Source organism: Carassius gibelio, chromosome A12 (genome assembly GCF_023724105.1).
Source record: "Carassius gibelio isolate Cgi1373 ecotype wild population from Czech Republic chromosome A12, carGib1.2-hapl.c, whole genome shotgun sequence".
NCBI lineage: Eukaryota > Metazoa > Chordata > Actinopteri > Cypriniformes > Cyprinidae > Carassius > Carassius gibelio.
The window spans coordinates 5,424,217-5,642,809 of NC_068382.1; the positions used below are offsets into that span (position 1 = coordinate 5,424,217).

At 36.1% G+C, this 218,593-nt stretch overlaps 13 protein-coding genes and 1 non-coding gene across 30 annotated transcripts; 2 read left to right on the plus strand and 12 right to left on the minus strand.

The window, feature by feature from the left end:
* Window positions 1-6,482: 6,482 nt before the first annotated feature.
* On the minus strand, window positions 6,483-50,454 carry mpp2b (MAGUK p55 scaffold protein 2b). Of its 3 annotated transcripts, XM_052610861.1 has the most exons (14): window positions 50,342-50,454; window positions 50,097-50,247; window positions 28,701-28,782; window positions 16,179-16,279; window positions 15,224-15,376; window positions 14,976-15,131; window positions 13,602-13,829; window positions 11,108-11,239; window positions 10,925-11,027; window positions 9,474-9,542; window positions 8,983-9,144; window positions 8,148-8,350; window positions 7,470-7,598; window positions 6,483-7,400 (listed from the first exon to the last, which is right to left on the minus strand). In XM_052610861.1, exons 3-14 carry the CDS (start codon window positions 28,729-28,731, stop codon window positions 7,224-7,226), a joined length of 1,644 nt encoding a protein of 547 aa, XP_052466821.1. In that variant the 5' UTR covers window positions 28,732-28,782; window positions 50,097-50,247; window positions 50,342-50,454; the 3' UTR covers window positions 6,483-7,223. The 3 variants fall into 3 exon arrangements, with proteins under 3 accessions (XP_052466821.1, XP_052466818.1, XP_052466819.1); XM_052610858.1 differs by lacking the exons at window positions 28,701-28,782; window positions 50,097-50,247; window positions 50,342-50,454 and adding an exon at window positions 24,305-24,513; XM_052610859.1 differs by lacking the exons at window positions 28,701-28,782; window positions 50,097-50,247; window positions 50,342-50,454 and adding an exon at window positions 24,305-24,510 and having other exon boundaries at window positions 9,474-9,527.
* A 552-nt stretch (window positions 50,455-51,006) lies between these two features.
* pyyb (peptide YYb) lies at window positions 51,007-53,826 on the minus strand. Its single transcript, XM_052612290.1, has 4 exons — window positions 53,775-53,826; window positions 53,319-53,506; window positions 51,490-51,567; window positions 51,007-51,313 (listed from the first exon to the last, which is right to left on the minus strand). The coding sequence occupies exons 2-4, from the start codon at window positions 53,504-53,506 to the stop codon at window positions 51,292-51,294; spliced, it is 288 nt and encodes a 95-aa protein (XP_052468250.1). The 5' UTR covers window positions 53,775-53,826; the 3' UTR covers window positions 51,007-51,291.
* A 12,840-nt stretch (window positions 53,827-66,666) lies between these two features.
* On the minus strand, window positions 66,667-73,894 carry tut1 (terminal uridylyl transferase 1, U6 snRNA-specific). Its single transcript, XM_052610862.1, has 10 exons — window positions 73,675-73,894; window positions 73,127-73,317; window positions 72,748-72,954; window positions 72,559-72,673; window positions 72,118-72,242; window positions 71,786-72,015; window positions 71,585-71,694; window positions 70,978-71,100; window positions 70,699-70,791; window positions 66,667-68,029 (listed from the first exon to the last, which is right to left on the minus strand). Exons 1-10 carry the CDS (start codon window positions 73,748-73,750, stop codon window positions 66,915-66,917), a joined length of 2,385 nt encoding a protein of 794 aa, XP_052466822.1. The 5' UTR covers window positions 73,751-73,894; the 3' UTR covers window positions 66,667-66,914.
* Window positions 73,895-74,891: 997 nt separating this feature from the next.
* ndc80 (NDC80 kinetochore complex component) lies at window positions 74,892-83,109 on the minus strand. Its single transcript, XM_052610863.1, has 17 exons — window positions 82,924-83,109; window positions 82,428-82,537; window positions 82,207-82,287; window positions 81,940-82,066; window positions 81,461-81,633; window positions 81,214-81,316; window positions 80,302-80,391; window positions 80,074-80,167; window positions 78,658-78,758; window positions 78,321-78,465; window positions 78,022-78,227; window positions 76,824-76,970; window positions 76,638-76,727; window positions 76,185-76,277; window positions 75,904-76,034; window positions 75,719-75,821; window positions 74,892-75,468 (listed from the first exon to the last, which is right to left on the minus strand). Exons 2-17 carry the CDS (start codon window positions 82,514-82,516, stop codon window positions 75,343-75,345), a joined length of 1,899 nt encoding a protein of 632 aa, XP_052466823.1. The 5' UTR covers window positions 82,517-82,537; window positions 82,924-83,109; the 3' UTR covers window positions 74,892-75,342.
* A 1,118-nt stretch (window positions 83,110-84,227) lies between these two features.
* On the minus strand, window positions 84,228-95,859 carry LOC128024962 (proliferation marker protein Ki-67). 2 transcript variants are annotated; one of them, XM_052610864.1, is made up of 16 exons: window positions 95,468-95,859; window positions 94,899-95,002; window positions 93,986-94,067; window positions 93,759-93,874; window positions 93,592-93,661; window positions 93,435-93,504; window positions 91,627-92,367; window positions 90,624-90,856; window positions 89,996-90,530; window positions 89,779-89,900; window positions 89,451-89,625; window positions 89,238-89,360; window positions 88,146-89,152; window positions 87,846-87,906; window positions 85,309-87,717; window positions 84,228-84,813 (listed from the first exon to the last, which is right to left on the minus strand). In XM_052610864.1, exons 2-16 carry the CDS (start codon window positions 94,985-94,987, stop codon window positions 84,719-84,721), a joined length of 5,928 nt encoding a protein of 1,975 aa, XP_052466824.1. In that variant the 5' UTR covers window positions 94,988-95,002; window positions 95,468-95,859; the 3' UTR covers window positions 84,228-84,718. The 2 variants fall into 2 exon arrangements, with proteins under 2 accessions (XP_052466824.1, XP_052466825.1); XM_052610865.1 differs by lacking the exons at window positions 93,759-93,874; window positions 93,986-94,067; window positions 94,899-95,002 and having other exon boundaries at window positions 95,468-95,652.
* Window positions 95,860-96,533: 674 nt separating this feature from the next.
* On the minus strand, window positions 96,534-115,352 carry eef2k (eukaryotic elongation factor 2 kinase). 5 transcript variants are annotated; one of them, XM_052610867.1, is made up of 19 exons: window positions 115,137-115,352; window positions 114,440-114,730; window positions 113,429-113,494; window positions 112,170-112,270; window positions 111,483-111,543; window positions 111,330-111,367; window positions 109,433-109,604; window positions 109,181-109,330; window positions 108,956-109,088; window positions 107,973-108,100; window positions 106,497-106,689; window positions 105,102-105,157; window positions 104,907-104,984; window positions 104,423-104,479; window positions 103,505-103,639; window positions 98,760-98,948; window positions 98,539-98,663; window positions 98,286-98,464; window positions 96,534-97,208 (listed from the first exon to the last, which is right to left on the minus strand). In XM_052610867.1, the coding sequence occupies exons 2-19, from the start codon at window positions 114,701-114,703 to the stop codon at window positions 97,099-97,101; spliced, it is 2,235 nt and encodes a 744-aa protein (XP_052466827.1). In that variant the 5' UTR covers window positions 114,704-114,730; window positions 115,137-115,352; the 3' UTR covers window positions 96,534-97,098. The 5 variants fall into 5 exon arrangements, with proteins under 5 accessions (XP_052466827.1, XP_052466826.1, XP_052466829.1 ...); XM_052610866.1 differs by having other exon boundaries at window positions 106,497-106,692; window positions 115,137-115,351; XM_052610869.1 differs by lacking the exon at window positions 113,429-113,494 and having other exon boundaries at window positions 106,497-106,692.
* A 1,136-nt stretch (window positions 115,353-116,488) lies between these two features.
* Window positions 116,489-116,570, plus strand: trnal-uag (transfer RNA leucine (anticodon UAG)). Its single transcript has one exon. It is a non-coding gene; the product is annotated as a tRNA-Leu (tRNA).
* A 911-nt stretch (window positions 116,571-117,481) lies between these two features.
* LOC128024965 (modulator of smoothened protein-like) lies at window positions 117,482-120,841 on the minus strand. 3 transcript variants are annotated; one of them, XM_052610873.1, is made up of 4 exons: window positions 120,158-120,841; window positions 118,223-118,278; window positions 118,066-118,114; window positions 117,482-117,965 (listed from the first exon to the last, which is right to left on the minus strand). In XM_052610873.1, exons 1-4 carry the CDS (start codon window positions 120,267-120,269, stop codon window positions 117,781-117,783), a joined length of 402 nt encoding a protein of 133 aa, XP_052466833.1. In that variant the 5' UTR covers window positions 120,270-120,841; the 3' UTR covers window positions 117,482-117,780. The 3 variants fall into 3 exon arrangements, with proteins under 3 accessions (XP_052466833.1, XP_052466832.1, XP_052466831.1); XM_052610872.1 differs by having other exon boundaries at window positions 118,066-118,278; window positions 120,158-120,380; window positions 120,476-120,840; XM_052610871.1 differs by having other exon boundaries at window positions 118,066-118,278.
* Window positions 120,842-121,666: 825 nt separating this feature from the next.
* Window positions 121,667-133,319, minus strand: LOC128024966 (cytochrome b-c1 complex subunit 2, mitochondrial). Of its 2 annotated transcripts, none has more exons than XM_052610876.1 (14): window positions 133,175-133,319; window positions 130,115-130,201; window positions 128,505-128,654; window positions 128,359-128,423; window positions 128,069-128,125; window positions 127,864-127,988; window positions 126,655-126,752; window positions 126,075-126,132; window positions 125,887-125,982; window positions 124,601-124,800; window positions 124,434-124,514; window positions 123,448-123,524; window positions 122,429-122,582; window positions 121,667-122,018 (listed from the first exon to the last, which is right to left on the minus strand). In XM_052610876.1, the coding sequence occupies exons 1-14, from the start codon at window positions 133,205-133,207 to the stop codon at window positions 121,935-121,937; spliced, it is 1,365 nt and encodes a 454-aa protein (XP_052466836.1). In that variant the 5' UTR covers window positions 133,208-133,319; the 3' UTR covers window positions 121,667-121,934. The 2 variants fall into 2 exon arrangements, with proteins under 2 accessions (XP_052466836.1, XP_052466835.1); XM_052610875.1 differs by lacking the exon at window positions 130,115-130,201 and adding an exon at window positions 129,979-130,080 and having other exon boundaries at window positions 133,175-133,279.
* A 340-nt stretch (window positions 133,320-133,659) lies between these two features.
* Window positions 133,660-134,814, plus strand: snu13b (SNU13 homolog, small nuclear ribonucleoprotein b (U4/U6.U5)). The gene is made up of 3 exons (XM_052610877.1): window positions 133,660-133,880; window positions 134,128-134,248; window positions 134,392-134,814. Exons 1-3 carry the CDS (start codon window positions 133,878-133,880, stop codon window positions 134,652-134,654), a joined length of 387 nt encoding a protein of 128 aa, XP_052466837.1. The 5' UTR covers window positions 133,660-133,877; the 3' UTR covers window positions 134,655-134,814.
* Window positions 134,815-139,043: 4,229 nt separating this feature from the next.
* LOC128024968 (ras-related C3 botulinum toxin substrate 1) lies at window positions 139,044-143,472 on the minus strand. The gene is made up of 6 exons (XM_052610878.1): window positions 143,089-143,472; window positions 142,453-142,524; window positions 142,123-142,240; window positions 141,536-141,598; window positions 140,928-141,087; window positions 139,044-140,329 (listed from the first exon to the last, which is right to left on the minus strand). The coding sequence occupies exons 1-6, from the start codon at window positions 143,121-143,123 to the stop codon at window positions 140,199-140,201; spliced, it is 579 nt and encodes a 192-aa protein (XP_052466838.1). The 5' UTR covers window positions 143,124-143,472; the 3' UTR covers window positions 139,044-140,198.
* A 1,115-nt stretch (window positions 143,473-144,587) lies between these two features.
* Window positions 144,588-165,780, minus strand: LOC128024969 (SUN domain-containing protein 1). Of its 4 annotated transcripts, XM_052610881.1 has the most exons (22): window positions 165,645-165,780; window positions 161,385-161,561; window positions 159,619-159,818; window positions 159,462-159,488; window positions 159,120-159,344; window positions 158,824-158,928; window positions 158,240-158,371; window positions 157,749-157,835; window positions 156,785-156,865; window positions 152,987-153,035; window positions 152,783-152,838; window positions 152,534-152,682; window positions 152,146-152,418; window positions 151,721-151,813; window positions 151,458-151,531; window positions 151,204-151,348; window positions 149,994-150,257; window positions 148,636-148,720; window positions 146,461-146,576; window positions 146,176-146,343; window positions 145,386-145,478; window positions 144,588-145,137 (listed from the first exon to the last, which is right to left on the minus strand). In XM_052610881.1, the coding sequence occupies exons 2-22, from the start codon at window positions 161,486-161,488 to the stop codon at window positions 145,021-145,023; spliced, it is 2,643 nt and encodes an 880-aa protein (XP_052466841.1). In that variant the 5' UTR covers window positions 161,489-161,561; window positions 165,645-165,780; the 3' UTR covers window positions 144,588-145,020. The 4 variants fall into 4 exon arrangements, with proteins under 4 accessions (XP_052466841.1, XP_052466840.1, XP_052466839.1 ...); XM_052610880.1 differs by lacking the exons at window positions 157,749-157,835; window positions 165,645-165,780 and adding an exon at window positions 163,497-163,660; XM_052610879.1 differs by lacking the exons at window positions 157,749-157,835; window positions 165,645-165,780 and adding an exon at window positions 163,119-163,275.
* A 1,268-nt stretch (window positions 165,781-167,048) lies between these two features.
* On the minus strand, window positions 167,049-194,086 carry LOC128024971 (myoferlin-like). 2 transcript variants are annotated; one of them, XM_052610883.1, is made up of 53 exons: window positions 193,877-194,086; window positions 193,727-193,782; window positions 193,420-193,511; window positions 189,643-189,751; window positions 189,115-189,208; window positions 188,155-188,288; window positions 187,924-188,052; window positions 187,394-187,456; window positions 187,209-187,259; window positions 187,085-187,115; window positions 186,884-186,999; window positions 186,540-186,666; window positions 185,478-185,581; window positions 185,336-185,404; window positions 185,201-185,244; window positions 184,796-184,878; window positions 184,627-184,662; window positions 183,349-183,473; window positions 183,133-183,246; window positions 182,868-183,045; window positions 182,657-182,781; window positions 181,336-181,445; window positions 181,016-181,208; window positions 179,698-179,853; window positions 179,466-179,597; window positions 179,217-179,380; window positions 177,085-177,199; window positions 176,800-176,902; window positions 175,757-175,896; window positions 175,505-175,675; window positions 175,301-175,409; window positions 175,147-175,224; window positions 174,866-175,047; window positions 174,502-174,660; window positions 174,299-174,400; window positions 173,831-173,992; window positions 173,520-173,685; window positions 173,096-173,178; window positions 171,943-172,041; window positions 171,587-171,715; window positions 171,323-171,478; window positions 171,126-171,217; window positions 170,879-171,049; window positions 170,649-170,797; window positions 169,807-169,946; window positions 169,600-169,688; window positions 169,427-169,522; window positions 168,563-168,704; window positions 168,379-168,478; window positions 168,109-168,296; window positions 167,765-167,874; window positions 167,527-167,674; window positions 167,049-167,429 (listed from the first exon to the last, which is right to left on the minus strand). In XM_052610883.1, exons 1-53 carry the CDS (start codon window positions 193,962-193,964, stop codon window positions 167,391-167,393), a joined length of 6,141 nt encoding a protein of 2,046 aa, XP_052466843.1. In that variant the 5' UTR covers window positions 193,965-194,086; the 3' UTR covers window positions 167,049-167,390. The 2 variants fall into 2 exon arrangements, with proteins under 2 accessions (XP_052466843.1, XP_052466844.1); XM_052610884.1 differs by lacking the exon at window positions 184,627-184,662 and adding an exon at window positions 172,328-172,336 and having other exon boundaries at window positions 173,102-173,178; window positions 193,877-194,070.
* A 1,831-nt stretch (window positions 194,087-195,917) lies between these two features.
* On the minus strand, window positions 195,918-208,091 carry tubgcp2 (tubulin, gamma complex associated protein 2). 3 transcript variants are annotated; one of them, XM_052610885.1, is made up of 18 exons: window positions 207,949-208,091; window positions 207,497-207,667; window positions 207,292-207,420; window positions 206,997-207,173; window positions 206,265-206,424; window positions 205,717-205,924; window positions 204,525-204,724; window positions 203,424-203,613; window positions 203,008-203,153; window positions 202,115-202,295; window positions 200,605-200,785; window positions 199,916-200,088; window positions 199,547-199,675; window positions 199,350-199,470; window positions 198,649-198,792; window positions 197,410-197,538; window positions 196,429-196,574; window positions 195,918-196,233 (listed from the first exon to the last, which is right to left on the minus strand). In XM_052610885.1, the coding sequence occupies exons 2-18, from the start codon at window positions 207,644-207,646 to the stop codon at window positions 196,158-196,160; spliced, it is 2,640 nt and encodes an 879-aa protein (XP_052466845.1). In that variant the 5' UTR covers window positions 207,647-207,667; window positions 207,949-208,091; the 3' UTR covers window positions 195,918-196,157. The 3 variants fall into 3 exon arrangements, with proteins under 3 accessions (XP_052466845.1, XP_052466848.1, XP_052466846.1); XM_052610888.1 differs by having other exon boundaries at window positions 196,429-196,568; window positions 197,407-197,538; XM_052610886.1 differs by having other exon boundaries at window positions 207,497-207,687; window positions 207,949-208,080.
* Between the last annotated feature and the right edge of the window lie 10,502 nt (window positions 208,092-218,593).

Genomic DNA, 218,593 nt, shown 5'->3' on the forward strand with positions numbered 1-218,593 from the left:
TTATGCTGCGGCGCCCGGGGAGCAGTTGGGGGTTCGATGCCTTGCTCAAGGGCACCTAAGTCGTGGTATTGAAGGTGGAGAGAGAACTGTACATGCACTAGCCCCACCCACAATTCCTGCCGGCCCGAGACTCGAACTCACAACCTTTTGATTGGGAGTCTGACTCTCTAACCATTAGGCCACGACTTCCTAAAAAAAGTACCCTTGATCTAAATTAGAACTTCTTAATGAGTGTGAATTTGAGTCTGAATTCTTTTCAATGCTAGTTTTGTGGTTAAACATTATTTGTTCCCAATTATCATTTCATTAAAATGAGCTCAATACTGTCAAAATTCTTAACATTTTAATTTTCTCATGATCAGAAAAGTCCACCACTTTGTTTTCAGATTTAATAAAAAATAAAATAAAAAGATGGGGAGGGGGAATTGATTGCACAATAGCTAGAGCATTTTGGGAAGTAAACCTAGATAGTTTAACTGAAATAAATGCATTCTAAAAGATATTTAAAGTAATAACAAATTTTCATGGATTGACACTGATTGTTAATACAATTAAAAGTTAAATGTATTATTTAAAACCAGTTTGAAAAAACAACAACAATCAGTTCATTTGATTCTAGTTCTGTTTTAACTGAAATGGAATTGAAAGTCATTCTCAGTTCTGCATGGTGTAAACTGTGCTGTTTACAAACCCAACCCCGGATGAGTGCTGTCTGCCTGGAAGTGTGCAACTCAAAGTTCTCCGAAGATGTTCCAGACACTTTTGGAAAGCACGTACAGTCTAACTGACTTTGACTTCCACTTTCTTCTGCTTTGGGGCTGATGACATGACAACTGTGAGTATGAGATTTCTAAAAACACTAGAATATGAAAACATGGTACGTACTTTTTACAACGCATTTTTAATTAAACTAATCTAATTCTAAGTTAACTTGCTTGAGGCTATTAAAAGCACATTATATAGATTTAAGATGCTTCTTTAACCATATTGATGTTCACGTATATTCTAGACACTTGCGGACTGCTTTTCCTTCACTGTCCACTCCAACTCATTAATTTAGTTTTAAATAAAGGGTTAGGTTTGGAAAACATTTTTCATGGGCACAATGTATTTTTGTCTACAGTAGTAATATAAGATCAGTAGAGACAAATTCAGTCATGAATTTTAACAGATTTTGACAGTTGACAACCTGAACACTACAGGGGCCCTCTATGTGAAATATTGACTTTTTATGGTATTCTTAATGGTTATACATAATAATATGGCAAAAATAAAGCAAAAATTTAAAAAGTATATTTATAGCTTCATTAAAAATTTAAGTAACCCTCATACAAAGATGATTGATTTTGGGTGTCCATGCCATCTAATAGACTGAAAATCTTTTTTTAAAGGAATATATATGCCTTTTAACACAGTCTTAGTATTTTGACTTTAATCTCCACAAAAAAAAGTAAATAATAATAATTCAGAAATCTAAAGTTTTCAATAACACTTTAGTTTAGGGACGAGTTGTCACTATTAGCTAGATGCTTATTTGCATGTGTATTACTAGCATATTGGCTGTTGATTAGTTCTTATAAAGCACATATTAATGCCTTATTGTGCATGACCATATTTTAGATCCATAATCCTACCCCATACCTAAAACTTAACAGCTACCTTACTATTATTATACCTAACTATTAATAAGCAGCAAATTGGGAGATTATTGGGGCAAAAGTCATAGTTAATAGTTGGTTAATAGAGAGAACTGGTCTCTAAAGTGTGACCAAGCTTTCAATAAAGCAGATGTATTCAAATCAATGTCTCTGTCAGCTGCATTTGTAAATACATTCATAGATCTGTACACAAATAATGAGCATTAAGTCATTAAATCAACTGCATTTTATTCAAAGCTATGGTAACTTGTTCTGATCACGTACAGATGTACATTCATATTTAATATTTTTTTCTCTGCAGACTTTCCTGCACACTTTAATGGCTGATGATATATTCTATTATATCCAGTAAGTATGAAGCTCATCAGATCTCCGTAAGATCTTTCTGTATGTAAGCTACACAGTGTTCGTCTGATGTTTGCAGGACGTGGCTGCCGCCGCTGCTGGTTTTGACCGTGAGTCTGTGTATACTGAGGTACTGCTGCAAACTCTGCAGTAAAGTCTCAGACACTGACTCAGATCTCGACCTGTCAAACTGTGACCATGTCTACGTGATTCCCAATCCCATTCATGTGAGAGAAGAGAGAGAGGAAAGAGACGAGACAAACTCTGATGGTGATTCTGCGTTCACACCACCACCACCACCATATGAGCTAGTGTGTCCACCACCATTATATGCAGAGGTACATCTGTCTGTCTATCTAAAGCTAAACTGCTCTTAGATTGTCAAGCTGTCTACTTTTCAGTTGTTCATTAGCTCAAACTAGCTATTACTTACTTAGGACAGCTTAAGCTAGTTTTATCTAAAGAATGTATTTCTTTGCAAAGTATGTAATATAGTTTCAACAGACTCATGATATCCCCCCCCCCCCCTTTTTTTTTTTTTTTTTTTTTTTTTTTTTTTTTTTTACAGTCCAGCTTAAAATTAAGCATTTGTCATGTTCAAGTGACTCCAGATTCAGATATGGACACTTCCGACACGCCGCCTCCACCGTACAGCCCACCTTTAAATATGATCATGCCGCAATCATCCAGCCGTCAACAGTAGACACTGCTGAATATATATTTTAGTAGTTGTGATAATACCTATTAGATTCCACTCAAGTTCAGGTCTGTTGGGGTTTTCCCTGGAACAATTTCCCAGAATGGTCATAAGTTGTTGTTTTATATTAATGAGCAAATTAACCAAAGTCTGTCATACTGCTATTCAACAGTCCCACAGGAAGATCTTCACAGTTTTTACGTCAGAGATATTAATTTTTTTAAGAGCAAGACGTTTATTGCTTTTGCAAACCATGTCAAGAGGAGTGGCTGAAATGCAACCATATTTTTGTAACTATTTAAATCAAGAATTATTGGGATACATTCAGTTTAATTGTTTTTAGGGGAGGCGTTGGCGCAGTGGATTAGACACATGTTTTTGGTGTGAGAGCAGAGGTGGGTAGAGTACCCAAAAACTTTACTCAAGTAAAAGTAAAAGTAATTCTAGAAATATTTACTCAAGTAAAAGTAAAAGTACTAGTCTTGAATAGTTACTTGAGTAAAAGTAAAAGAGTATCGGATAAAAAATCTACTCAAGTAGTTAGTTACTAGTTACTTTGGGTCATATATACGGAGCCTTTTTTTATATAGATATATAGACAAAAAATGTATGTAATGTATGTGTGTGAGTATAAATGTATATATTTCATCAGCCTTTAATCCAATTTATGTAATTTATTATAAAAGCCTGTCTGTTTATTTAAGTAACAAATATAGGTGTCATGCCATAACATATTTTTAATACGACTGACTTTATTTTAAATGTGAATTTAACATTGAAAGTTAATGTGATATAAATATTGCTACTAATCTTTCATTGTTCAGAAAGAGAGCAAATAACATTTACATTATTAAACATAATTTTCACTGACAATCTAGATTTCATTCACTCTCAGAAACTACCATTAAAATCACTGAAACTGTTAACACTGTGAAATCAATATCTTAATTATAGATTCGTACACACATCTGCACTTTGTTGTTTCTGACGAGAGAATTCGGCAGAAAGAGGTATTCAGTAAGTGAGCGAGTGAAGGAAGCACCGGCATTTCAGCGATGACTCATCGGAACACCTCTGATTGGCCATTGCATTCAAAAGCTCAACAGAACCGTGTGTGATTGGTTAATGCGCAGCGCTGTAAAAACGCGTCTGTCTCTGGCTCAGCGCCAGCAAGCGATCACAGATCCTAATTTAGCAGCTGATGATATGACTTGCTGAACGTACTCGCACTGGTGTGATTGTATTAAAATTAATAAAATCTTAATCGGCTATTCTTTGTCTTTTGGAAGCTGCATTCAACCTGTTATAAGCCACACACGTACAACAAACTAATGTCACAGTGGTATCGTGTACTGTAATCGAATGTAGCCCAAGTTATTACCTGTTAAACAGTAGACAGCACACGCGTTCATCTAATAAGGATCTCCATCGCAAGCAAAGAATAGCCTTTGCAGATTAGCTTTCAATTCAGTGCAGTTCCATAGCCCCGTTTTCAACGCTGCTAATATTCTTAAACGTTACAACTCTGAGTGAACCGCTTCAGAGCTCAGCGCGTGCAGCATGGAACTGAACGACTCAATCAAACTGATTCATGAACCAATTCACTCGTTTGCCAATTCGTTTGATCAAGCCTTTGAACAGAGTTGACTCAAAAGAATGAATCATTCGCGAATGGGCATCGCTCATTGTCCAGAGAAAAGTAGACGGCGCGTTTGGAATAAACTGAAGCATTTATTGCATTAAGATAAAGTAACGAGAGGGGCGTCGCCCACAGTAACGAAGTAAAAGTACAGATTTTTCCCAAAAAATGTACTCAAGTAAGAGTATAAAGTACCCATCTTTAAATATACTCCGAAAAGTATTCGTTACCCCGAAAAATTACTCAAGTAAATGTAACGAAGTAAATGTAACTCGTTACTACCCACCTCTGTGTGAGAGACCCGGGTTTCGAATCCACTGTGAGACACCAATGTGTCCCTGAGCAAGACACTTAACCCCTAGTTGCTCCAGAGGTGTGCGACCTCTGACATATATAGCAATTGTAAGTCACTTTGGATAAAAGCGTCAGGTAAATGTAGTTTAGAGACCAATTCTCACTATTAAGTAGTTGCTTATTAGGATGCATATTATTAATATGCATATTAATAGTATATTGGCTGTTTATTAGTATTATTAATACCATATTCTGCATGACCACATTTTAGATCTCATAATCCTATCCCATGCCTAAACTTATCAACTTTTAATAAGCAGCAAATTAGGTTTAGTTTTATTGAGGCAAAAGTCATAATTAATAGTTGGTTAATAATGACAATTGGTCCCCAAACTAAAGTGACCGAAATGTATGAACTAAATGGTAACACTTTATTTTGATAGACCACTTTGAACATTCTTCTATTGCTACTTTGCAACTGCATGTCAGCTGGTGTATTGGTAGACTGTCTGTGTAACATCTGCTAACAACTTATTTTGATGAATTTAAGAAATTCTTATAGCTTCATTTTATGCTTATCAGGATAGAATATGTATTCCAGGACATCTGAACTGCATTAAATACGCAGACACATGCATTGTAATGTAGTGTCAAACAAATATATATGAAAGTATCTTGGCTACCTCATGAAGTAAGATGAGATGTGAATTCATGTATTGTGGATTTTTTGAAAGGTGTTTTAAAGTATCTTTGGGAAGACAGGGTGAGCTCTATGCACCCTGCTTTCCAACATAAATGTACTGCTTCTTTTCAATAAAATATTGAAACTTATGTGGAAATGATGGATGACTGTGTACACTGAATAACATGCTATTTTTGAATATGATGATCTTTGATCTTTGTGAAGAAACACTGCCCACCACAAAACCCATATGACTTTCTGTCTTATACACATACCATGATTCTGTAGCCTAGTGAACCAAACTGAGAGACCATTTTGAAGGCTCAGGAAACCTTTGCAGGTGTTTTGAGTTTGAGACTAGCAGAGTGGCATGTCACCATATTCTAATTTGTTGAGATTAATTGGTGAATTGGTGGGTTTTGTTAAATGTGAGCCAAAATCATCACAAATAAAAGAACCAAAGGCCTGTATCTGCACTGAATTTGAGTTGAATTACTGAAATTAACTTTTCCACAACATCCTAATTTATTGAGGTATGTGTGTGTGTATATATACATATATAGACATATACATACATATACAGTACAGACCAAAAGTTTGGACACACCTTCTCATTCAAAGAGTTTTCTTTATTTTCATGACTATGATAATTGTAGAGTCACACTGAAGGAATCAAGGGCTATTTGACCAAGAAGGAGAGTGATGGGGTGCTGCTCCAGATGACCTGGCCTCCACAGTCACTGGACCTGAACCCAATCGAGATGGTTTAGGGGTGAGCTGGACCGCAGACAGAAGGCAAAAGGGCCAACAAGTGCTAAGCATCTCGCGGGGAACTCCTTCAAGACTGTTGAAGACCATTTCATGTGACTACCTCTTGAAGCTCATCAAGAGAATGCCAAGAGTGTGCAAAGCAGTAATCAAAACAGAATCTGAAGAATCTAGAATATGAAATATTTTCAGTTGTTTCACACTTTTTTGTTATAATTCCATACATAAATCCACATGCGTTAATTCATAGTTTTGATGCCTTCAGTGTGAATCTACAATTTTCATAGTCATGAAAATAAAGAAAACCGTTTGAATGAGAAGGTGTGTCCAAACTTTTGGTCTGTACTGTATGTCTATACATATATATACTGGCCAAATAAATAATTGGACATGAACGACTTTTAGTTGATATTAATTTTATTATGTGAGAAAAGTGTGGAGTGATTCGAGAGACACAGTGAAACTATTACAGCCATGTCGGAAATCAGTTTCCTGGGCAAAGGTCATTTACACAGTTTACCATCATTATAAAAAAATATATGAATGCAGAATGCTGCGATTGATCAGTCACAGTGAAACATTCTAGAATTCATGGATTGGAATGATACAGTTTGAATCTTTAATCTTTTATAATGCATAAATACCAATCGAATGACGTATTTCGTGACACATTTGGCTGTTTTCTGAACTGAAACAGATTTTGTACTTACAAACGTTACAAGAATGCAAACAAATCAGAACATGCACGAGAATATGACATGCCAAAACAATCTTCAATTTTGCTTTTAATACACAAACGAAATCCCTGCAAAACACTACGTAATCAAACAGCTTCATTACATCCAACATGATTCTGAGTATCTTTATTATAATGTAGGGTGCCAAAACATATTCTACAGTTTCTATACAAATATACAGCCCTACTCTCACATGAATAACAAACGTACAGCACTGTACAGAACTCCTTTAAAACAAATACAGATATACAGATCAGCTTCGTTATTTTACAAAATAATAAACTAGCTTTGTATTGTCATATTTTTGGTGCAAAAAATCTAACAGGCAAGTTCACATAGATTACAGCAGTTAACTAGACTTCTAGCCACTGTGAGAAACGCAGACCGAAGAACCCGACTGCTCTCAGAAGACCCAGCTGACAGGAACCCACTGGTGGTCTGTGCCGAGTCTGTCCAGTGCCCTCCTGAGGCTGCGGTACGCTCCGTCCAGGTTGTCATTCACAATGCTCAGATCAAAATAGTGACTGTACGCCCTCTGGATCCTTTCACTCTCATCCACTGTCCGTTTGAGCTCTGAATCCTAAGGAGAGAGACATCATCAATGTAATATTCATCAACATTCAAAGAACTAATCCTTCTCGGAAATTACCGTCATCTGTTTCGTCACAACACCAGCCTCAATGGCTGATCTGTTCATGTCTTTCAGAACCTCAAAGTTTGGGGCTTCGATGAACACCACATATGGAAGAAACTCGGCTGTTCGCAGAACTTTGAGTGCCTGTAGGAGAACAATGAAACATATGAAATGGGGTGATAATTGTGTAACTCTAATATTTATTTGCATTGCTGAAAAAATGCCTAGTAGATTTCCACTGTGAGTAAATTCACTCGGTATCAGTGCAATAGTTAGGTTCCGGATGTAAAAACCTCACTGATTTTCTGCATAGGGAGACTTACTTTTAACAATAACTTTAAAAGATAGAAATGTTATGAGCTCAGAGGTTGTTAAATGGATGGTGTATGGTTTTATTTACGCTATTCATTTGCTTTATTTTAATTATTTTAAAAACAACAGTTACATTTGTGGTGGAAAAACTACATTACCCATGATGCCGAACAGTTGCAGCAAGCAAATCATGCCAAAAGAGCTTACAGGGAATGTCCACTTTCATGAATCACAGCGAACGACGTAATCGAGTTGATCATGCAGTCAAAATATATTTGTTTGTGTGTGTGTGTGTGTGTGTATATATATATATATAAATATATAAAAGTGGGCAGGGACTCATGCACTCTTAAGGATATCGAAAATGTTAAAAAAATGTACCTGCGGATTGACGTCTAGAATGCAAACCTTCCCGGAGTCCACAACCTCATGAATGGAGTCAATCTTGGTACCGTAAAGATTTCCATCATATTCCCCGTGTTCAAGGAAACGGCCACATTTGATGTCGGTTTCCATCTCACTGCGAGACATAAACAGGTACATCTGCCCCTCCTTCTCATCCACCTTGGGTTTACGAGATGTGTCTGTCCAGAGGGACAAACAGGGCAGGTTAACATTGGCACTGCAAATAATCCAAATAATCATTTATTGATTATCACACTCTCAGAAAATAAAGTACATTATTGTACCTTTAGGGGTACAGTGGCTTGTCACTGGGGTCACTTGTCAGCTTTTGTACCCTTGGCATAGGCTTGGGAACATATTTGTACCTTTTTGACCCTCAAGAAGGTACATACATGTACCTTGAGGTCCAATAATAAGCCCCATGGGGTACGTTGGTGTTGATTGTACCTTGGGGGACAGAAATGGACTTCTACTGTACCCCTATTTCTGACAGTGTATTATTATTATTATTATTATTATTATTATTATTATTATTATTATTATTATTATTAAAGATTAGATTAGGGGAAAAACAGTTAAATTTGCTGTCAACAGCTTTCTGTTGGTTAAATTTTGCATTACCAACTGCAATGTGTATTACAATGAGAAATATTAATGGGGGAAAATTTTGTCCTCACTAAAAATCCCCACAATATTCGCTGAACAACAGTTAATGTGGCCCCATTTTAATTATTTATATATATATATATATATATATATATATATATATATAGAAATATGTATAGAAATATGTTTATAAATATGCACTGACAAGGTGTGGTGGTTCCGTAACGGTGCGGGTCCGACACCAAAAGTTTGTTTTTCAAGCTGCGGCGGCCCACACCCTGTGCTCCAATCAGAACCAGCATCTTCCTGCGGAACGGAGGCACCTTGGCCACTTCCTCGTAGATCCTCAACTCATGTCGGTCGAACTCTGGTATGGTGAAAAGATCTCATCTTGTGTTAGGCTGATTTAGTCACTATACCCAAATCTATCATTTGTCAGTCCCGGTTCAGTTAGTGAGATAACTATGGCTTTTACTGAGGTTCATTTACTTGATTCCTCATTTTCTTTGACTAAAAACATTTCAGTTTATGAACCTCAAGCACTTCTCCTGAAATGGAACTGACTGCAAACTCGCTATGACAAACGACTGCCATTAAAAAAAGCATCATTTTAGAATGAACAACAACAACAATCACAACACAGAGCAAGAGTATGACACATGCGCGTCCATCGCACTGGACAGCAGTCATCTTTACCAGCATTCTTTGTGGTCAAGTACATCATCTTCTTCTTCTTCTTACCCCCAATCCCTGCACACAGAGGCCCTGCGGACATCAGCACACATCCTGGTAGTATAAACACACGCAGAATGACTCCCGTCTACTGCAGAAGTCAAACACATCACTGTCCTTTTAACCTCAGACCACACTTATCAAGCCTTTTAGATCACTCCAATGTAATTACACTAGTTCACTAAGTAAAATAACAGAATACAGATTTGGAATAAAAACGAGGATGAATAAATAATGGCCTGTTCCTATAAGCAACTGCAGAGCATTCTGCTTACAGTAATCAGACAGATCACGCTACTATTCCTCCAGGGGGCGCTACACTTAGTTCAGTGTCTCCTCAGGCTGTTAAAGCTGCAGTGCACCTATAATAAGTGTTTATATTCAGACTATTTTAGATTGCTTCGGGGGTACCGCGGCGGAGTAACCCAGTACCTTTGTGATTCTTCATAGACATAAACGGAGAGAAGTAGTTCCGGCTACGATGTTCTTCCAAAAGACGCAAGCAGTTCTGTTTATTAACCGCTAGAGCATCAAAAGTTCCCTACCGCAGCTTTAACAGATGTACTCTTTTGAAGTTAAATATGTCAGTAACAGACAGTTCTGAGATATTTAGAAGCGTGCAATAGTTTTTTTTTTTTTCAAGGAGATATATAGATAAAACACACACAAAAACAGGTATCTTATCCCTTCACTGCAGTGTCGAAACGTTTTCATGCAATTTTGTCTTCTTTCCATCTGTTTTTGCTGATTATGATTACTTCAAAATACATAATTTTAGTTGTATTCATGAAAATGTGAAAATCTTAAGATGTATGCTTAAGTGTTAAAAAAAAAAGCCTGTAAGTGACAGAAGACGTGCACTCTATTAACCCTGTAAAGCCTGACATCTGAAATAATAGTGAGAAAAACTATTTTTAGGTTAATGTTTTAGGTTTTGTATCATGTTTGATAGATCAGGCTTTTGTTTTCATACTCAAAGAGGAAAAACGCAATTTGAAGTGAGCGAAAATATGCAATTTTGTACAGATGTTTTTATTTACATGACAAAAAAGGTTAAATTCTGATTTGTATTGTAAACCAATGAGTTCCTAATAGTAGTTTAACAGACTATATTTTATTACTTATTAAGATTATATTTAATAACTGAGAGATATAAACATTCCTCAAAAGCCTGATTTATTATATTTAGTACATGCCAGAATTAAATATAATATAAACATAATATAATTAAAACAAATTATGATGTATAGATGTTAAAGTAAAGTTGCTTCAGTCTGCTAAATGTTCATTCTTGAAATATTAATAACAACATTAAAGATATTCATTATAAAAATTGTTAAAAGGTCTATAGCTAAAGACGTGTACCCCAACCTGAATTTATTATATATAAATATCTTTAGTGCTCCGAGTCCTACCTGTGCTAGAGAGCTCCAGGTCTCTCTTGACAAATGCTTTTCTCTTCTCCTCTAGCAGCTGACTGGGGATCAGGCCTGCACTGCCTCCTTCCAGATGACATGCCTACAGGTGAGACCAGAGTCAAGGTAAGACCACCATACCGAGCTTAAAGATCACCACAATATATTCACAGACACACACACCTGCCACCAGTTGGGGTCCTCCTGGTTGAAGATCTGAAGGATGTCTCCACTGCTGAATTTGAGTCCAGCTTCTTTACAGGGGATCAGGTTGTCATGAGAGGGGTCGTAGTCAAAGTGACACTTCACAAAAGCCTGCACACAGACAGAAAGAGAGAGTAAAGACAGAGAAACACATGGTTCTTATTACTGTCATACTGACAGCCAGTTTAAAACACTAGGGGTGTATGGCTAGCATAAATGGAAGTGGGCATATCTATATCTCTAATGATTCACTTATACTGTCAACATAAATACACAATCAACTTCAGGATAATTCAGCTTAATACAACTTTATTGTGAAGGTCACAATAAAACTACCTTGGAAACTTTACGTTTTTGTCTACTTGTTTAACTTTTGCAGACTCAGACTTTTAATCTTAAAACAAGAAAATCCATAATCAATATATCAATTAATATTATAATATGAATACAGTACCATTAATCATTTATAACAACTGCTTATTGATTACTCTGAAATATGAAATGTGAAAAAAGATATGTTTTACACAAATTAAGCCTATCCTCACTTGTGCAGTCATATTACAACCAAAGAAGGGTTGTTTCAGTACTAGTTTGTGATGAAATATAAAATATGTGAGGGGGAAAAAAGATCAGTATGACAAAATATTTTTTATTTTGCATCATTTCCAATCAAGCTGTAATTTTGTACAATTAAATGTGAAATACTATCTGTGTGCATTATTATAAATTAAATACTGACACTTGTAAAAAAGAAGTGCTCTGTAAAGTGAACTGCCAAAATTCACTGAATAGAATCAATGGTAAATAAAATATACATTAAATGTAATTTTTCAAACAACACACTACAGTTAAAATTATAATCAAGTATTTACATGTGCTTTAGCATGCTAGTCGACACGTCAAAAGAAGTGCACTTCTGTAAGCACAACAAAAGATGACAAAAGGTACAACTTTTAATTTGACATTGTTACAAGTGCACTTAAGAGTGTTAAGAAACAGTCGTGAGAGTGTAATCACGCTTTAGAGTGGCTTTTTATTTCATTAACATTATATTATCAGCAAGTACAGTTCTTAAATATATATTGATTGGCACTGTCGCCTTGGCTTGCATAGTTGGGGACACAATTTTTGGCAACAGTATTGACTTAACTGCACAGATACTATTTGAAGAGAACTGAACTGAGCTTGTCGATGATGTCACCGAATCAACAATCAACAGACTGTTTCCTGTTTTCGCAAAAGTGTTTTCTAAAATCCTGTTGTCATGGCAACTGTAGTCACCTGCAGTCAAATGGAATGTTGCTTTTAGGTGCTCGAACGCCAACACACAGAAAATACGCCTGGATTACATCATTCAGACAGTCAACAACAAGCATCCTCCACACACACAACACAACACAACACAACACATGCCAACAATACCATCTGTCAGCACAAACACATACAGCAGCTCTCAAAAACATGAATATTCCCATCACAGTAGTGTGAATCACATTAGTAACATGAGACTGTGATGTCCAGTCCCATATTGGCAGCAGGAGCAGGAAGTTGTTCGTTTATTTTGGGATCAAACAAAGACAGGCACAGATGGGACACTCTGAATATGGCCCCCATATGGGAAGAGAAACAGAACTCCACTCATTTAATTCTCATTTAATAAGAAGAAGATCTCAGAAATGCAGAACGAGGGTAACATCTGCAGTATGACATAGCTGAAAATGTGAACGGGCAGACTTGAATACTGTTGGTGTCTCATCTCAATAGGTGGGGTGGCACAGCGTCAAAAACAGGAAGGGCTTTGGCCTAATGCACCAAATATCCCAGCATGCTTTGGCATAGACACAGGTGCCCAAACCCGGTACTGCAGTCATTTTCCAGAAAAAAAATGTGGTTAATATCTCTTAAACATTACTACTTACAAATGTCAGATGATTTAGAGAAAATTAAAATGTTACATTCCCCATTTTAAAAATTTAATAAAATGGAATGTTCTCTTACTGTTGTCTTAAACGGTAACATTACCAAGAAGAAGAAAAAAATAACTTTTGAAACATTCAAAAACAGGACATTTGGAGCACTCAGAGAACATTCAGATATACAATTTTCATAAATGAATGGGAACGTTAGCAAAACTTACATCGAATATTTTTGTTAGCAGGAAATTGAAGTGATTAAATGGATTTTATGATGGTTATTATTATTATAACACACACCCAAAAAAAAAAACATAAATGTTCCTGTTTGCATCTGAATGTTTATGACTTCCTGAAACTTGTGAAACCTTATACTTAGTGTGTCAAAATAACAACCTGATATACAAGCTAATGTTTTTTTTTTTTATATCTGTGTGATGATAAACTATGTATTTGAAGTAATTCATTCCAAATCATCAGGTGCATTAGCGAGCCAGCCGACACATGTTGTCATTTTGATTGTAATAGATAGATAGAAACTTCATCTGAACGTAGCTCACCTGGCGTGGTGTGTGTGGTTCTTGGTAGCTGGGTAGGATTTTGAGAACCACGCTGCCACTGGACTCTTTCAGCATGTTCTGAAGAACCTTCGGGTCACTCCCCACCTCTTTCCCGTTCACCTCTTTGATGATGTCGCCCACATGCAGCAGGCCCTGCTGATCAATCATGCCCCCATGCAGGATCCGAGCAATCACCAGCTCTCCACCCTCCACCCGAAACGTCACGCCCTGGCAGAGTAAACACAATGTGATTCAAACAAACATTAAACGATTGTTTCTTTTTTTGTTTTTGTTTTTTGAGTTCTTTGTTAGAAATGAAAGTGGGAAAAATTAAACCTATAAATTTTATTTAAAAATGATGGTTAATTTCAATTATATTGATCCATTTATGCAATACTTCACTCTGTAAATATAGCAATGTTTTTTGTAATATAATATATACATGTATATATTTATAAATGTACTGTACATTTATAACACTATACTTTGTGTTATTTTACCCTGGTATTAAATTGCAAACAACTAGAAAATTACCATTTCCAAAAACATTAACAGAATTTATATTTAATTTAAAGAATTATATACATAAAAAATATTATAATCATTATATTTATAATTATCGCATGTCAGAGTTATTTGACTATTATGTACATTCTATTATAGTTAATATTAATATTAATATCTTTTATTTTTAGATTTTATTCATTATAATTTTAGTTTCATTTTTTGTAACTTTGTCACGTGCCCTTGTTATTTTTATTCATTTTTTGTTTTTTTAAATATAACTATTTACCTTTAATTTGTTTTTATTTCAGTTTAGTTTATTTATTTATTTCTAGTTAGTAATTTAAGTACTTCACCTTATTGGTAAGTGGCCAAGGCAGCATTTTTCATGTGTTTTTTTTTTTGTTTTTTTCTCATCTAATATATATATATATATATATATGATATATATATATATATATATATATATGTTGAATAATTAATTTACAATTATTGTTTATGCAGTTTTAAGTTAACAATAATAATCTTGGCCCATGTACCTCTAAAGAAATCTAAAAGTCCATGTTGCAAATCCTGGAAATGTGAAAAGGCTATATTTGAAAAACAGATTAAAAATAGATTAACTAGATGAAGATGAAAAACAGTCCTTATTTTTGCTAATCATTTTAGCTCTGTTAGTGACAGTGTAAGCAGCTCACACATTATAATGTTCCAGTTTAGATTTATGAAGGCAAAACCGTGCCTCACTTAATTAAATATACAATTTCAGTTCAATTCATTTGCATAGCGCTTCTCACATGGCATGAAAGTATAAAAACAGCATATAAAAACAAATAACAGCAAACAGTAATGCAGTTTGTCAGGTCTCACCAAGTGCTCTCCAGACACTTTGCGGATGCCCACCATCCTGACAGCATCCGGTGGCACCGGCTGGTTGTTGAGCGAGGGGTCCATAAATGCACAGGGGCTGGGGGGCGGAGTCTCATAGCTTTTGGAAGCTACAGAGTCATGTGTTTCAAGTAAAGACTGTAGAGAATAAAACAGATATCGAGGGAAACCACTTTGAATTGAAACTATTGGAAGAGACTGAATGTGATGACCAGTTTTTCTGAGAGTACCTGAAAGTGTGGCTCTTTGAGGATGCAGGCGAGCTCATGCGCCGCCTGACTGTGAGGTGTGAGGGTGGTGAGGTCTCTCAGGATGTCCTGCACTAACTCCATATTATTGTCCCTCACCGCCTCCAGCTTTGGCTCTTCATAGTGCTCACGAGACTGAATGCACAGAACCACGCAAAACATTAAATGTTTAATTAATATGAAAAAAAGTGAGTATTAAAATATGAGATGGTCAGAAATTTCAGCACATGGTCTGTGAAGGTGTCTGTGTCTATGTGTGTGTGTGTGTGTGTGTGTGTGTGTGTGTGTGTGTGAACAGTCCAAATTTAGACATGAATGAATGATTTTTGCCAGTGGTGAACATTTTTTAAATGTATCGGACGATGTTGCCAAAATGTTGCTATTTCTGTTGAAAACATTTCCTCAGGGAGTAACTAAATGAGCTGAGCTACTAGTCTAACTACTGTACATATTTTCAGAAGTGTGACAGATGATTTTAAAGCAGTTTAGCTTTTTAAGTAACAAGCTATTTTGTAATGTGCAGCGTGACCAAACACTGATTTGTTTAAATATTGGACTTATTTATATATTGGAAAAATCAGATTAACTCTATTGAATCATTTCATTTGGACAGCTATATGATGAACAGATATAAAAACAAATCACTGATTTGAGTCCCTGTAATGTATTCAGTATAAATGTGCCTTCTTAGGTTTGACTGGACAGTTGTAATCATTTATTTATTAAATAATGACCTCTCACGTAAATTTAAAATAATTAACTAGCCTACTTACAGTTGCGATTTGCAATTTTTATTCTTCTTTCGAAAAGTCATAGAAATTAAATTGTGGATTTTTTTTCTTTTAGAGCAAATGGGGAAAATGTATATATGCTGTATCTGTTGACAGATTCAGAATTAAAAAAGCCTCATGTGGACACATAGACATCAAGGACTCACCACTGGACTCTCCATGATTCCTTTCAGGAAGATGAGGTCCAGGTCATTGGCTGTGGTGGAGCTGGTACTGTCACTTAAGGTGTCCAAAAGACTCTGCATCACTGAGGACGAGAAGACAAAAGGGTTCACAGGTTAGAAAGAAGACTTTTCTCCACCCATTCATAGAGACACAAGTCACTCAAATGACAGTACATTAGAAATTAGCCCATCTCTATAGACCATATGAGCGAAGAAAACAGTTTCATTTTCATATTAGATTATCTATGCCAGTTACTGGTTCAAGCTAAGGTTCAAGCTGATGAGGTCAGCTGCAAATGTCGCCCATCTGTACATTAAATTGGATTAAGCTTTAAACCACAGCATGAGACTCAGTCTATAGTTTAAAAGTGTGTCCTCAAATGAAAAATGCATGAATAAAACACGATATTGAGATAATCATTATCATTTCAGAAGCACTCCACTATACACTGTTCAAATGACAGAAATGTAAATGGGAAATAAATGTATTGATTTCAACTTTTGCCCAGTGATAAAAACAGTTTTTCCTCTCAAAGATAAAATAAATATTTATTTTCTTACTTGGGGAGCGTGTGAATAATCATGAGAAAGATCAGAGCAGCGGAGAAGCATCAAAACTGAATCTCCTCAAACTCAAACAGAGGTTCATGAAAGGAAGTTTCTAGAAAGATCTGTGTAATTCTCTTAAGTTCCCCCTGCAGCAATCTGCATTGTTTACACAGAACATGTTTCCCTTGTGTTCTCAACTCTATTTCCCTTTGTTCAGTTTTCAGACATGTTGCATAGTCTACTTCAAATCATACAGAGTGAAACATAAAAGAATGTGTGTGTGAGCAATTCGTGTTTTGTGGAATTGGTCAATGCTGGAGGAAAGAGCAAACAGATTATGAGATATCCCACACATTTTACAGATACACAGAACTGTAAATAGAACTGTATAGTCATACATTTTTATTAAAAACATTAATCGGGTGTGTCTAATGCACCGGATTCAACACATCTCATCAGTAAAGTGCTCACAGCCTGAATTGGGAATGTCAAATAGGGGACACATGTGCAACACTATTGGAGAAGCTCCAGGATCAGAATATTAAAATGTATGTGTAGGTGTCTCTTTATTCACATGAATACATTTCAGCATCAGAAAACAAACATTTTTCATTTCTCATGAAATTTCAGAAATCCATAAATCCTTTATGAGATTTGCAGTGAGAGCTGAAAGGTGAAATAAAGTTCTCTTTGGAGTCACAGCACAACGAAGTGAATGTACTTCTGCATCAAGGTCAATCGCTACTGTGACGTTGGATGTTAGGTAAACTGTTTGTGTGCATGTATATGTATTCTCAATATAACAAACATCTTGGATCTCCTTCTGTGATGGAAAACAAAACAAAGGTTGGCCTTTTAGAGGATGAGATCTGCCATTATCTGTGTCTCTGTTCCTAAACTAGTAAGCATAGACAGCATATATGTATGCACCTGATGTGAAAAAGCTGTTTGATACAGTTGGCAGAAAAACTATGATTCAGTACCGTACCTTACCACATCTCAATAAATCAAAATCAAAATCAAAAGTCAGCATCATATTCTCTGCACAAATAAGGCAATCATAAAATACATTGGGCACAAATGGGCGTAAAAGCATTTGCTATTTAAACAATTGTGTTTAAACAAACTATTTTAGCAAACACTCTTAATATTTATTAACTCAAAAGTATTATTTGATCTTTAATTAATCATTTTTTAATTTTTTTTATCTTACTTTTTCCATATCTTATTATTTTGTATAATTTTCTTTTGTTTGTACTCTTTAATAATTACACTGTCCATGGAGCGGACCTGACTTACATTTCACTGCTGGTCATATGCTCTCCATATAACCATTATTTGACAAATAAAAAATCCTGAATCTTGAATTTTTCATTAAAAAAAAAAGAAGTTAGCATAAAAGTATTGAATGTGTACATGTAGTGTTCTTCAAATCTTAAAATTACATTTTAAGATTATAAAATACTAATATATATATATATATATATATATATATATATATATATATATATATATATATATAAAGATAATACAATATTAATAAAACTTTTGAGCTGGTTTAAGTTGGTCCTTAGCTGGTCATGTGCTGGTCCTAAGCACCTAGCTCCTGCTCAGGACCAGCTTAAACCAGCTGCCATGCTTCGAAACATACCTAACCAGTATATATATATTTATTTTATTTTTTTTCAACAGGGAAGTCCACTTTTAAAAATTAAACTTTGCAAAAATATCAGATTAAAAGTTTTACATGAAAGTACATTTTAAATTATGTTTTAATTAGTACCAGTAGTACACTTATTTTGATGTGATAACATGTACTAACAATACATTTGGGAGTACACTTTGACCTTATTTCAAATATTTGTGTGTGTGTGTGTGTGTATACTGTATATATAAGAGACTATATAAGGGGCCTCTGTTTTAACGATCTAAACGCAAAGTGTAAAGCACACGGCACAGGTGCACTCAAGCATGTCCAAATCCACTTTTGCTATACTAACGATGGAAAAACGGTTGGCTTTTTTTGGGGCTTAACATGCAATAAACCAATCAGAGTCTCATCTTCCATTCCCTTTAACAGCCAGTTGCTCTTGTGGCATGACGTATTTGCTTTTACACGGCGGAATTTGGCAAGCGCAAAGACAAAACGCATCTCCGAGATGAAACTAAGCTGCTCGTGTGTGAGCCGAGCAAATAGATAGCTTAATTCTGATTCATGCGATGACTATCCATTATGACGTGTAGGCATTTATATATACTTTAGACTTTAGACCAGGTTTGAGATGGTCTATGGCGCAGTCTATTTTCAGTTCCTCAAAATAGCAACGCGCCAACAATGCACCTGAACAGACCTGTTTTTTAGACCAGCACACCCATGGGCGCACAAATGGGTGCAAATGCATTTGCTACTTAAACAACATGGCGCTGGATGGGAAAATGTGAATGGCGTCAGACTGAAACTAGCAAACACACTTGCACTGTGCCTTGCATCGCATTGTGCCGGGTGTATTATAGGGACATAACACTCTTAAGATCTACTAATTAAATTTTTTTTTTTTACTATTATTGCAATTATCATTTAAATCAGTAAAATACTTAAATCAGTTTATTCAGATCACACTTTAGTGTACTGTAAAGTGTATTATTTCCGTAATTGGTACTCTTTTAAAAGAAGGCAATGTGTAGCATCTGATTAGCCTTTGGAACAGAGTTTGATTTGTGGCTTCTAATAAGAGTGTGATGTGAGAAAATTCCAAACTAGCTACTGAGTTTTGCTATAAACATTTTTATCTACTGGTGCCACACACAGTACTTTTAGATTCTTCTGTTGCTGTTGACATTAAAAGTAGCAAGCACTTCTGCAGGGTCCTATGCCATCCGAGCAACTACCATTGAGATTAATGGAACGCTAACGAATAGCTATCTCCAGGTATTATAGACCTCCTTGCTATAATTAATACCACAAGAAGCTTTGTAATGTACATCTCCATGGAAACATGTCCTACTGGTCTGTCTTCAAGCAGCAGGGTCAAGCTCATTACTAACTCTGGGTCGACATCCCGCCGAGACTGAGTGACATTTAAGCTGAAAGGACACACCAAATACACCGTTTTAAGTCTGACCCCAGAGACCTTTAAACTATGATGGATTAGAACTCTAAAACATGTTTTGTATGGACTGTATGTGACTAAGTTCTGCTAAATCACTTGAAGGACATGCTTGAATGTTCAAAAAGCATCTGTCACCGTATCCCGTCACATGATGTCTGTCTCACAGTGAAGCAGCTCACTGTAGCACTGGTCACATTCAAGTTCTAGATTTTTGTAAGAGCTGCATTACGGTTTATTTTCCCAGCTCAGGACTACCGCTGAGTGCTTGACTTCTGACTCATTTCCATTCCACCACTCCTTCAGAAACAGAGAAAGCCTGTAGTATTTAGTTTTCACTTAAGTACAACAGTCATTTCCTGGAAGCCTGGTTGACAAAACAAGTTTGAAAGCAATTTATCATATTGTTACATCAAATATTATTTATTCTATTCATCTGTTTAACTGAATCATTTCATGACTTTCAATTTGTCAGATTTTGCCACAGATTTTACTTTACCACAATTTAATTCATTCTGAGGAAGTGTATGCTGTTACGCTTATTTTCTCACCTGGAGCTCAATCTCTGTGACTGATTGTTTCTCCTAATAATATTCAGCCAGCACAGTATGTTACAAGTAGGGTGTGTGCTAACGTAAGGATAAAGAGCTTGAGGTGTATGGTGATCAAAATGAGGAGTTTACTGGAATAACAAAGGGGAATAACAGACAAAATACATCATTACATTAACTTCACAATATTACAAATAACAGCATTGACATAGACATCACGGACAAGGAGGAACTGAACAGACCGGGTATTTAAACACACAGGAGGTAATGAGGGAACTGGAGACAGGTGGGGAATAATCAATTAAACAAAACAAGAAAAGGAAGGTGACCAAATAAGGGAACAGAAATCCATGAACGTAACACAGTAACACTTAATTTATTTCTGAGCATTAATACATGGCAAGTTAGCTCATCTATTTAATATTGAATAAGTAAACAAACAAGCCTATCAAAATTGAGCTAGGCAATCAGTTAATGATGTACAATGTATCAATATTTGTTCTTAAATATCTTAAAAGGGTGAGTTTTCAATCTGTTATTGTTGTCAATTTTTGCTTAAAGCAAGAAATAAAATAGAGGAAAAATACAGTTTAACAATGATGGTTTGCTATCAAAACAATTTTATTAACAGCTTGGATTATTATTTTATTCATAATAAAATGTAATATATATGATATATTTTATATATTTTAATACATTTAATTCACAATTATTTTAATAATAGTTACGTTCACTAAATGAACACAAGAAAGAGTTGTACTGAATTGTTTTCATTCATACCAATATTATACCAATGGAGTGTATTAAAACTCAAGTCACTTAAACCTCCACCTCATTTTTCATTTTTCAAGTGATCTGTTAATTGCAATCTGTTCATTCCCTGGAGCCAAAATTATTACTCACATTTTTTCCTGTTCTCATTTACTTTCATAAAGATGCCTCAACTCAATTTCTAATTATATATTTCCAAACCCCTCATGGGTTTTAATGGACTGTCTTTAAAACTTTTGGGCTTTAATCTTGATCATTTCTAAGCTTTAACAGTTTTCATCTTATCTTTTATTAATGATCTTATCCTAGTTTTTACATTTGGTAATCATTCATAACCGTCTGTCTGTCTGTCTGTCTATCCTGTCTGTCTATCCTGGGTCATGCAACCTGATAACAAATATCTTAGCTTCTTACAATCATTTGTAACATTTTTTGTGCATTTCTCCAAAAATCTTTCCAAAATCATCTGGAGAATCCTGCATCATTTTTAAAGTAGTGCTGTCAATAGATTAACATCTTAAATATGATTTATCACACACTTTTTGAAAAAAAAAAATCATAGTATGTGTACATTTTAACAGACAATAAATAGTTTAAATTTTACACAAGTCAAGTTACAATACCGAACCACATGGAGATGACAAAAAAAAAAAAAAAAAAAAAAAAAAAAAACTAAACCAACTGCTATAAGATATCTACTATAGTACACAAATGCATTCAGAATGACTAAAAACAGCAACATACACGTGACAAAACAAAATATTATCCAGAGTGTGTGTGGAAACAATGTGGAAGTACTGAACGTGTCTGTGCATAAATACAATGTATATGTCAAGAGCGCTCATACTTGGTTTATTGCGCATTAATAAATCAGACTCATGCTTGTTTATTGCATAACTCCTGCAATCATCTTTACCTTGACTGCAATACTCAAATAAAACTTTACTAGTGGAAACTGGTTATCCAGACGAGAAACATGTTTTGTGTCTCATCTGGCCATAAAGTGGTGAGATGTTATCAGTCTGGATTTAACTAAGCGTGATGCGTGAGAACTTGCTCTCTTCTAGAAACAATGACAGAATATGTCAGAGCTTATGTTTTAAAGTGTAACAACAGTGGAATGAATATTAAATTCTCTGAAAATGTGACATGAGTCTCTATTCCCTATGCCATCTCTTATGTAATCAGCCTGGTTTCTTTACATTAGTGCTGTTTTGGATGGATTGTTTGCATGCAATCGCTTACTGGATCCTTGGACTAAAAACTTTCCCTGAGTTTAGCGGCTTAAAAATGATCTGATCCCGAACAGAGTCTAGAACAGAAATTTTGCATCAATAATTTCACGTTAATTGCATTGAATTATTTTATTTAAACCGATTAACAATTTTAATTAATGTGTTAACACTGACAGCCCCAATTTAAAAGAATGCATACATAAGTAGATCTCCAGTCATCTGAATTCTAATTGCACCACAAATAATCTAATGCCAAGTCTTCACTGCAAAGGCACTTCAGAAGTGGCATTTAGTTGTATTTACACTGAGTTAAGGCTGCTCTTTGCTGCTCTGTGCCTGTGACGTAAAGCCCAATATCACTTTTGTGAGGTAACCACCGAACCACTCCAGGAAAATGTTTCTGACAAGGATTTCCACACAGCATTATGTTATTATATTTCTGCATGAGTGAAATTCAATATCTAAGGAGCACATGGCATGCAGGAAAAATTAATTGTGTGCACGATTTACAATTTTGTTCCCTTGATGTACTAAAATGTGCATGCGATGTACTAAAATTTTAGTACATCAAGGAAACGAATTAGTAAACCGTGCACACAATGGATTTTTTCTTGCATGTCATGTGCAGGGCTCCGTACATATCACCACTAGAACAACTGATCAAATCACCTTCACTCCATCTGCGATCTCACTGTAGAAGTGAAAAGCAATCTTTGAGTTCCTATACACAATCTGTCATTACACCCATAATTTTCTCTGCTTATTTCTCAACAGCTTGTATAAATAGAGAACACATCACATCTACAATATTAAAAGACTCATCTTGCTAGTCTCTCATAAATATGTCATTCTTGCTCATGTTTTGGACTGGAGATGTCAGTCCTGCTATTCATGCAATTTACACAACCAGCCTACAGGTGAGTAAGCATGTGATTGAATGTAATCATGTATTATTCAACGAGCTGACCAAATATTCATGAGGCCGATGCTGCTTGCTGTGTTCAGGAAGGACACGTTGTCACTATATTGTCAGCTGCTCAAGTGCCAAGGGAATAGTTTAATTCCAGAATAAAAAGTTGTGCAGACAGTCCTATAACACTGCTTAATGATCAAGGAAACGGATCATTTAAATGAGAGGAAACTGCATTTATGTGAAAGATGCAATGGAAAGTATTCCACTTGTAAATTATTGTATTTTGAACCTCAAAGAAAGGAAGTTGAGAGAGAGAGGGGAAATCTGTAAATAAAGGAAGTTGTCAGACTCATTCTCTCCAGGCATCAGTAACAAACACAGGATGCGCTCTCATGGACAAAGCTAATTGGACACTGGTCTGTAATCTCTCTTTCAGTGCACCCTTCCCTGTCTCTCTTCTCCACATGCACACACATATTATGTGCTAGAGAGGGATGTAAAAAAATATTGGTGACAGTTTCTATGATGCCTGTGTATGTAAGGGTATTCATAATGAATTAAGGATTTCAATTTAATCAATATACCTTTTAATGTTTATATAATGTTTACATTTTTAAATGTTGAATTTTTTTAATTAACAACAGAAATAGTATTCCTTAATCATGTTATCCACTATAATAAAAATATAACACACTCTATACCAACATAACATAACATCAACATAACCAACATTCTACCTACTTTTTATTTTTTCTTTATTTTTTATCTAACACAGAAAGATCAAATACAAAGAGAATTTGATGCTTCTCAATCCCGACATAATTTACATTTTACAGGCATATCAATCAATTCATCCACCATTACTGTTGTACGTACTGTTGTAACTGCAAAAGCACGCTAAGAACTGAAGTCCTAATTCCTCCACTCAAATCACAGCATGCTTTTAAAGAGCTGATCTGATCTTATGCTCTCTGTGTCTTACCTCCTGGACCCTCTAGAGAACTGATCGATCCAATCTCCTCCAGAGACGATCTGTTATAGAGACTCCCAGCCATAGTTTAATCTTTCTGAAACCTCTTTTCCTGCCTCCAATTCACATACGTTCCTTCCCTCTTTTCAGTCCCTTCACCTTTTTCACCTCTTTGACGTCAGCGTTGGTTTCCAGAAAGCCTCCCCACCTCTCATTCGTTTCTCAGTTTCTTGACTCTTCCCTCCCTGTGTTGTGACACCTCATGCCATGCTTCCTTGTTCTACCCATTTTTGCCCTCTCTCTGCATACCTCCTACTGTAAGATTAAAGGCAGCATAAACGGCTTGGCTTTCTTCGTCCTAATATCCTTTTATTTAACTAGCAACACAGATTCCAGATACACAGTTTGCCAGAGAATTTCAGCCTCCTCCCGATCATTTCCTCTCAACTGCTGAAAACTGTGACAGACTCACCAAGAAAGCTCGACATAGCTGTAAAACCAAACGCAGAGACATAATAAGGGAGAGAGACTGAATAGAGAAAAACAGGAAGAAGAAAATGGCTCATGTGATGATCCGAACTATCCTATGCACATTTATTTTGTTTCTAGCTACAGATAAGGTGGTCATTTTGTCCTAAATAAATAAAGTGAAAGTGGTGGAATGGAGACGAGTGCTTGTTATCGCTGTTGACCTTTTAATATGAATTACCAGGCATACAAAAATTACAACACTTGGCAAATAAAATTCAACAGTTTACAATCAAAATATAACTCAAAAAATATTTTAGGTTACAAAAATGACAAAACAAGTAAAATTACATATTACAATCATTTAAAAAATACAAAAATGTGTTAATGTATAAGATATCATGAACTAACATAACAACATATTTCCTATTCATATAGGTTAACGTTAATTTATAAAATGAATCAATTTAAATGTTAACTAATAATGCATCAACTAATGTTTTTAGTTTCGTTTTAGGTTATTTTGTTTTACCACTTAACATGTTTAAATTGCATCAGTATATAAGTATGCATTGGTCACTACTGACAAATGTAACTTGTTGTAAACTGTCACCCAAGTAACTTAAAGAGCTACAACAAAATAAAACAAGAGGCAGAAAAATGTGACTGTGCACTGTATTCATGCCACAATGCATGCTGGGAACCTAAGCACCAGTAAGGTACTGTTGACATCACACTATTACAGTTAATCTGTAAATAAACATGAGATGTCTGTAAATAGAAACAGATTTTAAATACAGACACCGATAATCACTGTCATACTACAGCACAATGCTGCTACAATCTATTATTTCCTGTTTTTGTTCAATGTGACGTCACAGCAAACTATTTATTTATATTTAACTGCGATACACTGTAGAAATACTACTGTAAAAATTGTAAGAACTATTATCCAACAAATGCTGTAAATTCATGCCAATTCAAACTGATGAATAAATTGTACTTTGTTAACATACATGCTGTAAACAAATTGTTAATCTAAACCTTGTAATGATGAATAAATACAAAACTAAACAAAGCCTATTGTGCACATTGTATGTGTGATCAGTTATTTGTCATGATGTTAGCAGCCAGTGTTTACTTGTGGCTTACTGGACCTCATTATCACAAGTTATGCATGAAGTGATGATATGAGGCTTGTATCTTTTAGACAGATCTAGATGAGTTCATATAGTGCTGATAGCAGGACCGGCGCAAGCTCAAATGCCGCTCTAGGCAGAGCACAATCGTGCCGCCCCCACCTCACATTCACAATTAGGGATCCTTAAGATGCATGTAAAAAACTTTTTTTTATCTATGAAATTACACTAAAATAAAAACGTGCAAGCATGTTTTCAGAGTTTTTTTTTATTCTGCAAAAAGGTGAAAATGGAAACAATGCAACAGCTGCGTATAATTTCTGTTTTATGCTAATAGATAGTGTACAGAATAAAACAAAACATATGCACACAACTCTTTAGCTCACAAAACTGGAGGTTTCGATTTTTTTCTTGACTGATACACACATTCACACACCTGCATTTCAGAAGCGTGCGCGTCGGGCTTTCGCAGCGGCAAACACTTTGATTGCATCCTCGAGTTTAACTTGTACTTCGGAGATAATTTTTTATCAGTTTAAGCTTTGAGAAACTGTGTTCTCCAGATCTCACAGTGACGGGGAGAGTGAGAAGCACTCTCAATGCTACAAAACATTTGGAAAATTGTTTTCCATCCCTTTTTCACAGATGAATTTAAGCGCATCCAGTGGTTTAGATCCAGCAATCAGGCGTCTGCCCAAAGCAGTCAGCTCTTCAAACAATTCATGCCCAACAACATCCCGTGAAGTCTCCATGAGTCAGGGCCTTTTCCAGTCCTAAGCAATCCTGAAGAACTATTGTAGCCTATTCTACTTTTCTTTGAGAGATGCGATGTCATATAAAAATCCAAATTCCATGGGCGCCATGGTCTCTAAGCAGCGAAAAGCGCTCTTCCACCGAGGCGATTACTCATGACCAGATAATTTTATTAGTTTTTTGAATATACATTAAAGTATTTTGCATGCATATATAGACCTACTAGGGTGCTGCCGGGCGGGAATTTTTATTCGAAATGTAAAGTTTTTTTTTCATTATTAATAGCTACTAAAAAATCTGTTGAAGTGTAATTGTAACCTATGTGAAACAAACAAATTAATTAATAATTCTCTCTCTCTCTCTCTCTCCCTCTCATTCTCTCTCTCTCTCTCTCTCTCTCGCTTTCTCACTCTCTCTCTCCTTCTCGCTCTCTCTCTCCTTCTCTCTCTCTCTCGCCTTCTCTCTCTTTTGCCGCCCTTGCTGAGCTGCCGCCCTAGGCACGCGCCAGCCTTGGCTGATAGTGACACTTCAGTAATGGCAAGTAAAGCAGTTTCTTTAGGAGATTGGGTGAAGGAAATGCATAGGATGGATGGAAGCCAGCACGTACTAAGGGTGATGATGTACCAAAGTCTTGAATGTCAGTGCTCACAAGTTAAGTGGAAATTTGATTGGGCACTTTCCAGTGCTCAGAAATAAATCTTGTTAGAGCCATTGCATAACACTGGTACCAAGACACTAGAGGCATTGACATCCCATATAATGAAGACCCTGAACAGTCTTATCTTAACCCACTTTAGAACCTAGTTCAGCTCAAGACATTCTGTCAAGAACCACTTCATTCAGTAATTGAGTAATTGAGCTGGCCTTCTGGATCAGCATGTTTAGGTGCTTACAATCTGCTGAAATAGTACTGCTCCCTCAGCAGACCACAGTCCAGAAAGACATGCAGGATACAACAGACTGGTAAAGCTACAGTTTTAAAACTTAAGCAGCTTCTTTAAGTACAGCCACAGTTGTAATTAGTAAGTCACTTTGGACAAAGAGAATCTACCTAATGCACACTTGGGTCATTGTAATATTTATTTTACAGTCTACAAAACCTTTGAGTAGACATCAGAGGACAGAGAGCACAAAGCCAAAAAAAATGTCCTGAAGTCGGTAGTATGGCTGCAGGCCCAGAGGGAGTAACTCAACTTTTGTGTCACTGACCTGTGAATAAGAGTAACGTGTCCCAGGTTGAACCATTTGTTATTCACATATATGGTCTCTTTTCTGTCTGTGTGCACAATCCATTCAGTGCGATCACCGAGCTGAAAGTATCGGCTCTGAGCCAAGATTCTGTGCAGTGTAAGAGATTACAATGTGTGTATTCTTGTGACTGCTGGTCAGTTTAAAAATGCTACAAAATGTTTCAGTATATGTATAAATTAACCTTTACATAATGCTGTAAAAGTATTGTTAATTGTTAGTGCATGACACTTAATACATTACTTTTAATAAAAAAATTGTAAAGTGTCTCTAATTCAATTAAAACAACTTTTAAGCATTTTAATTCTTTTAATTCTTGATTTTTAATATATATATATATAAATTAAAAGTGAAACCTCTGCACCATATAAAGGATGAACAGAGCTGCAAAAATCGTTTTAAAATTTTCTCATCTTCGATTGCAGCACCAAGTCCCCTGTTCTCAGAATAGTTTTTGTATGGAAGATGTGATCATCTCTATGTTTTCATCTTTGTTTCAACAAAAGAACATCATAACAGACCAATGCATTGATTACATTCTGTGTAGCTGTCTAGAGAAATGCAATCATATTGACTCAAGTGTCTCTCTGCTGAAAGCTAAGGTTGGAAGCTTGGCAGATTTGTGGATACTCAGTGAAGCACAAACATTTAATCCCAGTTTATTGTGGGGTTTCAGCCAAAAAATGGCTGACTGGCTTGTTATGGTTGTCACTGACGTTATATCACAAAGCCTCTTGTGGACTAACAAGGTTTTGGACTGGTAACAAAGTTCAGTAAATCATTAAGATCATGCATCTTACCTGAGTCAGAGCTGGCGGATGCTACTGGCATTTTCGGTTTCTTGTGAGTGTCTGTCCGTGTACCAAATTTGTCAGAGGCCAACTATAGAGAGAGAGAGAGAGATTCTGTGTGAAAATCACATGGTCAGCCCGAGTATTTACCCCAAATCCATGCTGGAGAGAACTGTAATGCATTCAGTTCTGGATAGATTACTTACAAATTGTAGTTCATTAGTGAATGCAAATTACATGGTAAAAACGGTCCCGGCAGGAGAAAAAAACGGGAGCATAGGAAACAAAAACATAAGGGAAAGCAAGGTGGAGGAGAAAAAAAATATGTATATGTTCTTTTTTATCAACAACATGTCATGCACTATATGTCGAGGTTTCTCAAATTGGGGTTTGTAGAAATACAGCAGGGAGTTTGTAAGTTGATTGAAAGCTAATTGATTCAATCATGAAAATGTTAATTTAAAGAAAAAATAAACACTTTAAAATAAAAATAAAATAAAATAAGTACTTGAACACTAAAAAAACACTTAATTTGTTTACCTGCATGTCAGTGTTACTATAAACTGACATTAGAAAAACAAGAATATGCAAATTAATACATTACTGAAAGAAAATATTTAAGGTCAAACTAATGTGTGAATAATATGTGATTATGTAATACATAAAAAAACAACTGTAATCTAATTAGAATCATTTTAAAATGCAATATAATCAAATGATAAACACTTCTGCCAAAATATTTTTTCACTTTATGCATAACTATGAATTCAGATGCATTTTTAATTTGAAACAGAAACCATCCAATTTCAGTTAAGCAAGCAAACATTAATTATAGACTTTCAACATTTCACATAAATAGAAATCATCACAACATGCAGTCTCTTGTACTCTCTTGAGAAAGTTGTGCGTTACACTATCCTAGTGGGAAAACAAATGTGTGATGCCATGGAAAATATGGCAACTCTTTCACACAAAGAGTTAGCAGCACACCTGCACACACACACACACAGTTAAATGGCACTTTATACCACTATCTTACACATCTACACATACACTGTGTTAAATATAGCTCTCATTGAAGCTGTTAAACTCTGACTGTGCACTTTAGCAAGACTTTGCATCACCTAGTTGAATGTGTGTGTGTAAGAGAGAGAGAGAGAGAGAGAGAGAGAGAGAGAGAGAGATTGGTTAAGTGTGTGTGTTACGCTCCAGTGCTCTTTACCAGTCTCCTTAGCTCACTGTCGAAACCAAACCCTAATCACAGAAACATTACAGCATTTGAGCTTGGAGAACTACTAACATGGAAATAGAGAGTTTCTGGAGAACATGATAACATCAAAGCATAAATCAAAAAGGACAGACCACAATTTTTTACAGCAAAATCATGATTCTATATAATCCTACTTCAGTAACAGGAGTAAAAAAAAAAAAAAAAAAATCACAGTTTTTTTTTTTTTTGTAATTAACATAGTTAAGCTCTAGTAATATCATTTTGCTGAGGTAACTGTATAAGGTGACGTTTCTTATTTAAATTGCCATATTACGCCATTTTTAAAGTTGCTAATATTGTTTTATGAGTCTCCTAAAACAGGTTTACATGCGTGCAAGGTCAAATTTTTTTTTTGTTTTTTCAGAAAATACTTTTCATTTTACCTAATTTCTAAATGATTCATAAACGATCTCTCTATGGCTCTGGATTGGTCTACCACGTACAGCGGGTGTTGGAAACTAAACGTCCATTGCCATGACAGAATGACAGCCCTAGAGACTTGTCAATACAAAGAAAAGATTGTATGGATTGTAGCTTACCAACTCAAGCCGGAGTCTGATGATGAAACAGCTTAAGTGGTGGATTGACAAGAGACTGATCCACAAGCATGACTGGAGCAGGACATTTCTCAGTGGTAAGAGTCAAGTGTTGACAAGTTTGTGGTAATTATGAGATGTGATCAAACAAATTTACTCTCACAGCGTAGGAGACTGCGTCTTCTCAAAATATTGTTAACCACATAGAAATTTTACTGTGTTTGTGGGCAGGCAAGTTGGTGACGTAGAACGTGTACAGACATTATGCAAATGTTACTTTGTGACGTAGAGCCGTAAAATAAAAAGATTCAAATTCCAGGGGATTACGAGCCAACTCTTTTTTTGGACAGATAATAACTTTATCTATCGCACACTGTCAGCTTCACAACTTTGCAGTTTTATGTTCACATACAACTACATGACACACTGCATGAAAGGTAATAGTGGAAAAGGCATAATGGGGCATAATACTTTAACAATTTCAAATAAGATTTCTGAAAACAACAAAAACAATTATTCGAAAAAGTATGGTTTTTCAACTCTGCCTCTATCTGCATTTCTGTGTACTTCTGCATGTGTAAAGCACGTTAACGTATGTGACCAATTATAGCTTGACCAATTATGATGGATTTATTTGTACAAACATAGCTTTTCACTTCAGAAGACATTACTTAATGGACTGGAGTTGTGTGGATTACTATTGATTATTGTGATGTTTTTATCAGCTGTTTGGACTCTGGCACCTATTCACTGCAGAGGATCCTTTGGTGAGCAAGTGAAGTAATGCTGAGTTTCTCAAAATGTTCTTATGAAGAAAGAAACAAACTAATCTACCAAACTAATCTTGGACTGCCTGAAGGAGTGTATATTTTTAGCAAAACTCAATTTTTGGTTGAACAATTTCTTTAATACTATATTTTTACGTAGGCTAGTATTTGAACCCTAAGGTCAAGTTATTTAATTTTCATTGGTTCAAGTTAAAAAATATAGATGTGAATCATTACCCTACATTTTTTTAATTGGATGAATGAAACATTTTTTTCAGTGCAGTATAATATATTATGGTGCCTCAAACACAGCCATAGTCATTAACACTGAGTGATATACTTGTGTTTTATCTCTCTTTGTTACTGTCTCTATCTCTCTCTAACATGTCTGTTGTGAACACTGGCTTCCCTCAGTGGCAGAAAAACCAGCAATCAGCTGCTCCTGCCGGCACAGGAGCCTGAACACAGCTGTTTATTTGTTACTGACAAGTGAGATAAAAGACACAGGAGTGATAGACAAAATTACATGTCTTAACACAAGAAAGACAAGAATAACATCTTAAAGCAATCCTGATCGCAATAAATACATGCTCTATTCATTCTCAACAAAGCTCAGTTATCTGTGACATTTGTGTTACCAAATGAGATTCCTGGTCTTTTTGTTAGATTTTTTTTTTATTTTTTATTTTTTTTTTAGATAGATTCATTAGTGTAAATAACTTGCTTTGGAACAACTCAGCACAATACAAAACAAATGAGGACAATAGAAGCAATCAAAACCAACAAGAGAGCAATGATATGCAAGCTTAACGTAGTACACATTATGTTTTATGACAATTTGTAACTATTATATAATTTCTACAATCTACTTGAGATAGGTTAGATGTGAAACTTCATGCTTACTTTTTCCAAAAGTCATACATTTCTGCACAAATCACATCATACAAAGAAATCGCCACCTCGTAAAAGATAAATTCTTAAGATCGGACTGAATATATATATATATATATATATATATATATATATATATATATTAGGGGTGTCACGAAATTTAGGGGTGATCGAAATTAAGTCAGTCTCAAACTTCGAATTAAAAAATGGAATCGTCGATGCTGCCACGCCCTCATGTTGCGTCTGGTTTCTTGCCAAGCGGAAAAAAACACGTGTGTTGAAGTGCTGCGAGTCAACCTCCTCTAACAGCCACTCAAAAGATAGCATCGCTGGTGTGGAAGTATTTTGGATTTCCATTGAGTTATGTTGACAACGTTTGCGTTGTTGACAGAAAAACAACAGTTTGCAAGCTGTGCTATGTGCGTGTACCATATTCTCTCACTGGCAGCACGACTAACATGGCAGGGCATCTCCGCAGGCACCACAAAAACATAGATTTATCTGTTAAACCAACAACTACACAAACTACTCTTCCGTCTTCATTTAGAATTAAACTTCCAAGCAACTCAACTCGTGCAAATGCAATTACGCGTGCGGTAGGAGTATTCATAGCCGCGGACATGCAACCTTTTTCGGTGGTGGAAAACTCCGGTTTTAGGCATTTAATTGGTTTTAGAACGCATCTCACAGCTACGGTGATTCCCTCCATGTACAATAATGTAAAAGAGAAAGTTACTGAAGGTCTGAGCAGTGCACATTTAGTTGCCTTGACTACAGATTGCTGGACATCCAGAGCAACACAGAGCTTCATGACTGTCTCAATGTAAAATGGATAATGATCCTAAACACACCTCAAAATACACGGTGGATTACATCAAGAGGCATAAACTAAAGGTTTTGCCATGGCCTTCACAATCTCCTGACCCTCAACATAATTGAAAATCTATGGATAGACCTTAAAAGAGCAGTGCGTGACAGACAGCCCAGAAAGAACTGGAAGACTTTTGTAAGGAAGAATGGGCAAAGATACCTCAAACAAGAATTGAAAGACTCTTGGCTAGTTACAAAAAGCGTTTACAAGCTGTGATACTTGCCAAAGGGGGCAGTACAAGGTATTAACTCTGCAGGGTGCCCAAACTTTTGCAGACACCATTTTTTTGTTTTCTGTTATTTTGAAAGTGTAAATGATGGAAATAAAATCTAACTTTTTTTTGACCTAGTATAAGGATGTCTAATCTGTCATTTGATGCCTTTTGGAGATTTTTCCATCATTTCTTGGCGTCTTTATGCACATTAATAAAAACTTTTACCTGGGGTGCCCAAACTTTCGATCCCCACTGTATATATATATATATATATATGTATATATATATTGTGATGAGTGGCATTGCAAAGCTTCATCAGCATCGCCCTGGAAACAAGCGTGGAACACCTGCCTGTCCTCATCCCAGGCTGATCGGTCACAGCTGCAGCTCATCAGGTGGCGGCTAAATAGGCCACGCAAGCCCTGCCACATGTGAGACACTTCTCCATGTTACTGAGCATTAACTCGGACTCTCATTTCTCCCACAGACAGCCGCGTTTGAAAGACAAGCCCCACAAGAGGACAGCACGGACCCACTGCACCGGGAAGAAGGAAGAGAGCACTCACGGCACCCGAGCACCCACCTGGACCTTTCCCTTTTTCATTCCCTTTGCAAATAAATCAACCCTCCGGGGCATTTATCGAGAGATCCTTGTTGTGTGATTCTTTGAGCACCTCGCCATTAAGGAGTGATGGAGCAGGAGCTCGAAGCTCTTCATGCCATTGCTGCCCCAAAGTACAAGCCACTAGACTGGATCCACGATCCCTTCCACTGGCCAGGCTTGGAAGCTGAAGTGTATTAGTTCAGCCAAGACTGCTAGACCTGCCGAACAAGGTGTGCTGTCTGCAGCTTTAGTCTGTGGTGATCTTCATTTATAAATGTGTCATTAAAATGAACTGTAACTCAGCAAATACTCAACCAAAAGACATGAGAGATCTATAAAAAGCTTGACATGTCTACTTTTAAACTAAGCAAGTGCTACCAAAAAAAAAATATTCTGTGATAAAGTTATCCATATGAAACAACATGATGTCCCATTTTTATATAATATCTGAACGTGCTATAGATATTATAATGTTTTACGTGAAGCTTGCAGCGTGTAAACACCCATACCACAGAAAACAAACCAGCGAGACTACGAGTGGGAGTATAAGCCCTGTCTGCCAGCCTGTGCCCAGAATCAAGTGGTGATAGATCGTCTTCTCTGAGCCCTTCCCCGATCTCACGACAGGCATTGGAATGAGGAACCCGACCACCAGCTTGTGGAGGATATCGAGTTTGGCGAATGTGGCCCAACATGGGGATGCTGGGGAGCGAGCGCTGCTGTTTCCCCAGAGGGTGGTCCAGGAGCACTGCTGAACTCTTCCTGCTCTCCAGCCGAGTCTGCATCCAATCAGGGATACTAACTGATCAGGGTAGCTGACCTCTGCAGGCTGTTGTGGGTAAAGCAGTTGAGGACCACCGTCTACCATCCCCAGATCGATGGACTGGTTTTCCACTTTTTCCACCCTCCGGGGCATTTATCAAGCTGTCATCAGAGCGTGTCGGCAGCACGATTGAGCTCCCCTGGAATGTGGACAGTGCGCAGTGACTTTAGCCACGTCTGCCTCCAGAGGAGGAGATTTCTTGGGCGAGTTGAGACATGTGACGTGATCATAGACCGCCCTGTCGGTTGATGTAAAAAACAGCCGCAGTCTTGTCAGTGCAAACCAACACGTGCTTGTCTAGCAACAGCAGACGAAACTGCCATAAAGCTAAATGCACTGCCGGTGTCATGAGAAATCGAGTCCGCCCGAGAAATCGAGTCCGCTTAGGACCCCGAGTGATCCCATTGGCTCAACGAACATTTAATGGGTATTATTTTTTAGCGCCTGATTACAATTCCTGCTAAATCGCGTTTTTATTTTTGTCGTTTGAACTTTGCTATAATGACCATTTATGTACTTTAAATTACATGTTTCATAGGCTAGTATATAGCCGACGAGGTATATGTTGTGAAATCAAACATTTCTCGTTTTTTTTTTTTTTTTTGTTACTCGCGTATCAGTATAGCATACAACTACTCGATGTGTGTGTGAATTTATATTGTTAATCTAAATGATATAATATCGCAATTGCTTGTGCAGAACCGTGCTATTGTTGTATTATATACAGATATATTATTTTATGTAAACGAATGTCATGTTAATTTTACATGAAGTATGTCAGTATGCCTATTATATTTATATAGTGATACAAGGTATTTTTCCAGTTTGCGGAAGCATTGGAATGCAAGCTTGTATGTCTTTTAAATTCTCTGTGTGTATTTTCCTCTTCATTCTTTCTTCTTTTCATATGGACCATGAGTCTGAAATAAAGAGTAATAATAATAATATACCATTTAGTATAGTAAGTGAATAATGGTTGTTTGTGCACTGAAAGTAACTAAAAATACAGCTAGATAGTTTATATAGATAGCAATAGTTGCTATATAATTATAACTTGCAATTATAATATAATGATTCTACTGTTGTTGTTTTTTTTTTTTTTACATATAAATGTTCAAGCAATATGCACACTATCAATGTAAGACATTTATACATTTTTCAAAATGCATAACATTTTCAAAGAATCTTTACAGAAAGACATACTGTTGTGTCTATATGGTCAAAAACACCCTCACTGTTTTAATAGTTGGTGCTAAATGCATTAGTCGTCATACATACAGCAAGCAAGCCAAAGGCAACGGTGGTTAATAAAGAAAAATCTGTAAGATGTCGATACTGGAGTAAAAAAACACTGGGGACCAGTTCTCCTCTGTATATTCAGTCTGAACATTTGGTAAAATATCATTGGTAGTTAACAGTGTTACTGCATTGATTCAGCTGTAAGGTTAGAGGTTAATTGTGCCATGTACAGGCAGCAACATTGTTTTCTCTGTGGCCCAGGTGAGGCATGCAGTGGCAATGAAGAGTGCTAAGATGCAGTCATCCATTCATAAATTCTTGCTTTTTTGCTGAAACTGGAAACAGTTCATCCTATGTGAAGTCCATTGTGGAAGATTGGGGAATCATCAGTCTCAACGTAACTCGAGAGCGTCTCGGGACAGGGCTTCTGTGGTAAAGAAAAAATATAAAAATGTTTAGGAACTGTAGTATAATAACAATTTTTTTCCTCTCTGCCTTTGTAATATACAGTATGCTGGAAGAATTTCTTGACATCATACAGAACGGGTTCAGAATACAACAGAAGCAGGAAACATCAAAAATCACTGTTAACCGTAGAGCATCGGTTTACAATTCTTGCAAAAATCAAGTTATGATTTATGTGTATGTTGTTATGAAAACAATCAAACAGACGTAAATGTAATCTGTTAAACTCAGTCTATTTTGCATTCAACCATTGCTTTAAATAAAGAGGCAGGTGATTTATTTGAGCAGAGCTTGTTTTCTGCCCCCACTATTTGGAAAGGCTAAAAAAAAAATATATATATATATATATATCCTATTTTCTATTAAACAAAAAACTGCTGCAATGAAAATCTCCTTTTGATTTATTGTGCCTTAATTTACTATTAATTTCATTCATAATTATTCACTTAATATACGTTTTTATAAAAGTATATGTGTTTGTTTATGTTAAATAAAAGATAAACACGAGAAAAGAGTCTTATCTTCAATTAAAATGCATCTTGAACAATCGGGTCCCACCTAGCGAGGACCCCTAAGATGGCGGCCCTCGCGATGCCTGTGCGCAAGTCGCAACGGAGGCAGTTGTCACGAAGGACACAAGACAGGTAGTAATTCACACTAAAAATCTTCGTGTGATTTGTGGACGAGTATGACAGAACTAGAGGAGTGCTTAAACCCGTCCTGCACACGCAGGCATTTGGGTGTGGAGGGGAGGGGCGATTAATGATTTGATTTTCTTATTAACAACTAATATAATCCACTGTCCTTGTACAGTAATACGACACTGACAATACACACACAAATAATAGTAGTAACGTTAGTAGTGATAATAATAATGAATCATCTTACGGGTCCTCGCTAGGTGGGACCCGATTGTTCAAGCCTTTTTTCTTGCGATCTTTGTCGATGAGGTCTGTATTCATTGTTCAGGCGTTTTATCAACTCCATCTGCTATTTTTTCACATATGAACGGATTTTGCAGGTAGTTAATACGTTAATAATATAGATTTTTAGTGAACATTAGTAACTTGTCTCGTGTCCTTCGTGCGGGACAAGTGCCTCCGTTGCGTCCTGCGCACAGGCATCGCGACGGCCTAGGGGTCCTCGCTAGGTGGGACCCGATTGTTCAAGATGCAATTTTAAGTGAAAATACGACTCTTTTCTCATGTTTATCTTTTATTTAACATAAACAAACACATATACTTTTATAATAGCGTTCAGTAAGTGAATAATTATGAATGAAATTAATAGTAAATTGCAGCAGTTTTTTGTTTAATAGCAAATAGGATATATATATATATATATATTAGGGGTGTAACGGTTCACAAAATTCACGGTTCGGTTCGATACGATACACTGATGTCACGGTTCGGTTCGGTTCGGTTCGATACGTTTTAGATACAGCAAAATGTAAAAACATCTCAACTTTTCAGAATGCCGCAAGCGCACCGCGGGTCATGTGACAAGAACCAACCAATCAGCTTCATCCTTTCCCGTAACAAGGTTGAGAGCTCAGCCAAGATGAAGGAACAGCTGATCATAGTTGTATATGGATTGCAATTTTGAAATAAATTTAGTAGCAGAGCTACTGCAAGCGATTTTTAGAGCTGCAAATCCATTTATCCTTCGCTGAAATTTCCGCGTCTCATGGAGAGAGCACGTCATTGTTGCTTAGCAAAGACAGACGCCTCATGAGCGCTTCTGCCCGAGCGCTTTGGAAAGGAGGAGAAAGATGTGCTTAGTGTTTTCCACGCGTTTTTAGGAGCGATATGTGAACGGCCCCTAAGGCGCTCGCTCACTCAGCACGCGCTGAAGGCTCGTTGCAAAATGTCTAATGCATTTAACAGACCAGAAATATAAGATCCTAAAATAACCAACAGGTCTGGTGTTTGGGTTGGATTCCCTGTAAGCTATAGTGTCTAAATGCTGCAGGGATAGTTTGCTGCGTGCATGTTTCTCCTTTTTTTCGTCTTTTCCCAGATAGTACTGACGCATATATCCCAGATATTCCCGCTGGTGTTTTTTTTTTTTTTTTGTATTCCCGCTGGTGTACCCTGTCATGTTGCAGATGCGACATACCGTTGTTTTTTTATCCACCACTCTCTTGCCATCACCATTATAGCTTAAAGGGAATTCAAAGTGCACCCAAACACCAGACCTGTTGGTTATTGGGGGATCTTCTCATTTCTAGTCTGTTAAACGCATTGGCTATTTTGCAACGAGCCTTCAGCGCGTACTGAGTGAGCGAGCGCCTGACTGAGTAGTACCCTAACATAAACATATAAGATGGTGTTTTTTTCTTCTGCGGGAGTGTCAGGGGCGTTGCCTGTTACGTTGTTTGGGTTATTGGGCTACCTTGTTGAACGCATATCATTATATTTCTATCTCTCTCTTTTTTTTTTTTTTTTTCCAAATATAATTAATTACTCCAACGAACCGTTCGGTATACATAATGCGTACCGCGTACCGAACCGAAAGCGTCGTACCGAACGGTTCAATACGAATACGCGTATCGTTACACCCCTAATATATATATATATATATATATATATATATATATATATATATATATATATATATATATATATTTTAGCCTTTCCAAATAGTGGGGGCAGAAAACAAACTGCTCAAATAAATCACCTGCCTCTTTATTTAAAGCAATGTTTGAATGCAAAATAGACTGAGGTTAACAGATTACATTTACGTCTGTTTTATTGTTTTTATAACAACATACACATGAATCATAACTTGATTTTTGCAAGAATTTTTAACCGATGCTCTACGGTTAACAGTGATTTTTGATGTTTCCTGCTTCTGTTGTATTCTGAACCCGTTCTGTATGATGTCAAGAAATTCTTCCAGCATACTGTATATTACAAAGGCAGAGAGGAAAAAAATTGTTATTATACTACAGTTCCTAAACATTTTTATATTTTTCTTTACCACAGAAGCCCTGTCCCGAGACGCTCTCGAGTTACGTTGAGACTGATGATTCCCCAATCTTCCACAATGGACTTCACATAGGATGAACTGTTTCCAGTTTCAGCAAAAAAGCAAGAATTTATGAATGGATGACTGCATCTTAGCACTCTTCATTGCCACTACATGCCTCACCTGGGCCACAGAGAAAACAATGTTGCTGCCTGTACATGGCACAATTAACCTCTAACCTTACAGCTGAATCAATGCAGTAACACTGTTAACTACCAATGATATTTTACCAAATGTTCAAACTGAATATACAGAGGAGAACTGGTCCCCAGTGTTTTTTTACTCCAGTATCGACATCTTACAGATTTTTCTTTATTAACCACCGTTGCCTTTGGCTTGCTTGCTGTATGTATGACGACTAATGCATTTAGCACCAACTATTAAAACAGTGAGGGTGTTTTTGACCATATAGACACAACAGTATGTCTTTCTGTAAAGATTCTTTGAAAATGTTATGCATTTTGAAAAATGTATAAATGTCTTACATTGATAGTGTGCATATTGCTTGAACATTTATATGTAAAAAGAAAATGTGTAAAATTATATTATAATTGCAACTTATAATTAACAATTATAAACTAGCTGTATTTTTAGTTACTTTCAGTGCACAAACAGCCATTATTCACTTACTATTACTGATTTGTAATAGTACACGTAACTGTTGTACTATTTTATGCACTGTGTTATATGAGTTAAAGTCAATTACAATTGTAATTTCTGTCATCATAATGAATTTATGTAGTGTGATAATTGCTGTATGATTTTCTTTGAAAACAATAGTTTCTTAAATAATATACAATCAGCAATTGCAATACATGAACTGCTTGTAAGCAAAACCATATGTAACAACATAAGTACTTATTACAATATTGAAAATAATGTAAAAAATTACATGAATTAGGTAGTAAGTCAAAATAAATAATCAAAGTGTGTGTGTGTGTGTGTGTGTGTGTGTGTGTGTGTGTGTGTGTGTGTATATATATATATATATATATATATATAATATTGTACGTAGGTTTGTTTTATTAATAATTATCTTTCTACTATCCCACAATCTTTTGAATTTGTGGGCTAAACGTGTTTTATTCATCACAACTGAATTATTATTATTATTATTTTAGAACTGGAAAATATATTCAAAAGCTGTGCCTAGGCGTTCTAGTAACCGAATATTAAAACTAATTACAATGCATTATTTATGAGATGTTGCTAGTTTTATGACATTTAAAAAACATTTTGATCGATTACATTCTGTATGTTGCTTTTATTAAATTATTTTAGCTTGAAACAACAAGCTACCGCAGCTCCGATTAGCCATACAAGTTATCGCAATAACAACTTTTGATCAGGCATTTAAAACAGCTACTGCCTTGGTCCTAAGCGGACTCGATTTCGCGGGGGGACTGGATTTCTCACCACACCGGCAACTCCAGGCAGTTGATGTGCCCAAGCAGTCGAGGTCCTGTCCAGGACCCTGAAGCTGCCTGCCCATTGCACGTTGCACCCCAGCCCGTATTGGAGGGATTTGTCTTGACAACAACATACGGGACACTTGTTCTAAGGGCACTCCGGCCCGACAAAAAAGGCAAGGTCTGCTTTTAGCACCTTTGCTTGATGTACCAGCAGGATAGCCATGGCATGCAGGGCAAGAGGCAGCTTGGCCCACAGCACTGTAAGCTTTGGCAGCTGCCGACAGCTTACAGGCTTTGGACAGGAGACGCGGATGATTCCTCCAAGTGGTGGCATTTTGCGGACACAAGCACACTGCAACCGCTCTTTCCACCTGGGGAATGTCCACGTACCCCCTGGCTGTACCGCCATCGAGGGTGGTGAGGATATAAGAGGGAGACGAGTGGCTACTGGCTATGAAAGGGGCCATCCATGACTTTGTCACCTCTTCTTCTTCGCTGAAAAACCAATCATCCAGCCGCGAGCGCTCAGCCCATCCCCCGATGCTGCAATCGATATCTGATCTTCGGGCATGCACCGAAAGACAAGCTGGGACTGCAAAGAGATGGCCCAGCAGAATCAATTGGCGGCCGCACTGGACATGTGCTGCTGAAGGAGTGAGAGGTCCATGGCGGCGTGGCCTGGTGGAGAAGCTCTCATAGTCAACCTTCAGATCTACCAGAGTGCCAGTCGGTGGCCCCCTGCTCAAGCCAGGGAAACTGGGACAGGTGGTGGCAGAGAGGTCTGCTGCAATCCCCTTGAGGACTGAGAATGTCTGATAGGGAACCCATTTTAACAGTTACACAGTTTAACTAGCCTAATATACAGAAATTGATTAAAGTAATCTGCACTGCATAGACTTCACCATATAAATTAGACATAAAATTATTCGTAACAAAGTTATGAACAATATTCAATGAAAAGAAGTAAATAATTATGTAATTTTTTGTTGTTGTTTGATAAACAGATGATGGCAGACAGCAGCAGGTTTATACAGTGGAAAGCTGTCAGTGAATGGACAGATACTGACTAGCATTAGCAGAGCCAGACAGTAACGGAGTACATTTACTTGAGTACAGTACTTAAGTACAATTTTGAGGGATCTGTACTTTCCTCAACTACAAGCACCTCTCACACAAGCTGCTGATTCTTCTTTTCTTTTTTTTTTATATGATTAACAAAAAATAAATATTAAACTGTAAATATGCTTCCACTATTCGAGCTTGCTGTTTGGTTTAAGAATAAGCCGTCAGTTTCTCTTAGATATTTTTGCTGCATATGCTACAGAACAACAGCAGTTATGCATTGCTATATTACCTTCTTTGCTGGTTTAGGTTTATTGATTTAAATGATGAAAAAACTGAGAAACTCACATGTACACACAATTGTTAGCTGAATTTTATTTTCTGATATTACACCTTAATGTAAGCTGAGCATTTGCTTTGATGTTCTTGAGTGTGTTTAACACAGTCAGGTTCAAATGTGGGTGCAAAAATCCATTAAAACTCTAGCAGAAGTTTGTCAGAGCATTGCCATTGTGCTATTGCCTTGTGGGCAAGTGAGAAATGTTAAATAAAGCAACATGGTAAAAAGATGAAAATGACTTGACTTTACTTTCAATTCCTTTTACATTCTCCAAGGTATTAACATTAACATATTTCATAACTCCATTTAGGACGTTTCTGTGCATAAATGTAAGCACTGTGGCAGTAGTAATGCAATATTTAGAAAATGTACTCTTGATACTCAAGTACTTTTAAAAACAAGTACTTCCGTACTTTTACTTAAGTAGACATCTGACTGTAGTACTTTCACTTGTACTTGAGTAAAATTTAGCAAGAGGTATCTGTACTTCTACTCAAGTAATGAAGCTGTGTACTCTGTCCGCCTCTGCGCATTAGTTTACTTTTCAAACTGTTTATTTTCACTAAAGACATAACATAATGAAAACTCACCAAGACAGACATTTTGCCATACACAAAGTGCAAAGTAGCACAGGTACGGGTGAATCTGGGATAAAAATAGCCTCTTTCAGCTTACTTTACATTGGAGAATGGCCGTAACCAAGACAACCATAAGCACCTCTCACACAAGCTGCTGATTCTTCTTTTCTTTTTTTTCTCCTTTGTGCCGGTTCACCATGGCAACAACAGGGACGGCATTAAATATTAATTGCAATCTACACCAAGTAGTAGTTTTTGAGCAAAAATAGTGGGGTACAGTTTCTAATAATACAAAAAGTTACTTCAGAAAGTTACTACATTTATAATTTAGCACAACCTCAAATGGCGTTTATAAATTGGTTACTACTAAATAAAATATTAAGGTCATAGATTTTTATTAAAATGATGTATGAAGACAATTCATTCTTTCACTGGAACAGAGTTTACCAATTGGGGGTTGGTGAGTTGATGAAAAGCCAATAATTAATTAAATGAAGCATTACATCAGTGGTTTTCAACCTGTGGGCCGGTATACAGGTGATGGTATTGCAGGTGGGCCACCAATTACTATTAAAAGAAATAATAATATTGTTCATATATGTAAAAATGTCTAAGTCATAACATAATTACATCATTTCATATATATAATTAAATAACAAAAAATAAATATTAAACTGTAACTGTGCTTCCACTATTCGAGCTTGCTGTTTGGTTTAAGAATAAGCCGTCAATTTCTCTTAGATATTTTTGCTGCATATGCTACAGAACAACAGCAGTTATGCCAAGCAGTGCCAGCCCGAGTTATTTTCTGTTCATTGCCAGTTCATTCAATAAAGACAATTAACAATCTAGCTTCTGAGTACGAAGTTATTAACCCACAATAGCGGGGTCAGTTAATTTTTTTACAGTGGGCCGCGCAAACATATGTGTTTGGTTGTGTGGGCCGCGAGTTGAAAAAGGTTGGGAACCACTGCATTACATCAAAATAAAAAATGGGCCAACACAATAATTTGAAATGCAACTGAAATTGTGATTTGATCAAATTGCAATTATCAAATTAAAGGCTGTGATTTAATTAATAAAATATATTGTCAGTTGTCCTGCATGTTTCAGAGTGACACTATGTTCATTAACTTCATTTACACGCAGACAGCGTTTACACAAAACCTTTTTCAACTAAAAGTGTTAACTTTTTATGCATTTTGGCCATTTTTTTATGCAAAGGGTGTTTGGGGACAAACTATTGAAAATAGGTTTCAGTTTGGAAATTTCTGAAAATTATATTGTTATCAGTTCCATGTAAACTATAAAATATGTGAAAATGGTGATGTCATGCACATGTCTATTATGTATTAAATCTATAGGCATATGTGCATAAGTGCGCAGGCACTCACTGTTTCTTTACAATGCAACACTGCTAGCTACTGGCTTGGCATGCATTATACAGCATTTTTAGTAATTTTCACAGATCAGCATGAACGGGGATTGTTTTGACGGCACTATTGTCTGTACACAAAACCTTTAAAAAAAATGCCCCCTCATAGTGGCTCAGTTTACAGAAAATGCAGCTTCTCATGAACTCCATCTCTGCAAATGCTGTGACTTAACGTGTATTTAGGAACATGTCACCAATATCAAATAAAATAAAAGTAAAAGCTAGAAATAAATGCTTGAAGATTTGACCTGTTAAAAGCTTGAAAGTGAAGAAATTAAGCATTTGTACTGTAACTTGTAGTTTTATAATTTTACGCTTAATTTTTTTTATCATTGGAGTCTTCTTTGTGTCTGAATGTCTCAGCTTTAGCAATGCAACATATATGTGGGTTTTACATATTTCAGGATTTGAGGGTATTTTTAGGGCTGTAGTACTCGAGTCCGGTCTTGGACTCGAGTCCGGACTCGAGACATTTTTCTGTCGTCTCGGACTTGTCTAGGACTCGATGAATTTGCACTCGGACTTGTCTCGGACTTGGCCATTGGACTCGCCAAGTCTTCTAGTTGGTCTCGACCGAGTCCAGCAAAAAAATAAAATAAAAAATTTCTCCTTCAAAACAAAACCACATTTGCATGATGTCGCGACTGAAAACGTGCGGAAAATGCTAGGCGCGCCGCTCTCCTTTTTTCCAAAGCACTCTGTAATCTACGCTCGTGCTCCAGTGGCATCTGCTGTTGCTGGGCAACCATGACCCGCTCTCCATGATGACGCAGAAGTTTCAGCAAAGAATAAATGGAATTCCAGCACTAAACATCCCTTGTAGTAGCTCTGCTAATAGATTCATTTAAAAAATGGCTATCCTTGTACAGGCTATGATCATCTGTTTCTCCATCTTAGCTTTCAGTATTGTTCCGGGAAAGGATGTGCATGACCAGCGGTGCACTTACTGCGACCTGAAAAGTTTAGATGTTTCTAATTTAATTTTCTACCTGTTAGATTGTGTTTTATTTACGTCTACACCTAGATAGCCTTAAACGTATCCTTTACAATAACGAAAAACTAATTATTGTTGTACAGTATAGGGGTTGCAAGACTACTGATTAGCTACTAGTCGATTTTTTTAATAAAAAATGCTTGAGTTACTCGGCTATACTCGTGGTTCATGCTATTGTAAATGAATACACATTAAATCGTTTTTTTTAATCAATAAATGCATATTAATGTATAGCCTTATGCAACAATTACAAATGTAAATTTTAAAAACTTTATAATTATGACATTACATATTTACATTTTCATGTAACAGCCAGTATTTGTATCTGTAACAATCACAAATTTTTTCCTATCTGCATTCGGATACGACATTGTACAGTTACTTAATAAGACTGTTATGACTTTTTATATATTTTTTCGTAGTTATCACTGAACAAGTATGTCGTGTTAAACTGAAATAATTATTAATTTCTAAAATAATATTTATCATGCAAGCAGAGAGTCATGACAAACGTTTAGTGATCATTTGAACACGACTGAATCCATTCAATGCACACATTTTCATTACAGAACACTTTGAGCGAGTCTTAATGTTAATGAACTTCAGTAAACAGATGTGTGTGTGCCGCGCAAACCAGCAAAAGGTAAAGATGCAAACATGTAGGACAAGTAGACAATGTATCCGTATCTAAGCTGATTATTAGCCTACTATTGAGAGAGAACTGATTTGGTTTTTGAGAGACTGAGACGCGCAGCGCGGCTGTTTGATTGGCGAGCGCGCTGTGCTAATTCCATTCATTCGTATCATATCGTAGCCTACGCTTTAAATATTTGCCTTTTAAATATATATAAATAATATAACGTGTAGCTATGATGTATTATTATAAGTAAAATTACTCTTGCAACGCTCTGATTTCTGAGAGATGCACAGAGAGGCGACAACAATGCGGTGTTTGATTTGCGATCTTTTCACTCAAAGTTTACATTCATTCACTTCTGGCGCTGATGCCCTGGCTCAACTGTTATCTAGCAAACACCAGACTGTGTCAGCTTCAGCCGAGTATTCAGGCAGAATTATTCCTTGTGTGTTATTCGCTTTTTAAGTCATTATCCGTGCCATATTCGGCTTCAGGCACAACCCTAATTATTACATTACATATTTTATTTTTACATGCAACATAGATAAGGTCATATAGTAACAGCTCCACGCAATATTGTAATTCTAAAATTCACGTCGTACTTGCAAACACTTTGTATTCATTATGGTTAATGCATGCTGGAGTAGTCGATTGTTTCCGACAGTGCTCGACTAGTCTATGCAAGCCCTAGTACAGTATGACAAAAATTTCGCTGTATTTATGTGCGCATGTCCAGTAGAGCCAAACGTATCCATTCTAGCCTTGCTGCGCGCATTTGTCATATCCCGAGCTCTGCGTGTGTCTGTGCACTGTGCCAAGGCATCTGTCATATACATTTTTGACCACAGATAAAATGTCAATAAAAAATAAAGTACATACCAATTATTTTACCTTACAGTTCCAAACTTTGTTTGTTTATCCAAGTTTAGCTCCCAGGGTCGGACTGGGGGTAAAACCAGTACTCATTACCAGGGCCCCAAAGGAAGAGAGGGCCCTTGAAAAGTATGAATCTGAAATATATATTTTTTACCTGGATATTTTCATGGGTGGGGGGCATGGGGGCCCATCAGGACTGCCTATGCATAGGGCCCGGGATCTTGTGTAACGCCCCTGTTAGCTTTAACCCTAATTATACACACTTGAACCTAATCAAGCTCTTACTAGACACACTAATATTCCAGGTGTTTTAAGGCTAGTTGGAGCTAAAATTTTCAGGACATTGGCCATCCAGGATGTAGTTTGGAGACCCCTGTCCTACAGAGTTGTTACTTTGCACATGCTTTTTGATCATTACAAATAATAATGTAAAATGATTTTCTTAGAATAGGAGATATGCTTTCTCTCGCATCACAAACATTATCAGTAGTTAAGTATGTGGTCTTGAAGAGGACCCTTTTTTCTTTCATTTGGACTCGGTCTTTGACTTGAAACTTTTGGACTTGGACTTGACTTGGACTCGACAAAGCTGGACTTGACTACAGCTCTAGTATTTTTCTAAAAATCATATGTTTCGAACAAATTCATATTCAGAGCACAGTTTTTCTCATAAGTTGTGTATATACGTGTTTCTTCTAATAATAAACAAAGATGACTTATGTATAAAGAACTTGATCCTTAAAGTCTACTGTTTAGAACACTAATTGTTTTATTTGAAAACAATAATCTAGAACGTTATTTTATATTTGAACATTCAAAACCATTTATTCCAGCAACTTCCTTAGCAACCTACACATTGCTGGAAAACTACAGAATTTATATTATGTTGCTACTGTAATTATGTTGCTACTGTAAGCCAAAGGCAGGGTAGTATTCATAATTTCTACTTATACAAAGAACCTCTCAGCATGATTGTATTCCTTGTCCAATAATTTATCTAGAATTTTCTCATGACTGGCACACAAGTGCTTCTGAATTACACAGCTACAGCTGTGTTAAAGATACACACACAGTTACACACATAAGCTCAATTATTTTAACCAAAAGCAGTCAGGACAGCAGATGACAGTGGGAGGTCAGCACTAACAGCACTGTAGCATTTACTCTCCAGCTGCGCAGCTGCAGCGACGGTTGCTTGGCAACACACAAAATCCCAAGAGCCTCTACTGTAGGGTATTTGAATGGAGCAAAAGAACTAGAAACTGAGGAGTAAATCTTGTTATTAATAGTGCTGCTCTGTGTTTAGGCATGTGATTTAGAAATGCAATTGATGTTCTTTTTTACGTGATTGTGATGTACATTATTCAAGTTATAGGACAAACTGTGGTCAGAAGTGTTCACGGTTTGTCTCCGTGTGTCCACACAAATAATTAAAATAAGCACATTTTCAACTTGGGCAGCTGTTGTGCCACCTGGAGAACAATAATCTGCCAAATGAGTGACAGAAAACCTCTTTTCATTGCATGCATGATGTACCACAGTACAGTATTATTCAATCGAAGGAATAACCTTACAAACAAACTCCGTTTGAAAATCAGAACAAAATCAATCGGATCTTGAATATGAAACATCTTAGACCTTCTGAGGTAAAATACCACGTCTTACAAGGTCACTGATGCACATGTCACCAGTTTTCATGGAAACAGTCCCTGGAGCTGCACACGTGGGGGAAGCTGTCACACAGAGTGGAACAGAAGCGGAGAGGTCATGTCATGTTTATGAATGAGACACAGAAAAGAGCGTGGGAGTTGAAGAGGTGTCGACTTTCCCACACAAGCCAGCAAACACGTTAAATCATAATCGACTCAAATAGCCCAAAATATTCCTAACATGAACTACAACAACTACAAAAGATATAACAAAATAATAAGTATAAATTACATAATAATAGAAATATAGCAATAGAAATACAAATCTGTGTTATTTTAGCATCACTGAAATATTAATATAGCTTTTATTAATATTTTGAATTATTTTTATATATTTTCTGTTTTCATTTTAATTTGAGTAATTTTGTTGTTTTTGTCAGTTTTTGTAAAATATGTCACATGTAAAATATGTCTATATGTCTAAACGTCTATTGATGTTTTTTTGGTTATTTTAGTATCAAGTTAAACTAAATGAAAATCAAAAATGTTGCTTTTGCAACTGGCAGAATTAAGTTATAAAGGGTTTATATGTATGTGTGTGTGTGGGGGGGCATTTTTTCGTGACATATCATGACACAACTCTGTATAATGACATGGGTATGACACAGGTATTACAAGGAAAGGGTGGCTTATGAGGATATAACCCGTGTCCCCATTTTTCAAAACGCTTATAAATCATACAGAATTAGTTTTTTTTTTTTTTTTGAGAAAGTAAAAATGCAAAAAGTTTCCTGTTAGGGTTAGGTGTAAGGTTGGTGAAGGGCGATAGAATATACAGTTTCTACAGTATAAAATCCATTACGCATATGGGATGTCCCCACTTTTCACAAAAACAAACGTGTGTGTGTGTGTGTGTAAAACACAGTTTAAAATAACTATTTTTCTATTTTAATATACTTCAAAATACAATTGATTCCTGTTATGTAAAGCTGAATACATATAATTCAATTAAAAATAACATTTAAAAGTAACTGACTCTGTCTCAAAACTGTAAGATAAAAGATCAAATAAAATGGAACAAATATATTACAAAAAATAATAACAATTTGCTTTTAATAATAATAATAGTAATAATAATAATAATAATAACAGGAAAAAATATATATTAATAAAATCATCATGCAGTTCAGTTGCTTTTGCATTTTACAAACAAAACTTTAAGTGAAAACTAAAATATAATAAAATCTCATTAGACCAGTGCGATAAAATTAATCTTATGAAGTCTTCATAATAGTTGACGTAATTGTGAATGATCCGAACTGTTAATTAACTGTAACACACACACACACACACACACACACACACATACATACATATATATATATATATATATATATATATATATAGATATTCGACTCAGTATTGCGTCCTTTTCCTTTTAAGCCTAAACACATTTAATTATGTGAGGTATGGTACAGTGATGGTTTCAGACAGTAAAACATATGGCACTGAATAATTTCCATTATCGAGCCTTCTAAAAATACTATCCTGTTATCAGATTTCCAGAAAAGCCCATATAGTACCGTGATATTTTTGTGCGGAAATCTTATATAAACACTGACATTAGTAAAATAAGATTCAAATTCAGTCCAAATCAAACTCTACTGTACTTGTTTGTCTCGTCGCTCGCTGTCATGAACGTCTTGGCTCACCTGTGATGTCTGACAAGGTGAAATAAACCAGCAGTGCACGTCTTTCACGTTTTGCAGACGGTGGTCATGATGATGGGCGCTGAATTAACGCGTTTAATCCATCGACTCTCGAACCATTAATAAATTCACGTCTTATTCACCGCAAACAACCCTGATAAACCAATAAACAATGAGTCTAACAGACAGAAATATTATCACATGAAGCAATTTGAACTAGATCATCTATTTAGTCAGTATCTCATTACCTTATAATTAAACGAAGATTTAAACAACCTGTGTAACCGCTTTACATCACGTCTCTGACTGGCGGCGATGCGCTTTTGTTGAACTGAGATACTGAGTCTTAAAGGGGCAGCACACTCCACGCCTCTCTGCGGACCCCGCCACATCACCTCTTCTACTCAGTCTCAAATCACTCAGACCTTTACAGCTTTAAAAGCATTTCACCATATTCCGCAGTCTCTCAGTTTTTGATGCTTTTAAATTATATTTATTCCATTATTAACAACTCTAACTGGGATCAAGTTTGGCTATTTTTCCAAAAATAAATTATTATGGCTGTTTCATAGTACTGAATAATCTATATAAAAAAGGGGGCATTACCAATCTACATGTCAAAATGTATGGTTATAGCATAGGAGATTTTCAGTCGTGGACTATTTTTATTCATATTATTCAAAGTCTTAATTTACAAGAGAGATATAAAAAACGTTAGATTAATATAAATATTTTCATTTTGACATTTTATACAGTATATATATATATATATATAAAACCAAATGTAGAAATACTGTTGATATCCTCTATCTTATACACATGTTAGTTCAGAAACAATCTTTCAAAGTCTTTATTTAAGAATAGCTGAAACAAAATGTAAAAAACATAGAAAAATAAAGAGAGGGATCAGGGCTCAATATTCAGTATTTTTTTTATTATTATTGTCAATTTAGACAGTGAATAATAAATTATTTACAATTGTCTTTAACAAAGCATAAATCAAATCATAAGAGAGAGAGTGAATGACAGGGAAAAAAATAGGCTGACAGAGATGTACATATCATGAGGTGTTTTTGGAGCCTCATAATGATGAGGGTTTGGCTCATGCTGGTTTCTGCTGTTCAGTAAACTAATTTATTATCATGGATGGATGAAGAAAGCCACCGCACCAGCCACAGAGAAGGAGAGAGGAGTCACATCACCATAGCAAGTCTTCCACACTGCACAGAAACAAAAACAATCATTTCAATTTCTCCACCAGCGGTTTGTCTGAATATCTCTGAAGTGACACTGACTGACTGAGCAGGTGCATTTGTATCTTTGTGATTAAATATAATATGCATTGATACATAACTACAGAAACAAAGATATTCCAGCATGTTCCCTCCCTGCTCACCGGGGCCTGACGTCCTGTTCTTCTTCACCGAACAGCAGTTCAGCCACAGCGGCCTCAGGGGTGGATCGCTTCCCATATCTAAAGAATACGCAGATGCATGAGGATGAATCATTCAAGTCTTTAGCACAAGTTACATGCTTAGTACTAAGTGTTTGTTAATTTCCATTACTCTTAGTACAATCAATTGTATTAGTGATGCTGGCTTGAACAAACGTCACCAAAAATAATTAAAATTCAACTTCCTAATTTAACTGAAAGAGAGTGATCTTCCAGAGAATTGAGGATAAATTCACAAATATAAGGAAATCCAGAAAAAAACTGTACCAAAGTAACACATGAACGTCATTTAATTGCAGCCTTTTAACTCGTTGCAGAAAATATCTGGGTACATCTCTAGCATGCATCATCAGAGACATTACCAGACATGGTAATCCCACTTAATAACAATCTATCTTAACACACAGCACAATAATGAGGGGTTACATACAGGTTGAAGGATATCTGGCAACTCAACCCACCCCCCAACATATATATATATTTCACAAACGCACACACACACACACACACACACATTTAATCAATTTTATTTTAGAATTTCAAAGTAAACTAAATTAGAAATGTTTGTTGGCCACTAGCTGAAATAAAATATCTTGTTTATATTTTATTTTTACTATAGTATTAACATATATCATACCTGTATCTGCTATAGTACTTCTTGTAAGAGATATTTAAACAAATCTAATACAGGCTCAAGTAATAACCCAGTGACTGGAAAAAACTGCAACACAGTGATTCAGTAAATGACGTCAATATGAGAGAGATGTGCTAGAAATGGTGCCAGTAATATAAGTATCATACTCTCCATTATCATCTGAAAATCTTTGTTGGGCCATTAGCTGTTTTGTGTAGATTTTCTACAGAATCATGTTTCAAGTATAATCTGAATGGGTGTCAGTCATAAAACACAAGCAGAACAAATTTGTGGATAAATTGTTTGTAAAATTATTGTTATGTATTTTGTCACATTCAGGCCAGTGTGATCATTCATGCAAGATGCTTTTACAAACAATTTACACAAATTCTTTCTAGTGACTATTTTTAATAGCTTACAATAATGAGACACGAACAAACATTATTGATCTATGTTAATGTTAATTTATACATATACCCTTTTTTTCAATGTTTGGTGTTTGTTTATAATAGATTAACTCATGTTCATTTATAACAGAACTTCAAAAAATTTACATATTGGGAATCTGCCATTAAGCTACATTACCAAATGCTGTAAAAAAACTGCTTATTTATAATTCATGATCACTAATGTAGTAAATAATTTTAACAAATAGTGTTACCAAGGAAACATGTATATATAATGATAGATCAATAACATTACCCATCATATTTGCTGAATGAAATCCAATACATGTTTCTTACGAAATTTGGACTGCTGATTCCAAAAATAGTGCCTGTATGATGTGTATTTGATAGCAATTTTGCTTTCAACATGATTCCTATCTTTCTCTAAGCCAGTTTTGGACTATTTGTGCAAATCCTAGCCAATTTTCATATTTACTAATGATTCTGAAAACAATGTTTTATGCCTAATCCTGATTTCAAGGTTAAAATGATAGACAGTGACAGAAGAAATGCAAACATGACCCAGATTTCTTCTGCTATATCTGTGTGCTTTACTTTCAAGATGAAGGCATGCGTTTGTAATGAAAGTTATTATTAATTAATCAGTGCTACTATTAGCCTCTGATACTGACTGATCTGCCACAGACACATGTAATTATACAAAGGTAATGGACAGGTAATTCTAGTCTCACCTCTGTCGTGTGATGAGGTTGATGTAGTGTCTTAGAGCCGTGTGGTACTTGGCCATCTCCTCTGGACCCATATCTCCTGCTGGAGGTTCTGGTTTGGGCGGGTAAGCTTCAGCTAGGCTGCTGAGACACACTATGACACACAGCACAAGAGCCAGCGGAACGGTCCAGGATCTCAGTGCACTCGCCATCTGATAGACACAGACAGAAAACCTTTGGGATTCATACAAGTAGTATGAACTTTTGATTGAGATGGACTTCGAAGAGCATTTCAAATATACTATTAAACATTTGCTGTAAATTTTCTACTCTTGATCTGTGATAGCCTCAATAGATCACTTGATGCATTTGTTATGGAGCTATCCGTGGTGCTGATTCCGATGCCGTTATGTTGGAGTTCAACTAAAGGCTATTTCATATCTTTGCTTTAAAGAGTGGAAAAAGCAGAATGCTACTTACACTGTAATAGATGTTCAGGCCCAGAAGGATTGTATAGATCTGATGTTTGTTGTTGGCGTTGATCTGCTCCTCTCTCACCAGACCATGGTTCTTTTATAGCTCATGAGACCCCAGAGGGAGGTCCAAACCCCACCCAGCACTTACACACAACTAGAGTGTTAATGATAAACTAATGAGTCATTGGCACAAGCCATCCAATCCTATTATCACAATAGCTATGATACTCTGAACATTAACAAGACTGCTGTATAATATGGATTCAAATTGAATAAAATGAGACTGGGTGGGTAATGCAAATACCAATCCAGCCAACAGTTGATGATAAGAATTGAAAATGGATAAAATAATATTGAGTACTGTGATTTTTTCATATATCGTATAGTCAGTTTACCACTGTTACATAATTCAAATGTTGTGAATATCAGCATCGAAATGGGTACTGGTTAAACCCAACATGCATGAGTATATTCATAGTACAGCACAGACACAGCCTTAAGTTCCTTATTGTTTTTATAACATGCTTGGAACATAATAAAAATACTAATTACACAAAATGTCCTCGAAACATATATTTTTAGGCAAATTTACTGGCATTTTCTACTGGCATAATAGTTGTCAATAGGTCCTGTGCAGTTATGCACAGTGTCTAGATACTGTATTTCAACTTGACTGGAGTGATATATTAACTAATAAGCACCCGGGACTGTAAGTACACTCAAGTTTTTTATAAAAACAGTTTTGATTTGATACTCAATTCTGATTGGATGAGCTGTTTTAAAGCTGCAGTCGGTAACTTTTGACGCTAGCGGTTAATAAACAGAACTTCTTGCGTCTTGTGGAAGAACATCGTAGCCGGAACTACTTCTCTCTGTTTATGTCTATGAAGAATCACAAAGGTACTGGGTTACTCCGCCGCATTACCCCCGAAGCAATCTAAAATAGTCTGAATATAAACACTTATTATAGGTGCACCCTAGTGATTCAGGACAAGCTAAAGAGGAGCTTGATTTTTCCACAGATTATCTGTCTCATATTCTACTGTCAGGACATAATGACAGGTTTAATAAATATGTAAAAATTATATTTTTACAAAAGTTACCTACTGCAGCTTTAAGACACACACACATCAGTCAAATTTTACAATAATGTAAGCTATTTATATGGCAACAAAACATTTTTTTATTTTTACAATACTTTGATTATATCAAATTGCTTTGCTTTGAGACAATAAAAACTCCCCTGATGTGGTAAAATTTACATACAGCCTTGTGAACAAAAATAGGGATTTGATCATGATGACTTAATTTCCAAATATAACATCTAAAAATAATAATAATAATAAATAATAATAATAAAATAAAAAAATAATTTTGTAACAGGATTTGTTTTATGTATGCCTATTAACTGACTGATTTTTGTATTTTATTTATTATCATCATTATTATTATTATCATTATTATTATTTGAATGTAGCCTAACTGACCTGTTGTGTCAGAAGAATAATAAACACACAGGTAAGGTAAGTTCAATATACCGTCAGCTGACTATGGGTCATAGTCATAGCTGACTAATATTCCCTATTAAAGTAGGGAATGTGTACTGCAAATAAGATTCGTAACTTGCTTTGAATTTAAGTGTACTAAATAAACGAATACAATTAAAACGCTTGTGTAAACGGGCTAGGGGGCACATTTGAGTGGACAAAGAGCAACTGTTATCATGGAGCTTTAAATTTACATTTATTCATTTAGCTGACGCTTCTATCCAAAGCGACTTACAATTGCTATATATGTCAGAGGTCGCACGCCTCATGAGCAACTAGGGTTTAAGTGTCTTGCTCAGGGACACATTGGTGTCTCACAGTGGATTCAAACCTGGGTCTCTCACACCAAAAACATGTGTCTTATCCACTGCGCCAACACCACCAAATGAAAATAATTTCTCTCGAATCTATAAATGAGCCATTCATTTAGAATAAAGAATCAGGATGAAAATGAGAGCTTGAAATGTTAATAATACGTCACTGATTACTAATGAAGGCAGTGGGTGTTTAATCAATATCTGGATCAGTTAACTAGTGGAATTAATCTTCAAGTGTTTTAATGAGACCACCCTAATTATCAGATCCCTCAAATTACAAACAGCCCTTTGACAAACAATTAAATTCTATTGTGGCGTAATTGTTGAGAAATGTATTAAAATGATAATAGAATGGATGAACAGACAAATCAACAGAAACTTATGGCAGTTGTAACTATTTTATGTTTTGGGGAAATACTGGCTTATTTATGAATTCGTATGACTTGCTAACACCCCACTGACAATTAGAACCATCATGCTTTTTTTTTTCTTTCTTTCTAAAACAGCACGATTTTATACAAACACATCATTAAATTAAATGTATTTGAAATCAACACCTCATTAAATAGTTACATTTTCGTATGAGATCGTATTTCACATATTCATGTATTTCTTTCCCCTGTTTACATCCTAAATGCTGCAGTGATTATTTTTTTAGGTCAACTCAGAAATTAGAATCACTCTGCTTTCCTCTTGAAACCCCAGTAGTTTCAACAACAAAAGTTATGAACACATCTTTATGCCTACTATGGCCAGAAGTAAAAACTAAACATAGGTTATAAACTTCACCGCCGTTATGATAACATTTCCCTGAAAGTATGAGTCAGAATAGTTTACAAGATTATAAAAATAATGAGGCTGTGAAACAGACTAGTGAGTAGATGAGTTTAAAAAAAAAAAACATTGACTTCAGGAAAAATCCTTAATGAATTAATTAATTCTACTGTACTAATAACTCCTATTCTTCACTCAACAAAGGAGTAATCGGTCTTCTAACTTGTTATTAGACTACATATTAGATCTTCCTCCAGCAAATCATCTCTTGCAGGTAGAATACTTCATATGAATTTGTAGAATCTTATTCATGTTTTTGTGCAATCCATTGATGGGATGTACGGTTAATATCAAATGCATTCATATTGCCACATCATAAAATTAGGTTGTATAGTTGCATTTAAAGACACCTGCCCATTTTCCTCTGAGCTCCATAAATGCAGGAATAGATTAAAGTGTAAATCCTCAAGTTCATGGCCGCTAATAAAAGGCTACAAACTGCATAAATGTCAGCGCTCTTCTGCACATTGCTTTTTCCTTGAGGACATTTTCTTTATCAAATATAAATAGGATCACCCTACAATGTGTGAGAACTCATCTTCTGGTACTAATTGCAAAGTATATATTACATATACAATTTACAGGACATTTAGGCCTACCATAAGGCTTTTTTGTGAAGTTTTTAGCACTGTCTCTGTGGCTGGAGCCACTCACTCCTGGTCACTCAACCTGTGCAACCATAAAAGCCAGTCAGGAGAACACAACACACAGTAGATACTGATACTCACACTTCAGCTTATCAGTATGAACAAACACTGAGAAAGCCACGGCAGATAATACAAGTGGATGAATGTATTATGCTATGATAACTCCACAAATACCAGATAATGTCATCTGACGCTGTTATGGCCGTGAAATGCTCAGCTGAACTCAACAGAAGACACTTTTTGATCTGAGTTTTGAATGTAGACACTCTCATATGAAAATATATGGTGTTATATTTTCTGATCAATACCAGGAACACCTTTTTACTATGGAGTTTGTTATTGTATTGGTTTTAGGTTTTAGTGGGATTATGTGTAATAATTCCTGTAGGCGTAAAATTCAATTATATGAAGATTCATAAAACAATATGCTAGGAAAGGGAGTGGCATACAGAACGGACATGACAGAGTAAATAGTTTAGAAAAGGAAAACAAAATTAATCAAGTATAATGTCTCACATGGTAGTTAAAAGAGAAAAAAAGGTTTGTTTATTGCTGTATTAGTTATTCTTAGTAGACCAGCATCTAGAGTGTTACATCTTTTCCTTTTAATGTGACTGAATCTTTTGTCTTTAAAATATAATAGGTCTATTTTAATGAACATGTTTGATTAAACAGTTTAATTACATTTTCATGTAAACAGTTTAAACCGAATGTCTGATTGGTGCTTCTTAAGGGTAACTGACATGAAGTGTGATGAAGCATCAGTACTCTTCTGAAAGGCTACTACAGTGTATACATTATTTAAACATGTTCTTATTACTTTCTAATTTCATTAATTCAGTCTACATGTATTATTTGATATTTGAAAAATGCAAAATGGCGATAAACAAAGACACAAACACTATATATTAGTAAATGAGTATTATAGTAATCCCATTCTGAGCAAATTACAGGATTTTTATTGTAATTTCTTTTAATTCTTACTTCTTTTAATTCTTACTTATTTCTTAATTCTAACTCAGATCCAAACTAGCGAGGCCATTAGCACCACTGAGGGATCACAACATGAGACACACCAACACCAATATTCACATTATCAACAAATCAGTTTTTTAGGGGCTGATGTTTAAATTATTACCCCTGATCTTATCACAAAATTGCAACATTGTCACAGTTGTATGGAACTGATATATTCATATTTCAAAGAGCACCTAAATAAATAAATAGGCTACTGCGTGAGTTTTATACATATATAAATATATATATATATATATATATATATATATATATATATACAGACGGAGGCAGGCAGGCAGGCAGCATCCAGCCACCCAGACAGCTGCTGCAACAATCGGTTTTGCATAACCAAATAATTTTTCTGCACAAACTTTCAGAAACCGTCTCAGGGAAGCCCATCTGTCAATGTTTTGGATTGAGTGGCCCATGGTGGCGGTGGGGTTATGGTATGGGCAGGCATATGTTATGGACAATGAACACAGGTGCATTTTATTGATGGCATTTTGAAAGCACAGAGATACCGTGACGAGATCCTGAGGCCCATTGTTGTGCCATTCATCCACGACCATCACCTCATGTGGCAGCATGATAATGCACAGCCCCATGTTGCAAGTATCTGTACAGTTCCTAGAAGTTGAAAACGTCTCAGTTATTGGCCAGCATACTCACCGGACATGTCAACCATTGAGCATGTTTGGGATGTTCTGGATCGGCATATACGACTTATCTGGGTAAAGGAGAAGTGCTCACTAACAGAGATTTAGACAGATTTGTGAACAATATTTGACAGAAAAAGGCCTTTTGTGTACATAGAATAAGTCTTAGATCTTATTCAGCTCATGAATAATGGGGGCAAAAACAAAAGTGTCACGTTTATAATGTTGTTGAGAATAGATAGATATAATGTTTATATAAATACATACATTGTTTGTATATATTATACAAAGTTGTTTATACTTTATATATTTATTACCTGAAGAGGACTTGAAAAAACACATAAACCATATATTTTCACAATCATTGTGTTTATTGTCTTCATGTTTCATCAATCCAAAACATTTCTGCTTTTTTTTCAGCTTCACAACAGCGATAGACGGATGTTATGATTTTGTACAAATTAGGGCTTTCCTGGCACATCATAAGTTATTACTTCTATGAGTCTGTTTTGACTTTCTGTGGAGCCATCTTCTTTGTTTTAACTTCGCTATCGTGTCTCTTCTACTTACTTGATCAAAATCTAAAAACTTCCTGCTATTTATGTTTCTCATAATGTTAGAAGCCTTGGAAATGCTTATATTTGTGTTTGTGTATATATATATATATATATATATATATTATAAAAAACACACACACTTAGATAATTTCCAAATGTGAGCATTTTGAAGACTCCTAACATTAGTAGAAACAAATTAATTCAAGTGTTAAGTGTGTTCAAATCTTTGACGAGCATATATTTACATTGTATACCTGTACCATTTGTTAAATTTACAACACAACTCTACAACACAAAACATGAGCTCACTTTAAATCTTTGTACAGTGAACATGTATTAAGCTATGTTTGGCTAAGACTATGTTTGTGTGAGAAACCTATAGCAAACAGAGAAGACGCATGGCAAACAGACTCACACAGACAGAAGCAGGAGGAGTTCACTGCCATCTCTCAGACAGAAAGGAGCCAAAGAGAAGAACTTTACAGTAAAAAGCCATTTATGACCATTTATGAAAAGGAGCAATTATTTATTGTTTTAACTTTGCTACCGTGTGTCTTCCACTTAAATGCACAAAATTCTGAAACTTCCTCCATTTATGGCTGTCCTCCTGTCCCAGGGATAATGTTACAGGGAATCAGAGGAAAACATGAAATTATTATCAGCCTTATCATGCGTTATGGCCTTGCTAATGTGAGCAGAGTGCTTTGGTAGCAGCCTAGCATGTTTACACGAGCTGATTCAGTTCAGAGAGAGATGACCGGAGAGAGTTTGATTACCTGAGAGCCACAAAGTATAAGACTGATAGCATAATGTCCAAGAATATATTAGGGACAAGTGAGTTTAACATTTTGATTTTGAATTTCATATATGTGTAACTTAACACAGTCATCAGCGAGTGCTCATGTTGTAATGTAGGCTGCTAAAAATGCTGCTAATATGATGAAGGTCATAGTGAAATAGATATTGTTTTAATGATGAAACTTTATAAAGCCATTAGAAGAATTGTAGCCCTGCACTGATTTGATTTCATCTTTATTAAAGTTCTTATAATAGACTCCATTCACGGGAAGTTTTATTATAATTTCTTATGAATGGGTTCCTGCTAATCTCATATTTTCCAATCTCATATCCAAGCAAGGCCTGTTACCACAATCAAGGAACCACAAATATAAGACACATCAATTCATACAGTATGTTAAAATTATATAAAATATAAAGAATATATATTAAAAAACAATTCTCCAGTCTTATGCATAAAATATTATGAATTGTTTTTAAATGTGATAACAGCCTAGCAAATAGTAATTTAGAGTTAATTTTTAGATTTAGACTTAATCCTACAATAAATCGCAATTATTTTAAAAAGTGCCTCAAAATAATGTTTTTATTTACTAACAGATTGAACAGAAATGAAAGCAAATTAATTTTTTTATTAATTAATTTATTTTTAGAAAAATGCATTAATCTTTAATCTATGAAAACCTACATAGAGTAAAATCACATTTTATTGTAAATATAGTAAAAAAAAAAAAAAAATGTTTACACTACATACCTCCATAAAATGTGAAGGGTATAAATTGGGAACTTCATGTGAAAAATAATATGTATGTGTGTGTGTGTGTGTGTTTTATTTGAAAACTCCATCCATTACAGACCAAATAAATATCACTGTTACTAAGTACATGTTTTGTAACAGATTAGTAATGAATCATGGGAACACTTTCACTTTTAAACTGTGTAAAGGTTCACCATGAAAAATACATTTGTATTTTTTAACACTTCCAAAAACTTGTTCTTGAGTCTGGGAAGAGGTCTTCAAGCTCTGCAGAAGACAGTAAACTTATAAATAAATGTCCTCTTTACACTTCTAAATGCTCTCTATTGCGTAGCTATTTTAGTGGCATAAAATATCTTAATTCTTCACTGGGAGATAAATAACAGTTAAAAACAAATCTGTTGTCTGACTCGACTGCATACTCTAAATAATATAACCCCTTCTATGACTCACAATGCCTCACAACACAACTGATTTCCCAAGAGAGTTGACCTCAGGTTACAGAACCACGTAACTCTTTCTTCTTCCGTTAGCATCTAATTAAAACAAATAAATACCAGCTGATGTGCCGTTAAAGATTTACAGGTTAAATTTGTTTTTGTGATTGGTCCAGGATCAATACGTTGTTGTTGCCATTAAATAATTATGAGGTAGGAATGTCTCCTCTTTTCAACAATACCTCCTCAATTCCACAAATGTAATCTGACTAGGCCTCATTGGTGCAGTTTTGGCATAAGAAAATGTTTGAAATTAAATTCTCATGTTCTTCTCTTGTTTTTTTTATTGTTGAGGGAAGATTACATACATAATCATTACCAATAATATATACATAAAAAAAGGTTTTATTTCCATTGACACTATTTTAATATGAATAAGATGGAGTGGTTTTTTTTCTTCTTATGTTCTTATTTGGCATATTACTAATTTTAATAACTGCATGTAGAAAAATGTAATACCCTACTTTGATCAAGGTAAATGCGGGAGACTAAATCTTTAAATGTTCAGTCTTATTAATAATGTTTGTAAAATACTAAAACATAAACCTGAGGTTATGTTACCAAATATAATTAAACAGGTCCAAATTGATTCATTAAGTTATGATATACCGCCTATCAAATATTGTAATATATAACATATTCATTTCAAATTTGCCAAAGCACTGTACAAATTTAAATTAATTGGAAGCTTAATTTATAAATCATAGGTTTTGGCAATCTGTTTTGTTGTTTTTCTTTTGTGCCAGCGAGATAAGATCAAAGAAAAAAACTTTAGGGTTTATTTAGCATACAAACCAACTCCCAACTTAATATATTTATTTTCAATAAACAAGGAAAACTGCAGTCAAAAAAAAAATTGTCTCAGAAAAAAGGAAAATGAGCATGTTTAAAAGCATGAACCTACAGACAAAATCTACACAAAAATGACTAAAAACTGAGTATTCTAAACTACATATTAAAATGAAATTATTAAATGATTAATATTTGGTCATTTTAATTACTTATTGTATTTAACTATATTATTCAATTATTTATTTTCAAAGAACATTTAATAAAATATTCAGTGGTTTTGGGGAGCATTCTAGGGTTAAGAAAACAGGATTTTAAAGTATGAAACAGATTAACTAATAAATCAATGAAGTAAGAATATCACACTTATGTCACCATACAATATTTGTGCAGGACATTACACGCAAAGATTAAATGTCAAAAAAAAAATTTAAAACACTGATAATCTTCTTGCTAAATGGACCATCTGATGCAACAACTAAATCCAATCTTTCAATTCACAGAAATCACTTATGATGTCATCTGTGAAGCAGAATGCACGCATACTGTATACAAGCTCAATACCAGCAAATATAGTTTTTGTGTATCTCTCCTACATTTCCAACTACAACAAAAACTAATGTAAGTCTTATTACCTCCTCCATTTAATCTCTCTTAATTACTTTTGCATGCACATCAGATTGCATGAAATAAGGCAAGATGTGCTGTTCATTTGTGACTAATACTCCTGTGTCATATACAGCAGCTGTAATGAAGCAGCATGCCTCATTGTGTAATTACAGTCATTTATCTCTGCACACGCCTCTGAATTCTCTTTCCAGAGCACTCACAGCATTTATAAGCATGTCTTAAGGCCATAATGTCCACCATATGGACAGCAGGCTGATGGGTAGAAGAGGTCCTGAACATTAATTGCAAAAAGTAATTAATGGGAAAAACCACATAGGGTGTGCTATTGATTTTAGCACAGGTGAGTCATTTATGTTTTACCATACATGTGCATGTTCATGTCACCATCATGCCTTAAATTGGAAAAAAAAAATAATAAACTCACATTTTCTCACATGTTTTAAGATTGAAATGATATATATGAAATGATATATAATGATATATATATCAGAAATATTTTTTTTTATCTTACATCGCACCATAACTGCTAAGAGAGCATTTAATGCCATATTTGTCATTTACCAATTCTAACGTTAAAAATTTGACATCTATTAAGTGTTCCATTTCTTCATTTTTTTTTTTTCTAAAAGCTTCAGTCAAAATGTGTGTTTATATATTTTCTGTGTCCTCATTGTCACTGTCTACCCTGCTAGTATTTTGTATTTAAGATACTGAATTTCTTAATTATCATTAAATCAGTATGGTAACAAAATTACATTACATTACATATATATATATGTATTTTTATTTTTTATTTATTTTTTTACACCGTATTTTCCGGACTATAAGTCGCAATTCTTTTCATAGTTTGGCTGGTCCTGCTACTTATAGTCAGGTTCGACTTATCAAAATTAATTTGACATGAACCGAGAGAAATGAACCAAGAGAAAACATTACCGTCTCCAGCCGCGAGAGGGTGCTCTATGCTGCTGAGTGCTCCTGTAGTCTACACTGAAAACATAGGGCGCCCTCTCACAGCTGTAGACGGTAATGTTTTCTCTTGGTTCTTGGTTCTAAATAAATGCGACTTATATATGTTATTTTTCCTTATCATGACGTATTTTTGAACTGATGCGACTTATACTTAGGTGCGACTTATAGTCCAAAAAATAATTTATTATTAATAATTAATTCTACGTGGCATTGATTCAACAAGGTGCTGAAAGCATTGTTTAGAAATGTTGGCCCATATTGATAGGATAAGCATTTTGCAGTTGATGGAGATTTGTGGGATGCACATCCAGGGACACTGGATGTTTTTCCCTTTTCACACCATTCTTTTGGTAAACCCTAGAAATGGTTGTGCGTGAAAATGTACTCAGACGGACCCGTCTAGCACCAACAACCATGCCACGCTCAAAATTGCTTAAATCACCTTTCTTTCCCATTCTGAAATTCAGATTGGAGTTCAGGAGATTGTCTTGCCAGAACCACACCCCTAAATGCATTGAAGCCACTGCCATGTGATTGGTTGATTATATAATTGCATTAATGAGAAATTGAACAGGTGTTCCTAATAATCCTGTAGGTGAGTGTATGTATATATATATATATATATATATATATATATATATATATATATATATAAATGAATTTCAAAAATAAGTTGACAACTTTATGGAAACCAGCTGTTAATCACTTACTGAACAAGGATTTTTAATTGTCTGTAATTTAGGTCTTTATTTCTTGTTAATTATATAGATAAGAATAATTGATAACATATATATATATTATTTTTTTTAGTAGAACCTTAGTTCACTTCAGAGGTGGGTAGTAACGAGTTACATTTACTTCGTTACATTTACTTGAGTAATTTTTCGGGGTAACTAATACTTTTCGGAGTAAATTTAAAAATGGGTACTTTATACTCTTACTTGAGTAAATTTTTTGGGAAAAATCTGTACTTTTACTTCGTTACTGTGGGCGACGCTCCTCTCGTTACTTTATGCAATAAATGTTGTAAATGGTTCAGTTTATTCCAAACGCGCCGTCTACTTTTCTCTGGACAATGAGCGATGCCCATTCGCGAATGATTCATTCTTTTGAGTCAACTCTGTTCAAAGGCTTGCTCAAACCAGTTGGCAAACGAGTGAATTGGTTCATGAATCAGTTTGAAGGAGTCGTTCAGTTCCCTGAAGCAACGCGCTGAGCGTCTGAAGCGGTTCACTCAGAGTTGTAACAGTTAACATCAGCAGCGTTGAAAACGTGGCTATGGAACTGCACTGAATTGAAAGCAAATCTGCAAAGGCCATTATTTGCTTGCGATGGAGATCCTTATTAGATGAACGTGTGTGCTGTCTACTGTTTAACAGGTAATAACTTGAGCTACATTCGATTACAGTAAACGATACCACTGTGACATTAGTTTGTTGTACGTGTGTGGCTTATAACAGAGGGGAGTCAAGTTGAATGCAGCTTCCAAAAGACAAAAAATAGCCGATTAAGATTTTATTAATTTTAATACAATCACACCGGTGCGAGTCAGCAAGTCATATCATCAGCTGTTAAATTCAGATCTGTGATCGCTTGCTGGCGCTGAGCCAGAGACAGACGCGTTTTTACAGCGTTACGCATTATAACCAATCACACACGGTTCTTTTGAATGCAATCAGGCCAATCGGAGGTGTTCCGATGAGTCATCGCTGAAATGCCGGTGCTTCCTTCACTCGCTCACTGACTGGATACCTCTTTCTGCCGAATTCTCTCGTCAGAAACAACAAAGTGCAGATGTGTGTACGAATCTGTAAATAAGATATTGATTTTACAGTGTTAACAGTTTCAGTGATTTTAATGGGAGTTTCTGAGAGTGTACTCTAGACTGTCAGTGAAAATGATCTTTAATAATGTAAATGTTATTTGTTTATATCACATTAACTTTCAATGTTAAATTCACATTTAATATAAAGTCAGTCGTATTAAAAATATGTTATGGCATGAAACCTATATATGTTACTTAAGTAAACAGACAGGGTTTTATAATAAATTGGAGTAAAGGCTGATGAAATATATACATTTACACACGCACACATACATTATGTACATTTATCTATATATCTAAATAAAAATAGGCTCCGTATATATGACCCAAAGTAACTAACTACTTGAGTAGATTTTTTATCCGATACTCTTTTACTCTTACTCAAGTAACTATTCGAGACTAGTACTTTTACTTTTACTTGAGTAAATATTTCTAGAATTACTTTTACTTTTACTTGAGTAAAGTTTTTGGGTACTCTACCCACCTCTGGTTCACTTACTTTTTTTATTTACTTTTCAAATAACGTTTTACTTCCATCAAATGCATGACAGACATTACATATCTGAAAAACATTCATATGTAAGCACTTACACATCTACGCGTATGTATACATCTAGCTATGTATATATATAGGGAGTGATGTTTTTTTCATAGGCATTTTGATAAAAAAATAAAATCAGGTCTATGAGATGCTGCATATTTGTTGCTTTTTCCCCAGTGCAAATCAAATTGTTCCATTTTGTTATTTTCAAATGCTAACAAATGCTCCATATATAATATAATATAATATATTATAAATGTCCTTTGTAATTTCCATCTATGCATTTAAGACTCTTTATAGCAGACACCAAAAGTATATTATTTAGGTATTTATCTCCTTTTAACTGTTTCTGTCTATGTTTCTAAAAAAATAAGATTTTGCTATAAAAAGGGTATCAAACATTTAAAGATATCTTGTTGGACAGATGGTTTACAGCAAATCAATTGCAGCACATCAAATAAGATTTAAAATTAATAACTATCTGTTTAATAAAGAAAGACAAAGTCAAGGTGTTGATAGTTCAAACTTCTGGTTCAAACTTTAATGTGAGTGTTTGCATTACATTATAGAGGCAAACATGCCAAAACTATGGGAGAAAAAAAAAAATCAAACAAACCCCAATTAAGAAAATAAAAGTTATCTTATACCAAGCTATAAGCAAAATATATTGTTACGTTCTCAAAACAATTCACTAAAAATAGCTCTGTTTGAAAGTTTTTAAGCAGATTTCAAACTAATTACATTTCGAACAAAAGAAAAATTATGACCCAACCCTCCCTAGAATTGTTTCTGCCATCTTTGGCAGGAAGGACTCCAGAAAATGGAAGAAGTCTTGAAAGACGCCTGCAGTATCCTGGCTGGGGTGAAAATGGAGGACAACTTTGGTGCTTTCGTCCCCACCGAGAACTTCTGCATCCACTTTGAATTCCAACAAATCTTGCAGTTTCTCCTCTTTCTCCACAATGCTCTGTGTCACTCTGCTCTCGATGTCAACACAGCCTCCTTCAGGTTTGGAAATCACATCGCCAGTCTTCAAGAGATCTCTCCGCACTTTCCGTCGGCCTGCCCAAACACACTTTCTTTGAGTCCAAGTCCAGTGGACTGGCTCTGGGTGCTCCAAATCAGCTTCTAGTCTCTGTCTTTTAGCTTGTACATCGGTGGAGGTTGATGGACCCTCCTCCACTGTAAGAGGTCTCTTCTTACCAGTTTCACTTTTGGCTTGTAGACCAGAATCTTCGACACTTCGGTTATTATTCACCTCCATTTCATTTTCATCCCTGTCGGTTTTGTCCAGATTTTGATAAACAGCTGCAGCTTGAGTTTCCTCTAAAGGTGAACATTTTAAAATATCTTGAAACACCATGTGCACAGCAGAGCAGACCTTTGCAAACCAAAGACCTCTAAAACCATTCCCAGCCAAAGCCAGTTGGGCACGCAAGGGTTCTGGGAGAATAGCGGCCTTGAAGGGGATGCTGACCTCCATTACCTTCTCAGTCCCGACCTGTGAACGGGGTCCGGCTTCACATGGCAGTGCAAAGAGCCGCACGAGGCCCCAGGATTTGCCCTTGGTTGATTTGCGCTGATACTGCAAACTGCGGCAGTACTTCTCAGCCTCACAGCATTCCCTCTTGAAATTCTTTTGCGTTCGTTCATTAAGGTTCCCGGCCACATTGTGGTTTAGCTCAAATGGATCCAGGACATTCATAGGCCCCAGTTTAGGGGCAGAGGAGCGCCTTGGTTTGGAATCAGAGGCCGCTTCGTCATCAATTTGGAGGAAGTCTGTGATAGGCAGCACATGGCCGTCTCGCAGAGACACCACTGATGCAGAGAAATCAAATTTAGAGTAGAAGGTGAAGAATCCAGAAAGCAAATTGCCTGAGGAAAAGAGATGGAGGAAATTACAGGGAGAACTTCATCTCGTAGACATCATGCGTGGCAATTATCTTAATAGGCACAGCCTACCGATGTCTCCTGAACCGCAACATGCGCAAGTGATTTGAGAACTCAAAAACAACGTTTTTGAAACAACGCAATAGGGCTGTGTCATATGTACACATATTCTAATCAATAATCGCTTTAAAAATATTGAGTCACTTGATTATGTGGTCCATTTTGAATGGTCAAAAGTATTTATTTGTCATGCAAAAAGATGGGTATCATTAAGGTGAAGTGCTGTGCATTTAAGTTAGCCAAATAAATGTTTACATTTACAAACTGATTTTTCTTTATTTGGAATTTTAAAAACAAGTAAAAATATGTTGATTTCATTCTCTCATTTCTCCCGAAAGAAATCAACAGAATTTTTACGTAAGGTTAGCAAACCAGAGAGATTTTATATTTATTTTAAATGACGTGAACAACGTTGATTCAACATGATTTTAGCATACATACCTGACGTAGATGGGGCAACAACCAGAGACGAGCTAGCTAGGCAGTCGAAAACTTTGCCTTTCTCTGTCTGCACATAATGTACTTTTGAAAGATTCTTTGACAGATTGCTTGTGTTTCTGCCCTTACATGCAAAAATTTAGTAGCACTTATGACAACGAGCATTGTCTGCATCAACTCTAGTGAAGTATAACCACACTTTGGAACGTTTTGCTCTCTCCGCCATCGTCACTCTTTGTATTAAGTAGGAGTTTTCGTACTGTTATGCGTGTGCTGCGCTAGTTCTTGTTGTGTGTGTTACTGACAGACAGCGCATGAGAGATCTCACAGATCTCAAAGACAAACGTCTTAATATCACAAATTATAAATGTTTGGTAAGATAAAATGTACACGATAGCATTATTAAGCAGATCTCTTCGCCATCATCACTCTTCATTATTTAGCGGGAGTTTTCATACTGTTATGTCTGTGCGTGCGCCGCGCTGTTTGGTGAGATAAAATGTTCACGATAACATTAAGAAAAAATACATGGTACATTAATTTTTTTTTCCTCCAGTACCGAAAGCAGAACTGGTAGCGTCAGATCTTACTGATACTACGGTCTTTCATAATTTACCCCCGGGACCAGTTTAATACCGGGTTTCGGTACCCATCCCTAGTCGTGCATGTCAAAATTCTGGGATTAAAAGGGAATTAGGCTCTAAAATGTATCTAATGTGATTGTCATGCGCATCTTGACAGTAAAGCAGGTTCTGATATCAGTAGTAAATCTCCAGCACGTGCTTTCAGATGGAGCAGCATATACTACACAGAACCGTAGTAAATCGCAGATGATTTAATCACTCGATTATGAAATCGAAGAAATCATTCTGCAATTAATTCAGCTGTTTGCATAGCTTGTCACTGAACATGAACTGTGTGTAGTAAATGCTGCTCCATCTGAAAGCAAGAGAAAATAGCACATTTAATAACATGTTTTTACTCCAAACTCACTTCATAACATCAGTCGAGTGATAAATTAATCCTTATGTGAGATGATGTGGTTTCTTACTAAGAATAATGCACGTAACATTTCATAGTATTCTTTAAAAATTTCTTTCAATTAAAATGATAAGACAAACTCAGATAAACCACGTTGAATTAATAAAAGCAGTTAAAGCTTCTGTTTATTCAGCAACCCCTAAAGGGTTTTCCTGGATTTCTTCTGCAAGGTGCATTTGGAGTTCCAGTGCAAGAGTGCCCTCTGGCCTCCGAATGGAGATTTCGGATGGCTGATCACAGAACAGTGCTTCACTGAAAGATACGCATACAATGACAATAGCAGTTTCTGTCTAATCACAATTTATCGCCTTTTGTAAGTTAATTTTTATTAATCGTGCAGCCCTAAAGGGAATTAGTTCATTCTGAACAAAAACTAAGCTATTTTTATTTTTTGGTTCTACGCCTCCTTTGTAAAAGTTTACAAATAAATTAAAAATAAAGCTATTGAAGTAATTAAAAAAATGTTGCTTGTGTCTTTAAATTTAAATTGTATTAGTCTAGTTAGCATAATGCTCACAATAGGTATTTAACGGAGCGGCAAACAGGTAAAATTATATATTAGCTAAGATTTTTTTTTTTTTACAGATTTTATCTATTACTAGCCTTCATTAGACTGCTGATTGAAATAAAATAACACTTTCTTGTTTTTAAAATAAATACTGCCTATTCAAATTTACATAGAATGAAGTCTATGTAAAGTTTTTTCATCTACATAACCAAATAAACAGCCTAAAATATTTTACTTGCAATGTTAACTTGCTGTATGTGAATATACAGTCAGACATGCACTTCAATAGACCTTAGTCAGGATGGTGTCATATTTATTCATTGACAAATTAAACGTCAAGGCTGCCTCGTCTACATCTGCATACAATTAAGTATGCACCTACACTAAGGTCTATAAGCTGAAAGAATTGCAGTTACGATGTTTAAATGTCAGACAAATTTGGGCAAAAATCTAGCCATGTTGATCAGATTATGCCGAAGCCATTTATGACTGAACACAGATAAAGGAAAATAGTTTTACATGTTTATATGACCATACGCTTTGTCATCATATTAACCATAACTGGTTTAAGAAAGTGATAAAAAGGTAAAGCATAGGTGGTACTTACAGAGATCTTCAGTGTTTTTGCTGGGGGGTACACTATATGGCTGACTAGGAAATGTACAATCCCATTCTTCAATAATACACTCTTCTTCCTCACCTGAAAAAATAAAAGACATTATTAATGTGCATCACAGATATACTGTTTAGAATGACATCCTATTACTTCTGATTTCACATTTCTTAAAAAAAAAAAAAAAGTCAACAAAATATACAAGTAGTCATAAAATACAGATAAACCAACGGATTAAGAAAAGGAAATGAAGAGCAGTCCTTGTTAACGCACAGGCCATGTTTTTGAGCTGGTTCACAGAGGGAAGCACAGGAGGGTCTCGATTCTGAAGGTAGAAGATCACCAGCAGTGTAAGAGCGTAATTATTCAACAACGGTCCAGGGCCAGACAGGTTCCCTTCAATTTAAAAAAAAATGGACAGGGTTAAACTGAGAAAACTGTACTTGCGAATCTCACTAAAACAGTCAAGAAATGTCCAGATCATATACATCACCCCAAAATCAAAGTTAATTTCTACCAAGTACAAATTAGTATTACACTAATCAAGTGTCAACACTGCAATATAAACAATATAATAATGTATTTATAGTAAACATACAATTCAATGCATGCATCATGGTGGTTCCCTCATTACTGAATTCTATTACGGTATTTAAAATGTATATAATTTTTTTTTTTCAGACAGGATTATTTATTACTGTACTATAGTCATGAATCATAACTTTAAAGTCAAATTATTTTCTGCATTACAAATGTATGTAATTAATATGCTGTCACTATTAAAAACTTAAAAATATTCATTTGTGTGTGGTAAAACATTAAAAACGTATTCATTTTTTATCTGATGTTCACCATTAACTGTCATGCACAGCTTCATTACCCGCTAATTGTTTCTGCTTGGCCCATAATCGGATGGTGTAGACTAAGGGCCGCAGTCTGGAGTCAATGCCTGAACACAACTGTAGAAATCGAGTGTTTCTCACTGCCAATCTAGTGCAGAAAAAAAAACATTATAGTCAGAGATTGTCCAGTGGAGTGCAATACTCAGTTTTTCAAGTGGCCAAAAACAACTGCTCTCAACCTGTTGTTGATGGTGATGTCTCCGTGGAGGTTGAGCTCTCGATGACTGAACTTGACCACAGGTAGTCGGGCAGTGCTGAGCGTCTGGACTTTGTGCACGCCTGGAACGCACTTCCTCAAAATGACTGCAACCAGCTCCAAGACTTCAGCAGTAGAGGCAGTGGACAGGTCAATGTCAGACAAAATCGAATCTTCAGAACGGCAATCCTCAGACTGATTTTCGCCTGTCTCCTGAAAATGGGCAGTTTTAGAGATATGACATATTGGAAGAAGTAAACAGTTTGATTATCTGATGTTTGAGGTCACAGTCGTCCAATACTAGTGCTAACATACCACTTCAGAAGACTTGGCACGAGCTTGAAATACTTTGGTGTTCTCAAGGTCGAGGAACAGATCAAGGTCACAGGAGTGGATCCCAAATGTGTTCACAGAGGAGCCAAAAGGCACAATTTGGCAATCTGTAACACATGACACAAAGCAACTTTCAGAAAATGAATCTGTAAAAATATTTAAAACAAACAAAGCAGATAAGATGTGTGGCCACTGTTCCACCGATTAAAATCGAAAGACAAAAAATGTAGGGTCTTGGTTCTATGCATCAGTTGTTGACTGGATTTCATTTTTGAAAAATGAAATGCATGCACAGATAAATTGTTCACAGTAAGATCTCTAACATGCATTTAGAAAATAAGACTAGATTAATGTTTATTTTATGGCAACTTTTAGCACTCTGGTCTTGTCTGGTTCATGTTTCAGTTTCAGTTAAGAGAGAACCTGGGAAGAACTCTGTGAAGACTTCCTGCAGCAGCTGAACTAGAAGATCTCTCACTTTCTTCTCATTGTCTTTCAACTCGAAACTCTCCACCACCTTCTGCATCTGCTCATTTACCTTTTACACACAAATGAACATGCATTAAACAAAAAGACAAGAGAACACAGCCTGGATGTGAAACACTCTCTTACAGATGTAGCCTTGCAGATCTCCAGGTTGAGTTTGTCCAGGCTGATCTGGGTGTTTTTGGAGTCTCGTTTCCCCTTGCTTGCCAGTTTGAACTCTTTCCTCTCTCTGGGCTTGACTCGGAGCTTGAGACCATTGAGCTGATGCTGTAGCTGTGCCAGAGCTGCCTGAGCGTTCTGTGGCTCGGAGAACTCAACTATAGCATAGACACCCTACAGAAAACAACATTAAATCTCACTTATGCATTACATCTATAATGTAACATAACTTAGGGTTAGCAAACATTACATACGTTTTCAAATACAGATGTAAGCAAGACAAACATTCAATTATTACCACAGGAGAACTATACCACAGGGTAAAGAAGACAGTGTGTATATAAACCTTATCCTTGTCCATGATCACATCTGACACCGGCCCGAACTGTGTGAAATACTCCTTCAGATCCGTTTGAGACGTGTCTGGTTTAAAGCCACTCACAAACACACCGTTCTCCTCCTGAGCTTTGCGCTGAGCTCTGAGCCGCAGGAGATGCTGATGTTTCTTTCCTTTAACATGATCTTCCAGGCTTGGCTCTAAACAGAAACACATCCGTTAAATGTGAAAGGAAATGGATTGGGTGCATAAAGTAAATTAGATTTACATTTAGCAGACGTTTTTATCCAAAGCGACTTACAAATGAGGACAACAGAAGCAACCAAAACAAACAAAATGATAGTAATATGTTAGGGCTGTGACAAATCTCGATTAACCTAACAAAGTACATGCATCAAGGTTTTTTTATTTATAATAACTAAAAAAGTAGATAGAATAGAAAAAGAATAGGGCAGGTTAGTGTATACACACTTATTGTATTATAGCATGTTTACAAAGACGGCGTAGAAACGTCTCACGTGTGTTAGCGCTGATGTTTTTAGTTTATCACAACTTACTGTTGGGAATATTAACGACGCAGAGGCTGCAGTGAAATCCTCTTTGCATCGTCTGGATGTCTTTATCGAGCTCCATTGAGAGGCTGTACCGATAACTCCTAAAAAATGCGTCCGAGTTGCTGCTACACGAAACAACTCAAATCTCCCTCCATGATGTTCCTCTGCGTCCGTCCCCTCAATTCTTCCAAAAGAAACGCTGAGCGGGGAATTTCCGTTCCGCTCTTCAGCAGGTAGGGTTGCCATAAGTCTTTTGTGAAAATTTGTATATATTAACTGTATACATGTACACATTTACGGTATACTGTATACAAATGCAGTTAAAAAAAGTAATATATGCAACCAAAACTAGATTTACAAACTTTAGTCTCCGCTACATTGTATTGTATTACATGACATCATAACATAACGTGTTACATAACTGTAGGCTTAGTCCTTTTATTATCATCTAGGTAATAATACAAGTTGAATATAAACAATTTTATATATAAAGGGTGGTTTTTAAAATATATTCTCACCGTTTGCAATATTTATCTGTCATATTGGCTCTATAAAAATTGGAAATTTACAAACATTTTTAAGTCTCGCACTAGGAGAAAATGGTGTTTAATATAAGTTTTTTTTTTTTGGATGCACCCTGTAATGGCATTTAACCCTATATTATATTCTCAATCTTTGCCATTAAAGAGCTGAGTGAAGAAAAGATAAGTTTTCCAAGAATAGATGACGGGATCATAGGATCAACAACTTAAAACTTGGAATTATTAATGAAATTTGTTTCAGAAATGCCATACCATCATTAAACACCCACGAATATATATCTAATGCCACTTCATGGATTTTGTTGATTCTGATTTAATTTGATTGGTAAAAGCCCTGTAGTATAGTATATCATTATCTCTGGTCTACATGGGACAGCAAAGAGGGGAAGTCGTTGCCTAGTGGTTAGAGTTTGACCCCCAACCCTAGGGTTGTGGGCTCGAGTCTTGGGCTGGCAATACCACGACTGAGGTGCCCTTGAGAGCAAGGCACCGAACCCCAACTGCCCCCCGGGCGCCACAGCATAAATGGTTGTTCATTGAGTGTGTATACACACTTTGGATGGGTTAAATTCTGAGTATGGGTCACCATACTTGGCTGAATGGTATCTCTACTATGAGTGCAAATTTAGATGTTACACAATTAAATTCTAAAGCATGTACAACAAATACAAAATAAGCTTTTTCGCAATTTTTTTATTTCACAAGGACAATTACTTCTGATTTTGGTTTGGTATATAGCATGTTTAATCTTTACCTGATGGTCTAAATTCTTGCTAAGGGTATATAATAAGACAAATTTTCCAGTAAATAGAAGTCAAAAGAACAAATAGGAAGTAAAACTAAAGCCATTTTAATATAGTCTGATACCATAATAATCTATGTAAGATAAGCAAGCTGGTACAATAAACATCACATTTTGATCTACAATTTTCCAAAACATTTATTTTTCTTAGTAAACAAAGATGTAAATACAGGATAAACACAAAGTATTATTCTGTCAAGAAAGATAACGTCTTCTACAATATTACTCCAAAGCCAGAATCTGAAAACACAAGTGTATTATAAAAAAAAAAAAAAAAAAAAAACAACTACAACAGTAAAACTATTTACAAATCCAAGCAATCAGGCATTAAATGCTGTTCACTTTCTTCACAAAGTTTTCCACTAGATCCGTCAGCTCTTTCATGTCAGCCTCATCCTCATGAATGACTTCCTTCAGCTTATCAAATCTTTTTAGCTGCTCGCCGCAGTGTTTCTAAAAGACAAAGATATTTTTAGTTTACAGGTTGAGTCGACACAAAGCCCGTCATGCTCCTTTTCAAAGTATAAAAAGCTAATATTTCAATAAATGTGAGTTTAAATTTCTCAGTGAAGTAAGCTATTTTATTAATAAAGTGTCATGCATCATTGACACATCTCTGTGTTTAAAATCTTCCACCTCATGTAGCATTAAGTCATATTAAGTCAAGAGATTTCTAGTAATTGCAGTCCAAACCATCACATACTTCAACTGCACACAGGTGGTTTACTGCAGAAGTGAAGACATCAGTCAGATTCTTGAAAACCATGCGGTTCTCCTCATTAGTCTCCTGCACGACCACGTGATACCTGATAGAGAAGTTCAGATCCATGTAAAATAAGATGAACAGGTGATGTTTTGAGAAAAATAAAGTGGAAAACGGATGCTCACTGTTGTTGCGCAGCTTTGAGTTCCTCCTCGGCTTCCTCGCATCCCTGCCTCACATTCTTTTCCAAACGCTTCTTGTGAGTTTCAGCAGAGTCCACCTCAGCCGACCACTTCTCCTCCTCTTGTGCCATTTCCTACACACACCGTAACTAATTCAATCTCACGTGCCGAGTGACAACTTCAAATGAGTCACTTCCGAAAATAAAGTGTTTATTCAATTAACATACAGACGGATATATTTTAGCAGGTTTCAAATCAGAAATCCTGATGCTCTTGCATTGTACCTGCATGTCATGCTCCAGCTGTTGGTCGACTCTGCGAATCTGTTCCTTTAGATGCTTGAGGTCATTCTCCTTATCAAGGATGTTGGACTTCACCTAACAAACAAATGGAATGGTGATTATGCACCCTTACCATTTATAACATATTACAATGTAAACACTATAAAGTAAACATCATAATTAATCAAGAGAGGATCATTAAAAATTGTTTGGTATAAACAAGTGGAATTTATTGCAATCTGCTCTGAAACTGTGGGACTGTAGAACGACTTTGTTTTTTATTGTTAATTTTGCAGTGCAATAAGAACTGGGTGTCTTGACAGGCTTTGTAAGATTGTCTCCACACTAGGATAGCCATAGTTACATCAGTAATTTGTTATAATAAAAGAATGAAAAGATTTTCTAATGCAAGGCATGAAGAGCACCTGAACAAGGGGTTTAATAAAATTCTCACACCTGTTCAACAGTCTCTTCCAAACTCAACTTCACATTGGTGAGTCTGCTGTATTCATCTTCCACATCGACCATCATGTTCTTCAGGGGATTCTACCAAAGTTAAGACAAGTTAGAGAAAGATTAAGAAAAATCCTGAATTGTTACAACAAATTAAGTATCTTTTACGGATGGCTGTAGTGGTTGTACCTGTATCTGTGTCTTGTACTGTGTGATGGTAGTGGCGCTGTAATCAGTCCTGATCTCAAAGTCATGACCACAGGCATTTTCCGCTGACTGTGGGATGAGCTTCAGCTTACGACCCAGTTTATTATACTCCGCAACCTTCAACTCCGCCTGCAAGAAAATGAGCAAAATTTCTGATGTTTACATGTGTTAGCCTACATGTTAACAGCATGATGGATCGAACTGTATGACTTATGTATTCGGCACAGAAAACAAAAGCTCTAAATCGAAACAATTTGATCACAGTTCTCTCCAGAATCGATTCTGAGCTTAGTTTTTAACAGCAGATGTCTCTCTAGACTAGTTTTTAACCACAAACTTAAAGGGTCACAAAGAAGAGCACTTGTGTGTTCGGCTGGGTAATGGAAGTGGTTAAATGTACTTGCATTTCTGCTTTTTATGACAAAAGATTAATGTAAATACAGCCCATTGTGAACACACTTGTAATTCACTTCAACCTATATGATTAATTATTTTAGGTTGAAGTGGTGTGTGTGTGCATAAAGAACTGGAATCAAGCAGAATACAGCAGTTTCTAAAGCACACACTGCCATCTGCTGTCAAAAACTACACTCAGAATTGATTCAAGAGATAATAACGATGCATTTGCGAAAATCCCAAAATCGATCCACGAATTGATGCATTGTCGCACCTCTTCTATTTGATACTGTAAGATATTCTACTTTGTTTTCTTGAGCCACTAATCTCTTCGCTTATAGTTTCTGCTGGATTAAAACTGTGGTAGCAATGTTTTCAGATTTACGCACACACACAGCATGTAAAAACAAACTGAGGCTGGCCACTTTACATGTAAGTTTCATTGTCTCTTCCACTTTCACCCTTGTGCTGAAAATCCTGTATCTAATTTGTTCAGTCAAAAAATGAATGTTTGTAAATCTCTCATTATGCTATATAAAAAAAAAAAATCTGGGATGTGCCAAAAGAAGCCACAGAGAGGAGTTGTGAATGGCAGTAAAGTGTCATGTCTTAAGCCACACGACAACATGACACTATGTCTGGTTTTCAATCGTACTGCACACATTCATAGTATATATATCGTTTTTTAATGGTAATTCAGGCAGTACTTCCACAAATGTAGTACCTATTCAGGGAGTATGCGATTACACATCAACTCTGGGTGGGACATTTGTAAAATCCTGACCTTCTCTTTGGTTTTGGACAGGTTGACCTCCTCGTTCCACACCAGCTGCTCCGCCTCCTCTAGACTCTGGTTTAGGCTCTGAATGGTCTGCTGCAGTTCATTCCTCTCTCTGTTAATACGCTCAATATCAGCTGGAGTGAACTTCTGATTCTCCAGGATGTGCTGCAGCCTTGTCCTCTCCTGTTTCAGACCATCCAACTGAATCTCTGCACAAAGAACAGGGACATTATGTTATTGAATTCCACCTTTGTATTTACGACGTCAAGGCATTTGTATCTGCATCTTGTAATGTCCCTCACCAGCAGCTTCGAGCTCCTCAGCTAGTCCAGCAGCTTTATTCTCCAGTCCAGTTTTATGAGCCTCCAGAGTACAACGATAGTTTTGTAGCTTCTGCAGATCAGCCTGTAATCTGAGCTTCTCGGTCCTCTTCCCTGCTAAACGATCCTGTCAACATAAACACATAGCTCCAACATTAGTGCAAACTATGTTCTTTCATATCATACATTTAATGGCATTTCATGAAGGTGTTTGAGAAAAGCCCAGAGTGTGCAATTCACTGTGTAAACCAACTTGACTATTATTCCATACTATTATTTAAAAAGCAGCATGAGAAATGACAAGGAAACATAGACTCACAGTTTGGCTTTCTCTTTCAAGTCTCTCCACATGCTCCATCAGCATTGCATGTTTCTCCTGCTGGGACTGTAACAGCGCCTCATCCACACTGTACAGCTTCTCTGAGAGAATTCAGAAAATTGATCAGCCATAACTATATTTTGCATTAGTTTCATAAATAGATTTATTTTTATTATTATAAAAAAAAACACTTTATTTTTTTACCTGCTTAATATTTTTGTTGTGGCTTAATGTAAAGTATATACCAAATAAATTTGACCACATATAGTGTTAGAAGAAAATAATGTATACATCTGGGTGTAAAAGATTATCAGTCGATCAATCATTTTTTTGTTTTTGTTTTAATGTGTATGGCAATGATTTGGTTGTATGCATTGGTTGTTGATTTTGAGATGTGGGTGATGCCCTCTAAAGTTGAGCAAGCTTTAAGAAGCAGAGTTTAATGCATGCATACATCAAAGTAAGCAAGTTCCATTTTTGACATTAAATGGGTAAAAAAAGAAAAAAAAAAGCATATGCAGGATACATTGAGATTAATAACTTTTAACCCTTTAACTGTCATCCCGTCCTGTGACACCTACATTTACTTCACTATATTACAATTAAATCTAATCTTGATAAACTATATATCGCTGGAAAGTAAAATATATATTTTACCAATGTTTTGGAAAAGAAAATATGTAGTAAAAGTAATAGATTAATTTATGATAAGAGTGCACCCTCAAAAATCTTTATTATAACAGGAGTTCTGACCTTTGTTAAAAAAAAGAAGAAGACTTCTTCGTTGCCTTTTTCTCTATCACATTTTAGAAATCATCAGAAATTATGTATCAACTGAAAACTTAAATTCTCAAAATTCATCCTTTAAAACCCATTTTAAAATCAGACATTGCATTACCATGTAAATGGTACATCAATATCATGTTACAAAATGTATTCATTCATGAATTATAAAAATGTAAGTTTGGATTGTGCACTATAAAGTGCACAAAAATGTGAGTGACAGTTAAGGGGTTAAAACATGCATTTGACTTTACCTTTATTCAATTTATACTAAAAAACTGGCACATGACTGGCATTAAAGGAATTGTTCACCCAAAGATTGTGTCATCATGTACTCTTAATCCTGAGTTGCTGGAAGCCATTGATTTCAATTTACTTTTTTTTTTTTTTTTTTTTATATACATACAATGGAAATCGGTGGCTTCCAGCAACTGTTTGTTTAACCAACATAGTTCAAAATGTCTTCTCTTCTATTCTGTACAGGAAGAATCTCATGGAACAAAATGAGAGTGAGTAAATGATGACAATTAAAGATTTGGAGTGAACTTTCCCTTTAATTTAAGAGGGTCAAATAAAGTATGCCACCAACCCATTCAAATAAACCAAATACACACTTTATCATCAAATACTTACTTAGTTTATTAAGATAGTCTTCATCCTCATCTTCAAATGTATCTGCTCCCTGCATAAACTTGTTGTAGGTGTCAGAGCAGTATTCCATAAAAAGCTACAGAGAAAACACAGCAACACACTTACAAAAATTTGGCATATGTGCGATGTCTACAATGCAGAGTGGTAAAATATATATACCAAATGACAGCTTAAACTGTCAAAGCTGACTCTTTTTGTCTCATAAGATACCTTGTTGTACTCGGCCCCTTCCTCTAGATCACACAGTTCATCTGAGAAGTCAGAGAACAGCAGGCCCTGCTCTCTCATACCACTGAAGAGCTGCGGGGACAAAACCTACATGTCAGGTCAGGCAATGCTACAATCTTTCCTGTTGCATGTTATTGTGCATCAAATGGCAGTCTGGGATGATAAGGAAAGCTTTACCGATTCTCACATTTTATTGTAGAACATGAAAATGGTTTTATAGAAGTTGAAAACAGTCAATTGGCAAAACTCAGTGCCACAATGTTAGTCCGTTGTAGGTGGTTGCTTGCAGACATGCAAATATAATCTATTATAAATCAAATCAATTTCTGACATACTTCGTTAAAAAGTTTGGGCTCTCAATATTATTATTATTTTTTTAAGAAATTAGTACATTTATTCAGCAAAGACTCATTAAACTGATTAAAAGTGGCAGTAAAGACATTTATCCTGAAAAAATGTATCATCACCATTTCCACAAAAACATTAAGCGGAACAATTGTTTTCAACGTAGATAATAATAATAATAAGAAATGTTTCCTGAACAGCAAATCATCATATAAGAATGATTTCTGAAGGATCATAACACACTGAAGACCAGAGTTATGATGCTTTACCATTACAGGAAATCCTAACATTTTAAAATATATTAAAATTAAAACAGTATTTAACAATATTACTTTTCGATCAAATAAATGAAGCATTGGTGAGACTTCTTTAAAAAAAAAAATAATAATCTCAACCCCAAACATTTGAAGTAGTGTACATACATTTATGAACATGTGCTTTGACACAGTTCCAGTGTAAATAGTCTCAAATGGGTGCGACCCATGTAGACAGTGTGACAAGGATCACATAGATAGATCACATAATCCTGATAAAGGTTTGAAGAGTCACCTTGACTGTGTCAATGAGCCAGATAAGAGCACCAAGAGCCTGAGGCCACGTGTGAGGAGCACCAATGGAGTACATGGAGCTTTTTGAGAGTGCAAACGGGTATCTGAAATAAAAACATAATCATCTCTCAATGATAAGGACAGAGTACAGGATGGTTAACACTGACCAATGTGTGTTTGAGATCAGACTACACTTTAACTGATTCATACAGCTGTAGTAATGAAGTAATATGTTGTTCTTTGTTTACCCCAGATCTTTGAGCATTCTTGGGATCTCCTCCTCAACCTTGGAAGTGGGCATCTGAAAGGACGGTTCCAGGAAAGTGTAGATGAATTCATATATCTTTAAAAACTCTTTTGTTGATGGAGACTGGAGAGCCTTCACTGTGATGCTGCCAGGAAATCCTCGCTCGACCAGGAACTAGAAATTATGGGAAAACATTAATTGTAACCAGGGTTTTGGCCCAGTTAACTTCTGATTTTTCCAACTGCCTGAGATTACAGGATAGAGGTTTTGACTGCCTCTTCAAAAAACATTTTCTAACTGATTAAATATATATATATACACATACATACATATAGAGCTGACCATAACTAGAAACATCAATTTTCACCTTCAAAAATCCAGTAATGGTGAAATGACTGAGAAACGCCTATGAACCTTCTATTTATAGAAGTGTTTTTATAAAAATTTTATTTAAAAAAACTGGCCCACACAATTCCATACTTCACAAAGTTGCTTGATACACTGTTGGACAAAAGCTTTGTCATGTAGGGGTCTGGGGTCCTTCATTTTCTCTGAGCCCCCGTAAGCCCCAAACATGCTGTTCCTCTGGCCACCTGCCCCGATGCCTCTGTGGAGAGGTAGAGAGATGTGAGGACACGGTTGTAATACAATTAATGTTTAATTAAACTCTGTATGACATGATTAAGAATTACAATGCACAATGATAACTCAAAACCATGATCATGCATCATCTACTGCCAGACTCACTTTCCAAAAAAGCTTGTTCGTCTCTCAGATGTGGTAGAATGAGGTTTCGGTATGTTCAGCTTGCCAAAGACATTGTCTTTACTGTAATGAAATAAAGTTGATGCATATTGTAACATAAGTCATGTAACCTGCTGAAAGAAGTTTAGGGAGTAACAAAACCACATAATGTGTACTCAAAATTGCACTCAATTAATACAATATAAAAGTAAATAAGGTTATACTTCTGCGGGGTGGCATTGATCAGGCTCATCCTGCTGTCTGTCACTCGCATGGGCATCTCAGAATATCTGCTGCTGGGTCGCCGACTCATTTTGACCTTTATAAACACTCTCTTCACATGCAAGACAGAGAACATTTAGATTAAAACTTATTATGTTGATAACATTCGTGAATTAACAGAGCTTTAACTATTGTCTATTATAGCATGAACGTGTATAAAAAAAACTAAAGTACACAGATTAACGCAATACTTTTAATTTTTCTAAATTCAAAACTGTAACGTTACTGTAATTGTGTTATGTGGCTAATATATGTTTGCAATATAATGTGTAGCTTGATTACACGTAAGGAAAATAAGCTTTAAACACACAAATAAACACTAATAAAGATCTCAAAATCTCGAAAAATAAACACGCTACGAAATAAATTGAATGGTGTTAACTGAATAGCATACGAATTATGCTAGTAACGAAATGAGAAATGTGCACCGAGCCATACCTCGGATATAAACTTCAGCGGGAGGACGATTCTCGGTTTAAAATAACTATACTACAGAAATGTATATCAGCAAACAAGACGTATCAGGTATACTTAGGTGTAAGGTATACTTCAGTATGTATGAAATTCACTATACTATTGTATCCTTCCGTCGATGCTTCGGTTGGATTTCAAAAATATCCGCGAACGTTGCTCAACGGATATCTCTGATTACGTCACAGCCTCCGTTAGAGCGGCTGAGCGTCGTACTGCCACCTGCTGGTGAGGCGGAAACTTACAGTTTTGTAAAAAAAACTTTTTTTTTTTTTTTACTATATAACGCGATTAATTCAAATAGCTATTAGATTATACAATAAATATACTTTTGGAACTTTGTGTCAATTTTGCACATAAACCAGTGGTTTCACTTTATAACAGGTATTCTTAATAACCATGCATATATAAATAAATAACTCTGTCCACAATACCCATTATTATTCAACATAACATAAATGCACAGATTACAAAAATTTACTGATTATCCAGTGACTATAAAAGATCACTTAACCTCAAAAGTGGTCAGACAGACCAAGTCTTGATAAATTATTTAGATGACAGGTAAGGATTAATAAGAGTATAGGCAATCAATAAAGCTGTTTATATTACATTCAGTGGCACATAATCAAGATAAAAATGAAAGGGCAACTTATTCTTTATACCACAAAACCGATAACATTTTATAACATCAATTTTTCAGCACTATGGTGCTAATTCAGGATTTTTCATTGTGTATCAATATGACAAAAAATATGAGGAAAAGAATGTACAGAAATTAAACTTAGTTCCCATTGACAGGTTTGTGTTTTTGTAGATGTCTGTTGTAGACACAAGCTTCATCTCCTGCTGTCCAGAGCAGAAAAGACAAAAAAAAAAAACTCTTGGGACATATAAGAATTTATATTTTACCCCATTCTTGTTCAGATTTATATTTCAACACCATAATACCAAGCACAATATAAATAAATAATTTCTGACATATCGGATTATTGTGATGTTATTAAACAATATACTATGGTCTTTAACTGCTGCAAATGTAGTGGATATATTAACTGCTGCAAATGTAATAGATACACACCATTAACAGTTTTTCATGTTCCAATGCAACTGCTTTCCACTCCACACATGAACTATAGCACTATTGACCTACTGGCTGTTTTCTGGCACACCTTCATTGACATTGCATTACAACCTAAACAACGAAAGATCTCAACATCTTCAAGTGGCACAGATGTATTTTTAATGAAAGAAGAAAAACAAATCAAACATGAGGTGACAAAAATCTTTTTAATGAAAACTTTCAATCCTGTCACATGTACACTTACAACTACAGCACAATACACACTCTTGGGATTAAGAATTGTGACTGATCAAGCCTGGTTTATGCACCCCTCAACTTATTTTATTCTTAAAAACAAAAACAAAAAAACAAAAAAAATTTTTTTTTAAAGATATAATATTATATATATAAAAAGAACATTGACGGAAGTTAACAGTTCAAATGTAGAAAGTCTTTAAACATTTTCATGAAGTAAAAACAAGTCTACATGGCTATCTGTTTCAATGCCTCTTTCATCTGAGTTTAAGAGAATAAACACATTTGATTCAAGTGTACAGACTTTTCCCTAAGATAAAATCAGTTAAAATTACACTGAAAAATTTATAGAAAACAATGCAATATTACAAACATATAAAACTAAATCTTTTTTCAGAGATTACAGAGAATAGATAATTAAGACCACTCTGTAAGATCAGTGCTTTACTTCCTCCTGGTGCGCCTGACAGGAGCTGCCTCTGTAGGGACATCTACTTCCTCTAATTTTTTCACACTCCTTGCTTTTCGAGTGGTGGTTCCTGTGTGAATATATAAAACATTACCATTAAACTCTCAAAAGGTGAATAGTACAGTACAGCATGAACACAACAAATGCAAAACAGAAAACGTTATTATTACACGAGCAATTATGATGGACACTGGAGAACTAAATGACAGAGCATCTCTTAGATGGTCTAAATGGGGATTCAAATATTTAGGAGTTACCATTACACCTGGACGTCCACAGTTATAGCAGGTAAATTATGACAAATTAATCAACATTATTAAAAAGGACCTATTAAGGTTGGAAGTGTTGCCATTTCACTTCTTGGAATTAATAAAATGTGTTTTTCACATTACCAGAACACACATTTTCAAAAGAGAATTACTGACTGCAGCGTTGGTTTTCAGATAAGCAAGTATGTTAACTTAGCAACAATATGCACAATAAGGTATACTGAACACATACTAAACTTCAATGTAAAGTTCTTGAACCCTTCTGGATAAGAGGACAGCATTTATATTATGCGTACCTGAAACAGACTCTTGAGCTTTAGCAGGTGCTGGATCTGGTTTCTGTGCTGTACTTTTCTGTCCTCTTGTAGCTTTATTTCCAATCTTCTTGGAAGTAGGATCAGCCTTTTCTGGTTCAGCTTCAGGCATTTTCTCTTTGCTTGAGACCTCTGCTGCAACTTCGACTACTCTGCCTCTTCTCTTTGGCAAAGGCTCCTTATTTACGGACTCATCTGTCACTTCAATCCTTCTCCTTTTGAGGGGGGTTGATGTCTTACTATCAGTGGGCTCTGATTTGGGCACAGAGGGAGCCACTGCTTTTCCTCTTCTCAATGGCTTGACTTTTATCTGAGCTTCTTCTTGAGTCTCTTCAATGGGAATTTCTTCTTTCACTCCTCTCCCTCTGCGGCCTCTGGGTGGCAGATCAGTTGACTGATTTGATTCTGTGGAAGACATCTCAGCTGGTAATTTGCCTAACCTTTTGGATTTCTTCAGCTGCGGCTCTTTTACATTGGTAGTAATTTCAGACTTTTCAGTGTCTTTACAGACGACCAAATCTGTGTTGCAGGTAACCGTTTTTGATGGTTTTATTTCACTAGCTTGCTCAGCTGTAGCAGACTCACTGATTGGGCTTTTAGGGATGTCCTTAGTCGAATCCTTCAGTTTTCTTCCACGGCTTCCTCTTTCCACTTTCTCCAGTCCGACACCTGATGTTTTCTCAGCAGCAACAAATTCAGAACCTGCCTGTGTCATGGTATTTTCTTCTTCCTTTGATTTAGGTGCTTTTGCTGTTCTCCTGGTATGTTTAACAGGCTTTACTGGCTCTTCTGATGAAGCTACATCCTCAGTAACCTCAGACTCTGCCTTCATAACTGCTTTACGTACACGGCTAGACACCACAGCAACTGGCGGTGCAGGGTCTGCAACAGCACGACGACCTCTTTTGACCGCAACATCTGCCACCATTTCAGTTTCCTTTGCATTAACAGCCCTTTTTCGACCCGTTTTGACAACAGGGGTCTCTGCTTGTTCAATTGGGCTGACAATGTTCTCCTCAGCCTTAACTGAAACGGTCTCCTTTGACTGCTTTGTCTTCCTATTCCCTCTCACAGATTTTATCACTGTTTCAGTGTGTTCTTCGGTCACAGGTAAATGTATGCTGGTATCTACAGCAGGTTGGTCAACAACCTCTTCAGCCATTTGTGGTTTCTGCTGTTTGGTTTTTCGTCCTCTGCCACACTTGACCACAGGTGCTTCAGGCTCCTCTTTATGGTCAACATTTGCCTCTGCCGCAGTTTTGGAAACAACCATGACATCATCATCACCCAAGGGCTGGTCCTTGACATTTTCTTTTTTACCTTTCCTTCCTTGCACTGACTTTGCTACAGGTATCACTGGCTTCTCAGCCACTACAACAGCATGAGTGCTTGGAATTTTGCTTTCCAAAGCAGGGGTTGGCTCGGTTTTCAAGTGTTCCTTTTTTGTTGGCCTTCCCCTCCTAGCTCTAGTTGAGGAGATGGTGTCAGTACCTAGTGAAGTCTGCAACTTGACATCCTCTGGTGCAACAGCATTTTCCTCACAAACAATTTCAGTTGTTGTCTGTTCAAGTTCTTCTGAAGGTTGTCTTCTGGTTTTATCCATAATTTTTCTCCTCCCAGTTTTCACAAGAGGGGCTTGGACCTGCTCTTCATTTGCATCAGGACACTGTGGGTCCACAGCATTTGCATCATGAGTGGTTGCAACTGCAGCATCAGCACCATCTTGTTTAGGTTTTTGCCCTTTCCTGGTTTTGGTAACGGCAGGCAGGGAATCTGGCATCTCGACCTCTGTATTCTTTGCCTCTTCTTCCACAGAGCTGTGCTTGGGAACTCTACCACGGGCTGATTTTCTAACTGGACTGGCAGCGATTTCTGATACTTCAAGAAGTTTCTTGCCTCTCTTTCCTCTGATAGGACTAGCGGGAACTGGACTACTCATATTTTCCTCTTCAATTAATAACAATACAGCAGGTGCTTTGGCCATTTTGTTGTTACCATTTTTGGATCTCTGTGCTGCTTTTCCTCGAGTGCCACGCTGAATTTTACTGGCAGGTGGAGACTTGACTAGCTCCTCTTGCTCAGCAGTGGATGAAGTTGAGGTAGCTTCAACTGTTGTGTTGGTATTATCAGATACGCATACAGTTTCTTCAGACTGCTCTTGGTTTTTTTTATCTGGCCCAGAAGAACACACATCAGAAGCATCAACTGAAACAATCTCCTCTTCAATCTGGTCAGGGTGTCTTTCCTGTGGAGTTACAGTCTCAATATATGGATGACTCTGATTAGATTCAACTGTTTTACCGGTGCACTGTAGATCCATAGATTTTAAAACTTCACTCTCCATGGTTTCAACCTGACAGACATTTTCTTGGTCGTATTCCTCATCCAAACCTACAAGTCAAGACAACTTCATGAGTTTAGTAAACTAAGTAGTTAACTGTCATTAATGTCTTTCAGTCATTTCATGTAATTTCCCGAATTTTAGAACGGAGAACAACAAAATAGAAAATGTGCATTACCCAGTTTTAAGTCTCCTTCAGCTGTCATGAACGTAGAGCAACTTTCCATCGGTTCTTGGATCTAAAAATTAAATATACAAGATGTAGTTAATTATGTGAACGAAATAAAAACAATTCTATACTACTTTTTAAAACAAAGAATGAACTGAACCATTATGAAATTGTTAGTGTAAAGCATATATCTAGAGGTTTACATATCTACAATGCCAGCGAGCAGTGAGACAAAACTCCAATTGACAGTTAAACTGTCTCCGCTGTAAGCATGGCATGAGTGTTCAATGGATTAACTTTTCCAATTACCTTAATAGGCTCAGTCACACTACTTCCGGTTGTCAAGAAAGAGCTGTTCTCAGGTTCGAGTTCTTTAAGGCCAGTGGACTCCTCTGTCATTGTTTCGAGTCGAGGGGTCTTCATAAGTTCACTGATTTCAAACTGACTGCTGACAGATTCTCTTTTTAACTTGGGAGTCTGCATTGACTGCTTCAAATCAGATAAGTCTTCTACGGGTTCAACTTTCTCTTTGGGAGTCTGCATCAGCCCTTCCATACCCATTTGATCTTCAACTGGTTCTCCTCTGTGTTTAGGGGTGTTCTTCAGTTGCTGAACACCAGTTAGGTCCTCTTTGACTTGATTTCTCTTCTGTTTAGGTGTCTTCGCAAATCTTTTCAGCCGTGCTTGATTCTCCATCAGGTCTCCCTTTATTTCCGGTGTTTTCATCAGTTCTTTCACACCAGTAAGGTCTTCATGTTGCTCAGCCTTTTCTTTGGGTGTTCTCATAAGCCTCTGAAGACCAGATGCGCAGAGTACAGGATTGCTCTTCACTTTTGGAGTCTGCATCACTCTTTTCACTCCAACCATGTCTTCTACTGGTGCTCCCCTGTATTTGGGAGTCTTTAGGAGTTCCTTAATGCCTTCTAGACTTTCACCATGGGAAGGTTTACATTCCTTGGGGGTCTTGAGCAGCTTTCCTCTTAAGTCCTCAATTGGTTCAGCCTTCTGTTTTGGTGTTTTCATGAGTTGCTTGACTCCAGTGAGACACAAGGATGGTGCAGCTTTCTGGTTTGGGGTTTTGACTACTGTTTCAGGTGCAGCCTCCTCTTCCTCTGTTTGGACATTAGGTGTCTCTACATCTGGAATGATGTCATGGCAACTTGTTTCAATAGAGTTATCAGGGAGTTCAGAAAGACCTTCGTCTTCCAACAAACTACCATCCTGGTTGTCAAGAAGTAGTCGTGTTACCGCTTCATTGTTGTAGCGACCACTTTTGGCAGTGGAGACCACACTTAATGGCGACACCAACATTTCACCTGTGAAGGAGGTAAAAAAACAAGAGCATGAAATCAGTTATATCAAAATACACAACAGATCGTTTGACAAGTCTGAAACACTTACCTGATTCTTCTGGTGTTTTCATCACTGAAACCTCATCCAGAGAAATCTCTGGACAGTCTTTATTTAAAGGAACTCTATTCTTAGACCTGGTGTTGGCTGGTGTTTTAAAAATCTCTTCAACACCTAACAATACACATACACAACATACAGAATTTGAACTAACAATTTCATCAAACTTATTACATGTATTGTTTTCTTCAACACTGAACAAACCTGTCAAGTCCTCATCCATTTTCATGTCCTTCTTGAATAGTGCTATATTTGGCACTATTTTAGGTGCAGCACCAACATACTGGTTAGTCCTCATATGGGCTTTGCCAACAACAATGGTGACTGGAGATGCTGCATGCCCAGTACTAACATCATCTTTCAGCCTCTGTGCAGGTGTCTGCATAGGTAACCAACAGTCAAATGCAGTTTGTAATAAAGCCACAAATTAATGAGCCATTCAATGAATAAAACCATTCACAGATATATTTGAACATTGAATGAATCAGAACAAAAACATTTATTTTGAGAGTGATGATCTTCTTTATTTTACCTTGGGTTTTGGCAGTACAGCTCTCTTCACTATAGTGCTCTTTGTAGGTTTTTTCTTAGTTGTAACTTCTGTTTGAGGTTTGGTCTGACCAAATTTTACAATATCAGCCCAAGAGGTCAATACTTAAAACAAAGGAACAAAAAAAGATATTTAAAACAATGATAGATTTAGTATTCTAAACAGGAACACAAATATATAACCAATTTAAATGTTTCACCTTTTAGATTAGCCCGAGATGCTCCACTACGTCTTGAACGCATGACATCAAGAGCACTTTTAATTGCACTTTTGGGAGTTTTTCTTCCAGAAGACTTCATGCTCTTCCTCCTTAAGGGTATCTTTGGTGTTACATACTTCTGGGGCACATCTTCTGCAATGGCTGACTGTGGTTCAGACATGCTCCCCTGGTCCTGGACAGGTGATGGAGTATTGATAAGAGAGACTGAAAACCTTCCCTGCACCCTCGGTGTCTCAGTTAAAGACATGTCACCAGCAGCCTCAATCGCTGAAGTTGATGCTCTCTTAGCAGATGCAGGTGTCCTAGGTGCAGCAGGAGTAGAGGATGGTGTTGGTGTTTTGGTTGAAGCAGATGGTGACTTTTGACATTTTGGTGATGGAGTTTTAGCCTTGGTACCCGGTGACCTTTTGGCAGGTGATGGAGTTTTAGCCTTGGTACCCGGTGACCTTTTGGGTGAAGCTTTATTTGGAGAACATTTTTGAGCCTCTGAAACTGTTTCTCTAAGTCGAAGAGCCTAAAAAAAAGGGAAGAGGAAAAAAAAAACTTATTAAAAACCTTCAGAATTTTCAGATTTAATAATCCTCAAAAAGCTGGATTTAAGCATTACCAAAAGACCAATGGTGGATGCTCGTCGTAAGAGAGATTGGGGTCTTTGAAAAGCACCCAAACTGTGTCGTGGGGTGGCCCCACGGCGAAGGGGGGAATTTGGGGGCAAGCCTTTGTCAAATAGCTCTGGACTCAGCTGACCACCAAAGGACACTCGCTTTTTCTTTGCTTTTAGTACAAATACCTCATTGCGAGATTCATTACCATTAAATAGCTCATTTACTGAAGTGTCATCTGTAAGACAAACAAAAGTATGATGAACATGACTTAAATAGCAACACACATTTGCATCATTTTCCTAAATGTCAAATGGTGCATATGGCTAGGCCTGTCATGACAGCAACTTTTTGTTGTGTGACATATTTCCCCAGAAATATTTGCGATAAGCGATATTGTAATTTTAAAGACAATTTTATGCCACTGAATATATAATCAAAATAACAGAATAATAATGCAAGGTGGCCTACACACTTTCAAATGACAAAAAAACGTTTAATTTGTAAGAATATTTAGATATGGAAATTATCAAAATTTTAGATACCTTAAAAAAATACAAATAAAAAAAAACTTATTTTCTCTGTAAATTAAGATGCACACTATTGCTGAAAAACACAAACCACTAATTAGCATACAGATGTCCATATGCACACCGGCACAAATTGCTTAACAAAACTATATCTACGGATTAAACTTTTTTTGTAGAAGCACTTATTTTTAATTATAAACTAGCACCTCATGACTACACCACTTTATTTTCGAGAAGCTGCAAAAGACACAGGCGCAAGTGGAATGTACAAAACATGCCAGGTGACTTGAATTTTTAAGTAAATATAATGGGCGATATATTGAGACCACAAAAATTTAGGTCATGTACATATATTTTGCGCTTTAAGTCAATATATTAATTATTGTGACAGGCCTACATATGGCATTCAGACACTTCCATTGTGTTACTTATAGTTCTATTCATAAGGGAAAAAACAAGTTTCAATCAAGTTTCTCACCTTCCTTCTTAGATGCTGATGTGGTAGATGTAATTTCAGGCAGAACATCTTGGATTTGAAACCTTTTGCCAGCATTTGCTCTTGGTGATGTTCTTGGTGACATCTTCACTTCAGTGTTGTTATCCTTTGTGCCTGGAGTCTGAGGCTGGACTGAAGGCATTTGATGAACAAGGCTCTGATCCTGTGATCCACCACTTCTCCTTCCTTTTGGGGATTTAGGAGTCTTCTCTTCAGGCTGGGGCTGTAAAAGAATTTGCTGGACTACCTCACCAGCACTGAATTTCTGAGGTGTCTTCAAGGGTGTTATATTCTTCCGGGAGACAGGAGTTACACAATTCTGTGTCATTGAGGGGGTGGTGGACCCTATAGATGGCACATCGTTAGTGAGGTTTTCTTCCACATTTGAATTAAATGAACTCTGAGGTATAGCTGATCCAGTTGTTTCCTCAGAATTGGATTTTGATGATCTTCGCCTCTTTGTAGATGGGGTTGTGACCTGTTTCTGACTACTTTTAACATCTGCAGCCGAAACTTTCTCGTGACCATTCTGAGGTCTTGCAAGAGGTGTTTTTGGTTGCTCAGACTTCCATGGTGATTTTGCAGCAAGGTCCTGTTTGACCATTTGGTAAAGCTCACAAAAAGGTGACATGCTGTCCTTTTTAAGTTTGCCATCTTCTGGTTCGGTCTCAACAGTTTGTTCCAAAGATGGTGGCAAGTTTGACCCATCTTTTAAACAAGTATCTGTAAATACAGTAGACATGACAATCATATGAAATCAACTTTTAGCAACATAGTACAACCAGGGATGGGCATTTTAACCGAAAATAATATTCGATGATCGCTGGTAATTATACGATTATTATTTGAAAATCGCACCCCTCCACTGCATGCACACACACACATGTATAGGCTACACACCATTAACAGAGAGAGAAGAAGAGAGACCATTCACGCTTTCAATCTGTATGATAAACCGTTTCATTAGGGAATAGGTTCTTTTAACTCAAGTCATATAATGACAGTAAAGTGCTGAAATAATTAGCAAAAAATCAAGTGCTCGTGCTAGGGCATTTCCATTTAAAAACTGAGCATAAACATTCATAGCAATAAAAATAAAAATAAATAAAAACAGTTTAATATTACCTCAAGCCATAATATCTTTAGGCTAGGTCTAAACGCATTAAAATGTATTGTGAACAGCCTGAATGACAGCACTTATGTGAACATACACTTTAACGTCTGGCTTTATAATATATATATTTTTTTTAATGAGTATGTCTATGTTTTCGGGATTAAGACGGAAGTGCAATTTGTTCATAATTAGTTCAGCAGCAGAGAACATGCCAATTCCATTTGCACAATGCATATGCGGAGCGTATTTTTTTCCCACGCCCATGTTACCAGATTTAAAGCGTTCACATTGCACGCAGTTGCAGTCCAGTAGTGTGCTCCACGATCATTGCAGCCATCAGGACCAACAAACCCCCCCCCCCCCCCCCCCCCACCGTGTCTTTGCACACCACTGGTTCCAAATAACTGTTATTGACAATGCAAGTCAACTGTGTTCACATGAGAATGGACTCTTCTATTGTCTTGTTACATGAATACCTCACCACTGCACAAGCACGAAATCATAGTGATTTGTTTAGACAATCGCACAACCTATTAGATATTCTATAATTAAATAAATTAATAGAATATTCCAAAATCTTGACCCATCACTAAGTACAACAACATTTAAAAAATTTTATTATAACACTACTACTAATAGTAACATTATAGAGAATAAAAATCTCTCAACTACTAACCAAACGAATGCTCCGACTTTCTCTTTTCCACAGGAACAGGTGTGGCTTTTTCCTGCTGCTCTTTCAAAGCCTACAGGGAAAAATAATTAAAATTTATGGAAAAAAAAAAAAAAAAACTACCATCAACTGTCTCGCAAGACTCGCATCAAATACAGACCTGAACTGCTTTGCCTTTTCCAGGTGTGGACAGCCTCTTCTTCGGTGTCTTAGGAGGTGGGTACTCAAACCTGACATTTGACAAATTTAACAGCAAGTTATTTTAACAAACAAGGATTTAATATTTTTATTCAGAATTTGAATATTAGTAATAAACATCTGACTCACCTGAAAGAACGATCAATGATTGTGATGACATCACCATGCTTTAAACATTCCGATTGATTAAGAGCTTGTCCATTAATACGAGTGGGGTTCACGGAGCTCAGATTGGTCAAAATTAGCTTACACAAGAGAGACAATTCAGTATAAATGAATAGCATGACATGTGTTCATTTGCACAAAAAGATTTATAGAATTTTTTTCTTTTACATGTTTAGCAACAATATAATTACCTCCTTGTTCTCATTTAGCTCAATTTTACAATGCTCTTTAGACACCTGCGGCAGCTGAATCCGAATATCACAGTCCAGCTTCCTAAAGTGGTGAGGAGAGTTCACATTAAAACTTCTATACCCATTAGATTTTTGGGTGAATATGAAATATTCAATTATAATGCATGTGGTGTAAGATACACTGCCTCCTTGTCATTTCTGATCTATAACAAAAAAAAGTGACAAGGTGTACAGTAAACAAGCTAAAAAAAAAAACTACGTTTTTTATAAGCTGTTGACCGCCCAAAAATGAGGGTTGAGGACAACATATTTCACTGTTCAGTTGGATAATTTCTCAAACAAAAGGAAAATTAAGAAAAGGGGCACTGACATAATCAACATAACCAATAAAATTTAGTTTTTTTTTTTTTTTTTAAACCAGGATGTAAACGTTTTTTTTTGCGGTAAAGTTGGGCATTTTACCATGGGGCATCTATGGAATTGACTCCCTTTTGCTGCCAGCCTCTAGCGGCCAGTCGATGTATTATTACAGTTTAAGTCACTTCCGTATGGGCTTCACGAGAGAGAGCGGGAGGTTTCCAATTGGGCTGTCATTTAGAATAACGCATTCTGATTGGCTGGAGTGAAATTTGACATCAATGAAAAGCCCGCCTGGAATCAAACGAGTAGAACAGCATGTCCCAAACATTTACAACTATTGGTCAACTGCCATTTAGCAGATACTTTAACCGAATTTTTAGGGTTTTTTTTAAGCAAAATGCACTCGCAGTGTGTTACCTACAGTGATAGTGTGTATGTGTAGTAGCAGTATATACATTTTGGTTTTCATGCGCCTCGCCGTATACTTTGCAGTGTTAGAAACATTCATACAACCATGTAACGTTAAGAAATTATTCTAAAATGAGTTACTTACCTTCCGAACAGACAGGACGCTGTGAGGGGAAATTCAGTGCCATCTCCTCCATTTCTCTTGATCACCACTATCTTCCCAAGCAAAGGCATTTCAAAACAACTTACCTTGTTTAGCAAACACAAAAGACAAAAAAGAACAACCCCGTGACTAGTGTGATTGTTTCATCGACGTAAATGAAACATTTTACTGTAAGGTTTCTTGGAAAGTTCAATTTAATACCATCACTGATTTTAAATAAATCATACTATACAAAGAAAATGTCTGAATATTCTATATTAATGCATATTTTCTTCATATAATTTACGTTCACATTACATTGGAAACACGAAATCAACACATGGCCAAAGACCTTTAAAACACTCTGTAACATGCAAAAAGCACAGGTAACGTATAACGTACATCCACATTTACTACTTTTAGTGACCGACCGGAATTGCCCGCAATATTTGATAATAAAGTTAGCAATTTGTTTTGTGTGTTAACTGTAACTATCGATAGCGTAACGTTAGTAACGATACGTCAATACATTTTGAGCAGTTCCAAGGATATTAAAATTATCATGTCTTTACCTGAGGTTACGTCAATCAAAATTATACAATATCCATCGATGTCGAATCCTGGTATAATAATTAAAACCTGCTTAATCCAACATTAGGATTACTGTCCCAGTTGCTCCTGCCGTTAACAGTTCAAACTACTACTATTACCAAACATCAGCACACGGTGTCCATCAACGCAAGTTTCCGTCTTGACTGACGGCATATATCCTTCCGCAAAAATAAATAAATAAAATAACTACCGGTTTTTACTCAAATAAAATATATAATAGTGCATAATAGACGGAGCTAGCTAATTGGAAACTTATCCAAATGTTAATTTAGTACGTTATCCGTTATAAAAATTATGGACTACTTTCTTTGTCAATCCGCGGAGGAATATAAGACGGATAACTATAAATGTTTGAAAACCATTCAAAATTCCCCGCGGAGGCTTTTGATTGGCCAGTAGTAATACTTGCTACTTGTCATAGCCAATAGGATTAGGGGTTGACGTAACGCGACAGTTAAAGTGGCCAATTAAATCATGTTAAACGCGCAACCAACTATTAAACTAGACACTACTATCCGCCCCATTCATCTTGAGCTTGATAAGAAGGCGGAAGCAAAGAAAGCATGGTTGTAAGTAACTAGTTTATGCACAAAACTTCTAATGTACTACTCCTTATAAATTATGATTTAAGTCAAGTGAAAATTAAAATAATGGTCACTTAAAGTGTCCCATTGAAAATGCCTTATTGTAGTGTATATTATAATACAATACTTAAGTTATTTTACTGTAATTTCTTTAATTATTGTACAATTTACATAATGTTGTGTAAAAACGGAGTAAAAGATTAGATTAGAATCATATACAACCCCAACATGGTTTATTTTATGGTAATAACCAACTGTTAAGTACATTATTATAATTTATATTTGATCCTACATTTAAATTACTTTTATTATTTCTGTTTATTTTGTGCTGTCAAGTGTAAAACAAGAGCCATTCTTGCCATGCCTAAAAATCCATCATATATAATTTATTGTTTCTTAGCATTAGTTAATGTGCAATGACAATGAAAGACAACAGGTCATATTTCTGGCTAAACAAGCTTTATGACTTTATTGTTTGTTTGTAACCATGCTCTCATTTGAAAAATAACCAGCAAAAAGGATCACACAGTTCTACACTCCTTGATTATAGTGAATCCTGAAAGTTTTTTGACAGTCAACAGAAAACAGGTTAAAACTCACAGCAATAGCTATTGATGCTTAATATTCTTAGACATCAGAACTAACAATACTAGTTCAATCAGGGATGCCATTTTTTAACAGTCACAACATGTTTATTAAATAAACATCCAGTTGGAAACGAGAAAGAAATAATTGCCAGCTAATGCACATATTCCCATGAAGCAACCTGAACAGGTTGCAGACACTGCAACTATTCTTCATGAAAAATGAATCAGGAGAATATAGCACCTCATTATATCACAGAATCAGCGTATGCCCTTGCCACATTCATTAAAAAACTGATCCAATATCAACATTAGTTCTCTTAAGTCAAAGGGACCCAAGGAAAACATAAGGCATTTAAAACGGCATGTAAACTGGGGCTGGGTGCAGAAAATGTTCATGCTTTTTTTTCCACACCAGCACTTTTATTCTTCCATCATAGCCCATGCTTCCTCTGCTTTCATGTAGTATTGATTGGCCAGTCTGCCCTTCATGGCCTCCATAGCTGCATCAGCCGCCTCAGTAAAAAGATCACCTACAAAAAAATTAAAAAGACGTTATAAATCACACATGCATACAATTCCAATATTACAGGCTACAACAAATTCAGAACACACTTAGAAATCACAATTGCCTATATAATATTATATTATATTATATTATATTATAAAAGTAGTGACCCCAACTATGACCTGTGTGCACTGTTTCAAGAAAACTACCATGCATCTGTTTTTTTTTCCTTTTTATATTAATTTAATCATAATCATGTAATTATTCAATTTAATTCTATAATAATGTTTAAAAAATTGTATACTAGTTATTTTACAAATTTGTCTTGCTTTTGCAACGCTTGCTTTTGTGTTGAATCTAATAATTCAGTGGTTTCAAGGGATATTTGTCTTCACGAGTAGGAGAGAAGAGAATTTCAAGATTTTTAAAGTCACAGGGCGATGTTGGGAAGCAGTGATTTTCCATACCTCTTGCTTTGGTATATGAACACTTGTTGATTTATGTGCAGGGCAGACAAAGTCTAGACGAACCCTAAGCATTAAAACAAATGTAACTAAAATTAGGGTTAGGGTTAGGTTTTATAGCAAGAGCAGCTGAGCATTTATGCACAGGCTTCCAGGGGTTGAAGCCAAGGGGCCTACACTGGGTCAGGGTCTACTGGCTTCATGACAAATAATATATATATTTTTAATTATTTTTATATATAGGAGTTTACAGCACTGACAAATGCATTCGACAACTGAACTCCTGTAAATTTTCAGGACTCACAAATGCGTTTTTACCCTGTTGCATGAATGGAACCGTTTTTGCAAAACTAGTTTTCTATAATGTCATACAATGCAAGACAACCCCTGTTTGACGAATGCAGGTTTGGTAATTTACAGACGTGGGTATAATTTGTGTCATCTGAAGGTTTTAGATCAAGTTACTGTCATCTACTGAATGCAAAAACAATGAACAGAAGCTTCTAAAGTTATGTCCATTGATTTAATTTATACATATGCACTACTTTAAATGTCTATTTATTGTCTAATAGCCTAGTGATATGTTCATTTGGTGTAGAGGCTATCCATAGGTCCCCTTGAGCATGGGATACACTCACCTGCTCTTTGGGGGTCTGCATCCAGGTTGTACCCTCCCTCCTGGTACATCTCAGCCAATCGTGCCAACAGAAGGTAGCGCGGCTCATCCTGCATCCCATCAAACTCTCCCCCCTCGTCATAGTCCGTCATCTTAAGGGCAGAGTCATACCAATACACGGCGTGTTTCCAGTCCATAGCCCTGCATTTTAAAAGTCCCAAATGAACACCTCTTGGTCGACAAAAAGACAACAAATGTATCAATGCGTTCCTCACCTATCTGAAGGGAGGTTCAAACCCGTGTCCAATGCTCGTGCTACTAGAATCATACTCGGCCTGTCTCCTGCCTCAGCGGCCTGCAGCAGAAGGCAGAAACCCTTCTTGCTGTTTTCCACAGATGCCTGAGATAAAACAACAGAGAAATTATATGGGAAGCATAAGCAGAGAAATAAAACAATTTTTTCACCAACCAGACAATAGTTAGGAAAGGAAAGCACCTCTAATTCAAACTCTGGTAGAATGTGATGTGGCAGCTGAAGATAACATCGGCCAAGGGCAACTATAGCCTCAAGCTCCCCGCACATGGCAGCTCTTTCCAAATGGTACACTGCAGAAATCTGGTCCCATGGTGCATCCTTCTCACAGAAACGCCCGGCCTCGTGGTAGCGGACCATGGCTAGATGTACCTAAAGGGATAGTTCACCCAAAAATTAAACTGAATTCTGTCTTCATCTACTTACCCTCACGTCATTTAAAACCCATTCGACTGTTGTTCATCTTCAAGACTCAAATGAAGTAATTTTTAATGAAACCTAAGGTTTCTGTCCATCCACTGAAAGTCTGCACAACCAAAACTTTAAAGAGCCAAGAGAAAACTAATCCAAAAATGAATCAAGCCGTTTAATCCAAGTCTTGTGAAGATACAATCACTTTATATGATAGACAATCATAAACAATGACGACACACATCAAATATTGAAAGTATGGAAGCTCAAATGTTTATTCTAGTGTGTGACAAACACATTTGAGTTTCATGTTCAATTCAGTGTTAAATTAAATCTGTTTTTCATATACAGTGATTGTATCTCTTCAGAAAACTTTGAATAAACTGCTCGATATGCATTAGCATATGCATTATTGTAGCATTCCAACCCTTGGTTTTCCAGACAGCGATTAAGCCTAATCCTAGACTAAAATGGGCCTTTAAACCAGATTAGCAGAAATCTGCTTTTTCTGTCATTGTTTTAAATCGTCTCATGGACTTAGTGTAGTCCAGAGTTTGCTGAGGAAGGCCAGTTTGCTGGAGGAAGACAACAGCTACTTCTGGACTAAACTGAGGCTTAAATTAGTTAAACCAGTGGCCAGCTGCATAAACATAGACACTGTTACGACTGTGTCTAACAAACTAGTTATACCAACTAGCAGTTAGTCAGTGGGTAATCAGTCTTACTTTTTGCACTCACATAAAAATTAATAGACTTTAAAAAGTTATGACCCGTATTGAAGAAAATAAATTACATGACTAACCTTTTAAGACTAGTCTAAGCAGTTTATGCAACAGGAGGCAGGTTTAACTTCAAATTAACATTGTGTTCCAGTCTTATATATATTATAAAATTATAAAATGATTGGCACCCTTGGTAAATATGAATAAAGAAGCCTTTGATAAAATAAATCTGCACTGTTAATCAATCTAATTCTGAAATAAATGTTTTTCTCTACTACTCATTGGCCACAATCAATGGCACCCTTTTATTCTATACTTTTTGCAACCTCCTTTTGTCAAGATAATAGATATCAGATGTGTGATGAAGTTGTAGAACACATGCCAGTGATTAGATTACTCCTCTATACAGAATCTCTCCAGATCCTTCAGCTTTCAGAGTACATGTTGATACACTCTCCTTTCAGTTTTTTATAAGGTTCAGGTCAGGGAACTTAGATGGCCATGGCAAAACTTTTTTTCAAACATTCTGTGGCCCATGTTTGTGTTGATTTTGAAGTGTTTTTTTTTCCATTGTCCTTATGAAATTAATATCCTAACAAGGCCCATTATAAGATTTTTAGCAGGGAACATCAGGGATTTTATTTATTTATTTATTGTTTATATTGGCTAGAATTCATGACGCTATATATCTTATAAAGATGTCCAAGACCTCCAGAAGAAAAATAGGCACAACAAAAGATACAATAGTATATTTCATTGAACACATGGTCCACCTTTTTATCCCTGTGTTAAACAAACCCATCTTGAGTGTTTGCTAATAAAAAGCTAATTTCTAAAAGTTTTATCTGACCATAGAACCCAGTCCGTGTGTGGCAAATGAATAAAATGTTTTTTAAAACCCTCCTAAACAATATAGGTGGTAATGTAGGTGCTTATTTTTTTGTCCCCAAGACAACTATTGCCTGCAATTCTCCAGTTGTTTTCCTTTGCAGAGTCTTTGACCACTCAAACTATCCTTTTCATGCTTCATCAAGACAATATAGACACATTAGACAATATACAGGTGCATCTCAAAAAATTTGACTTTCATGGAAAAGTTCTTTATTTTTTTTTTTTATTTAATTCAAAAAATCAAACTTTCTTATATTCTAGATTCATTGCACACAAACTGAAATATTTCAAGAGTTTTTCATTTTTATTCTGATGGTTATGACTTGCAGCTTAGGGGAAAAAAATTCAGTATCTCAAAAAAAATGGAAAATTTTCTCAATGGTCAATCAAAAAAAAAGATTTACAAAACAGAAATGTTCAACATCTCCAGAGCAGATTTAATTATGCACTCAATAGTTGGGCCTCCTTTTGCATGAATTACTGCTTCAGTGCAGAACAGAACAGTATGTGGCACTGCTGAGGTGTTACTGAAGACCAGGTTGCTTTGATAGCGATCTTCAGCTCCTCTGTATTGTTTGTCAGATGTTACTTATCTTCCTCTTCACAATAACCAATAGATTCTCTGTGAGCTTCAGGTCAGGTGAGATGGCTGGCAAATCAAGTAAATTAATATCATGGTCAGCAAACCACTTGGAAATGGTTTTGAAAGTGTGGGCAGGTAGGTGCTAAAGCAAGTGAAGTCAGAAACTACACTGGACTTCAAGCAGCTTGGATTCTGTGCCTCTCCAGTCTTCCTCCAGACTCCAGACCTTGATTTCCAAATGAAATTCTAAATTTACTTCCCTCTGAAAAGAGGACTTTGGACCACTGAGCAACAGTCCATGTCTTTTTCTCTTTACCCCAGGTGCAATGCTTTTTCTCTGGAATGTGACAGCTGTAGACCTCTTCATGAAGACATCTGATCGTGGTGACTCTTGATGCACTGACTCCGGCTTCAGTCCACTCCTTGTGAAGCTCTCCCAAGTTCTTGAATCAGCTTTTGCTGACAACCTTCCCAAGGCTGTGGTCATTCCTGTTGCTTGTGCATCTTTTCCTACCACACTCTTTTCTTCCAGTCCACGTTCTATGAACATATTTTGATACAGCACTCTGTGAACAGCCAGCACTTTTAGCAATGACCTTCTGTGGCTTCCCCTTCTTGTGGAGTTTGTTGATGATTGTCTTCTGGACAACTGTCAAGTCAAAAGTCTTTCCCATAATTATGGTTGCATGTTCTAAACTAGTCCAGGAGGTACCCACCCAGTATTTAAACTCAAAATTAATTAAACAAATGAAGCTCAAAATGGAATATTCTAGTAAATAAAAATAAAGCTCTTTTCCACGATTTTCCAATTTTTTGAGATGCACCTGTACTGTAGGCAGATTTGTAAAAATTTCCTGTTGACTGGAGCTCCTTAATTATTATCCTAATGGTAAAAAAGGGAAATTTCAATGCTTTAACTATTTTCTTACATTTTTCTGACTTCCTATTTTGTGCTACTTCTGGACTTCATATTTTGTGAAGGTCAGCAATCTGTTGCTGCACATCAGAACTTAGTTTTTTCTCATCGTGATGGATGATTAAGGGAATTTGGCCTTTGTGTTCCCTCATATTTATAGTCCTGTGAAATCAGAAGTAGTGGCTGGATAATTTATTCTGAATTTAAAGTTGTAATTGTGTTTTAATGGGAATAAAGACCTTCAGATTTTATCCATAATGATTTTCACAGCCTTCTTTGATCATATTCATTAAGGGTGCCAAAAATTATATATATATATATATATATATATATATATATATATATATATATATATATATATATATATATATATAACAAAAATAATAATAACATTAATAATAATAATAAAATTGTTGCAAAACTGACAACCGATTGCAAGAATTCATTACAAACAGATTTCAGGTTTATTTTGCTTGCTTTAAAATATATTTAATCTTGTTCAGTAAGGTTTTTTTTTTTTAATGGATTGCAGTCTTTTTTCTGCTGACATTGTTTTTCTTGGATTTGCTTCTCAGTTCCATACAATGTAAAGCTTTTCTTGGTTCAGTCCATGTTTTATTGGCAACCTCTGTCATGCAGATTCAGATTAACACAGTTCGTTATAAATTAATCTATTTCATTTTAGTTAAGGATGACATTGTCCAGGTTTAAGTAATCTGTACGAATTATGCGTTTCAGAAAGCTGTTTTTTAAGACATGATTAACTATTCTAGTTTAATGCCTGCTCTTGCCTTAATTTAAATCCTGTCCGGGAAACCATCCCCACAAAGTTTTGATTGCATGGACTTTGACTGGAGGGACAGTAACCTCTCAGATTCAACATATCTTAATTTCTGTTTCGCCGATATCTTAAGGGTTTAAAAATGACACGAGAGCGAGTAAACAATCACAACATTTTAATTTTTGGTTAACATAACCAAGGAATATAGTACTAGTAGTAGTATAATTTTATTTAATGCATCTGGGACTATTTTCATGTCAAAAACTCAATTTCAAAAATGCAAATATCACATAAATACAATAAAAACCAAGCAAACAAACAAACACAGCAAGTAACATTGTACAAGATTTTTTTAATTAACATGATATATATTCTAAAAACTTTTCAGGCAAAAATCTTCCTAAATAAGACCTTAAGTAAACTTAATTCATAAAAGAGCTTTCTCCTTGCATTAAAACCAGGGCAGTCAAAAAGAATATGTTTAATAGAAAGTGGGGTTTTGCAGAACATGCATAGAGTTGGGTCTTCACATTTAAGTCCCAAGGAATAATATATGACAATATAAAGATATTTGCCAGTTAGTACCAGGAACAGGTTAATAAACACATGACACAATTTTCTTACCTTGCCTAGGATGGATTTACAAATTTTCCTTTCGAGAAGCATAGTGTTAAGCCTCTCTACCTCCATTGCCACACAGGAGGGTCTGTGTATGTGGGAGCGAGATGAATGGAAAAAACTCCATTTTTCTTCTGTCAGCTGAGAGATACAACAAAAAAAATGTTTTTAAGCACCCATAGTAATTGATATTGATACTATATAACTATGTTGTGTCAATACTTTTTTTAATCTATAGTTTTTAACATTGGCCTGTTATGATATCAAATACAGTACATAGCTGATCTGTAAATTATTCCTTTACTGTCAATACAAACAAACTGTCATTTGACTATTTGACTTTTTTTCAAAAATATGTAACATTTCTATGAGAAGTAGTAGAATTAACATCTGTGAGATTTAAAAAACCACCAAAATAAACTTCAGATATTACTGCACAAAAAAAACAATGCATGCAGGAAATCACATGCAGGGTTCCTACACATTTTGACTAAAGACTTCCATGGTCATGATTTCTAGGATTAAAAAAATATATAATTTATAAAGATTGCACTCATAAACCGCAATTGCTAGTCAATTACACATTTTAACCACAGAGATTTCCATGAGTTTTACATGCCATTTAAAATCTCCTGACATTAACAGGTTTTCAACCACCATGGAAACCCTGCATATGAGTTTACAGTAAGGGGAAGAAAAGCTTGCCACCAGTTAGAGGATGAAAGTGAGATGAATTAAAGATTAGAGTTTAGATGAAAGAAGAATGAAATAAAAAGGCTAAGAGGTTTAGATAACAGGTGGATCACAAGACGGCACCACTCTAAATCAAAGATCTATGAGAAGAAAACAGATTAGGAATTAATGGGTGATGGGTAACTCTATCATGATTAGATACAGGGAGTTTATCAATGGTTTCGTAGTTACCCGACGAACACTGTCCTCATCCGATTCTGAGTAATGTCTGTTGTAGAAGGGACGTCCCTAAATGATGATGTAAAAACTTACCGTCACACATCTCAGGAGCCAAAAATTATTACTGCTGCATTTTAAGATGCATTTAAGCATAGCACACAACAAGCACACACGTTTAAAATGCACTCTGACAGTTGGGGGAGTAACACAGAAAACAAGCAAGAATAGCTTCTAGTTTCAATTTCTCAGTTCAACAGTTGTAAATTCTTAGTTTAGTTTAAAATGTTCTGCATTTGTTTGGGTTTAATGCGGACACCTTCAAAGAAATGGCTCAATCATCAAAAACCCTCATTGTTTTTATGCCAGATACAAATAATGTTGTGATTAATATCATATAGGCTAGTATAACATAATATAATATATATTGAAAATACACAACATCGTTTTAATATTTCATTTTAATAATTGCATTGTCTGGCAAACTAATAATCTGTACCTGACTGTGATGCTCGACTGAGTCTCCTTCACTGCGTTTCTCACTGGGGTAACCACTGTCTCCTCCATTCTCTGAGTCCTGTGAATGTTAGTACAGTTCACAGTAGTAATCAGCTTTAGAATCAGTTTACACAAAATACCAATCAATTTAATGTCACTGTTAACTGTGGATATATATTCTTATTCGTAAACTGACCTTGTGATCAATGTTAGCTCGATATGCCTCATTCATTTCATTCATAAATGACCAGCCTGTAAACACACATAGATCGAAAGACATAGTAGTGAATACAATGAATACAAATGAATGCACAGCAAAATAAAAATAAAAACATGACACATGGGAACAAACTTTACATTTCTGCTAGAATGTCCTGACTGCTGACAGATGTGAGAACGAAATTCAGAAATAAAATATGTTGTGGATGGTTTATTTTTACCCGATGCAATGCATTTTAATTGAACAAAATATAGTACTACAAATCAGATTGCTGTTTCCAATCATAATATTAAATATTCAACATGAGCTTTGATATTTTTTTAAACCAGTATATACTCCACTAAAGCCTTACATATGCAAGTTAGAATGTGTGTGATTGTAATACTAATCAAAATAATAAAAGGTTGGTGCACATTGGCCCAGGAAGGTTACCTAGCAACTTTAACACCAGCTAATTAATATTCATGAAGTAAGCCATAGATACCATCAGCAGTGCACCATACATTAGGGAGGAAACATAACTGAGCACTAGGGAAAACAAACCCTTGCTGTCATACTTAGCTTTTCATTGTTATTTCTATGGGGACATTTCTTATAAATGTGGCTATCTTTAGACAAGTCACACTGCTGCAGACAAGCATGATTTTTACTGCAAATTTCTGTTATCCATATTGGCATAAAATTATAAAAAAGATGGTTGTGGACTTTCTTTGTAAGTGTCAGACAACACACTAAGCTTTTAAGCATTTTGAAAGCATAGAGAACATTACTTTCTAAAAATAGCCAAAGCCATTGAAAATTAATCTTTGTTTTCTCATAAAAAAAAAAAAAGAACTGATAATTTTAGTAACATCACAACCAGCCAGCCAAAGGCCCACTTCAGTTCTCGGACAGCTGACAACAAGTGGAGGCACTTCTTGTTCTTTAAATATTTATATTTGAAAAAAGGGTTCTCCAGATGGTTGTAACATCCTGACAAATTATTATTGCAAAAGACCATTAAAAAAAAGACCAATTCATTGTTTTTCTCTGTTGCCTTAAGTAGGAGGCAACTGTAACATACTGATATCATCACAGACAATATGTGAAGGAGGAGCTGGATGACTGTATTAATAACATTAACTAGACCTGTCAGAAATATACTGCTGTATTCAGTAAAGAAAGGAAATGTGATACCACTGTTGTCAAATTGTACTACTTACTATAAACATTATTAAAACCTACTAAAGCCTTTTAGTCTTTCTCTTTTCTCAAGTAGGTTGCGACTGTAGCTTGTTACCTACATAATCAATATCTGCCACTGACTTGGCTTGAAGGGGATTTGATATTACTCTGGTATTCACACATAGTGCTGGGGAAGTACAGGATTACCCATGGGTGATCGGCCTGCAGAGATGCCCATAGTTAGTGGAGAACAGGGAATCGAGTCGGTGTCACTGCTTTCGTCAACTGATAAGCTTTCAGAGAGCCGGGAGAGGAGGACAGGCATGTGGCCGAGAGAGGTCGTCCGGACCCTGGGCGAACCACACTGCTCTTCACACCCACGGAGGGCTGTCTTAGCTGACTGCTGGTGAGAAAAAAGAATTTATTAAGAAGACCTGCAGAAATGAATAAACTATTGCAAGCAATTTGTGAATGCAGGGCTAAGCCATAGCAATTTTATTATGTTGGCCTGATCAGGTCAGCAGTTCCAGAAATATTTTCACTGGCCACAGCAAAAACAAAACAAAATATAATATTTTAGAATAGCATTTTTTTTTGTTAAACATGGAAAAATAGTATCAGCTATAGATGTGCCCCGGGATGACAGTTTTGTTGGCTAAAACCCATAAACGAGTTCCAGCGTCCTGAAGTCAACAGGGTTTTTTTTTTAATGGGTTTTTGGGTAAACGGCTGAAATAACATCTGTGGTTGACACAAGCTCATACTATATAAAAGTTTTATTCTGCAACATACAACAACTTAGTAGACACTGCTTCTATTAAGTAAATACAATATTTTACTTGTGGCTAATTGGGCATACAGATGTATTAACGTCATCATGTTGAACAGGAAAACTCATCTACTCACTGGTCTATGTTTACAGGCTCAATGAGTTTATATTCGTGCTTTTGTAAACTATTCTAACTTTAAGGGAAAAGTCTTTTAAATAAAAAGAGTTGCCTGGATCTAAATTATTGTTGGTACATTTTACCAGAGTTTACCATACTTTCAAAACAAAATTTTAAATAGGAAAAATAAACAATATGAAAATAATTTAAGAAAAAATATATTGATTTTTTTTTCTAAGTAAAAGAAGATTTGGTTTTCAAAAAGGCTTTTTCCAAAAGGTACATCTGGAAAAAGGGGGGTCGTTTTATAATCAGGGTCTTCTTACATTTGGGTCATTATGGTAATTTATCGCCTTATTTTCATTTTTGGGTGAATTAACCTTTTAATCGTGGTGACACCAAAGTCAAGCAACCAGGTGCAGTTCACTAAAAACCTGCGGTTAGATTTACTTCTGATGACTGAATTTAGGCTTTAAAATTCATACAAGTTATGTTCATTTGTAAAGATTATCCAGATGAACAAAACAGAAGAATCATACTTTTGTTGGTCACAAAGTTTTTTTTTTTGCAATAATCCAAAAGCCTTTGGAAAAATCCTTTTGGGTTTTTCCTCGAGGAAACCAGGGTGATGCTAACTTCCGGGTTGGCCTACAAAAATGCAACATCTGTACAGGACTCTATATAAATATAGCAATCTCCCTATTGAGTAGCTCCATCAACAGGCCCAAATCTCTCACACTAGCCTCAGGCCCTGGTTATGCTTATACAAGGATCTGCTTTATTTTCCAATACAAACCAGCAATTTGTTGGTGCAGTCCAACTGTGCAGTTTCAGAAGGGGACAGGTCAAAGCGAGCTAGACCCATACTCCTGCAGATCTTATTACACAGGTGAGAGTGGAAGAAAAGAGCCATGCCACGCACACCTGAAACAAACACATGGATAATCACTACACATGGTTCTCCTGCTTTCATTACTTTCTACATATTTTTCTCCATATAATGGACTTAAATGCTGGCCAAGAGACTGAAGGTCTGAACTGCAGATTCAATGCATCTTCAAAGGTCTCTATAAGATCCCAGCTGAGGAATAAGGGTCTTATCTAGCGAAACAATCAATCATTTTCCTAGGAAATAAAAATTATGATTTTTAACCACAAATGCTCGTCTTGCACTAGCTTAAGTTAACACATTACATAATCAGGTTGGAAAAGTCACAAGTGAAGTAGACAGAAGTACTGTCCTAGTGTTTACAAAGCAAATGTGCAAAGAAAGTCAAATGTCCTTTACAACCAAAGGTAAAACAACAATGTCAGATGATTTTGAAGTTGAAGGAGAAAATGAGATGGATGTTTTCGCCCATGACCTTTCCAAAATTATTATGTCACACACATAGTGGAGCTAGTGGAAGCCGAGCATTTGTAGTTAAAAAGTATCAAAAAATTTTTTTTTACGAAAATAGCCAATCGATTCACTAGATAAGACTCTTATTCCTTGGCTGGGATCATGTAGAGCCCTTTGAAACTGCACTGAATCTGCAATTTGGACCTTCAGCCCATTGGACACCATTGAAGAAAATTATATGGAAAAAAATCCTGGAATGTTTTCCTCAAAAACATTCTTTTCTTTGCTACTGAAGACAGAAAGACGTGAACATCTTGGATGACATGAGTTTGAGTAGATTATCAGAATTTTTTTTATTCAAGAAGTGAACTATTTCTTTAAGACAAATCAAATTTTAAGTTTCTGAGTAGAAAAAAATGCAGGATGTTGATAAATACCTAGGTTGCCATCTCCAAAGTCAGTTCCCTTCTCAGTGTGAATCTGAGGGTCTGTGTAAAGGTCCCCAACACCCTGAATGTCCACCACTATCAGCTGGTGTCCAGAGCGCTCAAATGTGAAATGACTGAATGCCTTAATCCACAAACACATAAATGGCAATAAATAACCACACATCATTTCCCAGGGACAAAAGATACAGATTTGTAAGATTTTTGACTATATACCTGAGGTGTAAGCCGTATGTTATCGTCCCTCACAAAACCAGAGTTAGAGTTGTACTTTGTGTACTTTCCCTCTATAAAGTGCTCCAGGTGAAACAAAGGGCTCCCAGGGCGACTAGTCATTTCCACAATGCACATCTGCATGATGTCAACCTAATAGTGATGGGATAAGTTGAAGAAGTATAAAATTCATATATGATATCATTGTTTGACTGGTTAAACCTGGTTTACAAACTATGTCCACCAAATAAGTACCTGTTTGGGAGGCCTGTGGCGATTAAACTCTTCGCCCCATAATTTAGCCTCCATTTGTAACCTCACATCCTCAAAGTAAACCTCTCTGTCCACGGTTTCCATGTATCTCTTAGCCACGTAGTTTGAGGCTGATTTCCAGTTGCTGCTGTGGGAAAAGTTTGACAACTTCTTCCTGTGAAAGAAAGAGAAAAGAAAACTACAGGTTAACAAAAAACAACAACAAATATGTTTAATGCAGTTAATCTGCAGTTTAGAGAAGAAGAATTGGCAGGCTGGTGATTGGGGAAATAGGAGTTCACAAGTAAAAGAGGTGTCAAGCAGTGTCAGTAATGTCCTGCAGTAAAACTACTCTACACATCATTTTTCTAATGCTTTTAAAATTATAATGTGCAGTTTTGACAGCAATATAAACAATTAAATGGAATATTTGTACAGCTAATTAAACAAATTAACTGAAAAATTATAAAAAGTAAATAAAAACTATAGTAAAAATTTAAATTTACTTTATACTTAAAACCAATGCTGATTAATAAACAGTAATATTTACCTAGTATAGGGTATGTATGTATGTATATATTTAAATACACACACACACAACCACTCACTCGCTGGCCACTGTATTAAGCACACCTCGCTAGGGTTGGATACGCTTCTGCCTTCAGAACTGCCTTAATTCTTCCTGGCATAGATTCAACAAGGTGTTGGAAAAATTCCTCAGAGATTTTGGTCCATATTGATATGATAGCATCATGCAGTTGCCGCAGATTTGTTAGCTGCACATCCATGATGCTAATCTCCCGTTCCACCACATTCCAAAGTTGCTCTATCGTATTGAGATCTGGTGACTGTGGAGGCCTTTTAGAGTAAAGTGAGCTAATTTTCATGTTGAAGAAACCAGTCTGAGATGATTTGAGTTTTGTGACATGGTGCATTATCCTGCTGGAAGTAGCCATCAGAAGATAATACTGTACACTGTAGTCATAAAGGAATGGACATGATCAGCAACAATGCTCAGGTAAGCTGTGGTGTTTAAACAATGCTCAATTGGTACTGGTGCTCAAGCGGCCCAAAGTGTGCCAAGAAAATATCCCCCACACCATTACACGACCACCATCAGCCTGAACAGATGAGACGAGGCAGGATTGATCCATGCTTTCTATTCTTTACACCAAATTCTGACCCTACCATCTGAATATCGCAACAGAAATCGAGATTCATTAGAACAGGCAACGTCTTTCCAATCTTCTATTGCCCAATTGTGGTGAGCCTGTGCAAACTGTAGCCTCTGTTTTCTGTTCTTCGCTGACAGGAGCGGCACCCAATGTGGTCTTCTGCTGCTGTAGCCCATCTGCTTCAGGGTTCGATCCGCTGTGTGTTCAGAGATGGTATTCTGCATACCTTGGTTGTAACGAGTGGTTATTTGAGTTACTGTTGCCTTTCTATCATCTCTAACCAGTCTGCCCATTCTCTTCTGACCCCTGATATCAACAAGGCATTTTCATCCACTCAAATGCCGCTCACTGGATATTTTCTCTTTTTTGGAGTATTCTCTTTAAACACTAGAGATGGTTGTGCGTGAAAATCCCTGTAGATCAGCAGTTTTTGAAATACTCAGACCAGGCCCTCTGGCACCATCAACCATCCACGTTCAAAGTCCCTTAAATCCCATTTCTTCCCTATTCTGATGCTTGGTTTGAACTTCAGCAAGTCGTCTTCACCACATCTAGATGCCTAAATGCATTGAGTTGCTGCCATGTGATTGGCTGATCAGCTATTTGTGTTACCGAGCAATTGAAAAGGTGTACCCAATAAAGTGGCCGGTGAGTGTATGTATGTATATATGTATGTGTGTGTGTGTGTGTGTGTGTGTGTGTGTGATTAAATTGACTTGACTTACGCTCTATAACACTCCCTCATGGCTCCTTTTCCAAACACCTGTGAAAGAAATAGAATTTAATTAATTAATTAATTAATTAAAAAGAAAACATAAATAATCAGTATTAACACATTTACTTTCACAGAAAACAAGTGTATTGTAGTGCCAAAATACCTGAGAGGAAACCTTGATATATATGTCGTCTTTTGCCCATTCTCCAGTAACAGCATTGTATCTAAAGGGCAAAAACACATGTTTACACTTTAAATATGGATTTCTATTCTCTTTCATTCTCAAGAAGTAGTTCTCACACTTTTTGCAGCAACTGGAAATCAGCCTCAAACTAAGTGGCTACAATGAGAAGTGATTCTTTTCTTTATTGGAACAGTTAATGAAAGAGTTAAGAGCAAATACTGCACAATGGGCACAGTCCTAAAAGCAATCGCCCAATATATACACAAGTAAGTGCTGCTTTTTTTCCCGCGTTGTCTAGAATACCGTGTACCATGTCCAATCCACCAAACGCAGTTTTTTAATGGCACACACAGCCATTGGCTGGAAGTCAAGGGATATTTTAGAGGTGTGAAGTTACAAATGTTTAAAAATAGAGTCTTGAAACTGGGAGCAGACCCGTTGTGTTTGTATCCATCTGACGTTATTTGACGCTTCTTATTTAACATGCGATAACACGTTCTGAAATCATATGATATTGAGATTGATCATCACAGGTGTCTGTGATGTAGCATAGTGCTAAAAACTCAGGACTGGTAACCAAGGAAACCAAAGGTCAGTGATGATAGGGCACAAGGGTCAATCTAATGTTCAGTGTTGAGGACTCTAATTTACTCCAGATTTACTCACCTGTACCGAGTGCAGCGCTCTGTCTCGATTTCCTCCAGATGGAACTCAGCCCAAGGATCTGGCAGGGCTCTGGCTTTCTGAATAGCATGTCTCCAAGTTGCCTGATCAAGAAAAAAATAAGTTGTTTGAAAAACTTTCACATCCTCCTGTATAGGTTGAAAAACTGAAGATGGTAGAGATCCACATTATATTTTATAGCTGTGTGCAAGCACAAAACAATGGCTGGGAAAAGAAGTTAGGAACTGGAGCAAAAGAGGTATGCTACAATAATGGTCATGCAGGAATAAAAGGACAAAGAAAAGCTTGAATCAATGCTGAAAGTGTTGAGTAGACATTAGGTGAGGGTTCCCAGTTTAAAAAATTAAAGAAATACCATCAGAAAATGATCAATAATATATCCTGTTCCCTTTAGGAATCAGAACTGGAACAATAATTGGAACATTCCTTGCTTCTCCGTTGTGTTGGACAGGTACTTTAACAACAACTTCCTGTTCTGGGATCCTGCTAAGCATTTTTCATAAGCAAACATTGGACTTGGTTATTTCCTGAACTTTGTGCTTTGCAGATTCTTAATAACAGCTGTAAGAGATCCAGTTTACTGTACTACAATACAGTAATAAAAGTATCATCATTATCCAAGTGTCATCAATGAAATAAACCTGATGTGCAGGCAGACATGATGGCACGATATCTCAAAATAAACAGTAAACATAGATCCTGTGGCTAAGTACATTCAGCCAATTATTTATTTCCTCTTGAAAGTGAGTCACAGTGAGCTCAAATATCGGTCAGACACTAGGAAAGTGTGGGCTCTTCCTTACAGGGAACCCCTAAAGTATGGAAACATTATCCATGTGTCATAAGACATAGTGTGATATAGGTATTCATAAGCAACACAGTATCTGTTCTGATAGTTTAAAAAGCATGTTTTTTTTTTTTATTTAAGTAGAAAAACATGCATTTCGAAAACAGAAAGTAAACTTTACTTGACATTATTAGCCATTATATCAACAATAACATTAAAAATATTATTGTCTGTATCAGACACATTTTCTTTGCAACCCTAATAGATATTCTTCTTACAGCATGCAAATTCAGAAGAAATGAGAGTGGGAAAAAATAAGGTGACAGGAGAAATATAGAAAGATCATGGATTCCAGGCTAGATGCTACAATGACACAGGGTAAGCTGGATTAATAAAATCTGGTAAAGCAAGAGTTAAGGTGAAGGGTAGAAATCGAAACTTGTATTAAACATACCCGGCTTTTCTCAGTTAAAGAGCCAAACCTGGCAGAGTGCCCATCCTGCTCGGTTTCATTTTTGTTCTAAGGAATAGACAAACCCACTTGTTTAAGCACAAAAATATTAGTATAAATGCAACCTGTCCATAAGGTTAAGGAAGTCACATCATGAGAGCTTGAGAGAGCTCCATATATGGAAGTGAGTTCGTCACAAAAATGGAGGAAAACAATTTTTGCATACTGTTCATTAGTTCACTGCTGCTTCTGAAAACAGCACAAAAAGCTTTGTGGTTATGAAAAAACAACATCTGTTCACTAGGCCTAGTTCTCTGTGGTACAGGCGATCTTTTTAACCATTACAGATCCAGAGAGGTCATTGTCTAAGTGGACATGACATGAGCAAGCCAAGGACGTTCTTGGATTACCACCAAAATACAATTCTGAAACGGATAGGTCCAGTTCTGGATAATGATACAGCATTACAGTCAACAGCAATAGTATGATTTAGCTATTGTAATAGTATGAAATAGTATATGAAACAATACGCATTGATTAATGTTTCAAAAACTAGTATGCCACATTGTGGTCACGTCTATATTAATAACATGTGTAATTCAAAAATTAAAACAGCGGCTATACATTTCTATGTAATTTGTGTCAGAGGCATTCACCACTATCACATTGTGGCATTCAGTTGCTGAAAATGTACCATAAAATTCTGATACTTGTCAGGACAACATGCTGTGTACTACAGAAATACTACATACTACTACAAATAGTGGTATGCCCGTCCAAAAATAGACTTTGTTAACATGCTACGGACTACATTTATCTAGGAAGACGGCACTACTTAAAGTATTTCCTCAATATAATAACATAATGAATGTCTGTGCATTTAGTATTTTTATTATGTAGTAACAGTTTTATAAAAGCAATATGACACTCATTGTACTGTACATATATGACTATATTTTAAAAAATTTAGCACAACCTATCGTACCCTTTTGCTTACAGTAAAGTGTTACTCACTCTGTATGTGAAGGAGTTTTTGGGCAATGAATTAGAAAACTGCTGGTTGCAAACTACATTCTTTGGGTAGTCAAAGAATCCTTTGGTTGGGCTCATGGGGTCGTCGGTGATAGGGCAGATACGGAGGTCATCTTCATCATCATCTTCGTCATCACTGGCATTGGAATCTTGGAAAGTCACTCCACTTTTAGCACACCCACTCCTAGGTCCATCCCAAGGACTTCCCACCTCCTCCATACTAAACATGAGCTCCTCCTCAGCCATGATGTCCCACTGTGTTGTGTACCAGAACTACAAACAAACACATTAGACAAGCACAAGTGTCAAATCGAAACGAGCACAGCAGTCAAATACAGCTACATCGGCAGAATCGGTTCAAAAAATAAAAGCAAACACTTTTTTTTTTTTTTTAGATGAACTGAGAAATGAATGATCAAGTACAGGTTGATCAAATGAAATGGTATTCACTAATCTCAATCCGAGATAAACCTGTTCCTGTTCATGCATTCCTGTCAAATTGTCGTGCCAAACATACTAAAACACCAGTTTGCAATGACAAAAGCATGACATTTTAATACATTCAAGTTAAACCGTCATTCATTTTTAGCTTCAATGTGCTAATGTGCTGCATAAATACTAATAACAACAGCTCACACGTACAGAAGACAAGAATAAGAAATAAGTGCATGTCACATACCTTGTTAGAAAGAATAAAGCTGACAGATTGAAGACATAACTAAAACAGGAAACAGATAATAGCACTTATATCGAATCAGCTTCACAGCCTTTCTAAAGAAGGAAGTCAAATCATCAAATGTGTGTCAAACACACTGGCCAGGCCACTGACAGCTTCGGTGTCTCTGCAGAAATGTACTCTACGTGTCCTGGACTGCGAGCAAATGTTGATTTCTCTCAGCACTACGTCAAAGCTGCATTTAGCCCTCTAGTGGGCTGTAACAAATACACATTCGTTCATTTCATTTTAGAGAAATATTAGGTATCTAAATATGTAAAGTAAACAAATATACAATAACTAAAATACACAAAACAGACTTCTGCTTTTAAAAGAAAAGTTATATAAACGTTTAAAAAATTATATTCAAAATGAGCCACGTGCCACGGTCAATCACATGGCCTTTTATGGGAAGCTCGTGTTGTTATCGATCTCAACTGAATATTACGAATTCTACTAAGGCAAGGGCATGACTCATGAATATTAATGTATCCGTGCTAGCGTTTCCTGGACACAGAGTAATTCATATTTATTAGCCAAGCCTTCAAGCGGCTACATTTCCAAATCAAATCAAGTAGACGGACTACGCAACGTCATGTAATTAATATTCATGAGAGGACCCTTGGCCATAGTAGAATCGCATGTTCGCGAGGACAGGGCAGGACTCCACACTGGTGAGGACTAGCTGCACGTAGCCTCAGTGAAAAAGAACAGATCAGCCCACACACTGAAGCAACGTACATACCGAGCGGATATTTATGTGTTCTTGGGATTCATTTTGCTGCCAGGGACAAACTGTTTATCACATTGATTTAAATATGTCAATCTTGTACAATGGTGATATAGAAATAAAAAGAGTAAGAAAATATATTCCATTCATTGTAATTAACAACACGAAGTGCACTAAACATTACATTACGTCGAGATTTCCCCAACTGGGGTTCGTAAAGGTAAGTTACTGGGTTTGTTGGTTTAATAAAAAGCTAATAATCAATTAATCTTAAAAATGCAACATTAAAAATAAATCATTTTAAAATAACATAGATTAAACATACAGGACATAGTAACACGTGGTTATAACATACTGAGTGATAATAAATCAGTATTTGATGCAATGTTAAATGACTTTTTAAACCTGAAATGGTTTTTGTAAATCCAGTGGTCAAATGTTGTGTAGCCACCTGACTAATGACTGGTCTTTGCGTGATGTCCACAAAACTGGAAGACTATTGTAACTTCTTTCATTAAAAAACTACTAAAATATGATCGGTTTTGCTAATTTTTATAAATCTAATCCTTCAAATGCGAAGTCTCATGGTAGCGTGGCCGAGTGGTCTAAGGCGCTGGATTTAGGCTCCAGTCATTTCGATGGCGTGGGTTCGAATCCCACCGCTGCCAAAATATTATTTTCTACTGTATTTCTAAAAAATTATTGGTCAATTGCGCCATCCAGTGGTCTGATATATCTTCAATAAAAAGTCAATCAAGGGCATCACTACTCGGGATTTTCTCTGTCATCAAATGTGTCTACAATGAAGTACTGACTTTTAGGCTTGTTTCTGTCTTTGTCGGTCTTTCTGGCTTCTGGCTTTAACGCTTTTCTGTTTGTTCACAATATAAACATTAATTCTAGGGTTCCTGTGGCTCAAGTAGTAAAGCGTTACGCTAGCACCGCGAGGTTGTGGGTTCGATTCCCAGCGAACACATGAAACGTAATAACTGTTAGACTGAATGCACTGTAAGTCGTTTTGGATAAAAGCATCTGCTAAATGCATAATTTAATTTGATTCTCCCATACGGTTTGCTGCGCTGTAATTAGCAGCCAATGAGCGTAATGATTCTCTCTGACATTTAATGAAATATCTTGGGTCACGTCATTTCAACATGGCGAGATACACTGAAGGGGCGACCCGCGCCACATAAAATGAAAACATGTTTTTATTTTATAGAGAACTATAGTGAGTATAATTTTTTAAATCACGTGTACACCTTTCAGATTGATTTTCTTATTTATTCATGTGTACTAAACCTGAAGAAAGTATTATTATGGACATCTATCTATCTATCCATTTTTTAGCTGGATTAATTGATGGACTGGAACCATGTGGATTCTGTGATGTTTTTATCAACTGTTTGGATTCAAGTGATGCATGTAAAATTCCTTCAGTCTGTTCCAACAACAAAAACTCATCTCCATCTTGGACGCCCGGGGGGTGAGTAGAACATTTTCAGCAAATTATCCTTTTTGAGTGAACCATTTCTTTAAGGTAAAATACAGATAAGATGTTATAAATAATTTCAACTCAATGTTATATGTCCATATATTTATTTATTTATTTGGTGAGTAGCCTTGTCATAATCAGGATATTGTACAGTCCGCCAGTCATTATTCAAAAATAAAACCTTTCAGGTTGAGACAAAGATTTTTTTAGCCTTAATGACTGACTGACATTTTTTAATAACCACAGTATCTTTCTGATAAAACATCCACTGACTGCAACAAGGCCCTGTTGTGTCAGTGTGAAAGTGGCCCTATTACTTTTCCATGAGTTGAACCAACACTGGTGCTGACAAAAATCAAATATGTAGCATAAAAAAACAGGATTTGTCAGCCAGGCAGACAGACTTTACCTGCAAAAAGAAGTCCAACTATTGTAAAAAATATTGACAAAACAAACAGTACATATGAGGACCCAACAACCGTATTATTGGGTAATTTGTAAGGTTGTCCTCCGACTTGACTGATGTAAAATCCGATTGGAAATATGAGGGCGGCCATGCAGAAGAGGACCACTACAACAACAACAACAAAAAACAATTGACACAAGGTTGTTTAAAACACTTAAGAGATTTGGATTATTTGTGCATATCAAATTTCCCTCAGGTAACATACTTCCCATGAAGGCAATCCAGCGGGCATATTTTGTAGCCTCTCCCCACCACTGTGAGATCGCAAGCAGGCAACATGTGATAGAGAGTGAGATGATGCCTAAGATGATGAAGAACAGGGTAGTGATCCATTCTGGAGGAAGGCTTGGGGAGATACATACCCTGTTTCGACCATGGATGGTCTGGCATTGCTTGACTAGACCCACAGTCAGAGCTCCTATGTGCAAAACACATGAAAATGTTGTGTCTATGAAGTGTAAAGCAAGTCTTCATTTCGCAACACATAACACAACTAGGACTAGAAGATAAAACAGCATACAGAAATGACATAGGGTAAGTAAATAATGACGGATACATTTTCATTTTGGAATGTCATGTTCCTTTACTGGGATAGTTCTCTAATTCTACCATCATTTAGTCAACATCATGTCATTCCAAACCAGTATGGCATTCCTGTTGGTTTCTTTTGTTTTGTTTTTCTCTGTGGAACACAAAAGAAGACATTTGAAGAATGCTGGTAACTAAGTATCAGTTCCATTGTACAGCCCAAAAATACAATGCAAGTCAATAGGAACTGAAAACTGCTTGGTTACCAACATTGTCTTTTGTGTTTGTGTGTGTGTGCAGCAAAGGAAAAAAATGCATACAGGAATATGAAAAAAAATAAAATTTTTGGGTGAACTATTCCTTTAAGTAATATACAAAAGGGCATAATGATGATATTAGTTCTTGCAGTTGCAAACCTTTTTTTTTTTTTTTTTACTACGGTGCAAAAAAATAAAAATACAAGTATGTCTGATGTGAATTCCTTCCTGGAACATGAACAAGAATGTGAATAACTAAAACTTTCAAAAATAAAGAGCTGCAAAGCCTGAGACATGAAATAATAGAACAATTAAAATGTAATCTAAATGTGATCTAAATGAGATCTTTATAATGCATAGTAGTATCAGTTGTCACTTTAATCTTCCAATAATATGTCTTAGTAAGAGGATATTTAAATGCTTAATTTTCTGATCAAAACTGTAGTTTTTATTGTGAAAATAAAAGTCAGTCTCTCAGATGACTGAAAGATGGAAAAATAAACAAGGTCTTTTACTTGCTATAAACCATCAATCAGACAATTGAAGCGATGTAGTAGATTGTGTTCAACATGTTTTTAGAAAAGTTTTGACCATGTTGATTTCGAAGACTTCAAAATTTGTGTATCAGATATGATACAGTAGACTTTTATTGCGCTACATAAAAGATTAACGTAAATGTTATGTCAGTATCTTTCCTTAATGGAGGTTTGCTGGACACCAACTCTTCAAAAAAATGTGAGTGACTAGTTGGAAAATTGCCAAATCCAGTTTCACCGTGGGAAACTCCTTTTAAAGTCACTCCACAGGATATCCCGTTATTTCCCTCTACACATCTTTAGAGTGAGGCCAGAAAGGATAGTTATGATTTTATCTCATGTGTCAGAATGGATTCAGCTACTTCTCAGTTTACATCAATCTTCACTTATACTTATTTTATTCAGTTATATTACATTAGTTTAATCAGCCTCATCAAATCAATGTATAGTGCACGTTTTTAATATATAATTTTGAGTAAATATTGGGTAAAAAGTGTATAAATTGTCTCATATATATATATATATATATATCTCCATTGTAAGATCATTTGCATCAACAACCTTCTATTAATATTATTACCACGTTTACATAACAGGACAATTTTCCATCTGATTAAATCCTAGATCATATCTCTGGGGAAGGCAATTCCCAACAGACTTCATTAATACAGCAACAAACACCCTGAATAATCAGCAACACATTTCCCTTTAAAGCGTTCTTCTGCACATCTCACTAATGCAAAACATTGAATCACTGGCTTTTATCAGCTAATGCCAGATGCTTTTATATATTTATATGTTCTACCCATAAATGGTTGTGTAGAGAATCTTGTTTGAATACAATGTGTCCAACTAAACAAAAAACGAAAATGCTTGTTTAATGCATAAATAAATACATTAGAACCAGATGAATTGTTTTATAATGGACTTTTGTATATTATGCTCAGTAGTTGAGACTGAACTTGAAGTTTCTTACCCTCTTGCCCGCCTGTATTGATCCAGTCTGGATTTACAATACTTGCAATTGCGAAGATATCTGCTGCGAGAAAGAGACATCCTGAAATAATGGTGAGTTTATCCATTTTCATACTTCAGTCTGTGAGCTACATGAGTTTAGGTCTGTTAGATGTTTGGGATTGTATGAGATGGGTGCAACTTTGACTCCCTCTGCACCTCATGGAGATGCTCTTCATGCAGTTCTAGAAGACAACATCTGAATGTCAGTTCAAAACACCAACAGTATGACATTGAGTATTGAACATCATCCCATTATGAAACACAGCCCCTCACGTACTCCACTAACAGCTCCCTTGAAGGTGAGCCCATACTTGAGCACGGCTGTGTGGAAAATCCCGGGTGCTCCGATGTGTTACATCCGTGCTGGATCTTCCCTCTTGATTTATGGATATCACTGAAAAGGGAAAGCGATTCCAAATCGCACGAGTCTCAGTATCGTGTATGCTGGCAAATATCGTGCTGAAACGATAATTACAGCTGTCCTACTTGTCTTATGTTCTTCCGCGTTTCATTTTAAACTAATTTACCGTAAAACAGCGTCTGCGAACCTTTCACAACACAACCTTGCTCGCGAGATATTTTCCCTTTGTAAGGAATAACAGGGGGCAGGAAAACATGACGCAACACATGACGTCACCAACCTGATTTTGACAGCAAGTGTGCCTGTCGCTCTCACTGGAAACGTCAATGAATAAAATAGGTCTGGTCTGTTGCTTTTTTTTTTTTTTCAAATAAGTTTTCAATGCTTAATTTGGAAAGACACAAAATGTAATAAAGAGAAAATAATGACTAGGCTTATACTAGTCTGGAAATATGTTTTTGCAACTAGGTAGAAGTAACCAATGAAATTAGGAGATATCTATTTTTAATTTTTATCAATTATAAAACATTGTAGTGAACGCGATAAGGCTATTAAAGAATGTTATGTGTGTGTGTGTGTGTGTGTATATATATATATATATATATATATATATATATATATATATATAGGACAAGGGCGTTTGTATGTTTTTACCTGACTTTTGTTTAATTTAAACCAGTTAAAACTTAAGTGTTGTTCATTGTATATTGAGTGAACATTATTACAGAAACTTAAACTCACTTCCTGAGTGTTACTTCACCTTTTGACCATTGAATCACTTGTTTTTTTTTTTTTTTTCAGTTTCTCCCCCACCATTCATGATTATTGTACAAGTATTTTTTCTATAATTTTACAATCTTATACAGTATTTTATAAGTATATAATATTGTACTTTCAAAAAGCAACTTCTTGCCAGTGTAATATTTGACCATTTTTTCTAAAAACAAAGCAGCAAAACACAACTACTCACTTACCATTATTTTATATTCAGATTTCAAAAAGGTAATACCTCAATTTAATCTCCGTGCAGTTTTATCCATTGATGATATAAAGAACTCAAAGTTTATGTTGTAAGAGGATCACAAATCACAACTTGTTTCATAAATGTTTGTTGGTGTTGGTAAGATACTTTATTCATTTACATCTATACATTTCAAATGGACAAGTGTTGAGTTCTTCTCTTGAGATTAATTCACTTTATATAATCTTACAAATATCAAGACAAACTTTTGATGACAACTTTATTATTATGTTTATTCTATTGATTGGGACAGGAACAATATAGATATCATGAAAATGTCATTATTTCATTATAATGAAATGAAGAGGTCGACACTCTAGAAAGATAAAATGTGTGAGTGATGATGTGTGCCCATCAGATTTCATCAACGAAAGGTGTGTTGACCAAGTGTCCACTGGAGGCCATAGTCTTTTTGCCAGACATGAATTTTTTTGCAACCTGAAAAACAAAAAAATTCTGTTAAACAAAGCTGCACTCCAAAAGATAATAGCCTTATTGTACAGTAAGCTATAAATAACACTAATGTTGATATAGGAATTATGCACACAGTACACCGTTTCTCTGAATATTCTTCAGACATGGGTTGTCTTTACCCAGGATTGATATGTACAATATTCTTGTATTGTCATCCCAGAGCACTTACACTTGTTTACCACTAGAGGTGCACAATAAATAAATTCCAAAATCCGGCTCTGTGTAGTGACAGCTGCTCTATGTGAAATCACACACGTGATGGAATTTACCGCTGATCAGAGAACGGCTTTACTGACAAGATGCGCATTAATTATTGGCCGATATTTATCGTGCACCCCTAGTTACCGCAACCCTAAGAAACAATGGTTGCTTACGTTGACAACATCAGCTGAAGATACAGCATTGATTTTCTGGGACACAGCCTCAGGGGAATGGTAGGTACCCTCTGAAAGCACTTGTGAACCAATAGCTTCCATTAAGCCCTCAGAATTCTCAATGGACATCAGGTACTCAGCCGTCAACTGATTCCTGCTCAGACAAAAAGATAATTCATTAATAATTACATTAAAACTAGGGCTGGGACTTTAACGCGTTAATTGAGATTAATTAATTTCACAAAAAATAACGCGTTAACTAAGATGAATTATTTACAGAAAAAAAAATTCCCGCATTTTTTATAACTTATTTTTGCACCGCGGAACGTTTCTCACTTGATGAGTTTCGGCGGACCGATTATACTGAAGCACCAACTAGCGTTCGCATATCACCGCAGCACATCAAGTCTCAAGTATCACCTCAATGCAAAACATATAGCAGCTAGCGTGGACTTTACACTTTATGTTGAACTATGTATTATTTTGTTGGTGCAACAGTTTATGTTGAACTCTTTATTGTTTTGGCCAAGGTTATTGAGAGTTGGACCTAGTATGTTATGGCCTCTGAAGCAACAGAGCGATGTTTTCTAATAGTGTTTCCAATGTTCTGAATGTAATTGACAGTATTGTGTTTTACTTCAAAAACACAGAAGGTTCCAGCACCTGTAAGCTTCCTGAATTTCTGAAATGTACTATTTCTAAATTGTTTCTAAATATGCTATTGCTACACTTCATGGCAAAAATTGCACTGGTCTGCTAGACTTGGTTGAACAAAAATAAACAATATTTTGTTGCTTAAGCTTATGTATTCAGTCATTATTCAATGGTATACTATAAATCCATGTGAAAAAAAATTACTTCTCACTGTTCTCAGGTCAAATATTTATCTGCGATTTAAATGTGTTAATTTCGATTAATTAATTACAAAGCTTCTAATTAATTAGATTAATTTTTTTAATCGAGTCCCGGCCCTAATTAAAACATATTTAAAAATCTAGGTCTCAAGCAAATGAACTCACTTAGCCCTGCTGAGGTCAGCTGCTGCAAGGTTTCCTTGTGCAATGTCATTGACTTGACCGACTGCTGCTCTGATTACCTGAACACAAAAATGAACACTTTAAGATAACATAACTCTCATGGGTCACATCACAAGTTTTATTCATTACTGGACTAGTTTTAACAACAAAATATTTTAGCTTATCAAAATCAGTGGCTATTTTACTGACGTTTCACATTCATTTCTAATGAAATCAAGTAATTACCTAGCTGAAACATTCATTCCAAAACACTGATGCATTCATAAATGCTAATAGACACTCAACAGTTAATTCTGTTTTTACTTACGGTAATTTAGGACTATTTCTGATTGGGCAAAACAGTAAATGGTATTACAGTGTCCAAATTTAATATAAAATTGATTTATTGTTTACTGAACTATTGCTTAAAGGGATAGTTCACCCAAAACGTTGTTTTCGTTATGTTGTTTTGGTTCAAATCTTAGCGTAAACAACGCAGCTGACACAGAATAGCATACGCTGTTTGCATTCAGTGAATACTCTTTGAAATTGCTCCAGGGTGATGCAGAAGAGACAAATTGTTGAATAAAGTTATTTTTGTTTTCTTTGCGCACAAAAAGTATTCTCGTAGCTTCGTAAAATTACAGTGGAACCCCTGATATCACATGGATTATTTTACCATTTCTGGACCTTGATCATAGTAATTACATAACTGTCTATGGGAGGGTCAGAGAGCTCCCAAAATCCATCAAAAATATCTTAATTTGTGTTCCACAGATGTACGGCTCTCTTATGGGTTTAGAACAAGATGAGGGTGAGTGATTAAACGACAGAATTTTCATTTTTGGGTGAACTATACCTTTAATTATGGCTTATTTTTGATTATGACTTAATTTTTGACCAAAAGAGGTGTTTCCTGGGAACCATGCTAGCACCATGCACAGAATAAAATCATGTTAACACCAGAGCGTAATAAAAATCACACATACATCTTTGGCAGCGCTAGCCTGGCAGATGGTGTAAACTCCAAACAGACCAGAGTCAGTGTAGTTGGCACTGAAGGCAGACGCCTGCAACAAAGCAAGACAGACAGTTAACAAAGAATCCTTCATATAAAATCTTTTTTAAGCTAAAGGTCACAAAAGGTGATACTCACATCGAAGGGTTGAGCAGTGACCTTCGAGATGGCCTGACTCAGTTTGCTTGTAGTGTTGGAGCCTCTCTTGACTCGAGGTCCTGCTCCAAGCACATGCTGCAGTATGCTGAATGCTGTGGCCTCAGCTGATGTTGCACTTGCACTTTCGCTCGCTATGACGGCATGAACCAGTCCTCCTCCCGACTGATGCCTCAGCTCACCTGGAGAACACAGCCAGAGCCTAACATCACACAGCATTTCAAAGGCAGAGCACTTATCTAGGAGCATGCTACTTCTCACAATATAAAGGCCCTTAGTATATAAATGTTTATTTTAAATGGTTCATCTATTGCTTTATCCATTGCATATCTTGGTCTTAAGACAGATTATCCAACAATCATCCAAAGACAATAATATCTAGTGATGGATAAGTCTTATTCCAAAACATAACCAGCTGCCTACCTAGACAACTCATTTCAAACCCCATGAAACAATGTTATATTAGCAGGAGAGATAGTTTCACTCTAGAGGAGCATTTTATATATAGAATATTATTTGTTGTTGTGTACATGACAATTCATCAGTATTATTGGTTTGTTTCCCAGAAGAAAAAGTCTATCAAATGGAAAAGCATGTATTGCCAAAACTTAATTTGGTTAACTTTTAAGAGTACACTTGCACACATATGACTTGAAATCAAAAGGAAATGGATAACAAACCGCAAAAGTTAATTATGTTTATCACAGAGTAATGCACCTTTTTTTTCTATCGGAATAAGCGAAGCATTAGAGCATTAGCAAAGTCTACTTTTTCAATGTGTTCCTATAACTTGGACACTACAGCAGAAATGTCATGATTTTAGGTTTGATTCCCAGGGAATGTACAAACTTATAAAACACACCTTAAATGGGCTTCAAGCTGCTTTAGATAAAAGCATCAGCCAAATGAGTAAATGTAATGGATCCATGAGTGACTGCTAGGTGTTAAATAAAAATTAAATAAATTCATGCATTTAGCAGACGCTTAAAAGCGACTTACAGTGCATTCAGGCTATCAATTTTTACATATCGTGCTCCCGGGGAATCGAACCCCCAACCTTGCGCTTGCTTGCTTGCTTGCTAGCGCAGTGCTCTACCAGTTGAGCTACAGGAACACTATACTGCTTCAGAAGTTAGCAGTCAGTGTAGGCGGCAGGCAGTGAGACAAAACATCACTGAAAGTGAGACTTTTATTGACGATGTAAGGTAAATGTATTGCGTTGTATTCTTAATACTGTACTATTACTAATAATTATTGATCCACTCTACCTCCACGGTACACGGCTTTGGAACCAAGAGTGCCTGTTCCGCTGCGGATGTTCAGGAATTGCTCCCCAACCTGCTTAAGCACAGCATGATCCACACCTACAAAATAACATACAGTACAAATTAATGATTTAATAGCCTTTTTTGGGCCATATTAAATCTCCTTTTATAAGGCAACAATTTCAACATACCGAGACCAACGAGGGCCATTCTTGCGCTTGTGAAGTTGTTCTGAACAAAGCTGTGCATCTGTGAAAAAGGACAAAGGTAACTTTTATTTTCAATGTATGACACAATTATTTGCAATGCCATTTTCGCTGTGGTAGATCAATTTGCGGAGGTGCAGGACTGTTATATAACATGTTGTTTGCTGTTGTCAATGTAGCAATGTAGTAACTTGGCGCATAACAATTCTACAGCTCTTTAACAACAATGTAACACGTTGATAAGTGTCCAGAGGATACATAAATTACACTTTCTCAAACGTTATGATTAATTTTTGTTTGATTTATGTCCATGAAGTTACAAATAAAATTATAAAATCAGATGAACTGCCTTTTAAATTTCTTAAAATATCAATTTATAAATGGAAATCCAAACAAATTATGCATGAAATTTCCAGCAGTAATATAAATTGGCACTATGTTAAATGATGCATAACTTGGACAAGACCCAAATGCTACATGAAAGATTCAAATGAGTTTTTAGAACAATACAAAAAACACTGATGAGCCCTATCAATTTGTTTTCCCCATCTCAGCGTCGCCTTACCTGATCCGCGGTGATTTGGCCGAGCATGTAGTCTGGACAGTACAAGGAATTGGACAGGGCATTCTTATAAGCTGCAGCATGCAAATTCTCAATGACACCTGAGGCACAAACAAATAGATGAAGAGTGAAAACAAGAAGCAGAGACATTATGAGTGTTTAGCAAATTTAGTCCATTATAAATCCATGACAAAATTTCTGTATTAACAAACAGTTCTCCATCAAAAGAACCCTCTGGGGCCACACTTGTGAAGACAATAAGTGTGACATCATTATTCTGAAAAATAAATATTTTGTGTTTTGAGGGGATTTTCATGTTACTAGACAATATTCACCTATAAATTATACACCATTTATTTCTATATAAAATAATATAAATATTAGAAAATACTTAGTGTTGTCAATTAATACAGTGTTTAAAGGAACATTTTCGAACTCCCAAAAAGTTAAAGAGTTGAGTTCTACAGTCTTCAAATCCATTCAGCCGATCTGATGGTAGCACTTTTAGCTTAGCTTAGCACAGATCACTGAATCTGATTAGAACGTTAGCTTCTCACTCAAAAATGACCTAAGAGTTTTGATATTTTTCCTATTTAAAACTTGACTCTTCTGTAGTTACATCGATGCTGATGGCAGCAAAGTTCCTTGATTATTATGCCCGAATGAGAGTATAGTTCCTAGCCATATCAGCCTAGAAATTCGGAACTTTAAATTTTTCGTTGGTCTTAGTACACGATGATAATATAGAAACTCTTTGGTCATTTTTAAGTGAGATGCTTATGGTCTAATCAGGTTCAATTATCTATGTGCTAAGCTAAGCTAAAAGTGCTATCACAAGACCCAGAGATCGGCTGAATGGATTTGAAAACTGTAAAACTCAACTGTTTAACTCTTTGGGATTTAGAAAATGAATTTTTCTTTTTTTTAAGTGGAGTGTTTCTTTAAGGTCATATTGAAATATTTTTTACTTTTAGGTTTTGCATTTAGATATATATTTAGACATTTTAAAATATTATTTAGTTGAGGCTGACCAAAAATAGCTCTGTTTTTGTATTTTTCTAATAATATCTGCTATTTTTTTGTATGTTTTGTAAGTGACACAAAAGTCAAGTTTTGTACCATTCTAATGAGGCGAAAAATGTCACAATTTAAAAACTCGAAATCTTTCAGCCTAAAATGACCATCAAAGGGTTATACAATCAAAGGGCATACCAATTTGCGGACTCTGCTTGGCAAGTTCCTTATCCAGTTTCACACTGGCAGTCAGGTCTGACACTTCCCATGACCGAAACTCTGGTGCAGTGGTCACATTGATCAGATACTCCATGACAGTGTCACTGCGAGAAGACAGACCAACAACATATTTGTTTCCAGTAGAAGAAAGATCACATGGACAAACTAACTGTGTTCTACTCACATATGATCTCTCAGGCAGTCTACAGTGTAAGCCATGGTTTCCCTGGAGCTTGACACACTGCATGTAAAAATATATTATAAATAACTCCTCACATAACATTACAGACATGATTTTTTAATAATAATAAGCTCCATAATAAGGAAAAGCGGGTAAGAGATCTGTTGTGGTTTTGATCAGAAAAAAGGTAAACTTGGGTACTGAAGCAAATCAGTTGAGAACCACTGTATTTTGTCACATACCACATCGATATTATGGATGTTTAGAAGAAGCTGTGACAACGATAAACTGACCTTAAGCTTCCGCCTACAGCCTCAACACCACGGCAGATCTTGAAGGCTGATGCTCCCTTGGTTGTCTGGAATCAGCAATATGGAAAAGTGAATTCTAACACAATCACTGCTCACTAGCAGTACAGCAGTCAAACATGGATGTATACCAGACTGGCAGCCAGACGGAGCACGTGTGTGACACCGAGGTTGTCCATGGACTCATATCGGCTTCCGGCCCTGACGAGCACACCAATCCGAGAAGCAGGAGAATAGTTTTCCAAGGAAGCAATCACTAACCCACTAGGCAATTTTGTAACCTGAAAGATACAAAAAAAAAAAGGTGTAATTCCCCCTTCCAATTTGTATCAACTGGTTACTAATTTAATTGTTTTCAAGTTAAAGCTATAGCTGCATGGGCGTAACAAATGATGTATTGATCAAGTGACTAATGATATTTTGTATTGAAGCAATGCATGAAAAAAAACATTTTTGAAGTATATATATATAAGAATATATATATATACGTATGTGTGTGTAAAGATATACAAGCAGACTTGTTTGACCATTCTAAAAATATGAGTTGTCATCGAATATTTATTAGTTTTAACTAATGATAAAAGTTTTGTTTACATAATATGTATACTGTGTATATTTATTATGTATATATACCGTACAGATGCATAAATATATATGAGAGAAAAATTTTAGGCTTATATATCAAATGTATTTAGAAATTATATGAAAATAAATATATGCATGTAAATATTTTCAAAATATATACATGCATGTGTGTTTACTTACATATGCATAAATATACACAGTATGCGCACACACATTATGTAAACAAAAACTTTTATTTTGGATGCAATTAATCACGATTAATCATTTGAGAGCACTACTTTTAATTTAACTTTTGTTTTTCCTCAACTTATTATCGGTTTTATTGTTCTGTAGAAATATATTCTTTTAACAGCTGGAGTATCATTTTGTTGTGGATGACCCAATTGGGATACAGGATTAACAATTTTCAAAGTAAATTTAATCAATCCAAAAAAGTCAATTTAAGACTTGTTATATTTTGGTTGCATTTGTGAGTTAATAAAAATGCAACCGGTTATGTAAAATAGGCACACAATAGTGTAATATCAATACGCTGGATGCAGCCTTTTAATTCAAAGTCTCTCTATGAACACAAAATGAATATTAATTTGTCTAAATATCAAGCAAATACCTAAATAAGCATTCATACATTTTTTATTTTAAAAATGCATTTAATTTTTTCAGGTTTAAACCTATAAACATTTGATAATACAGACAACAGCTGGGCTATTCCTAGAAATATATTTATAATGAACAAATAATATTAGCTTCAAGAAAAGTAATTCAAGTATGATTCATAATACTTATTAAATGAATAATTAGTTAAAAATGTAACTTCATCCTCCTCATCATGAAAGGAAAAATATTTTGATGTCAATATTTATTTTTGTAAAGTTCTCTCACATTTTAATGGACATTTTGTGGTGATTATAACTCACCATCCTCTGGGATGTGACAAATTAAATTAGAATTTTGAACTGAAATTTGAATTCATGAACAGTCTTGAGAGCAGAAACCCCCCACCCCAGCACCCACACGTACATAAACATCCTGGTACATGTGAGGGGCTCCTGCCGAGACCTTGATGCCCGGCAGAGGCACAGTCAAGGGCTGGTCCCTTTGAGTGGCTGCATAGAAGCGTCTCTGTGGACAGAGAGACAAATCATCATCTACTGACCTGCACTTCCTGTGGCAGAAACTTTACTGGCTCCACGGCTGCCGCAACATCCACCTTACGGGCAGCCTGGGCTGCATAAAGCCTCCTCTGAAAATCACAAAAAGCATCAAGCCTCTGAAGAAAAAGTGTGTTCGAAAAGAGCAGAATAAATTAAGAAGAGCGAGGCATGGGACACCTACTAAACTGTAATCCTGTGTTTGACAAACAAGTGTTAATAAGAGTGCTACAGAGCCTTCTTTTAATGCTCATTTAGGCTGAAACCATTATGACACCAAAAACATGTAATAAAAATGTACCATGATTATAAGGATAAATATTCAGATTCTCTCGATCCCATATTGTGTTTATGGTGCTGAATACACTAAATTCTCATTCTGTCTTTCTTCCTGTTCTAAAACTGCCAACCTTAAAGTCCTGTCCAATCACCATGATGTAGTGGTCGACCGATATATAACGCCAAGGCCGATATATCGGCCGATATCTGGCATTTTCTAATATTGGCATATGCCGATAATTCTTTCTGCTTGGCCGATGTGTTTGAGATGGGACTAAAAACAGAAGCATTTGAGCACACAGTGCTCACATTCTCCCTCTCATTTACTGATGTTATTAACAGTTGTCTCTAATATGGATAGAAGTCTGTCTAATAATCTGATAGAACGGTTAAACAAAGGAATTAATGTATACAGAAAGTATAATGATTGCTTTTATATTATTAGTAATAGAAAGGCAAACATTATTATACTTTCTCGTTTGCTGTCAGCATTAGGCAAATATGCATTTATATAATTTAAACAAATCTTTGAATGACTAATGAACATTTAATTTTACAAACCTTGCAAACTTATGCCGCGTTTCCACCGAAATTACCTGGAACATTTATACCAGGAACTTTTTTCCCCCCAGACCTGTTGCTTTCTGCATTTCCACCGCGGTGAAAAAAAAACCCGGGAAGATTAGGCAAATAGACTGGTGACGTAGGTCTGCGCACGTTTCTCAATACTATAGTACGCTGATTGTGCATCCTCGGTGGATCAGACTTTGCACATTAGACTGGGGAGTGTGATGTCCGCAACGACGCAAATCCGGTAAATCTACAAACAGCAGCATACTTGATAACTTCAGTACTGCAATTTTCCTTACTGTACATTTACAATAAAACAAAATAGTATATCAAATACCACCGCCTCCTTTCGTTTTCATTTAAACATAATAACAGCTGCAGAAATGTACTTAATTCAGGGATATGTTTATACAGACATTACAATGAAACTAAATATTATATAAATTTGCCTTTTTTATTTTCATTTTAACATATAGATAAATTTAATACAGACCAAAGACAATCTCTTAGATTTACCCAAAATGATTTTTATATTATGTTTAACCACTAAAGAGACATCAAAGCCAGCGGCACATATCAGAAGGTCTAGCCGAGGTGAGGCTGCTTCTTGGCGGATACATGAGCACTAAGCTCCCGCTGATCGCGTGGAGCTCACCATCTCTGAGATCGGCGAAACACATTTTTAAATAGGCTTTGTCTTTTTAAAAAAAACACAGATTTGAGTTTTAAACAACTACATTCTCGTCTGAAATACTTTTAAAATTACATTTCATGATACAATAACAGTTATATTTTGAAAATGATCCGAATAAATGGTGGTTGAACTCAACCAATGCTGCGTGAACTCAACCAATCAGGATGTTTAGCGCACAAGTCCCGGATGTTTAGCGCACAAAGTTCCGGAACTTTGAAAAAGTACTACCTCGCCAGCAGGGACTTTCTGAGGGGCATTTTTTTACCTGGAACTTTATTTAGTTCCTGGTTCCTGCGATGGAAACACACCGAGCACCAGGCCAAAGTCCCTAGTTCCTGGGTAAAGTTCTTCAGTGGAAACGGGGCATTAGTCTAATCCAGCTGTGAGATATTGTGAAGTGTGCATTTTTATCCAGCATGATCACATGTTCTCTGTGTGACGGTCGGTTCATGAGAATTGAATGCATTAAACATTAAACTCGTGATTTCAAATTATGCTCCGCTTTATGCATTTACCCACTGTCATATTTATGTCATTTTCACTGTGTGCTGTATGTAAAATGAGTGTTACCCAGGATTTATTTGAAAAATATGATTCCCAATGCAGACATTGGATAAAGTGCTTACTTCCTTTTAATTATATTTTTTATTACATTTTATTTATTTGTAAAAATAAAAAAAAAATAAACAAACTGTTATCTAAAGCATAAGTATGTTTATTTAACACATTTTTAATCCATTGTCAAATGATTTCAAGTTTCTTAAATATTAATAATTATTATTATTTAAAAAAATATATCAGCTTTATATCGGCTATCAGCCCCACTGCTTTCCAAGGTAATCGGCCTCAGCTGTCAAAAAAACAATATGGGTCAACCACCACTACCATGATGGTTAACTAGCAAATGATGTCAAATTCTCAAAAACTATATATAGGCTACTTTAAGAATGGACAAAGAATGAAAACAAAGTCAATCTGCATAACCACAAGCTGAGGAAAAACAGACAAGGGTTTTCAAACAGGGGTCCAACAGAGTTCTAGGGGGATCATGGAAATATTTCGAATAAAATAATAAAACAGCATAAACATATCTTAAATAAATACATATTCCATTAAAATATGAAAATAAATGAGTAAAAAAAATATATATATATCTAAATAACAGTACTATAACAAGTATCAAAAAACGTTCTTAATAGAAACTAAATATTTTCCAAATAATATTTGATCATATTTATGGCCAGTAATAGTTCACTGCCTTTAAACACGAACCTAGATCCCTTGTAAATTTTAGGATGGGGGCCGCAAATTGAAAACCGCTGCATTTAAAACATGGATTTAACGACCAAAGTAACGTGATGAGATAACGTTACACTGAACTGTCAACTTTCTCTGTTTTCTAGTTTGGCTGTCTGAAAACAAGGTCAGCATCTGTGCGATCTTGAGAACCCGCGCAAAACAACACAAACCCACACGGCACGACCTCGACTAATCATCTTTAACCCGTTAATCAACTTCTCACCGATAACTGGTTTATTCCGCGGATGCCCCTCATCTTCTCTCTCCTTCACACACACACAACACCGCAATATGGCTGACCGAAGGATGTCCTACCCAGAATCCTTCGCGCTCTGCTTCTCTTCGTCGAAAAGGAATTAAAGCGCGAGTGCGCGCTGCCTGCCGCGTGGCGACTGGGAGCTCGCGCAGCGTTTACATGCCAGTGGCATATTGATATTATTGAAACAATGATATCAATATGCCCCCCCCCCCCCCCCCCCCAAAACTAGAATTCAGCACTGGTTTCGAAAAAACCCAGATGTTTCGTTTGCAATGTTGCTGATCTCGTGAACCCATGAACTGTAAAATGTTATCATCTCGAGTAAGTTATAACGTAGATTAATATTTAATTTATTTTAATCAACATTATATAATGAAAATGAGACCTATAGTTAAGATCCTTTGGAGACATAACACAAAAAAAGACCACCGGAAGTGGGTTAATGTAAGCATGCGCAGTGTGGGTTCATAAACACGTGTTGCCAGTCACCGGAGTGCTGAAGATCCTACAGCTTCGCTGGTCATTAGAGTTATTTCTGTTGTTTATTTGCTAATCTCTAGACGTGTTTCTGTTTAGTTAAATAGTACTGTCCTCCGTGAAGCTCTTGCCGAGAGGACCTGTCTGTTTATAAGTTACGTTAGTCACTGATTAAAACACAACAAACACAATGGTAAGTATCACGTGTGGGCTAAAGTTACCTACTAGCTTAGTGTGTTACTTCAGACATTTAGCGTAAAGCTATTTGAATTTTGCCTGCCGGAATGATAAAAGTGTTTATACATTGAACCGTATTTGAATACATTTTGGATGTGTTTAAAAGCATTTCAGTTGAAGATCACGTTGAGCAGATAGTCAGTAACGTTTGGTTAAATGCATGCGTGTCTTACTGATAACGCTCTGCTCTGCTCTTATCACAGACTGAAGCTGAAGTCAATCCGAAAGCCTACCCCCTGGCAGACGCCACTCTCTCCAAAACCATCCTGGACCTGGTGCAGCAGGCGGCAAACTACAAACAGCTGAGAAAAGGAGCCAATGAAGGTAAAGTACCTCAGCATTTTATTAAACACCCAGCCGTATATCACACCTTTAAAACTTGCTCTTTCAAGATGTGTGGTTATTTAGAATGGGAAACAAAGAAAAACTTGAATCAGTGAAATGAGTGACTTCATTGTGTTCCACAGCCACCAAAACTCTTAACCGTGGGATTTCTGAGTTCATTGTGATGGCGGCTGATGCTGAACCTCTGGAGATCATCCTGCACCTGCCGCTGCTGTGTGAGGATAAGAACGTGCCATATGTGTTTGTGCGGTCTAAACAAGCTCTTGGACGTGCGTGTGGAGTGTCAAGACCTGTGATTGCCACATCAGTCACCATTAAGGAAGGATCACAGCTGAAACCTCAGATTCAGTCTGTGCAGATGTCTATTGAAAGACTCCTAGTTTGAGCTCATTCTACTTACACATTTGTTTTCAAGTTTTATAAATGATTTCTTTGTACAATCCTTAAGGATTTTTCATTTTCTTTTTGAATGTTAAAATCAAATAAAGTTGAGTGTGTTCCTCAGCAATTGACAGCCGAAATAAAGTTCGGTTTAAATCAAGTGATCATTTGTGTGGGTTGTTAGTGCTTGATGGATGTATGTACTGCACATCTATCATTAATACATTTTCAAAATGGAATTTAAATAGTCTACCATTTTTTGGTTATTGCTTAATGCAAAGTGAAAAATGTTGAATATCTTTTAACCTCCATATAAAGCTACAATAAATACTGTCAGATGTACACAAACCAAAGCAGATCATAAGAATTAGTTGGGAATATTGTCAATTAAAAATTTGGTGTATAAAATCAAAACTGCAAGGATATTTTGTGTTTGGTTCTATTATGTAGTGCATATTTTCCCATGTAACCGCTGTATGCATTCAAAAATGAGGCCACGTTTGCATGTTACATGCACAAACTGTTTTTGGTTGGATTAAACAATTTTAACCTTTTTCATTGATTTATTCTAGACAATTTTCAGAAGCCATCTTAAAATAAGTAAATAAACAGGCATTTAATCATACTGCCAATAAGATTAGAATCAGTTCAATAATTTAGCAAATGTTTATAGTGACATAAATATACTTTTTTTTCATAAAGTACTTTAAATCTAAGTGATTTACAAATAAGAACCAATAATTTTAAACTACATTTACTTTTATAAATTTTATTACATATCTTTGATTGTAGATAATTGCCAGCCAGTGAGCTGCTATTCTAAAAAATGAGATGAAAATAAAACATGCAATATCACATATTCTGTTTATTTTTATGCATATTTTTGTGCATTTAATATGATGATGTGTAGTTGTCATGCCTTCACCTATTGACAAATATTAATAATAACTGAATAATTATAAATAATATAATATTTAACAGAACTCTCTGATGGCCAGACAGGCAGACGGGTGAAGCAGCTATGAGCGAGTCTGCTGTTTCATGAAACAAACATGAGGTCGAGCGTTTGTAAGATGATCTGATTCCCAGTCTGGAGTCTGTCATAGGAAAGTTTTCTAAACAAGGTAGCTCAGAAATAATCCAGCCTGTGAGGTCTGTGATCCCTATACAACAACACAGTGGGTATGAATAAATCCATATCTCAAAATATCACTGACATAGATAGACCTAACAGAAACAAAGATTATGTATTTTTCCAGTTTTTTTGGTTTTCCAGTATAGTATGTAATGGTGTAATATTTATAACGTCACTTATTCTGAAAAGATGTTGTGCATTCTTGGTTCAGGACAGCAGGCTAGAAGCCACTACGGTGTCTTTGCAAAGCTCAAAGAGGTAACCAGGATGAAAATAGGAAATACAGGTGCTTCTCGATGAATTAGAATGTCGTGGAAAAGTTAATTTCAGTAATTCAACTCAAATTGTGAACCTCATCTATTAAATAAATTCAATGCACACAGACTAAAGTAGTTTAAGTCTTTGGTTGTTTTCATTGTGATGATTTAGGCTCACATAAAAAAAAAAAAAAAAAACACCAAATCACAATCTCAACCAATTAGAATACTTCATAAGAAAAAATTGTTTTTAGTGAATTGTTGACCTTCTAGAAAGTATGTTCATTTACTGTACATATACTCAATACTTGGTAGGGGCTCCTCTTGTTGTAATTACTGCCTCAATTTGGCGTGGCATGGAGGTGATCAGTTTGTGGCACTGCTGAGGTGGTATGGAAGCCCAGGTTTCTTTTTACAGTGGCCTTCAGATCATCTGCATTTTTTGGTCTCTTGTTTCTCATTTTCCTCTTGACAATAGCCCATAGATTCTCTATGGGGTTCAGGTCTGGTGAGATTGTTGTCCAGTCATGCACACCATGCTCGGCTGGTCATTAAACCAACTTTTGGTGCTTTTGCCAGTGTGGACAGGTGCTAAATCTTGCTGGAAAATGAAATCAGCAGCTTCAAAAAGCTGGTCAGCAGAAGGAAGCATGAAGTGCTCCAAAATTTCTTGGTAATCGTGTGCAGTGACTTTGGTTTTCAAAAAACACAATGGACCAGCACCAGCAGATGACCTTGCACCCCAAATCACCACGGACTGTGGAAACTTAACACTGGACTTCGAGCAACTTGGGCTATGAGCTTCTCCACCATTCCTCCAGACTCTAGGACCTTGGTTTCCAAATGCAATACAAAACTTGCTCTGAAAAGAGGATTTTGGACCACTGGGCTACAGTCCAGTTCTCCTCCTCCTTAGCCCAGGTAAGACGCCTCTGACGTTGTCTGTGGTTCAGGAGTGGCTTAACAAGAGGAATACAACAACTGTAGCCAAATTCCTTGACACGTCTGTTTGTGGTGGCTCTTGATGCCTTGACCCCAGGCTCAGTCCATTCCCTGTAAAGTTAACTCAAATTTTTTGAATCGATTTCGCTTGACAATCCTCATAAGGCTGCATTTCTCTCGGTTGGTCTTCTTTTTCCACACTTTTGCTTCCACTCAACTTTCTGTCAACATGCTTGGATACAGCACTCTGTGTACAGCCAGCTTCTTTGGCAATGAATGTTTGTGGCTTATCCTCCTTGTGAAGGGTATCGATGATTGTCTTCTGGACAACTGTCAGATCAGCAGTCTTTCCCATGTTTGTGTAGCCTAGTGAACCAAACTGAAAGACAATTTTGAAGACTCAGGAAAACTTTGCAGGTGTTTTGAGTTGATTAGCAGAGTGGCATGTTACCATATTCTAATTTGTTGAGATAGTGAATTGGTGGGTTTTTGTTAAATGTGAGCCAAAACCATCAAAATTAAAAGAACCAAAGGCTAAAACTACTTCAGTCTGTGAGCACTGCATTTATTTAATATCCGAGTTCCACAATTTGAAATAAATTTACTTTTTTACGACATTCTAATTTATAGAGAAGCACCTGTATGTCAAAGTCATTCAAAACCCATTTGTGAGTGTATAATCCAGTGTTGTTGTATGCACTTTAGGTCCATGTGTGGAGCAGAAGGAAAGAAATGGCTCAACGGTTTGTTAATGATCTCCAAGGCCCTGTAACAGTTTGTTCTTCAGTGAAAGAGGCGGTGATAGGAGTTGATGTAATAGTGTCTGCCACAGGTGCAAGTCAGCCCATACTCTTTAGAGAGTGGGTCAAACCAGATGCACACAGCAGGTTAGCTGGTCCACAGATTTCCAACAGAGATATTTTGTGAGGTATTAAACCAATAAGGTACAAGAGGCCATGTTATATTTAGAATATGGTCTTGACAAAAAAAAAATGTTTAGACAAAGTTACGTGAGCATCATATCAGAGATATTTTGCAGGCCGGAATGATCCATAATTGTCAATAGAATAGCAATGAACAAAGCACAGCTTCGATAGAAGACTCTTTCAAAGCAAGCTGCTTACTGTTGGTCAGTGCAGCAAATTTGCATGACCAACTTGAACAAGTCCACATCATAGTTCCTACATTGTGTATTTATCTGTCCTGGTGCACTAGTTTGTAACAGCGGTGGACACTTGTCGGCCAGACTGATGGGAGCTGGATGATGTTTTGATGAAAGCTGTGGTGTACTTGGATCATTCTGTCTGGACTATCTATTACTGTCCATCAATAAAATATAACGGATTTTAAAACATGTTAGTTACTTTAGACATTTGGCTCAGTCATACATATATGTCCAAATGTTTTCCTAAAAATGTATGTATGTATCATTATGTGCCCAGGATGAAGTTTTCACAGAGCTCTGAGAAGTTATAAATGGATCTTTTCCTGCTCAGCGTGAGAAGAATGTGGTACTCAAGTCACTGGGTAACTTGTTTTTCCGCAGATGTACTGGAGAAAAATAAATAAAAAAACACATTCTCACCACTGATAGAAAGTAGAAGCTGAACGTGCCTTAAATATCTTGATCTTTGCATTTCAGTCCTCTCAAGAGACAAAAAGGAAGTATTTATATATAGCTTTTATTATAAAGCTTACACAACCCCTGATGATCTTCAGGCAGTTCTAATTCAAATGTGGGAATGTCATGTCAGAGTTTGTTCCGAGGGAGCTGTGTGTTATTATTTCCCAATGTTTTCTTAGAAAGCACTAATAAGTCCTCGAACGGCATCATTGCCCTGATCAATGATTATGAGAACAAACTGCTCTCATGCTTTACACACCTGTAAAAAAAATAATTAGTCTGCAAAAAAATAGCCATACTAATTGCAATTATCACTTTTTTGTTTTACACATTTTGTAAGATCATTAATAGAGTGCTGCAGAGATGACAATTTTGTTGGCTAAAAGCCGAAAACGAGTTTAGCACTTCGCATAAATGAAAACAAAAGACAAAGACAAACATTTTTATATTTGGTTTCTATTTTCAGACACAAAGGTTAATACATTGTAGCTTTAGTGGAGACAATAAAAGCATGAATAAAGCATTTTAAATGTTTTAAAAAAATGAGAGAACTGTCAAGATGATAAAATTAAAACATTCCATGTTTCCTGTGAGTATTAGAAGCTTAATACTTAATGTCTGTAACCCTAACAACGAACGGTTTATATTTGTTGAATTCAAGAATCCACTACATTTAGCAAAGTGTTCATGGTAATCTTTTGAGAAGACAAACCCCATGCCATAGTGTTGAGGTGTCTAGAAACTTCCAGCATACTCTGCTTTCTGACAAAACTCTGGTCTGTTACTAGGCACTGGTAGATCTGTAGTCGAAATACAATACTGGGACTGTAAAATGGATAAAACACACTGCCAGCCTTTTCAGACAGACTGATTAAAATACAGAGAGAGATTAAACAAGAGATCTGCCCTTCTGAAGATTTAGAAACAGTAGTGAATATATGCGATATGCTGACAAAACAAAGCTGTTATATGCATTTTAACTAGCTCCGTTTCTCATACAGTTAAACAAAATAAACTCTCTAGCATGGAAACCGTAACACACGATCCAAAAATAATAAAGTGTTTTCTTCAGCTGTCCTCTAGTAAAATAGTTCCTTCAGTATTACTGCAATCTCTGTCTCTTACAAGTACACGATTAACCCCTACCCCCCAAAAAAATCTTTAGGAAACAATGAGATTGTTAGTGTGAGCAAACTGAAATGCATAACTTGTAGGTTTAAAATTTGGCAATAATTCATCTTCTACAAAAACACAGATTGTAAACAAAATATATACGCTCACAAAGATGGAGAAATAGTGATTAGTTCATCGAAATGAGGGAGAAATAAGATCATTAGAAGGCAGCTGGAATTTCTTAGTGTGGGGAAGGAAAACAACTATGGATGCCACTCTCGAAAGCAAATTATCTGGCATCTTAACAGCTAGTTAGTGGCGGAAATCTAATTACAATGCAAGAGGGAGAAATATCTGAATGCATACACTGTGCAGACTCTTTCTTCTTCTCCAACACACATTTCCCAACATCCCCGCCTCCATTGTTCTCCTCTCAGGTGAGCTCAGATTGCAGCTGGGGCTGTGAGTACAGTCAGTTCAGAGGAGGAGACACCTCCTCCTTCGCTTCTTGACCGGAGGCGGACACAGGACCGCACGGATGGCTTCATCAAACACCGTCTTAAGGCCACGCTGTGTTAAGGCTGAGCATTCCAGGTACTTCACAGCTCCTGTAATGAACAAAAGAGTACTTAAAGTGAAGATTTTAAGCCTGATTTGCACCACTGAATGATCGATCTGAAGTTTGCCGCAAACAATATTTTGTCCAGAAAATCCTCTATTGTGTTGTGTCATTATTTAACTGCTCCCGATCAAGACAGAGCGTTCCCAAACTCAAATCAGGAATATTAAACATGCTTTCTTACTCAAACAGATCGCTCGGCTTCAGAAGGCCTTTAATTAACCCCTTGGAAGCTGTGTGGCGCACTTTTTAAGAGGTACTGATGGACTTTTTTTGGTCTTCAAAATCTCAACTCCCACTTACTGGCATCATAAAGCTCGACAGAGTCAGAACATGTTTTAATATAACTTCACTTGTATTTGTCTGAAACAAGAAAGTTATATACACCTAGGATGGCTTGAGGGGAGTAAATCACGGGTTATTTTTTATTTTTTGCTGAACTATCCCTTTAAGAATTAATTAGTTTGTTCATCAAAATTAAAATAGATTAAAATTGATACCATCAATCCACCCCCAACATACACACGCGTGTAAAAGCAATAATAAAATGCATTTAAATGCCAGTTTATTAAAACTGAAGTGCTGACCTATTTCTTTGGCCATAGCGAGGCCTTGAGGGTAGGTGATGGGTGTGAGTTTCTTCTCTTTCAACTTTTCAATAGTGTCCTTGTCGTCTCTCAGGTCAAGCTTAGTCCCAACGAGGATTATCGGAGTGTTGGGACAATGATGTCTGACCTCTGGATACCACTGTTAAAGAAAATGAAACAAATGTTGAGCTTCCATTAAATGCAAAGTCATTCTATACAGAGAGAAAACTGGCCCCCTGTGCACAGTATACATACTCCATACTCATACTAATAACATACTACTGTGCCATTTCCAAACCGAACCTATATTTTGCCTGTGGATAAACACCACAACCTCCCGTTCCCAGCTGAAACTAATGGCAAATGCCACTTGATCCTTTGAAATAGATGTCACTGGACATTTTGCAGACACAGAAGATTAAAAAGAACTAGTCTGCATCCTTACAGCAGCATGAACATGCTATTTTCGGGCTCTGAAACCACATTTGCTCAATCACTCAAGCCAGACAGACTATTCTTACAGCCTCTTCCTCTTTCCCATTCACTAAATTCATTTTGAAAGTCGCCCACGTCGATTTAAATCACAAAATCTCTGAGTGCTTGCTTACCTTCGCACGGACGTTCTCAAACGAGGCTGGACTCACAAGAGAGAAACAGATCAAGAACACATCCTATATGAAAAAACAAAACAAACAAAAAAAAAACAAATCAGACAAAACCCTCCCTTCATGCTAACTTTCAACACACAGCATTGACTAGACGGTTGCATGAATGAACTGTAAATTGACTCCACTTGTTTCCCAAGTGAAACAGAGCAACAAAAACACAGTGAGGTTTGTGTCTGAATGACAATGGCTAACAATTGAGCTATTCACTCTCTCAGCCTTAGCACGAGAGAAAACGACAACACAGAGCTGCCATTAAGGCTCAGAGCAACATAAGAAATCACTTTAGCCTACCAGGCATCAGGACATGCACAGTTTTTAGTGTTTATTACATTTCCATAACAGTAAGTCAAACTACTTTCAAGATCCTTGCTGGTCAAAACTCTCTCAAATGTTATCCATATGCAATAAATAATGGCTCCACTGATAAAACCTCAAATAAACATCTAATTATATTAAAATCTCTAATCTATATGGAGAGAGATACATACGTCAGTTTGTATTATGATTATTATTTATTATGATTGTACCGTCTGAGGGTAGGAAAGCGGTCGAAGCCGGTCGTAATCCTCCTGTCCGGCTGTATCCCACAGTCCCAGGTTCACCGGCTTTCCATCAACCATCACATTAGCAGAATAATTATCAAACCTAAATAAAACAAAAATTCAGGGATTAAATTATGCAAATAGATAAAGCCACAGACTTGTACCAGTATGAATATTCTTAAAAGGTACATCTCAAAATTACGAAGGCTGCGATTCAGATTGTGACTGTATGTGTAAAAATAAATGCTTATATATATAAATCTTTAGCTGAACTGTCCCTTTAAGAAACTCAGGGTCAGAGTCAGGTCTGCTTACACAGTAGGGATGTACTCCCCGGGAAAAGCATTGGTGGTGTAGCTGATCAGAAGGCATGTTTTTCCCACAGCCCTAGGGGAAAAAAATAAATAAAATCAAATCATTCATATAATACATCCAGTGGTAGAAATGACCATGTCTTATATAACGCAAACTGATGTCATCTCCTATAACTGCCTTTCCAACAAAACAGTTATACATTTCAGAGATACAAAAGAAGCAGAGCAAATACTTGTCTTAAACAAAACATTGTTTGAACATCATAAACAGCCGGTGTTATTCATATGAATCATAAAAGTGACTTTGGATGACTTGTCCATTAATCACTGCAGTATTTCATGACGTAACAGATCAAATAAACTCAGGGAAGGGTAACGTTAAACGTTTTTCAACACGGAAAACACTTAAGATACACAAAAAGCAGTTATAAGATATTTTCGGTGGAAAACACAGATTTAATGTGTAATGTGTGTGAAACAATCACTTTTAAACCATCTGTGAGCTATAAAGACCGCGCAAAAGCTCCCAAAATGAAGGTTCACAAATTATTTAAACACTATAAAACAAATTTAAGAAACGTCCCAGACGTGGAAAACTTTATCCCACGATAAATGCTGAAAATGAGGGTAAACTCACCCGTCCCCGACCACCACACACTTTATGGCCTGCATCTGTGTTCACTTAGCACGCTACCCCGTTAGCTTTCTCTGTGAATGAATCGATAAAAGCTGCTCTGACCGGGATAACGCTAACCCGCTCTCAGATCCTACACGCACGAGACAAGAGCGGAGTCGATGGAAGTGGAGAGGGAACACGAGATTTCGCTCAAACTCGACGGAGTAAAGTTAACTGGCCGACAGCATTCCAGCGCATTTGCTGCTGTAGTTCCAGTAAAACAAACAGCCACCACCCAAAAAAAAAATCTCAGATCCCGGTCTGCACTCACACACACACATATATCCCGTCCCGTCCCAACCACTAATCACACTCTCTGCTGCCTCCTGCAGGACTGGAGCACATCTACGTCTCTAAACCCGATTGTGATTTCTAACATTAATGTTATGATGAAAACTTTCATGTGACTATCAGATATTTCATATTTTAAAAAGGAGTGAATTAAAACAGAACAATGTCTAGGTGTCAAGTTTGCATAGCATATGAGTTTTGTATCATATTTGATACATCAGGCTTTTATAGCTCATATAGGCTAGTAAGAATATGGGGCCAACACTTCAGGAGAAAAAACATTTTTTTAATTCAGGCCCAAAAATATAAAGAAAAACAGCCAATTTGGTGTAACGGTTGTTAATTTTATATTGCCAAAAAGTAGGCATGTCAACGTTAACGTGCAATTAATTCAAAATTCTTAACATGGTGAAATAATTTATTGAAACACCACCCACTATTTATTATTTTTATTTAATGAAATGCTATTCATTTTTGTCTGTATGTTTATAAAGTACATGTTATTTTTATTTTCTTACCACATACATGATAGCGACATGTATACATAAGGGCAACTGTCCATTTTTAAAAACTGCAATGTTTGTAATGTGATTTTTAGATACACCTTTTCCGAAGTAGAGATTAATGCACCTATTCCACTTCTAGATGCATATATTTTGTGTGCAAATATTCTAATGTTCACTTTTAATGTGCTTATTTTGTTGTGCATATTTTCTTAGATCACAGGTCTAAAAATGTCCCTCATCTGTGAGGATGTTTTAATTTTTGGATGCCAGCCTCAATATCAGGGTTCAGTTCAGCTTATGCTCACATACACTGTTCTTCAATGTACTGAACTGGAGAACATTTAACATGGACAACACTATGGTATGCAGCGAACAGCTGTATGGTGTTGTATTTTTACTGTAATTTCTTACATGTGTAATACACTCAAATTTAAACTTATTTTGGGGGAAAAATTTCTGGGAAGCAATATTCATAAATGCATCCAGTCCTTTTTTTTAAATAATAAAAAAAAATAGAATTTTATTTGAAAAGCCAACCTATGAAGTTCACATGGCATTTACAAAATCCTCTGGATAAAGATCATGAAAAGCATTTACAAAAATACACAATTCAATCTCACTTATCAACATAAATACACAAAAAAAAATTGCGATTTTTCAAAAAAAAAAAAAAAAAAAAACAAAAAAAAAAAAAAAAACAGTAGCACAAAACTGAATAACTTTTTACAAACATTTACATTTAGTCTAAAATACATTTCTTTAAAGGTTTGTTTATAGCACAGCTAGTCAGTGCATTTTTTGCTGGTGACAATTCTGACAGGGTGGCATTATAATAATAATAAATATCAAGAAAGAAAAATAAGCATTACCCTGATGACTAACAATAGCGGAAACAGTGATGTTTCAGATGAGTGCAAGTGCTGAATCTGGCCCTGATGCCTAAAAGTACATGTACCAGCATGCAATGCTTTATCAGACGTCTTCAGGTCATCTCAGGCCCAAGTGTGTAACTCATGGCACATTATTTCTCAAGAGCTCAATTCCTTTTTTTTTTCTCTGTGCATGAGTGACAGACAATATCTTAAGCGCTTGCAAGTCATTCATCAACAAGCTTCCCATGAACCCGGAAACGGTACAAACAGGTGTATTCAGGATGACCCCAGTTAGACAGCACTCTCATCTCAATGATCTGAAAACCTCTCGAGACCTCCTCCTTGGGGCAGACAGACACACAGAATTACAAAATTAGGCAATCGATTAAAGATTACAAATAAATAAAGCTTTGCTGGTAAGCTGGTAGATGATGCAACACCACCTTCCACACTGACAATCGTCCTTTTCTTTTTCAAATATTCCACTGTATTGGCTATTTTTGTCATTTATGAATTTGTTTAGCAGCATAATGTTACAAGAAGCCATCAGTCAATCAGTTACAGAAAAATGTGTTTGGTTGATACTTACAGACACTAAGAAGGTCTGAAGAGCATCGCCATCTTCATTATAAACAAACTGTCCGAGTAACTGCCCCTCTTCCTGCTGCTCGTCATCAAGACCCTTTAATAAAACAGAAGAGAGGGATAGGAAGTTAAGAGAAGTAGTCAACATTTAACTTTCAACATGCCTGGAAATATCAGGACATTTCAAATTGTGGCATCTAGGTTTGGAAAATTATGGAAATTATGAAAAGGACGGAAAATCTTAAAACTGATGGGGAAATTCTACAGTGGATATAAAGCACCAGCCAAAAAGACTGACATAATAAAGTAAGTCTTTTACGCTCACAAAAGCTAGATTTATTTTATCAAAAATACAGAAAAACAAATAGAGTAGTATTGTTAAATAATCAAATTTAACAGAATTGTTTTCTATGTTAATATTTTAATGATTTATTCTTTTGATAAATCTGAATTTTCAGCATCATGCGTCACATGATCCTTCAGAAATCATTGTAATATGCCAATTTGGAGCTCTAGAAACACTGATTATCAATGTTGAGAACAGTTATTATTTTGCACCCAAAAAAAAAAAAAAACTACTTTTATTCAGAAAAGATGCATTGAATGGGGTGTACAATGGTTTTCAACAATAACATTATTGGTAACTGAGCACCAAATCATCATATTAGGATGATTTCTCAAGGATCATGAGACCGAAACTAGGAGTAAATGGTTGCGGAAAACTCTGCACACAATATTCATTAAATAATTTTTAAAATATTATATTCATTAGTCGAGATTTCATGTGCACTCACATATACACTGAACTCTCGTGGGGCGCTGCTGATGCTGCCAGTGGGCGACAGGGATTTGGGCACATGATCCAGAGAAAAGGCTGTAGGCAAAATCTTCATGGATAACCCAATCACCAGATAACCTTGTGATCCTTTAAATGCCCAGCAGTTCCCAGGATGCACATCTGGCTGCAGGGACAAATGAATGACGAGATTAAGAAAGGAGAGAAATAACTATTTAAGTCATGCATAACTTTACAAATAAATGCAGATGAATATAAATCAGAATTCTGAAACCTATCAAACCTGTATGACTACACGTGCTGACTGGGAGAAGTACCACAGCGGGAAGCCAAACAGACTCAGCAGTGCTGTTTTGGTGTCAAAGGACTCTGAGCAGCGTGTGCTTATGATGCTGCCTCCTACAGACACAAAGAAACATTCAAATTCACTACACCACCCAGGCACCCATGTATTAAACAGCAGAAATATGTGCAAGACTGCTACTCATAATTATAAAGGATTGGGTGATTCTGTACTACCATCTTGATTTTTCAGACATGCGTTATCCTCCAAAGATGAAAAACCATTTCAATCAAACTGCTATTGTGGCAAAGCAAACAACATTCAGACAAGTAAAAAAAAAATAATAATAATAAAAAAAAAAAACCCTCAGAAAACTGTGCAAAACACTGGATTTAAATAAAAACTGTTGATTTATGAGCCTTTTAAACTCGAGACAAGAAAAATGCCTTCACTTGTCATGATACATAAATGAGGACATTTGGCCCTCACAAGCATAGCTAAACAAGTACACAGATCATAATGGTTTGATTTTAATTTGACCACTGTAGTTTCCAAAAAGTTGCACAGGGGTGAAAATTGCACCCATCGGGAGCGAGAAAGAAAGAGAATTTCTTTTCTTTTCTTTTTTTTTTTCTATTAAAGTCAAGTACGCTTGATGACAGAATACACAGTAGTGTAAGGACATGGTAGGTTTTATTGGAACTCCTCTAATATCCGCACACTGTGATGGTAGTAACTGATTACATGTAATCATTAATAATAATTCGTTATAATTACGTGTACTGTAGCTCAATTGCTAGAGCATCTGTTGCTAGTAAACTTTATTTATTTAATTTTTTTTTTTTTTTAAAAGGTCCCGTTCTTCTCAATCCCATGTTTTAAACTTTAGTTAGTGTGTTGTTGTTAGAGAATAAAGTTCAATGCCAAGCGAGGTATTTTATTTAACAATTCACCTACAACGAACGACCAGTTTGGACAACATCCCTCTACTTCCTGCAGTAATGACGTCACTAAAACCGTTTTTTTAACAAAACTCCGCCCACATTAATACACAAACAGGGGAGCATGGTCTTGTTAAGCTCCGACGGAGAAGAGGAAGAGCTGCGTTTGTCGCCATGTCGTAGAAACGCTGTTATTTTCATCTCTGAGTCCAATAATCTTTGTTTGGCCTTCCCAGGGACGCTGTACTTGGAGATCAATAGTTACAATTTATGTTTAACTCGTTCCCGACAATTATAATCCACATGTAAAACTATCTGCAGCACATTTTGCTAAGGACAGCTTGCTGAGGACAACTTTCTCAATCTAAAACAGTTTAATGCCGGATTCGCACAAAGATTATTCTTGAAAGATGGAGCAGTTCTCTCTTTGTCTGGAGAAAGTGTTGTTTATAGACCACAAAAGGTAAGTGTGTTATTTAAGTTGGTGCGTTTAACCGTTTCTGTAACTTATTACACAAAAGGACAACGCGGTTTAGCTTTGTTAACTAGATGTTAGGGCTGTGCAAAAAAAACGAATGCGATTTTCACGCGCATCTCGTCAGTAAAAACGCTCCTGTGATTATAAGTACATCTCCAGCACGTGTGTTCAGATCAGGATTGACAGGTTTTCAAAACAAATCCTGCCAACTTGCTTCTCAAAACTAGCCCAATCGCGTTTCCAGGAGGGCCACGTGCTCTAAACTGCTGTTGAATCACAACACAGGAACCGCTGGCCCAATCACAACTCGTCATGTATTTCTGAAGGAGGGACTTCTTAGAACAAGGAAGTCATCAGCCCGTTTTTATAACTTGAACTCCACCCTGAGATTTTAAGCCAACAAGTTAGTAATTAACAGTTCTCTGACATTGGCTGATCTCTGACATTAACTACATGCAGAAAAATTCTATTTTTTTTATCTCTTTAGTAGATTTTTTGATTGCTGTTATTTTAAAATGATTTAATTTCAGATTTTTGTGATTTAATTATTAACTTCATTAAGCTCCCAACCCTCCACCAGTTCAATACAATGTTAAATGCAATTTACATTGTTAATAACAATGAATGAAATATTTTTTCACATACTGCTACATGGAAAGCATGCAATTCTTTTTTCTGTGTTTTATGTTCGTACAGCTAGACAAACAACTATAAAAATAATTTAAAATGCAGACACAGATAAGACCATTACTATACCTCCAGATTCCAATGCATAGTCCACCAGACCAGTGCGGTCTTCAGAATAAAGCTTCATTGCATTGTTGACAATGAACTGTACATGCTGTGGAGAAACAGAATCACAAAAAGGTAGCATTACATATATTTGACTATAAGGAGTTATTCAACTTATTAAAAAGAGCCAGTAAGATGAAAATTCTAAGCTTCCTATCACTGTTTATAAGTCCTGTACATTAGGTTTAAATCTATCCAAGGTTAAAAAAAACATTGTCATTGTCAAAATATCATTTTAAAATGACCTCAATTCTAAGAGATCCCCAAACGGTTCGCGCGAAGCTGTTCAAAAGATTCAGTTTCCTTAAACCCCACCTTTCGGTAGCATACTGTGTTCTGATTGGTCAACTAACATAGTCAGTTTTGATTGGTTGTTCCGCACACACCTCCACGGTAAACTATGCGTTAGCATCTTTTTGGGGTGAATTATGTCTTATTCCTCTCATCGCGAAGCAAACAGTAAAATAAAAAACTTGAACAGTCTCGCTGCTTTTTCTTCCGTGTGGGTGTATTCAAGCCGCGCGCTTCAGTTTGAATCTGAATAGCGCGTTCAGCGCGGGGGCGTGGTCACATTAGATATAATGAAGGGAGACGTGAAAAACAGACATCGCGTTGTTTTCATATGGATTACTTTATCACAGAATATCTGTTAGCAGCACTTGTTACACTTCATTTTAATGACGTGTTTGTAAATGAAGATCAGCGCAGACAAAGGCTGCAGACAGCACACATACTGATAAGACGCTCGAGAGAAAACAGACACATAACTTCATAATCATACTTCGCATTGTGATTCGGAAATGCTCGTTGTTCTAAATAAAGTTGGTAATGAACCATCTTTTCATCAGCGAAATGTTGTGAACACAACAAAAGGGATTTGTTGTACTGCTCTGGTATTGTGGTGAAAATGAATTTTAGCCATTGGTTCTTCTGATCTTCATTCTTTGGCAGTGAAAATTAAAACACACTGTCTCCTCGACATGATGCTATCACACCAACCAGAGCGTCTGTGTGGGGGGGGGTGGGGCAGGTTAGAGTTCCGTTTCTCCCAAGACGGTAGGCGGAGATTATTATGCAAAGTGCTCCTAGTGACGTACATAGAGATGGGCAAAAGATTTGAAATCTATAACGACTCGTTTCTGCGATTCAGATCCGACTCTTTACTTTAGAAGCCAATAACTTTATAAATAGTGTACTTTTTGGTTTAATTATTTGCACATTGTTTAAACAGATGGACAGATACATCATACACTGTAATACAGGTAATTTTTGATTTCCCATCTGTGTGGCTCTTTAAAATACTCAAGTTCTTAAAAGCTTACTTCCTCCGAGAAGCCTGCCTCCCCTGTGGCTTGTCGTACAGTTTGGGTGATCGTCTCTTTAGAAGGTGACTGGCCCTCCTCTACCTGAAGGGTCAGGTTACCCAGAATGCTGCTCTCCAGATTGCCGAGTGAAGCCTGCATTTCAGTGGTGCTCACAAAGTGATCAGAGAGCCACTGCAGGAGAGATTTAGGAAGCTCCAACTCTTCCTCTCGGTCACTGCCATAAAACAGAGACCTGATTTCCCTCTCCACCTGCTCGGATACCTGTGAAGAGCAGATCCAGCAGTTATGAGATCTTGTTTATTTGTAATCTCATTTTATCCACTTTAATATGTGACTGCAAACATCAGGACTGTTCTTCAAAAGCAGAGGATTTATAAATTCCAGCCAAATAACTTTCTGAAAGTCAGTCACAAAAAAAAAAGAAAAAAAAGGAATTGAGCTCTTGAGTAATAATGTGCCATGAGCTACACAGTTGGGCCTGAGATGACCTGAGGATGTCTGATTTTTTTTTTTTTTACCATATTACTACCACACTTCTCATTTAAAAATAAAGTAATATATTCTTTAAAAATGTCAAATGATACTTGAGCTTATATGCCTATATTTGTATAAGAAATTAAGAGCATATGGAAATACCAAAAAAAAAAAAAAATACTAATACTAAAAAAAAGAAATCCAAATTTATGAAACCTATATATTCTTTTCCTAACAAAAATTTTACTTTAGAATGTTTTTGCACAATATTACATTTACTTGAATACACTCTGTGGGAGCTGCAATGGTTCATCAAAAAGTGGAAGCAGAATGAAATTAGGATTTCTCCTCCTTAACAACTTTGGACTATTTAGTCTTATTACCATGTGAACTACAGGCCAAAGAGGGTAAAAGCAAAAGTTCAGTTTGTCTCACTTACCTTAATTATTTGTTAAGTCACAATTAATAGATACAAAAAATGGATCTGAATGCCAGAAGAGTTGTTTATATGGTTCTCTTTCTTAAAATAAAAAAAATAAACATTAAATTAGGCATTCTACTAATCCTGACACTTTTTCAAAGCCCCCCCCCCCCCCCCATACTAAAAATTATGCTTTTTAAAAAAAAATTGATTTCTTCCAGGTTAATGCTTTATAAGGGCTAAATAAGGGTGTTAAAATGTCAGCAATGAAAACCAGACCCTGCAACCACTACAGATGAAGAGAGCACGTACTGAGATTGATAGGGAATCCAGCTGCTCACACTTGTCTCTGCATCCCATCAGTCCCTGCACATCATCTCTGATGTGCTGCAAAGCCTCCTCTAGCCGCCTCACCTCTGCCAGTAAAACCTCACTGGAGCTGCTCTCATCCCCCTCACTGAAGAGATCAGACATAAATTACAACAGTTTACATGAAGTCCCAGGAATATTACTTTAATGATTGAGAGACACCACAGTTGCCCCTTTAAACCAGATTAAACAATGACCTGTGTGGATCAGGGGCAGGCACCTCAGCCTCAGGAATTTTTCTAAAACCAGGTTCTTGTTTTCTCTGCAACTCCTAAATTAAACGAGACAGACAGACAGGCTGAATTAGCTCAAATGACTTATTTTATCATTGAAGTTATGTCATTCAAAAAGCATGTGAACTTCGGCCCAAAGTTAACTTTACTGGTTTCCACTGACAAAAACAAAACCCTGCATGCTAATAAAAGCATCTTGTGTTCAATGTACAATCTGAGTTTCACACCTCAGTTTTGCGTGCTAATGTCTGAAGCAGAGCCTCAGCTTCAGCGAGTCGAGTATTCTCTGACTGACGCTCTTCTGCATGCTTTTCTTGATGCTGCAGACAGAGAATTGAAGATTAGTTATAAAGCTTTTACATAATGTTACTGATATTAAACATGACAGATGTAGTAAAACTGGTAACTATATAAACAACCAGAGCCCCCAATATTCATGAATCTGTATTTTAAAAAATTTCTCTCAGCGACTCATGTTTGCATGCCAATTTCAATTCATACAGCACATCTGCCTTAGTTTTTCTAATATATTAAGTGGTCCACGTCTGTGATGAGCATTCACTGATAAACGACTGCTACTGAGTCTAAAAAACATTGGATTTAAAAGTGTGGTTATTAAAACTCTGTAGTATTTATAATGTGAGGTCATCACCTGTTGTGTGTCCTTGGCCTCTTTCTGCACGTCGCCTGTCAGTAAGCTGAATCTCTCCTCCAGCAGATCTCCAATCCACTGGCCCAGACTCTCTCGGTCTGTGTGACGGTGAAGCTCTGAGCGCAGGGTGTTATAGAGACTGAGCACTTCAGTGTGCTGCTCCTCCTGCCTGAGCAAACCCCCCGTTACTCGATCCCACAGCTGAGACAAGTTGTCTTCTAAACGCATCAACCTCTCTGCCTCTACTGATGAAGACAACAGAACCAAGGGCCTCTGGGTGGAGAGAGACATAGTTACAGACAATCACCTTCATATTTTTGCATTGATAAAAATTTGTTAATTTAGTAGGCGACAATATAGTAGTAATTTGCTGAAAGGTAAATACTACCTGAGTGTCTGTGTCAGGGGGTGTCTGTCCCTCCTCTGAGTCACGCATAGAGGTGGTTGAAGGGGTGACATAGGAGGCGTCCTTCCACACCATCACATTAGCAGAAGGCAGCATGGCTAACAGTCTGGATGGCCCCCAGTAGCACAGAGCTATTAGAAACAGCACCGAAGAAACATGAAAAAAAAAAGTGTGATGTACAGAATCTTATTTCCATTTAGACCTATAGTCAGTCATGAACAGCAAGCTCACCAAGAAACAGAAGGAAAGGTACTAGAAATAGGACTTTCGAAAGCATAGGTAGACACCTGGAAGAGAGAACAAGGATAGGTTAAATATTGTTTGTCACATCAACACTCTAGCAATGCTCAAATTATGAAATTAACCAAATTAAGCTTTATGTTAACCACACTGGACAAGCAGAATGAATCTATTGGAAAAGAGTGCAAAACTCACTTTGAAAAGAAATCGACAAGCCATAAGAAGCTTCCTGAGGTAGTCCTCCCTGAAAACAAACACAGAGTAAAGCGTGAGTAGAGACTGACTGTGGATTTGCACATAGCAGGGTTAGGGTGCACAGCAAGAGGTCAAACACACACACACACACACACACACACACACACACACACACACAGAAAGAGATTTTCTAAAAGCTTTTTTTTTTTTTCATAGAGTAGTATTTATTCAGTAAAAAAAAAAAAAATAAATAAAAAGAGCCTCCTAAATTCGAAATTGATACCACTAGTGAAAATGCCTACATTTTTTTATTTATTTAAAATTAATATAATCGGAGTGAAAAGGTGATTAACAAAATTTAACAAACTGCACATTATTTGCTAAGCCCACCTTTTGAGAAGGGCTCGTTAACATCAAATGACAAAACTAAGGAATCAATTTTTCCTTTCTTTAACTGCTAAAATGTCCTAAAATAGAGCCAGTAATCAACTGATGATCAGTTGCAAACTCCTCAGAGATGAAACCAGCGATGCACAATTTCTCAATTCACATGTAAAGGGGACGTTTACATAAATGTCTTAGCAGTAAATAGGTCCTTTTAGCTGTATTGTTATTTAAGGATCAGATAGAGGGTGGAAAAAAAAATCTACATAAAACAGGTTTAAAATAAACAAAAACCCAGGCTTTAATGAAAGAAAATCTGACAAATTTGGACGGAAAAAAAATAAAAAATACCTAGGTCACTAATTTGCTTAAATTTGATTACTGACTTCAATAGTGCAGCATATTGAATATCTAATCACTTACTTCAATTTTCTTTATATTTTGCCATCTATTATTTTGGACCCCACTGCATATGTAAACAAAGGCTATAGCAGGACTACTGAACAAAAGGAGATGCATGTCAAAAAATAAACAATAAAAAGTTCTTGGGAGTAAAACTGGAGGAGAAAAAAAAAAAAAAAACATACTATTACATAAAAAGAGCTACTATAACTACAAGTGAAGAGGAAAGATTCCCACATGGAATCAGAACCACAGAAAGTTTAAGGAAAAGGAAGCAAATGCAGGCCATGCAAGGACATCTGAAAACTCTTCACCGAAGCACACACCTGCCTGGGAACAAACTACACGGACCACAACCTGAAAAGCATCAATGCAGGGAAGGAGCTCACAGCAGCATTAAATGGCTTGCCAACTATTTCCAAACAAGAAGCTCTTGGAATGACCAGGATTGAGGGTAAGTGATGAGTATAAAACCTGTAGAAACTATGAACCACCATAAGGACCCTACAGGCCTCTCTTCCTGGGAAGACTGAGTGTCTGTTGCAAAATTATCCTTTTTGCAGTCATCACCTGTTAGAACCAGTGTATGGATGAAAAGAATTAACTGGTGTGTTAAAGTTCTACTCCTACGGCATTTGTTGTGCTCTTAATTTCATCATGACAGCCACCAATGTGGACATCTTTAAACAGATGCTGTATGCAGAAGCCTGCACACATTGGGTCTCATTCATGAAACATTCGTAAATATACGAGTGAATATGTGAGTGATTTGCGCGTAAAGAGAACTTCCCGAAACTCTTCTCCTGATTCACAAAAACTTCAGATGTGATAGTGAAATGTGTGTGTGTGTGTGTGTGTGTTAATGAATTCCAATCAGTCGTAAATGGGACGCGCGTGCACGCTCAATTACCATAAATCCCGCCCATTAAATCCGACTGACAACTATATATGAGCATCATATTATTACACCAAACGAAGGATTTCAACATGTCTTCTCAAAAGTGAATTAAAAATTAAAATTTCTCAGCTGCAGAAATTTAAGTTTTATTATCAGAAGTTCATTCAAAACGCCACGTTTTATTTTCAAGCGTATATAGTGGCGTATCAGGTCCTAAAAAACCGGAAGCTTGGCAGCATATTACAGATGCTGTTAATAGAGTTTCATCTGTTAATCGAACAGTCCCAGAAGTGAAAAGAAAAACCGTATGTAATTACTATACATAATGTTTTTTTCAAAATGCTGTGTAAATATGTACCCGATTATGAATTAAAATGCAGCCGTATTAATGAGCAAAACGTTCAGACGTTAAACGCACTATTTACGCGTGGCCTGGAGCAGGTGTATATTTATTTCATACTAACTAACATTTGAAAAATACGAACGTTTTAATGAATCCGAAAACTTATGCCAGAACCACTTTGCACGCGATTTACACAAAAATTCGTTCTGCTCGTGTTTCATGAATGAGACCCATTGAGCCTGTACATCTACTAGAGCAGGGGTGTCAAAATCAATTCCTGGAGAACCAGAGCAGTGCAAAGTTTAGATTCAACCATAATTAAACCAACTAATAAGATCCTTAAGGCTTATTTGAAAACTCCATGGAATGTTGGAGCAAGTTTGAAACAAAGTTCTGCAGGGTCCCAGCCATCCAGGACACCCCGGTGTTAGATCAAGTATTTATGAGGTAGTGACTGTACCAAGGAAGCTTCCTTCCAAGATAGAATTTGAACTAAGCTGTTGAAAAACAGTTTGAAACCACAGAGGAGCACACAATGGGGATGGCAGATAGCCATTTAATTTGTATTTAAATCTACACTGATATATAAATTTAAAGCCCTATTCGGACGGGACTAGTTTTACAGGGGGTCGTTAGAGAAATCTGCGTTTCACAGACGTACTTGGTGATTTTAATCCCATCCGAATCTGCCACGTCTGTGTTTTTCTCACACAACCTCTGTGATAATTCCAGAGCAAATTACCTACCGTTTTTCAGCAAACTCAGTGATCCTCTGAGAAAACTAATCCCGTCCGAATGCGAATGTCTGTGATTGCCGGTGATATTTTATCTCACAACGCGTTTCCATGTGTGTTTTGGCCAACGTGAATTACCGTAGATGCTCTTACCACGCAGATGTTTGATATATTTGCTTAGCGGCAAATAAATAATAATAATAATAATATAATACAAATAATAAAACCAAGAGCAAGATCGCGTAAACTGTTAATACCGGCTATTTTAATATCAGCATCAGGTAAGATTACTCACGTTCATTTATGTACTCAGTTACATAATGTTTTAATTACATTTAATTAAAAAAAAAGGAAAACAAGTTAAACTAAAGGAACCACATATTAACATGGTTTTGCTATACTAGCCATTTAGTATTTATTGTGTAATAATACTAAGGCAATCATTCTGAATGAATGCAATGCACGCATACAGAGCGCGTGATCTCTGTGACGCCCAGATGCACAAATCAGACCCTCCCACCTCTGTAATAAACACGGAGATACTAGTCCCGTCCGAATTGGTACATGAAAATCACAGACGTCAGGTGGTAAGAATCGAAACTCAAACTAAGTTTAGAAAACTAGTCCCGTCCGAATAGTGCTTAAGATCCCTTACATTTGGCCAATTAATCAATCAATCACCAATCCTAGTTAATTGGGACCACATAAGTGGCTGCTTACAGTGACATGAAAATGCACAAGCGATTTGATGTAGTGATTACAATTATGATTTATGTAATTTAGAATTTTAAAATCACCTCAGAATGCATATGATTGCATTCTCAATGGAAATAAGAAATACTGCTGTAGTGTTGGACCAAAAGAAAGGTACTTAAAAGGCAGCATGATTAATTGGCAAAACTAAAAGGATAACAGACAAAACACACACAAAAAAAAAAAAACCTCACTCACATAACCTTAACAGTGCATAACTGTAAACATGAAGATCTAATGATTTGAAGTAGGAAAATATCTGAAAGTCAAGTATGTGTACTTACATAGTATGCCACTAATCTTCGGTCGTTCCTTTTGCAGCACTACCTCTTTAACACTCATACTGTTGTAGTATTTCTCATTGCCTATGATGAAAAACAGAAAAACAAACAGACATCAGATAAAACCAAGACTCCTTCACAATACAGGAGAAGACTGGTACGTCGCTCCAATCCCAGCTCTGCACAGACAGACTCCAACAAAAGAGATTTGCATGTAGCCAAGGCAGTGCTCATGGTGGACAGGTGCATTTGTTTATGCACAGTGTAATCATGCTTCGAAGAAACATCTGGAAGGGGAAAAAACGTTTGAAGTTATGGTGGCTGTAGGAAAAAAAAAAGGAGGACAAACAACAAGGAAGAGACTAAAACAGCTGGTTAGTGATAGAAGGGGAGAAGGGCTTATCAGAAATGATTGTTCAGGTGTAATAGGATAGCTGAAGATGATTTACATTTGGCACTCCGGAGACAAACTTTCACTAAGGGACTGAATTTGCAAAAGACAAAGGTACAGACAGGTGCTCAAATGCAAATAAAGATGTTCCTTGAGAGAGGGAGAGAGAATAATAAAAAAAAACCCTAATGATTGTCACACAGAAACAGATCTACAGCTAAAGCAAGAGAGTTGCGTTTTTTTATTTATTTATAAATGGGCAAAGTAAAAACCTATTTTCTTCAAATTAACTATTTACCATAAAAATCGACATGCCATGGAGATCAAGTGGTTTTAAATTTATTGTGGTGAAAAGTACTTGAACTATGCACACAGTTCACATATTTTGCTCAAGTATAGAGGAAAAGTGATGGTCATTTTAACTAAGGCTACCAGAGTGAACAATGGTGTTCATATGGTGCCATAAAATAATAATAAAATGGGCTCAGTGGTATAAAAGATGCATTTCACCTTTAGGGTGACTTTAGTATTATACTTATTAATATAAGACCCCTGTGATAAAAACCGCTTACTAACCTGGTTTACGGACAGTTATATCCGTTATTGCAACTTCAATTTCAAGACGACGAAATGCTGGTAAAGCAGGTATCTTTTGTATGATGCCTGCAAGGATACCAGAAAGGGGCCGTTTACATCAGGGCTCCTAAACTACATATGTTTTGAGGCCCAGATTATTGGTGGCCAAGTATTTTTCAGAGTTTTCTGGCCACAAATGAGCCGCGGTACAGCATTTTACATAACTGTTTGCTGCAAACAAATGTGTCAGTCACCGATAAATAGCCAAGTTAAGAACTAACATTTCTATAAAAACCCTAGAACAAAATAGCTCCAGAATTCCAGCTCAGAAGTTATTTCAAGATCAAAACATTAAAGTGTGACGTCATGAGCAGAAATGAGTTCCAATGCTTTAAGATGAAGCTATTTTCTGTTTGTACAGTGTGCATAATAGTTTGGTTAATAAGTGGAAATAATATCCAGGCACCACAGGGTCTGAGAAAAACCAATACCTCCGTTAGCACAGCCATTGGTGGCTCTCTTCTTCTGCACAGACCGCAATGTCTTCCTCAGCAGAGTGATTGTGAAGCGAGCGATTCCCTTACACACTCGCACACACCAGTGCAACACTGATAACAGCAGGCCTAGAGAAACATGGACCGATATTAAATCAACAGATAAGGTTGGACGATCAAAGACATCTGAAAGTGATGGAGTGGTCAGGACAGACTGTGAAGAGAGAGAGATAGATATTCTGGAGAACCTCTAAACCCAATTGGCTGCTTTGCATGCATGCAGTGTAGCTCTGTACATGTCCAAGTCCTAAAATCCAAATCCATCCAAACCATCCCAGCTGTAGACATACTTATACTCCAGAGGCTAAAGAAGAGTTTCCCATCCTTGACATGCACTGATGTGTAAAAAGAAACTATGGAAAAAGTTTGCAATGTTTACACTGTAATTGAGAACCTAATCTGAACATCGGCTGTGGCAGTGAAAACATGCTGAAAAGACAGACTCCCAAACAGCCAGAAACCATCCAGTGAGGAACCCCACAGCCTGGAGAGGTGAACTACAGACTAAACAAGGCTGATACCTTTGAGCAGAGCCACATGCATCAGTAGAGTGCATATGTACAACACAAATGCAGCAATTCTCCTTTTGCTATGAATGCACGCCTCAGACAACATCCCCATCGCACCTGCAGAAACAATAAAGTCAAGCCTGTGCAATAATACTCAGCATCCAAAAAACGGAAGCCCTCTGAGAGGCCCTTTCTGGAGACCAAGAGATACATGAAAAAATCATCTAAGGTGTCTGACATGGCAGGAAAAGAGGGAAACTGCAGCTAGGCAACACACCACTTTATAGTGCGTTATCAAACTGTCTCACCTGGCTTATATCTGCGATTCTTGTCCCTGCAGTATAACGCAGTGTTTGGAAAGTTTGATCTGGGCGTCTCCGTAACAGACACCTGATGCCCAGTAGCATTATGAAGGGAACTGCTGTTCTTGGAGGGAGAGGTGATGGAGCAGTCTTTGCAGATGTAGCCTTTCTGTGCTGTAGAGTTCTGCGTTTTGGCCTCCACTGTGCTGTGGTGTGCAATTATAGTCTGGTCTAAAATAAAAATCCAATAAAAATATAATAAATAAATATATATATATATATATATATATATATATATATATATATATATATATTAAAAAACCTACAACAAATAGAGTGAACACTTACCCTTAATGTCACAGTCTTCATCCAAACCTTGAACAAACAAACAAAACAAAGATTAAATTAAAATTACAAATCACTGCTAAAGCGGTCTATCATTCTCAGTTCATTGCAACTCAAGAGCATCATATCGTGGCGATCATGAAAGTGTGCTGGTACTGACCCCAAAAGCTGTCGACTAGGGTGCTTTCCTGTATGGAGGACTCATCTAGAAGAGAGGACAGCAGAGAGGCATCGCTGGGCGCACAGCTGTTCAGGGTGCTGTTATGGGCCTGTAGGACTGACGTGGAAGCAGACCTCGGAGTTTGAATAATCGGTGTTGTCCCTGAAAAAGAGTGATGAGCTCTTCTGCTCCTCAGTGTCCTATCAGACAAAGACAAAATGAGAGAAGAGGGGATGGAAAACAGAAGCAAAATATAGCTGACTTTGTATTCCTGATGCCTCCTTTTATTTAGCTGATATTGTTAATACATTAAAGCTGTATTATTTTTTAGGACAAGTGACAATGCTGGAATACACTACACAACTTGTGTTCAAGATTTGGCTAAAATGATGATATTTAAAAAAATGTTGGTAACAAAACAGCTGTTGGTACCCACTGATTTCCATAGCATGGAAACAAATATTATAGAAGTCAATGGGAACCAGAAACTAGTAACCCACATTCTTCAAAATCTTTCGTGTGAAAGAAAGAAACTGAAAATTAAAAAAAAAAAAAAAAAAAAAAAAACTTGAGGGTGAGCAAATGATAATATTAATTTTCAAGTGAACTATCAATTTAAAGTGGTCCTATGATTATTTTTCACTTTTTCAACTTTAGTTAGGATCATGCTTAAAAAAATAACAGATCTGCAAAGTTACAAAGCTCCACTCCAAAGGGATATATTTTCTTTAACAGAAAACTAAGAACTACAACAAATGGTTAATAAAGACTACTACAAGCTTCCCCCGGATACTGTGAAGTCACAATGTCACTCATTTTATTAATTCCTGCTCACGGAATATGCAAAGAAGAGGGACAAGGTATGGTTGAGCTGCATCAGAGCCCACAGGCTGTAAAAAAACAAAAATAAAAACCATAACACTCTGAAATGTCCCCTAAAATCCATGCTTGCAAAGGTTCAGCATGCTCCTCATTCGTAAACATTCAAATTTTCTGAATTGGTCTTAAACTGGTATGGCAAAATTTACACCATTATTAATATTAACAGCCAACTAGATTAAACTTGAGGATATGGTAAGGGGTGTGTGACATTTCCAGAACATGCTCTAAACCGTTCGCCAATCACAACACACTGGGCAAGCTAACGTATCAGATCAGATTTCATATTTTGGAAGGAGAGACTTCATTGAAACAAGGAACTACACAGGGGTGCGTTTCCCAAAAGCAACTATGGTCACAAGTTCCGTCATTACCAATAGAGTTCAACAAAATGAATTACCAAAGTTAGCCAACAGGTTGTTTGAAACCGACTGGGAAGAAAACCTATTCTAGCACACCCAAAAACCAAATTAAAACTTTGTAAGATGATGATCCCAGCAAGAGGACCACTAGTGGAATTATAAGTAGCTGCATCTATATATTGGGTGTAACTGTACACTATATATTTAAAACAAGCCACTCTCAACTTAAAATCTATGCAAAGATGTAAATTGCAAGCTTCTAAATTATAAAAATTCTATTTGTTTTTGAAATATATTCATTTACATAGTGCCTCCCATAACACATTTCATAAATTTAAACAATTATACACATACGTACCGAACCGAAAGACCAGTTCTAAAAATGTTCGGTAAGAATATGCTTACCGTTACACCCCTTATTCATTCATACTTTTTTTTTTTTTGAATTTAAATGTATTATGGCACTAATGGCCTAATTCTTGCTAAAGAATTCCCTGCTGATATTTATGGACATACTGCACTTACTTGTCACAGCTGAAGGAGGCGCTGTGCTGAAGAGATGGGTCAAGCAGACTGTCGTCTCCATAGTGACTCAGGCTGGTGTGCAGACGGAGACTACGCCTGGACATCCTGGGCGACTCGTAGACGGGCCCAATCTTGAGCTCCCTCTCAAAGTCTTGTGCTGAAGAGGAGTAGCTGGAACTAACCGAGACAAAAACAGTAATTGGGACCATCATTGGGTTACCATTATTATTATTATTCAGTAAACACAGCTATGTAGTTGCAGGTCTGTTGACTTAGTTACAATTACATATCACTTCAGCAACACTTGTTAGTAAAGTAGCAACATTACTGTTTTGGAGCAGTAAACATACAGCTTTGTTAGAGTCGTTGTTGCCGACAGACATTGCTGAAAGATTTCACACTTGCGTTCTCTGACAAACCTGACAAAATGTCTAGAAATAAAATATCTGAACTATGTCTGAAGGTGTGGTAACCGTAGTCTAAAGCCTGGAATACACTACACAATTTTCAACTGATTTACAGTCTGGGGAAGCTAACGCTAGTTGCCAAAATCAGAGGCAGTCTGCAGATTTGAGTGGACAGATTCCACAGAAAATTGTATAGTGCATGATGGTCACATACTCCAATTTTTTTTTTAGCTTCAGACTTTGATTCCATCTAGACAGAAAATACCAAACATAAAAAAAACCTAACATGTTGGATATTTTGAGCTGATTTTAGAAGGTTTTCATTGGTCACATGTCTTCTAACAGCTCCTATATCTTCTAGAGTTTGTTGTGATTGGAACAACTTAAAAAGTCTAGTAGTGTGTGATCGTTTAGTGTAAGATGGATATTTTTCCTTTGTCACTATTTACAAAGTCGTTAAGTGTATGATGCCTATAGTGTTTTAAAAACTTGTACAGATTTTAAAAGTTGTGTAGTGAATGAGGCTTAAGCAGAAAAACTGACCAAATTATTATCCATATTACCATCCATTATTATCTGCTGTGTTTTTGTTGTGGCTGTATTACCACCTTGATTTGCATTATCTTAAGAGAAATTATCATCCATTATTCTTCTCATAATCAAAATGCAATTGTTTTGGCAAAACGAAAAAACAAAAACTAACACCCTTAAATAAGGGTTGCGAATACAATAAAATAATAATGACAGAAATATCAAATTCTGTAAATTTGTTTAATAACTGGATCATACTTTGGTTTTAGAGTATGGAGTTTGGTCATGGGGTTTGAGTTGATAAACCAATAATAAAATCATAAATCTAAAAAAAAAAGAAAAAAAAAAAAAAAAAAAAAAAAGTGCTTAACCATAAACTAACTAAGAACCATAAACGTGATGTCATTTAAATTTCTCAAACTTCAACTAAAATACTAAATGCTGCAATAAACAAACTGAATAAATGTTTAAAGTCAGACTACAGTTTAAAATCCCTTGCATAAGGGTTTGTGTAGATTTTATAATCAGACAAGGGAAAGCCCTTTTGTTAACCACTTCACCAGCCAAAACTTTTAATCTTTAAATGGACAAAGAAAATAAATTTAAAATGCCCTGTTAGATCACTAATCAGAGGATCATAGAACCACAAATATTAGTAATAGCCTAATAAAAAAAAATAAAAAAACGACAAAAAAATACCTCACCAAGCAAAGACAAAATGGAGAGTTTGGTACATTAACACTCCAGAGAAAACCTACAAACACTTAACCCACAAAAAAAAAGATATCAAACCCACCCAGTAAAAATGAAACAATGGGTCTGGTCATTTTCCACTAGCTGTGCCCGGTCACCGTTTCTAAACTCAAGCCAATGATTCAAAGACAGCACCAACTGCCATCTCTCTAGTAACAATCCCAGCATTCATGTCTGTGAACTCTGGAGGTGTTCTGCTTGTTTGAGGTCTGACAGTGTGACAAAGGACATTCAGACAGCAGCTGCTGAACAGGACACATGATAAACAGTAACCCGACTATGTATAATTAACATCAGCTTACCGCTGTAAAAGTTCCAGTCTTAAAATCGATACCAAAAACAGCACTAGCATTCAAGCTAACGCTTTATAGAAATACATTCAAATACAGCTAAAATAAAGGAGGAATGGTGGAATACACACAGCACTGTCCAGCCCCAGCTCTCCAGATCCCATGAGTAGTCACTGGTCATCCCATGGAAAAAAAAAAAATTACTGCACACTTGTGCTCCTACAGGCACAAGAGCTCTGGATGGATCAAGCGAATTAAGAAGGCTTGCTCTACTTCCTGTGTTCAGCTCCTGTACATGTGACATGTGAGCCACTAAACGTTCCCTGTCCCTCCCTCATTATCCTCATGACCTCTGTCACGATCTATTCATTTTAAAAGTGCTTCACTGTACTTTGAACATGGGATGAACTGCATCTGTAAAAATTCTCAAAAGTAGAGAGGAAATTCAGCATGATACCCAGTTTACACCTTGTATTAATCTCTGGTGATCTTATCACATGATCACATCACGGTTTACACTTTACAGTGACATGCAGGAGTGAAAGATAAAGTTCTGTTGACTGAGGGTCAGTGTGAGAGCTCAGCGGGTCAGTTAATGGATGTGTTGTTTTTTGGCTTATGCTATAAATATTATAATCTCTGAACATTTGAATTCTATTATTGTGAATTCTTCTGAATTAAGTTTGGTTTTGCAGAAATTACAAGAATGACTGTGATAATATTCATTAGTTAACAGGAACGCTTACCCAATTTTCTTGAAAATGATATTTGAATGTGCAAGACATTTTGTTTTTTTTAACAAGTAAAAGTGGAAGCAGTTTTAATCCCATATAATCAGACTTAATTTACTTAATTTGTTTTTAATTAGTGAAAATCAGAATTTAAAATATTGCAAGTAGGTTTTATTGATAATCCATATTGTCAGACTTGAATTATAATTACAAATTCTAGACATTACTTAAAAAAAAAAAAAAAGGTTTTAATTTGTGAAAGATAAACACACACACACACACATATATATATATATATATATATCCACTAGCTAGAATCAAGCAGACTAATGCCACTTTCTCTTATGCACTATCTCTGCCTTTGATTTCTCATTTCAATTCAAAGAGTCAGGATTATATGGGTCAGTCCACAAGTACTGATCATTCAGTCGTGCTGGTGCATCTTCTCACTGGTTCATTCAGCCATTTTCTCGAGAGAAAATAAATACAATTAAATAAACTTTTTATTTTATTTTAAATAAGCAATCTGAGGGAAGAAAATGACTTCATTTGAGGAGTCTAACAGGTCATAAAACTCATATTAGCAGTTCAGAACTAATTAGGACCATAAACAATTTTATCGGTGTTGGATATGACCGCTCTCTCAACCATTACTGAATAAAAACACATTGAAATATAGGGATGGAACTAAAGTATCAAGACAAAATATTCACACATGCCTACTTACAGACAAATTGACTAAAGCACATATACATAACACATTACCTGCAAACACCATGCAAAATATGCTCAATTAATTACTCATGTCCCCCTAGCTTCTGTGTGGAGGGTCTGTGTACCATCACACACACAAACTCTCATACACTAACCATAGCTGTGAAATTGCAACAAGCTTGCGTGTTTTCGCATAATTGCAGTGTGAATACATTTCAGATAAATCATTACGAGAAGTGATCTACAGTCATGATAAACCATGAACACTTGAAGCAACTGCGCAGTCAATCGACCATCATCAGTGTGTTGTATTACCGTCTTAGCAGGTTTCATGATAATGTACGAATGCAGTGACTTCGCTTTATGGAGAAACGCGAGACTCACTCAAACGGGGCTCTGCTCTCTCCAACCTCAGAATCTCAGGATTGAACACAAGAAACAGCAGCAGTATCACAGTTAAACCATTAAAATCCATATGTGTTCGCCTCCATTACCTCAAGTACCGCATCATCAAGAGAAAACCAATGAGAAGAGCGTCGGCCTACCGCCGCAAAATACAAACACTTCATATCTACATCTGACGGACAACATATCATCCAGCATTAAACACAAACCACGTAGGAACTGCATTTCACAAACAGAACTAACGTACAATAAAAACAAAATAATGCATGACAATTAAATCCCACAATAAGCAAACCAAACAACGAGAAGAAAAGATATAACGTTACGTTAACGTTACGTTTCCTGTAACTTTCAGGTAAATATTGACTCAACAGCACCTTTTGCACCTGACTAGCAAGTTAGCAGCACAGACAACTTAAAGTAACTTACCCGAACTTAAACGTGTTTATTTTACTCTCTGATCAAAAACAACATACGTTTGATTCACACTACAGTGAGATTCAGCAGCGCTAACGGTGTTGACCCGTTTCTCTAATCACGTCTCAGGTGGCTATTTAAATATCACGTCACGCGCTTAAGCTTGAGAAACGACGTCATATCCGCCAAGTTATACCCCTTTACAAATGAAGTTGAAATACTTTTAGTAAAATAATAATAATAATAATAATAATAATAATAATAATAATAATAATAAACATGCAATTACTGCCTTGTTTTACTTTTTTGATAGCGCGCCACTGTTATTTATTTATTTGTTCATAATAATTCTTTTATTGCGATATAAACAACACCCTTTGATAAGTTTTTGATTTGATATTCTGTGACATAATTATCTTTATTTACAAAAAATAGATAATCAAAATGAACATTAAAAATAAACTTTAAAATCTTTTTTACAGTGCGTTAAAAAAATGACCTTATTTTATCTAAATGTTATAATGACTGCACGAGCAGGGTCCAGATTTTGCTTTTAGTGTTATACAGTTTTAAATATATATTTTTTTCATTTATATTCACTTATATTAAATAACACTTATTAATGCAATAAACCTAATAAACCAATAGGCCATATGGTGTTTCTACAATGTATATTCTAATTATGTGATATTTGTATGACAAATTAAACTGTTGTTGATAATCATTCCTGATATGACTAAATGTAGCTACATAGTGACACCTAATGGTTATAAAACAAAAAATATTGACAAAGGGAGATACATTTTTATTGTATGAAAATAGTTCATTTTACACATAGATACGTAGCTACTTTAGGATTGCAAAATGTTTTGTGCTTCTGAGAAAAAGGACAACATACTGACTCCGTTGTTATTTTTATTGCATTTATTAGCAATTAAAGGTCGCAAAAATATCATCTATGAGATCAAGAGTATAGTTTCATCTCAATATTAACTTCTTGATTATTTTACTTTTCGATATAATTAATATTACATTTCCAATCACTGTGATGTTTGAGAAAACGGCACTCTTGCTTGTGTGATATTGCTTAACTATATCATATGTTATTAATAGATATAAAAACAAATAATAATAATAATACAATTAAAAACCCCTCAAGGGGTTCATTTCTGACTTTGATAATGATATAAGTGCACTTTATGCTTTATACAAAATACCATTTAAAAAAAAAGATAATAAAATGTATACATTTTTTTATATTTAGGAGTTTGACCTTTTCACTGCTAAAATTAAATTTGAATAAACAATGTTTGTGGCCAATTTGTCATGGATAATTGTAAACTGAACATGACTGAACATTTTAAGATGTTAAAAAAAAAAAACTCTACCTGATGTTCAACAAATGGACACAATCTATACAGACATATCAACATCTTTATTTAACAGTATATCTTTGTTAACCAGTCATCTTTAAAATGATCTGAGGTTATAATGCAATAAAATATATAGATTTTTAATAATAGAAAACACTTCATGATTTGTGTACAAATGTTTCTAAATATCAGTGAAACCTGAACCAAAAAGCGAAAATTCATAATTAAATGTAATATTGGTGCAAAGAGTGATTAAAGGTACATACCAAAACAACCAAATGAAAAATGAAGAACAACAACAACATGAACACTGTATTGATGATGTGTACGTGAAGGGTCATGCCAACTACATGGATAAGTTGACAAAGTTGAACTCCTTCTGAAATTAATTGAAGGGCTTGACGATTTTCATGGAGATGTAGTTCTGAAAAATAACAAACAAACAAACAAAACTGATTAGCATTGTGCTCCTTAAATCTCAAGTGTAAAGTCTCAACAGGATTGATGAAGAGTGTCCTTACAGGTAATGAATACAACAAGATCCCAATGAATAATAACACTAAGATAAGAACAACCAATCCGATGAAGAGCCACTTAAATCTTCGCCACACTATGAACTTGCACGTCTTGCATGGATTTGAAAACCAAAAAAACGAGGTTTCGGGTCTCCTGAGAAGTTGAAAAGAAAAAACAAATCTTATGATGATCTTCTGTTAACACATAATACCGTTAAACTATATAACGTGAGAACACAATTACTTGGGAGGATCCAGTTTCGGATTCATATTGGGTTCATCTCTGCCTTTTCCGGCAGGTCTCTCATCCGCTTCCTTCTCATTCACAATCTCCAAAGTCAGCTCAACCTTTCCCTGCAACCAACACATAAACAAGCCCTCATTAATCAAACTCTTAGAAGAAGAAAAAAATGCCAAGATGAACTAACATCCATAACACATTTTACCAAAATTTCATGCATTTGCAAGTGAAACATATTTGATGTAGATATTTGACTGTATCTATCTGTTTGTATCATGAAAATCAAATGTCATGCTGCACTATACAGAAATATATCAAAACTGAGACTATGCATTAGCTGTACTTACACCGAGTTCCCTCTTCCCATCTTTATCCATGTAGCATGGCCACCATCCTCTAACTGACTTCTGATCAAAAAGAGACTTAAATTGGTCTGATTTTGGAGGTGTGGTTCCATCCGGCACCATGCTAAGGCTACATTTCTCTGGCATTTTGGAGGGGTTGATGAGGTGCTGCAGATCCAGTTCAATAGCACCTGTAACATAAGTGAGATTAATAGACAGACCCAAAAATATGACGACAAAAAAACATCCAAGATCTGCATACACACGTCTCACCTAGATAATCATCCAGAGAGAATTTGTCATTATCCCATATTTGGACAATCAGCTTGGGTGGGATTCTAAACTCAGATTTGTCGAGGCTCCAGAAATGTTCCTTTTTAACAGAAAGGAAAGAATATTTTAATACTTCCAATCAAGTGCTCTTCATAATACGTTAAACACAGCCAAACCACATTACCTTTTTAGATACGAGACACAGCTGCTCCGCAGGCAAGTATTCAAATCCAAAGACAAATCTCCAGTTGAAATTGCCTTCGCCATCCAAAGATCGGTAATGGACATCTGTTTTTTGCTTATCTTCTTCCATACCTGGCATCCAACTAATCAAAGGTATAAATGCACGAATTACAACAAATATTACTTGTAAAACACATTAAGGCAGGACTCTAAGGGTGAACAATGTAAAAATGTAACTAATCAATCAGAGAAATATTGTGATATTAATAAACTATTAATGAATATTAAAACAACTGTTTTGTATTAAAGGTTATATGAAATGTTGTGTTTAAAATTGAAAATTATTTAATTAAATATGCACCAGAAATCTGAACTTTGCATAAAGCCAGATTCGAAATACTACATTTAAATTTTAGAGTTTTTTTTTTCAGAGGTAAATTTAGATATCTTTTTTATTACTCTATATAACTTCTGTCAAAAGCTAAAAAAAAAAAAGAAAGAGCATTTTCACCATTTTTAGGAATACAATGTTACATAAATCAGACAAATGACTTATAAACAAACTCATCTGCAAAAACATTCAGAATACAGATAGAAATAAAAGTGTGAAGTTTGTTGTATGTAAGTGCTACTGAAGTGGAGATTTATAGGTCAGTACCTGAGAAAAAAATTGAAAAAAAATGGCCTTTTAAATATTTAGTATGTTATTAAAGTCTACAGATGCAAATAGATAAAAAAAAAAAAAAACTTGTAAATGTACATTTCTTCTTTGCACAATGAAAACAGACATGCTATGGAAGCAAAACAACAAAATCTCAAAATGAACCAATGGTTTTGCCTAAAACCACTTAAACCTTTTACATACCCCTTTACATAGATGTCACTCATTTTTTCACTAGTAATGCTGGTTTCATCCAAAACGACGTCAGATGTGTTCCAAACAATGACGCGCAGGAAATACCTGATAGAAAGAGTGGACGTGAGTTTATCGCCATTCAACAAAAAAACATAACAAAAAAGTTACAAATTTCTTCTCACTTTTTTGCTTTACGTGGAGAGATGTCAAAAGGAGGTCCAGGAGGCCCAAGCCTTTTTGGGAAAATGTCAACCCACATCTGTAGTTTTCCCTATAAAACACAGACAACTCAATAACACAATAAAGCAGTATTTTGAGTTTGCTTTCAAACAAAATAGAGTTCTTTTTAGTATATAACAGAAAGAACTGGCCGGTGAGTAGCATCACACCTGTGGGAGAGTCGGCTGGAAGCTACTGTAAAGAGTTCTGGTTTCAACATGTTCCGGAACCAGGCCTTGAGTTCTGAGGACGTGGAGAGCGATCCGCTCACTTGGAGGACCCAGATGTTGGTGGATTTCCTTGTTTGCTTCTAAAACACACAGATATAAACATACAAACTACAGCACCAGGGAATAACTAGACAAGTTTGAATGTTGGCTTGACAAAGCATATATTAAAAGTTTCTAACATTACGTTTCAAGGCTAATTTGGCAGTGTGTGATTTGGGTGGCTGTGAAGGGGCTGCTAGGTGGTTGTTACGGTGCTTCAGGACAGGGGTTTTTAGCAAAAACAAAGCCAGCACAATAGCTTTAAAACTAAACCCATCAAGGTTTTTTTTTTTTTTTTACATGGTTTTCCCCTTCATCAAAATCACATTCTGTGGGAGCAGACTAAAAAACAACCAACGGAAATGGTATAAAAGTAGCCCAATTCAATGTTAAAACCATGGACTTGGCAATACTGGGGCAGCAACAGGATGCAATGCTTTGTAGAAAATTTAAAAAGGGGAAACCAAGATTTTTTAAGTTTAATAGTGAATATATCCGCTTAATAATAACTTTGGCTTTAGTAAAATAGCAATATAAAAGCTAATTATTTTGGTAACATGTCATGTTTTTTAGTTGTTGTCTTTTTGTTGTCCACTATAGGACAGCTATACATCCAATCAATTCTAAAAGATATATCAAAATGATTTACAACAGGCTCTTTATTCAGTTTGGTGGATATAAAACAATAAGTTTGTCAAGCCACCATAATACTGTTCAAAAGAACAAAAAGCTCTGAAAATTACCAAAGTCAGAAAGGCAGTACAATCGGCCACCAAAAGATAAGGTGTTTCCGTTGTCTTCACTCCTGGGTGGACTTAAGCCTTTCCAACGGGCCAGTTGTGCAAGAATCTGAGATGGTTTGAGTTGATCGCGCCACTGGTTTGGTCCAGAACTATTTAATGAATAAAACCATTAATCAGTTAATGTCTCTACTGTTGTCCTCAAAGAAAATACTAAACTGTATGGGTCTCACATGCAGTATGTCTGGGCTAAACCACAGTAAGAACCAAAGCGAGAAAGAAGGCGGTTCTCCAAGTCAATCACCGTCTCCCCAACTTTCTCATCACGGCTGAGCAAATCAAAGTCATAGACGGCAATTTTCAGGTCTTTGTCTTGTGGGAGGAAGCATGTCATTTCAAACATCCTGTTGAGAAACAGAAAACTTAGTCTACTTTGACAATATGCTAAATGAGAATCTCTCAGTAAATCTATGGCATTACCTTCCAAACACTGGGTTAAGAGAGTATGGTATATAGTTGTCTCTGTCATCAATAGACTTTTTCCCCAAAGAGATTTTAATGTATGGGTCACACTGAAATGAAAAGGACCTTTTAAAAACAATGAATTCTTCAAACTGTGCAGCTAAAGCTCAGAATTAGTCCTGATGTTCCTTAAAATGCTGAATGAAATCAAGTACTTTGCCATTGTTGTCTTTGGGTTGCAGGTCGATGGCTTGAACCACATAGATTCTGACCACACACTCCTGTGAGATGCTGTCGGGCAGCTCTATGAACTGACGTGGTGGAGGGGGCACCCCTGGGTCATCTGACAATGGGTACATCTTAAAGGAGCCCTGAAAACAATCAGTCAAACGAAATTGTTTATTTTACACAGCCAAGAACAGACAAAAAACATAAGGTGCGACTTAAACAGCATTAAATGTATTCTTAAAGCATCTCGCCTTGAATTCTCCAACTACAGCGGGGTCATCATCGTCACTTTCATTTTTCCCACGATGCAGTTTGAAGGTGTTGCAGAAATCAGTGAGACCCATGAATTGTTTTACACTTTCAAGCTCATGGTCATATACCTATGAAAACCAACAGAAGAGAACCATTGTAACTGCACGGAAAAGAGTAACCAGCACATATAAAGTCACATGTGTTTGGAACAAATGTTACTTTCTGGATTAACTTTTCCTGTAACATTGTATTAACATTACTTAATATATTTCTAGATTTTAGGTATTTATTATTTTAATATTAAATAAATATGTATATCTACAATGTTATCATATAGCTTAGACAGAATTCACACCTCCAATGTGTCATAACCTTTGTCAAGGTATGGGCGGCATTTCTCGCTCTCTCCAACAGAAGCATAAAACTTACTCCACCAATCAACAGTCTCTTTCTCCTGTAATGTAATGACAAAATGTATAGTTTCATCCTCATGATAGAGCTAAAATACAGATATGATGATCAATGATTTTTTGTTCCTGTAGCTCAATTGGTAGAGAATTGCGATATCAAGCGCAAGGTTGGGGGTTCGATTCCCTGAGAACACATGATAAGTAAAACTTGATAGCCTGAATGCATTGTAAGTCGCTTTAGATAAAAGCGTCTGCTAAAAGCATAAATTTTAATTTTTAAATTTAAATGATTTAAGTATAAAGTGTGTCACCTGCTTTCACAGAACTCACCTTCTCGCGCTGATGAAACCAAGAAGTGGATACATTAAACACACACACACACACACACAGAGAGAGAAAACATTATTCATTAACATTTGGTAAGAAGAAATATTATTAGGTTTGTAAAAGCTCTTACATCCTATTTCTGTAATTTTTCAACTTACTTAATCAGATAGCATGACCCCAATTATAATTAAAAGACTAATCACATTAAAAAATGTATCTAAAGTTAATGTAAAATGTAAATTTAATACACTTTTTTTTTAAAAACTGAAAACTGACAAAAATGTGTACAATTTAACTTCATACTTTTCTCCATGATTAAATGCCTATAGTACACACAAGGGAGTGAGCTTTAATTCATTCATTTAATGACAGTTGGTTTGATTCCTTATAGAGCAAGTCAGCTGCAAATCACCAGAATGGGAGATGAGATTAATCATTTTGAGAACAACTGATTTGATATTCACCCAATTTAACCCCTTTGTAACTACAGAAGGTAAAGATTCATTTAATCAGCCTCAAAGTGAGCTATGGAGAAAATGTCAAATTCAGTCATTTTGATTAAAGTGTCTTATTTCTATACATACTTGAATGTGACTAGCAGTGGCCATTTTGTCAACAGCAGCTGAGATGCCATAAAAATACTGAAATTCACAAAGTTGAAAATAGGAGCACGTTTATTTTACTTTGATGTGTGTACCAGTATCTATAACAGAGTTCTCTCACAAGGTGAGACTTAAATTCCTAAACCTACCAAATGGAGTGACTTGGTACCAGTACCTGAGCTTCTAGAAGATGCTGTGCGCCGTCATCTATGTTTACATGGAGGTCTCTAGGAGAAGCTGCCATCAAAGCCACTGCAGGAAAAGAGAATTGTGTAAGGATGCTTATTAATATATTATTTTTTTTTATTTGCATTTCATAAATTTGCTGTACATGAGGGATAAAGCCACTATACATGGTTAAATATTTGTCAAAACCAGTTAGACCCAACTATGCAAATAGAATAAATAAATGACCAACTACAGTTTAGCATGCACTACAGGGATTTGATTAAAACCAGAATTTAAGGAATACCAATACAATGTTACCTTGCACACGCAAGCATTGGTTTGTGATACTGGTTTTTAATATTTGTTTTTATTAACTCTCCTTCAACAAAAAACAGGTCAACATAAATGTGTAATAAGTAATGTACCTTTTGAAGACATGGCCACTTCTGCGATTGTGGCATAAGGATCACATCGAAACTCTTCCAGGGAACTGATGGTGCATTGACCCACCACAGGTTTCCGTCCAAAGGGTCTGTGGTCGATGACTTTCAGGACTATAGGGGGAGTATACATCTCTTCTTTGGGTAGAAGCTAAAGACACAAAACAAGATGATAAAGACATATAGTCTATGGCCTCAGGACACTTAAACCATATTTAAATATGAATGTCATCGCATTCGACAGCAAAATATCAAAGCAAGCAGCCTTTTCTCCACAAGTAGATATGCATGCTCACCACTTTTAATAAGAGGACATTTCCTGGAAAATTAGGGCACTTCTTCATGTTTTTGATGACAGCTGTCTGAACTCTCTCTTCTCCGCACTCCACCACCAGAATGGGTGACGTCACTGGAGCCAGCTGATACGTCTTCATGTTACGCAATCCCCAAGCTAGAACCTGCATCCAGCAAAACAACACATTCCAAAAACACCTGAATACTTCAATATAGTGCTTTTCTGCACAAGTTAACTGTCGGGTTAGGACGAAAATTACTATCTGGTGTAAATATGGTTGGTTGAGTCTTTCACTTCCATAAACTATTTTTTTTGACTAGAGATGAAGTTTTGAAGTTTTAATATGTATGAAGTTTTAATAGTATGCCGTCTCAACATATTAATTAACCGATTAAAGGGAATTTTGATTCTGCATGATTTGACCTTAACAAGTCCAAACAATGAGAAAAAAAAAAAAACTAAAACTGACCTCTATGGCAGTTAGCTGCACCACAGGTCGCACCCCTTGAGGAACCATATAGAGTTTCTCTCCTCGTTTGGGGGGAACAAGAGGAAGTTCAGTGTCATTTCCCTAGAGTAGGTAACATAAGAAATATCAAGAATGAGAAGAATTGAATCACAAAGCAGCCACTGATGTGGTTAAATAGGCTTAAATTACATTAAGAACCACACCTTGGTCTTCAGAAAGAGCTCTGCAGCCACCAGAACCTCCCCAGCAGGAGCATTTTTGTGCATTACAGGCTCCCAGAGGAGTTTAGGGGATACATCCATACTTGAAGTCAACTTCACCAATGGTATGCATGTACTTCTGCCAAGCATTTCATCCTTACCCTAGCAAGATGGACAAAATGTAAATCATTCGCTTGCATACTAAAGAGCAATTATATACACATTAGCTAGTATTTGACAGGTAACCATTAAACTAAAAAACCTGTTCATATGCTATATGTTGTCTATTAACTTTTCATTCGTTTTAATTAGCTTCTACCCTAACCTGAGAAGCTGATAGTGGCGGCATTAAAGAAATTAGACTAACCACTTGATCGCTGTCAAAGATTTCCATAACCACAAGAGGTGGATTTTGAGCAAGAGACTGGGGATCACCATAGATTTCCACATTTTTAAAAATAAGAGTCTGATCCCATGTCGGGTTCAAGGTACTTCGGATTGTCTCTGTCGTTTGGCTGAGATGCAAAAATGACACATGGACGTATGGATCTGCAATTTAAACCAATATGATTAAATTATAAAAAATAGCCTGGTCCCTTTTACAGATAATTAAGAGACACATCAGCAATATCACAACTGCTATAATACCTGAGAAGCTGTCTTTGTCCAGAGAAGTAAGGTTTCTGGCCTGGTAAACATAGACTCTCAAGTGGTATACGTAGGATTCTGCAAGAAAAATCAAGTTCAACTTAAATAAAATGGATATTCTGGTAACAATAAAAGATGTCTTTAATGAACTCACGGTCAAATATGCACGATACAGTCGGTGTGTTGGCTCCAAACTGCTTAACTGAAGCTTCTGCTTTATTGCCTTTTTCATCACCTTTAGATTCTGTGTCGACTCCCTGTCCCTGCAAACCAGCAGTGAAGAGGTCATTAAATGGCTAACAAAAAACAGGATAAAGTGTATAAATTTATATAAAAATTATGCAGCTTTGACGCTAACCAGAGATCCCTCCAGTTTGAAAATGGCCGAGGCTCCAACCCGATCAGCAGGTGTCATCTTCCTTCTCCAACGCCGCCGACGGAACGTGTCAGATGATCGCTCCTGCCTGTGGAACTTCCAGCCAATCAGTGAGGAGTATTCCCATCCCTCTGCATCTCCTTTATCCTTTGTCTGCATGTCAAACAATTAGGAAATATACATTATAACGTATGATCCTAATTTACTTTGAAAAATCTTTAAAAATGCACTTGCATCAGCAGCTGTTTTGGCACCAGGAATCCTTTTGCGAGGTCGGATCATTCTTCTGCGACGATGAATGTGGTACATCTTCTCAGTTGCCACCCAGGATTTGGGCTTATCATCAGGTGGAATAGTGAGGCCATATTCCCAACCTAAACTTACAAATACAAATCATGTAACTGCACAGCCCAAAGATTTGATTTAGATGAACTAAACGAGTTTTAATCATTACAGTATGGACTTGCTATTGCCAATAGTGTTCCTGTAGCTCAAGTGCAAGGGGGTTCGATTCCCCGGGAACACATGATAGGTAAAAATTGATAGCCTGAATGCACTGTAAGTTGCTTTGGATAAAAGTGTTTGCTAAATGCATAAATTTTATTTTAATTTTAATTTCATTTCATTTCATTTCATTTCATTTCATTTCATTTCATTTTAATTTAATAGATATGCAGACACGCTGACGTGAGCATGTAAGATATGCTGATGCTGCATGAACAGACATGCATTAATCCAAAAGCAAATCTAGACAGGTGGAGCTGGAGGAGGTGGAAGGTTTCAGAGGAACTCTGATAACGTGTTCAGGATCTGCTTAGAGCTAACACTTGGACCAGACTATTTAAATGTTGAGCAAGCAAGCTTATTGGCCATGGAATCAAACAGAGTCCAATCAAACTGTGACATGTATTCAATTATATGATTGTTAGCAGATTGCATTTAAAGGACCTAACAGTTGGTGCCATCTAGAGCTTCATACCAAACTTCCATGATGTGTTAAATTGTAATGTGCTCTAGCGTGAATATGTACAATTTATCATAGATAAATTCTAGATAATTAAGAGGCAGTCTGTTTCTTAAATAAAGCTAATGCATGACTTCAGAAGACCATTAATATTGCACACGTCAAATAGTCTCCTTGGTGCATTTATAGTGTTTTTTCCCTTCATTTTAAAGGCTGCCTCTGGTCACTGTTTATTTTCCTTTCATCAAAATCAAAGAAATTCAGTATTACACGTTTGGAATTACATGCAGTTGGGTGAACTGTAAACTCTCACCTTTTTCATCGACAGCACGGTTGCCATCAAAAGTCCAGTTATCCTCCCACTTCCAGCCAGGAGGACATTCAATCTCTGTAGGGCCCCGAACCTTTTCTCCATTCTGTAAATAAAGTATAATAGTGAGGAATAACCGGATTTTTAAGAGACACTATAAACCTTTCTTTCTTTGTTTCACAGGTAGGAGTAGTAGTGCCATAGAGGCTGTTTAAATAGAATAATTGAATGAACAAATGGCTTGATTAGACATCTGATATGAAGCCAAGGATTAGGAGGTGCTTTTACCACATCAGTGTAAGACTCTGCTGCAAGCTTCCATTCTCCGCCTGGTAATCGAGTCTCATTCTCATAGACCTCATCCACGAACTCTGTGTGTCCTGCATCAGCCTCAGTCAGCAAGCTACCCGTCCACCCAAGAAAAACATAACTTTTAAATAGACTGTAACTGTTTCTGAAGAAATATGAGTGGTGGTTGTTAATGCAAAACTTCCCACCATTATACTAGGTATTGTGGTGGGGTATTCGCTGATTTTTATATTGGCAATGTTTACCAAAAAACACCAGATACAAGCATTCAGAGACAAGAGAGACAGATCTGTATTCTTCCTCTGCTAATGACTGTCACTTGGCATACTAGTCTGTCCTTGAGCACCATCAAAGTGTAGTTTTATGTAACAGCAGCAGCTCTGGGCATGTGACCAAAAGCAGAAACCTTACTGGTTGGCCAGTTTTAAAGAAATTAGAACATTTTCCATAAAATGCAAATGATTTGTCGGGCTGAACAGACACATTAAAAGCTGTTTAAATAAATTAACCCTCCTATCACATTTGGGTCAGTTTTGACCTGGACGTGGTATTTACAAATTGTAAAAAAAAAACATTGCATTTGGATCAAGGCCATTAAAATACATGTGATTTAGTTTTTTCAGTTTTTTTTTTTTTATAATTTAAGAGATATAACCATTAAAATAAAACTGTCACACATTCACACATTCACATTCAGGTCAGTTTTGACTGTGAAGTGTGGTTTTACCCATGAATTATTATTATTATTATTATTATTATTATTATTATTACATTTATTATTTACATTTGTATCAAGTTTCTTTTTTCTTCTTTTTTTTTTACTTCCATTATCTTACACACAATTCTAAGACTAAATTGTGTTGGTAAATTTGAATATGCACATACAAAAATAATATAAACAAACAAAACATGTAAGCAACACAAATAAACTATATCTAATGAACTACAACCCAAAGGGGTGTAGAGCAAAATTTCAAAGACCAAATACCGTATTTTTTCGGACTATAAGTCGCATCAGTCCAAAAATACGTCATGACGAGGAAAAAAACATAAATAAGTTGCACCGGACTATAAGTCGCATTTATTTAGAACCAAGAACCAAGAGTAGACGGTCTGTAGACGGTAATGTTTTCTGTTAGTTCATCTCTCTCGGTTCATGTCAAATTAATTTTGATAAATAAGTCGCACCTGACTATAAGTCGCAGGACCAGCCAAACTATGAAAAAAAAGTGTGACTTATAGTCTGGAAAATACGGTAGTTTAATTTTGCAAGAGGAAAGAATTATGAAATAGGTGAAGTCCACATTTCATTCTGTTGCCACAAACTGATGAAGTACTGCACATTCATGCTGCTGATCCGAAAAGTGAAAGTTTATGCCTGTAAAATTAATATATTTAGTTTGAAACATTACATTTATACTTATGTTGTTTTGTTAAAACACCTCCATTAAACAGGCCCCACATGTCTACGCCACTGTATGGGAAGATTTGCATAACCCCGCCCAAATGTTCACACAAATAGGCGGCGTAACTTTGATTCTCGCGGTTGCTGCCGGCGTCATGTTGTGGAGATGCTGTGTTGTTCCAACCAAATATTCAGATGTGTGCAGCTAATTTTATGGAGGACTGTTTCCTGATCCTGGGAGACTAGACTACAATGCTGGCTGTTCTGACTCACAGTCTGTAAGTACGTTTACATATTTAAAAGATTTGCCACTGATGATTCAAACGAGAGTTTTGAGCAGTTTAGAGTAGGGCTTGTTGTTTGTCGTTTCTCTGATCACAAATGCAGACATGGTTTTATGTTTACCGATGAGCTTTGTAAAAATACGTGTTTGAGAAAGGCAGGGCATAGAGGAAAAACAATAATGTACAGTATGTGGAAAATAACGTTTTTGTTGAAACTTAAACCGCATAAATTTCATTACACCAAATACACAAAAAAATGTTCTTTTTAGCTATTTCATAAGACCCTTTTAACATTTAGTGTTGCTAGTTTGTTCAGATGTTTACGCCTAATTGGGAAAAGTAGCAATAATGATACTTGGAAACTTCATTAATAATTTGCCAGCTATTTCTAAATGTTGTTTCAAGGGTGGGGAACAACTCACGTTTTCTCTGGATCAACACGCCAGTCACCATCCCACTCCCAGCCAACAGGGGGCAAAAAATACTCCTGCTTCAGCTTCACTTTGCCTGTGACATCAGAATACTTGCTACGACTCAGCAGACCAGTGGTGCCCCATTTTCCCAGAACATGAGCCTGGTTTTCATACTGCAAAAGAGACAATGGATAAACATTAGCTCCTTACTCAAGACTTCATCTTTCCAGACCTAAAATCATAAAAAAACATATTTACCAATTCTGCAAATACTTTGAACATTCCCTCTGCATACTGATTGAACTTCTTTTCTTCTGTTGCCAGCCCAAGCCACATGTTCACACGTAACTGGATGGGAATTTTCAAACCTTTTTTCTTGTCCATGGGATACTGTTGGCAAATGGTCATTATGGGATAGTTTTCACAGAGAAAATGTAAACATGTTTTATGTCACATGTTTAAAAAGCAGCATGGAACCAACTCTCAATACCTTCATAAAGACAGTCTGGGTCTTTCCACAGAACTGACCACACGCCTGCTCACTGTAGGATGAATAGAGCACTTGATGGGCTGGGATGCGTGTGTACGCTACCCTCTTCTCTCCTCTCAACATCCAGATAATCACATCAGGCATGCTGATCTGAGACTTTGAAAAAAGATGTTCCACAATTAATGTTGATACAAATTATGTTTAAATAAATAGTCAGATTCTATTATATGATGACAAAATGAGTGCTTTATAGGAAGAACTAATAACTGAATTGCCACAGTTTGTCAGGTTTATGGCACCAAATCTTTAAGAGAGACTTTGTTTGAGGTTCATAGTAGCAGCTACATATTCACAAACAGAACCTTATATTCCATGTCATTTCTGTGAAATAATCATGCATCTTTTAGCTGGTCTAATATCGTCATAGTCAAAATAACAATGCCACCCAGAAAACCACATGTAAAAACAGACGTGTCTAAGTGGACAGTTCTTGGTTAGACTAAGTGGCAATGTGAACTGGACTTTGTCAAAAGTGAAAAGTCTGGGAGATTTTTTTTTAATACATGGGTAGCAACCTAAGGAAAGTAAAAGGGACAGCAGTGGTAAACGTATGTGAATGTGTATTGATTGAAAATGCATCAATATAAAAATTCGGTTTGATACCAATAAACAGCTTATTATTTTCATGGATAATTGATAATAACTAAAATAGTAATCTTAAATTAAATTTAGTCACAACATTATAATGTACAGTATGAAAAATTGAATATATATATATATATATATATATATATATATATATATATATATATATATATATATATATATATATATATATATATATATATTTGTGCTGTCAAATGATTAAATCGCATCCAAAATAAAAGTTTTTGTTTACATAATACAGGTACATGTATGTGCACTGTGTATATTTATTATGTATATAGAAATACACACACATACACTATATATTTAAAAAATGTACATGTTTATACATTTATATATTTATATTATAATATTTTATATACAAATATTTTATATATAAACACATTTTTTTCAGAAATATATAAACTCATGTGTTTATATTTACATAATAAATATACACAATATACACACATATTATTATGTAAACAAAAACTTTTATTTTGGATGGGATTAATCGTTTGACAACACTAACGTATATATATATATATATATATATATATTTATATATATATATATATATATATATTCGTAATCACCTTTGTAGCAATTATTAGTCAAAAATCTTTGTGTATCCCTACTTGTAGCTCCATTCCTACACTGGATAAAAAAATACCTCCTCGGCGAGTTGCTTGAGTTTGTCTAACCAGCCTTCAATGATGCTCAAGCACTTATTGACATCTGTGGCTTCCTCAAACAAGTGTTTTGCTCCCTTCATGATGTTCTTCAGAGCACTGTCCCGCAACAACTTCATCTGAATATCCAGGGCTGTGAGATTGGGCTTCCCCTCCAGGTCAGGGATTTTGACACTTAGGACACAGAAGTTTGTATTAGTTTAAACATGCATGACAAAAATAAACACCTCTCTGCCATTAACAATGCATGTAGTGACATCTTGATGATTGTTGATCTAAAAGGATGTAAAGTGGATATTACCTGCTGATATCTTCCATTAACTGATTCATAAGCTTTAACCAGATTTCTAAAAGTCTTTCATCTGTAGCTTTGGACTGTACTGCAGACTTTAACACATTGAGGTTGGTTTGCTGCAAAAGAAATTGCATTGAAAGATCTGATGCACAAAATAATTCATTATATTCATATAAGTCCACTAAAATCGACACTTGATTACTAATATAAAATTTGGTTTACAGTGCCCCTATCATGCCATTTTAAGGCATTTTTTAAATGCTTTAATTTTCTCAAAATATGAATTTAAAATCATCTCATTTTCCAATGATTCTCAAACAATTCATTCAAAGCATTTCTAAGATTCAATCTCTCTAAACCCCTCCTTTCTGTGAGCCTACTCTGCTCTGATTGGTCAAATGGCCCAGTCTGTTGTGATTGGTGGGTCACAGTCACAGAAGATAAACCCATTGCCATAATTCCATATTTTATATTTTATCCATTATTTATTATACTTACAGGCTGAGATTCAGTGGAATCCAGCTGGTCCAAATAAACTGGGTACTGAGCCATTTTTCAAGAGCAGGCGTTTTGTGAACCCGAGATTAGAGAAGCAGTTAACAGTAAAATGACGGGAACACACACACAAAAAAAGATTGGGGTTGTACTGCTGTGCTACAGTGGAAAGAATGAATTTTTTAACCGCTGATTCTTTGCAGCCTTATCTCTTGGAAGTGAAAACAAAACAAATTTACTTTCACATCGGACACAGAGTATTCTCGACATGATGTTAACCATATGAACAAGCTACAGTATTTGAGGCAGGGGTCAAGCTGTTCGCTGCTGGCCAACGTAAAACATAAGTAGGCTTTCTGGCAAATGTGTTTCTCTGTGACGTGTGTCCTTCAAGGAAGTGGGATTCCAATTACTGACGACTCGTTTAGGCTGTTCAGATTCATTTTTTCTTTTGGGAGACAATAGCTTTATTTATCCTGCACTTTTGGCTTTACAACTCTGCAGATTGTTTACATTCACATACAGCTACAATGCATGAAAAGCAATTTGAAATGGCATAATAGGGGCACTTTAAGCAAAACAAGTTAAGAACCACTGTTACATTGCCATTCAAAAGTTTGGGATTGCTAAGATTTGTAATGTGCTTCTGCTCATCAAGGCTGCATTTATTTGATCAAAAACACAAAAATAGTAATATCGTGCAATATTATTGCAATATAAAATAATGATTTTCTATTTTAATATCCTTTAAAATATAATTTTTTACATCTCAAACTTATGAACAGCAGTGTACTAACATGCATATATGTAAACTGTCCAAACATTCACTTACCAAACGGTTAGATATATACAGAATGATGTTTACTGAGTCTAACCGGTGACTGATATCCTCCCAAAAGGACGTGAGAGCAATCACAGGCTTAGTGTCGGCCCAGGGCAGGTAGTAGTAATTATTACCTGGAAGGACCAAACAAAAAGCTTAACACCACAGATCCTAATTTCAGTTACTTTATTACACACCAATCCTTCAAAATGTGCATCACCATCAAAAACAGCACAGCTGTATTGTGTGGTCGACGCCAGAGGTTTGCATGTTAGGTCGTTCTTGTTGCCATAGTTGCCAATGCTAACTTCAAACTGAATAGGCTCCCCGGGTTCTTGGATCATAGTTGCACTATGAAACACTGCACACAGACAATACTTCCTTCTGCGCTGGTATTTCTATTCAAAAGAAAAGGAACACAACCCTAAATAAGGGTTTCAAGTGGAAAAACTGCTTTGCATGAAAAACTCAACAAAGAGCTTTACCTGAACTACCAAGATATCGTCGCTTGGTATTTCTTCCACAGACTTGTCAGCCTTTCCATCAAGTTTTGTAGAGAGTTCAACAAGAATTCTGCCTCGGTAAGCCACCCCTTCATCCTGCAAATATATACAAATCTTTCAGCCTACAAGAAATGCATTTTTGCAGCAAATAAATCCTCAATATTTGGGAATGGAAACAAATTCATCACTGGCACTTGCCTTGCCAAAATTAAGGTCTTCATATGGGTCAGATAAGCCTGAGAACTCTCTCGGGCTGCCATACAGATTTATATAGCAAGGCCCAAAAGCAGGCAGGAAGCCCATCTCAGAATTCTCAGTCTCTCCTGTGAAAAAACACCATCAATAAAAATCTGTTCCAGTGACATGATAACAGTTGGGTGTCAGAGTGAGGTTTGTTAAAGCATCCCAAATGCAGAGCTCCTCCAGTTAGTATAATTAGTAAAAAAAAATCATTTTGATTAGTGTTATAAATTATTTGAAGTGCATTTTAAAAGTGAAGAAATTTCATACATTCATTCATGCTGTGATTTTAATTATATGGATAAACAAAGTTATTGATGAATGTTGGCATAATATGATTTTACACCAATGAACAATAACAAAACGTATATACTACTAGCCCAATAAAAATATCAAAAACTATTTTTAAATAGTTTTCTTGTGCTCACCAAGACTGGATTTGTTTCATCAAAATAAAAACAGTACTATAGTGAAATATTATTAACACCTTGTCTCTCTTTGAATGTGTAATTTATTCCCTTGATGGCAAAGCTATATTTTCAGCAACCATTACTCCAGTCTTCAGTGTCACATGATCCTTCAGAAATCATTCTGTTATGCTGATTTGGTACTCAAAAAGCAATAATATATAATATTATATATTATTAACATTATTCCAATATTATAATAATAATATTATCAATATTGGAAAAAAAAAGCTTAAGATACCTTTTTCAAAAACATTTAAAAAATCTGAATTATTCCAAACTTTTAACCGGTAATGTAATTGGGATGCTTAATTAAGCCATGCCATTTTATTTAGCTGATTAAGGTTATCATGAATTGCATAATTTCATTTCTTGGTGTGCAACATGATGCATAAAATGCTAAAAACAGCATAAGTGCTCTGCATGCACAGACATTCATAGTAAGCGCAAAGTAACTGCAAACCCTTGGATACCAAATCCTTTCAGACCAATATGAATAATGGTCGGTTTGAGAGAACAACGTATTTAATATTTAATTTAAGGTTGGGGGTTCGATTTCCCGGGAATACAGGATATGTAAAAATTGATAGCCTGAATCCACTGTAAGTTGCTTTGGATAAAAGCGTCTGCTAAATGCATTCATTTAATTTAATTTAATTTAATTTAATACAACTTAAAAGAATTGCATGGTAACTAGGATTTTTTAATGTCTATATTGCGTGTTTGGACACAAGGGATTGCAGATCTGGAATCAGCGTTTATATTCAACCTTCATCTGCTGAAAACTCATCTCCTGCATGATCCCCTATCACAAAGAAAACAATCAATAAAAGGTTTTCAGTTTCATAGTATATTTACAAAAGATCCGGACATGACCTCTGCGTTTAAAAAACAAAAAGTCTGACCTGAAAATGATTTGTGTATGCTGTCATTCATACCTTCAATTTCACCACCAGAGGATGCTACTTTGGTCAGATCCAGATACGTGGTGCCTATGGCATCATTCCCACTGAGGCGATCCCTGAGAAAGAGGGGGAGTCAGCTTAAATGTTCCAGTGTGTCACAGAATCAGTTCAGCTAGTGGTTATCTCAGTTTTTCCACTGTTCCCTGAGCAGCTTTAGTCTGGTTTAAGGGCAGGAATGCATTGTGGGAAAGGGTGGGACAGCACAGCTATGACTCACACTGCCTGCCTGTGTCCTCCCAGCTCAAAACACTGACCAAACTTTAACCCCCAGCTCACATTCCAAGACTAATAAAATTGGGAATTCTTTCAACACAAATTTCAAAAGTTCATATCCTCCGCTGTGGCCATGCAACCTTACCGCCACGCTTCAATACTCACCAGTCAAATACAGTCAGCCTGATTCTTTCACACATGGACGGGAACTGTAAAACAAATAGTACCAATGGGAAACTCAAAAGGAATAACTCATTTACAAAGTGCAGAAATAAATATTTTCCCTATCCAGCCAACTACCTTAACCTGTAGGTTGAGCTGTTGGTTCCACTCAGGGTTTGCGTTTTTCTCAATTATTTGTGTACAGAGCTGAAAGACATGTAATCATAGTTAAGACAGAAAGCAGAAGGAATAAGAGTGTGTATATTTGGGTGGGCTGTACCTTTTTGCCAGCAAACCAGGCCTCAACAAATGGATCCACTAGATTTTTCTTGTTTTCTTGACCCCCAAATGCTGCTTTCAAAGTCTGGGTGATGGAATCATCCACTGAAAACAAGCATTTCAATGTTACAACTTCTCTCACTTTAAAGTGAAGGTATTCTTTCCCACACTGGGAAAAATAATCTGTTTAGTACTAATAAATACAACTACAAGTTACTTAAAGAAGCAGTTCACCCAATGATGAAAATGTACTGACCCATCCAAGATTTAGATAAGACTGTTTCTTCAACAGAACAAATTTGGAGTTATGTAGCATTACATCATTTGCTCAATAATGGTTCCTCTGCAGTGAATGGGTGCCGTCAGATTGAGAGTCCAAACAGCTGATATGAACATCGCAATAATCCACACCACTCCAGTATATCAGTTAACATCTTGTGAAGCGTGTGGATTACTTGTGAATTAGTGTGTTTAGTGACTCATTCTGACGGCACCCATTCACTGCAGAGGATCTATTAGTGAGCAAATGATGTAATGCTACATTTACATCTCTTTAAAACTCATATACATCTTGGATTGCCTGAGGATGTTTACCTTTAAGCAAATTTTCTTTTTTTGGAAGAACTATTCCTTTAACATATTTAAATATCTTCAACTACATTCACTAGTTAAGTTATACTAAAAAGCTTCTTGACTTATTTTCTAAACACGAAAACATACAGTATGACCAAATGGTCATAAACATGAAATACTGGCTGCCTTCAGATTTTTCAGTGATTAGCTTAATTTACATAGACATTGGAGAATCAGGGAAATGATTCGTGTCTCTCAGCAGGGGAGCGTTAACAGCCAATGGTGACTCAACAGCTAATGGCAGGGAATGGTTTCGTGTCAGCTGGTGCAATGCCACCTTAAAGGGTCAGAAAGTGACCCAATGTACAAGCTCAGCATCCCAAATGTTGCCATTCCCTGGACTTACAATAGAAACCACATCATATCACTCCGAAAAGATTGTCTCCTGTGCTGCTTTAGAAAACAAATGTGTAAGGAATAACTGTAATACTCTGGGGGATGTCCTCAGCCCGAAACACTTTGAGTTTAAGAGTAACCCATCGGAGAGCTACGCCAGTGGGCAGCAGCAGGTTACTCTCCACATCATCTTTATCATTGTCCTGCTCCTTCTTTTCCACCTGCCAAATAGAGATTAACCAATGGGACCAGTTAATACAGTTTGTGCAATACAATATTTTTTTTAAGTGTGTGCTATTGTATATTCAAAATAAATAAGAAAATAAGGTGCACCTTTTCATGAAAAAACAAATCAAAAACTAATTTATAGATGAGACCTGTATTTGTCAATCTATATATTGCAAAGATGTTAACATAAATTATGTTCAGGGGACGTACCGGCGGTTCATCGCCCGTTCCAAGCACAAACATGCTGACTTTGAGATAACCTTTCGCTCCTGAGCTCGAGTCATCTGGGTCATTCAGGAGAATCCATTTCTTCATGATACAGTGAGCTATGGTGAGAAAACCACTTTTTTGAGCAGTCAGTTCAACTACAGGTAAAACGTGAGGAATATTTTCTGAGTATCAGAAAACTACCTGCTTCATCATAGATGTAACCAATATCAAGCTACAAAAAGAAAACAAATTATTTCTAAAAGTTCATTTTGAATTACACTGTGGGTCTGATAGAAAATCTACATTTTGGATTTCACTGAATTACCTTAAATTCACCCATGAGACAGTCTGCTCTAAAAGAATTAGAGTTATAGACCTACAGAAAAGATGAAAATCATCATCATCATCATCATCAGTAACTCTTCCACAAAATTTGATTTCTAATTTTCAATAAATATATGATCATTTAAATATGAAAAAAGTGGTGACTAGCATTGGCTTTTTTCTTACCCGGAAGCTTATGACCTCATCAAACAGTTCAGAGGGCAACATGTTGATGTTAAAAAAGAAAATCTGTAAAGATTAATATATGTGACATCAGTGACATCGCTTTTAGGAAATAAAGAATTTTCAAATAATCAGGCATAGAGAATAACAATATTTAAAGGGATAGCTCAATATTGAAATTTCACTTTTTTTTGGTACCCAAATATTTCAAAATATCTTCTTCTGTGTTCAGCATAAGAAAGAAATTCATACAGGTTTGATGGTGAGTAAATGATGAAAGTGAAATCTAATTTCAAAAGAAATTTCATATACTATATAGTTTTACATTATATAGTTTATCTATTGTATGTACCACCTTTGCAAGTTTTTTAAAATATGTTTTTACAGGCTCACTATAAACTGTGAGGATGAATGCATGATTGATAATAGAATCATTTGATCTACTGAACTATGATGAACTATTCCTTTCAGTAGTAATTATCTAATTAATAAAAAAATTAAGAGTTGTACAAATACTACACAAAAATATATACCTCATCAAAGTATGGGTTATTTCCTTTCCTGATCCTAGTCCTGTGTGTCTCTCCACACACATGCACTTTGACCACAGGTTTGATGTTATTTCCAGGCAACTGACGTCCCTCAATCACCCGCACGCGGATCTATGACAGAAATGGCATTTTAAAAAGACTAATAAAGCATATGCAGTCAGCATTTAAAATGGAAACTATACTGTATTTAATGACTACAGGACGATCCTGTACCTGAAAGTCCTGAGGTTTGTTAGCCAAATTATGACGTTTTCTGGTCCTAAGCTGAAGCTTCTGGCCAGGCTCACCAGGAGATGTGACAGCGCCCTGCCCACCACCATCAGTGGCGTCCCCCTCTTCCCCCCCAGCTGGTCAGTGCAAAGAAAAATTATTGCACAAAGCAGAACATCATGGGTTAGTCAGATATAACCAATAAGGCAAACATGCAATTAAAGTTTAAACCTTTTGACAAATGAATCTTCACAGATTCTAGTAATCAACCTCTAACCATAAAGCATCTGAAAGATTTATTTCTTTACGCTTCATTTCAGACTTAACTTTAACACACCATCAAGCATGTCATCTGTATAACACTACAGGTACATATCAATAAATTAATGTTGTGGAAAAGTTCATTTATTTCAGTAATTCAACTTAAATTGCGAATCTCGGGTATTAAATCAATTCAATGCACACAGACTGAAGTAGTTTATGTCTTTGGTTCTTTTAATTGTGATGATTTTGGCTCACATTGAACAAAAACCCACCAATTCACGATCTCAACAAATAAAAATACGGTGACATGCCAGTCAGCTAATCAACTCAAAACACCTGCAAAGGTTTCCTGAGCCTACAAAATGGTCTCTCAGTTTGGTTCACTAGGCTATACAATCATAGGTAAGACTGCTGATCTGACAGTTGTCCAGAAGACAATCATTGACACCCTTCACAAGGAGGGTAAGCCACAAACATTCATTGCCAAAGAAACTTTTCTGTTCACAGAGTGCTGTATCCAAGCATGTTAACAGAAAGTTGAATGGAAGGAACAAGTGTGGAAGAAAAAGATGCACAACCAACCGAGAGAACCATAATTACTGAAATAAATGAACTTTTCCATGAAGTTCTAATTTATTGAGATGCACCTGTACATTGCTAGGTCAAACACAAATACATTAAGCCACACTCAGAGCTAACCTGTGTTTCCGCCCATGCTGCCATCTTGTTGATTCTGCATGTTTGTCACAGCACCAGCAGGTGGCTCGTAGCCAATCGTCATGCTGATCGTTGCCTAAAAAAGGATGCAGCTAATTATCTCATAATTATGTCAAATAGACTACATAAATACTGAAAGTGTCTTGAAGAGATGTTATCAATGCAAGGCTCATCACCAAATTACATCCGATATTTATTTTTGATGATTATGTAAACATGCCTCTCAAGTTTATGTTATGACCAAATTAAAATAAACCAGGCAACTAAGCCGGTCTGCTGTAGAGTAGCATTCATTTTAAATAAAACTGACAATACTTCTTGGTAGCAGTAAGTATTAACAAATTGAATAAGGTATTTAATAAAAGAAAACTGAAAAGATTTGAATCTCGTGTAAATGAGTTCTGCGAGTGCAGCTTATGTGTGTACCTGCTTATATTAAGATTTTATTCAAATATAACAGAATATATTTTCTTTAACATGTAATTTGGTTTAGGAGATAAAAACACTCACTCCTATGGTCTTGCCATTTTCATCCACTAGAGCCAAGTTTTTCACTGGGAGAGACTTAACCTGGCTACTGGCAAGGTCTTTTAAAGAAACATTTGCAGAACCAATTAACCTAAAACAAAAAATACACATACATATAATAAAAACACAATGCGTGAATGTTTTCATGGGAGAAAAGATCTTTGTGTGCTCTCTGTTAGGTCACAAGTAAGATCTCCTCCAAAAGTAAATAATGCCATGCAGATTAATACTGTGATCGGGACACTTATAGGTCAGCATCCAGAAACACCCTCAAAGTCAGTTTTCCACCGGAGAATTGCCCTAGCTAAGTGAAAAGTCACAAACGATGAGAGATTCTGCATTTACCTTCTGAAAACATTGCCCTGTTAGCTCTACACATTTGATTAGCGTGCTGTTGCGATATCATTTCACAATAACGACAAGGGTGTGTCCACAAACATTGACACAAACAGCACAAATATCTGCGTTTAACATTCATAAAACCATTCAATATGAGGTCAATTTTCTGTCTAAAAGTTTTGCAGTCACGGATAAAAAAAAAAATAAGTGTGAAACCAAAATGTAAAAACGCAAGTAAAAATATATTGCACAATGTGTCAAAATTAAATCAAAACTTTCAAAAAATGGTCACGGATTGGAAAATTGAATGCATCTAAACCAAACCATCTAAATCAAAACTTTAAACATTTTTAATCATATTGCGGAAAACTGAAATACTAATGCAAAATTATCTGACTTGCACCCAATATCATGTTTTCCTTCTTTTTCTAGTTTTTTTTTGTGCTCAGACAGCTTCTGCTCATATTTATATTTTTTTGTATGTTTATGCTGTTTTTCCCTTCACTCTTGTTTTCATGTTCTGCGATTGCTTTCAAATTCCAAATGTTGCGGAAGGTTATAGAGTCATGTAAATCATGGCGGGCTTAAGCATCATGATTGCTCCACTAGTTCTAGATTGACAGCTCCTCCTCTACACAATCAGCTGAAGAGGAGCGTCGACATCACTCCAAAGCGCCTCATTGGCTGCAAATGCTCAGTGTTCACTAGTACTGGTGAAAATGAATAATCGTCAGCTGGGGTAACATCTTTCCATTCAGGACACTGTGAAATGTGTCTGCCTGTAAAAGCTGTACGCTGTGGATGCGATTCTTCGTGATTAATGGATTTGACAGCCCTAGTTCAAATGAAGCCAAATTAGAATTAATGAAAAATCTGTTAAAACATTCTTCCCAAAAACCTTGATTATTACAACATCCTATGACAATAAAAACGACAGTTGCATTGCGCAAAATTCCCTACATAGTCTCCAACCAAATATTCAAAATCATATGATCCGAGTTTCAAACAAACATGCCAAAGCAAACATATAAAGCAAAGGTAACCACACCCTCCAACATTTCGCCTCATTCTTTTTCCTTTATGGAATGTTATTTCTGAGATCCTATGCCTGGGGTGATTCCAAGTATGATTAATATTTACTAACCTCTCAGTAGCATTGTTTAAACACATATTCTTTAAACAACTTAGCCTCCCTGTACTTTAGCATACACACTACAGTATCTCAATGGAAATCTATAACTCTAAATGTGCTGTTCTACAATTCTGCAGTCGTTGGACTAGATCAGTGTCGTGATGCTCTTCATTTGCCAGACTCTCAGACAGACCTGATCTGAAATGCAACAATGCTACTTTTGTTCCAAAGAGCAAAATAAATGTGCCCCACAAGATTTTGCCAAGTATGTTGCTGGAACAACATCATCTCAACATCCAGGGACTACATTCTCAGAAAGTGTTAACCTACACATTAACGAATCCTAAATTCAGTGGGAATCTATCATTTGATAAGCCTGCCCTATTCCTTAAGATGTTGATCCAGGAAAAACGTCCAACAGGAAAATGCCCAAAATCTTAAAGATCCCATGAAATTTAAGGCTTTTGTTCATTTCTATCTAGGGTGATTATCATTAACTAAAACTATTTTTGTTAAATTAAGCCATAATAATAATAATAAAAAAAATCAAATAAAAACCTTGGCAATTTACAAGAATTGCTTATTGGAATTTGGAAATGAATCAAAAATAAAACTTAAACTTACACTGAAATAAAAATACATTACACCTAGACAGTAATATCAAACAAAAATCACAAACACACATAAAACAAGTTCAAATGAAATGTATAAAAGCTAAAATATTAATATAAAAGATGATAGTATATAAATAATACCAAAACAATGCTCTATATCAGGTTTGTAACCTAGATTAAAGATTATTAGATATGTGATGCTCCAAACATAGTGATTTCATCAGGAAAGAACATTGCTAGTTCAGCCCTTTCAGAGTCAGTAAACATACAACACATTGACCGAGGGAGGTACTTTAAAACCCAATCACATAGAGGAAAACTGAGCAATACCTGTGTTTTTTTGCTCTAACTACCCCATTGTAACTACTTAGATGCTGTTGTGCAACATTATAACTAGTGCTCTTTAGTGTTTTTAAGAGATAAGAAACTGTCAAAGCCCAACAAATTAGCTTTTTTTCCCTTATATATTTAACAAAATGCTTATTTTAATCAAGCTACAGTAGCCAGCATAATAAAATGGTAGCAAAAGTCTATCAAAACATCACATCAAACTACTGATGATGATAAATAACTGGCAGCATATAACGACACATTTGCAACACAGTTGCTGGTAGCCATTGATTTCCAAATTATGGGGGGGGAATACTATGGAAGTCAATGGCTACCAGCAACTGTGGTTGAAACATATATATAAAAAAAAAAGGTTTCTCTTGTGTTCAGCAGAAGAATGAAACTCATACAGGTTTGGATTGGAACAACTTGAGGGTGAGTAAAAGATGACAGAATTTAGATTTTTGTGTTAACAGTCTCCTTAAGTGTAACATATGACAATATTCTGGTATGGGCATGTTATTGCACATAATGTAGCTATTCAAATCAGGAATGACCACATGAATTGATTAAAGCATTTAAAACAAGTATGAAGGAGTGGTTTATGCTTCGAAAAAAAGCCTTCATAAAAGTTCATTTCTGACAGACCCTAAAAACAGCCACATGACATCAACAAAACAATTTGCATGTAATTGCATAAATGTAAATATAAGCAGGAGTTATGTGCCTCTTTGTGTTTGCCACTGGATTTCTTCCAATGCGGTTCTCACAGACAAATCTGGAATAACTGGAAATGCATTAAATTTATAGCCCAACATGGTGATATAGTCCTCTAAGACCCTTCTGTTTATTCCAATTCAGGACTTTATGCAACAACTGCATTTCAGACCAGTAACTAACAATCATTTATTCACCCAGTACTGTGAACCAAATGCCTCCGTTCCTCCCCTCATGACAGGTCTGAACACGGCCATGAAGGTGTGTGAGCTGCAAGGTATTACAATGTCGCACCAAGATTAACAAGGTTTATTATTACCCTTCAAATTTCACAATACAGATGTGTATCAAAGAATCAATGAATCAATGAATCAATCAAGTGAATGAAATGATGCAAACATGTGTTTTCAATCCTGTCTGTATTTTAATGAACTGCAAATCACTTTTTGTAAAATTGCAATTCTTAAATACAGGAGGTCAAAACTCTTAAATCATATATGCCTTGAACAGCTCACACAACTCTTATTTGATTAGGGTGGAACCAAAAGTTCAACATCAAACTGTTTGTCTTCTTACACTGGATAATATTGAGAATATGACTCGAATTAACAACTGAAAAACACTCACTTGTCCTTGCCAAGAGTTTCGTAGTCTTTCACAATCACATTAATGTAGCAGGAAGAATCAAGAGGAACACCTTTTAAATCAAACTCAAGTGTCTAAAGGGGAAAAAAAAAAAGTGTATTACAAATTTACAAACTTTAAAAGCTACTGTAGAAATGTGCTAGAAAACGGTGCTATGCAGACTATTAATATGTTATATGTTATAATTACACGTTATATACACACACTTGAACTCCATTCATTTGGAAATAGCGTTAAAACGGTTAAACATTTATTTAAAAAAAAATAACAATAAATTAACTCTACAGACCTCATTCCACACTGGGTTCAATTCACTGTTAACCGGCTTGGTTTTCTTCTTTTCATCTAAAGTGATAAGAAATGCATCAGATTAACAAATGAAATGGTCGGGTATTCTGCTTTCTAATGGCTAAAAAGGAAGCACATGAGGAATTCTTACCTTTAAACACCACAGATGTGACGGGGTCTGGACTGCCCAGTTTCTTTTTGGGCAGACCCGCCGCAGACTCGACTGTCACACGCAACATGACAGAAAAATCAGCTTCTTCATTTAGTGCACTTTCATGGTGATGTCCCTGTGTGTGTGAGACCGTGTTCTCGTTGCAGTGCCCTCCTCATCCATTTGGGAGTTTGTGAAGGGTGTGGACTTACTCCAGTGACAAAATTTGGCAGGATGCCTTACTTACCGGTTCAGATCACTTGTATTTTCTCACAGCAATTACTTTAAATTAGGAAATACTTTTGATTCATTTAATATTTTATTTGTGATTATTTATTGCACGCTGAGCCAAATATAACAGAGTTACTGATTTCATTTGAAAGTTTAAGGGATGAGGGACAAGCGCCACCTAGCGGTGCATCGCACGAATCACATAGAGTCACACATAGCGTGCTGTGATGATCAAACAAATATAATTGGCATATTACAGGAGTGTGGATCTAGAAAATTATTTTTAGGGTGGCAACACCAAAGCAAACAAGCATTCAATCATCTATACTTAATCTATAGTATCATCTATATGCAACATCTATTCTACAATTAAAAACAAAATATAGCAACCAGTAGAAGTCATGAAGGTCCTAACACCAATTCCCAATGTGCATGATTGGACTTTTATAAAAAAAATAAAAATAAAATATTTATACAAATTGCATGACAAACTGGATGTCAAATTCAAATAAACGTGAAGATATCACTTGTAGCATGTATTTGAATCATTTATCCCAAGGCTAAACGTTCTTTAATTTTTATAATTTATAATGATGTATAATGTTTGGTTGTTTTATTATTTCACCACAATAGTAAATGTGTTTTTTTATCATTTATATTATTTCGAAAAAGACAAATAAAACTTTTTTTTTTCATTTTTAAATGGATAGCAATTTATTTAATCATTGGCAACTTGAAGATATTTAATAACTACTAAAAGTTATTTTCACTGTAAGTTTCATTTCACTGTACACTAATTATATAAAACCATACTGTCAGTACACCACACTCATACAAATCCACTAAATCTATGCATTTATTTGCATTCAAAGAGATATCGACGAATGGAAAAAGACTGGGATTAAAAGGTTTCTTATCCTGTCCCTCTCTAGTATGATTCTGGCTCCCTCTAATGGACAGTATTAAGATATCTTCATCTTTCAGTTGAAATTGCTGTTAGTTTAGAATTTAAGGCCTAACTGAAGGATCCTTTTTTCTATTACTGTTAAATCTTTATTTTTGTGAAAAAATAGTAATTCCAAATAAATCACAAATAATTAAAAACAGTGTTTTTTTAGTGTTCTAAATTTTTCTCAAGCATTTGTTAATAGAACTTCCATACATTTACCTAAATTTGTTTGTTTTGTGCTGGGCATGAATGAAGTCTGCATCAATGAGGACACTGAAGACACCTCTGCTGGAGTTTACAACAACATTATGCTTCTGATGAACCAGAGGATGCTGGTGTGGTCCTTGAAAGCATTAAAGGGATAGTATTTTTTATTTGTGCGATAAAAATCAATAAATCCAATACAATGCAGATCATGCATACACATAAATGAAGGAGTGAGCCAATTCAACATTCTCAATTAGAGTGATCTAATCCAATGTTGCTTAAAAAAAAAAAAAAAAAGTTTGATAAATCACCTGATCCTGATTTGCAAAACATGAGAGTTCAGGGTCCAGTTCCATTAACACGGCCACTTTGTTAAAACTAAGTTTGACTAGCTAGCAGTTAGCCAAGGGGTAATAAATCTTACTTTATAGAAGATTCAAATTAAACCAAGCTACATTTTTCTTAACCAAATGTAAAAAGTTATGACCAGTCTTGAAAAAAAACTATTCAAGACTAGTTTAAGCAGTTTATTGATTTTTTTTTTTTTTTGATGGGCTTCTTTGGCTTCATTTGGAACATAAGGCTCTTCTTCTCTTGTTATTGAAAATAAGTTGGAAAAAGTAATACAGTTGTGTTTAGAAAAAGAGTCAGGGAAAGAACAAAGCAACATTTTTCCTTTATTATATTGTTTTTTCAGTTCATTAAATTGGTGCGAGACCATTAAATACATTTCCAACAGAGATGAGAAAATGATCAAACAAGACTTAGTGACAAATTCTTAAGTGCTTTATGTTACAGCACCACGTAATATTACTACATATTTTGGTGAAAAGAGAGACAACAAATCAGCACACTGAACACTTTAAAAACAATTGAATGTTATAATGGACGATGCTACGCAGCAGTTTTCTGGCTCCGCTCAATGGCCATTTTCTCCAGTCTCTCCGTGTAGAAGCCATTGAAGTCCAGCCTATAAAAAGACATCTCATTATTCATAGCACCTCTGTTGAGAAGACTGAACTTTAATGAGGGTTGTATAAGCTCTTCAGAAGTCAAGATTTCAAAAGCACATTTCTATTGTCATTGCTCGGGCCAAGGTTAAATCGGAAAGCACTTATTTATGCCCGGAGGAAAATTTGAATGAAAGGCTCTTTCCACAGCCCACCTGTAGATGATGTTGATCATGCTGTGCTCACAGTCATTGGTGCTGTAAATGCTGAGCTTATCCAAAAGGTCCAGCAACAAGGTGCTGAAGTTACTGTCAAACTTGCTGATGGTGGCCTCGAACCCAGAGTCAGACTGGTCCACATGCTCAGTTAGGAACAGAGATTGAGAAAAATAGATGTCATAAAATATTATTATTATTTGTGTTTTTTAATCTTTTGACAGATTATGTTCAGTGATTACATATCCAGTTTTTAAAGTGCCTCTTTAGTTTCAGTATTGTAAAAGAATTTATTCAATGCCAACAGTCTCTTTCACACAGTAATACCAGTAAATTGCCGTAAAATTACTGGAATGACCTTACTGGTAAATACAAAAATGCCCTGTTCACACAGGCAACTACTCTCCGTCTTTTTATAAGTAAAGCACTATTCACACATTGGTTTAAAGTGACCTAGTACTTATGCCTATCTTATGCATTTAGCAGACACTTTTATCCAAAGCATTTTACAGTGCATTCAGGCTATACTTTTTTTTTTTTTAAATCAGTATGTGTGTTCCCTGGGAATCAAACCCACAACCTTTTGCGCTGCTAATGCAATGCTCTACCACTGAGCCACAGGAACATGTGACCTGAACCGTGAACTGACCTGTGACATCATTACCCAGAAATGACCTCTAAATGTCTGCACATCACGGTGTTGTATTTGTTAACAGGGTTAAATGCAGAGTAAATGCATGATCTGTCAGAATGACAGGACAAGAGCCATTGAATTCTGAATTTCAATGGCTCTGGATTGGCCTGAAGTAGACATCTGACACCAGTGTGTTCTGAACTTTATTCACACCGAGCAGATTACCTGTAATTTACTGGTAATGTTACAACTTCTCATAATGGTAAATTGCTGGAACGAATTTACATGATCTCTTAATGGTAATTTACCAGTAAAGTCTGTATGTGTGAATGGGGCTAATGACTCACTTTAGCAGCCAGTCTTTTTTTCTCTGCCTCCTTTGTCAGCTCAGCCGAGGCTGAAGAGTTCTCCATAGCTGCGTTCCCGAAAGTCAGCCGTTTCATCTCACTGTCTATCCTCATGCTATGAGTGAACCGCTGCCAAAACAATCAAAATATACACTCCAGTATGAGCATGACATAACAGGAAAGCTTCATTATGAAATAAAAGCAAACTTATGCATTTCACAACAAGCACAATCCCGTTATAGTGACCCCCAGAGACGAACAATAAACTGTATAATTTAATATAAAATATTAAAACACAATATATTCAATTTATGCAGTTTAATTATGTACTCTACTGTTCAAAATTTTGGGGACAGTCAATTTGAAAGATATTTATATAGATCACTACTGGTCAAATGTTTGGTATCAGAAAGATTTTTTTATGTTTTTTACAGGAGTTTCTAATGCTTATTAAGGCTGCATTTATTTGATAAAAAATAAAGGAAAAAATTGTATATTATGACTTTTTTTCTATTTCTATTTCTGTTATTCTATTTTAATATGCATTAAAATCTAATTTATTCCTGTGATCAAAGCTGAATTTTCAGCATCATTACTTCAGTGTCACATGATCCTTCAGAAATCATTCTAATATGCTGATTTATTATCAGTGCTGGAAACGGTTGTTCTGCTTAAAATTTGTTTGGAACCTGTGATACTTTTTTCCAGGATTCCTTGATGAATAAAAAGTGAACAAGAAGAGAATTCATTTAAAATAGAAATCTTTTCTAACAATATACATTACAGTTCAAAAGTTTGGGGTCAGTAAATTTGTATTCTTTCTTTTTTTGAAGGATGTGTTAAATTGTTAAGAAGTGATAGCAAAGATTTATATTTTTATTAAACACTGTTTTTGTTTTTGTGTTTATTAGTTTTTTTTACTTATATTCATCAAAGAATCCTGAAAAAAATTCCAAAGTTTCCAAAAACTATTTTGCAGCACAACTGTTGCCAACATTGATAATTCTAATAATATATCAGCATATTAGAATGATTTCTGAAAGGACCATGTAAAGCAAAGATTGGAGTAAATTGGAGTAAATTTAGCTTTACCACCACAGGAAGAAATTAAATTTTTAAATACATTAAAATAGAAAACGATTCACAATTTTACTCTTTTTGAGCAAATAAATGCATCCATTAGTGATCATAAGAGAATCCAAAACTCCACAATTGTCTCAATAATGTTTGTACTTTTACCTGCATGCAGTTAGTGAACATGACACAGACAGACATGAGCTTGGAGAAGATGCGGAGCAGCTCAGGGTTGGTGAGCATACAGTCCTTCAGACAGTTATCCAGGAAGCTGGTGTGATGACACAGCACATCATCAATGTTGGAAGCCTAAAAATACATAATTTAGCTTATTAGGAACACACAGTGAATTCATTTAAACTCTTTCTGTGCTCAACCAGATATACCTGTAGATTATTTCAATTATTTGAGAGAACCATGATCATTTTCCTTAAATTCAAACCTAATAATGGATTCAAAAAAGGAATTTAAATAGAATTATGTAAGCACTCCAGCATTATATATAAATATATGTACTAAATACATGTAAAATATATTACATATAATAAATATGTAAAATATAATATATTACATTTTATATATTTGTTCAGCTTTAAATGAAATAACATTTTATTAATTGTTATTATCATTATTTATCAAGAATTAATCAGCAACCAAAATTTCAGAATCATGATAGCAATATAATAAAGCAACTTATTAAGTTTAATTAGACAAAAGGATATTTGTGAATGAAAGTGTTGATAACTCTCTGAAAAATGAAAATAAATCTGATTTAAATCCATTATTATATAAAAAGAACTGCTTGTTCTGAACTCATAAGCCACAAATAACCATATAGCAGGTTTTTTTTTTTTTCATTGACTCACAGATTTCAGGTTGTTCTCCATGATGTGCCATGTGGGCTCATTAACCTCAAACATCATGTAGTACTGAATGTTCTGCACAAAGTTGAGCATCCGTTGTCTTAATGCAAAGGCAGCAGCAAACCTACAATATACAAGAGCTATTTAATAAGATGCTCAGCTGAAGATGCACAGTCTCAGGTCAAAATACACGGTCTCACCATTTCGCAGAGTGCAGTGAATATTGCTTCGATGCTTTATTGCTGATCCACACATTACAGAGCAGCCTCTCCACGTGCTTGCAGTAGAACATGTGCCTGAAGAGCATCTGGTATCTTGTCAGGGCTTTTCTGTACAACAGAGCATCGTATTAAAGGAGAAGTTCATTGTAAAGATGGTCACAATACTTTTCAGTAAAATCTCACAAGCAAAAAATGTCCATATGTCAATAGTGCTGCAATGTAATTGTGCAAGCAATAGTGTGTAACATGCAACATTTTGATGGTAAATAATGACAAAACTATTTCTTTAAGAAGCACGGGGACATGCTTGAAATAAAAGCTATACAGCCGTACAGAAAAGCTGAGTACCGGTTGATTATGAGTGAAAGTGGCCACTTGACAATGTAGTCAAAAGAGAAAGCCTCCAGGCCGCTAAGTGACACTTCTGTGGGCTCTGCATTAATGATGGCTTTCTCCTGCTTGGTGTCTATAGCGAGGACACGCAACAGCTGGGTGATAACATCATGGGGCATCAGGTCAATCTGGAAGACAACAATAATGTTAAATAATGCACACCATTTTCCATTCGTTAAGACTCTCATCCACCTTCCAAATGATACAACCATTTAGATTCGTGACTATTTTCACACATAAAATCTTATTATTATATTAGTGTTAATATTATTATAAAGAAACAATTAAATAAAGAAATATTACAACTTAAATATGTCACTGTAAAAAACTAAACAACTAATTAAGATGCTGATAATGAGCTGCTCATGTATAAACAAACACAATGTTGCGCTTCATTCTAAAATCTGAACCTAATAATTTTTTTTTACAGTAATTAAAAAGCAGCCTTTATGATTTGCAATAATCGTGATTCCAGCTTTATTTTGACCTGTCTTTAGGCAAGAGATGAAACTGAACAATTTGTTTTTCATTTGAATTTCTACTGCAAAAGCAACACCTGAAATCTAGACGGTTCTGCAGAATGCACTAACATACTGTACATAATACAAACTGTTACGGTTGATGTAATTGTCTAGAAGACAGACCTTTAAATCATCTTTGAAGGGGTCTGTGTTGGCAGTGCTCATCCTCAAGGCCAGCTCCAGCAGGGCCTCCAGCCGCGGGGGAATGATGTCATCAACCGGCTTCTTCAGTTCTTCCTCCGTTAGGTCCATGAAATGCACGAAAAAGTCTCCTTTATCCATTAAGAAGTAATGTTTGATTGACCTGTACCACAAAAAATTTAAGAAATAAGGTGATATTGAGATATTGAGTTCACAGTTGTTGAATAAAACCAATCTTTCTGATCACGGGTCTCCAAACTCAGTTCTGGAGGGCCAGGGTCCTGCTAAATTTAGTTTTGCAAGACCCGTTTTAGATTATAATTTGGGCTCTCAGTTGTGGGCTGTGAGCTTGTGATGAGAAAAAGATTTATCTATCTTTCAACATTAAATCAAGAGTCCACACAGCTGATAATATCATCATAGCAATTCACACGACTCCAGTCAATTCATTAACGGCAGTGAAGTGAAAAACTGCATGTTTTGATGTAGGTAACAAATCCATCTTAAAGGTGCTTTAACTTTAAATACTCACTCCTGGACAAAATCCAGTGACATTAATTTAGATATTTAGTTTAGATTAATTTATTTAGACATTTTCATTGGAGAAATCAATATTATGAATAGTAAACTTTATTTAGCCGGTAGCAAGTTTGAAGTTAGAAACAGGTTACAAACATCTTAAAGATGATTTTATTAGAAACACATGACATGACATGGGTGAACTACACCTTTAAATCTGTTCATCATATAAGACAATCCTGTCTCTTCAGAAGATTTGAATAAACTCATTCAATTCATATGTTTACTATGTCTTTACAATTCTTTGAAATAGTCAAAGATAAGAATACATGGACTTGAAATGTTTTGAACAAATGAAAGTCTTGTATTTGGAATGACATGAGGGTGAGTAAGTGATGTCAGAAGTTAAATTACACACCCACGGCCTGCTGGAGTTCTAACATAGAAATCATGATCCTAACCTTTATCTCCATGAGGAAATCTCAGTTGGCCAGACAGTGATTCATCTTTTCTGATTCATTAAAATATTGGTGTCTGGAACACTGAGAGCTGTCAAAAGGTTAGCTTAAAGATGTGCTACAAATGAAGAGTGCTCATAAACGGCACCATTGGCTCAGATTATTCACTCACATACCTGACAGCTGATTATTATGTCAGACTCTCAGTGAGCCAAGAACGGTTACCATGTTATCATGTATACTTACTGAAAGCAATAAAATTGTATTGTATTATATTACATGTTACTACATCCATTTTTTGCATTTCTTTCTTCCTAATAACAACATATTTTTGTACATTTAAGCTGACATTTGATTTTTTGTTTATTAGGGTCTAAATACATTTAAACACTGACACACACATTTTCTGTGAAATGACATTGAAACAATGGGTTTTGTTAAAAGCGCTTGAACTGATTTGAGATTTCTGTTGAAAAACTGCAAGAATAAAACAATTTCAAACATTCAAGTTTTACCTCAGGCGTGAAACGAGCTCCTTTTCCTCCATCAAGAAGTCAAGTAGAACCTTACTGGCGTAGTAATATGATTTTTCGATCTGCTCCACATACGCTCTCTCTTTAAGCGTGTAGAGAACCTCTTTGGCATCTGGACAGGTCACGTCACGGCCGCACTCTCGCACAACATTCAGATACTTGCCTGAAATGAGAAAGAAGTTAGGACTGGTTATGAAATGAATGCATTTAGCCACCGTGTTCTTTCGAGCTGGGCATTAAAATTATTACAAAGTAGGGCTGCACGATATTGGGAAAAAATGACATTGCGATATTTTATTTTTCTGCGATATATATCGTGATATGAAATCAAATTTTTTCTTACAAACAAAAATGGGGTGAGCAGATTTACAATCTCATTTTAAATGATTTAAACATCGACACCATCATGTCAATTGATTAATATGCGTGAGGGAGAGAGAGCAAGACAGCGTTGTTTGTAGCGCTCTCTCTCTCTCTCTCTCCATCTGTCTCTTGCGCACGCACACACGCTCTCTCTCACGCTATCTCTTTCGCGCGCGCTCGCTCTCTCTCTCTCACGCTCTCTGCGAATCACATTCGTCAAGGGCCGGGGAGCAGCTGGCCCGTACAGTTAATGAATAATGGATCGACTACGACAGCCTACATCGCACATCCTGCGATGTGACTATCGTGGATTCGTACATCGCGATATCGATGATTAAACGACACATCGTGCAGCCCTATTAGAAAGTTTAGAAATTTAAACATGTTTAATATTTAACTCCTGCTTTCTAGTAGCATCTTATGTATCCTATGCTATATACTCTCTACATAAGCAGCTGACTTCTATTGATGCTTAATTACAAAAAACTTTCAGAGTTTCATGAATGCCTCACCTGTGTTTAATATCTTATCTGCCATTTTCTGAAGGAACGATGGGATCCTGTGCTGGACAATAGTGTATCTCTGATCCCAGTATTTGTCATTATAATCCTCCTGAATCTTCTCTTTTTGCAGCTCGTGCTCCTCAACCATGAATTCACTTAAAAAAAAAAAAAAACAGTATTAGCGTACATATATGAAATATAAATGTATGAATATACAACATATAGACATATAAACATAATATAAATTAAATACAACTTCAAAAAGTGGCACTTCAAACATAGCTTATTAATGTCCTTTAATGTGTCTGGAAATACTCAATTTCGTTTAAGAGAAATTCATGCTGAAAAGCTAAATATTATTACCAGCAAAAAAAAAAAAATCTAATTTCAAAAGCATCCACAAAAGGATACCAAACACATTCCACCTGTATGGGTCTTTAATGATGCCCCTATAGATCCACTTTTCAAGTATTTCGAAGTAGGGGACGCTGGCTGCTTTGGTCAGATAGAGGCAGAGCTCTTGAGCCTGGCTGTCTCCGGTGTAATTGAAGGTACGATCATGAAGCAGGCTGAGGGTCGAGCCGCCCATACACTCACCCTTGTCAACAGAAGTGGCTACATGAAAGAGACCAGGGAGAAAGTGCATTAGCATGAGCATGTCAACAATGTCAGCGCTATGTACGGGTGAAGGGAACCCCGCTGAAACACCATTACTACAAAGGGCCTCTTTAGAAATACAAATGTTTGCTCTGGCGCTGACTCTCTGTGAACAATAAAACATGCTTGTCCTAACAACAACCTAGAAACATGCTACATGATGCTAAAAACATGTTGAATCTACTAGCAAGATGCTCAGAAGTATTAGAAACAAGCTAGCAACAATGATAAAATGTTGACAATGTGCTAAAGCATGCTAACAGCATTAAAAAATTCTATAACATGTTAGATACATGATAGCAACATCCTAAAACATGCTGCCACAATGCTAAAACATGTTAGAAGCATGTTAGCAATTGGCTAAAAAGTGCTACCAACATGCAAAACCATTTTAGTTTTAGAAACCGGTTGATGGCTCCCTAACAATTGTGCAGAAACAGAATAATAATTCATTGTATTTGCAAGCATCATGTTAAAGCATGCTAGACACATTAGCAACATGCTAACAATGTAAAAAAAACAACATTCAAACACATTTCTAAATCATGCCATCAGTGCCTAGCTTGCTATCTGAATGCTTTTAATACTACATCTATGTAACTATCAGAGCTTATTTAAACTTTCAGATAAGGCTTTGTCAAACCCACATTAATATTTGTCCTGACAAACTTCTCTTGTGGTGCAGAAGGCTGTTGCAACTAATAAAGTTCAAGAATTAAGAACCAACTATCAATAAATATGAAATAAATACTTTGGCTCAAAGTATATTTTCACAACCACTGTCAAAATTAACTTATTAGTCCCGCTAGCACATCCAAAATGCCAAGTGCTGCTCTTATAAGAGTAACCACATGTTTTGACAGCTTTACCGATGGAGGCCAGGATTTCCATGGTACGCATGGTGGGCTGTATGTAGAACCAGAGCTTCTGCAGGGACAGCGTGCCCTGTCTGTGCAGATGCTCCAGCTGGGTCACCAGGATCAGATATTCCTTCATCAGAGTCCTCATGGCTGCAGTCAAGGCATGATTCACTTGACCGTACTCAAATGACGTTTTCTCCTCTGTGAAGCTGGACATAGAGCATTCAAATTTCTTGCATGAAACATATAAGAGTCTCAGATAACATGTGAGCAAACCAGGCAAAATGAAATATCAATGCTTTTCATAAAATTATTTTACAGGGGCAATGATTTGATTTGCAACCAGGGTTCGAAATTAAGACTGCCGACCCACCGGATGCAGATGAAAAACTGACCTTGCCAGCCAATTTGGCAGGTTATAAACCATAAATTATATCCTCCAATCAGGAGCCTCCACCATTACAAAAAAAAAAAGAAATGTCTTTAAAAGTTCAAACATATTTTCTTCTATGTATAGTGTACATACACAAGCTAAATAACAGCTGTTCGCTCTCAAGAAAAAAATACTATAGTAATTTATAGTAAATACTATAGTGCTTTTGAACCATACTATAGTAAAGCACTTGAATTAATTTTCTGTGGTAAATCTATAGTTGCTCTGGTAATATAACATTTAAAGCAATATAAACAAGTTACTTTACCCAATGCTGTACTAAGATTTCTACAACTATAGGGTATATTATTCTACAATACATTACAGATTAATGTAGTAAAAACTAAAGTAAACTACAGTATTTATTACAGTTTATCAGTTCACTATAGTTAATACTACACTGTGCATTCATTAAAAATAAATGTTGTAAATACTATAATATATACAGAACAATACACTTTACTATAGGATGGTTCAAAAACACTATAGTAATTATTGTAAATGACAATCCTATTTTTTCATGTGGGACTTTAATGTTGTAAAACTGAAATCCATTCAATGATTCAGAATCAGATTTATTAACAAATGCATTTTAAATCTAAGCAGTGGTTTTGATCATCTGGACTATTTCTGATGGTTTTTTTTTTGTCTTGTAGGTTGTTAACTTCAGAATTGTAGAAGCCAAAATCAAGGAACTAATTAATTTCAAACCCTGATAATGTAAACACGTGACAAATATCACTATTGAATTTCAAACTGTTCACTGACCGTGTGATTGTGGAGTAACAAGACGCCACCGGTAATATCCGGTTGACCAGCTCTTTGATGGACATGTCGAGGGAAGGATCTACTATGAAAGAGCGGCTCTGTCTGCCGAGCACAGGCTGAGCTGTGATGTCTCTCCCATCCACACCAATCAGCACATACAGCAGGTCCTCAACCAGAGCTTGTTCCTGTGCAGCCAGCGGCATTGTACCTATAATTACACATGTTTAGGTCACTATTAAATAATAAATTGACAGCTCAGTTTTTTTGTGTGTAAATTTAAGTGCACATGCACATCTTATTCATTTATTTTTTATTCACCTGTAATCTTCATAATCTTTAGTTAATAAAAAAAAAAACTTAATAACAACCCATCATAACTTTCAATCACATATATAACCAGATTTGGCATCTACTGCTCCTTCATTTAAAGTATAGTTGAAATATATTTGTTTATAATCTCGCATCAAATTGAATAACTTGCTCTAGCTCTGTAACTATTCCCTATTCATCTAAGGCTCTGATTTTGAAAAACCCTGCTACATACATACCAATAGCCACTACAGGATCTCCCACAGGGGTGGGGCTAGTGACGAAATCGCCAATCAGCGCAGGCCGGTCATACACCCAGTTCGGAAACACAGGGTTCGGCTGAGTGGGGTTCTTCTTGTTATGTCGGTCTCTCAGCATTTTACGGATGACCTCAGACGACTGTGGGTGAAAACAAAATGATGGACCATACAGAATTCAGGACTGACTTAATAAATGTTCCTCTGGCTCAGTGGTAGAGCATTGCGTTAGCAGCACAAAAAGTTGTGGGTTCGATTCCCAGGGAACACGTGCTTGGTTAAAAATGTTAGCATGAATGCATTGTGAGTCGCTTTGGATAACAGCGTCTGCTAAATGCATTAGTTTAATTAAATTTATCTTTAAAAAATGTAAATGTAAATCATGCTCATTAATGAATGCAAAAAATATCAGTGTAAACTGGGTTCCAAATTATTATGCAAAAAACATATCAGTAAGATTTCAATTTACAAAAGTTTTACAAAATAAATGCTTTATCCCTTCGTGTATGGCGTATTTGTGGGTGTATGTTGGCATCTGTATTTATATGTTGTCACTAGTTGACTTTGTGCTTACTGCCTAGTGCCTATGGATATGAATTAGCAATGGTGCAATAAATATAAAAACAAATTATTTTATACTGACGTTCATCAGTGTGTATTGTCCTTATAAAATAAACAAATAGATTATCATCACTTTCCATTTCCTCTTACTACCTGAGGAACATTGGAGCTGGCCGTGACATTTCCCAGCTTCTTCCGCAATTCCTCCAGTTCTTGCATGGACATTTTGCTGCTGGTTGCAGGAATGCTGTATGACGTGGTGGTGCTGGTTGCTGCATTTGCAGACATTTCCGATCTCTCTTTTGCATTCTGCTGCAAGAACTTCAAAGTCTGAAGAGCACAAGCATGTTCATGATTCTCATAAATCCCCAATATAAAAATAAATAATGTAGACACATTTAGGAATGATGTGAATTTCTTGTTTGGAAATGAGTATCATTAAACCTACCTCTTTATCCTCAGTGAGTTTGGAAAGCAAATACACCAGTGGATCAAGGTTGCGTACATTCTTTGACTTCAGTTCGTCATATTTCCTTAAGAAGTCTTCTGGTGTTTTGGAGTGTTCTGCCATCTTGACCTGTAAGTCATGGTAAATGAGTCTCCTGCATTCAGAACACATGTAATGGGAGATAAAACACACTATGTCTGTTTACCTTAGCACTGTGTGCAGATACTGTCGTGGTAACATAAGGAGTCCTGTTCTTCTGCAGCAAATCAATGTACACCTCAGCACCATCTCCTCCTCGGACATTAAGAAGCCCGAGGAGTTCATTAACATCATGATGGATCCTGAATTCACTCATGTCTTCAGATGAAATCAGAAGCTGAAATCAGAAAGCGTCGTCTGAGAAACGAGAGCAAGCTCCACGAATGAATAAATAAATAACAACCATAGATCTAGAGAGATCAGATGAACATAAAAACCACGAATATTCTATAAGCCCAAGTGACAGTAAAAAAAACCTCCGCGGATTTGTTATTATTTATGTAAAGTTATAGCTAACGCTAGCCATCGCCCCACTTGCATTTAACGTTATAGATATTGCACGATAAAATAAAACGTAACGTTACGGTTGAACTATAATTATAGACTTTGTTATTTTACCTAGTAGAAGTCTAACTAGTCCGTCTGAATAAGTCGAACCGCATCTGTTGATAAAACACCGGGGAATCCGACAAAAACACCAAACTAATAGGAAGTCAGAAACTGTACATTTGTAAATGTCCGCCAAAATGCATTTTTTCAAAATAAAAGACCTTTCCTTTTAACCATCATAATAGTATAAACGAGAATCTATTTTACATTTTTCTTTCTTATATATACAATTTCCAAGTGATTATTTGTTACATTTATAACATGTTTTGATTTAGATTTGTTTAATAACAGTACTAATACCACTCAGGGACGAATTAACGCACGGGACGTAGATATTTCGTAGTTACTTCCGAAATACTGTTCCTCCAGGAACGCGATCTCAACCGTGCCCCCCTCAGGATTATATATATATATATGTGTGTGTGTGTGTGTGTGTGTGTGTGTGTGTGTGTGTGTGTGTGTGTTTGTGTGTGTGTGTGTGTATGTGAGTGATACGATTAGAACGTCCAGTGCGGCACAGCATCAGAACAGGTAAAATATACATTTCACAGTATAAACAGCTTCAATTATTATAATGGGAGTTGTTGAGAGTTCTTGAACTCTGTCTAGACTCAAGTTAATATTCTTTGATAATGCAAATATTCTTTGCTCACTTTATGTAGCAATGAAAGTGTTATAATTAGTTACTTAACAATGTTTTTATTAAATGTAGTTAAGTACAAAGTCAGTCGATTAAAAAATATTATTTGACATGATACCTATATCTACTTGTACAATTAAAAGACAGGTTTTATGCATAGGCTAGGGCGAAGTCAGCTAAAATTTGGTAAATTACTTAATACCATCAAATAAGCTATGCATGAGATCAAATTTTTTTTCAATTAGCATGGGTCTCTTAAATATATATAGGCCTATATATATTTTAAATGTGAAAGTATAATTATTTTAGAATTATGAGAAGGCACCTTCTTGAGCCTTGGCACAACATTCAGGAAATATGGGCCAACTCTTCAGTTACAATGGGCTAGGTAATTTTGGCTGAAATAATTGTATTTTTAATAGTAAATTTACACTATTGTCTATTTAGTGTGCCATTGCAACAACACCATGAATTTAAATTTACATGTAAATTTTAAATTTATGCATTTAGTAGACAGCGACTTACGGTGCATTCAGGCTATCAATTGTTACCATGTGTTCCTGGGGAATCGAACCCCCAACCTTGCACTTGATCGCTCAATGCGATACCAGTTGATCTACAGGAACACTAATAGTTCAATGAATTTGTTTCATTAAATAGCAAGTTGAACCAATACTTCATTAAGCAATGCAATTAAAAATGAACTGATCATGTTGTATAGGCCTATGTGTGTTTCAGTGCACTGGTGTCTTTTGTGTGCATGTATTAGTATGATAATCAAAAGCTTTTTTAACATTTTGTTAAAGATTAGGACATATTTGACAAACAAAAACACTTTAATATTTCCTATTCTGTATGTCTTAACATTGCACCTATTCAGGCAAGTTAAAATCAAAGTTTTGTTTTTAAATGAAGCTTGTTTTATTTGAAAGAGCCTGTCAAAACCTTGTTCATTAAAGGTGCCATATGCAGAAATTGAGGTAAAAATATCCATAACATGACGTACACTCATCAAAAGAATAAGAAGAAATAAGGGCGATGATGTCATAAAAAAAATGTCAAGTTATAGTGCTGCAGAGATATCAACCTTAATTAGCATTAGCATTACTAGCCCCGGCCCGACAGGTGTTGTAATACCAGTTTCGGCCGTGGGAGGTGGTATGCGGGCAACATAACCACCAGCCAACCTACAATACACGGATAACTCGCATGGCTTGTGGGCGTGTACTTGAACCTGATGTCAATCATGTGGAAAGTACAGCCCACTACTTTCAGTTCAGAGATGAGAGCGGAAGGATAGCTGAAGCCCTTGGCAAGAGACCAACACCCGCTACAGGGAAACAACCGCGCTCGGAATCACAAATCAAATCCGATAAGAATACCAGAGTAAACATCGGCACTGCTTTTAATCGCTGGAGACAACTGATGGACCTGAAAGAAATGAGGTTCGACTCCGAACTTGCAAGTTAGATGCTGTTAGTATTTCGCTAGAAGTTTGTTTTATATGTTTGTGTATTTGTTTTCGGGAAGTTATAACATAGAAATGTATCGAAGGCTGTTCGATAAACGTGCTAATGTTAGCGATGGCTAACCGTAGCTGCGTTTGATAATTAGCTAGCTATAACTTAACGTTACCCATTTTATTATATAGGGCTGTGCATGTCTTTACTCATGCACATCTCATCAGTAAAGACGCTCCTGTAATTAGGAGTATATCTCCAGCACGTGTGTTCAGATCAGGATTGCCAGGTTTTCACAACAAATCCTGCCCAGTTGCTTCTCAAAACTAGCCCAATCTCGCTTCCAGAAGGTTCCCCGATAAAACATTGCTTTCCCGGGGTTAAAATATAGGTTTTTTAGCAGGGTTGCCTTGGTATAATTCGCATTTTAGGGGCTAAATATCACGTTATTTGTATTGGGGTCGCTGTGACCAGCGGACATTAAAAACAACCACCACAGACTTGGCAACACTGGTTGGCATTTACTACACAGCCGTAATTCACTGACAATCTACACAACATCGATGTTAAAATCGCAGGCGATTCTTTGTCGATTTTGAAAGCAATTTTGTGTTAGTTGTCGGAAGACTAAGGCTCTGTGCAGTAACCGCCGCTCCACCTGAAACAGTGTTGCCAAGTCTGCGGTTGTTTTTCATGTCCGCGGTTTGAAGCAATCCCAATACCAATAACGTGATATTTAGCCCCTAAAATGCTATTTTTCCCAGGGAAACCCTTCCCCAAAATTTATATTTTAACCCCTGGAAGCAAGTTTTATCGCGGAACCTCCCGGAAACGCGATTGGGCTAGTTTTGGACTAGTTTTAAGAAGCAACTGGGCAGGATTTGTTGTGAAAACCTGGCAACCCTGATCTGAATGCACATGCTGGAGATATACTTCTAATTACAGGAGCGTCTTTACTGATGAGAGATGCATGGAAATCGCATTCGATTTTTTGCACAGCCCTATGTATCATAACTAACCTGCTCTGTCTAGTCTGTTGGTCTCCGTGTCCTCTTTGCTTTGTGGTTTTTCTGTGCGTGAAAAAATTGATGTGTGGGGTGAAAGCGTGTGAAAAGAGTCAATTGCGTGTGTCTCACGGCGAATGCTTGAGAGTTGGCACATTAGTTCTCAAGCAGAATAAAGGACAGGTTGATTATTGCTGTTTAGTGTTTGTGTTAATCTATGATGTGTCCTTGTTTGCCTACAGGGACATAAAAAAATAAATTAAAAGTGATACATGGACCAAGGTGTCTGAGATTGTTCATTTTAAGTAAAGGATCCTTATATTTCGTCCACAACAATATTTAATGAGGTTATAACTCCTTGTGGTTAGTCTGCATGAGATCAACAAGCTTGTTTGCTTTGCGGCCGCTTTAAATACAAAATAAGCATTCGATCTACGTTAGAGCGTCTGAGCGCTCACAAATCTTTCTGCAGCGTCGTGAGCAGAGCGGCAAGAGCGATTTTTGACGCTCTAGACGCCGGCGGTGTGAACGCACAGTTAGGCTTCGGCTATGGCTGTAGTCTTGTTGTGAAAGTAGGGGCGGAGCATAGAGACTATGCCGTTTCTCGTTTGTTACTCTAGAGTAGACCAATTCACTTTATTGAGGCATACTGCCCCCATCTGGTATGGAATGTGGAGTATGACTTGATTTTTTTTGCCAAAAATTACAGATGGCACCTTTAACCTTTGCTTCGTTGGTAAGCTTAGGTACAATTGCTTTAGTACCCTTATTAGTGATTAATTAAATTTACTATGTCAGGCTCACTTACCTTACAATTTCTCTGACAAGCTCCATGTAACAGTCTGCCCTGCCCACCTTAAAAACTCAGACCAATCTAAATATGTTACATGTTAACAAGTGTTGAAGCTACAATGCAAGATCAGTTATTATGATTGGCTGTAACAATTAAAAGAGATATGAAGCTACAACCTTTTTTGTCCCTTTTTACCTGATGACCCATTTTAGCTGACCTATTTAATAGATTACACTAATATTAGGCTAATTTTCACATAGCCAATTAAAGATAAACTTACATGATAATATATATAAAGGTGCAAAATGTATTTACTTATATTTAAGAATCATGGTATTTTATTATATAGTTAACAAGTCTGGAAAATTTCAAATAAAAAAAGTAATAACATAATATACAATTTCCACAATAAATTGAAATTAGGGATGTTGCACACCCTGTCTGGTTGAGGTTTTGTTTATGCATGATATGACTGCTATTTTATAATTTGTAAGAGACTTCTTCAGTCGGAATAGGCATATATGAAAGCAAAAACAAATTCTGTCATTTGTCTTGTGTTAGTGTTTAGAATTCCTTTTGGAGTGACAAAATGAATTAATTAATTAAATAAAAGAGACCAAAATACAACTATGAAACAAGAAATTAGAAATCCTGAACTTCCAGTTTTTACCACAGTTGCCTCGAAGCCTCCAGACTTAACCGCATCAATCACTGTATCGATTCTGGAGACAGTCACACATCTGGACAATTTGAGTTTGCTAGGAATAGAACCCTGTGGTGATTATCAGAGATGTGGGTGAAGATGGCACACAACTTTTAGGCATCTTGTCTATTATCTCTATGAATTGAAAAATGTATACCCATCAAAAACAAATCCAGAAGAATTTGTCACTCAAATTTTTTTTCAATTAGCATGGGTCTCTTAAATATATATAGGCCTATTTATATTTTAAATGTGAAAGTATAATTATTTTAAAATTATGAGAAGGCACCTTCTTGAGCCTTGGCACAACATTCAGGAAATATGGGCCAACTCTTCAGTTACAATGGGCTAGGAAATTTTGGCTGAAATAATTGTATTTTTAATAGTAAATTTACACTATTGTCTATTTAGTGTGCCATTGCAACAACACCATGAATTTAAATTTACATGTAAATTTTAAATTTATGCATTTAGTAGACAGCGACTTACGGTGCATTCAGGCTATCAATTGTTACCATGTGTTCCTGGGGAATCGAACCCCCAACCTTGCACTTGATCGCTCAATGCGATACCAGTTGATCTACAGGAACACTAATAGTTCAATGAATTTGTTTCATTAAATAGCAAGTTGAACCAATACTTCATTAAGCAATGCAATTAAAAATGAACTGATCATGTTGTATAGGCCTATGTGTGTTTCAGTGCACTGGTGTCTTTTGTGTGCATGTATTAGTATGATAATCAAAAGCTTTTTTAACATTTTGTTAAAGATTAGGACATATTTGACAAACAAAAACACTTTAATATTTCCTATTCTGTATGTCTTAACATTGCACCTATTCAGGCAAGTTAAAATCAAAGTTTTGTTTTTAAATGAAGCTTGTTTTATTTGAAAGAGCCTGTCAAAACCTTGTTCATTAAAGGTGCCATATGCAGAAATTGAGGTAAAAATATCCATAACATGACGTACACTCATCAAAAGAATAAGAGGAAATAAGGGCGATGATGTCATAAAAAAAATGTCAAGTTATAGTGCTGCAGAGATATCAACCTTAATTAGCATTAGCATTACTAGCCCCGGCCCGACAGGTGTTGTAATACCAGTTTCGGCCGTGGGAGGTGGTATGCGGGCAACATAACCACCAGCCAACCTACAATACACGGATAACTCGCATGGCTTGTGGGCGTGTACTTGAACCTGATGTCAATCATGTGGAAAGTACAGCCCACTACTTTCAGTTCAGAGATGAGAGCGGAAGGATAGCTGAAGCCCTTGGCAAGAGACCAACACCCGCTACAGGGAAACAACCGCGCTCGGAATCACAAATCAAATCCGATAAGAATACCAGAGTAAACATCGGCACTGCTTTTAATCGCTGGAGACAACTGATGGACCTGAAAGAAATGAGGTTCGACTCCGAACTTGCAAGTTAGATGCTGTTAGTATTTCGCTAGAAGTTTGTTTTATATGTTTGTGTATTTGTTTTCGGGAAGTTATAACATAGAAATGTATCGAAGGCTGTTCGATAAACGTGCTAATGTTAGCGATGGCTAACCGTAGCTGCGTTTGAATCTAAATATCTAAATATTTAGATTCAATCTATACCAATCTATACCAATCTAAATATGTTACATGTTAACAAGTGTTGAAGCTACAATGCAAGATCAGTTATTATGATTGGCTGTAACAATTAAAAGAGATATGAAGCTACAACCTTTTTTGTCCCTTTTTACCTGATGACCCATTTTAGCTGACCTATTTAATAGATTACACTAATATTAGGCTAATTTTCACATAGCCAATTAAAGATAAACTTACATGATAATATATATAAAGGTGCAAAATGTATTTACTTATATTTAAGAATCATGGTATTTTATTATATAGTTAACAAGTCTGGAAAATTTCAAATAAAAAAAGTAATAACATAATATACAATTTCCACAATAAATTGAAATTAGGGATGTTGCACACCCTGTCTGGTTGAGGTTTTGTTTATGCATGATATGACTGCTATTTTATAATTTGTAAGAGACTTCTTCAGTCGGAATAGGCATATATGAAAGCAAAAACAAATTATGTCATTTGTCTTGTGTTAGTGTTTAGAATTCCTTTTGGAGTGACAAAATGAATTAATTAATTAAATAAAAGAGACCAAAATACAACTATGAAACAAGAAATTAGAAATCCTGAACTTCCAGTTTTTACCACAGTTGCCTCGAAGCCTCCAGACTTAACCGCATCAATCACTGTATCGATTCTGGAGACAGTCACACATCTGGACAATTTGAGTTTGCTAGGAATAGAACCCTGTGGTGATTATCAGAGAAGTGGGTGAAGATGGCACACAACTTTTAGGCATCTTGTCTATTATCTCTATGAATTGAAAAATGTATACCCATCAAAAACAAATCCAGAAGAATTTGTCACTCTGGCCGTCCGACCAATCCCAGTCAGTTCTGAGTTTGCACTCTGGTGTAGAGAACGCAGATGTTTTAAGGTGGAAGATTACTCATGTCAGTGAGTCTCTTCTAACTCCCAGTGTTTGCAGTAGCTCAACAGAGCACATCTTGCCAGGGTGATACGCACAATAAATGACTCACCACTAAAGGTATAACCTTGTGAAAAACCAAGTGCCATCTCACCAATCTATTCCAAATATCTTGTGGCGCTTTCAAATGGAACCTCTGAGGAATAATGTGTGAAAGAAGCAGGCGTTGAATGAAAAATAGAGATGGTGCCATTCTCAAGCCACAAATAATCTTGAAACTGTCAGTCGAGGGTGAAAGAACTGAAGTGCTGGCTGCTGTTGGTTTATGGTTTAAGGTCACTAGTCTGGGCAATGAGACCATCTGCAGAAATGAAACCTGATCAGTCAAGACTTCTAAAACATAATAACAGCATTTAATTTCACATGACCCCCTTGACTGCTGTAGATGGCGCTGTGATGAAGTTCGATGTCTCGCCATGGGGATAAAAGATGTTATAACTCAGGCATAAAATGTCCGATCTGGCCCAAACTTCACTTGTGTGATAAGGGTCCTGGCCTAAACAGATCTGAAGGCGAATATTTCATAGAGTGTGGCAAAATGGCTCGATAGCGCCACCTATACACTTTCAACAGAGTGCGTATACACTTTAAACGGAGTGCGCGTCGAGCTATGTTTCATGTACATGTACAAAAATCGGTACACACATGTAACACACCAATATCTACGAAAAAATCTCTTGGTACGAAATCCGAATCCCAACAGGAAGTCAGTTATTTAGAATTTTCTCTGCAAAATTAGTGTTGTTTTGGCCATTTTCAGGGGTTGGACTTTAACGAACTCCTCCTAGAGATTTATTCAGATCAACACCAAACTTGGTCAGTGTAATCTAAACCCTTTTGCGATCTTAGATTGCGAAGATCTTGAGGTTTCGTTAAAGGGCGTGTCCATGGCGGCCTGACAAATTTCGATGTTTCGCCATGAAATAGGATGTTGTTGTAACTCAGGCATAAAATGTCCAATCCTCCCCAAACCTCACATGTTCGACAAAAGTCCTGCCCTGAACACATCTGAAGGCCAATATTCCACTATAATGATAGCGCCACCTACTGGCAACAGGAAGATTGGTACATATTTGGAATAAACATTGATATATTCTACTTATATTTATGAGTTTAAACGCATATTTCTCACCGTTCACCTATTAACTAAAGCCACTCGCTGCTGGTGAGCCCGGGTGCGAGGGCCCGTTCATCGCTGCTTGCAGCTTTAATTAGGTTTTTGAAATTGTGTAGCATAAAGATGCATGACAACATTGCCTTAGTTTTGAGGGACAGTTTTGAGTCAGTTAGGCTTTGTATTTCATGATTTATTTTGTTTCTTTTTTTATACATCTTTTGCTTTCATTTAAAATTTCTTGTTCTAACAGTTTTTTTTTACACGTTTGCACTATTTTCACAAGTGAAATGTAAATTTTTAAAATGTATCTCATACTTTCATAGCAGTTGTACAAGAATTGCATTGGCAGCAAAATAAATGAAATAAATAATAATCGCTGTGTTACTAGACATATACTGTTACAAACTTTATGAACATTATGTAAATACTGTTGGTTAATGCTAGTATATTTTCTAACATGAAAACTGTATCCTGTAAAATCTAAAACTTTTCAACAAATGTGATTTTGAAACAGATTTTGCATTATTTGCTACTGAATTATAATGTTCTTACACTGTGATGTTATTACAATGATCTTATGTTTTAAATTTTTTTAGCTATAAAAATTTTGAAAATGTACACTATGCATGTAAAAATATCATAAACATAAAACATATAAGATAAGTTGGATTAAACAATGAACTAGAAAATAAATAAACTAAAATGTTTGTTAGCGTTATGAAAGGCAGTTAATGAAATATTTATAGAGATTAAACACTTATTTTGTGTAATGAAAATGATTCTTTTTTATTTTGTGTAGTCTACTAACATAATTGAAAACAAAGTTTTTTTTTAAAATGTGCATTTTGAATGCTGTGAAATCAGTAATAGTTTCGAAAATGTACCACTTGCATGTGAAAACTGCATCAAAGCAAAAAAAAAAAAACTGTTTGAGGATATAAATCTTGAATCAAAAGTGTAATTTTGGTAAGAGTTTTCTGTGTGTGTTTGGTAAGATTTAAAGGGATAGTTCACCCAAAAATGAAAATTATGTCATTAATGACTCACCCTCATGTCGTCCAAACCCGTGAGACCTCCGATCATCTTTGGAACACAGTTTAAAATCTTTTAGATTTAGCCCAAGATCTTTCTGTCGATCCACTGAAACTGTGTGTACAGTATACTGTCCATGTCCAGAAAGGTAAGAAAAACATCATCAAAGTAGTCCATGTGACATCAGAGGGTCAGTTAGAAGTTTTTGAAGCATCGAAAATACATTTTGGTCCAAAAATAGCAAAAACTACAACTTTATTCAGCATTGTCTTCTCTTCCCTGTCTGTTGTGAGAGAGTTCAAATCAAAGCAGTCTGGATATCTGGTTCGCGAACTAATCATTCAGTTCACCAAATCAAACTGAATCGTTTTAAACGGTTCACATCTCTAATACGCATTAATCCAGAAATGACTTAAGGTGTAAACTTTTTTAATGTGGCTTACACTCCCTCTGAGTTAAAACAAACCAATATTCTGGAGTAATTCATTTACTCTAGTACTGCTAGTACACTGACTGAACTGCTGTGAAGAGAGAACTGAAGATGAACACTGAGCCGAGCCAGATAACGAAAAACAGACTGACTCGTTCTCGAGCTTAAGTCATTTGTGGATTAATGCGTATTAGAGATACGGACTGTTTAAAATGATTCAGTTCGATTCGGTGAACTGCTCTGATGTCACATGGACTACTTTGATGATGTTTTTCTTACCTTTCTGGACATGGACAGTATACCGTACACACAGCTGCAATGGAGGGACTGAGAGCTCTCGGACTAAATCTAAAATATCTTAAACTGTGCTCCGAAGATAAACGGAGGTCTTATGGGTTTGAAACAACATGAGGGTAAGTTATTAATTACATAGTTTTGCTATCTGGGTGAACTAACCCTTTAAGTCATTTGTTGATTAATGCGTATTGAAGACGTGAACCGTTTCAAACGATTCAGTTTGATTTGGTGAACTGGTTCAAGAAGAACCGGTTAAATTGAATGATTTGTTCACGAACCGGATATCACTACACTGCTGTGAACGTGCTCACAGCAGACCCGGAAGAGAAGACAATGCTGAATAAAGTCATAGTTTTTTTTATTTTTGGACCAAAATGTATTTTCGATGCTTCAACAAATTCTAACTGACCCTCTGATGTCACATGGACTACTTTGATGATGTTTTTCTTACCCTTCTGGACATGGACAGTATACCGTACACACATTTTCAATGGAGGGACTGAGAGCTCTCGGACTAAATCTAAAATATCTTAAACTGCGTTCTGAAGATAAACAGAGGTCTTATGGGTTTGGAACGACATGAGGGTGAGTTATTAATGACATCATTTTCATTTTTGGCTGAACTA

Bases quoted from the DNA above. Each gene is read 5' to 3' on its own strand.
- LOC128024968 (XM_052610878.1), bottom strand. From the start codon at position 143,123: ATGCAGGCCATAAAGTGTGTGGTGGTCGGGGACGG. The intron at 142,525-143,088 runs GTGAGTTTACCC...TTTTTCCCCTAG, and splicing joins TGTGTGGTGGTCGGGGACGG to GGCTGTGGGAAAAACATGCC. The intron at 141,599-142,122 runs GTACAATCATAA...TTTTTCATATAG, and splicing joins CGCTTTCCTACCCTCAGACG to GATGTGTTCTTGATCTGTTT.
- LOC128024965 (XM_052610871.1), bottom strand. From the start codon at position 120,269: ATGAAAATGGATAAACTCACCATTATTTCAGGATGTCTCTTTCTCGCA. The intron at 118,279-120,157 runs GTAAGAAACTTC...TTTTGCACATAG, and splicing joins CAATACAGGCGGGCAAGAGG to GAGCTCTGACTGTGGGTCTA. The intron at 117,966-118,065 runs GTATGTTACCTG...TTGTTGTTGTAG, and splicing joins CTGGATTGCCTTCATGGGAA to TGGTCCTCTTCTGCATGGCC.
- LOC128024962 (XM_052610864.1), bottom strand. From the start codon at position 94,987: ATGCCTTTGCTTGGGAAGATAGTGGTGATCAAGAGAAATGGAGGAGAT. The intron at 92,368-93,434 runs GTTAGTAGTTGA...CTGTATTTACAG, and splicing joins AAAGTCGGAGCATTCGTTTG to ATACTTGTTTAAAAGATGGG. The intron at 89,361-89,450 runs GTTTGTTCAGTG...GTGTATTGTTAG, and splicing joins AATGGATGAGGACTTGACAG to GTGTTGAAGAGATTTTTAAA.
- snu13b (XM_052610877.1), top strand. The intron at 134,249-134,391 runs GTAAAGTACCTC...TGTGTTCCACAG, and splicing joins GAGAAAAGGAGCCAATGAAG to CCACCAAAACTCTTAACCGT.
- mpp2b (XM_052610858.1), bottom strand. From the start codon at position 24,377: ATGGCTGGGAGTCTCTATAACAGATCGTCTCTGGAGGAGATTGGATCG. The intron at 15,132-15,223 runs GTACTCTCAGAA...TATTCTCTACAG, and splicing joins TCAAAGAGCCACACTTTCAG to TCTTTACTTGAAACACATGA. The intron at 9,145-9,473 runs GTAAAGATGACT...TCACCATACCAG, and splicing joins CTTGACCACAAAGAATGCTG to AGTTCGACCGACATGAGTTG.
- tubgcp2 (XM_052610885.1), bottom strand. From the start codon at position 207,646: ATGAGTGAATTCAGGATCCATCATGATGTTAATGAACTCCTCGGGCTT. The intron at 207,174-207,291 runs GTAGGTTTAATG...TGTGCTCTTCAG, and splicing joins AACTCACTGAGGATAAAGAG to ACTTTGAAGTTCTTGCAGCA. The intron at 199,471-199,546 runs GTGAGACCGTGT...TGTATATTGTAG, and splicing joins TCACTGCACTCTGCGAAATG to GTTTGCTGCTGCCTTTGCAT.
- tut1 (XM_052610862.1), bottom strand. From the start codon at position 73,750: ATGGAGCTCGATAAAGACATCCAGACGATGCAAAGAGGATTTCACTGC. The intron at 72,674-72,747 runs GTAAGAGAGTGT...TGTGTGTAAAAG, and splicing joins AGATCTGCAAGGCTACATCT to GTAAATGAGCAGATGCAGAA. The intron at 72,243-72,558 runs GTTCTCTCTTAA...CATGTGTTACAG, and splicing joins CTTCACAGAGTTCTTCCCAG to ATTGCCAAATTGTGCCTTTT.
- LOC128024971 (XM_052610883.1), bottom strand. From the start codon at position 193,964: ATGTTGCGTGTGACAGTCGAGTCTGCGGCGGGTCTGCCCAAAAAGAAA. The intron at 174,661-174,865 runs GTTAGTCTAATT...CCATCTTGCTAG, and splicing joins TCTTTGACAGCGATCAAGTG to GGTAAGGATGAAATGCTTGG. The intron at 174,401-174,501 runs GTGTGGTTCTTA...TACCTACTCTAG, and splicing joins AGCTCTTTCTGAAGACCAAG to GGAAATGACACTGAACTTCC.
- ndc80 (XM_052610863.1), bottom strand. From the start codon at position 82,516: ATGAGTCGGCGACCCAGCAGCAGATATTCTGAGATGCCCATGCGAGTG. The intron at 75,822-75,903 runs GTGAGCATCCGT...CTTCTCTATCAG, and splicing joins CTCAAAGCTGCGCAACAACA to GTATCACGTGGTCGTGCAGG. The intron at 75,469-75,718 runs GTATGTGATGGT...TTTGTCTTTTAG, and splicing joins ACCACCTGTGTGCAGTTGAA to AAACACTGCGGCGAGCAGCT.
- eef2k (XM_052610866.1), bottom strand. From the start codon at position 114,703: ATGGCTGAGGAGGAGCTCATGTTTAGTATGGAGGAGGTGGGAAGTCCT. The intron at 108,101-108,955 runs GTATTTATCAAC...TGTTTGTTTCAG, and splicing joins CTTTGGAGATGGCAACCTAG to GTGTGCGTGGCATGGCTCTT. The intron at 98,664-98,759 runs GTGCTTTCCTTT...GTTTTATCTCAG, and splicing joins TACCAGAGTTTGAATTAGAG to GCATCTGTGGAAAACAGCAA.
- pyyb (XM_052612290.1), bottom strand. From the start codon at position 53,506: ATGGCGAGTGCACTGAGATCCTGGACCGTTCCGCTGGCTCTTGTGCTG. The intron at 51,568-53,318 runs GTGAGACTAGAA...CGTATTCTTTAG, and splicing joins AACCTCATCACACGACAGAG to ATATGGGAAGCGATCCACCC. The intron at 51,314-51,489 runs GTGAGCAGGGAG...GTTTCTGTGCAG, and splicing joins GAACAGGACGTCAGGCCCCG to TGTGGAAGACTTGCTATGGT.
- LOC128024966 (XM_052610875.1), bottom strand. From the start codon at position 133,207: ATGAGGGGCATCCGCGGAATAAACCAGTTATCG. The intron at 128,655-129,978 runs GTACGTGTGGGT...TGTATCTTTCAG, and splicing joins ACATGTACCAGGATGTTTAT to GTTACAAAATTGCCTAGTGG. The intron at 122,583-123,447 runs GTGAGTTCATTT...TTGTCTGAGCAG, and splicing joins GCTGACCTCAGCAGGGCTAA to GAATCAGTTGACGGCTGAGT.
- LOC128024969 (XM_052610879.1), bottom strand. From the start codon at position 163,243: ATGCTGGGATTGTTACTAGAGAGATGGCAGTTGGTGCTGTCTTTGAAT. The intron at 152,683-152,782 runs GTGAGCTTGCTG...TGTTTCTAATAG, and splicing joins ACCTTTCCTTCTGTTTCTTG to CTCTGTGCTACTGGGGGCCA. The intron at 145,138-145,385 runs GTAAGTATCAAC...GTCTGCCCCAAG, and splicing joins TTCAGACCTTCTTAGTGTCT to GAGGAGGTCTCGAGAGGTTT.